General features: G+C 47.9%; 9 protein-coding genes and 3 long non-coding RNA genes across 21 annotated transcripts; 6 read left to right on the top strand and 6 right to left on the bottom strand.

Moving 5' to 3' along the window:
* Positions 1 to 1,264: 1,264 nt before the first annotated feature.
* LOC310753618 lies at positions 1,265 to 2,579 on the bottom strand. The gene is made up of 2 exons (XR_014543390.1): positions 2,312 to 2,579; positions 1,265 to 1,660 (listed from the first exon to the last, which is right to left on the bottom strand). It is a non-coding gene; the product is annotated as an uncharacterized lncRNA (long non-coding RNA).
* Positions 2,580 to 20,181: 17,602 nt separating this feature from the next.
* On the bottom strand, positions 20,182 to 31,115 carry MOB3A (MOB kinase activator 3A). Its single transcript, XM_083594938.1, has 5 exons — positions 31,044 to 31,115; positions 26,263 to 26,810; positions 23,827 to 24,029; positions 21,231 to 22,529; positions 20,182 to 21,122 (listed from the first exon to the last, which is right to left on the bottom strand). The coding sequence occupies exons 2-4, from the start codon at positions 26,675 to 26,677 to the stop codon at positions 22,500 to 22,502; spliced, it is 648 nt and encodes a 215-aa protein (XP_083451064.1). The 5' UTR covers positions 26,678 to 26,810; positions 31,044 to 31,115; the 3' UTR covers positions 20,182 to 21,122; positions 21,231 to 22,499.
* Positions 31,116 to 34,879: 3,764 nt separating this feature from the next.
* IZUMO4 (IZUMO family member 4) lies at positions 34,880 to 51,012 on the top strand. Of its 2 annotated transcripts, none has more exons than XM_083594891.1 (11): positions 34,880 to 35,065; positions 37,490 to 37,570; positions 37,890 to 37,961; positions 40,338 to 40,360; positions 42,982 to 43,057; positions 44,883 to 44,930; positions 47,121 to 47,135; positions 48,041 to 48,088; positions 48,756 to 48,773; positions 50,353 to 50,375; positions 50,836 to 51,012. In XM_083594891.1, the coding sequence occupies exons 1-11, from the start codon at positions 34,902 to 34,904 to the stop codon at positions 50,934 to 50,936; spliced, it is 669 nt and encodes a 222-aa protein (XP_083451017.1). In that variant the 5' UTR covers positions 34,880 to 34,901; the 3' UTR covers positions 50,937 to 51,012. The 2 variants fall into 2 exon arrangements, with proteins under 2 accessions (XP_083451017.1, XP_083451016.1); XM_083594890.1 differs by lacking the exon at positions 34,880 to 35,065 and adding an exon at positions 36,589 to 36,882 and having other exon boundaries at positions 40,334 to 40,360.
* Positions 39,135 to 40,214, top strand: LOC310753212 (peptidyl-prolyl cis-trans isomerase A-like; the record flags this gene model as incomplete). The annotated part of the gene is made up of 2 exons (XM_083594271.1): positions 39,135 to 39,140; positions 39,741 to 40,214. The coding sequence occupies 2 exons, from the start codon at positions 39,135 to 39,137 to the stop codon at positions 40,047 to 40,049; spliced, it is 315 nt and encodes a 104-aa protein (XP_083450397.1). The 3' UTR covers positions 40,050 to 40,214.
* Positions 51,013 to 51,609: 597 nt separating the features above from the next.
* On the bottom strand, positions 51,610 to 99,603 carry AP3D1 (adaptor related protein complex 3 subunit delta 1). 5 transcript variants are annotated; one of them, XM_083594378.1, is made up of 33 exons: positions 99,177 to 99,603; positions 89,595 to 89,690; positions 88,358 to 88,438; positions 87,510 to 87,590; positions 86,378 to 86,485; positions 84,778 to 84,907; positions 82,478 to 82,617; positions 81,381 to 81,454; positions 76,314 to 76,363; positions 76,150 to 76,199; positions 75,946 to 75,994; positions 75,076 to 75,221; positions 73,853 to 74,001; positions 72,829 to 73,059; positions 71,831 to 72,062; positions 69,508 to 69,653; positions 68,219 to 68,360; positions 67,585 to 67,656; positions 67,330 to 67,405; positions 66,184 to 66,395; positions 64,524 to 64,597; positions 63,540 to 63,563; positions 62,160 to 62,385; positions 61,713 to 61,775; positions 59,832 to 59,933; positions 58,796 to 58,942; positions 57,378 to 57,425; positions 57,072 to 57,261; positions 56,113 to 56,201; positions 55,375 to 55,460; positions 54,507 to 54,628; positions 53,890 to 53,969; positions 51,610 to 53,737 (listed from the first exon to the last, which is right to left on the bottom strand). In XM_083594378.1, exons 1-33 carry the CDS (start codon positions 99,270 to 99,272, stop codon positions 53,642 to 53,644), a joined length of 3,708 nt encoding a protein of 1,235 aa, XP_083450504.1. In that variant the 5' UTR covers positions 99,273 to 99,603; the 3' UTR covers positions 51,610 to 53,641. The 5 variants fall into 5 exon arrangements, 4 of the variants coding, with proteins under 4 accessions (XP_083450504.1, XP_083450505.1, XP_083450506.1 ...); XM_083594379.1 differs by having other exon boundaries at positions 61,713 to 61,772; positions 99,177 to 99,538; XR_014543312.1 differs by lacking the exon at positions 63,540 to 63,563 and having other exon boundaries at positions 58,796 to 59,285; positions 59,502 to 59,933; positions 99,177 to 99,599.
* Positions 99,604 to 100,802: 1,199 nt separating this feature from the next.
* On the top strand, positions 100,803 to 108,320 carry LOC310753635. The gene is made up of 2 exons (XR_014543408.1): positions 100,803 to 101,498; positions 107,923 to 108,320. It is a non-coding gene; the product is annotated as an uncharacterized lncRNA (long non-coding RNA).
* Positions 101,495 to 105,236, bottom strand: LOC310753620. Its single transcript, XR_014543392.1, has 3 exons — positions 103,225 to 105,236; positions 102,659 to 102,898; positions 101,495 to 102,615 (listed from the first exon to the last, which is right to left on the bottom strand). It is a non-coding gene; the product is annotated as an uncharacterized lncRNA (long non-coding RNA).
* A 22,551-nt stretch (positions 108,321 to 130,871) lies between the features above and the next one.
* On the top strand, positions 130,872 to 203,202 carry DOT1L (DOT1 like histone lysine methyltransferase). 4 transcript variants are annotated; one of them, XM_083594349.1, is made up of 29 exons: positions 130,872 to 131,259; positions 146,917 to 146,960; positions 148,913 to 148,987; positions 153,082 to 153,145; positions 154,837 to 155,065; positions 155,841 to 155,935; positions 156,867 to 156,929; positions 162,676 to 162,731; positions 164,385 to 164,464; positions 168,298 to 168,366; positions 169,728 to 169,834; positions 171,124 to 171,165; positions 171,785 to 171,868; positions 172,458 to 172,692; positions 173,934 to 174,047; positions 174,525 to 174,616; positions 175,360 to 175,461; positions 177,395 to 177,532; positions 177,632 to 177,757; positions 177,879 to 178,387; positions 180,239 to 180,362; positions 182,102 to 182,248; positions 185,175 to 185,304; positions 186,311 to 186,936; positions 188,635 to 188,840; positions 191,536 to 191,600; positions 192,081 to 193,043; positions 194,236 to 194,883; positions 196,991 to 203,202. In XM_083594349.1, the coding sequence occupies exons 1-28, from the start codon at positions 131,179 to 131,181 to the stop codon at positions 194,841 to 194,843; spliced, it is 5,274 nt and encodes a 1,757-aa protein (XP_083450475.1). In that variant the 5' UTR covers positions 130,872 to 131,178; the 3' UTR covers positions 194,844 to 194,883; positions 196,991 to 203,202. The 4 variants fall into 4 exon arrangements, with proteins under 4 accessions (XP_083450475.1, XP_083450477.1, XP_083450476.1 ...); XM_083594351.1 differs by lacking the exon at positions 194,236 to 194,883 and having other exon boundaries at positions 188,719 to 188,840; XM_083594350.1 differs by lacking the exon at positions 194,236 to 194,883.
* Positions 203,203 to 204,544: 1,342 nt separating this feature from the next.
* PLEKHJ1 (pleckstrin homology domain containing J1) lies at positions 204,545 to 214,630 on the bottom strand. Its single transcript, XM_083594985.1, has 6 exons — positions 214,475 to 214,630; positions 212,402 to 212,469; positions 211,600 to 211,666; positions 209,314 to 209,404; positions 207,227 to 207,290; positions 204,545 to 206,395 (listed from the first exon to the last, which is right to left on the bottom strand). The coding sequence occupies exons 1-6, from the start codon at positions 214,566 to 214,568 to the stop codon at positions 206,330 to 206,332; spliced, it is 450 nt and encodes a 149-aa protein (XP_083451111.1). The 5' UTR covers positions 214,569 to 214,630; the 3' UTR covers positions 204,545 to 206,329.
* A 137-nt stretch (positions 214,631 to 214,767) lies between these two features.
* SF3A2 (splicing factor 3a subunit 2) lies at positions 214,768 to 228,138 on the top strand. Its single transcript, XM_083594845.1, has 9 exons — positions 214,768 to 214,890; positions 217,104 to 217,271; positions 217,516 to 217,587; positions 218,925 to 218,971; positions 221,267 to 221,376; positions 222,757 to 222,806; positions 224,457 to 224,597; positions 226,094 to 226,162; positions 227,682 to 228,138. Exons 2-9 carry the CDS (start codon positions 217,146 to 217,148, stop codon positions 228,015 to 228,017), a joined length of 951 nt encoding a protein of 316 aa, XP_083450971.1. The 5' UTR covers positions 214,768 to 214,890; positions 217,104 to 217,145; the 3' UTR covers positions 228,018 to 228,138.
* A 1,386-nt stretch (positions 228,139 to 229,524) lies between these two features.
* Positions 229,525 to 242,765, top strand: AMH (anti-Mullerian hormone). The gene is made up of 5 exons (XM_083594554.1): positions 229,525 to 230,707; positions 235,591 to 235,772; positions 237,581 to 237,704; positions 239,698 to 239,887; positions 240,887 to 242,765. The coding sequence occupies exons 1-5, from the start codon at positions 230,161 to 230,163 to the stop codon at positions 241,827 to 241,829; spliced, it is 1,986 nt and encodes a 661-aa protein (XP_083450680.1). The 5' UTR covers positions 229,525 to 230,160; the 3' UTR covers positions 241,830 to 242,765.
* A 3,065-nt stretch (positions 242,766 to 245,830) lies between these two features.
* JSRP1 (junctional sarcoplasmic reticulum protein 1) lies at positions 245,831 to 264,427 on the bottom strand. Of its 2 annotated transcripts, none has more exons than XM_083594726.1 (7): positions 264,214 to 264,427; positions 258,706 to 258,829; positions 257,601 to 257,647; positions 251,688 to 252,036; positions 250,350 to 250,505; positions 247,835 to 247,914; positions 245,831 to 247,167 (listed from the first exon to the last, which is right to left on the bottom strand). In XM_083594726.1, exons 2-7 carry the CDS (start codon positions 258,806 to 258,808, stop codon positions 246,577 to 246,579), a joined length of 1,326 nt encoding a protein of 441 aa, XP_083450852.1. In that variant the 5' UTR covers positions 258,809 to 258,829; positions 264,214 to 264,427; the 3' UTR covers positions 245,831 to 246,576. The 2 variants fall into 2 exon arrangements, with proteins under 2 accessions (XP_083450852.1, XP_083450851.1); XM_083594725.1 differs by having other exon boundaries at positions 263,862 to 264,426.
* Positions 264,428 to 282,595: the final 18,168 nt, after the last annotated feature.

Here is a 282,595-nt window from a genome sequence, read left to right as displayed (position 1 = left end):
CCAAGGATTACATAACCGCAAGGTTACCACGAGACGAGGTGCGCCTGACTCCTTAATAACCCCGATAAGCAGAGCGGCTGCTTGGCTTGCAGAAGGAGCTGGCTCCTTGATTGATTGACAAGAGCCTCTTGTCAATAAATGCAGGCAACCCTCCCCCTCCCCCCACCCCAAGTTTCTTCTATTAAGTTTTCCAAAATTTCACACGTACATTTCTTATATATATATATAAATTTTTATTAGTTTTTTTTAAACATGCCATTTCCAACAGTAATTAAACACATTTTTATATCTGATTCAATATTTTGACTTCCATGAGTCCAGTCTGAAAATTTTCCAATCAAATCTCTTAGTATATATTTCTTATTTTCCCTGTTACATTTAAAACTCTATTCTTTATCTACTTTGTAGCTCTTCATATATTTCTCCTTACAAAACTTATTGTAGTCCTACTAGCGTAATTTGTTGATTACAGTTGCTCTTCAAATAGTTCGTATATTTCTTCCAATCTTCTGTGAATCTCTGTTCCCGCAGGTTTCGAATCCTTCCTGTCATTTTGTCCAATTCTGCATAATCCATTATTTCCGTCTGCCATTCTTCTTTTGTCAGAATTTCTTGTTTCTTCCATTTCTGGGCTAACAATACTCTTGCCGCTGTTGTTGCGTATAAAAACAATTTAACATCTTGTCTATTAATATCCTGACCTATAATACCAAGTAGAAATGCTTCTGGTTTTTTTTTTTAAATGTATATTTCAACATCTTTTTCATCTCATTATATATCATTTCCCAGAAGTTCTTTATTTTCTTACATTCCCACTACATGTGATAAAAATCACACATACATTTCAATACACAATAAAAACTCTTTTTCTCCGACTTCCCACCTCCTTTCCCACGACGTTCCTCCCCTTCTGCTGCTCCCTATTTTCTGTCCCTCAAACCTTGACAAAACGACTGTAATCTTTAAACCCCCCTGTTGCTCATGGTTCGAATCCTGATCCCGTGTTTGTCATGTAATAATATTTATTTAAATAATTCTAAAAAGGGTTTCCTCTCTTCCACAAAAACCTTATTTTAGCTGCTAACTTTGCCCATCTGGCATAATCCATCGCCTTCCTTATTCATTCTTCTTTGGTGAGAATTTCTGCTTCTTCCCATTTTTGTGTGTGTAGAGAATCTTAGCTGCACTTGTAAACAACTTAATCATCTTAATTGTCTTTTTGGGGGAACTCCTGTCCCTAAAAGAAAAGCTCCAGGGGTTGTCGTTGTTTTGCAATAGTAATCTTAAACGCCTTTTTTATCTCCTCATATATCATCTCCCAAAATGCCCTCGACGGTGCAGATAATCCCGGGCCACAAAAGGTCTCCGCTTCATAGGTTCCTATGGAAATTGGAGCTTTGTTCACAATCATGAGGACTACAACCTTGCGTCGCCTTTAGGGAAATGATAATATAACTCAACAGTTGCTTTGGAGGCAGGAAGCTCTGGGGCCAATCCCCAGCATCCCCAGTTAGGGCCAAGAGAGACCCCTACGTGTAGCCCTCGGCTTTCTGCACATGGGCAGATGCACTCTTGGTTGCAATGGGCTCTGTCGTTCCCCAAGGGGCAGGCAGTGTTATTTTCTTGTATTCCAGGTCTGCCTTGCAAACCTCCTTCGTTCCTGCAAAGAGGGGAGAGGCAGCGTCACTTGCAAATTTTCTGCTTCTTGTGAGACCCTATCCATTCTTTTTAAAAAAAGAACCAGCTCAAAAGCGCATCACGAGGCAGGTGCAGAGTGCCTCCAGCCTCCAAACACATGCCCTCCAACATTTCTCTGCTGGAAATAGGGACGCGGGTGGGGCTGTGGGTTAAACCACAGAGCCTAGGACTTGCCAATCAGAAGGTCGGCGGTTCGAATCCCCGCGACGGGGTGAGCTCCCGTTGCTCAGTCCCAGCTCCTGCCCACCTAGCAGTTCAAAAGCGTGGCAAAAGTGCAAGTAGATAAATAGGTACCGCTCCGACGGGAAGGTAAACGGCATTTCCGTGCGCTGCTCTGGTTCGCCAGAAGCGGCTTCGTCATGCTGGCCACATGACCCGGAAGCTGTACGCCGGCTCCCTCGGCCAATAAAGCGAGATGAGCGCTGCAACCCCAGAGTCGGCCACGACTGGACCTAATGGTCAGGGGTCCCTTTACCCTTTACCTTAACAAAAAGTGCAACATTCTGGTTTCAAATCAGAAACCGGGACCGGGCTTCTGCCAACCCAGGGCCGTCCCAGGAAAATAGGGATACTGGCAGGGCCTTCAAACAGAATGCACAAATTCTGCGCCCACCCAATATTATGGTTCCTGCACCCATAACAACTTCGGGATCTAGTCCGTCGTGGAATAGATCAGAGGCAAGGAAACGGCAGCTGGCAGAAAGTCTCGTCTGGCCCTCTTAAAGGCAGAAGAGCCCTGCCAGGGAGAAGCAGTTGGCAACTACGCACACTTGCAGGCTGGTTGCACAAGACGCCGGTTGTGCAATATCCAGAAATGGAGCAGGATGCAAAACTGGAGAGGAGATCTGCCCCCCCCGCCAGTGTTTCTCCTCCAAAAGTCCTCTCCTAGGGGAGAGTTGCCAGGGGAGGGACCCCAAGCGCTTATGAGCCCAAGGAAATTGCTGACGCCTCCCTCCCTCTCTCCCTCATTGGTTTCCTCCCCTCCCAGCCCACCAGACGATCCCCTTCCAGCCCAGCAAAACATGTTTTCCTCCGGAATCTGTCTGCTACGCAGGCCGGGAGACCGTCCCAGGTTTCCGAGAAAACTCTGGAGGCCTGGAATGGGCCTGACCTTCTGAAAAACCGCTGGAAGATCGCCTGAAAAAATGAGACCCTTGCTTGCTAGCTGACTAAGCAGGCTGGCCTTCAAGAGAATGCCAAAGAAATCTGCCTTCTGTGTCTCTGTAGGATCCTAGAATTGTAGAGATGGAAGGAACCCTGAGGTCATCTCGTCCACCCCCTGCAAGGGAGCACACTTTTGCCCCACGTGGGGCTCGAACCCGCAACCCATCCTTTGCTCTTATTAAACCGCTTTTGATTTTGAGCCGTTGAGGACTAGAATCTGGCTTTAAGGGGAGGGCAGCCGCTGGTCCCCGCTGGAGTGTGTCCGTTTTTGCATGCAGCAAGGTCCCAGCGTCTCCAAGCAGGAAAACCCTGGAGGGAAGTTTTTGGGACTCCAGCCCTCGCCTGCAGCCTCCTCGGTTCACCCGAGGCGAGCAGGCAAATTGCAAGGCTGGATTATCTGCATATATCCACACTGGCTCCACCCTGCTTATCTGCAGCTGTACTGGCCTCTCAGGGTAAACAAATATGTGTTGCAGACCACGTTTCTCTCTCTCTGTTTGTGTGCATGCGCGCCTATTCCCCTGGAGTTAACCCAATAATTCTTAAAGGTAAAGGGACCTCTGACCATTAGGTCCAGTCGTGGCCAACTCTGGGGTTGCGGTGCTCATCTGGGTCATGTGGCCAGCATGACTAAGCCGCTTCTGGCAAACTAGAGCAGCGCACGGAAACGCCGTTTACCTTCCCGCCGGAGCGGTACCTATTTATCTACTTGCACTTTGGCGTGCTTTTGAACTGCTAGGTTGCCAGGAGCAGGGACCAAGCAACGGGAGCTCACCCCATCGCGGGGATTCGAACCGCTGACCTTCTGATCAGCAAGTCCTAGGCTCTGTGGTTTAACCCACAGCGCCACCCACGTCCCCCAATAATTCTTACAGCATTCCTAAAAGATTCCCACCCACCCTCTCTCATAACGCTAGCCCGTGGGCATGCAGTGACTCTGAACACTGAGAGATTCACTTCTTCTCAACAGAGTTAAACTGCGGAACTCCCTCCCACTGCAGGCAGTTAGGGCCATCAACTTGGACAGCTTCAAAAACAGATCGGACACACACACGGAGGAGCAAAAGGCTTTTGACGACTACTAGCCACAAAGAATACCCCAAGTTTTGTTTCTAAGGTTTTCTGCCGTTGCCAGGCAATTTTGACACTAGCTTTTCCACCATGGAGACGCAGAATTCCCCTTTGGATCAGCTGTGTGGGGTTCCACTGAAGGGGGCGAAATTTGGGCGCAGTTTGCATTTAGAAACAGACCGACCTCGTTCCCAATTTCCCCAAATAGAGAACTGAAACACACAGGCTAGCCTTCGAAATTTGTGCCGCTTCTGAATTTTGCAAAGGAGGTCTCCAACCCCCCCGAAAAGTGATCAGAAATGCATAGATAATGAACGGAACATACAAGACTGCATCCTTTGCTTGTTTAAAAAAAAGCATCCTATTTTGGGAAAGTGTCTTCTAAAATATGTGTGTGTTTTACATAGGAACTGCCCTTTTAAAAATGTGTATGTAATGTGATTATATATTACATTAGCTATACAGATGTATATGTTGTATACACATTTTAAAATGCAATATTTAAGTGCAGGAGAGAGAGAGAGAGAGAGAGAGAGAGAGAGAGAGAGAGAGATGAGTCATGAAAGTGTAAAGTTGGAGGGAACTCCAAGGGTCATCTACTCTAACCCCCCGCAATGCAGGAATCACAAGAAAAGAACCTCTGACTCTCTATAAGCAAACACACACAGCTCATAGACACATGTACACATCCTAGAGTCTGCACCTCTTCTCACCAACCCCAGGACTTGCCCTTCCATCCAGGACCGTGATGAGGCCCTACAAATCCTTCCATGGGAGCTGCGTGACGACAGCATTACGTTTGTGTTTCTATAGGAGAGATAATAATGGCAGAAATGTGGAGGGAGATGCTCCTTGCAATTAAAAAGCATTGCAATCTGGTGCAGAAATGTGGCAAACTGAAATTTTGAGATTGGGGGGCTGAGGGAATGAGAAACTGAGCAGAACCGAAAGGGGCAGCTGCCTGCCTGAGGGTGCTGCTTGGCGGTGGAAGAGAAGCGCTCTGGGGAAGGGGCTGACCTACCCCATAAGTAAAAAAGAGAGAGGAGAGGACAGAGGAAGTTTGGGGGGACTTGTGACAACCGCTGGCCAGGTGCGCAGGTGGGTGAGGCGGGGGCCTTCTGCGTCGTTGGCCAGGCCCCCAGGCTCCCATGCCAAGGTCACACTGTTGGAGAGCCAGAGCTTTCGAAGACGCGGGAGGGATCCTGTCCTCAAGACTTGGCCCGGCTCCCAGAACCAGGCCAAACAAGCCATCAATCGTGAGGAACCTGGCAGCTCTGAGCACATGATCCGAGGAGGAAAACAGAACGTCCTGGAGGGAAACACCACAGCTTGCGGGGGGAGGAGGAGAGAGACACTAAGCTCCCTAGGCCGCTCCCCAGGCCTCCTCTGTGTTTTTTGCACACGCGCACCATGCGCAGACATGCGCACCCATGCGCCATGCGAGAGCAAAAAGCGTCCCCTGACTTCACGGTGACCTTTGTGGGAATTTCAGCAGGGGGAAAGTCACTCGGATTAGAGGAGCAGAAATTGCTGGCGTTTGCTTGCTGGTATGCGCGAGGCGCATGCCCCACCCCACACCCCTGGCAGGCCTGCCAAAGGGGGTGGGTTGGGGGGTGGAGCAGGGAGAAAAGACGCCCAGAGACAAGGCAGTGCTCCAAAGTTGTGCATTATTTTGTTTTTCAAGCATTGTGGGCGGGAGCAAACAGGCACCAATTATGGGAAGCGATTTGTCATCTCGTCCCACCGCTTTGCACCAATAGGAAGACGTTCCCTTCTTCCTCTTCAGGGTCAGAGTTAAGCATATTTGTCAACAGAATAATTATCACGTTGTTTTTGCTTGGGGGCTTTTTTGGGGGGGTTGAAGATTTTTAAACTCATTTTGTTGTATAAAACAGAGAAGACCTAACAGCAGGAGAAAAATTAAAGAGAAACAAAACTATAAAACAGCCACGTTGAACAAGTAGGGATTAGGGTTAGAACTTTGTTTTCTTTTCCCCAAAAATTGATTTCCTGTATCCTAAGGGGATAAACTTTCGCTGAGATGCACTCAAACAGGGACTGATTCTTCTCAGTTGTGAAACGAGGTCACCCTGAAATGAAAAATTGGAATCACCATTACTACTCATAAAGTAAGAGCATTTTTGAAAACTTGATGGAACTGTTTAGAACTTTTACAGCTGTAGGAGAACTTTCAAAAGCATTGGAGAATCTCTCTTAACCCCTGGAAGCAGGAGCAGGGCCGGATTAAGGTTTGATGAGGCCCTCCGCTCCTGAAGGTAATGGGGCCCTTTATATGTCCAGCTGTCCTTTGTCAGCAACAAATTGTCGCTGTTTTTTGTGTTGAATATATTTGTCGTTGTTTAGTCGTTTAGTCGTGTCCGCCTCTTCGTGACCCCCTGGACCAGAGCACGCCAGGCCCTCCTGTCTTCCACTGCCTCCCGCAGTTTGGCCAAACTCATGCTGGTAGCTTCGAGAACCATCCCACCATCTCGTCCTTGCTCTTGGTCATTGTGTATCATCATCTGGAAGACTTTTTTTGATCTTTCAGCTAAAATATTTGCATATAGTTTATAATTGTTATAAACTATATGCAATCGTTTATAACTATATAATCGTTTATAACGATTATTGAGGAGTATGATAGGCCTATAGTTGTTAATAAGTAGATTGTCTGCTCCCTGCTGCTGCAGCATCTGGTCCCGCATCTCTGTCATCTCCCTCTCCTTGGTGTCCAGCACCTTCTGGAACTTCTCTCGCTCACCAGCCATCAGCTCCTCCAGCTCCCGGAACTGGTTTGCCTGCAGGAGAAAGAATAGCGCTGGCTTGTAATTTATATCCGCAAAGGCTTTTAATTTATATTGTTTCGAGCCTACTGTAATACCTTTCACTTGTTCATCTTTTCTAATCATACTTTGCAAGACCTCCAGAACCGAGATAAACAGCAGAGGGGACAATGGACACCCTTGCCTGGTTCCCTTCTCAATTCTAATTTCCTCTGAAACCACATTTGCTTTTTGTTCTAGATAGATCGCTTTAATACCATTTAAGAAATCCTGACCTATCCCCATACTCTCTAGATTATGTAACATAAAACTCCATCTTTCCCAACATTAGGGTCTTTTCCAGGGAGTCTTCTCTTCTCATGAGGTGGCCCAAGTCTTGGAGCCTCAGCGTCAGGATCTGTCCTTCCAGTGACCACTCAGGGATGATTTCCTTCAGAATGGAGAGGTTGGATCTTCTTGCAGTCCATGGGACTCTCCAGAGTCTCCTCCAGCACCAGAATTCAAAAGCATCCATTCTTCGGCGATCTGCCTTCTTTATGGTCCAGCTCTCACTTCCATACATCACTACTGGGAAAACCATAGCTTGCTATATGGTAATTTATTGACATAATGGGTATCTCAAGCCATTTGCCACTGTTGTTGTATGTAGGTTTTATTTAATTTGTTGTTTATCTTATATTTTGGAAATGGACATCCAGTTTTTCCCCCTTTAATTTTTTTGGGGCCCCCAAGAGAGTGGGGCCCTAAACTATAGCTTGTTTAGCTTATACGTAAATCCAGCACTGAGCAGGAGCCCTCTGTACGCCAGATCCCAGGATGCAATCCATGCGCAGAACATGCAACCAAAGTGATGCGGGAACATTTCGGTGCTTGCAGCAGAAACCCAAGACCAACCACAACCTCAATTTATTCTAAGCAATAAGAAGAGATGTGCGATGTACAAGCACTGGAAAGTTTGCAAGCTCAATTTTTCCTGCGTCATAATACATGTATGCATATATACATGCACAATACATGTTATGCATATGACGCAATATGTTATACAGTTACATAGACAAAATTTGATTTATTGTTTTCGGGGTGACTTTTTTTTTGCAAAAGATTTTGCTTTTAGGCAAAAGTTCATCTAACTAAGCTACAGGAACGTGAGGCTGTAAAAAAGTTATAAACCTAATTGCCACCTGTCAGGGATGGTTCAGTTGGGATTCCTGAATTGCACAGCATTGGACTTCTTTTTTTAAATAGTTTTTATTAAGAATTGCAACATAACAAATTATCAAAACATATTGTCTTCACCCCCCCATTTTCCCCCTCCCCCTCCCCATAAGAAACCCCCCTCCCTCCCCTCCAAGACTTCCCTCAGCAACCCTCTCTATTTTTTTCAACACATGTTGTTCTCTGCATATTGTAAACTTGTAAAGATCCTTAAATTATCTGTCTATTATGTTAACAATCAATAAATTTGTGTATGTTCATTCAAAACCTGCCAAGGAGTCCAATTCATTTTGCTGTTTTTTTAAGCAGTTTGCAAAAAGTTCCCATTCTTCTTTAAAGCCACAGTTGTCTCGCAGTTCGTACGTCAATTTCGCCAATTCTGCATAGTCCATCAGTTTCTCTTGCCACTGTTCTTTTGTCGGGATTTCCTCGTTCTTCCATCCTTGTGCTATCAAGACTCTTGTTGCCGTTGTCACGTACATAAATAAATATTCTTTATTTTCCTTGGCAGGTCTTGCACAGGGTTGGACTTGATGACCCTCGGGTGTCCCTTCCAACCCTACAATTCTAAGAACCAGGAAAGGGTTGTGAAATGGGGACTCCTGCACTCCCTGGCCTCTCCTCTCCCCCCGGCTCAGCCTCCGGCCAAATCCTGACCGGCCACACACTGTTCCTGGTGTCCGGTGACCAAGAGACAGCTGTCGGACATGGCTCGGGTTTGGACAGGAGACAAGGATGTTGTACGGGGCACATCAACAAGGAAGGCGAAAGGGAGACGGGGTGAGTCATCTCCATGGCAGATGTTCACTGTGAGAGTGGGGAAGACGCGGCACATCGCAGGTAAAAACAGGAGGGCTCGTAACGCTGCCCCTATGCTCGTATCCAGGGTCATCTCCGCCTAAAGTGCTCTTGCGCATTGCTAGAGACTCTCCTGCACATGAAGCTGTCTTATCCTGAGTCGGAACACTGGGCTGTCCAGGTGATGGCTCTGCATGGCGCTAGTCCTCATGGGGTCCAAAGAGGTGGCTTAAGGAGAAAGCAACCTGCCAGTGAGCCAGGCCACGGGTCTTCCTGGCTCTGTATTATTCTCACTGGCTGGCAGCGGCTCTCCAGGGTTCATTTGAGGCTCACCGCTGTCCATGGAGGTGCAGGTCAATTCTGCGAGAAGCTGCCTACCAGCTCCATCTGAGACCCTGCCTGCCTGTGCCCTGTCTCGCCAGAGTGGCCTATGCTCTGGTTATCTGCCACATGGACTTCTGCAATGTGCTCTATGTGGGGCTACCTTTGAAGATTACTCAGAAACTACAACTAACCCAGGATGAAGCAGTTAGACTGGTGACTGGGAGCGGCCGCCAGGACCGTATAACACCGGTTCTGAAAGACCTACGTTGGCTCCCAGTACATTTCTGGGCACCATTCAAAGTGTTGGTGCTGACCTTTAAAGCCCTAAATGGCCTCAGCCCTGTATACTTGAAGGAACATCTCCACCTGCATCTTCCAGCCCAGACACTGAGGTCCTCCTCTGAGGGCCTCCTGGTGGTTCCCTCCCAGCGAGAAGTGAGGTTACAGGGAACCAGGCAGAGGGCCTTCTCGGTGGTGGCGCCCGCCCTGTGGAACGCCCTCCCATCAGATATCAAAGCGATAAACAACTACCTGACATTCAGAAGACATCTTAAGGCAGCCCTGTTCAGGGAAGTTTTTAATGTGTGACATTTTAGTGTATTTTTGGTCTCTGTGGAAGCCGCCCAGAGTGGCTGGGGAAACCCAGCCAGATGGGCGGGGTACAAATAAAAAATTATTATTATTATTATTATTATTATTATTATTATTATTATTATACTTGAAGGAGTGTTTCCACCCCCATCGTCCAGCTGGGACACTGAGATCCAGCGCCAAGGGCCTTCTGGTGGTTCCCTCATTGTGAGAACTGAGGTTAAAGAGAACCAGGCAGAGGGCCTTCTTGGTGGTGGCACCTGCCTTGTGGAATGCCCTCCCAGCAGATGTCAAGGAGATAAATAACTACCTGACACTTAGAAGACATCTGCAGGCAGCCCTGTACATGGAATAATAGAATCATAGAATTATAGGGTTGGAAGGGACCAACCCAAGGGTGATCTAGTCCAACCCCCGCAATGCAGGAAACTTGTGGGGCTCAAACCCGCGTCCCGGAGTCCCATGCTCTACTGACTGAGCTTCCTGTTTTATGTTTTTGAATATACTGGAGGCCTCCCAGAGTAGCTGGGCCAAGCCAGTCAGATGGACAGGGTACAAATAATGACATCATCATCATCATCATCATTATTATTATTTAGGCAAGGAGTCTTTCCTGGCCTTCATGGAGCTGCCAGACATTGAACTTACAACCTTCTGCTTGTAGAGCAGGTGTCCTGTAGCTGAGCTATGTTTCCTTCAAAATAAACTTAAGGATCCAGTCCTCATGTTTCTGATTAGAAGTCTGGTTTAAACAGGAGCATGAAAAACAGCTTTAAAGGGAGTCAGATGGCCCAGCCAGCTCAGAAACGATCTGCACTGGGGTTTTCCAAACTTATATCTCCCACTGCTTATGGACTACAATTCCCATCATCCCTGGTCCTGCTAGCTATGGATCATGGGAGTTGTAGTCCAACAGCAGCTGGAGACTGAAGTTTGGCGGCGCCAACTGGCAGTGGGTTTCCAGACAGGGGACACCCCCAGGGCTACCTAGAGATGATTAGGGGTCGAAGCTGGCACCTTCTGCATGCAGAGCAGGTGCCCGGCGACAGTAGTATGGTCCTCCTAGGTTCCTAGTCCTCATGAGTCCGAAGAAGGCCCTGATGTAATAAGAGCAGCACAGGCTGCCGGCCTGCAAGCGAACTGGCAGGCAAACGTGATTCGGACAACAGCATTGTGAAGTCTGCTGTTTTGCAACACAGGTGATCTGCTGCTGTCTGGGTCATGATGTTGGCAGAGGGAGAACTTCCCTTCTGTGTTCCAGGGTTTCCTAGAACAGAGGTGGGATCAGGACAGTGAGACAACTTCTCCCACACTGGGCGCCAAGGGCACCACAACTATGACGTGGTTTTATCAACCTTCTATCGTAATCTTCAATTCACAAACAGAGATCCACGTCTTCCCAGTTCCCACCTGGGACAGCTCCCATCTTGACTCCTGCCTTGCAGCGGGTTGGAGTAGATGACCCCTGGGGTCCCCTCTAACTCTCCAATTCTATGATTCCATGTCTACTCAGCGAGTAAATAGCAGCCTCACCCCAGCTCTCTCCCTATAATCCTGTCCCATACATTTCTCTCTCAAAGCATTGTATAGAGTCTTTCTGAAAATACGTTCATTATTTTACATTGGTATTTACATTAAGATCACATAACGTGCAATTTTCACCAAAATCTATTTATTTATCTTGGCTACTTCCCATCGTTACATCCGTGATGGTCTAATTCTCTCTCTTCCCTGCGGCCTGTCCAATCCCTTAACCTTATCTATTTACCTAAAACCTATATTGCAATCTCTTCTGTCCCCCCGCCCCCCGTTGCTCATAAGTCAAAACACGTTTGAAATTTGGCTGCATTGTGTTCTTGTAGAGATTGAAAAAGAGGTCTCCAAAAAAGTTGGTAAAATGGTTTTTGTACTCACAAAAATGGAAAACACAAGAAATCACAACAAAGGAATGGACATACCCTCCAACATTTCTTGGGTGAAAACAGGGACGTCCTAAGGAAAAGCAGGACATTCAGGGATCAAATCAGAAACCGGGACAGCTTCGGTAAATCTGGGGTTCTGTAAACCTGGAAAATGGGCACAATTGGGAGTACTCAGAAACATTGGAAAGCCCAGCTAAAACAAGGAATTTGAAATATGTGGAATTGTGATTCTTTGATTCCAAATAGCACCATGTGTTCCCCCCCAAGGGTGCTCCCCCTTGGGGAAAAAAATTAAGGTCTTATATATATAATAAATGTTCATAAATGTACCAAGCAAACACGTACATAAATATATAAACCACATGTCTGAAGCAGCACAGGAAAACAGCCCTGGAACCATTTTGACTCCCAAACTGACCAAATGATTTCTCTGCAAGGTCAAGGAAAATGGAAAAGCCTCCCCACTGTCTTTTCCTTCACAAATCCTGTCATAAGGGTATGTCTGTGTATGAATAGGGTGAGCCTGTGACCTGGCTCAGGAACTAAGTATTTATCATTACAAAAGACTGGCCAGGCTCCCCAGGGTATCCAATCAAGTGACCAGTAACAGGTAACCTGCCAGACAGGAGGTAAACAACGCACTCAGATTTCTGTTGTAGACTGCCTTTTCTGTGATGTAGGTATGATGTTTCTAGGAGTGGTCTTGGACTCCAGGACGGGCAATTAAAATGTCTATATAAGGGCGGGCACACCTTGGTTCTGGGTCCTCCTCCTCTCCTGCGTGTGAGGGGAGCACCCTGTTGCAACAGCTCAATAAATATCAGGCTTACGAGCTGCTTTGCCTCTCAATATTCTCTGGTTGGCCTCTGTTATTTTCTCCGACCGATGGAGAACCTGCAAAGGACTCTATAAGGGCTCTTGTGTCCCCCATAAGGGAAGAAGGGCAGGTTCCGTTTATTACACTCTCCTGTAAGACCCCATACACCCCAATCCTCAGAGTGGGAATGTGCAAGTCAGCTAAATAGGTAAAGGGACCCCTGACCATTAGGTCCAGTCGTGTCTGACTCTAGGGTTGCGGCGCTCATCTTGCTTTACTGGCCGAGGGAGCCGGGGTACAGCTTCCGGGTCATGTGGCCAGTATGACTAAGCCGCTTCTGGCAAACCAGAGCAGCGCACGGAAACGCCGTTTACCTTCCCACCGGAGCAGTACCTATTTATCTACTTGCACTTTGACGTGCTTTCAAACTGCTAGGTTGGCAGGAGCAGGGACCGAGCAACGGAAGCTCACCCCGTCGCGGGGATTTGAACCGCTGACCTTCTGATCAGCAAGCCCTAGGCTCTGTGGTTTAACCCACAGCGCCACCCATGTTCCGCAAGTCAGCTAGATCTGCTCTTAAATGCAGTCTGAATCTGAATCCCTGCATTTGACCACTGTCTCCTTCATCCTTGAGCGAAGCCACCAGACATAACAAGCCGCTTGCAAAGCCTCCGTCCATGTGCCAAGCCACCGGTCCAGCCAACGACAACAAACCACACACGCAAGGCTCCTGTTTCTTTCTGAGAAGGGAGGCCTGCCCCCCTGGTTCTAGGAAGACCGGTCCCAGTGCGAAACACGGCGCAGAGTTCACATCAAACGGTGCCAGCGACCCGGGTCAGAGCCCTTACATGGGAATAAGCCCCACGTAGGGATGGAGAAAGTGGGGTGGGGGGTGGGGCCCTTCTCTCCTGTCACCCAGGTCAAGGTAACCCACACCAAGGGGTCAGCTGCTCGGATAGTCCCGTAACAAGACTCTGGGGCCTGCGTCCAGCAGCCCCTCTCCCCCCAAAATAGCACACGGCTGTCAAAAATAGGAACATTCTTTGGGAAGGCCGAGAGTTGAACCCAGGACAGAACTGAGGTATACACACATCGACGCACGTATTGTTTTGCAAACAGATGGCAATCTTAGGTTTCGACCAACATGTGCCTGTTTTCTCTTTCTGCCAATAAAGATTGATTGATTGATTGATTGATTAGCTGTCAAGTCTAATTGCTGCATCGATGTGAGAGGTTTTTTTGGAGAGGGTGGCAGGAGGGGGTATTCACCATCATAGGAGCCAACTCCTAGGGGACAAGGGGTCTTGAGGAGGACACAACCCCCCCCCCCAAGTTGCCGGGCACTGCCATTCAAATAGTGTGAGTGCACTGTGTCATGCGATCGATTATGGAGCACAGGGCTTACTTGGCGCGCTCCCGTTATTTTGTTCAAGTTGGCACCACTTTTTGTTCAAGTTGGCATCACCTTTCCTTCCCCAGCTGTTAACTCCCCCCCTTGCCCTGCACCCCCCCCACCCTCAAAGAATCCAGTGACTACACAGAGTTCAAACTTCATTGCTGGACAGCCTGTGCGTCTTCATGTGCGGATGAGGAAGCCGGATTCTGCCCACGGACTCGGGGCTCCTTTCTCCCCGCCAGCCTAGTCACTTGGTGTGACCGGGACAAATGCATTCCCTCCAACAATACTCCCTATGAAAATAGGGACGTCCTATTCAACAACAACAATAACAATAATTACCCTGTCCATCTGACTGGGTTGCCCCAGCCACTCTGGGAGGCTTCTGCAATAAACGAAAATCTGCCCTTATTCCCTTATGGGGGACACAAGAGCCCTTATAGAGTCCTTTGCAGGTTCTCCATCGGTCGGAGAAAAGAACAGAGGCCAACCAGAGAATATTGAGAAGCAAAGCAGCTGGTAAGCCTGATTTTTATTGAACTGTTGCAACAGGGTGTCCCCTTCACACACAGGAAAGGAGGAGGACCCCGAACCCAGGTGTGGCCGCCCTTATATAGACATTTTAAATTGCCCGCCCTGGAGTCCAAGACCACCCCCAGACACATCACACCTACATCACAGAAAGGGCGGTCTACAACAGAAATCTGAGTGCGTTGTTTACCTACTGTCTGGCAGGTTACCTGTTAATGCTCACTTGATTGGATACCCTGGGGAGCCTGGCCAGTCTTTTGTAATGATAAATACTTAGTTCCTGAGTCAGGTCACAGGCTCACCCTATTCACACACAGACATACCCTTAAGACAGGATTTGTGAAGGAAAAGACAACGGGGAGGCTTTTCCATTTGTTTGCAGAGAAAACATTTGGTCAGTTTGGGAGTGAAAATGGTTTCAGGGCAGTCCTCCTGTGCTGCTCCAGACATGTGGTCCACACATCTATGTATGCGCTTGGTTGGTACATTTATGAACAATATATATATATGACCTTAATTTTTTTATTTCACTTCCAACATAACAAAATATTAAACATCTTAAAACTTCCCTATCCAGGGCTGCCTTCAGATGTCTTCTAAAGGTTGTCTAGTGACTTATCTCCTTGGCTTGGGGGTCGCATAACTCCAGACCCTTCAACATTTCTCCGATGAAAATAGGGACGTCCTAAGGAAAAGCGGGACATTCCGGGATCAAAGCAGAAACCGGGATGGCTTCTGTAAACCCAGGCCTGTCCCTGGAAAATAGGGACACTGGGAGGGTTTGCAAATGGATTTCCCTGGTGTTTCAAATCTCACGTGGGTTTCTGCAAAGGTGTTTTCTCAAAGGCAGCAGAAGGAAAGTGTGTTTTGAAAGCTTTGCCTAAATAAACAGGTTCTTATTCCCTTTTCCTGACACTGCATCATACAAGAAAGAAAAAAACCCTCTTAATTATGGTCTTGATCTTTGCCTTTGTTCTGTCACTGCAATGAGCAGGACAAAATCTTCCCTTGCAAGTCCTGCAATCTTCACACCTGCATTTTCAAAAAGACAGCAAAAAGTGTATTTTTATTTTTAATTCAGGATTCCTCCTTAAATCTCTTAGGCAGCTTCATCTTTGTTTCAGGATTAGAAAACACCACCCTCTAGAGGTGAAATATGAGTACTACCCACCTGGAAATTTTGCGAGTTATGATTGGGTAAACACCAAGCAGGCCTCTCCTCATTGGTTGAGCTGCTGTGATGTCACAGCGTGGCTTTCACGCCTTCCAGATTCTTGAGGTTTTTCATCTGCTAGGTTGCTTTTATCTCATATTTAATAACGTTAAGTATAAAGAACATCCATAATTGAACTGAGGGGGAGACAGAACACCCAGAGAGAGAATTTCTGCAGCCACAGTGGCAGCTGTGATTTCGCAGTGGTTTGATTTCACCCCCCGAGGTGCACTCCATTGTTTCTCAAGACAGACAGATGCCAGCAACTGCCCCCAACCATGTAGCCTTGCAGCTAGTAGCCATCAGTGGCTATCTATCCTCCCTGAATCCATCCAGTCCTTTTTTCAAACCATCTTGTGGCAATGAGTTCCGCAGTCTAACCGAAAAGGGTAATTTTTGGATAGGTCCCAAATCGCCCAACATTCAGCTGCATTGGACATCCCTGAGTTCCAAAGAGTAGCCACTGTGGGAACAGAATATTATTTAAATTTCCCTATACGTATAGTTAAAGCTATGGTTTTCCCAGTAGTGATGTATGGAAGTGAGAGCTGGACCATAAAGAAGGCTGATCGCCAAAGAATTTATGCTTTTGAATTCTGGTGCTGGAGGAGACTCTTGAGAGTCCCATGGACTGCAAGAAGATCAAACCTTCTTAGGGAAATCAGCCCTGAGTGCTCACTGGAAGGACAGATCCTGAAGCTGAGGCTCCAAGACTTTGGCCGCCTCATGAGAAGAGAAGACTCCCTGGAAAAGACCCTGATGTTGGGAAAGATGGAGGGCACAAGGAGAAGGGGACGACAGAGGACGAGATGGTGGGACAGTGTTCTAGAAGCTACAAACATGAGTCTGACCAAACTGCGGGAGGCAGTGGAAGACAGGAGGGCCTGGCGTGCTCTGGTCCAGGGGGTCACGAAGAGGCGGAAACGACTAAACGACTAAACAACAACATACGTCGTATATGGATTGATAACAAAGTGATGGTGAATCTCTGATCGGTGCAAGCTCTCCCTAGGGACCAGGAGGAGCAAAGTTTGGATTGTAGAGGAACCAAAATATTAATTGTGGAATATATCCCATGGCATTGCTTCTACGGGAGACTATTGGACTTAGAAATACCAGTTCGCTAAAAGACCTGAAACTTCATTAAACAAACTTTAAACTTCATTAAACGAGAGAAAGCTGGAAGACAGCTGAGAATGTTAGAGATATGACTGTGTTGGGGGGACTGTGCCGAAAAACAATTGAAGAATAACAACAAGAAGAATAAAATTTCCTCTTGCATGCCAACATAAAAAGGATACGTTAAGCACGATGAAAAAGTCCCATACCAGGGACTGTGACGATAAGAAGGGGTTAACATCGGAACTATGAGAATGAACAACAGAGAAAACGCAGGAGCCAAAATAAAAGACTTTTTCCCAACCAGCCAGAACATGGGAAGTTCCATTAAATTAATTAATTCGGGATGTATAATTGGCTTATTTTTTTCTTTTTTATTCGGATATGATGTTGATATTTTATTAACTGGAATGTTATGAATGAAAAATTAATACAAATTATTTATAAAAAAGAATATTATTTAAATTTCAACAACAACAATGGATCCAGCAGGCTCTTCCTTTGCAAGACAGGCTTGTTGTAAACAAAAATTTGCCCTTTTCCCCCTTATGGGGTACCCAAGAGCCCATATAGAGTCCTTACATAGGTTCCCTATTGGTAGGAGAAAATAGAAGAGGCCAGCCAGAGACTATTGAGAAGCAAAGCAGCTAGTAAGCCTGATCTTTATTGATCTGTTGCAACAGGGTCCTCACTCATCACACGCTGGAGGGAGGAAGAACCCAGAACAATGGTGCGCAAGGCCTTATATAGACATTTTAAATTACCTGCCCTGGAGCTCAAGACCACCCCTCCATACATCATACATACATCACAGAAGGGGTGTAACCCAAGACCACCCCCCAGATACATCATACCTACATCACAGAAAAGGCGGTCTACAGCAGAAATCTGAGCGTGTTGTTTATCTCGTCTGGCAGGTTACCTGCTAATGCTCACTTGATTGGATACCCTGGGGAGCCTGGCCAGTCTTTTGTAATGATAAATCCTTAGTTCCTGAGCCAGGTCACAGGCTCACCCTATTCAAACACAGACATACCCTTAAGACAGGATTTGTGAAGGAAAAGACAATGGGGAGGCTTTTCCATTTTCCTTTGACCTTGCAGAGAAAACATTTGGTCAGTTTGGGAATCAAAAATGGTTCCAGATCAGTCCTCCGGTGCTGATCCATGTACATGCTTGGTTGGTACATTTATTATATATCTAAGACCTTAAAATTCTTATCACAGGCTCACATCTCTCACCTGTCTGCATAAAGGTGAGCGAGGGACACAGATTCACTGCATCTGCTTTGAGAAACAGCAAAACTCGGTCCCCTCCAAAAAAGCAACCACCACCCCATAATTCTATTAGAAGTATATTTAAACAAGCACATTCACAATCCAGGAAATGGTCCTTGCAGTTGATCTCTCTTTTTTGAAAAAGGGACTTTCCTACCCCCCCAAAAGTCCCTTCTTGCCAGCACACACGGAAATTGAGAGCTTTTCAGCATCCAAGTTTGTTGGCACATTTTGATAGGCTTCTGGGAACACCCCTCTGGAATATCCCTCAGTCCGGGAAGGAATACGAGGACGACGGGAGGGCAAGGGAGAGGAGGAGGAACAATATTTCGGAGAAAGTTAAGAACATGTGGCTGTCAACAGCCAAATCTCAAGCCAGCCAAGAATCCAGTTTCAATCAAGAATGGAAGCACGACGTTGGTTCCTATTGCATTTCATGGCAATTCCACACCGTACTTGTGTCTTCCTCCGCAAAGAATCTGTAGTTCAGGGCGCTGAGAGGGGTCAAGAAATGCCCTCCCTCCTCCTTGCTCCCCTAAGGGAACTGCAATCCCCAGAGTTCCCTGGGAAGAAGGATTAGCTGTTAAACCGGGAACCGCAGTTCCGAGAAGGGGGATAGGGGTCTCAGAAGAACTCTCAACTGCAAAAAAACGAAGATCATGGCCACTGGTCCCATCACCTCCTGGCAAATAGAAGGGGGAGAAATGGAGGCAGTGAGAGATTTTACTTTCTTGGGCTCCATGATCACTGCAGATGGTGACAGCAGCCACGAAATTAAAAGACGCCTGCTTCTTGGGAGAAAAGCAATGACAAGCCTGGACAGCATCTTAAAAAGCAGAGACATCACCTTGCCGACAAAGGTCCGTCTAGTTAAAGCTATGGTTTTCCCAGTAGTGATGTATGGAAGTGAGAGCTGGACCACAAAGAAGGCTGATCGACGAAGAATGGATGCTTTTGAATTCTGGTGCTGGAGGAGACTCTGGAGAGTCCCATGGACTGCAAGAAGATCAAACCTCTCCATTCTGAAGGAAATCAGCCCTGAGTGCTCACTGGAAGGACAGATCCTGCAGCTGAGGCTCCAAGACTTTGGCCACCTCATGAGAAGAGAAGACTCCCTGGAAAAGACTGAAGATGGAGGGCACAAGGAGAAGGGGATGACAGAGAATGAGATGGTGCGACAGTGTTCTCGAAGCTACCAGCATGAGTTTGACCAAACTGCGGGAGGCAGTGGAAGACAGGAGGGCCTGGTGTGCTCTGGTCCAGGGGGTCACGAAGAGGCGGACACGACTCAAGGACTAAATAACAACAAACAACAACTCCCAGCGCCTGCAACAAACTACAGTTCCCCAGGATGCTTTGGGGAGGAACCCCAGACTTTTCAAAGTAGAGCAATGCTGCTTTAAATGCACAGTGCAGAAGGGGCTTGATTGACAGCTGCCAGAACCGTTCTCTTGGGCGTTCCCACTTCTCCGAATTTTGCGGAGCATCTCTCCCACGAAAGGTTGTGTCCATAAAAACAGGTGTTTAGGGCATGGGTAGGCAAACTAAGGCCCAGGGGCTGGATCTGGCCCAATCGCCTTCTCAATCTGGCCCACGGACGGTTCGGGAATCAATGTGTTTTTACATGAGTAGAATGTGTCCTTTTCTTTAAAATGCATCTCTGGGTTATTTGTGGGGCATAGGAATTCGTTCATTATTATTTTTTCAAAACATAGCCCGGCCCCCCGCAAGGTCTGAGGGACAGTGGACTGGCCCCCTGCTGAAAAAGTTTGCTGACCCCTGATTTAGGGTAATGTACAGATCACATATTCATGTTATTATTAATTTCATTTATGAATTGCTTCCTCTGAAGCGATTTCACAACCCACACAAAAACTTTTGCATTAGAACCTGCATGGTCACGTAGGCAAAAATGTATTTGAGGAATGTACATAAAATTTGTTAAAACACAAGAAATGGCTTGCAATAAATATGTTAAGCGGGCATATGAAGATATTTGTATTAAACATATGGGGAAGGTTTTTAATGTTTGATGTGTTTTAATTTGTGGGGGGAAAGGGAGTGTGGCCTGAGAAGTGTTCTGAGGGCCAGACCGGGGGTTCTGAGGGCCGCATCCGAGATTCCCTTGCCAACGCAGCCAATCCAAGAGGACGTGCTTCAGAAGACTTGGGACAGGACTCGCTGTGTCCCGAAATTGCTAAAAAATAATAATAAAATCCCACCAGGATCCCATCAAAATCACAACACTTTATGGTGGGAGAGTAGATTATCAAACGGAGGCAGTGCTAGAAAAGTTTATTATTATTATTATCTTTTTAAAAATACATGTATTTCCAGCTAGTGGTTTGAACAGAGTTTTGCATGTACAGGCAGATTTCGGCCAAGCGAAATATTTCCCCGTAAGATCCAGGACCCAAACCACTTACAAAAAAACCCACAGAGGTTTAATGGCAGGCAAAGGCTCCTTTCAACCCTACTCCCCCCCAAATCACAAGTCCGAGAGAGTCCTAAAAAACTGATTAAAACTCACATCGGCTTCTGAAGCAAGAATTTTTTTAGCAGGAGCTGGAACAGGTAGGGCGGAGGCACATGCCCAATATCAAGTGGCAGGGAGTTCCAAAGTGCGAGCTCGGCACCTGTGGCAGTGCCAGTTCCTCTGGTCAAAGTGGCAGGGGATCCCATGGGTGGGCCAGTATCTGCACACACTCAAACGGGTGCCCCTCTCCACCCCCCGCCTGGGCAAGGTCAAGGACCAGCCAGGCAGAAACACTCGGGTCAAGTGGCGTCTGAGAGGGCCGTGGCCTGAAGTTCAACACAGAATCCTAGAATCGGAAGGGACCCGAGGGTCATCCAGCCCAACCCGCTGCAATGCAGGGATCTCAGTTCAAGCATCCATGAAAGATGGCCGCCCGACCTCTGCTTCACAACCCTCAAGGAAGGTGAGGACACAACCTTCTTATTGTGGGATGTGAAGCACAAGAGCAGTCAAGTACAACATTCCTAGATTGAACATGTTTACACCTGGGGAGGCATGTTTGTCCAGCCAGCAGATAAACTTCCTGTTTCCTTCTGGACTGAAGACTAGAGATGGGCGTGGCCTCACCTGTGCAGGTAACGACAAAAGCACAGGGCAGGGCAGCCATCTCTCTCTTCTTTGACTATATGCATTGAAGAAGCAACATCTGCTTAGCCAAAGATGCTCTCTTGGCCATAGCTGTCAACATTTCCCTTTTTTTTTAAGGGAAATTCCCTTATTCCGAATAGGATTCCTCACAAGAAAAGGGAAAAGTTGACAGCTATGACAAAGGGACTGTCTCCTTAGGAGATAGTTTCCAGGTATATATAACTTTTCTAAGCTAAGTCTGCCTTCTGGGATCCAATTGTGAACAGAATGTGAGTAAGTAAACTCTTTTTATACTTTTATAGAAGACTGTGTCGTGTCTTATCTTTTATGAGGGAATAAGGGGGAAATACCAGAACAGTTATTATAGAGGCTTTAGTGAGCCTGAGCAAACAAATCCGCTGTGAGTTTAAACAGGGGAATATTACTCAGCTAAATTGTGAACTTGTTAACACAAGTTGGAAAGGCTATAATCAAACAATATATCCTTCTCCTGCATCCCAGAACATTCTGAGGGAGTCCCTTCTGCTGTGGAACAACTCTCACTGTCAGAAAGTTCTTCCTGATGTTGAGTCGGAATCTCCTTTCTTGCAACTTGAAGCCATGGGTTCGAGTCCTGCCCTCCAGAGCAGGAGAAAACAAGCTGGCTCCCTCTTCCATGTGGCAGCCCTTGAGATCTTTGAAGATGGCTCCCATATCTCCTATCAGTCTCCTCTTTCCTCGGCTAAACGTACCCAGCTCCTTCAACCGTTCCTCATCAGGCTTGCTTTCCAGACCCTTGATGATCTTGGTTGCCCTCCTCTGCACATGTCCCAGCTTGTCAACATCCTTCTTAAACGGGTGGCGCCCTGAACTGGACACAGGACTCCAGATGTGGTCTGACCAAGGCAAAATAGCGCAGCACTATGACTTCCCCTGATCTGGACACTAGATCACTCGTTTTTCTAAATGCTCACAGAAACCACCAGTTGAATTATCTGTTCTAGGACCTTTCCTGGTATCGACGCCAAGCTCACCGGTCAGTAGTTACCTGGGTCTTCTCCCCCCCCCTTTTTTTAAAAGATAGGGACAACATGAGACTCGTGTTGTGGGTTCGAATCCCACATTGGGCAAAAAGAGTCTTGCATTGCAGAGGGTTGGACTAGATGACCCTCAGGATTCTCGGGTTCTATGATTCTACCCCTGATTATAATACATACAGGCAAACACACAACATACACGCACTCTCTCTAACAAGGAAAATCATTGTATAAAACAGTTTTTAGTAGTCGTCATAGGATAACTCTCTCTCTCTCTCCCCCTCCCCCTTCTTTGGTTTTGTTTTATAAAACAATATATTATTTTCTTCAAAGAGGGAAGGAAGGCGCTCCAGATTCCCCTTGCCCTCCCTAGTGGAGGAGAGTTCCGCAGTCCCAGGAGAGGCTCGTATCTGGCCAGGGGAATCGCTCCCTGCAGGGCGTCAGTGGCAAATCCTTGAGGTCATTTCCTTCTGTCGAATAAAAGAGGGCAGGGGGAAAGGACTGAGTGCTTTTCTGCTGTTCAAAATTGTGAGAAAGAATGAATATCTATCTATATCTATATCAGCTTGGCTGCATTTTAATGTTTCAATGTTGTATTTTAATCTTCTTTTTAAGTTGTATTCATTCAACTTGTTTTTATTATTGCTTGTTAGCCGCCCTGAGCCTGGCCTTGGCTGGGGAGGGCAGGGTATTATTGTTATTAATAATAATAATAATTATCATCAACATTGCGCAGCAACAAAGGTAAAATAAGGTTCAGGACACCACATTTTTTAAAACAAAAAGCAGCAAGCTGCTAGACCTTATGGAGGTCTTGTAGGCAGGGTGGGTTAACGGCACATAAATATAATAATAACAGTATCAGTAATAATGAAGATGATGGTAATAATAAAAACGATTCCCAAATATTACTTGGCATTGCCATTTCCTTTTTCGAATAATCTTATTATGTCTTATGGAAATGACTTTGGAATTTTGCACACCAGGCAGTATATGAATGCTATAAAAATGATGATGATGATGATAATAATAATAATAATAATAATAATACGTGGGGTAGCTCAGTCGGCAGAGCATGAGGCTTTTAATCTCAGGGTCGTGGGTTTGAGTCTCCTACATTGAGCAAAAAGATTCCTGCATGGCAGGGGGTTGGGCTAGATGACCCTCGTGGTCCCTTCTCCCTCGACGGCGCTGAATTTCCGTTTCCAGTATTACTAATGACAGTTTCCAAATGGGGCTCAGCCTTGCTCTTCCTCTTCTTTTCCAAAATGACCTCAGTGCAAGCCGCTAAGTGATTCTGCACATCGAGCGGTATATAAACATCACTGAAAGCCACAGGGTCATAGAACTGTGGAGCTGGAAGGGAACGCCAAGGATCATCAAGCTCAACCCCTGACAACGCAGGAGGGCTGTATTTTATGCCATCGCCTCGGTGGTTCTGTACATATAAATACAGTCATACCTTGGGTTACAGATGTTTCAGGTTGTGTGTTTTCGGGTTACGGACGCACCGAAACCTGGAAGTACCGGAACGGGTTACTTCCGGGTTTCAGGGCTTGTGCATGCGCAGAAGCGCTAAATCACGCTTTGCGCATGCGCAGAAGCGCCAAATTACAACCTATGCGTGCGCAGATGAGGCACTGCAGGTTGCGAACGTGCCTCCTCCGCGGATCACGCTCACAACCCGAGCGTCCACTGTATAATAATAATAATAATATGAATAATAATTATGAAAAGATTGGCAGCCCTTTTCCCAGGCCAACTCACCAGGGGCTCCAGCTCCTTGCTGTCGATGAGGCCAAACTCCGTCACAAAATAGTAAAAGTGTTTGTAGCAGGTGTTGACGTGAGCTTCGGAGCCCATCTGGGCGATGCGGTCAAAGTGGTGGATGTAGACGTGGACGAAGACTCGGAAGAGCCGCGAAAGGATCTTCTTGACGGACTTGAGGAAGTTCTTCTGGAACGGGGTACCTGGTGAGAGAAACGCACATGATGCCCAGGTCACGACAGGCCCAGTAAACACACACACACACTGCCCCGTCTAAGGTCAGTACTGTCCACGCTGGCCGGCAGCAGCCCTCCAGGAGCCTTTTGGACCTCTACCGCTGAGCTATGGCCTTCCCTCTAATAAAAAAGTTTCTAGTCCTCCTCGTTCCAAATACCATATTTTTTGCTCTATAAGACTCACTTTTCCCCTCCTAAAAAGTAAGGGGAAATGTGTGTGCGTCTTATGGAGCGAATGCAGGCTGCGCAGCTATCCCAGAAGCCAGAACAGCAAGAGGGATTGCTGCTTTCGCTGCGCAGCGATCCCTCTTGCTGTTCTGGCTTCTGAGATTCAGAATATTGTTTTTCTTGTTTTCCTCCTCCCAAAACTGGGTGCCTCTTGTGGTCTGGTGCGTCTTATAGAGCGAAAAATACGGTATACAGCTGATTTAAGTAGCAAGCTTGCTTCCTATCAAGTCAGACTGATGGGTCCATCCAGCCCCCTACTTGCTCCTGATGTGAACCAGCTGACTCCAGTTTCTTAAGAAGGGCTTCCAGCCTCAGTGAGTTGCTGGAAACAAACATTTGTCATTCCTGACCAGACCTTGCTGCTTCTTGCGACTCACGGCTTTCTTGACCCCCGGATCGTCCAACTACGTGAACTGAGATACACCTGACCTTAGGACTGGACTGGACCTTGTACACAGACTCTGCCTCTAGGCAAGTACTCCCCGAGACTTGGCTGGTTTCTCCAATGGATCAGTTGCCAAGACTGAAAGTCCCTGCCTTCCCACAGGCGTTTCAACCCCCTCCTCCCCAGGGCTTTCTCCAAACAATCGGAGACTGCTCCTGTGTGTAGCCAACCTCTCCTCTGCCCTTTTCATGCCTCTCCTGGTTCTGGGAGACCAGCGGAGAGGGGAGCTTGTCACAGCGGGAGGGGGAGACTTCCATGACTCTTCCCCAGCTGGACTCATCTCTGCCTCCCTCCTCTCCTGCTTCAGTTTCCACCTCTGATTCCGGACTTCCCTTGGGGGTTCCCCCAGCAGGTTCCTCCCACCGCTCTCCTGCATCCAGTCAGTCCATGACAGCTGCTTAGGTCTCCTCCTCTCATGGGTTTTCCCCAAGCAATCGGAGACTGCGCCTGCGCAAAACCAACCTCTCCTCCGCCCTTTTCATGCCTCTCCTGGTTCTGGGAGACTAGCAGGGAGGGGAGCTGGTTGCAACAGGAGGGGAAGACATCCGTGACTCTTCACCAGCCGGACTCCTCTCTGCCTCTTGGCCTCCCTCCTCTCCTGTTTCAGCTCCTGCCTCCGATTCTGGACTGCTCTCTGTCACGGACTCTCCCTGCTCACTAAACCCTGTTAGCTCTTCTTCCAACACCTCCACCTCGTAGTCCTCTTCCTCTTTTTCCTCTGACTACTCATTGCCATTCCACCATCCCTCCCCGGGCTCTGAGCCTTCTTCCCTTGGGGGCTCCCCAGCTGGTTCCCCCCTCGCTTCCTCTGGGTCCAAAGCACCCCACGACAGAGGATCCGTCCTGCACAGGGCAAAAACTGAACCACCACCTTCCCGTGACTTGGGAATGCAAGGTAATAATAATAATAATAATAATAATAATAATAATAATAATAATAATAATTTATTATTTATACCCTGCCCATCTGGCTGGGTTTCCCCAGCCATTCTGGGTGGCTTTCAACAGAATATTAAAATACAACAACCTATTAAAAGCTTCCCTAAACAGGGCTGCCTTCAGATGTCTTCTAAGTGTTAGGTGGTTGTTTATTTCCTTGACATCTGATGGGAGGGCATTCCACAGGGCGGGTGCCACCACCGAGAAGGCCCTCTGACTGGTTCCCTGTAGCTTTGCTTCTCGCAGTGAGGGAACCGCCAGAAGGCCCTCAGAGCTGGACCTCAGTGTCCTGGATGGACGATGGGGGTGGAGACGCTCCTTCAGGTATACTGGGCCGTTTAGGGCTTTAAAGGTCAACACCATCACTTTGAATTGTGCTCGGAAACGTACTGGGAGCCAATGTAGGTCTTTCAAGACCGGTGTTATGTGGTCTCGGCAGCCGCCCCCCGTCACCAATCTAGCTGCCGCATTCTGGATTAATGCAGCCTAGAATCCCATTCCCCTTTTTGCGCAGCCCCATCACGCTGCTGGCTGACGTCCGGTGGGCCCCCCCGCCCCCCCCGCCCCAAATCCCGAAAACGGACTCACCAACGTTGGTGGGGAAAAGATCCTCGTTGTTGATCTGCACTTCGATCCAGTTCATCAGCAGGTCCATGTACTGCGGGGCTGAAAGGGCGGTGGGCTTGCGGGACTTTTCGTCCTGCCATCGGTACTCGTATTTCGGACCGCCGGACATGACTGGGCAGCTCTGCTCCGTGCAGGAGTCAGCGATGGTCCCATAGATGAGGTTGATGCGGTTGAAGAAGTCCACCACGTGGACGGCCACCCAGTCGTTCAGCTCCTCGCCCGGCGGCAGCTGCACGGCCACCTTCAAGTCCAGCCCGGCGTTGAGAGACGCCTGCGCCATTTTGTGCAGCTCGAAGCGCTGCGTTCCGGGTTCGAATTTCTTCTTGGGGCGGAACGTGCGGTCCTTGTTGAAAACTTGCCGCAGAGGGTTAGACATCTCCTGCTCGACTCGGCTGCCCCCCAAAAGTTACTGATAGCAGAGAGATTTGCCACTGCGACGGAGGAGTTTTTCGGACAACCGAATTTTAAAGTGTCAAGGAGTTCCGCCGGTCGTACAGAGGCTCTTCAACCTGCAGCAGAACGGATAGACATGGCTTTTATATAATGCTTTTTCTTTTTAAAACAGAGGGGGTTTTTCTTTGGGGGGGGACACTTGACAGGGATTCTTTAGCTGCAATACCTGCCTTGCAATACTAGATGACTCTTGGGGTCCCTTCCAACTGTACAAGTCTATAACCCTGTGATACTGGAATTAGAAGTGGTTGTATTAATGTAGTAGTAATAATAATAATAATAATAATAATAATAATAATAATAATAATAATTTTATTTGTACCCTGCCCTCCCCGGCCAGAGCCAGGCTCAGGGAGGCTAACATCACAAAACTAACACAGTATACAAAGAACATAAGAACAAGCAATCGATTAATTAATTAAATACATCTTAAAATTAGTTCAGAGCAAATTAAAATCCGGACAGATGGCAGTGCACAGGTAAAATTGAGAGAGGCTAATATTCTCCAAGGGACGTGGATGGCACTGTGGGTTAAACCACAGAGCCTAGGACTTGCCAATCAGAAGGTTGGAGATTTGAATCCCCGCGACGGGGTGAGCTCCTGTTGCTCGGTCCCTGCTCCTGCCAACCTAGCAGTTCGAAAGCACAGCAAAGTGCAAGTAGATAAATAGGTATCACTCCGGCGGGAAGGTAAACGGCGTTTCCGTGCGCTTCTCTGGTTTGCCAGAAGCGGCTTAGTCCTGCTGGCCACGTGACCCGGAAGCTGTATGCTGGCTCCCTCGGCCAATAAAGCGAGATGAGCGCCGCAACACCAGAGTTGGTCATGACTGGACCTAATGGTCAGGGGTCCCTTTACCTGTTTAATATTTTCCAGGGCCAACTATTACCACTGGTCTTTGAATGGGCTAGAAGGCCTCTTTAATGCTTATTCTTATACAGAAAGAAAAGAATCAGACTGAACCCCGACCAAAGGCCTGGCAGAAAGATGTCAAATCCCACAGGGTCCTAGTCTCTTATGAGAGAGCGTTCCACCAGGCCGGGGCCACGGCCAAAAAGGCCCTGGCTCTGGTCAAGGCCAGTCTAATCTCCCTGGGGCCTGGGATCTCTAATGTTATAAGAGAGAAAAAATAGGGTGCAGCAAAGAGGAGGGGGAAAAAAACACCATGGAAAGTGGAGTGGGAAGAAAAAATTAACGTGTATTGGAATGCATGTGTGAAATTTCTGGAAATTTAATAAAATATAAAGGGGGGGGAATGAAGGCGCCTCCTACTGAATTAACTGCCTCCTTGTTTACTGTTAAAAACATGCAATGTATGTGTGTATGAGAAATGGTTCTTGAAGGACAGGAATCGAGGCCCCTGGGGTGTCTCTAAAGGAAGAGAGGTGTGCTGTGAAGGGAAGCTGAGAGAGGAAGTCGAGGGCGGGGAGAGGGAGGGCAGGATCCGACCGTCCTCCTGCAGCAGCGAAAGCCCCATTTATGAAGAACCGAGTTCGGGCTTCGCTTAAAAGCCACATCCTGTGTGCAGACACATGTCAGTTTTGGTGAAGAAAGCAGGAAGTGCAGAAAGAGAGAGAGAGAAGTTGTGTCTTGAAACAACACAAAAGTGCCAACGAGAAGATATTGCTTCAAAGCTTTGGAATCGTAGATTTGGGACCCAAGGGTCATCTAGTCCAACCCCCATGCGATGCAGGAATCTCAAGTAAAGCATATAGAATCTTTTGGACTGCCCTGGAGAGAGGGGTTTTTCCTGTAAAAAAAAGGGGGGACCTGCTTGGAAAAAGGGGGGGATCTGCTAGTTGCCATTGAAAGCCCACTCCTCCTCCACGAATTTCCCCATTCCTCTTTTAATCCCTGTGGGAGGGAGTTCCGCAGTTTAACGGGAAAAGTCTGCCTGGAATCTTCCCATGATCAGCTTCCTTGGATGTCTGCAAGATCCAATGTTAGAAGAGGGAGAGAGGAGGCCTTTTTCTCAATCCACTTCCTCCAAGTCAGGCATCTACCCTCTCTTACGCCGCCCCCCAAACTCTCCTTGCCTGACTCAGACCCAGAGGCCCATTGAACCCAGCATCCTGTTTCTGACAAGGGTCAGCAAGAGGCCTGCAGGGAAGCCCACCACAAATGCACCAGCCTTTCCCTGTCCGCTTGTCGTTGTTTAGTCGTTTAGTCGTGTCCAACTCTTCGTGACCCCCTGGACCAGATCACGCCAGGCACTTCTGTCTTCCACTGCCTCCCGCAGTTTGGTCAAACTCATGCTGGTTGCTTCGAGAACACTGTCCAACCATCTCGTCCTCTGTTGTCCCCTTCTCCTTGTGCCCTCCATCTTTCCCAACATCAGGGTCTTTTCCAGGGAGTCTTCTCTTCTCATGAGGTGGCCAAAGTCTTGGAGCCTCAGCTTCAGGATCTGTCCTTCCAGTGAGCACTCAGGGCTGATTTCCTTCAGAATGGAGAGGTTTGGTCTTCTTGCAGTCCATGGGACTCTCAAGAGTCTCCTCCAGCACCAGAATTCAAAAGCATCAGTTCTTCGTCGATCAGCCTTCTTTATGGTCCAGCTCTCACTTCCATACATCACAACTGGGAAAATCATAACTTTAACTACATGGACCTTTGTTGGCAAGGTGATGTCTCTGCTTTTTAAGACGCTGTCCAGGTTTTTCATTGCTTTTCTTCCAAGAAACAGGCGTCTTTTAATTTCGTGGCTGCTGTCACCATCTGCAGTGATCATGGAGCCCAAGAAAGTAAAATCTCTCACTGCCTCCATTTCTTCCCCTTCTATTTGCCAGGAGGTGATGGGACCAGTGGCCATGATCTTCGTTTTTTTGATGTTGAGCTTCAGACCATATTTTGTGCTCTCCTCTTTCACCCTCAATAAAAGGTTCTTTAATTCCTCCTCACTTTCTGCCATCAAGGTTGTCTCATCAGCATATCTGCAGCAGTTGCTAATTCAGAGGTAGACTGCCCCTGCGTGGGGAGGTTCAGATTCTTAAATACAGCGAAACCCCTTCGTCTTTGGCAAGGCTTTAGCATCAAACTTTTTAGAAGGCAGACAGGAGGAAACAGTATACACTGTGCTTGTAATAAAAAAGGCGGAATTAATTTTACGGGTCTGGGATCCAGGCCTGATGAGGAACGGTTGAAGGAGCTGGGCATGTTTAGGCTGGAAAAGAGGAGACTGAGAGCAGATATGAGAGCCACCTTCAAATATCTCAAAGGCTGTGACAAGGAAGGTGGAACAAAGCTGGTTTTCTCCTGCTCCGGAGGGCAGGACTCGAACCCGTGGCTTCAAGTTATAGAATGGAGACTCCGACTAAACATATGGTAGAAACTTTCTGACAATAAGAGCTGTTCAACAGGGGAAGGTTTCTAAGCAGAGGTTGAATGGACATCTGTCATGAATGCTTTAGCTGAGATTCCTGCATTGCAGGGGGTTGGTCTGGATGACCCCTGGGGTTCCCTTGCAACTCCACAATTCTATGATTCTATGACTCAATGAAATGCATATTTTTATTTTTAAAAAGTCAGGGAGCTAGAAAACAATGCTTAACTATAACTTTCACAGTCCTTCTTAAGTCACTCCAGAGAGTCATTTTACTGGAGGACGGTGTTTTATTTTTTGTTGCACAATATTCATTTTTTGTTGCACAATAAGTCTGCTTTTGAAATCCACATGGACAAGACCAACTTTGACCCTCTACACACTATAAAATGAAATATAAAGTCTTTACAAAAAGGGGGAAAGTCTCACTTTTGTCCCTGCTTAAAACATTTTTGTTTAGCCAAGTAGAAGTTACATGCGTTTATTTCCACCATCCTTTGAATATTTCCACTTAACTGCTTTTAACTGGGTCCCCCCAACTTAAAAAATGACAATTTAAATATTTCCTATTGTCATAAAACTTCTTAGAGGCTCTTAAGCGGTATACAAAATTTGTGAATAAATACACAGATCCACTTATTTCAACGGGTCTACTCTGAGGAGTATTAACAACAACAATAGTTCTGTTTATATACCGCCCCTTATAAAATATCCCAGAAACAAATCAATAAATCAATATTTATTTATTGTATTCACAGCCCCCCCAAGATCTCAATTTAATCCCCACAACACGAGGAAGTTGAGAGGCAGCCAGGAAGCAATGGATAAAAAAAAAAAACCTCTTTATTTTACCCATACATATCCCATCAAAAGGTACTCAGCCACGGTTCCCGCATTTCAAGCAATCTTTGTTTTGTTATTTATAAATAACATTATTATTATTATCACTTATTAAACCCAGGTTCATGTTCTTACCGGCACCACTTTCCGACCGGAACAAAATGAGGAGCCTCAAGGCGCAATTGGCGATGGGTCACCTCGTCGCTGTCTCCTTTTTTGAAAAGGTTTTGAATTATAAGAAGAAGGGAGAGGAAAAAAGACAGAAGGAGGTGGATATTTTAAGGAAAGGATCCTGAGGTCACCCTACGGAGCTTGGATTGCAAGTCGCTTGCTCGGATCCTGACCCAAAACACGGGAAACCTCTCTGCTTGAGGAAGATTCAGAACCCGATGAGTAATGCCTGCTGAACTCACTTCCTTTTAGGGAAAGCGACACTCGTGCAAGAGGGTTTTTTTCCTCTTCTTCTTTTTAAAAAACCCAAGGGCGACATTATTTATACGAAAATGACATTTTTTGGCGGGGAGCCAGGAGAACGCCCCCATCCCCTTGGTTCAACTCACCTGGGATTTCCAAAGTGGTTGGAACTGACACTTTCAGGGGTCAGTGGAAATAGTTCTGGGGTGAAATTTTTCATGTAAAAATCTATGCACTTCTAAGAACAAGACCTAGATTGAACGATACGTTCGTGTTTTATTATAATATTATATATGTTGGGAGTCGGCCAGAGTGGCTGGGACAGCCCAGTCAGATGGGTGCTGTAATAATAATATAACTTTTGGATCGGCCGAGGGTGTGTGTGTGTCTGTCTGTGTGTCTGTCTGTGTGTCTGTCTGTGTGTCTGTCTGTGTGTCTGTCTGTCTGTCTATCTATCTATCTATCTATCTATCTATCTATCTATCTATCTACCTACCTATCTATCTATCTGTCATCTATCTATCTATCTCAGGGGTCAGCAAACTTTTTCAGCAGGTCCATTGTCCCTCAGGCCTTTTGGGGGGCCAGACTATATTTTGAAGGGGGGAAAATGAACGAATTTCTATGCCCTGCAAATAACCCAGGGATGCATTTTAAATAAAAGCACACATGTTTGCCTACCCTTCATTTTGACGCCAATAAATAATATAAAGGGGGGGGGGGAGAACCCTCTGAACTTCCAAATGAAAAAGACTCACTGATGATTTAAAAAAATAAAAATCCAGGACTTTCAGGAAGCCAGAATCCTAATTATTCATAGTTCTTTGAAACGAGGAATTCCCCCTGGCAGGAAATTCTTTCTGCATGCTTACAACGGGAAGATTGCCAGGAAAATCCATTTCCTGCATCTTTCCAGCAACTGGGCTCCAAATGCTGGTTTTGATCTGCCAGTTCCTCATTTTGAGTTTCCAGATCGTGAGTATTTTCAGCTGAAATCCCTTCCCCACTGAACCGCAGCCCACCCCCCACCCTGAGACACAGCTGCAAAGCAGGAAGCCCCGAGTTCAAATGCCGCCGCTGACATGAGGCATGCGAAAGGCAAGCCACACCAACCGCCCAGCTCTCGGCCTCAGTCTTCCCCATCTGTGGAATGGGCTGAAGAACACGGGCAAACTTTGCAGCACTGCTGTAAGGGACAAAATACCGTGTGCAGAGTTATTTGAACTCCATAGGAAGAGAGAAGACGTTTTTAGTTTTTTCCTGTTTAGTTTTTTTTTTATCATTATTCTCTTTAGTTCAGCCTGAATTTTATGGAATATTCGGTTGAAAACCTTTAATAACATAGATTTTTTAAAAGTTCGCATAGTCCCCTGCAATTCACATTTTGCCGCATTGATAATATTTTGAAATAACAATTACAAGGTGAGCCCAGCTTCGGCTGGGGAGAGCGGGATATAAATAAATTATTATTATTATTATTATTATTATTATTATTATTATTATTATTATTGATAAACCTGATCAAACGGGGGGAAAGGGTGGAATTCAAATGAATCTGACAAGCATCTGAAAAGAATTAAGATGCCCCCAAATCCCTAACCAGCACTTTATGGGGGGGGAGTTTTATTATTGAATTAAATTTTGATATCGTTTTGCAAATAAGAATTATCAATGAGGGTGCGGATCGCTTGGAGCAGAAAGTCTCTGGAATTGCCGTCTTTTTCCGTGTATAAAACAATGTTTTCTGAAAAGGAAGGGGCCTTTTATCATATGTGGTGGGAATGTAGAGAATTTTTTTAAAAAAATGGGAAATGATATATAATGAATTGAAGAAAATGTTTAAAATGACATTTGTAAAAAAAACAAACCAGAAGCATTTTTGTTAGGGATTGTAGGAAAAGACCTGCCAAGGAAATTAAAGAACTTATTTATGTATGTGACAAGGGTCTTGATAACACAAGGATGGAAGAACGAGGAAATCCCAACGAAAGAGTAATGGCAAGAGAAATTGATGGATTATGCAGAACTGGCGAAACTGACATATAAACTGTGAGATAAGGACAACGGTGACTTTAAAGAAGAATGGGAACTTTTTACAAAGTGTTTAAAAAGACAACAAAATGAATCGGACTCTTTGGCAGGTTTTGAATAGACATACACAAACTTACTGATTGCTAACATAGTAAACAAATAATATAAGGATTTATACAATTTTACAGTACGCAGAGAACAATAGGTGTTGAGAAATCAGAGAGAGGAGCTGGGTGGGGAGGGGGGGAAAGGGGAAAAATAATGAAAATGATATGTTTTGATACCGTGTTAATAAATTGTTAATAAAAAATAAAAAATAAAAATAAAGCGATGTTTTCTGCTAACTTCATTTAGTCAAAAATTGGGGGTCGTCTTAAAAACCAGCTGTTCCTAGTCACTAGAGTGACTAGTGGGGTGCCACAGGGTTCTGTCTTGGGCCCGGTCTTATTCAACATCTTTATCAACGACTTGGATGATGGACTCAAGGGCATCCTGATCAAATTTGCAGATGACACCAAACTGGGAGGGGTGGCTAACACCCCAGAGGACAGGATCACACTTCAAAACGACCTTGACAGATTAGAGAACTGGGCCAAAACAAACAAGATGAATTTTAACAGGGAGAAATGTAAAGTATTGCACTTGGGCAAAAAAAATGAGAGGCACAAATACAAGATGGGTGACACCTGGCTTGAGAGCAGTACATGTGAAAAGGATCTAGGAGTCTTGGTTGACCACAAACTTGACATGAGCCAATAGTGTGACGCGGCAGCTAAAAAAGCCAATGCAATTCTGGGCTGCATCAAAAGGAGTATAGCATCTAGATCAAGGGAAGTAATAGTGCCACTGTATTCTGCTCTGGTCAGACCTCACCTGGAGTACTGTGTCCAGTTCTGGGCACCACAGTTCAAGAAGGACACTGACAAACTGGAACGTGTCCAGAGGAGGGCAACCAAAATGGTCAAAGGCCTGGAAACGATGCCTTATGAGGAACGGCTAAGGGAGCTGGGCATGTTTAGCCTGGAGAAGAGGAGGTGAAGGGGTGATATGATAGCCATGTTCAAATATATAAAAGGATGTCACATAGAGGAGGGAGAAAGGTTGTTTTCTGCTGCTCCAGAGAAGCGGACACGGAGCAATGGATCCAAACTACAAGAAAGAAGATTCCAGCTAAACATTAGGAAGAACTTCCTGACAGTAAGAGCTGTTCGACAGTGGAATTTGCTGCCAAGGAGGGTGGTGGAGTCTCCTTCTTTGGAGGTCTTTAAGCAGAGGCTTGACAACCATATGTCAGGAGTGCTCTGATGGTGTTTCCTGCTTGGCAGGGGGTTGGACTCGATGGCCCTTGTGGTCTTTTCCAACTCTATGATTCTATGATTCCTCCCCGTTAGCTGGCAACCCACCGTGGGAAAAACAGAAGGAGAGGATCGCTTGGGGGGAGGAAAGTTAATCGCCCCCAAACCTCTTGATCTTACAAAGTAGAGGTCACTACTCGCGAGTAAGAAAGGAAGCAGGCTTTTCCGGGGCGCGGAACACCGGAAATCTGCAATGCATTGCAACATCAGACAGACTTTTCCTTTTTGCAAAGGGGAACAAAGCTGCAAGGCAAATTCGACCGCCGATTTTGAAAGGGGAGCCGGGCGCGCATCCCCGCATCCTCACGTGCGCCTTACCTGCTTTCCGGAGGTGGGCTCCCCGAAACGCGTGTCAAGGTCGGTCTCCCCCCTGGCCACGTTCTCGGATCGCTGGAAAAGAGGGAAACTCTCCGCACGTTACTCCACCCTGGAGGCAGGATCGGGGCTGAGCGGCGCCACCCCTTCCGGGTCCCGATCCAGGCAGTGCCCCGGCGTGGTCCTACTCGAGAGTAGACCCGTTGAAATTGCAGGGCATCCCCATCTTCATCATAATTTATAGCCCGCGCATCTGGCTGGGTTTCCCCAGCCACTCTGGGTGGCTTCCAGCACATAGAAAAACATAATATTTATTTATAAATATTATTTAAAAAACCATAATATTATTTTTGGGTGGGGAAGTTTTTCAAGCAGAAAAAAGTCTTGGCCGTCCTCTGCAATTGCTTCACCTCCATATTTGCAGGAAGGGGGAGGGACTGGTGGCTGGAGAAGCAACACCTCCTCACCTGGTTCGCCTGCGGAACTCACCGCAACAAGAGCGTCCTTTTTTGTCGTATGTGGTGGAAGTCTATAAAAGCTAAAGGCTTTGGGGGAAAGATAACGAGTTGAAGAAAATGTTCCAGTGGGTTGTTCCCAAAAGTCCTGCAGCTTTTCTCCTAGGGAGGGAGTTCCCAAAAAAAGATGATTAAACTAATTATGTCTGCAACAGTAGCAGCCAGAATCCTGTACACTCAGAAATGGAAAGGAGAAGGAATGGCTTCAGAAGTTAGGGAATGAAAATATCCTGGAAATAAGGGTAGAGAGTCAAATTTTTAAGAAAAACGTATGTTGAAATATAAGTAAACTGGCCAATCTGTGAAAAATCAGTTAAAAATATCTCTAATAATAATATTAATAAAAATAAGCGTCCTGGCAGTTCCTAGTGGAAAAGGACTAAGGCAAATTCACAAAAAAGCACACAATCTACCAGCAACTATAGTCAGTGTGAAGCATCCACAACCAGGGGCAGTCTATCTGCATGTTTCTTTTTAATTTTTTATTAACAATTTCAACATAACAAATTATCAAAACCTATCATATTCCTTATTCCCCCCCTTCAAACCCTTTCCCTCCCAGAGACTTCCCTCAGCTCCTCTCTCTGATTTCCCAGCACATATTATTCTCTGCATGTTATAAAACTATACATTTCCTTACATTATCTATCTACCATGTTATCAACAAATAAATTTGTGTATGTTTATTCAAAACCTGCCAAGGAGTCCAGTTCATTCTCTTGTCTTTTTAAATAAATTATAAAAAGCTCCCGTTCTGCATGTTTCTTTCTTTATTTGAAACTTTTACAAACCGCACTTTCATTGGAAAATAGCTGTCCCCTCTCTTTTTCCCTGTTTGTACCTTTTCCTGCTTATTTGTCTGTTTTGTAACACAAGGAAATATTTAATTTTTTTTTTAAAAAGAGGAAAGTTAGCCAGACTAACTTGTGGAACTCCCTGCCACAGGAGCGCTTAAGAGCAGCGGGGAGAAGGGAGAGTTGGCAACGCTGCCCTCAGGAGAACCGGAACGCGCTCCGGAACGATCTAGAACCACCGGGCCTGTTCCGGAACGTTCCCTGGAAGCCAGAATGCCCCATTGTCTGACGCCCTGGAGGTGCCAGGAATGGGAGATGGGTTGGCGGACCCCATGCCTGGCCTTGGTGGCGGTTCTGATCCTGGGGCCGGGCCCCTCCTGGCTCTGCCTGCAGTGCGACCCCAATTTCGCCCTCCGCTTCGCCTCCTACGCCCCCCACTTGAGCCGCAAGTCCTGGGGGCTGGGGGACGTCCCGGCTGCCGGGCGGAGGCTGCGGGGCTGGGCCCAGGACACCCTGGCGGAACTGAACCTGGGGGTCCCGGCCGAGATCCGTGAGTCGCCTCGCAGGCCCTGCTCCTCCCCTGACTCCCAGGGTGCCGGATGTGGCCCTCCAAACCTCCTGATGTGGCCCTCGGGTCATAGCACCTCCTAAGCAATAACACCGCCTCTCTCCCCCTGTCAAAGATGGGGAAATTCAGGCTTGTGTGCCAATGTGGCCCTCGAGACCTCTCCACCTGGCCCCTGGAAATCTCTGCAAGCCACGCCCCCTGGCCCCAGGCCACACGCCCTCATTGGCCCAGCTGGTCTGCTGCCTTCTTACATCCCTTGCACCGCCCACTGTTGCCCCTGGGATGTGGCCCTGCGAAGCCCAGCTCGAAGGAAACATGGCCCTCGAGCTAAGAAAATAGGTTTCCCCCCACCTGCACTGGGTTAACCTGTGGAACTCCCTTCCACAAGGTGTGGTGGTGGTGACTAAAAACTAGGTTGTTCTTTTTTTTTAAATCAAAATGTCCCTTTGCCAAAACTCTTGACCCGTTAGGAGCGCAGCCTTGCATTTAAGGTCCACATGGACTGCGGCTTCCTGGGGGGGCCTTATGATTTTTTGTATGCTCTCTCCCCACATCCTGTCCTTTCCCCATCTCTCCCCATCTTGCACAGCAATGGAGAAACTCCAGGCAATAGCTACAGTCGTCTATGGGAAACTGGACACCCTCTTCAAAGGCAACACATACAAGCCAGGTAAATAAATATAAATATAGATTATATAGAAAGGGTCTGCCTTTATCTGTTTGCCTGGATGAGGATGACCATTTATGGCAACTAGAATCGCCTGAGGCTGCGATTCCTCTGCAAAAGTCTGCAGATGTTCCTAATCACAGAACTGTAGAGTCGGAAGGGACCCCCAGAGGCATCTAGTCCAACCCCCTACGATGCACGAATCTTTTGCCCAATGTAGGACTCGAATTCACAACCCTGAGATTAAGATTCATGCTCTACCAAGTTTAAAAAAACACACACATGCTGCCGGGCCTCTCTTTCTCTCTTCTCCCCCAAAAAGGTGTCCTTCCGGAAATCCTGCGTTCCATTTTCGAGGAACAAGTCAAATTGCTACGGAATGCCATCATCGAAAGTGAGTGTCCCACACGCCCTGCCCTCCTTCCGTCGTTTGGCGTTTGTTGCCTGGATTATACATACCTGTGTTTCAGAGGCATGTTAAGAAAGCAGGGTGGCTCTTTCACGCAGAAGCCCCTCTCTCAGGCCGGCTTGTGGGAGTGCCTCTTTCAAAATGGTGGGCAACGGGAATGCATCGCCTCTGGATAAAATGCTAAAGCGTGTTAATTTTATTTTTGAAAGCAGTTGGTACCGTATTAAGCAGTTGGTCCCTTCCCTTTCCCGCCCCGACCTGGCCACAGTGATCCATGCGATGGTCACCTCCAGGCTTGACTACTGTAACTCGCTCGGCGCGGGGCTGCCCTTGAAGCTGACCCAGAAACTCCAGCGGGTGCAGAATGCTGCAGCGAGGCTCCTCATGGGGTCTCTGCCATGGGAGCATATTCACCCAGTGCTCTTCCAGCTGCACTGGCTTCTAGCGGAGTACAGGGTCAGATTTAAGGTGCTGGTTTTGACCTTTAAAGCCCTTCACGGCCTAGGACCCTCGTACCTACGGGACCGCCTCTTCCGGTATGCCCCACGGAGAGCCTCAAGGTCCATAAATAGCAACACCCTAGAGGTCCCAAGTCGCAAGATTGGTCTCAACTAGGGCCAGGGCCTTTTCAGTACTGGCCCCGACTTGGTGGAACGCTCTGTCACAAGAGACCAGGGCCCTGCGGGACTTGACATCTTTCCACAGGGCCTGCAAGACAGAGCTGTTTCCCCTGGCCTTTGGTTTGGACTCAGTCTGACCCTTATGTTTCCCTCCCCTTATGGTCTTGATCTATGGGCTGCTTTTAAAATGAGGCTGCATTTTAAATGGCATTTCAATCTGTATTTTAAATTGTGTCCCCCCCCCCCTTATTATATTTTTACTGTAATTTTGCTGGTGTTAGTCTCCCTGAGCCCGGCTCTGGCCGGGGAGGGCGGGGTATAAATAAAAATTATTTATTATTATTATTACTACTTTGGAAATGCATGTAATATTGAGCAGCAAATAAGGCTGGGTAGGGAAACATCAAGGCCGGGGGAGTTGGCATGTAAATTTGTATTAAATTAGAATCAATTTGATATTCGATTGTTAGAATTTTTGAAGAGTAATAGCAAGTGAATTGGCAAAACAAAGAGGGATGCCACGTTGAACAGGCAGCCGATGGAAGTGCAGGAATGTCTCATCGAAAAGTTCAGCTCTTGGGAATCCCTCTTCTAATATGGCAGCCAGTGATAGAGAGATAGATAGATAGATAGATAGATAGATAGATAGATAATTTATTACAATCAAAGACCAGCTCACATAACATAACACAATAAAAACAGCGTTCATAAAGATAAAATATACAACCGGAGCAGATTGCAGCAATAGCTCGTGAGTTAAAATTGAGATATATACACATACCTGTACAACTGAGATTTGGGGTACCATAAAAATTGACCCTGAGGTGCCCCAAAGGGCGACTTCAGCATTTCCCTAGTAAGCTATTTTATTCTAGAGGATGATCTGTGCCTACAAATCTGGGCGCGGAATCCGGCTACCAGCCAGGTCGTCCTGTGATCTTTGCCTAAGAGGAGAGAATTGAGTTTAGACTTGTCTGAAAGTTCGGAAAGCCTCTTCAGCAAAGGATCAATGGTGTCTCTACGCGTCACCTTCGAGCTATTTCCAAAGACAGCAGAGAATTTCCGTGCCTTGAGCACTGGGGAGAAAGGTTTTGGTTACAAGGGGTCCTGCTTCCACAGAATCATTCCTGGGTTCACATGCTAGGGTGGTGACTTTGCTCGCCATAATGGAACAGGTGGTAAATCAATTTACGGTGAGACGTTTGCTGATGAGAACTTGGTCCTCAAGCACACAGGTGCTGGCATCTTGTCTATGGCAAATGCTGGTCCCAATACGAATGGGTCTCCGTTCTTCATCTGCACTGCCAAAACTGACTGGTTGGATGGGAAACATGTGGTCTTTGGCAAAGTCAAAGATGGAACGAATATTGTGGAAGCAATGGAGCGCTTTGGGTCAAGGAACGGCAAGACAAGCAAGAAGATCACCATCTCTGACTGGGGGCAGCTGTCATAAAATTCCTTTGTCTTAACAATCAACCATTCCTTCTGTAGCTGGGGTTAGTCCTTGTGCTCCTGACTTACTGCTGCTTTTCTATTGGGTTTCAATTTCTGCTCCCTCACAAGTCCAGCTGGACTGAAGACAACTTTGTTTGCAAAGTGAAATAAAACGAGTTAAACCCCCCCAAAAAAGGGACAGCTAAAAAATATATGTTCGAGGCTTCCTATTTCGCCTAATGGGCAGGAACCCTGCCGCCTAAAAACTGACTCGCTTTCTCTCTCTCTCTCGCCTTTCCTTAGGTAGAGTGAAGTGTGAACGCCATTGTGGTAAGTGGGCTTTGTGGGGAGGTGCCATCTTGAATCACGGCAGTGCCTTTTGTGTGCCTGAATGGAGAGAGAGGAACGTGTGTCGAGACCCTCTGGCTTTTGTGGGGTCAAGACACGAGCCTGTGGGTTTGCCAACATCCATGACTGAAGGATTAGCTGCAGGTATGAGTGGTTTATATAGGGATGCGGGTGGTGCTGTGGGTTAAACCACAGAGCCTAGGACTTGCCGATCAGAAGGTCAGCGCTTTGAATCCCCGCAAAGGGTGAGCTCCCGTTGCTCGGTCCCTGCTCCTGCCAACCTAGCAGTTCGAAAGCATGTCAAAGTGCAAGTAGATAAATAGGTACCACTCTGGCGGGAAGGTAAACGGCATTTCTGTGCGCTGCTCTGGTTTGCCAGAAGCGGCTTAGTCCTGCTGGCCACGTGACCCGGAAGCTGTACGCTGGCTCCCTCGGCCAATAAAGCGAGATGAGCGCCGCAACCCCAGAGTTGGTCATGACTGGACCTAATGGACAGGGGTCCCTTTACCTTTTATGAGTGGTTTGGCGGCGAACATGGGTGTTCGTGTGGCAGTTTGGCATTGGTTCAATGTGGAGTGGAGGAGAGGTTGTCACACCTGCTCCTACAATGCGCAAAGGTATTCCGTTAAAGGAATCCAGGGATTCGCCATGCTTTTGTCGACCCCTTTCGAGGGCTAGGGCCACGCAAGAATCCCTGGGAGCATTTGGGGTGAGCTTGAGTCTCATCCTGGTTCATTGCTCTCCCACGATGTTTACCTGTACTGACCATATGGTGGGGCCCAGGAGTCAGTGTTGCCCTGCTGAGGTCAGGTGCAGCTAGTTGGGAACCAATGCCTAGATAAACTACTCACTATCGGTAATCAATAAAGTTGTGGCCAAAATTATGCCAATAACCTAAACGGTGGTTAAGAGGGTTCTTGAATTGGGTGGCTTTGTGATTTCACACCCAAATATTACCTTCAAAGCCATGGCGCTTTATGTGGATGCTGGGGTGCATCTCTCCTCATTGGGGAATGACATCCGTGTTGAAATTGAAGGTTTGGTTGGGTATGTGAGTAGTTTGGTGGTGAGCGTAAGGGCTCGATTGGCGGTTAAAGGTAAAGGGACCCCTGACCATTAGGTCCAGTCGTGACCGACTCTGGGGTTGCGGTGCTCATCTCGCTTTATTGGCCGAGGGAGCCGGCGTACAGCTTCCGGGTCATGTGGCCAGCAGGACTGAGCCGCTTCTGGCGAACCAGAGCAGCGCATGGAAATGCCGTTTACCTTCCTGCCAGAGTGGTACCTATTTATCTACTTGCACTTTGACGTGCTTTCGAACTGCTAGGTGGGCAGGAGCAGGGACCGAACAACGGGAGGTCACCCCGTTGCGAGGATTCGAACCGCCGACCTTCTGATCGGCAAGTCCTAGGCTCTGTGGTTTAACCCACAGTGCCATCCTTGTCCCCGATTGGTGGTTAGGCATTGGTTAAAACTAAAGGCTAGTGGCCCCTGGGTGATGGCCTGCAAAGGAAGGCGGCCCTTCAGCTGAAAAAAAACTGCCCCACTCTTCAAAGCATGGGTTTGGATGCTCTGGTGTCTTAATCTCTGATGCAGAGGAAATGCGTCCATCCGTGGCACTGGAGGGTACAGCGCCACCAGCCTCAGCCAGCCGGCCACCTGCCTCCCATCTTCCTCCTCCTCCTCCTCCTCCTCCTCCTCCTCCTCGGTCTCAGTTTGCCCTCCTAGAACAGCAGGGAGGGAGGAGGAAAACAGGGACAAAACCAAACAGAGCCCTCTCTCCTTGTCATTGGCTCTGGCGCCACCTGCTGTCGGACTCCTGTCCTGATCTACCTGCCCAAAGGAGGGCTTGCAGGAGTGGCTGGCGCAGGGATAGCAAAGGAGGAGGTCAAAGACATCCACATGGCCGCTTCTAGTGCTTTATTACAACTGATCCAGAATGCGGCTGCCAGACTGGTGACTGGGAGGAGCCGCTGGGACCATGCAACACCATGTTATTTATACCCTGCCCATAGGGATGGGTTTCCCCAGCCACTCTGGGCAGCTTCCAACACATATAAAAACATAATAAAACGTCAAGCATTAAAAACTTCCCGATACAGGGCTGCCTTCAGATGTCCCCTAACATCTGATGGAAGGACATTCCACAGGGAGGGTGCCACCACTGAGAAGGCCCTCTGCCTGGTTCTCCGTAATCTCACTTCTCACAGTGAGGGAACCACCAGAAGGCCCTTGGCGCTGGACCTCAGCGTCCGGGCAGAATGATGGAGGTGGAGACACTCCTTCAGGTCTACTGGGCCGAGGCCATTTAGGGCTTTAAAGGTCAGCACCGACACTGTGAATTGTGCCCAGAAATGAACTGGGAGCCAATGTAGGTCTTTCACAGGCATAGGCAAACTCGGCCCTCCAGATGTTTTGGGACTACAACTCCCATCATCCCTGACCACTGGTCCTGTTAGCTAGGGATGATGGGAGTTGTAGTCCCAAAACATTTGGAGGGCTGAGTTTGCCTATGCCTGGTCTTTCAGGATTGGTGTTATATGGTCCCAGTCACCAATCTGGCTGCCGTATTTGATGTCTTCTGTTTTTCTGTTTTTGTTTTACAGGAATAAAGCAATACGAAGCCGTTTCTTGCGTGACGTGCAATGCCACCAAGCCAGCTTGCTTTGGATATAATTGCGAGTAAGATTTCTCTCTCTCATTCTCACGTTAGAAAAAATACAATTACAAATGGCATTTGGGGGAGGCTGATTCCCATAGCAGAAAAGCTTTCAGGCCCTTTCCTGCAATTATTCTCCACTGTGTGAAATCTAAGCCAGTGGTTCCCAAACATGATTTTTTTTTTGGTGGGAGTGGGGGGTGGAGTACATCCCCTTGGTTCCACCAGCTCATTCCCAGGGGGGAAGCAGTATTCAGAATAGCAGTTTGCAAGGAAGATGACAACACAATGAAACTCTAAATCAGTAACAATTAAATTGCACATTTATTCAAAATCCAATTAGAACAATTGAGTTTGATTAATTAAACAAAACTGATTTCCTTATCCATTCTTCTTTGGCGGGAGCTTTCTCCTTCCATTTTTGTGCATTAAGAAATCCTAGCTGCTCTCTTTACTTGCATAAACAGCTTAATCATCTTTTTTGAAACTTCTGTCCCTATAATCCCTAAGAGCAAAGCTTCACTTTTTTTTTGTATAATCATTTTGAGCATCTTTTTTATCTCATCATATATCCTATCCCAAAATACCCTCGGCTTTCTTACAAGTCCAGCACCTACATATGGGGGGGGGGGGACCAATTTGCTTGTTCACACATCCAGCAGTTAGAACAAAGTCCCACCATCTCGTCCTCTGTCGTCCCCTTCTCCTTGTGCCCTCCATCTTTCCCAACATCAGGGTCTTTTCCAGGGAGTCTTCTCTTCTCATCAGGTGGCCAAAGTCTTGGAGCCTCAGCTTCAGGATCTGTCCTTCCAGTGAGCACTCAGGGCTGATTTCCTTCAGAATGGAGAGGTTTGATCTTCTTGCAGTCCATGGGACTCTCAAGAGTCTCCTCCAGCACCAGAATTCAGAAGCATGAATTCTTTGGCGATCAGCCTTCTTGATGGTCCAGCTCTCACTTCCATACATCACTGCTGGGAAAACCATAGCTTTAACTATATGGACCTTTGTTGGCAAGGTGATGTCTCTGCTTTTTAAGATGCTGTCTAGGTTTGTCTTTGCTTTTCTCCCAAGAAGCAGGCGTCTTTTAATTTCGTGACTGCTGTCACCATCTGCAGTGATCATGGAGCCCAAGAAAGTAAAATCTCTCACTGCCTCCATTTCTTCCCCTTATGTTTGCCAGGAGGTGATGGGACCAGTGGCCATGATCTTAGTTTGATCTTCCATTAAAAACTGCAAAAAAGATGATGAATTGAAAGTGCAGACGATGGGGGTACCTTTCCCTCTTTATCTGTTTGTTTCATAACACAAAACAAGGGCAGGGTAACTGCAGCCAGGCAGGTTATAGCGAGTAATTGGAAAAATGCAGAAGAGCTAGGGGTGAACCAATGGAGGAAAAAACTGAAGAATATAATTTTAGAATATCTAACTGTGAAGATACACAGATTGAAAAGGGTTTGAGGTAAGTGAGAAAGAGGAGGATTGGTTTGAGAAGATATTGAATTGTTTGGGTAGGTCTGAACAATTAAAATGTTAAAAATTAAATAAACCTTGTGGATGGAGGAGTGTTAATGTATATAAAATTGTACATATGGTTGATTTGAATATGTTGTTATTGATTATGTATACCCAATGTATCAGCTGCCTGGGGGGTTTCACTGTTTGTGTTTGGTTGTTGGTAAAAAATTAAAATTAAAATAAAGAATATAAACTAATAATCATATTAAAAAACAGGGGAGAGTGGTTCATTAGGGCAAGTGGTTTCAGTCTGGCCCTGACACCCAGGAAGTCTCTCCAGCCACAACCCCACATTCTGACCCCGAGTTTCTGTCCCCTGTTTCCGCCCCCCAGGTCCTCTGAAGACTGGGAAGATGCCTTGAAGGGACTCTACGAGTACATGTGAGTTCTCCAGGGGCTGTACAGGGTTAGGGGTGGTGGGCAGGCATTTGGGAGGCAAGAAAGGGGAGCAAGCAGTCCCTGGTGAAGTTTCTAGTCCCTGTGTTTCTGGAGACAGGGTGAATGAAGCGAGACGGGGAGAGGGGCCACCTGGGACCCTCCCCAGGTTGTTGGACTCATCCCTGGCTTGGGGCCAATGGGAATTGGAGTCGGCAACATTGCGTGGGTCACAGGTTTGCTGTGGTCTAAGAAGATGCATTCTCTACTGCATGCCAGCGATGGAAGAATGCTTCTGCTCAGGACAGGTGCTTACTCCTGGGAACGGGGGATGCCCCTCCTTTCAGCAGGGGCAGGGGGAATTTGCATCCCTCCATAGATCGTTGGCGGAAGGCCTCTATTTGAAAGATGCATTCCTTCCTGAGAAAGGAGAATGCCCCTTCATGCTTGCTGGGAATGCAAAATTGTAGATATATTTTGGACCGGGCTCTTCGGTTTTCTCTCCGAAATTATTAAACAACCTCCTTTGCCAGTACCAGCCTTAGCTTTCACTAAACCCAAATTCCGACCCCACCACTCAGCATAAAGATTTACCGTATTTTTTGCTCTATGACTCACTTTTTCCCTCCTAAAAAGTAAGGGGAAACGTGTGTGCGTCTTATGGAGCGAATGCAAGCTGCGCAGCTATCCCAGAAGCCAGAACAGCAAGAGGGATTGCTGCTTTCACTGCGCAGCGATCCCTCTTGTTGTTCTGGCTTCTGGGATTCAGAATATTTTTTTTCTTGTTTTCCTCCTCCAAAAACTAGGTGCGTCTTGTGGTCTGGTGCGTCTTATAGAGCGAAAAATACGGTATATATTTTGGACCCGGCTCTTCGGTTTTCTCTCTGAAATTATTAAACAACCTCTCTTGCCAGGCCCAGCCTTAGCCCTGCTTTCACAAAACCCAGATTCCGACCCCACCACCCCGCATAAAGATTTAATTATTTTTCTACTGGTAGCTGCACATCTAGTGATAGCAGAACCCTGGAAATCCCAGGTGTTGCGACTTCTTGAGATGTGGTTCCATAATATTAGTTCGGAATGACGAACTGGGCTTGGAAGAGTTGCAAGTAGGGTTATAAAGGAAAATAAAACCTGGTCTCCCTTCTTTTTATATGTAAGGGGAGAGAGAGAAAATAAAGCTCTCCCACCAGCCTCACAAACCTGACTGTGGAGAACCTGTCAATGTTTTAAGACCATGTAAAATGACATTTGGCTGACACCTGCTTCATAGAATACAGGCAGGCGGTTGAAAAACTTTTGTAACGTCTCAGGTTTTAATCAAGACATTGTGGCTGGGGTTTTTTGAACCGTTTTGGAACTGCTCTTGTTACGACTCTCTGTGTTGCTTTGTGCTGCAGTCTCTGCTTTACTGAATTTGTATGCAGCTATTCTGCTGCATTTTTAATAAAAAAAATTAAGAAAGGAAGGAAGGAAGGAAGGAAGCTCCTTCTTAGATCAAGGATCAGTGGCACTCTCATTTTTGCAGAGCTCCAACTCCTGCCATTCCCAGCTCCCGGCCATGTGGGCTGCTGGGGCTACTGGAAGTTGCAGTCCCGGCAATATAATGAGGGCCACAGGGCCCCACCTCGGCCCTTCGGACTTTCACCTTACGGAGGTCAACAATGCCATGTCCATGCACAGGCGACAAGCCCCAGGCTGCCCCCCTTTAGAAAGAACTGGCTGGTAGGGGCTCTACAGGATTCCTATTAGGTGGCGGCACCAAGACTTTGGAACTCACTGCCACTTGATATCGGGCAGGAACTTCTGCGGTACTCTTTGTGGTGCCTGCTTAAAACATATTTGTTTAGGGAGGAGTATCCCAAGACATCATCATCATCATCATCATCATTATTATTATTATTATTATTATTATTATTATTATTAAATAATAATAATAATATCCTGTGTATCTGGCTGGGTTGCCCCATAAACATTGATGTGTTTTGATCTGCTTTTAGTGCTGTCGCTCATTTTAATTACCTTTCAAATGCTTCTAGCTGTTTTTAAAACTATTTCTACCAGTAAAATTTAATGTTTCTTGCATACCACTTAGAGGTTTTTGTTATATAAGAATCTGGTTGAAGAAATATAAAGAAATAAAGATGCCTGTTATATCCTCTGTTTTTTCCTCCTCTTCTTCTCTCTTTCTCACAGATACAGTTTGACAACGTAAGTTAGGCGTTTTCACGCATTTTGGAGCAAAGTTTTCCGCAGCGACGAAAATCTGAGCGCGGGAAATGGAAGATTTTGCCCCCCTCTGCAAGGCCCCCTTGGCTGCGCCCCGTGCGACACTCTTGCGAGGAGGGCAGTAGCAGGAGTCCCCCTGATGGACAGCAGAGGGGCAGCAGTTTCCCAAAATCACCAGCTGGGGGGCTCTGGGTTGGCCCCCGAGGTGGAAAAAAACAAACAACACACCACTTTTGTCCAGGCTGCCAAAAGTGAAACACTGAGCAGCTGAATCCACATAAGGGAGACGCACCCGGAGGGGCAAGATGAGCTGGAGTAGCTCAGTGGGCAGAAGACGAGACTCTCAATCTCAGGGTTCTGGGTTCAAGTCCCACACTGGGCAAAAGATTCCTGCATCGCAGAGGGTTGGACTAGATGACCCACATTGTCATGTGTGTGTGTTTGTTTGTGTGTGTGTGTGTATGCAGAATATGACGTTTGTGTGTGTGTGTGTGCATTAAGATCCTCAGAAAGGATTTTGCTAGGAACTCTTTTTTTATACTTAAGATTTTTAAATTTATTTTTCAAAACTTTAACCAATTAATTTCAATTTTCTAATTTGTTATACATTTCTCTTTTGATTTGACTTTCCGCCTTTTCTTCCATGATGTTTTTCATACCAATCCCTTTCACAAATATAATATCACACATTTCATCTAAGACAGATTTATCCATTTCATCTATTATCGTTTTCTTCCCATTGCTCAAATTTCAAATCCTGCTTGTGATTTCATTTGGTTATGATATTCCCCCCCCCCCTCAAATAATCCAAAATTTCAGTGTGTTTTTTTTGTTAGCTGGGAACTCTTCCAGGTGATTTTTTAAACACCTGGCTGCTGTCTTCACAGGAACCCAGGCGAGTGGTCGATGGCACTGAAGCAACTCCCAGGATTTAGGTAGGCGCCCATTTCCTTGAAAGCCACTGGAAAAAGTGAGGTACTCCCCCACAAAACGTAGGGCAACAGTTGCAGGTGGGGAAACAGCGGCCGGGAGAATCAGTTTGTGGGAGAGGGGGAGGCTTGTAGATTAAATTAACGAATAGCTGCCGAGACAATATAGCAGGGACTCATTCCTAGAAAGGAGTGGCCCCTTTCTGGGATTAATTGTTCGTCCCAGGAAGCGGCGCCAGAGCTGAAGTGAAGACAGGATGGCCATCCTGTCAGGGATGTTGTGCTTTTCAGGATTTTACTCTGGGATTTTATGTTGCATCCTGCGTTCAGCAGGGGGGCTGGGTCACCCTTTGAGGTGCCTTTCAACGCTTATCGCTTCCTGCTGATGCAGCATTGCAGCAGCTAAGCAGGTGTAAACCTGGAATAATAATAATGGTTTTTATTATTATTTATACCCCGCCTATCTGGCTGGGTTTCCCTAGCCGCTCTGGGCGGCTTACAGCACCTACAGGGTCCACAAGAGGGAGGCAGATACAGGGGGAAGGAAAGGAATTGGGACCCACAGCATCAATGTGTTTTAAGAAACCACCAAGAACATTTTTAGAGCATTGCAGGGGGTGTCTCTTCCAACTGTACAATTCTGTCTTTCTCTCCCCACTCCTTTATCTTTCAGCCACTGCACATCTACAAGGTAAACAACCGGCCTCGAGGAAAGATGGACCGGAGTTGCTGATCCGAAAGTTGTTGTTGTGTTTGTGGCTGCGCGCACACACGACATTTTCAAAAATGGATTCCCTCAGAGAGAGTCCCAAAGACAGCTGTAGTTTGCCCCTTGCAAAGCGACAATTCCCAGCACCCTTATCCTAATGCCATAATGCTGCAAGTCTATGGTGTGGCCACGTTTTGAATGCCCTGTTCCGTTCTGGTCACCTCTCCTTGAAAAGCAGATTGTAGAGCAGGAAAAGGTTCAGAAAAGGGGCAACCCGAATGATCGAGGGGATGGAGAAAGGTTGCAGTATTTGGTGCTTTTTAGTGCAGAAAGGGGACATGGGTGGCGCTATGGGTTAAACCACAGAGCCTAGGACTTGCCGATCAGAAGGTCGGCAGTTCGAATCCCCACAACGGGGTGAGCTCCTGTTGCTCGGTCCCAGCTCCTGCCAACCTAGCAGTTTGAAAGCACGTCAAAGTGCAAGTAGATAAATAGGTACCGCTCTGGCGGGAAGGTAAATGGCGTTTCCGTGCGCTGCTCTGGTTCGCCAGAAGCGGCTTAGTCCTGCTGGCCACATGACCCAGAAGCTGTACGCCGGCTCTCTCGGCCAGTAAAGCGAGAAGAGCACCGCAACGCCAGAGTCGGTCACGACTGGACCTAATGGTCAGGGGTCCCTTTACCTTTACCTTTAGTGCAGAAAGGGGTTACGTAAGAGTTCATGCATCGTTTGGAGAAAGCAGATAGAGGGAAGTTTTTCTCTGCCTCTCAGAACACTTGAACTTTTGGATATCTGACAAAGCTTGGAGGATTCAGGACTGATGAAAGTCCTTTGTCACACGGCACAGTTGAACTGTGGAACTCACTGCCACTGGAAGGCTTTAAAGGAGGATTAGACAAATTCATGGCCATCGATGGCTGCTAGCCAAGGTGGCTATGCTCTGCCCGCCATGATTGGAGGCAGTAATGCTTCGAATAACAACTGCTGGAAAACACAAGAGAGTGGAGGGCTCTTGTGTTCGAATCACGCCTTTGGGTTTCCCAAACGCATCTGGTTGGGCACTGCAAGAAGAGGGTGCTGGACTAGATAGGCCATCTACTATTCCAGCACACTCAGGCAGAAAATCGTGCTCTTCCTTATTCAGTTCACTAATGAATTGCTTCCCACGAGGCATCTGGAAGTGATTCGCAATGCAATGATTGTTAACGTACATAAAAACAGCTTGAAACAATCACACTTTGAAACTATGATAAATATTGTTACGCGCCACTCTAATCTCTTGAGCGGCGAGAGACTCCAGGGGTTCCTGCATCTACCCAGGGCTGAGTTTCCCTGGAAAGGAGGTCAGTAGAATCCCACTGCTGACACCAGTGTTGCACACACCCAAATCTCCAAGTGCTGAGAGACTCCAGGGGTTCTGGGCACTAACTCAGGGTTTGGTCTCCTTGAAATAAAGGCCAGGGGAGACAGTGGCGTCTTTAGCAGTTTTGTGTTTTATCGACACATGTATACAACCGGCACATGGCGTTGAACTTAACTCCGTGTCTTCCTCTGTTTCCGCAGACCAGAGAACCTGAACTTTACGAGTAAGTTTCCAAAACTTTGTCTTGGGTGCTGCAGGGGGCATGGCTTCTTCACGACTTATGGGCTGATGTGAAACAGAGGCATTCTCTTCCTTTAGCAAGGAAGACCTCTTCTTAGATCAAGAAGGGAGATACGTCTCTGGCCCATCTCTTGCTGGACTCTCACCTCCTGTCCTCCCAGACCACGTGTGAGATGGGAGTAATGGTTCCATCTTAAAGAGGCATTCTTTCGAGGGATTGCGCCTCTTCTTCAAGAAGGGACGTAGGAACCTCTGTGGCTGCTGACTCCTGGCAAACAGCCACCATCCAGCGAGCTCCAACACCTAGGGAGGCCATAGGTTCCTAATCTGTTATGCCACCATGTTACAGAGATGGAAAGGTGGAGTCAGAAGGGCGCTGCATGCTGGTTTTAGGGACAGCAGCTACAAGGGGGGGTCTCTAATGCCTGCTTTGTGTCCCCTAGGTATAGAAAGCACCCTCTCAAAAAACTGGCTGAACTTGATGGCACTGAAGGAGCTTGAGGGAGAGACCCCTGTTCTCCAGCTCCTCGCCCCGATCTGCTGAATTCTTTCCTTTTCCGCAATGTTCTATGGAGAGCCCACTTTGATGTAATAAAATTATGGATAGAGAGACCCCTGCAGTTTGCTGCTGTCGAGCTTGGTTGTATCATTGGTTTTACACACAGCCAGGAACCTGGTAGATCCCTCCCAACTACATATGAAATGGTCTGGGTCTTTTGAAAGGGAAAATGGGATCAACTGAAAAAGGGGTTTGATGGCTCAGGAAAAAGCGAAATGGTGAATTAATGGGTAAGTAACCAAAACCGACGCGGGTGGCACTGTGGGTTAAACCACTGAGCCTAGGACTTGCCGATCAGAAGGTCGGCAGTTCGAATCCCCGTGACAGGGTGAGCTCCCGTTGCTCAGTCCCTGCTCCTGCCAACCTAGCAGTTTGAAAGCACAAAGTGCAAGTAGATAAATAGGTACCGCTCCGGCGGGAAGGTAAACGGCGTTTCCGTGCGCTGCTCTGGTTCGCCAGAAGTGGCTTAGTCATGCTGGCCACATGATCCGGAAGCTGTACGCCGGCTCCCTCGGCCAATAAAGCGAGATGAGTGCCGCAACCCCAGAGTCGGTCACGACTGGACCTAATGGTCAGGGGTCCCTTTACCTTTACCTTTAACCAAAACCGAAGCTTTTCCAAAGCGGGAGGAAAGATGAAAGACCTTTCAAGAGTCAGCTGGTTTTGTAATTTTATTGGATCATCTCAACATACACACACGCACACACAAAAATTGGTACAGCAGCTTTGTGGCGTTTTTCTCTTTTGGGGATTTCAGGGGAAGGGGGGGAATGTCGATAGCAAATAAGTTTGATTTTCTTCTCCCCCCCCCAAAAAAACATAACACATCATACAGTTTTTTAAAGGTTCTAGAATCACCAAAAGGTTTCTGCAAGAGAACATAATCTACATGCTAAAGTGAGGGTTTTTTTTTTCATCCAGGAATATATGTACACATATATAGATATATATATACTTCTTTTTTTTAATCCACTAATTCCAAGGAACCTTTGTCCTTTTTAAGACAAATTTAAAAGATGCCGTGCAGTCTCCCTCCCAACGCGTACGCAAAAATCCGGACTAAGCCACGGAAGGTTGACCAGGAGCTTCTCCCTACCCAAACAAATTTTTAATACTTTTATCAAGCAACATGGGCCCCGAAGATAATGTGGGAAAGGGGAGACCTGGATCCATCTGATAAATCAAGTTCTGCCAGAGCAATTGGGATTTCAAAAAACCCTACCTACCCCTAAATTATAGGGGGGGGGGGGGAGGCTGAGGCACCCGTGTCTTGAAACAAGCAGCACATCAAAAGCAAGCCAGAGACCAGGGTTTTCATGCTTGTTTCTGTGCTCTCTCTGCGCCCCACAAAATATACTTTATTTGGGTGTGGGGGGGAGGTTGAAAAATGACATTTTGCGAAACAGGTGGGTTCTTTTTAAAAAATTGCTAAGTGCCATATTCCTCAACAGTGATCAAGCTGATTTCAAAATAAATAATTCGCTGGCTCACTTCCGTCTTACGGGACAGGCGTGTGGGGGAAGGTTTGTCGAAACCAGAGGGAAGAAGACTTGTTTCCAGCCAAGAATCTCCAAAAAACACAAGGAAGCTGTCCCACAAGCTGTGCGGTCTGCCAGTTTCTCGGACCAATGTCACGCGGCTGATCGGTTAGAGTCTTGATCTGGGAGTTCAGAAGCCCAAGGCACAGTTTATGGGAGCAGGTGGAATATGGGGCGAAAAGAGATAATTGGGGTCATGGTGGGAGGACCATGGCCAGTGCAGCAGCCAAAGGGGTCAACCTAACACGGTAAGCCAAATAAAAATGTCAAAAATAAAGTGGGGGGGGGGGATCCACACACAAAACCAAGAGACAATGAACCTTTGGATTTCCAGTTTTCTTTTTGCTACATTCTAAACAAAATAAAAACTTCAGGAATGTGAGATTTTGCTCTCTCTCTCTCTCTCTCTAAGCCGACATCACAAAGACCCACGGGAAGGGGAAGGAGAGTTGATCTATCTCGCAGAACGGGAATGAATCCTGTTCTCAGGAGGCAGGAGGGGAGGCAAACACAACTGGCTTATGGTGGGAGGGAAGCCAGGGCTTAAAAAAAACAAAACAAAACAAAAAAACCAGCAACAGCAACAACAAAATTAATTACAGGTACAGTCAGTCTGGATGTGGACCACCACACCAACGCTATTGAGGGTGGTGACCCAGAAGAGCAACCGTGAAATTGGAGCCAATTTAAAGAGATGCGGTGCCTGCGATTTCTTGGGTCGCTCAGCACCACACCTCATGGGGCCATCGACTGTGGCAAGGATCTCTTGGGTGGCTGCGTCAACGATGGCAGGGCGCTTCTGTGGTACAGAAGAAGTTCCCCACCACGGCTGGTCGAAAAGTTCAAAATGGAATGTGAGGGAAGGGGGGAGAGAGAGAAAAGACTACAGCTTCGGGATGTGTAAACCGCCAGAACCGAAAAACAACACCCACCCACACGCCCCGCGTCCCAGGGCGGAGTGGGAGTGGGAAAATGCCCACCCCCAGGAGGGGCAGGGAGAGGAGGACCGTACGTGCGCATGGGGAGAGAGAGGGGAGGGGAGAGAAATCTTTATCGCTCGGCCGGATTCAGTCTGTGTGAGCCTCACGACACTCCTCTCTCGGGGGGAGGCGGGGGGAGGAGAACGGATCGCACCAGTTTCTCGGGAGCAACTCAGCACTTCGACAAGGTCTCCTTGAGTTCAGACAGCAGGTTGCCCAGCAAGGTCGGCTCGTTGCACTTGGCATCGACGGAGACGGAGTTCTCTCCCTTTGGAAAGAGAGCGGATTTTCATTTGTGGGTGCAGAGAGAGATATCAGACAACAAACACAGATTTTGGCCAACCAACACAATCAAAGGAGGTGGAGTGACTCCCCTAGGATGCAATCATCACCCCACTGTGTCTCCCCCCCCCCACTTACCTTTTTAACTAACAGACAGACGTGATGGCCCTGGATAGAACGGCTATACATTGATGCGCAGGATCCCACTCGCTCGACAACTGAAGGGGAAGGAAAGAGAAGGCGTTTGTGATGGGGCGTCTTCGTCCTCTCCCTCAAAAACAAGGCTAAGCTTTCAGGAGTGTGAAGAAGAAGGAGGAGGAGGGGGAGGAGGAGGAGAAGGAGAAGGAGGAGAGCCTTCAGAAGAGCTTACTCCCTCTGCCCATCCCAGCAAGAGGCACTGGTTAGATCTCCTGGGGGGATGAAGCAGAGCCCAAAGCAGGGACTCATGTTGAGAAGCGACAGAAGGCCTCCTCAGAGAGTCTCCTTGGATTGATCACAACTGATGCAGAGAGAGACGACAGGTAAAGGCAGCAAAAGCCCAACCCCCCTTACCTGCCAGCCATAAGGGCTTAAGCAGGGATGGAAACCCTCAAATTTGTCCCTAAACAAATGTCAACAGCTGGGGGGGGGGGGAGAATCACGTCTGGCAACCAATCTATTGACATTATTTTCAGCTCTCCAACCCCACTATGGCAGTCTATCCTGGGTTGTTGTTGTTTTTTGAGGAGGGGGAACTTACTGCAGCAGGAACTCACCTGAGAAGTGATGGTGGAAGCAGATTTTCGCCAGGAGGTGGTGGAAAGGCATGGTGATGCTGTCGACTTTGAAGGATCTGGCATGCAGGTCCCCCGACTCCAGCAGCTTGGCATAAGCATCACTTGAGGGAGGAGAAATCAAGGTGAATGGAGCGGTAAGGGAAGCTGCGGGAAGAGGAGTGGGCCGGGACACCATCTCTGGCTTGCCCACTTCTGTGGGCCAGAAAAGCTTTTTAATGTTTATTATGATCTTGGGGCCCACCAGGCCTAGCGAGCAAACACACACTCATACCGACACACAAAGAAGGGGGGGAAAGCATCAAAGTAAGTACATTCAAATGACGTTGCAAAGAGATACGGTTCATAAACAAGCTTGTTTTCCCCTGCTCTGGAGGGGAGGACTCGAACCCGTGGCTTCAAGTTACGAGGAAGGAGATTCCGATTAAACATCAGGAAGAAGTTTCTGACAGTGAGAGCTGTGTGAGAGTGGAAAGGGTTCACTTGGGAGGCTGTGGACTCTCCTTTTTTGGTGATTTTAAAGCAGAAGTTGGGTGCCCATCTGTCATGGATGCTTGAGCTGAAATTCCTGCATTGCAGTGGGTTGGACTAGATGACCCCTGGGGTCCCTTCCAACTCCACAATTTATGATTCTACAAACGTTTTCTCATAAAAGCAGGGCAAGGGAGAAGCATGTCAGGTCGATCTCCGCATCCAACAGTGGCAGTTCATTTGTCCGCTCCCAGAGTCTCAAGAATACTGCTTAGGCACTATGTTCCCATTGACGTGGCGACTTACGAAGCCTTGTAAAGACAGCGGTCTGCCCTTCTCCGCGAGAGACAGAGGAAAGGGGCTGCTGGAAGGGGCTCACCTGTAACAGGGCGTCGTGATAAGGTAGGAGGCGCAGCTGAAATGCAACTTGAAGTCCAGCTTTTCGTGCGTTGAGCCTTCCTCGTCCTGCCAGAAAACAAGAGAGGATGGGAAGTGGGGGCAAAGGAAGCAGCCCCCCCGCTCAACGCATCCCTGAAACAGCCTCTTCTCATGGGTCCCAATGGGGAGCGGGGAAGGAGGCAGAAAAAGCCCCCCAACTGACCCTCCCATATGCTCCATTTTTCACTCCAGCCACCCGCCTAGCTGTTCCTCTCCGATGCTTTGGAAAAAAAATCTGGCTTTTCAGTCCCTTCTACCCATAAGAGTCCCAAGGATGGTATAAAGCCGCATCCAATATATTAATATAAAATCACCATTTATTACTTTTATGCACTGCCCTTCATCCGAGGATCCCAGGGCGGTTTTCTGGCACAAAAACACAAAAATCCTTAATCTGTTTCAAACCTTTTTTTTAAAAAAAAACTGTGCAAAACTGAGTTTTAATGTTAACGGTGTGCTTTTATTTATTCTTATTTTACTTATGAGATTTATAGGTCGCCCTTCATTACAAGATCTTGGGGCGGTTCAGAGAGTAAAAAAATACAGGTTAAAAACATGAAAGTAGGTAAAATTTAATTGTAACAGCCTGACATCGGACTCTGGGGTGAAGGGCAGGCAATGAATAGTAATAGTAATTGTAATAGAATTCAAGCACTGGGAAAGTGAAAGAGGCCCTTACTTTGACAATAAACGCGAGGGTTCCTTTTAGTTTCTGCGCCATGACAATACTTTGCAAGGTGAAGACAAACTGGGCTTCGTTGGACACCCCTAAATTGGGAGAAGGGAGTGGGGGCAGGGGAAAGAGAAAATTTCAAAAAAGAAAAATTCAAAAATATTCACTCTCTTCCATTTTGGCTCAAGCTTGATTGATTGGCGGCGGGGGGGGCGGGGAGCCCTACCAAACCCACACAGAGGCATACTAAGAACACATAGTTTGGAAGCATATGAAAATGAAAAGCATCAAAGACCCTCAGCAAAGTCACACAGCTACAGAGAAGACTGCCCCCTGCAACTACTATCAAATTCTGTCATTTGTATTAATGTAAACTTCCAAGTAAACCTCCAGAACATACTCCCCAGTATATTTTATCTTATTGATATGGCTGGTGGCTCAAACAAATGAAGTTTCTATCTATTATGTGAAAATATAATAATAATAATAAAATATCCTTTATTAGGCATAGCAAACCACAACTTATCAAATAGACACCGTATACAAATTATGCAAAATACAAGCTCAACATAACAAGGTTTGTCCCAGTCAGATCTTTAACTCCAAAGAAAATCAATTTGCATAAATAATACAACCACTAAATCTCTTTATAATGGTCGAGTCTTTCTACATGGACAGCACTCAAAAATACAGTCACTATTAAAGAAATTTGATCATTACTGTCCGAAAGCAGGTTCTGAACCGTTGGTAGCGTAGAAGTCAGCCTATTGAGTTGTAAGGCCTCTAATAATTGTCTTCTTGCATAATAATGATAATAATAATTGGAAAGGTTGCCCCTGGGCTTAATCTAGATATGACCCCTTTGATGCCATTAAACATTTCGTGGAAAGGGAGGATTTCTTGACGCTCCTTGACACCTCTGGCCAACCCTGCACCCCCCCCTCCCCAGCAAAGACAGGACATACCAGGGGGCAGCTGGAAAGGGACAGGAATTCCGTCATGTATCGAGGAGCCTTCTGGCCGGAACATTTTAGTGTTGAGCGAGTCCAGGACGTTCAGCTCCATGCTCTTCAGGAAGCTGCTGCTTTTGTTCTCGAAGATGATGGAGACGGTCACCTGGCTGTCGTTCTGCAGGTTCCCCTGGATGTCGTAGGTCTGCGGGAGGAGGAATTTGTGAAGAGGGAGCAGCAGCGGAGCTGGACGCAATCGCTCAACCACTGCACATTTAAGGTGCTTGCACTCCACGGAGGCGCAGACCCAACCCCACTCACCATTTTGATGTACGCGTTTTCGGCAAGGAGGGCGTAACTTGACATAGGCTGGAAGGCAGAAAGAAAATTGAAATTGAAATTAAAATACTTTATTGTCACTTGTATACAGTGAGATTACACGAGCACGCCCCACTCAGCTCTCTTAGTCTTAATTCCCCTCGTTTACTGACGCACACCCACCAAACCCGAAAGTCACCTGCCCTGTTGTTATCTTTTCATTCAGCAGCCTAACAGCCCAGGATAGAAACTGTTCTTTACCCTGTTGGTGCGACTAATCCTGCTTCTATATCTTCTGCCTGAGGGCAAGAGATCAAGAAAGTGCCGGCCAGGGTGTGAATCATCCCTGAGGATTTTCCTCACTCTACTGAGGCAACGTTCTTCCACTATTTCATCCAGTGGATTCACGGGACAGCCCATAATATCTTGTGCTGCACTCACCACCCTCTGTAGGCACTTCCTATCAGTTGATGTCAAACCAGCATACCACACCGTGGTGCAGTATGAAAGGACACTTTCTACTGTGGTGGAGGAGATCATCAAATGTTGATTGACATCCTTCTTCCGCAATACTCTGAGGAGATGGAGTCTCTTTTGGGCTTTCTTAACAACCTGGGTTGTATTGATTTTCCAAGTAAGGTCTTCACTGAGATAAACTCCTAGGAATTTAAAGGAAGAGACTCTCTCCACACAGCCCTCCCTGATGTACAGCGGGCTAGTTCTCCTCTCTTCCTCCAAAAGTCCAACACCATCTCCTTTGTCTTGCTGATATTAAGGTGCAAGCTGTTATTAAGGGCGTCATTCCTGAGCTGTGGCCAATTATGTGTGGAGAGACAGCGTGGTTAGAGCGCCGGAAGAGGGACTTAGGAGACCAGGTTCAAATTGCCACTCAGCCAAGAAGCTGTCTGCGTGGCCTCGGGCCAGTCGCTCACTCTCAGCCTAACCGACCTTGCAGGGTTTTTGTACGGACTAAATGTATGCCACCTTGAGTTCATTATAGAAAAAGGCAAGGTTATAAATGCAGTAAATATATATAAAGTTCTGCTCGGGGTAAACCCACTGAAATTAAGAGAAGTTAGTAATGCCTATCAATTTCAGTGGGTCTACTCTGGGCAGGACTAACACTGGCTATGATTAAAAGAAATCTCCATACAGGAGTGTTTCCCAAACTTGGGTCTCTAGCTGGTTTTTGGGACTACAATTCCCACCATCCTAACCACTGGTGTCCTGCTAGCTAGGGATGATGGGAGTTGTAGTCCCAAAACAGCTGGATACCTGAGTTTGGGAGATCCTGCAGAAGACCTCTCAAGCGGTTTGCCAGATGGCCTAAAATATTCATTTAAAATATCAATAAAAAACAAGTTAATAATAACAAGAAGAAAAAACACACCAAAAGATGCAATTATAAGACCCTTGCTCACCGGTAACGGTTCATCCTCCAGCGTCCCGTTCTGCACCGATTCTGCAGGGAGCTCCTCTCCACTGTTGCCCTGGTGTTTCTTCGACTTCTTATCCTTAGACTTCTCCTCTTTCTTGTGCTTCTTCTTCTTGTGCTTGGAGGATTTCGACTGGGCCAGGGGGAAATCCAGGGGTCAGACACCTTCCTCCCATATCGCCCATTAAAAGCCAAGGTGTGAACCTCGGCGATCTCCGCCAGACCTTGCCCTGTGCAACTCCCTGACCATAGAGGGAACCGCCCCTGCCTTCCTTCCAAATCTATCAAAAACCGCTTTGGGGACAGGCGCTTCACACTACGGATGTTTCTCCTTAACCAAGCAGCATCTACTGCGGTCTTATTGTGGTTTTAATTAATAATAAAAAATATAATATTATTTATATGCTCCCCAGCCACTCTGGGCAGCTACCAACAAAATAATAAAAACAAAATAAAACACCGAACATTAAAAACTTCTGTATACGGTGGTACCTCAGGTAAAGTACTTAATTCGTTCCGGAGGCCTATACTGTTCTTAACCTGAAGCACCACTTTAGCTAATGGGGCCTCCTGCTGCCGCTACGCCACCACTGCACGATTTCTGTTCTCACCTTGAAGCAAAGTTCTTAACCAGAAGCACTATTTCTGGGTTAGCGGAGTCTGTAACCTGAAGCGTATGTAACCTGAGGTACCACTGTACGGGGCTGCTTTCAGGTGTTTTTCAAGTTGTGCAGTTGTTTATCTCCCTGACATCTGACGGGAGGGCGTTCCACAGGACGGGCGCCACCACCAAGAAGGCCCTCTGCCTGCTTCCTTGTAACTTCACTTCTCGCAGGGAGGGACCCGCCAGAAGGGCCTCGGAGGTGGACGTCTGTGTCCAGACTGTATTCCATACTGCCTTGACATATCTTATGAAAGCATGGGTCGCAAATATTCAAGTAAACAATAAGATAAGCCGACTGACAACCCCCCTGCTCCCCCTCCTTTTTTTGGCAGTCGGGGACAGGGACTTGGCCACTCACCTTTCCTTCCTCTTCTTCCTCCAGCTCTTCTTCTCGCACTTCCTTCTGGGCCCCCACCGGCTCCCCAGCCCCTGTGAGGTTCACACTCGGCTCAGAAGGGCTCTAAAGGGAGGCGGCAAGATTGAAATTATTTATACCCTGCCCATCTGGCTGAGTTGCCCCAGCCACTGTGGGCAGCTTTCAACAAATTAAAACACAGTTAGGCATCAAACATTAAAAACTTCCCCATGCAGGGCCACCTTCAGATGTCTTCTAAAAGTTCTAGCTTATCTCATTGACGTCTGGTGGAAAATGCTCAAAAAGCAAGCCAAGGGACTAAGGGACATCTAGGAGGCTCTCCCAGAGGGGCAAGGAGGGGTCTTACTTTACAATGGTTCATGCCCTCAAACTGTGGGCACCTCCCTGCTTGCATCCCTCCCCCAAGCCCACTGGCTGCCTCTTTACCGGGCCAGGCTCAGGGTTCTCGCGTTAATTTACAAGGCCCTTAACAACACGGCTCCAGGAGATCTTAAGATACTCCTGATACCTTATATCCCAGTCTTATCGCTGAGATACTGGGGACGGGGAGAGAAAACATGGGAGCAACAGGTCCCAAGGTCTTCGCCTAAACCAGCTGTTTTCAAGCTTTTTGAGTCCACAGCTTTTTGACCAACTCCATTCTTTCTGCGGCACCCCTGTGAGGCTCAGGAGCCCAGTTATGTCCCCCCTTGCCTGCAGAGCTGGCAGCCTCTCACCCTTTTTTGAACACTCTCTCTTGTGGAGTGTTCCCTCAGCCTCCTCTCCTCTCCCCTCTCCCTGGGAGTCCTCTGGGCATTTGCTACCCTTGGTTTCTGGGCTGCCCGCCTGCCCCAAAGAGAGGTGCCCCCTCACACTGCCCCACAGGGGCCTGGGAAGCTCCCCCTGGCCAGCCCCAGAGGCACCATTCGCCTGGGGAGCCTGCAGCTGGGGCTGCTGCAATGAACAGCCATGCAAGCCTTTGGGAGGAAGACGCAAGAAGGTATCAGAGGAGGGAAGGAGGGAGGGAGGGAAGGAAGGAAAGAAAGAAAGAGGGACAGAGGCCAGTGTTGCCTGCAGCACCCCTGACCACCATTCAGTGCACCCAGTGGCGTAGCGTGGGTTGTCAGCACCCGGGGCAAGGCAAGTAATTTGCGCCCCCTAACCCGTGGATTTGCGCCCCCTAACCCTAACCCCCAGATGTTGCGCCCGGTGCGGCCGGCCCCCCCTGCACCCCCCACGCTACACCACTGAGTGCACCCCAGGGTGCCACAGCGCACTGGTTGAAAACCACTGGTTTAAGGAGTCATTTGGCACCTCGCTTACTGTATTTTTCACCCCATAAGACGCTCCTGACTATAAGACGCACCTAGTTTTTAGAGGAGGAAAGGGAGAAAGCCCTGGGTTTTGGGGGATCAGCTCACAGTTGTGCAGCTTCTTTTGCAAAGGGGAAAAGTTCCCTTTTTTGAGGATCAGCTCAAAGTTCTTGGGCTTACTTTGCAAAGGGAAAAAAATCCTGTGTTTATGGGGTTCAGCTCAAAAGTTCTGCAGCTTCTTTAGGAAAGGAAAGGGAGCCCTTTTTACAGTTTCCAGGCATAATCTAATCAGCCAGTCACATGTCACTGGGGAAACAAACAGTCTCAGTCTGCAGGACATACAACAATGGAGGCCTGGGCAAGGGAGCGGGGCCAGAAAGGGAGCCAGCGATTGACCACACATTCGCTCCATAAGATGCACAGACATCTCCCCTTACTTTTTAGAAGGAATAAAGTGCGTCTTACGGAGCGAAAAATACGTATATACCTGAGTTTGCAATACTTGCATTCGCACGCACACACACACACACACACACACACATCATTCCAGAGCTCTGCAATGGAGATTAACCTTTGCTTCCGTAGCAGCTGCAGGCGGCGGACCGTCAGAAAGCCAGAAGTCCATGTCTTCCTGCTGGAACGAGAGAGAAGGGGAGCCAAAAAGGACTGTGGGTTACCTGTAGTGCACTTTCTTTTACAACATATTTAAATCTTACAACAACAACAACAACTAATAATAATAATCATCATCATCATCATCATCACCACCACCACTCCACCCCGATACACAAAGTGTGTATGAAAACAGCAAACCCCGTGCCCATTTCTGGGTGCTTTCGAACTATAACTCCCAGTATCATCTGCGACTGGTGAGCCCTGCTGGAATGCAGCAGCTGAACTATAACTCCCATCAGACCTGGGTGCTGGGAATCAGAGTGCAATGGCCGGACCCTCCACGGGGCTCCCCGTCCCTGCTCTGAACGGACTCTAGAAGAGCACAGGTGTGTGGTTGTGTTACCTTCTTCTCCTCTTCCTCTTGCTCCTCCTCCACCTCCTCCTCGATCTTCCTCTCCCGCTCCTTCCTCTTCTCCTTCTCCCGCTCCTTGTCTTTGTGCTTCTTCTCCTTCTTCTTTGGTCGCTTGCTCTTCTTCTCTGCGGAGAGCACTTCCGCCTCCTGGGGCGACTTGAGGTCGTCGGCGTTCCTGTGTCTCTGCACCGGAAGCTTCTCGCTGTCCGCCAAAGGCCTTTTTAGTGGGAAGGAAGGACAGGAGAGGTTTGTTTGCTTTTAATTATCTGTTTCGTTTTGCATTTTTGCATCTCATTTTGCATTTTTACGCCGTGAACTGCCTTGTGATCTTCAGGTGAAGGGTAAATAAATATACAAATTCAACCCAGGCTGCAAAAAACACCATCTCAAGATCCAGCCTCCTGTTTTCCAACCCAAAAGCAGGATTCTAGCAGGGCCGGTAATATGGTGCCCATTGCAAGGCCAGAATTAACACCACACACACTCTCATGCATAGCACACAGCTACACTCCCAGGAAGTTGTGATTGACCTCAGCTCCGTCACTGAATGAACCCTCTGAAACGGCCTGAGGGTGACCAGAAGTTCCCCGACACCAGTCTTTGCCCATCTGGTGCCCTCCAGCGGCTGGGGACCACAACTCCCAGCAGCCCCCCATGCTGGCTGCGGCTGTTGGGGAGTCGTGATGGAGGAAATTCCAGAACATCTGAAGGGCACCTGGGCTGCGGAAGGCTGTCCTGGAGTAAGTTTCAGGAGCACTATAACGGATTAACAGCGAGGTGGATTGCATACAGCTGCTTTCCTGGTCGCCTATGGCGAACGGAAGATTGGCTCCAGGCAAGCAAGCGACCAAACGCCATTCAGATCATGGAACTCCCTGTCACTAGAAATCTAGCAGGCACCAGATGCAAGGCTGAAACAGGTTTATTCCAGGAGGCCTTTGCGCCATAAATGCTGTTCTGGGATTTTCAGTTTTGCATACTGCATGTTTTTATTTTGTAAGTTGCTTTAGTGAAAAATATGATTTTTTTAAACGTTTCTTTTGTTCCAGGCCACAAACATGCAAATTCAGGTCTATGCAGGCAGAAGAGAGAGAAAATTGATCCCCCGCCCAGTCTCTCAAGAGAGTCTCTTTTTTCTGCTGCAGTTTGGGGTGGGGTGGCTGGGTCACCAGCTCTCTTGGCCGTGTCGGGGTTTTACGACGTCAGAAAGGGAGCAGCCAACTTGCGGTTTTTACATTGTAATTTTATGTTGTGAACTGCCCTGAGATCTATGGATAAAGGGGCAGTATGCAAATTTAATAGATAATAAAAAGAACAACTTCCCATACACTGGAGAGAGAGAGAGAGAGATAGGGAGAGGGTAGCGCTTACCTCGCCGATTTCCCTGAAACCAGACTGTGTGTGAAAGACAGAGAGAAAGAGAGGGAGACAGGAAAAAAATAAAATAAAATACACATGACGACAGAATACAGCAACTGTGCGAATGGAAGAAGCAGGAGGGAAAGAGACAGAGAGCGAGAAATGCAAAATAATTCTGGTGATGCCTCACAGAACATACAAACGGAAGAGCTGGAAGAACCTGAGGAGCAAACCTAGCCTCTTAAAAGACGCAATGGAAGTGTTCAAATCAATGGCTTCACCCCCTAAACAAAGCTAAGCCCACAAGGTGAAGACTGGGGGGGGTACCTGTGACCCCTGGGTCTAATCTGGCCCACAAGGTCAGTGTCTGCCCCAAACCAAGCTCACCCCAGAGGTCGCAGGTGACATAAAGGAGGGCTTGCCATACTAGCAAGCGGTCTATATTTGAATCGTTCTCATTCTCAAGTACTGATTTTCTTTTTAAAAAAACAAACACCCACAATTCATGCACATGGCTTAGAAATCTGAATATTAAGCCATCTCCATCTCTCCACCTAAATACCTGAAACAGATGAATGAAATATTGCTGAACTACAACCAAGAGTAGGGAAATTTGGCCCTCCAGGCATTGCTGAAATACAACTCCCACCAGCCCCCACAAGCATGGCCGATGGCTGGGGGTGATGGGAGTTGTAGTTCAGCAAAATGTCCGGCTAGCCAAATGCTCCTTGCACTCCGATGCTGTTTTTTGTTGCATCAATTAAGAGTTTTAAATTTGTTGTTAGCCGCCCTGAGCCCAGTTTTCTGAACCAGGAAAAGTGGGGTATAAAGAAAATTTATTATTATCATTATTATTATTATTATTATTATCATCATCATCATCATCGTCATCATCATCATCCCAGAGAGGGGCAAAGCAACAGGCCTCAGCTGACGCCAGGAAGGTTTAACGCTAGCCAGGAAAGCAGAAGAACGCCAGCCCAGCTTTTTTCTTACTTGTCAAGGTCAATGTCCAGAGCCTTGTAGGGGTCGTTGGGGTCCTTGTCATCCTCGTCGCTGGGCAGAGCATTCTGGAAAAAAAGGGAAGAAAGAGGGAGTAGGTCAATGAGGAGCTGACCTCCAAGGGGCAGGGGAAAGGGGGGCTGGTGACCTACCCTCCATTGCCACAGCGACAGAATTTTTTTGAAGTCAGAAATATGTTCCCACCACCCTGAACCAAGAGATAATGACTGTGCCACCGTACTGCTGCAGCAGGATTTCATTTGCCAGATTAAGAATCTGCCTGCTGCATCTGGCCAAAGGGGGTCCTTCTACAGTCCAGCCACCTGCGCTCACAGCGGCCAACCAGAAGCATCAACGGGAGGCTCTCAAGCAGAACCTGAGCAAAACAGCAACTCTCCCTGTGATTCCCAGCGACCGGGGTGCAGAAGCACTGCTGTCTCCAACTGTGCGGGGAGAACACAGCCCCTCTATTTCTGCACTCCCCACCCCCACCCCCAGATCCACCTGCATTTAGCAAAGTGTGAGCACCCCAGGCACGCTTACCTGCTATTATGACCACTTTACCCATCAACCTCAACCTCAAGCCTGAAACCACACCATCAGAATGAATTTTATCTGCTGTTACCTTGCCTGCCCCCCCTTCCTTTAAAATCTATGCAGTGGCCATTTAACGGAGAGAGGAGGTTATCAAGTTTGTTTCCTCCTGCTCCGGAGGGTGGGACTTGAACCCATGGCTTCAAGTGACAAGAAAGATTCTGAATAAACCTTGAGAAGAACTTCCTGACAGTAAGAGCTGTTTGACAGACAGTGGGTCCATACCCATAACTAGTTTTTCAGGCAATTTTTAATGTCTAATGTGTTTTTTAATGTGCTGTAAGCCACCCTGAGTGGCTAGAGAAACCCAGCTAGATGGGCCAGGGTACAGAGTGGTGCATGCTCTGGTTATCTCCTGCTTGGACTCCCGCAATGTGCTCTATGTGGGGCTACCTTTGAAGGTGACCCGGAAACTACAACTAATCCAGAATGCAGCAGCCAGACTGGGGACTGGGAGCGGCCGCCGAGACCACATAACACCGGTCTTGAAAGACCTACATTGGCTCCCAGTAAGTTTCCGAGCACAATTCAAAGTGTTGGTGCTGACCTTGAAAGCCCTAAACAGCCGCAGTCCAGTATATCTGAAGGAGCGTCTCCACCCTCATCGTTCTGCCCGGACACTGAGGTCCAGCTCCAAGGGCCTTCTGGCAGTTCCCTCATTGCGAGATGCCAAGTTACAGGGAACCAGGCAGAGGGCCTTCTCGGTGGTGGCACCCACCCTGTGGAACACCCTCCCATCAGATGTCCAAGAGAACAACAACTACCAGACTTTTAGAAGACATCTGAAGGCAGCCCTCTTTAGGGAAGCTTTTAATGTTTGATGCATCATTGCGTTTTAATATTTTGTTGGAAGCTGCCCAGAGTGGCTGGAGAGGCCTGACCAGATGGGCGGGGTATAATTAATTAATTAATTAATTAATTACTACTACTACTACCACCCCCACCCATCAGGATTTGTAACCAGGTTGGTTCCCGATCCACCCACAGCCAGAGAACACCAGGAAGAACAGGGTGGGTGCCTTGATCCGTGCATCAGCCGCACCCTCCCGCCAGGGCTTACTTCTGGCATCTCCTCTGTGATGATGTCCACATGTTGCGCGGGCGCAATGTCCTCGTCGCTCTCGGTGTGCAGCGAGTTGTGGCGCCGGTGGTGCTTTCCCCGCTTCTCCTTCTCCTGCTTCTTCTGCTTCTTCTTCTTCTTGTCCTTCTCCAGCTTCTGCTGGTGCCGACGCTCCTCTTCCAGCTTCACATACTGGTCAGAAACCGGCAAGCCTGCGTTGATGGGCGGAGAGGGACAGAGAGAGTTCTCAAGAGGGGCAGTGGGCTGAGCACCAGCCTTGAAAGGAAACGCTGGCCAAGGTACACAGCCTGGGAGTCATTTTCGCTGTCCATGGTCAATTCTGCATGCAAGGAGGCTGCCTAACAGCTCCATCTGAGACCCTCCCCGCCTGCTCCCTGTCTCGCCAGAGTGGTGCACGCTCTGGTCCCGCTTGGACTACTGCAATGCACTCTCCGTGGAGCTACCTTTGAAGGTGACTTGGAAACGACAACTAATCCAGAATGCAGCAGCTAGACTGGTGACTGGGACCACATAACACCAGTCCTGAAAGACCTACATTGGCTCCCAGTGCGTTTCCAAGCACAATTCAAAGTGTTGGTGCTGACATTTAAAGCCCTAAACGGCCTTGACCCAGTATACCTGAAGGAGCATCTCCACCCTCAACATCCAGTCCGGACACTGTGGTCCAGGCTCTGAGGGCCTTCTGGCGGTTCCTTCATTGTGAGGTTACAGGGAACCAGGCAGAGGGCCTTCTTGGTGGTGGTGCCCTCTCTGTGGAACACCCTCCTCTCATATGTCAAGGAGATTAAGAACTACACAGCTTTCAGAACACACCTGAAGGCAGCCCCCTATTGGGAAGCTTTCAATGCTTAATGTTTTTACTCAGAGGAGACCCATTGAAATTAATGGACTTTAAAAGGCAGGCATGCCCTCTTTGTGTAGCTATTCCAACTTCAGCAGCTGGAGAAATGGAAGCCAGGTGTACTCGCCCTTTCAGGATCCCAGCATTTGAAGTGGGAAGCAGAGACCAGGGCACAGAAAATGTGATTTGGAAGCGCTGAGAATCCAGGCCGCTCATCTGCATAGCTCCACCCACCGGGCCCCGTTCCTTGGTGTGGAATGCTGGGAAACTGGCAGAACTCTTACCAGGAACTTTCAGAGGAACGGAGAGGTCAATTTGCACCACAGGTATGTGCTCGACGCCGGGGCTATCTTGGTACCTCTGGACAAGGTGGGGGTGGAGGGAAGAAGATCAGGTGGGGAAACAAGAGATGTCATGTGCCAACACTGGTCCCGTGTGGCTTATCAAAAGCAACAGCAGGATCCCTGCCATTGAGAGAAGGGCCCACCACCACCCTAGAGTGGGTCCCTTGCATCTACCAGACAAGGATCTGGGCTTACCTTCTGTGGGGAAGGAGAACTTTTGATGTAGAACGGGTTGTTTGCTTGTTCTTGCTTCCGGACTTCTCGGCGCTTTAGGGAGAGACAAGGGGCACGGCGGTGGGTTTAAAAATCTAATATATTGAGGATTATTGGAACATTTTTCTTGGCTTTGTTTATTTAAAAAAGGAGAGTGCAAATGACCCCACCCCCCACCCAGCTCCACATCAGCTTTGGCTGGGGGCCCAGATGTGTCTCTGTCCAGACAGGGACAGCCTAACTTCTGTTGTCTAGGCTCTGGGAACTTCCAGGATAGATTACTGCAGCATGTTATACGTGGGGCTGCTTCTGAAGACAGTTTGGAAATGTCAGCTGGTGCAGGATTCAGTGGCCAGGTTGCTCGCTGGGACAAAACAGTTTGAGCATATTGCATTGCTCCTGGCCCGACCGCACTGACTGCCAATCAGTTTCCGGGCCCACTTAAAAGTGCTGGCTCCTCTCGTGAGCCGGAGGGGCACGATGCCTATACATGACGGGCATAATAAATTCCTGCATTGCAGGGAGTTGGCCTGGACGGCCCTCATGGTCCCTTCCAACGCTACAGTTCTTTCACTCCATGACATGCTCCAACACCCCTGTTCTGCAGCCAGCCTACCCTCTTCAGTTCCTCCTCGTCCATTTCAGGCTGCCGGTGCCTTGTGTGCCTCTGTTCCTCCTCGTGGAAGATGGTCCGCGGCTTCTCGTCCTCAGACTCGCTGTCCGAGGGAGGCTCGTTGATCCAAGCGTCAAGGTCCAAGCTGGGAAAGGAGAGAGCCTCTGCATCACTACCAAGCTGCTCTTGCTATTGATTACTCAAAAAGTTACTAATTCTAGTTAGATTTATATAGCTTCCCGTCAACAGAATAGACTCTTAAATCTCAGGGCCACGGGTTCAAGCCCCATGTTGGGTAAAGATTCTTGCATTGCAGGGGGCTGGACTAGATGACACCTGTGGTCTTTTCCAAGTCTGCAATTCTATAACTCCATCTTATTTCTGTGATTTTAGGTTGTTCTGAGCAATTTTCTTAATCGTTGCAACCTGCTTTGGGTTCTTAGAGTGAAGGGTGGGCAAATCATTGTCATCATCACCATCACCACAACACCCAGTCTTGAGTTATCATTTCTCCAGTTCAGGGCTGCGGAAACTCAAGGCGGGGCGATATCTGGTTTTCAACGTCACAATATATCACCAGCTAAACACTGCGATATACCAATATATCATGATGTCTGAAATATGTAGAGAACTTGACTGGCTACACACACACACACCCCGATTCGTAGTATATTGCCGGGTCAAAATTTTGAAAACTGCTATCACGATACAGACTTCAAAACGGTTTGGGACGATATATCGTCCAGCCCCACTCAGGACCCTCCCACAGGGCTATTCTGCACCCTCCTGAAGCGCTTTTGCATAGCTGGGATGCTTCCTTGAGTGATTAATGTGCCTCTTTGCTCAGCTGGATGGGGAACAGAGAGGTGTTTATGGAGGCAACGAGAGGGGAGTGTACACACCTTTTGCGCAACTGGAATGTAACCTACCGTACAATGGGTAAGAATTGCATCTGTTGCGCCCCTCTATCACTGTCCCTTTCCTTTTCCTCTGCTCCTCCCCACGACTTCTCCATGAGAGAATGCAGCACCCAGGTTCAAAATACACCCCCCCACCCGCTTGGAACCAAACAAGGTTTCTGGACCACCTTAAAAGGCAGCCCCATGCACAGTGCACTGCGGCAGACCCTGCTGCAAACACAGAAATCGCACGGTCCCTCCTTGCCCTTTCTAATACCCCTTTGCTCTGCCTTCCCCCGATTTCACTCCTCTCAGACTGGCTGGGAGGCAGGCGAGGCTGCAGGCCCAGAACCCCGAGATCCAATGCCGTCACCCGGGGGGAGAGAATCTTACCCTTCTGGAATGGGCACCTTCTTTTGGGCTTTGGGGGCGACAGGGTTGAGCTCCCCAGCGAACAAAGCGATCACTTCCTCGGCTACGGGGACCTCTTTGATCTGAAGCTTGTGGATGTATTTCATGAGCTGGAGGATGCAAGAGGCCTGACGAGAGGAAAGAAATTTATTAAAGTTAAGAGAGAAAAAGAGAGAGGGAGACTTGTTGATTTAGCCCAGTGTTTCCCAGACTTGAGTCTCTGGCTGTTTTTGGACTACAACTCCCATCGTTCCTAGCTAGCAAGACCAGTGGTTGGGAATGGTGGGAACTGTAGTCTGAAAACAGCTGGAGACCCAAGTTTGGGAAACACTGATTTTAGCCAGAGGGTTAAAATGTTGCACAGGTGGTACCTAATGTCAAATAAATGAGCCAAAATGTATAAAAATATGCCAGGTAAGTGCTGGGAACGGTAAGTAGACAGAAGGGTCATTCTTTCATATGTGGTGGACATGCGAAAAAGTAAAAGGCTATTGGGAAATGATATACAGTGAGATGAAGATGATATCTAAATAGATTATTCCCAAAAGATCAGAAGCTTTTCTTATAGGCATAATAGGGACAGACATTTTGAAGATGACCAAACTATTTACGTATGTGACAACAACATCTAGAATATTATTTGCATAGAAATGAATAGAAGAAAAGATTCCCACGAAGGAAGAGTGGTTTTTAAAATTAACAAGCTATGCAGAAATGGCAAAGCTGATAGCAATATTAAGAGATCAAAATGATGAGCTTTTTATAGAAGAATGGAGGCCTTTCTTGGACTGTTTGAAAAAGTATTATAGTCAAATGAAATTGCGGGCAGGATTCGAGATACAGTGGTGCCCCGCAAGACGAATGCCTTGCAAGATGGAAAACTCGCTAGACGAAAGGGTTTTCTGTTTTTTGAGCTGCTTCGCAAGACGAATTTCCCTATGGGCTTGCTTCGCAAGACGAAAACGTCTTGCAAGTTTGTTTCCTTTTTCTTAACACCGTTAATACAGTTGCGACTTGACTTCGAGGAGCAACTCATAGAATGCAGTGTACATAGTAGCCTTTTTTGAGGTTTTTAAAGACTTTGGTGATTTTTGAAGCTTTTCCAAAACTTCTTTTGCAGCCATTTGGTAAGTTAAGCTTTTAAAACTTTTTTGGGGGGTTTTGGATTTTGGGTTGGGGTGTTTGGAATTCAAGGACTTGGTGTTGGGGAGGGGTTTGCAAGAATCTGGAAGCTTGTGTGTTTTTTTCTGCATTTTTATGATTTTCTGTGACCATTGGGCCACTCTGCTGTTTTTTTAAAAAAAATTCTGGATTTGAATTTCTGTGTGCTGGGTGGCTGGGGGAACAGTTGGGGAGGGGTTTGCAAGAATCTGGAAGCTTGCGTTTTTTTTCTGCATTTTTATGATTTTCTGTGACCATTGGGGCACTCTGCTGTTTTTTAAAAAAAATTCTGGATTTGAATTTCTGTGTGCTGGGTGGCTGGGGGAACAGTTGGGGAGGGGTTTGCAAGAATCTGGAAGCTTGTTTTTTTTTTCTGCATTTTTATGATTTTCTGAGACCATTGGGGCACTCTGCTGTTTTTTAAAAAAAATTCTGGATTTGAATTTCTGTGTGCTGGGTGGCTGGGGGAACAGTTGGGGAGGGGTTTGCAAGAATCTGGAAGCTTGCGTTTTTTTTCTGCATTTTTATGATTTTCTGTGACCACTGGGGCACTCTGCTGTTTTTTTAAAAAAATTCTGGATTTGAATTTTGAAATGCTCTTTACAGTATGTGTGACTTTAAAGAGCGCTTAATAAACTCTTGTTGTACCAAATTTGGCTTTGTTTGGACTTTTTTTGACCATAGGAACGCATTAATTGATTTTCAATGCATTCCTATGGGATTTCGTGCTTCGCAAGACGAAAAATTCGCTAGACGAAAAAATTCGCAGAACGAATTAATTTCGTCTTGCGAGGCACCACTGTAGGAGCAGCAGAAAAACTATACAGTAATTGTATTAGTGAGAGTTTGATATATCACAGTAGAAAAGGGTATGAAAAGGGCTGCGTTTTTCTCTTTCCTTTTCGATATTTCTGACTTCATTTGTTCTAGATATAATCTTATTTTATTGTGAAAACTTTAATTTGAGCAAAAATGAAAAAGAAAAAGCTTTGGAAAAAAAACACTGTGAATTTGGGGATGGGAAGCCAATTTATGAATCAATGCAATTGATTCCAATTGTCTAATCGTGAAATTTTAGAAATTTAATAGAAAATGATAATGTAAAAAGAGAGAGAGATGGGATCTTGGGAGGATTTTTGCTTACCCTTTCCTGGACCTCGAGGTCTGCACTCTGCACGAACTGCGGCAGGCGCTCTATCATCATCTGCGTCGCCTCCTGCGCCACCTCCTTCTCGCCGGCCTGCTCCTTCTGTTGCAGGATTGCGGCGTACAATTTCACCATGTTTTGGACGTACACAGCCTGGATGTGGCCGGGCAGTGTGGTGACCTTGGGCCGCAGCATGGCTTCCAGAGTCTGGTGAGGCTCCTCGAGGTGCCTGAGGAGGAGGGGGAGAAGAAGGTGCTTAGAGGCGGGGTGTCCCAAATCCTCCTTCAAGGAGGGAAAGCGAGGAAACCACAAGAGGCAGCAAGGGGAGAACTCGGCCCTCTCCCAGCTGCGAGGCCTCCCTGGTGGTTCGTGAGACAGCCTTTGTGGTGTTGAAGAAGAGTTTGGATTTGATATCCCGCCTTTCACTCCCCTTCAGGAGTCTCAAAGCGGCTAACATTCTCCTTTCCCTTCCTCCCCCACAACAAACACTCTGTGAGGTGAGTGGGGCTGAGAGACTTCAGAGAAGTGTGACTAGCCCAAGGTCACCCAGCAGCTGCAGGTGGAGGAGCGGGGAAGCGAACCCGGTTCCCCAGATTATGAGACTACCACTCTTAACCACTACACCACACTGGCTCTCGGGTGTTGGCCCAAGGGCAAGGAACTACCTCCCCACACAGGTGATACCAGCACCATGTCTTTACAGATGCTGGCAACTGGTCATGTGGTTGTTGGAGACTAGCAACATCTGGGAGGGACCTGACAGATGTTCCCCATCCCTGGTCTAAGAGGAGGAATTCCCCACTGAGGAGGGAAGGCCTCTTCTCAATAGAGGCACTTCTTCATCTCAATCATCCCATAGCAGACACTGCTTCTTAGAAAAGGGCTGGGGAACCTGTCGCTCTCTTGACTCCCATCTTGCAGGCCCACTGGTTGTCTGCAGGATACAGCTTGGGTGCTCCTGCGTGACAGATGCCACCGTGCAGCTGGGAACTTACTCGGAGAACTCCCCGCAGATCCAGGCCGCAGCGTACAAGACCTCGCAGATCCCGTTGCGCTGGGTGTTGCTGGCCAGGAGGTGGGCGTTGTCCAACAGCATGGCCATCTGGGAGACGGCGAACTTGCGGATGGCCTTGACGCGAATGGCCACGTCAAGCATCTGGGAAGCGATGAGGTGGCCGTGGCGGGTCCCCTCCAGGCGGGTCAGCTCCACCAGGATGCTGATGTACCTGGACATGAGAACACAGGAAGGGGCCTTAGACCGAGTCAGACTATTGGGTCTCTCAAACTCAGGACTGTCTTCGGCAGGGTTTCCCAAACTTGGTTCTTCGGCCAGGGATGATGGGAGTTGTAGAACAAAAACAGCTGGAGAACCAAGTTTGGGAAGCCCTGGTCTACAGTGATTGAAGGTGGCTCTCCAGGGTTTCCAGTTCAGGGGATATTCTCAGCCCTAACGGGAGTTGCTGGGAACAGGACCTGAGACCTGCTGCACACAAGGTGGATTGCTCTACCGCTGAGCTATGGCCTTTTCCTTAAAAAACAAAGTAATAAAAAGAAAATGAAATGATAAAAATTGGTTATTCCCCCCCACCAACCTGAAGCTTTTCTCCTAGGGATAATTGGGTCAGAGGTCACAAAGAATAAGTTAATCAACTTATAAGTTGATTATAATAATAATATAATATAAATATAATAAATAAATAAATATAATAAATAAATAAGTTAATCAACTTATTTATGCATGCAAGAAACAGCAGCCAGAACCTTATACACGCAGAACTGGAAAGAAAAGTCCAGAAAAAGAAGAACAGCTCTTAAATTTAACAGACTATGCGGAACTGGCAAAGCTAACAGTGAAAATAAGAGGTCGATACAATGGGCAATTTATGGAAGAATAATCATAATCAAATAGCCGGCAGGATTTGAAACTTGAGCAACGAGAAGAAAATGGTAATATATGAAACAGAGGAACATGTATTAGATGAAATGTGTGAAGCCCTGTAGGTAAACAGAAATACTGACCATTCAAAATTGGTGATGTATTGGTAATTGGACTGGCTACATATGTCAATGATTTTGGTCAGCAGCTCATCCCTGTAGGTTGTCCCTTCCGCCTTGTCCACGTGGATCATCAGCTTCTTCACAATCTCCATCAAGTTCTTCTTGGACACCTGAAGTTATAGAGGCCGGTTGGTGGGGAGGAAGGGGCAAGTCATTAAAGGGGATATTGACAAGCTGGAGCGTGTTAAGAGGAGGGCGACCAACAGTGAAGTTTTTTGTCGGGGAACAATGGTGCCAGCTTGTGAGGGCGATTTGGGGGTGTGTGTGCATGTGTGAACATCGCGTTGTGATGTCCCAACATGCTGACGTTGTGTGCATGACCATCGCGCCTCCCTAAGTCAGGCAGAAGCATCCCGGGCTTTCATACATGAACAATTAACTGGGAACATAGCCTAGTCCCCCTAATCTGCACATCACTGGCAACCAAGATGATGAAGGGCCTGGAAACCAAGCCTTTTGAGGAGCAGCTGAAGGAGTTGAGGATGTTTTGGCTAAAGAAGAGGAGAACTGAGAGGTGGGAAGGTGGCCACCTTCAAATATCTCAATGGAAGGTGGAGCCTGCTTGTCTTCTGCTGCTCTGCTGGGGAGGACCCCAGACAATGGATTCAGATGGCAAGAAAGGAGAATCCAAAGAAACATCAAGAAGTTCAACAGTATAAAGGTGGTGGACTCTCCTTCCTCGGAGGCTTTTAAGCAGAGGCTGAGTGGCCATCTGCCAGGGGTTCCTGAGCCCCGATTCCTGTACTGCAGGGGGCTGGGCTGGATGAAGCTGCAGGTCCCTTCCAACTCTACGTCTGCCTTCTATTGCTTTTGAGAGTGTTCTGGATGCAACACCTGTCGCCCCACAAAGCATAGTTTGCTTTAGGAATGCAGGAAGCTGCCCTACGCTGAGTCAGACTCTTGGCCCCATCTAACTCACTATGGTTGACACAGACTGGCAGCAGCTCTCTGGGGTTTCAGAAGGGGATCTTGCCCAGTCCTACCTGGGAGTGGTCAGAAATTGAGCCAGGACCTTCTGCATGCAAAGCAGGCACCCTACCAATGAGCCATGGACCTTCCCCAGCTTGATCTCCCTCCTGCCTCCCAGGATGGTGTTCTTGCTGCAGCGCTCCTAAGGGTTTTAGGGTATATTTCTAAAAGTTAAGACCTCTTCTCTGTGATGTTGCGGCAGCAGGTGAACGTACCATCCCGTAGAGAAGATCCAAGGCCCGGAGGCGGATGGACTCGTCTTTATCATCCAAGCACTGAAGGATGAGATCCTTGTGGGACTGGACCGATTTGGGGTGGGTTTTCAGGATCTTGGACATCGCCAGCAGCCCCAGATATTTCACTACGTGGAGAGGAGGAGACACAAACACACACAAAGGCCAAATAAGATTTCCAGAGGCGGCGGTGGAGGCCAGGGAAGCTGAGCTGCACTCAAGAGTAGATTCCGCGAAATCAACAGACTCAAGTTGGGAAAGCCCAGTGGATTTCAACAGACCTATAAAGCCTTAAACGGCTCAGGACTGCAATACCTCAAGGACTGCCTCTTTCCTTATGAACCTACCCAGACCCTGAGATCATCTTCTGAAGCCCTCCTTTGTGTGCCCGCTCCTCGAGAGGTCCGGAGGGTGGCAACATGAGAACGGGGCCTTCTCTGCATTGGCTCCCCGTCTGCTCTCCCCAGGAATGTTCGCCTGGTGCCTTCATTATATACCTTTAGGTGCCAGGCAAAAACATTCCTTTTTAACCAGGCCTTTGGTTGATTTGATCGATATCCTATGCTCTTTTTTTTGTTTTTTTTTGGGGGGTGGGTTGTTATTGGGTTGTTTTTATTTTGATTATGTATTTTGTGGTTTTATATTTTGATTTTATTTTGTGAGCTGCCCTGAGACCTCTGGGTATAGGGTGGTATATAAATTCAATCAATCAATCAATCAATCATAATCATAAAATGACTAAGCCAGATGCAACTGCTCACTCATATTAGTATTTAGCAGGATTTTAAGGGTGCCCCCTCCCTTGCCCCTGGTGCCAAGGACCTCCACCCACCCCCCAGGCCCGAGACTTACAGTTCTGGTCCGAATCTTCTATCAGTATCCTCAGCTTCTGAACGCAGAGCTGTAAAGAAATGACGCACAAGTTTGTTTGTTTTTTTGCAAGAGGCGGAGAGGATGACACCTTCCACCTCCCTCTGCAATCAAGGAAAGCCCTCTGCGCTTCAGCAAAATTTCAGCTGCTGCCGCGAGGGCTGGCAGGCCAAGATGGGACTTTACCTGGATGCTGGCACTGTGGTTGGGCATCCCCGAGGAGAGAGAGATCAACACTGGAGGAAGAAGGGGGGGGGAGAGAGAAAAGGGAGTTTAAATCGGTACGGTGCAAAACACGCAAGTCGGGAGGGGTAAACAATAATGGCGTGCTTGGCAATGCCTTTCCTTACCTGCAATCACTGTGTTCACACATTCGTAAAGCAGCGACATGGCGGAAGTGCTGAGAGGGGGGAAAGAGAGAGTTATTGCACTGTGGAAAGCTCGCAGGAAAGTATTGCAACATTGCACATTTATGGAGGAGAAAGGCTATGGGTGTCCACTAGCCGGCTGACCAGGTTTTACCTCTGTGTTTGGAGGCAGCGTGAGACTTTAGGACCATCAAGACAATGGCTTTTCCTATCCACAGCCTTAGCAGCCTTCAGAAAGGAGTTGCTAACACGAGCATTAAGTGCATGTGATGAGCTAAGTGGAAGGTCGCGAGTCATGGGAGTGCACAAATTCAGCAGGGCTTAGTGTGATTTCGGCTGCTGGTTTGCTAATGCTGTTAGCATTGTTTTGCGGATTATGAGTGCTGCAGTGCTTTGCGAATCATATATTACGACTTTTTTGTTGTGGCTGTGCTGTTTAGCTCTTTTAAAGAGTTCTTTTGTTAATAGTGACTGTTTTGCTGATGATTTGTTAAGTATTCCAACGGTTTATGTTGCATTTGTGTTGTTCTATTATTTATCTGATTGGTATACCGCCCTTCATCGTAAGATCTCAGGGCAGGTCACAGAATAAAAATACAGGATAAAAACATGAAAATAAGTAAAACGAAACAGTAATGCCCTCCCCCTTCTCACAAACACATTTAAAAGGCTGTAGAATATTAATCAGCCAAAGGCCTGGGAGAAGAGGAGCGTTTTTGCCTGGCGCCTAAAGGTGTATAATGAAGGGGCCAAGCGAACTCCCCTGGGGAGAGCGTTCCACAAACAGGGAGCCACTCAGAGAAGGCCCCGTTCTCGTGAATGGGTTGTTTTATATAGGGAGAGGCAGTACTCAATGTACAGTATTGCGGTCCTGAGCCAGTTATTGTTGTTTACTGTGAGCCACTTTGCGAAACTGACATCTTGACCGTTGGACCTGCCCTTGGTCCCGTCCACTCCCTTCACTGGAGCCTATCTTCACACGGAAGGGAAGTTCCTAACTCACCGAGGGTTTGAGACCCATCGGCTCCCCTCGCCTGGTTCAGCCGGCCAGTCAAAGCCATCTCCGGGACTGCACCCGCTGTTGCATTTCTGACAGCTTCCAGGAGCCACGGGTGAGAGCAGAGTACAGGGTGGGGACCAAAGGTGGACCTAGCACCCCAGAAGGAACATGACTTGTCCCCCAATAGAGGTGCAGCCCCTCCTGTTAACACCCCGTATTCCCCAGCTTCCAATATTACAGCTTCATTATTTAGCAAAACACGTACTGTATTTTTCCGTGTATAAGACTAGGCTTTTTCCCTTTAAAATGTCAAAAATTAGGGGGCATCTTACACATGGGACCATCTCCCCCCATTTTCTTAAATCTGAGTCCCCCCAAATAGGGGGTGTATTATACACAGAAAAATACGGCACACTGCTTAAAGACTAGCTATAAAATCCACAGACATGATAAAACCAGCAAGATATAAAGGAAGAATGTAAACAGTTTCAAAAGCCAAGATGTGTAATGACCACATGTCAGGATGAAACATTTTTAAGCATGATAGAATGAAGGCAGAGAACAAATGCTGTCTTGCTAAAAGATTGGAACGTGGAACAAACATGGTGCTGCGTAGAAAAAAAGAGTCAGTTCTGCAGACCGAAGCAGTGGGAACAGGATGGGGCAAGGCCAGTCATTCTAATGAAGTAGCCCCGAGTTGTGGATGAGTTTTATGTGTCCCCTTGAATCTGCCCCACTAACAAGTCACCAGACAGTGCAGATCTTTGCAGATCTATATTACTGGAAGCCAAATGGTTGCTATTTTGTTGGGGACCAACACTTTTCAAATTCTCACAAGCAATCAAGCAATCAGCCTGTGTGCCTGTTCAGGAACCATATGAATTACAGGTTTAAATACCAGGATTTAGAAATCAAAATGCCCCGTGTTTTGTCGACCAAAACCCTGGCTGAAGGTCAGTTCACCCTGGTTGCTTCCCCAGGTCAGCGCAGGTGTTCTGACCACTGGATTTGCAAGATCCACAACACAGACAACCCGCCCCAAACCATAGAGAGGTGAGGGAGAACGCAAGGGATGCAGAGCCACAACACGCTTTCCACAGAGCTAAGGAGAAAGGCCTAGAGCGACACACAAACAGAGGCAGAGCGCCCTCTTCTGGTTCCTGTTGGAAGGCGGCTATTTTAATGGGGTGGGATCATAGTGCTGATAGGGGAGGAGCCAATCTACCCTAGAGGAGTGGGGGGTGGGGAGATGGGCAAGCTCCACAGGCCTGGTACAAATCGCCACCCAAATTGGCCGCATCTAAGGAGAATCCAGAAGTGGGGACCACGTGGGGATTTATGCGGCTTTGCACGCTTGTGAGAGGAATGGGATCGCCGTGAGGTGCGAGAAGTGGGAGGAGCACAAAAGCAAAAACAGAACAAAACAAAAAAAACACCCCTCCACTGCTGCGTCAACATCCCAGGTGGCAACTCTCCCTGCTCTTCCAGGACCGCATCCCGCAGAGCAGCCCCCGGGCTGAGGTCCACCCAGTGAAAGTGGTGCTAGCTAGAGATACGCACTTCTCCTTTTTTAAAAAATAGGCAACAGCAGCACCACCTAATCAAGTGGTTCCCAAACTCCCTGCCCCATTTGAAAAGGGTCGAGGGGGCTTGGTGGACCACAGAATGATTTGTCAGCTGTGCTAGATGCTGGTCTGGTCTTATTTGCTTCTTTCACATTTGGGAACCCCTGATCTAATCCATGTTGCAGAACTGGCACCCGTTTCAGATGCTGTTCTGCAGGCAGCAAGTGAACAGCTCTGGGAAGCAGAGATTAGGTTTACGCGACATAGAGTGCTGCGCCATTAACTTGTCCATGGCATAAAACCATGTCTTGATTCCCACCTAACGCTAAACCATGGTTTGTGCAGCTACAGTTTAGTAAAATATGGCTTGGCGTGCGTTCATGTGCTTAACTATGGTGTTTCTGCCGCCAACAAACTACAATCTGAAACCATGTTCTATTGTTGGGTTATGCACCTTGCTCTGTTTTAACTTCTAGGGCAGGGGTGGGAAACTGGATCCTTACCCCAGCACTTGTGGGCAGTTTGACAAGTGGGTGGGGCTGCTCAACTGCCAATCCCCTGACCTCCCAATAAAGCCAGGTGACCTTTTTTTCTTTTTTGCCTGCACAGGTGAGAGCTGGCAACCACTTGCAAAGCTCCTTTCAAAGGGCTATTTCTGCAAGGAGCTGCAGAGCTCAGCAGACACTCCCTGTCAGCAGGGCCCTCAAACCTCCTTCCAGCTTGCTAAATGGTTAGATCACCTGTTTTGTGGGCAGGTTGGAGATGCTCTGCCAGCATCTCCAAGTAGGACTGGAACTGTCCCCTCTGGGGAGCCTCTGCCAACCAGAGCAGGCAGCTGGAGGGATTAATGGTCTGGCTTTGTATATAGCAGGTTCCTGTGTCCCTCTCTCACTGGCAAGCTAGCACAGCATAACAGTTAAAGGGTTACTAGGACCTGGGAGAGACCAGGGCTCAAATCCCCCACTCAGCCCCCAAGCTCATCTTGGGGAGCGTTCACCGTCTTAGCCTAACCTACTTACAGGGTTGTTGTCAGGATAAAATGGGAAGGGATTTGAGAACCACATTGGAGAAAAAGGTGGTATATGAATAAAATAGGGTGGGGTTTTTTTAATAATAAAAAAATTAAGCTGGGGTTTTCCCTGCCCCACACTTAACATTCCACATGGTGCCCGGTGCAAGGTGGGTGGCTATGGCTTGGGCCAAATGGCTTTGTGGGCCAAATGGATGGGCTGCAGGACAGAGCCACAGCCCCTTCTCTAAACCACTGGGTACTCACTACTGGCCTAATCTAAGGTGGGTCGCAGCAGCAGCACTCTGACCATATGAAATATATGGCCAAATAGAGAGAGAGAGAGAGAGAGAGAGAGAGAGAGAGAGAGAGAGAGAGAGAGAGAAAGAAAGAAAGAAAGAAAGAAAGAAAGAAAGAAAGAAAGAAAGAAAGAATAAAATAATAAAAATAAAAAATTGCTATTATTATCATTATTATCATTATTTTCTTCCATGCACACGAAAGCTCATACCAAGAACTAACTTAGTTGGTCTTTAAGGTGCTACTGGAAGAAAAAAAAAATTTGTTTTGACTATGGCAGACCAACACGGCTACCTATCTGTAACTACTATTATTATTATGATTATTTATATGCCGCCCACCTGACTGGGTTGCCGCAACCACTCTGAGTGGCTTCCAACAAATTAAACACATTAATAATAATAATAAATTGGTCTCAAAACACGCCTGGGTTAAAAGGCAAGTCCGGGTCTGAAAAAGTTGAAGGCTGCTCATTCCAGACCAACCCCTGCCACCGCCATCTTCGAAGTCGGCTGGCTCCGCTCCCGTTAACACAGAATCAAAGAATGGTCAGGGTTCGAGCGTCAACTTGGGACCTCGCAGGGCTTTCTCGGCCAGTAGCCCCCCCACCCGACCCCCACCCCTGGCCCCAACAGCTATTCAACTACAGCAGAATTAGGGTGAAGAAGAGAGGGAGGAGACCAGAGCACGGGGGTGGTGGAGTTTTGGGGGGGTGGGTTTGTGTTTGCTTTGAAGTATACATACTGTCCACTTGGGCGCATTTCTTGGAGAAGGACTAGTTTTTTATCTTTGGTGGGGCTGCCATGAACTCTACCCCCTTTGGGGAATTGGAAGAGGGCGCGCTGGCTGTTTGGGGAGAGAAAGGAGGGTTAAGTGGAACACTTCGCACGGGATCTACGTGTCCTTTTAAAAAATGGATGGGGGTGCTCCCTTGGCAAAGGCGGAGAGGGCGTGCTGCACTTTTTACAAGACCCCACCCCCCCAATGGTGACAGGAGGCTGGCGAAGGGGTGAAGAGTGTCCTGGCAACCCTGTCCCAGAAGCAGAAGTGTGTGCTTGAATGGAAACACAAAGGCAGGGGGGCTGGGATTCTTGGCTATCAGCAGCTGAGGCGCAAGAGGTGCTTTGCACAAACGGCGTTAAGGACTAGCACCACCAAAGAACTGACTCACTCACCTGTGGATGAGGTTGGTGAGGGGCTCAATGAGCTTCTTCCCTAGCCTGGGTTCCAAAGGAGTGAGAGCACCAAACTGCAGGAAGAAAGGAGAGAGAATGTTTGAATGGCCGGATGACAACAGCTGTCCTGCAAGGTCTGAAGGAGCGTCTTCACCCCCACTGTTCAGCCCGGACACTCAGGTCCAGCTCCGAGGGCCTTCTAGCGGTTCCCTCACTGCAAGACGTGAGGATGCATGAACCCAGGCAGAGGGCCTTCTTTGTAGTTGCACCCTGCCGCTAGATGTCAAGGAAATAAACAACTATCTGGCTTTTGGAAGAGACTTGAAGGCAGCCCTGTATAGGGATGTTTTTCATGTTTGATGCTTTACTGCGCTTGATGCTTTCAATTTGTTGGAAGCCGCCCAGAGTGGCTGGGGCAATCCAGTCAGATGGGAAGCAATTAACTAACTAATCCAGCCAGCCCGCCAGCCCTGGGGGGTGGTGCTTCTCCCCAGACCACACCCTCCTTGAGTTCTTTTCGCCCTGTCGCAATGTGTGAAATTGAATGTAGCCCAATTTACACTGGTGAGAGTTGTGTCCGCTTTCCCCTCTGCTTTTGACAGCCTTCTCCTCCATTAATTTTCCTGATCCCTTTTGAAAACTGAACATAGGAGCAGTCCCGCTGGATGAGGCCCAAAGGGGCCCATGTAGTCAGGCGTCCTGCCCTCACAGGGGCTGAACAGACGCCCCAATGGGAAGCCTCAACAAAGCCCTGCTGCTCCTCTGGCTCACGAGGAGACCCTCTCCAGAGCCTGAAGAGGATGCCCAGGTGCTCCAAACCCATAATGCAATTGGAGTCACCTGTAAATAAATAAAATCCAGGCCGCAACAGAGTATACGGCAGCTTCCCCCTGCACACTCTTGCTCGCATTTCGCCTCTCCCAGAATCCTTTGCAGCCTGAGTCAGACACTTCGCCGCCACCTCCCCGCACAAACCAATTAAGCAGGCTGCCCGCTGGGTCTGCTCCTTTCCTCTCTGTTTCGCATCAACTCTTCACCTCTCAAGTGACAGAGTGTGTGTCTTCACACTACGAGCGAAGGAAGCCGCCTGTACTTGCCAGCTTGATAATTTTAATGAGGACCCAGTTGTTGGTGGACGACGTCATCAGCTTAAAAAAGAGCGGAGCAAGGGAAAGGTAGTTTTTTGGGTTGCGCCTGGCCAGCTCGCAGATGACGTTTACGGCGGCTGACTGGACACCTGGGGGAGAGGGGAGGAACAAAGGGAAGAGGGGGTCCGAGTGAGTTGTGGAGCAAAACGGCTGACAGATTTAAGACACATCTTCCCCATAAACTTAAAGCACCAGGGTATCACTTTAAAGAGACACGGCTTCCTGCAAGGAGTCATAGAATCAGAGTTGGAAGGGACCCTGTGGATCATCTGGTCCAGATCTTTGTGTCGTGGCTCCTTAGTGTGTTGGCTGCAGTGTGTAGGTATGTCGTGTGAACCCTCCCTGTGCTCCTCTCAGGGCTGGACAGGGGTTGGTTTAACCTCCAGTTTGCTAGCAAAACTGATGCATGTCTAAAAAGTGTGTCACCACCACCGGTATAAAGTTTACGGCATGTAATGCCTTAAGAGAAAACATTATGAAAATGATCTATAGGTGGTACATGACCCCAGTCAAGCTTGCAAAAATTTATCACATGCCCAATAATAAATGTTGGAAATGTAAGGAAACTGAAGGCACCTTTTACCACCTTTGGTGGACGTGCCCAAGGATTAAGGTCTTCTGGGAAATGATTTATAATGAAATGAAGAAGGTGCTTAAATGCACATTTGTGAAGAAACCAGAAGCCTTTCTCCTGGGCATGGTGGGTCAATTGGTATCAAGGAAAGATAGGATGTTTTTTATGTATGCTACAACAGCAGCAAGAGTACTTCTAGCAAAGTACTGGAAGACACAAGAACTACCCACACTGGAAGAATGGCAGACCAAGGTGATTGACTACATGGGATTGGCGGAGATGACTGGCAGAATCCGTGACCAAGGGAGAGAGACGGTGGAAGAAGATTGGAAGAAATTTAAAGTTTATCTCAAGAACTGTTGCAAAATTAATGAGTGCTAAAATGTTTTGGGTCAGGTAAAACAGAATTGCGGGGGAAAATAAATGGATATGAGAAAAAGGATTCAAAGGGGAAAAAAGGGTTATAAATTGACATTGGGGCTTGCTGGAAAACTTCAAAACAGGGATGCAGAAAGGGGAGGTATGAGGAAGTCGATGAAAGAAGGTTTAGGAAAAAAACGTGAAGAAATTATACGTGTTTATATGTTTGTTTTTTTTTGTTATTGTTTTGTATTGTCTACTATTAAGTGTTAAAAAACCAATAAAAATTTTATATATATAAAAAAAATAAAAAGTGTGTCACCAACATTTAAAGTTCGGAAAGCTCTGATCTAGTCCAACCTCCAGCAATGCAGGAACACGCAGCTGTCCCATACAGGGATCGAACCTGCAACCTTGGCGTTATCAGCGCCATGCTCTGATCAACTGAGCTATCCTGGGAAAAGTAGTTTGTTCAGGGTGCTGGGAGTACTTAGGAGAGCCCTGTGCCCCTTGCAGGGCTACAATGCCCAGAGTGCTTTCAACAAGGAACTCTCCCCCAGGCGCGGGGCTGGGGCGGGGGAAGCTCGGGCTTCCCCCGACCCCAGTACAGGCAGCTCTCCGCAGGCCTTGGGAGACCGGCGCGACTTCCCACCAGGCTCCCACGCCTTGCGGTTATCTGCCTGAAGCCCAAACCAGGTCGGGGGACAGCGGGAAGACGCGCTGCACCTCCTCGCTGTCCCTCGAGCTTGTGGGGCTGGCAGCAGGGAGAAGCACGCTTCTCCCCACCGCCAGCCTCCAAACCAGGTCGTGGAACCGAAGCCCGGGGCGCGCTGTGCAGCACGCCCCAGGCTTCGAGATGCAGGCTGCTATCCGCAAGCCTAGGGAGCCCAATGGGAACTCCCGCGGGCTCCCAAGGCTTGCGGAGAGCTTCCTGATGCCTGGAGAGCGAGAGAGGTCAGTGCGCACCGACCCCTCTCGCTCTCCAGGCTTCAGCGAAAGCCTGCATTCGCCCCATAGGACGCACACACATTTCCCCTTCATTTTTGGAGGGGGAAAAGTGCGTCCTATAGGGCGAAAAATACGGTATGTGCCGCCACAGGGTTTTAAAAAATTATTTTAAAATTTGTATACCGCCCTTTACCTGCAGGTCTCAGGGCGGTTACAGCACAAAAACACAATATAAATACACAACATTACATGATAAAAAGAAAAACAACCCAATGAAAGGCTACCTGGAGCCACTCCCTTCCCCTCCCCACCCAAAGACACACAGTCTTTGCAATCTTCTGGATCCTGTTTCATCCAGCTTACTAACCGGGGTCTGGGTCTTCCAACTTCTCCTTAAGGCGGGGGAACGCAGGGCGAAGGGACTCCGGGTATTTCAAGAACACTTTGTACATGATTAACACTGCCTTCTTCCTGATGTAAGGCTTCGTGTGAGACATCTGTTGGGGAGGGCAGGGAGAGGAGAATGAGCTCACGTTTCTTCCACAACAAGGGCATCAAGGTCTCTTCTTTTGCACCACAGCAAACCAGCAGCACTGGGAAGGGCTGTAGCTCAGCAGTTGAGCTGAGCTGCATGCATAAGGTCCCAGGTTCAACCCCTGACAACATCTCCAGGCAGGGATGCGAATGCCCCCTGCCTAAAAACCTAGAGAGCTTTTGCCAGCCAGCGTGGGCAATATTATAAAATCACAATACTATTAAATCAGGCGCTGGCTCCAGGCACTGAGCCCATTGGCAGACCAACTCTGCATTACAAAAATGTCTGCAAACATGACCTGAAGGCTGGCAACATTAACCCCGCCATGTGGGAATCGCTTGCAGGCGGCTACAGTGCCTGGAGGCAGGCAGTGAAGTGGCGCATCTATGGCAGTGACCAGAGGAGGAATGACCGCTGGCTGCCCTCCTCTGCACACCTTCCAGCTTGTCAACATCCTTCTTAAACTGTGGTGCCCAGAATTGGACACCGTATTCCAAGTGTGGTCCAAGTGAGGCAGAACAGAGTGAGACCATGACTTCCCTTGATATGGACACTAGACTTCTGTTGATGCAGCCTAGAATAGCGTTAGCTTTTTTTGCTGCTGCATCACACGGCTGACACATGTTTAGCTTGTGGCCCACCAAGACCCCTGGCTCCTTTTCACAGGTACTGCTAGTAAGCAAAAGATGAGAGTGCGGTCCTCTCCTGAAGTTTCCAGAAACTGCTATCCAGAAGCATCTGGGGGCAGAGCATAGCCATTGTGGTGATTGGATGTTGATGATCTTCCCCTCCGGGGATTTGTCCATTGACAGTTGCAATCAAAATTATCCAACTCCCACTGCAAATCAGGTTTATTATCAAAATTTACAGGCTTTCAGCTGTTTGCAATGAGCAAATAAAACAAAAGCAATTGAAATAGCTCAACACAATGGTTTCCCCAAATTCAGCGGAAAATGCAACTTATACTGGCTTCTCCAGTCTCACTATTATTCAGTCCCCTGAATGGAATCCCTCACAACAGCACAAATACAACATGTGTTGTCTCAAGCACACCTGATGTGCTTGAGCTGGAACACATGAAATACCTGAACCAGCTGGGATTTGCTGAGTGTCAAATTTGGCTGCATGTTAGAAATATCGCTAAGTCAAGAGAATGGCCCAAAAAGGTAAGAGATGAGAGCCCTTCACAAACAAGGAGTCTGTAAATTTTGATAATAAACCTGATTTGCAGTGGGGGTTGAATAATTTCGATTGCAACCGTATGCTTTCGAGATGGTTCTTACCCACTTGAGAAGCAAAGCACAGAGCTTAGTTGTGGGACAAGGACTTCTGAACAGCTTTTAAACCCCCAATGGCTTGGCAGAAGAAAGAGCAGACAATGCAACAATTGTAGACCAGCCGCTCCACCCCCAGCCCCCCCAGCCCAACTCACCAGGGTCATGATGTCGTTGGCCAAGTCTCTGGCCAGATCAGGAGTCACAAAGCAGGACAAACCAGTCAGTGCAACGCCGGTATCGTACTGGTTGGGGCTACTCAGGTCCTAGAATAGGAGGGGAGACGGAAAGGAGTGTCGGTGGGTGAGGAGGGGAGAGAGGTGTGGGAAGAGGAGGGAGAAGAGTCCTTAGTTGAGTTCAACCTAGAAAGACGAAGTCTTTATATCCCGCTTTTCTTCCAAGGAGCTCAAGGTGAAGTACACATCTCTCCCCTTCCCTTTTTATCCTCACAACAGCCCAGTGCAATAGGCTAGGCTGAGAGTGAGTGACGGTCACCCAGTGAGCTTCATGGCTGAGTGGGGATTCAGACCCTGGTCTCTCCCAGGTCATAGCTCAATGCTCTGACCCAGTGTTTCTGAAACTTGGGTCTCCAGATGTTTTGGGGCAACTCCCATCATCCCTAGCTAGCAGGACCATGTGGGGAGACCTGTATTCTAATGCAAGTACAGTGGTACCTTGGTTAACGAACTTAATCCGTTCTGGAAGTCCGTTCTTAAACCGAAACAGTTCTTAAACCGAGGCGCACTTTCCCTAATGAGGCCTCCCACCGCCGGTGCCCTTCCACCGTTCGGATTCCATTCTTAGACCGAGGTAAAGTTCTCAAACCAAGACACTATTTCCGGTTTTGCGGAGTTTGTAAACCAAACTGTTCTTAAACTGGACTGCTCTTAAACCGAGGTACCACTGTAGTAGCTAAAGACCGCTGCTGCTAAGATTTTTAAAAGCCGTTGTTTAAAATTGTTTTTACATGTTAATTTCGATTTTTGTTATTTGTAATGTGGGCTGGAGGGCTGGTTAGGCGCTTTTGTTGGGCAGCGTTATTTCTGCGAGTTTGCACACATTAGTTTTAGTAATTATTTTCATTATGTATTTCATGCTTTTGTATTGTAACTTTGTGTTGGGAGCTGCCCTGAGAGCTACGGGTACAGGATGGTGTAAAATTTAAACAATCAATCAAATTGAAGGGCGTGACCTACATTTCTTAAGTCATAAGGAAGAAAACAGGCCGGTGGTCTCGCAGGAGGAGACACTAATAACAGGCAGCAGCTCTTCTGGAATGGCGACACTCACCTTTCGGATCTGGTTCGTTGTCAGCATGATGACGTCGGTCCCTTCATGAAAGCACTGCGAGGCTGCCAGGTACCCGATCCTCTGCAGGGTTAGGAAAGAGGGAAAGCGAGTCAGTATCGAAGGCTGAAAGGGACTCATTGCCACTGCGTACAGGAATGCTCAAAAAACATATTCTTTAAAATTGATGTAATCTGGCCCGGGACCTTCACAGACTATTTTTAATGTTATTCGTAATTTTTATTTTAATGTTATCCTTCATTATCTTAATTTTATGCGTGTAATGCGAACGTTGCTATGTTTGGTTTTAATAAATAATTGTATAATTTCAAGCTTTCAAGGTGTCTTATTTACAACAACGTCTTCCTTCACTATGTTATAGGGGGTAGGTAGAAATATACATACAGTGGTACCTTGGGTTAAGCACTTAATTCGTTCTGGAGGTCCGTTCTTAACCTGAAACTGTTCTTAACCTGAAGCACCACTTTAGCTAATGGGGCCTCCTGCTGCCGCCACACGATTTCTGTTCCCATCCTGAAGCAAAGTTCTTAACCCGAGATACTATTTCTGGGTTAGCAAACTCTGTAATCTGAAGCGTCTGTAACCCGAGGTACCACTGTACACCAAAGAATGCAAATTTGTCACTGCATCTTTCTCTTTGTTCGCTTAAAGGCAGTAGGTTTCCAGAGGGGCGCTGAGTATTTTTTTTCTTCTTCGTTATCTGAATGAATTTGGCAGGCCAGATAGGATTGAGAACCTCAGTTTTAGAGGAAATATGTTTCCACGGCAGCTGCCAGGAACCCCCTGGCGTCTTTCCCCCGGCAGCCCAGGTTCCCACTCAGGCCACTTACTTTGAAGGTGTACTTTGAAGCGCTCATGACTTCGATGATGTTGAAGGCTGCCCAGCTGATGTCGTAGCCCAGCATTTGCAACTGTGAGGGGAGGAGGAACAAAGGCCAGAGTGTGAGTCTTGGGACAGCAAGGGTGGGACATTATAATGATTAGCAGGAGAAAAGGCATCTTTGCCTTTGTACGTGGCAGCCAAGATGCTTTTGCCCTAGGCCAAAAGTAGCTGATGGTACAGGATCGTAGAACTGTAGAGTTGGAAGGGACCCCAAGGGTCATCTAGTCCAACCCCCTGCAATGCAGGAATCTTCCCTTGGGGGTTTCCTCCCACCAATCCTCTGTGTCTAACCGCCTATGGACAGCCAGATGGAGGGGGCTGGAGGGCCATATTCAGCCTGTGCGCACACAGGCCTGAAGTTTCTTACACCTGCCCAATTTGATACCCCTGCCAAGCTCAATGCCACGCCCAAGGGATACAGAGAGATAAATAAAAAACTTGACAATTCTGTATGTAGTTTATGCAAATTCATTAATAACGTGCGGCATTTCAACAATCTCTAACACATGAAATCTTAATTACCGTATTTACTCAAGTCTAACGCGCCATCGAATCTAATGCACACCTTAATTTTCACAGCGTAATTTGGCCAAAAAAGGTGAGCATTAGATTTGAGTAAATACGGTAATACATACAGTGACAAAATGAAAATGACAAGTGCAACAATGAGATACCCGAATTTCGATCTGTTTCATGGTCGGACTGAAAAGGAACTCTTAAGTTATATATAACATGATTGTAATAACTTCATTCAATGCAAACCTCATACAATGTCATTTTTATTTTGGCATTGTATATACGAAGATTTTAAGAGTTGTTAAGTTTGCAATTTGACACCACCTCACGTTCCATGGAAGTAACACTGATACAGGAACACAATGTATGTTCCGCAGCTGGAGGCAGCAGATACCACTTGCTGGAGGGGAAAGTGCTGCTGTGTTCAGATCCTGCTTTTGAGCATCTGGTTGGCGTCTTTTGAAAACCAGAAGGGCCACTGGCCTGATCCAACTGGGAAATTCTTCTGTTTACTCTCCACCTCTACTATGGGGAGACAGAATTATGGGATGCAGTCGGAAACGAAGAGGGCCGCCTCGCCTTGGGAGGCTCCTCGTGGAACAGGCTCACTTGCCTGCCCCGCAGGCCGCAGGGCAGAAACCCGACCCACAGGTGAGGGAGACACTTACGTAGGTGAGCTTGCAGACGGCATTGGCTTTCACGGCAATGTTATCCTGCTTCAGCTCCTGCTTGATCTCATCGATGCACTGAGAGATGTACTTCGCCTGGAGGGATGGAGAGGAAGGAGTTGTGGGTTAAGGAAGTCACTGGAAATCTCTTGCTCAGGAAAGATTGTCCCCAAAGATCCAGTACCCAGCACACATTTTGTTCTTAGGCACAGAAGGTATTGTCTGGCCTCCCCAAGCGCGCATGTCAAACAAAGGCCTTATGCCAAACTGGTCAATCTAGCATAGTACTGTCTGCACTGACCGGCAGCAGCTATCCAGGGTTTCAAGGGGACACACCTAGCTCTACCTGGAGCAGCCACTGGGGATAGGCAGGTCACACCGCTGACATGATATAAATGTTAGGCACCCCTCCCTTTGTGGGTCACTAGCAGATCTGGATGCAAAAGGCAATTAACGTTCCCTCTCCAAAGGTGTTGCACAGTTACTGATTTAGACTTCGTTAATTAAGCTTGCTAAAAGCCAGCTTCGCATGTTAAAGCGAAGTGCGATTTGGGAGGGGAGGGAACGGGAGACAGAAGAGAAGCGGAAATAATTTAGGAAGGGAGTCAAAATATCGCCTTCTGTGTACATGGATCCTGCCATGGTGCTGAAGGCTGTACCTCAAGGGGAGGTTTTGTGGGGTCCTGATTTCATCATCAACATCATTTTATTACTTGTATCCCACCCATCCAACTGTTGGAAGCCCTACTCTGGGCTGCTTCCAACATATATAAAAACATACTAAAACATCAAGCACTGAAAAAAACTTCCCCATACAGGGCTGCCTTCTGATGTGTTCTAAAAGTCAGATACAGTCGTACCTTGGTTGTCGAACGGAATCTGTCCCAGAAGTCCGTTTGACTTCCAAAAATGTTCGACAAGCAAGGCACGGCTTCTGATTGGCTGCAGGATGTTCATGCACTCAAATCGAAAGCTGCGTAAGCCGCGTTGGACACTCGGCTTCCATAAACTCACTTCCGGGTTTGCGGCGTTCAGGAGCCAAAATGGAAGAGTACCAAGGCATTTGACAACCAAGGTATGACTGTAGTTATTTATTTCTTTGACATCTGATGGGAGGGCGTTCCACAGGGCGGGCGCCACCACCGAGAAGGCCCTCTGTCTGGTTCCTTGTAACCTCACTTCTCGCAGGGAGGGAACTGCCGTAAGACCCTCAGAGGAGGACCTCACTGTCCAGGCTGAACAATGGGGTGGAGATACTCCTTCAGGTATACAGGGCCCAGGCTATTTAGGGTTTTAAAGGTCAGCACCAACACTTTGAATTGTGCTCGGAAATGTACTGGGAGCCAATGCAGGTCTTTCGGGACCAGTGTTATATGGTCCCGGCAGCCACTCCCAGTCCCCAGTCTAGCTGTCACACTCTGCATTAGTTGTAGTTTCTGAGTCACCTTCAAAGGCAGCCCCACACAGAGAACATTGCAGTAGTCCAAGCGGGAAACAACCAGGACATCATGTGAATGTGGGCTCTGTATCCTTCTGGTGTCCTCAATTTCTTTTTCCCCTTGATTCAAAAGACCCAAGTTTGACGACCTCATTTGCATGACCAACGCTCCTAAAAGTGGGCGGGGCAACTGATGTAAATTCTATCTGTATGCTTTTGTCCAGTTTCGTAACACACACACACACACGTTCTTTATCCTTCATCCAGTCAAGCAAGAAGCATCATCATATTTTAATGAAACATCCCAGCCGGGGGGGGGGGGGGGCATCTGGGGTGTAAAGGAACAGCCCAAGAAATGTATGAAATGTACTGTGGCTTTTAATAAACATTGCGAGACGATTGGTTTCTCCTGTCTCTTGTCTTCAGCAGTTACCAAATTTTTAACCTGCCATATTTTTGTCCCTAGGTACCTTGGGCGATGGCCACTTCCCACTCTGCTCCCCACAAGTGAGCAGTGGGGCCTGGGAAACTAGATACGTGCCTGATGGATTCCATGACATCTGTCTTTTCCTGCCGCGACATGGACATCAAATATTTAGCGCAAGTTAACAATGTGTTCAGAGATCCATTGCACAGCTGACAAGCGATGGGGGGGGCAGGGGGGAGAGAATAATTCAGCTCTGACTTATGGGACCCTGACAGCTCACTGGAAGACTTATCACCTTAGTTGCATCTTAACTGGGTTTTCTGCTCCATTATCCAGACTTTTTTTTTTTTTAATTTTGCATAAAGCAGTAGGCCAATCTGTTGCTGCTTTTGGTATCTGTTACCTGACCATGGGGCCATGGTGGCCGCTTGGGCTGATGGGAGTTGGGGACTGCCTTGCCACGCAGAGGGCAGTGAGAAAACTAATTTGAACCATCTTCTGTGCCCCTGCGTGCTCTGCTCACCAACCATCTTGCCATCCACCACATCCACCTTCCAGAGCTTCCCCAACTACAAAGCTCATTTTTCACCTTCCGAAGCCACATTTCTTCAGGCAAATCCAGAGTTATGATGTGGCACCACAAGTCCTCCCAAGGGGGATTGCACGACAGACAGCCTTACATTTTAATGTATATAAAAAGGGAAGCAAACTCTGTTGCATGGCAGCAGCTTTGAATGCAAACCCCTGAAACCAGTTGCTCCCACACACTATGCCATGTGGAATTGGATTCCCCCCCAAAAAAACCCTGAGGCTGCCTGCTGCACTTCTGTATGATTTACTGGTCTGGCCACGCAGCCTCCCTGGGGCTGGGCAGGTAACTCCTGCTCTGTCTGATTCAAACAAGATCTCTCCCCATGCAGAGATTAAGAAGCTGTCAAGTGAGCATGCTGTTTCCTACAGAGGATCAGTGGGTGGGCATCTCTGATTGTAGGCAGTATATTATATCAGTGCCCCTCCAGACATGGATTGAATACAAGCCCCACAGCCAACGGGCAAGGGTGATGGGCGTTGGGAACTGGCAGCATCTAGAGGGCGTGAGGTCAATTCCTGCTTCAGTCCTTCTGGGTGTAAGGTGGCCAAACTGAAATGGGAAATGCAGAAAAGAAGGGGGGAGCGTGTTTCTGTGGATCATAGCAGCTTTATTTATACCAGGTTCATCTAGCTCATAATTCTCTATTCTGACCACCAGCAGCTCTCCAGGGACTCAGGCAGCAGATCATTTTTTACCCTGCTGACCTCAACCGAAGCTGTTGGGGGTCTGAGTCTCAGATGCGCCATGTTCAGAGTATGTGTTCAGCGTGTCCAGTGCTCCTTTCCCAGAATTCTGAAATATGCTGGCTTAACATGGGGACTCTCTACCTTTCCCTTGACATTTAGCAACTTCTTGAAGGCGGCTGACCTCAGTGCTGCTTGCCTCAAGCAGCCGTTTTCAATAATGGCCTCGCCTGGCTCCCACGATGGGACAAAACCCTGTGACTGGGAGCATGTTGGGCTTGCATCAAATCTTTGCAAGGAGAGGCTGCTAAAAGAGCTCCGTGGGTGTGGACGGGAGGCAGATCTCAAGCCGGCTAGCGGAGGAGCATAAACCACATTTTAGAGGCTACCAGGCCAAGCTCCTGCCAGCACTTTCAACAGGAATCAGAGACAGGGAAGTCTATTCTTGCTCTTTGCACAGGGTGCGGTCGACGGCCCTCTTTAATCTTCTGTCCTAATTGCAATGAGTGGATTGTGGGTATCTAGACTGTCCCTGGATCAAGTGACTTTCCTTCTTTCAAGTTATCAAAGCTCTTAACCGAGCTCAAGGGTGTCCTCTGAACTAGCCAGATATTTAGCTGAGAATCAATCACAGTCTGCCATTTGAAAAATAAGACTTTAGAGCCGTCTTGTTGTCAAATGGGAACTAGACATTCCGTTTTGGCGACTGTAACCTTGGTTTAAGGAGCTGTTTGGCTCCCGTTGCTTGGTCCCTGCTCCTGCCAACCTAGAAGTTCGAAAGCACTCAGTGCAAGTAGAGAAATAGGTACCGCTCTGGTGGGAAGGTAAGCGGTGTTTCCGTGCGCTGCTCTGGTTCACCAGAAGCGGCTTAGTCCTGCTGGTCACATGACCCGGAAGCTGTACACCGGCTCCCTTGGCCAGTAAAGTGAGATGAGCACCGCAACCCCAGAGTCGGCCACGACTGGTCAGGGGTCTCTTTACCTTTAGGCATCTAGCTTATATATTGGGAGTTTCTAATACTGACCACAACCCAAGATGGTTGGCAGTGAAGGCTAGATGCACCTAAGGCATTTAGTGCTGTGATGACCACCATGACCCCAAAGGAACACAACCCTACATAGAATCATAAGAGTGTTGGAAGGACCTCCAAGGGTCATCAAGTCCAGCCCCCTGCAATGCAGGAATCACAACCCTGACGGACAGGCATCCAACCAACCTCTGTTTAAAGCCTCCAATGAAGGGGAGTCCACTTTCCAAGGGAGTGTGTGCCACTGCCAAACAGCTCTTACTGCCAGAAAGTGCTTCCTAGCATTGAATTGGAATCTCCACTGGTTCAGGAAGCTAGACATACACTTCAAGGGAAGCCACACAGCTAGAGCACGGGAACATGTCTTAGAATCATAGAATTGTAGAGTTGGAAGGGACCCTAAGGGTCATCCCTGCAATGGGAGAATAATGTATACCCGTTTTCATAATGCTATGTCTCTGCAGCTATAAGCGGTTTCACGTAAGGTACACTTTGTGATTGGTCAATCCTAGAGGGGGCCTCCAACACACCCAACACAGCTCATTCTGCAGCTTCAAGCTGCCAGAGTCAAGCTTATTCCCCCCCCCCCCAGGAGGCTGGCTTCTGCATCCAGAACCCACTTGTCCCATTGGCCAGCACAGCAAAGTCCTTCCTGGCGTTTCTGCTATGAAACTGAGCCAGCGGCTGCTCTTCATTGGCAGGAATTTGGGAGATGGGGGGAGAGAGGAGCAACAAACCATTTCAGGAGGCTTCCCAATGGACTAGGAGTGACGTGTCCAGAAGTTAAAAGCTCACAAGAGAGCAGGCCTTCTGCTATCTGCCACTGGGAACCAATCCTTCGGTCAACATGAACACTTCTTTTTTTTTTAAAAAAAAAAAGGAGGGGATGACTAATTTCCTGAGCAGAAGCACTTGGGTGGCTCAGCACCGTGAAAAGTGCCATATCATCCCTGGAGTCATTAAAGCGCTCCCCAAACAGACACCTCACCCTCTCACCAGGCTCCCAATATTGTTGATTTTTTAACACTAGCAGATTGCTTTCCCCACATGCAAGCAGAGGCAACGATGCATGTCCTTTTGTAGGTGCTGCTTTTCCCGATTTCACTCTGAAACTCCCCCCCCCCCAATGAGCAGTGTTAGAAACACAGATATATGTATAAGCTAGGTACCAAATGGCTCCTTAGACCAGGGTTACAGTCGCCAGAATTGAATGCCTAGTTGCCACTTTGGTGCCAGATGGCTCAAAAGTTGTATATATGACTTTTCGGTTCCTGCTTTGGTAGATAAAATATAACAGATAGAATTCTGAAGGATGTATTGCTAGTGTGGGAAAACAGTCAAATTCCAAGGATCCCCAGGCACGCACCTCCAGATGATGGAGACGTCAGGCGGCATCCTGGCAGCTTCAACTGGTTGCAAGTGGCCATTAGCAGGTGAGGAATGCACCTGGCAAATTTTGAACGCTGTGCTGGACTAGTTGGGCCACTTGCCCAATCCAACATCTTATGTTCTTTATACAGCTTACCCCAGACCCCAAACCTGGACACAAAAGTACCCTAGTGCAGGCCATACCAATGTTTGGCCATTCATGGCCTGAAAAAAACCACACACCCTCTTTCTATCTGCAGATGTGTAATAAAAATTCCTCCAATATTTAGCATCCAAGCACTGTAAACAAAGTTAAAATGGCACATGCTGCGCTCGAGCTCACAATCTCATTTCAGGAATGAGGAAAGGAGAACTAAGTGAAAGGCGCGGAGGTTCTTGGTTACTTCCCTGAATCTCTCCCCCAGCCACACATACCAATTTGCAGTAAGTGCATGATTATTTACAAGCAAGCTGGGCTGCTCAGGCTACGAACTGCCTTCAAAATTGTATGTTGATAGCAAAGGTATGCTTCTTAAGGGGTTGCAGTCCAGTTCCCCACCCACCACCCAATCTAGCCAAGGGCAGCTAAAAGAAGAAAAAGCAATATATTTACAGACAGCCACCTCCTTCCTGATAAAAAACAATCTGTTATCTCTGTGCCTTCACACAATGGACACTTGTTTTAACTCTCTAACCACATCACAAACACTTCAAGGCCAGCGCCGCAAAGCTCTCCAAAGAAACACAATGAGATTTCCAGAAAGGCTCTCTTGTAGCAAGCGGCTTCCTCTTCTGAGACAGAGAGCTCCCCAAATGGGTCTAGATAGGACGAAACTGGTATGATCAAAAGGGAGGGTTGAAAGTGAGAGACTCTCTCAGTTGAGGAGCAGCCTGGAACTTTTATTAGGCATTGACAAGGGTTTCACCTGAAAGTTAGTCAGCAGATGGGATCTCAGGGTAAGGGGGAGAGAAAAGATGTTGCACTCCAAGAATCACTTCAAAAACTAAAATTTATTTCATCTTGGCAGAGACCTCGGAGACAACGCTGTTTTGCTACAATTCTTAAAATGGGTGGCACTCTTTCTGCTTCCCCGCTTGCAAATATTCTTACATAAGTCCCTTGCCCTGGTGTCTCCCCTTCCGTATGTGAATCTTTTCCAGGCCTTGCTGCAGCTCATTGCCCAGTCTGCCACCCCGAGTTCTTTGACAAGCTGGACCCGTGGCCTAGAGGCAGGTGAGCAGGGGACCAGTTGCCCCACTGTGGCTCTGCCTGATGCTGCCCTTATGAGGAACAGTTGAAGGAGCTGGGGATGTTTAGCCTGGGAAAGAGGAGACTGAGAGGAGATATGATAGACATCTTCAAATATCTTAAGGGCTGTCACATGGAAGATGGAGGAAGCTTGTTTTCCCCTGCTCTGGAGGGTAGGACTCGAACCCATGGCTTCAATTAACAAGAAAGGAGATTCCGACTAAACACCAGGAATAACTTTCTGACAGTAAGAGCTGTTCAACACTGAAATGGTCTCCCTCACAAGGTGGGGGACTCCCTTTCCTTGGAGGTCTTTAAACAGAAGCTAAATGGCCATTTGTCATGGATGCTTTAGCTGAAATTCCTGCATTGCAGGGGGGTTGGACTAGATGACCATTGGGGTCCCTTCCAATTCCACAGCTCTACAGTTCTGTGATTCCTGCAACTTCCTTCACCCAACCCACCCGTTTTCTTGCAGATATTCTGTGGCAGTTCCTCTTTCAGGTCTGCAATCGAAAGGCATTTGCTTGGTTCTTACTCTCATCAGCTGACAGACATGCCAAGCTTTCTTGCAAAGTGGAAGTAAGGCGGGATCAGTCATGGGGAAAGGGCGGTGCTTCAGTGGTAGAGCACATGCTTTGATTGCAGAAGGTCCTGGGGGTCCTCTGCCATCTTTAGTTTGGGTGGGTATGCGGAGCCTGCGGCCAACCAGGTTTGCTAAGACTCCCAGGACCCCTCTGCCACAATGGCCAAGGATCATAGAAGTTATAGTCCTACAAAACTTGGACCCAGCTTCCCCATCTAAAACCCTGAAGAGCAGCAGTCGGTATAACTGTAGATAAGTGGGACACTGGGAGATCTTCCAGATGTACATAAGCATTCATAATTGCCCCTCTATTCCAGGTTCTGGCAGAGGGATGGGGAACCTGTGGTCCTTCAGATGCTGTTGTCTGACTCCAACTCCCATCAACCCTGACCATAATGGCTGATGGGAGTTGGAGTTCAACAGCTTCTAGAGGGCCACCAGTCTTCCAGGACTGAAGGGGGAACCTGTATCGCTCCAGATCATTTTTAGCCAGAGCTCCCACCGTCTCTTATCACCGGCTGCAGCTGACTGCAACTGATAGGTGTTGCAGTCCAGCAACATCTGGAGGGCCAGAGGTTCTCCATCACTGACATATTGCTTCAGGGTCTTTACAATGGTGTATAAATATTGATGGTGATAAACAGAGACACGCCCATGAACAGTTCTGTCCCCCTCAAACTTGTTTCCTTGGGGGACCCCACTTCTTACAGCGTACATGCAAAATTTGTTTTCCCCCCACCACCATGAACCATCTCGTTGAGAGTGATTTTGAAGCTTGGAGACACCCCCCGCCCACAAAGGACTAGAACCTTAACACCAACCTCAGCTCAGCCTCCTGGTGGCTGAGGATACCTCCAGCTTTTGAAATTCGCATTTTGCACCTGGCTATTGTCTACTTGCAACCAAGTTAAGATGCTGACGTCTCCACCATCTGGAGGTGCATGCCTGGGGATCCTTGGGTCCGGACTGTTTTCGCACACTAGCAACACGTCCTCTAGAATTCTATCTATCTGCTCAATCAGAATGAATTTCAGGAACCAAAAAGTCGCATTGAAAAATATACGACTTCTGAGCTGTCTGGTCCAAAAATGGCAACTAGGCATTCCATTTTGGTGACTGTAACCCTGGTCAAAGGAGCCATTTGGCGCTTGGCTTATATATCTAAGTTTCTAGTACTGGATGCCCTGCACCAGGTGTTCCTATCCCACAGTTACGTGGTCTTTGCGGAAACTGAGAGCGCCCCCTGCTGAAAGCTAGAGAAAGGAAATTCCGCTTTGCTCTTCAGCACACTTGGGTGCGGTGCAGCGAACACCTATGCACTCCTGTGGATCACAAATCCTGAAGAGCTCCTGTCAGTCAGGTAGACCTATGGTCCAACTCTGTATGACCAAGCTCCCTAGGTTCAGCGTTAGAAACTGAGGTATATAAGCTAGGCACCAAATGATACGTTGAATTTATGTTGCGGTCACTACAACAGAATGTCTTATTTGCCAGGGAGCTGGGGCTAAATGATCCTCGGGATCTCTTCCAACCCTACAATTCTACAATCTCAGCTACATTGCTTGGCTTGTAGCTTACTCTTCCAACAATTCACTTGTCCCAGTATGCAAGGAAGAGAAGCGCACAGAGTGGAAATGGAAATAGCTATGGACTAAAGCAGAGGTTTTTAAACTGTGGTTTTCGCGGACCCTGCGCCAGTAGCAAAAAGAGCCTGGCAAAACCAGTCTAATTTCGAACACTGCCCTAAAATTCGTGTTTCAAGCAGCCTTTTTGCCTGCAACTCTTGAGGACTGGACGCCTTTAGGGCCCCAGCTCAGCGGCAGTGCAGATGCTCCGCTTGCAGGAGGTCCTGGGTTCGAGTCCTGGCAATGCTAGGTAGGGCTGGGCGAGAGAGGCCTGTCGCCCAAACCCTGCAGGGGCGCCGTCAGTCCACCCCAACGGAGGATAGCTCCCAACCCAGGAATCACGAGGACTAGCACCTTGAGCGTTCCTCCCGACTTGCGCCTGCAGACTACAACCCCCACCGCCCCTAGTCAGCAGTGGTGGAAGCTGTAGTTCTGAGAACCAACCCGATTCGTTCCCAGGAACCCCTTGTGCCTCCCTTCGTGTTCGGGAATCACGAGGACTAGCGCCTCGCAGGGAAGCATCACGAGGGACTGACGGGGAGCCTGAGGATCCGGGCTTCCTCCATGAGGACTAGCGCCCGCCTCACCTCGTCCTCCTTGTGGTTGCGGATGCCGCGCACCAGGTCCTGGAGGTTCTTGTCGAACATGCGGTCGATGCTGCCTTTCACCATCTTCAGCGCCATGGCGGCGGCGGCGCTGAGGGGCGAGCGGGGGGCGGCGGGGGGGGGAGAGGCGGAGGTAAGCGAAGGCGGCGGCGGCGGCGGGCGAAGGCGCCTCACATGCCTCCTTCCCGCCCCTGGCGCTCGCTCTCCCTGGCGGGCCCCGCCGGCGCTGCTCGGAGGGGGCTTCGCGGGGCGGCGGCGGCGGCGGGAAAGAGCCGGAGCGGCGACAAAATGGCCGGCGGTCAGCTGAGGGAGCGCTCGCGCCACGCCCCCTTTCTCCTCCGGCGCGCTTGCGTCACCACGCCGCGCCACGCCGCGGCCCCCCTGCTTCCACGTCCTTCTATAGCTCGGCCAGTTGAGGCGGCGGGTCCTCCTTGCCCATAGAGAGCGAGGGAAGGAGAGGGAGAGGACGTCACGTCCGGTTGGGTGTTTCTAAGCCCACCCCACGCAGGGGCATTCTCCCCCGAGACGAGCCACCTCTATGGTTCGCCCGCTCGGCTTCCGCCATGGCGCTCCCGAAGGGGATTCCTAGGCGTCGCTTTGGCCACGCCCTCTCGCCGTCTTGGCTCCGCCCAGCGGGAGATAGAGCCACGCCCCCAACCTTCCTATGCCTGGTTGTATTGCCCTGTAAAAGATAATGATTATTATTTATTTTTTATACATATATATATATATATATATATATATATAATTTTATTTTATAATTTTTATTTTATAATAATTATTATTAATAATAAAAAGCATGTTTTAATATTTGCGGTATGGCTGATTGATCAATAATTACATGGATGGAGTATTTTTATTTTATAAAAATATCAGAGTGGTTCACAACGATCAACACACAAAAAAGAGAGTAGGTTCGCCTCCCATCCGACTAATTAAACAATCCATAGCCTTTTAAACTCTGGACAGGGTGTTGTTTTGAGGCATCTGATCATAGCCTGCATTTTTAATCAAGGCTTATATTTTGATCAGATTCCTGTATTCTAAAAATGACCTTAAAGAAATATATTTGTAAATGTTTGTATCTCTCATGCCAGGCAGAAACCATACTCTGGCAGCTGTTTATCTTCTTGATCAAGGGCCCCCCTGATCTATAGCAGTGTCTCAGGGTTGTAAAAGGAAATTACAGGCTGGGAACAAAAGGTCACACTGACCATACAAATTATAGAATCATAGAAGAGTTGGAATAGACCATGAGGGCCATTGGGTCCGGACCCCTGCCAGACAGAGAGACGCCATCGGAGCACTCCTGACGTATGGTGGTCGAGCCTTTGCTTAATGACCTCCAAAGAAGGAGATCTTTCATTGATAATGTGTGGGGAGATGAACAAAAAGATATGTTCAGATAAAATTAGCCATCATCTGTTTTGGAGTGAATAGGGCAATAGGGCAAAAGATGAAATGTTAGTTAAGGCGCCTAGTCTAGGGCAAAAGGTTGGTAATTAAGGTGCCTGGTCGAGGTAAATGTAAGATATATGACTACTTATTTGCCAATTATAAATAGAAGGAAATATAGCTCTTTGTCTCCCATAAAAGGTAATAGGAAATGGGTGTATCTTTTATGATTGGTTCTAGCAAACAGCCAATAGGAATTTTAACCAGGCTGATTGGACAGAGGCAGCCAAAGGAGGAGCAAGGGGGCTGGGCTGAGGGAATATAAGTGCTGGCCATAATGGCAGAAGGGCAGGCCAGAGCTTGGTAACCATATACCACTGTGCCTCTTATTTATTTGTCCGACAAATAAATTATTTTAATTTCTCTATTGCTGCGTTGAATATTTCATTCCAGCTAAGCGTTAACCACAAGCAGGGTGCTACATTTTATGGTGCCGCCGTGACTCGGATAAGTGGTCTGCTGGAACGCAGCCCCTTCGCCTTACTGGGCAGGGTACAAGAGGGAGGACCACTGACTGCTTACCCAGCGCGCACTGGAACATTTTTCCAGGGGAACGCAGAAGTCTCGTCTGTCTGATACCCTGCCCACCGACGGCGACGGACCGGGGGGAACCAGAGAAATAAACTGGGAACCAGCTAAGGGTAAGTGCACAAAGGGTTTGGCCCTCCAATTAATTAGGAGGAAGAGAAGTCCTGATCAAACTTCTGCGTCTCAGTAAGGGGAAACTGAGTACGCTACATGGCTGGGTACATCAGATGGTGATCTGGTGTAGGGAAAAGGGAAAGGTTGGGAGGTAGAGTGTGGTGAAGTATCCAGTGCATTGTATGTGTGAGAAAGTACAATCTGTAAGTGTGGAGTGGGTACTACTTCGTTTCTCAGTAAGGCGAGTGTGTGAGTGACTGAGTGGATACTTCACAGGCCCATATAATGGGAGTTGGAGGTTCAAAGGGGGGAAATACACCTCTTGAATGTATGTTAAATAATTTTAAGAAAGCCTTCTCAGGGGCATATGGAGTCAAAATGACGCCAGAGCGCTTGAGAACGTTATGTGAATTAGAGTGGCCGAAACAAAATACTGAATGGCCATCTCAGGGAACCTTTGATATAAATTTAGTAAGCAAACTTTGGACTAACATCGCCAAAGAAACGGGAGGGTGCCCAGAACAATTTTCATATATAGATTCTTGGCTGAGCACATTAAATAAAAATCCTCCATGGATAAGGGAATGCAAAGTCCAACGATGCAAATTATTGGCTGTAAAAGCCGAAGCTAGGAAAGGAATCTTGCCAAATAAACTCAAACCCATTTTTGAGGGACCAGAGGAAGAGGTGTTTCCACCTCCACCCTATGCTCCACATCGAAGGGAGCCTAATCCAAATACTCCACCAGTTGTAACCCCAAGGCAAGAAAGTGGAACGAATAATGGGGGTGGAGTCACAGAACTTGATTCCTTGATAGATTATGATAAATATCTTCAGGAGGCATTGGAGTTCTATAATAAAGCCCAAGCAGAAGTGGTTATTCCACCTGTGAGTCCCAGTAGAACTCCATCTACAGTCTCCTTTAGTGGAACAACTAATTGCCCACCCCAAACCCCTGTACATCCAAATCCTAGAGAATTATTACAGGAGTTACAGGGAGACCTTGATCGGTCAGCAAGCAATACAGCAAGGCGTATAAAGCTGCTAAAAGAACGCCTTGGGACAGATACCATCCCCTATGATTTGAGGCCCCTAGAGCAAAGCGAAGAGAAAGGTCACGTAGTAGCCCCTCTTAGAAGAGTATTTGATGCACTTGAGGAGCCTGTGCTGGTTAACGGGCAACCCAGACCACGGCCACCTCGAACTTCGACCCTCCAGTACATTCCATTCACAACTACGGATCTGATGAATTGGAAAACACACACCCCATCTTTCGCAGAAAAACCTCAGGCTATGATGGACTTGGTGACTTCAATAGTAAATACTCATAGTCCTACTTGGACAGATTGCCGCCAACTCCTGAATACTCTGTTCACCACTGAGGAAAGGAGAGACATAATTGAGAAGGCACAGATATATTTGCGTGAGCAGGCCAGAGTGGGAAATATTTTTAATATTGCCCGTCATCTCCAGGATAACTTTCCTTTGGAAGATCCTAATTGGGATCCAAACAATGCAATTCACCTGGCCAGGCTTACCACCTACCGCCAGACGCTCGTGCAAGGTATCCGCAGGGCATGCCAGAAGCCCACTAATATGTCTAAAGTCTCAGAAGTAGAACAGAAACCTAATGAGAGTCCGGGAGACTTTTTAGAGAGGCTGCAGGAAGCCTATCGTATATGGACTCCTTTTGACCCTGAAGCCCCTGAAAACAGCAGAATGATTACTGCTACATTTGTGGCCCAGTGTGCTTCTGATATTCGTAAGAAAATTCAGAAATCAGAAGGATGGGAAGGGATGCTGATGAGCCAAATTATGGCCATTGCACGCCGAGTTTATCGGAATAGGGATGAGGCTGAGAAACAAGAGAAGAAGAAGTGTCATAAGGAAAATATGATAATGCTGGCCACAGCAGTGATGTGTTACCCATAACACTGTTTCGTGTTTGGTGTGCACCCACAAAAGACTTAAGTTGTCACCTTTTGAGCTCCTGTATGGGAGGCCACCCTCCTTTGTTCAGGATATTCCAGCTGACCTCAAACAAATAGGAGACCATGTGAAACAGGGACAAGTGCAATCTCTCTCCCGTGTTTTTGTCTCTCTTCCGTGTTTTTTTTTGTTGTTGTTTATCTTAACAGGTGGGCCCTCAAGCACACGCCGTGCAGCATTGCCGAGCCGATTCATCAGTTCCAGGCTGGCATAGCGTATGGGTGAAAGAGTGGAAACGTGATCCACTTGCACCTAAGTGGCGTGGACCTTACACCGTCTTGCTCTCTACTCCAACAGCGGTGAAGGTAGCTGAGGTGACCCCCTGGATTCATCACTCCCGTTTGAAGAAGTCCGAAGGCAGTTGGACGTGCAAAGGTGACCCCTCTAATCCTTTTTAAAACTGACTCTCTCCAAAAAACCCCTGTATCTAGCCCTACGGGGAACGGGCTAGGTCACGGGCAACATTAGACGATTGGCCTGCTGCAGCCACAACCTGGAAGCTGGCTGACCTGCGCACGCCTGAAGCTTGAGGAGCGTCTGAACCAGCGATTGTGAACGGGAAGATTCTCTTACACAATTGATTGACTGCCCCCCCCCCTGTGGAACAATTATTAGAGATATTACTCATTGGGGATCCTTGGGATATATGTTTTGGTCTTGGTGGTTCCCCATTTCTGTCACTGGAGGAATTATATTGGGGCTAATATTTTTTTGTTATCACAATAAGGTAATCTTTTGTGGAAGGAATGCATATACTAGACATCAACATGATTTTATTATTAATCCTGATCCCTTGGGAAGGGGAAGGGTCCTTGAATTTGAGCAAATTTGCTAAATATGGATTCCGCCATGACCACAATATGTGGGTAGGCTTAGCTGAGATGGTAGCCAATGTTACAAATAGGACCAATTGTCTTGTTTGCTCTCTTGGGCCAGATGATTCAGAGGGAGGTATGCCCTTATTACCAATACCATTAAATGCCATTGGTATGGTAAGCGAAATGCCACACCAAACAGAAGTACAGAATTTCCCCGGATGGAACTCAACTAAACAATACGAGTTATACCTGTACAAGGGGAATTCTGTGTACATAAATCATCAGAGGCAGCTGATTCTACCATGATAGGCTCTTCTCATTGCCACTATACTTGGGATTATATTAAGAATAGTCAAACCTGGGCAAATGGTACTACCTATCGAACTCGGAATACCTTGCCCTGTGCACCTCCTTTTATTCATGCATGGAAAATGGTGTGGAACATAACTATGACAGAAAAAGGCAATCTAACATACTGCACTGTGAGCTCTATGCCCCTTTTGATATTTCGCCTTATGCACTCCACGTACCAAAAACCTCAGACCCGATGGTTGTGGTGGATATGTGGAGAATGGGCATACAAGAAACTCTCTTCCAAATGGAGTGGGACTTGTTTCCTGGGATGGGTATTACCACCAATGTGGATTATGCCCACTAGCTCAGCCAAGCGTACACGAAGAAACGCTGATATTTCTCATATAGCAGGAGGAAGTACCCAAAGTTGGAGCGATACTGATGATTGGCCACCAGAGCGCATTATAGCCTATTATGAACCTGCCTCCTGGAATCCTGATGAGCTCATACAAGGGGCTCGAGATCCTATTTATAATCTAAACAGAATAATTCGATTGCAAGCAGTAGTGGAACTTGTAACCAATGCAACGGCCCAGAGTTTGAGACTTATTGCACAACAGTTGGATGAAAGTAGAGCCGCCATTTTGCAGCTGAAAATGGGAATGGATTATGTACTTGCCAGGCAGGGAGGCCTATGTGGAGTCTTGAACTTGACAGGGAATGCCTGTTGCTTTAACATTTCTGATAATGGTGAGGCAATCCGTGTGTTGGCCACAAAGATGGAGAATATAGCACATGTCCCAGTACAAACATGGGAAGGATGGGATATGGGATGGCTCACCAATTGGTGATACTATTGTCTTGCTTGTTTTTCTTGACGGTAGTAGTAATGGTTTTGTGTATGGTGCCATGTATCATTTCATGTTCTAGAAGTACAATTAGCAAGATGATTTCAAATGAAACTCTACCTCATATCATGGCCCTATACAGAGCTTTACCTCAGGAATATGATGAAGGTCAAGCTATCAAGGACACTTGGGAAGGTCCTTGAGCTTGAAAGGGGGGAATGAGGCATCTGATCATAGCCTGCATTTTTAATCAAGGCTTATATTTTGATCAGATTCCTGTATTCTAAAAATGACCTTAAAGAAATATATTTGTAAATGTTTGTATCTCTCATGCCAGGCAGAAACCATACTCTGGCAGCTGTTTATCTTCTTGATCAAGGGCCCCCCTGATCTATAGCAGTGTCTCAGGGTTGTAAAAGGAAATTACAGGCTGGGAACAAAAGGTCACACTGACCATACAAATTATAGAATCATAGAAGAGTTGGAATAGACCATGAGGGCCATTGGGTCCGGACCCCTGCCAGACAGAGAGACGCCATCGGAGCACTCCTGACGTATGGTGGTCGAGCCTTTGCTTAATGACCTCCAAAGAAGGAGATCTTTCATTGATAATGTGTGGGGAGATGAACAAAAAGATATGTTCAGATAAAATTAGCCATCATCTGTTTTGGAGTGAATAGGGCAATAGGGCAAAAGATGAAATGTTAGTTAAGGCGCCTAGTCTAGGGCAAAAGGTTGGTAATTAAGGTGCCTGGTCGAGGTAAATGTAAGATATATGACTACTTATTTGCCAATTATAAATAGAAGGAAATATAGCTCTTTGTCTCCCATAAAAGGTAATAGGAAATGGGTATATCTTTTATGATTGGTTCTAGCAAACAGCCAATAGGAATTTTAACCAGGCTGATTGGACAGAGGCAGCCAAAGGAGGAGCAAGGGGGCTGGGCTGAGGGAATATAAGTGCTGGCCATAATGGCAGAAGGGCAGGCCAGAGCTTGGTAACCATATACCACTGTGCCTCTTATTTATTTGTCCGACAAATAAATTATTTTAATTTCTCTATTGCTGCGTTGAATATTTCATTCCAGCTAAGCGTTAACCACAAGCAGGGTGCTACAGTTTTAGTGAGGCATCTGATCATAGCCTGCATTTTTAATCAAGGCTTATATTTTGATCAGATTCCTGTATTCCAAAAATGAGCTTAAATTCACATGTTTCTTTCGAGATGGGAAACCAGCAGGCAAGGTCTTTGTCGCAGGCAAGGTCTTTGTCAGAGGCCCCTTTGGTTTATTGCGGTCATAAAACAGGCTGGGAGCAAAAGGTCACACTGACCATACAAATGATAGAATACAATCAATCAAGGTTGCAAAAACACTGTGCCTCCCATTAAACTTGAGCCACATCTTCCTAAGGTTAAAAAAGCAAGAGCTAATGCAAGCAGCGGCTGGCTGGGGAAGAGGCCTCTCTCTCTCTCTGGAGCTGCTTTGAAGCTTCAGGGAATTTAGAAAACTTAGAGAACCTAGCTTTTATAAAGTTCCTTTTTACTTAAGAAAAGGTCTTTGCTTCTAAAAATCTATATATGTTATGTATGAAATATTGGCTTAAATGTAATTATGCAAAGGATTTAGAAAGTAAGAAATTATAGAATCATAGAAGAGTTGGAATAGACCACGAGGGCCATTGGGTCCGGACCCCTGCCAGACAGAGAGACGCCATCGGAGCACTCCTGACATATGGTTGTCAAGTCTCTGCTTAATGACCTCCAAAGAAGGAGATCTTTCATTGATAATGTGTGGGAAGATGAACAAAAGATCTGTTTTGGAGTGAATAGGGCAATAGGGCAAAAGATGAAATGTTAGTTAAGGCGCCTAGTCTAGGGCAAAAGGTTATCTGGTAATTAAGGTGCCTTGTAGAGGTTAATGGCTGTTTGCCAATTATAAATAGAAGGAAATATAGCTCTTTGTCTCCCATAAAAGGTAATAGGAAATGGGTGTATCTTTTATGATTGGTTCTAGCGAACAGCCAATAGGAATTTTAACCAGGCTGATTGGACAGAGGCAGCCAAAGGAGGAGCAAGGGGGCTGAGCTGAGGGAATATAAGTGCTGGCCATAATGACAGGAGGCCAGGCCAGAGCTTGGTAACCATATACCACTGTGCCTCACATTTATTTGTCTGACAAATAAATTATTATTTTAATTTCTCTATTGCTGCGTTGAATATTTCATTCCAGCTAAGCGTTAACCACAAGCAGGGTGCTACATTTTATGGTGCCGTGACTCGGATAAGTGGTCTGCTGGAACGCAGCCCCTTCGCCTTACTGGGCAGGGTACAAGAGGGAGGACCACTAACTGCTTACCCAGCGCGCACTGGAACATTTTTCCAGGGGAACGCAGAAGTCTCGTCTGTCTGATACCCTGCCCACCGACGGCGACGGACCGGGGGGAACCAGAGAAATAAAGAGGGATCCGCTAAGGGTAAGTGCACAAAGGGGTTTTGGCCCTCCAATTAATTGGGAGGAAGAGAAGTCTTGATCAAACTTCTGCGTCTCAGTAAGGGGAACTGAGTACGCTAGGTGGTTGGGTACATCAGACGGTGGTCTGGTGGAGGAAAAGGGAAAGGTTGGGAAGTAGAGTGTGGTGAAGTATCCAGCGCATTGTATGTGTGAGAAAGTACAATCGTAGCTGACCTGAGTGTGGAGTGGGTAGTACTTCGTTTCCCAGTAAGGCGACTTCACTGGGCAAGGAACCCCACGAAGCGAGTGTGTGAGTGACTGAGTGGATACTTCACAGGGCCATACAATGGGAGTTGGGGGTTCAAAGGGGGAAAATACACCTCTTGAATGTATGTTAAATAATTTTAAGAAAGCCTTCTCAGGAGCATATGGAGTCAAAATGACGCCAGAGCGCTTGAGAACGTTATGTGAATTAGAGTGGCCGAAACAAAATACTGAATGGCCATCTCAGGGAACCTTTGATATAAATTTAGTAAGCAAACTTTGGACTAACATCGCCAAAGAAACGGGAGGGTGCCCAGAACAATTTTCATATATAGATTCTTGGCTGAGCACATTAAATAAAAATCCTCCATGGATAAGGGAATGCAAAGTCCAACGATGCAAATTATTGGCTGTAAAAGCCGAAGCTAGGAAAGGAATCTTGCCAAATAAACTCAAACCCATTTTTGAGGGACCAGAGGAAGAGGTGCTTCCACCTCCACCCTATGCTCCACATCGAAGGGAGCCTAATCCAAATACTCCACCAGTTGTAACCCCAAGGCAAGAAAGTGGAACGAATAATGGGGGTGGAGTCACAGAACTTGATTCCTTGATAGATTATGATAAATATCTTCAGGAGGCATTGGAGTCCTATAATAAAGCCCAAGCAGAAGTGGTTATTCCACCTGTGAGTCCCAGTAGAACTCCATCTACAGTCTCCTTTAGTGGAACAACTAATTGCCCACCCCAAACCCCTGTACATCCAAATCCTAGAGAATTATTACAGGAGTTACAGGGAGACCTTGATCGGTCAGCAAGCAATACAGCCAGGCGTATAAAGCTGCTAAAAGAACGCCTTGGGACAGATACCATCCCCTATGATTTGAGCCCCCTAGAGCAAAGCGAAGAGAAAGGTCACGTAGTAGCCCCTCTTAGAAGAGTATTTGATGCACTTGAGGAGCCTGTGCTGGTTAACGGGCAACCCGGACCACGGCCACCTCGAACTTCGACCCTCCAGTACATTCCATTCACAACTACGGATCTGATGAATTGGAAAACACACACCCCATCTTTCGCAGAAAAACCTCAGGCTATGATGGACTTGGTGACTTCAATAGTAAATACTCATAGTCCTACTTGGACAGATTGCCGCCAACTCCTGAATACTCTGTTCACCACTGAGGAAAGAAGAGACATAATTGAAAAGGCACAGATATATTTGCGTGAGCAGGCCAGAGTGGGAAATATTTTTAATATTGACCGTCATCTCCAGGATAACTTTCCTTTGGAAGATCCTAATTGGGATCCAAACAATGCAATTCACCTGGCCAGGCTTACCACCTACCGCCAGACGCTTGTGCAAGGTATCCGCAGGGCATGCCAGAAGCCCACTAATATGTCTAAAGTCTCAGAAGTAGAACAGAAACCAAATGAGAGTCCGGGAGATTTTTTAGAGAGGCTGCAGGAAGCCTATCGTATATGGACTCCTTTTGACCCTGAAGCCCCTGAAAACAGCAGAATGATTACTGCTACATTTGTGGCCCAGTGTGCTTCTGACATTCGTAAGAAAATTCAGAAATCAGAAGGATGGGAAGGGATGCTGATGAGCCAAATTATGGCCATTGCACGTCGAGTTTATCGGAATAGGGATGAGGCTGAGAAACAAGAGAAGAAGAAGTGTCATAAGGAAAATATGGTGATGCTGGCCACAGCAGTGATGTGTTACCCATAACACTGTTTCGTGTTCGGTGCGCACCCACAAAAAGACTTAAGTTGTCACCTTTTGAGCTCCTGTATGGGAGGCCGCCCTCCTTTGGTCAGGATATTCCAGCTGACCTCAAACAAATAGGAGACTATGTGACACAGGGACAAGTGCAATCTCTCTCCCGTGTTGTTTTTTGTTTCTCTTAACAGGTGGGCCCTCAGCGCACGCCGTGCAGCATTGCCGAGCCGATTCATCAGTTCCAGGCTGGCGATAGCTATGGGTGAAAGAGTGGAAACGCGATCCACTTGCACCTAAGTGGCGTGGACCTTACACCGTCTTGCTCTCTACTCCAACAGCGGTGAAGGTAGCTGAGGTGACCCCCTGGATTCATCACTCCCGTTTGAAGAAGTCCGAAGGCAGTTGGACGTGCAAAGGTGACCCCTCTAATCCTTTTTAAAACTGACTCTCTCCAAAAAACCCCTGTATCTAGCCCTACGGGGAACGGGCTAGGTCACGGGCAACATTAGACGATTGGCCTGCTGCAGCCACAACCTGGAAGCTGGCTGACCTGCGCACGCCTGAAGCTTGAGGAGCGTCTGAACCAGCGATTGTGAACGGGAAGATTCTCTTATACAATTGATTGACTGCCCCCCCCCCCTGTGGAACAATTATCAGAGATATTACTCATTGGGGATCCTTGGGACATATGTTTTGGTCTTGGTGGTTCCCCATTTCTGTCACTGGAGGAATTATATTGGGGCTAATATTTTTTTGTTATCACAATAAGGTAATCTTTTGTGGAAGGAATGCATATACTAGACATCAACATGATTTTATTATTAATCCTGATCCCTTGGGAAGGGGAAGGGTCCTTGAATTTGAGCAAATTTGCTAAATATGGATTCAGTCAAAACCACAATATGTGGGTAGGCTTAGCTGAGATGGTAGCCAATGTTGCAAATAGGACCAATTGCCTTGTTTGCTCTCTTGGGCCAGATGATTCAGAGGGAGGTATGCCCTTATTACCAATACCATTAAATGCCATTGGTATGGTAAGCAAAATGCCACACCAAACAGAAGTACAGAATTTCCCCGGATGGAACTCAACTAAACCAATACGAGTTATACCTGTACAAGGGGAATTCTGTGTACATAAATCATCAGAGGCAGCTGATTCTACCATGATAGGCTCTTCTCATTGCCACTATACTTGGGATTATATTAAGAATAGTCAAACCTGGGCAAACGGTACTACCTATCGAACTCGGAATACCTTGCCCTGTGCACCTCCTTTTATTCATGCATGGAAAATGGTGTGGAACATAACTATGACAGAAAAAGGCAATCTAACATACTGCACTGTGAGCTCTATGCCCCTTTTGATATTTCGCCTTATGCACTCCACGTACCAAAGACCTCAGACCCGATGGTTGTGGTGGATATGTGGAGAATGGGCATACAAGAAACTCCCTTCCAAATGGAGTGGGACTTGTTTCCTGGGATGGGTATTACCACCAATGTGGATTATGCCCACTAGTTCGGCCAAGCGTACACGAAGAAACGCTGATATTTCTCATATAGCAGGAGGAAGTACCCAAAGTTGGAGCGATACTGATGATTGGCCACCAGAGCGCATTATAGCCTATTATGAACCTGCCTCCTGGAATCCTGATGAGCTCATACAAGGGGCTCGAGATCCTATTTATAATCTAAACAGAATAATTCGATTGCAAGCAGTAGTGGAACTTGTAACCAATGCAACGGCCCAGAGTTTGAGACTTATTGCACAACAGTTGGATGAAAGTAGAGCCGCCATTTTGCAGCTGAAAATGGGAATGGATTATGTACTTGCCAGGCAGGGAGGCCTATGTGGAGTCTTGAACTTGACAGGGAATGCCTGTTGCTTTAACATTTCTGATAATGGTGAGGCGATCCGTGTGTTGGCCACAAAGATGGAGAATATAGCACATGTCCCAGTACAAACATGGGAAGGATGGGATATGGGATGGCTGACCAACTGGTTACCAAATGTCGCAGGACTCAAAGGGATACTATTGTCTTGCTTGTTTTTCTTGACGGTAGTAGTAATGGTTTTGTGTATGGTGCCATGTATCATTTCATGTTTTAGAAGTACAATTAGCAAGATGATTTCAAATGAAACTCTACCTCATATCATGGCCCTATACAGAGCTTTACCTCAGGAATATGATGAAGGTCAAGCTATCAAGGACACTTGGGATGAAGGTCCTTGAGCTTGAAAGGGGGGAATGAGGCATCTGATCATAGCCTGCATTTTTAATCAAGGCTTATATTTTGATCAGATTCCTGTATTCCAAAAATGAGCTTAAATTCACATGTTTCTTTCGAGATGGGAAACCAGCAGGCAAGGTCTTTGTCGCAGGCAAGGTCTTTGTCAGAGGCCCCTTTGGTTTATTGCGGTCATAAAACAGGCTGGGAGCAAAAGGTCACACTGACCATACAAATGATAGAATACAATCAATCAAGGTTGCAAAAACACTGTGCCTCCCATTAAACTTGAGCCACATCTTCCTAAGGTTAAAAAAGCAAGAGCTAATGCAAGCAGCGGCTGGCTGGGGAAGAGGCCTCTCTCTCTCTCTGGAGCTGCTTTGAAGCTTCAGGGAATTTAGAAAACTTAGAGAACCTAGCTTTTATAAAGTTCCTTTTTACTTAAGAAAAGGTCTTTGCTTCTAAAAATCTATATATGTTATGTATGAAATATTGGCTTAAATGTAATTATGCAAAGGATTTAGAAAGTAAGAAATTATAGAATCATAGAAGAGTTGGAATAGACCACGAGGGCCATTGGGTCCGGACCCCTGCCAGACAGAGAGACGCCATCGGAGCACTCCTGACATATGGTTGTCAAGTCTCTGCTTAATGACCTCCAAAGAAGGAGATCTTTCATTGATAATGTGTGGGAAGATGAACAAAAGATCTGTTTTGGAGTGAATAGGGCAATAGGGCAAAAGATGAAATGTTAGTTAAGGCGCCTAGTCTAGGGCAAAAGGTTATCTGGTAATTAAGGTGCCTTGTAGAGGTTAATGGCTGTTTGCCAATTATAAATAGAAGGAAATATAGCTCTTTGTCTCCCATAAAAGGTAATAGGAAATGGGTGTATCTTTTATGATTGGTTCTAGCGAACAGCCAATAGGAATTTTAACCAGGCTGATTGGACAGAGGCAGCCAAAGGAGGAGCAAGGGGGCTGAGCTGAGGGAATATAAGTGCTGGCCATAATGACAGGAGGCCAGGCCAGAGCTTGGTAACCATATACCACTGTGCCTCACATTTATTTGTCTGACAAATAAATTATTATTTTAATTTCTCTATTGCTGCGTTGAATATTTCATTCCAGCTAAGCGTTAACCACAAGCAGGGTGCTACATTAGTTATTATGGTATGTATTTGTGTGTTTTCATATTGCAAAATACCCTGTGATCTTCAGATGAAGGTCGGTATAGAAATTCAATTATAAATAAAAATAAATAAGCTTGTAAAAATATTAATAGGATTTTTTTAGACAGCAATATAACAATAAGAACAACCTGTGAAGACTGAGCACATGATCAACACTTTACTATAACGTACCACTGCTGATTTTATATTTATTATTTTTAATACATAATGACATTTATCTGGGGAGCAGCAAACTGTAATGCTGAAAATATTTTTTTAATATTAATCATATAACCAAATCATTTACTGCTAATGCCAAGCTGTTATAGCACTATTAATATTGGATCTATTATCATTATTTATTTTAAAATATTTTATCTACTTTTTTATGATGTTCACTTAGCTCTACCTTTCTGGAAAAAGTAGTTAGATAAAATCACAATTAATTGTTTTAGTAATGTGGAGGTTTAATCTGAAATTGAGATAGATTTAAGATTGTTGCCTCTGGGGGAAACCCAGCCAGATGGGCGAGGTATAAATAATAAAATTATTATTATTCTCATTTACATCATGAATGTTACCTTATATTGTAGATGCATGTTCTGTATTACTTTATTAATACTGTTGGTACAAGTTTGCTATTGCCTTTGGCTGGAACAATAAACGGAAGAACTGAACTCTCTCTCTCTAAACACACACACATATTTAGATCTGGGATCCTTTTCAGGGAAAACCGTAAGTGTTTATAATGACATGATAACTGCTACAAGTTCATAGTGCAGATTGGGTCTCTGTGTCTGTTCTGCATTGAAAGCTGGGTGGGGTTTTTTGGTTTTTAGTGTATGGAATTGTTCTTCATTGTCTTGAATACAGTGGTACCTCAGGTTACATACGCTTCAGGTTACATACACTTCAGGTTACAGAATCCGCTAACCCAGAAATAGTGCTTCAGGTTAAGAACTTTGCTTCAGGATGAGAACAGAAATTGCGCAGCGGTGGAGCGGCGGCAGCGGGAGGCCCCATTAGCTAAAGTGGTGCTTCAGGTTAAGAACAGTTTCAGGTTAAGTACGGACCTCCGGAACGAATTAAGTACTTAACCTGAGGTACCACTGTACACGTAATCACTTTTGCATCTTTAAATGTTTCTTCATGAGATCGCTTTGAGGCCTTTCATGGGCCACCACTCATCACCAGAGTTGAATCAAAACAAATAAATACCCATTTTATATGCCCACATCCCACGTTGGCAAGACTGATTGATTTGAAACGTTTGTTGTCTTGCCTTTCCAATTACAAATGAGAACATCCAGAATGCCTTGCAACAGTAATTCAGAATAACAGGTCTGGAAAATTAACCCAATGGAGGTTTGGGGAGGAGGGGAAGAATTTGAGATGGAAAAACTTTATTTGGAGAATTAAACTTCCTTTGCTGTTTGGCATCTCCTCCAGCAGAGGGCAGGCCAACACAACCTTTCATCCCAGGCGGTACAGCCCTTGGAATTAATGGACATTGCAAACTTCACAGCCATTCTTTTGGATTGGTCTACTCTTGAGTAGAACTGAGCTGGTTGCAACCTTATGCCTGTCTCCAGGACTCATGGGCATGCATTCGATGAAGCCCAAAGTTGGAAGATTCATACAGATACAAGAAAGGACTTGTATATGTTTGAATGATGGAATTTCCCCCTTTCCCCCGGGAGACAGCGCTGGTTGGCAGCTTAAAAAGTGGATCCGATATATTCATGGGCATGAGGGAAATCAGTATGTAGTAGCTACAATGGCTCTGTCTTGGCTCTGTCTTGCCTGTACTGTTGGAGGCAGCAGGAGATGGAGTATCTCCCCATGAGGAAATATGGCAGAATTTACCGTATTTTTCGCACCATAGGATGCACTTTTCCCCTCCTAAAAAGCAAGGGAAAATGTGTGTGCGTCCTATGGAGTGAATGCAGGGGGGAGGCAGGCGGGAAAAGCCCCCAAGAGCTTCACACAAGCTCCGTGCGCTCTTGCAGGCTTTTCCACAGGAGGGAGAAGGGACTGACTGGCCGCATCAGTCCCTTCTCCCACCTCCCAGAAAAGCCAGGAGAAGCCGCGATCTCTTTAAAGGAGTTGCGCGGCTTCTGCCGGTTTTGCGGGAGGTGGGTGAATCCCCCCACCTCCCAGGAAAGCCAGGAAAGCCCTGCACAGCGTCTCCGGCAAAGAGAGGCTGCACGGGGCTATGGAGTCTTTAGCCCCACGCAGCCTGTCCCAGGAGGGAGAGGCTGCACGGGGCTAAAGGGGAAGCTAAAACAGCGAGCGGGATCCATCCCGCTAGCTGCTTTGGCTTGCTCCATAGCGGCGCGCAACCCCTCCGGCAAGGAGAGGTTGTGCGCAGCCTGTACGCTGCTCTTTGGGGCTGGGGGGGGATTTTTTTCCCTTGATTTCCCCCCCTAAAAACTGGGTGCGTCCTATGGTCCGGTGCGCCCTATGGTGCGAAAAATACGGTAGGTCCTTTTAGTTTAGAGAAAGAGACGCAGGTGGCGCTGTGGTTTAAACCACTGAACCTAGGACCTGCCGATCAGAAGGTCGGCAGTTCGAATCCCCGCGACGGGGTGAGCTACTGTTGCTCGGTCCCTGCTCCTGCCAACCTGCAGTTCGAAAGCATGTCAAAGTGCAAGTAGATAAATAGGTACCACTCCGGCGGGAAGGTAAATGACGTTTCCATGCGCTGCTCTGGTTCACCAGAAGCGGCTTAGTCCTGCTCGCCACATGACCCGGAAGCTGTATGCCGGTTCCCTGGGCCAATAAAGTGAGATGAGCGCCGCAACCCCAGTATCGTCCGTGACCGGACCTAATGGTCAGGGGTCCCTTTACCTTTACGTTTTAGTTTAGAGAAATGGAGAATAAGAGACGACATGGCAGAAGTTTATAAAATGACAAAGGGCATTGAGAAAGTGGATAGAGGAAAGTTTTTACCCAGCTCTCATAAATCTAGAACTCATTGGCATACAATGAAGCTGAATAATAATAATAATAATAATAATAATAATAATAATAATAATAATAATAATTTATTTGTACTCTGCCCATCTGTTTGGGTTTCCCCAGCCACTCTGGGAGGCTTCCAAAAAAAGACAAAAAATACAGTAAAATATCACACATTAAAAACTTCCCTGAACAGGGCTGCCTTCAGATGTCTTCTGAATGTCAGGTAGTTGTTTATCTCTTTGACATCTGGTTGGAGGGTGTTCCACAGGGCGGGTGCCACCACCAAGAAGGCCCTCTGCCTGGTTCCCTGTAGCTTTGCTTCTCACAGGGAGGGAACCACCAGAAGGTCCTCTGCGCTGGACCTCAGTGTCCGGGCAGAACGATGGAGGTGGAGACACTCCTTCAGGTCTACTGGGCCATTAAGGGCTTTCAAGGTCAGCACCAACACTTTGAATTGTGCTCGGAAACGTACTGGGAGCCAATGTAGGTCATTCAAGACCGGTGTTATGTGGTCTCGGCGGCCGCTCCCAGTGACCAGTCTGGCTGCCACATTCTGGATTAGTTGTAGTTTCCGGGTCACCTTCAAAGGTAGCCCCACGTAGAGCGCATGGCAGTAGCCCAAGTGGGAATGTTGGGAGAAGATAAAGGACAGCGCATAAACTGTGGAACTCCCTGCCGCAGGAAGCAGCAATGGCCACCAACTTGGATGGATTTAAAAGGGGACTGGTCAGATTCATGGAGGATGAGAGGGCTCTCGAGGGCTACTAGCCGTGGTGGCTCTGCTCTGCTTTCACAGCTGGAGTCAGCATTGCTTCTGAATACCAGTTTCTGGAAACCAGAGAAGGGGAGTGCGGCTGTTGCACTCAGGTCCTGCTTGCGGGTTTGCCATTGGAGCATCTGTGTGGACAGGAAGCTGGGCTAGATGGGCCGTTGTCCTGATCCAAAAGTATGCTGGAAATGCAAAGAAAAAGAAGGGACTTTTTATCATATGTGGTGGGAATGTAGAGAAATTAAAAAAATTTGGGAAATGATATATAATGAGTTGAAGAAAATGTTTAAACTAACATTTGTAAAAAAAACCAGAAGCATTCTTGCTAGGGATTGTAGGAAAAGACCTGCCAAGGAAATTAAAGAACTTATGCGACAATGGCGGCAAGAGTCTTGATAGCACAAGGATGGAAGAACAAGAAAACCCTGGCAAAAGAACAGTGGCAAGGGAAATTGATGGACTATGCAGAACTGGCGAAATTGACGTACAAACTGCGAGACAAGGACAACTGTGGCTTTAAAGAAGAATGGGAACTTTTTACAAATTACTTTAAAAAACCCGCAAAATGAATTGGACTCCTTGACAGGTTTTGAATAAACATACATAAATTTATTTATTATTGTTAACATAATAGACAGACAATTTAAGGATTTTTACAATTTTATAATATGCAGAAAATAAGGCTCATCCTGTGTTCTAAGCTAGGGTGGGATGATGAAGCAGTAAATATATATATATAATGTTCTGGAGAGATGGAATGAAATGCCTGTGGCAAAAGGGGGGGGAGGGCAGTCTTGGAAACATGATCAAAAGAAAAGAGTTTGCTTTCAACCATCTGTTAGTGTAGGATTGCCCACCAGAAGCAGAGAACCTTTCAAACACAGCCGAGGGGCGAATTTATTGCGTAGACTCACAATTGGGTGCTTACCTGCTTTGGGGTGCGTTCCAAATCCCCTCACAGCTTTCAAAGCAAAAGGGGGGACCTCAGGAGTCCAGGTCTCCTCAACTGCTCCTCATCTTCTCAGCCCATCACCTGAGGTGCCTGTGTCAGAATTACAAAAGGCTTCTTAAAGGCTTTTTCATGTCCCTGGGGACACCTGGGTCTTTGGATCAGAGGCTGCTATTATGGTAACAGATTGTGGGGTTCTGCTTGGTGGACTTTCCTCCTTGCGTAGGGGGCTGGACTGGAAATGTTGTGCTGCTTGTTGGGAATCTTTCCCCCAAAAAACTTATTTTTTAAAAAAAACCTAAGAAGAGCCATGTAGCAGGATCAGGCCAGAGGGGACCCTCCGGCTGGAGGCAGGAATGCTTTCTGAGTAGGTTCAGAAAAGGACAGGCAAAATGGCCAAGGGGGTGGAGCAAATTCATCATCATCATCATCATCATTAAAATTTATATACCACCCTATACCCGCAGGTCTCTTCATAAGAAAGGTTGCAGCCTTTGTGTCTTTTTCATTGAGAGAAAAGGAGAGCAAGAGGCCACATGATAGTTTAGAAAACTCTGCATGGCATGGAGAGAGGAACGCTTTTCTCGCTCTCTCCTAACACTGAACTTCTGGGCATCAAGTGAAATCGCGGAATGAAGACTGGCTCTTGTGGATGAATTTGAAGATGGTGGTTCCACCGTCTGCAGAATTTGGGGCTGCAGTGCCCAAGCTGGTGTCAAGTCAGAATAACTCAGAAGTTGACCCTTTACTCGGCGATTGCAACTGTGAAGTTGACTCTTTACTTAGAGATCGCAGCAACTTTCCCCCCGGAGGTCTTGCCCCAAGGAGGCAGATGGGAGGACTGAAGGTCTCCACCTTCCCAAAGCTCCCTATGTTGCCTCCTCCCCCAGGTCCTTCCCAAGCAATCTGAGACTGACACCTTGCTTGTGTTTGTTCCACCCTTTTCATACCTCTCCTGGTCCTGGGAGACAAGCAGGGAGGGGAACTGGTTGCAGCAGGAGGGGGAGACACCTGTGACTCATCTCTGCCTCTTGGCCTCCTTCCTCTCCTACTTCAGCTCCTGCCTCTGATTCTGCACTTCTCTCTGGCACAGACTCTCCCTGCTCGCTAAACCCTGTTACCCCTTCAGCTTCCGACACCTCCACCTCCTAGTCTTCTTCTTCTTGCTCTGACCACCCATTTTCTGTCTCGCCACCAGCCTCCAGGCTTTGAGCCTTCTTCCCTTGGTGGTTCCTCCTGCCATTCCCCTGCCTCCAACCAGTCCATGACACCCAGCCTCTTGGGTCCCTTTCTCACAACATGAGAACTCATGGGTGTCCAGTAGAACTGGAAGGTTAAGGAGAGCTAAAAGAAAGGACTTCTTCCTACAGTACAGAGTTACCGTATTTTTCGCTCCATAAGACACACTTTTTTCTTCCTAAAAAGGGGAAATGTCTGTGCGTCTTATGGAGCGAATGCATGGTCCCTGGAGCCGAATTGCCCAGGGGCAAAAAGCAGATGTGGGGGTTTTTTTTGAAAGAGGGAAGTGGGTGTTGAAACAAAGATCGGGGAGAGAGATAAGGGACGCTACAGATAAAGAAGGCTGCCTGGGAGGGGGGAGGTAAAGACAGCAAACTTGCAAAGGGGGGAAACAGGAAGACTAAAGCAATAAGGAGAGAAATTAGAAGAAAAGGAGGAGCAAAAAACTGCTCCAGCTAAGGAAAAGACACTAAGGCAAACAAGAGGGAAAGGAGTGTTGAAAGGAAACAGCTGATCGGTGGGATCGGAAGAGGGATAAGGGACGCTAGTGGAGGCTGCCTGGGAGGGGGGAGGTAAAAGCCCATGGATCCTCAGAATTTTTACATTGGGTCACCCCAAATTCACCATCAGATCACATGTCTGTGGCCACAGCAGGAACCACAAAAATCATACATCCACTGTTTCGTTCAGAATATTATTTTTATTGTTTTCCTCATCTAGAAACTAGGTGCGTCTTATGGAGTGAAGAATAAGGTAAATTGTGGAACTCACTTGTGCAGGAGGAAAGAACAGCCACCAACTTGCCATTAAAAGAGGACTGGACAAATTCACGGAAAGTAAGGCTTGTTAATGGCTTCTAGCCAGAATAACTACAGTATGTTCCAGCTGCACCGTCAGAGTAATGCGTCTGAGCGCCACTGTTTTCCGGGGAACTTTCTGAGTGTCACACGTGTGGTTGGAGACACAGCTTTCAAATGGATAACATAGAATTGTGGGGTTGGGACTGCAAGGGTCGTCTAGTCCAACCCCCTGCAATGTCTTTTGCCCGACGTTGGGCTCAAACCCACAACCTTGAGATTAAGAGTTTCATGCTCTGCCAGCTGAGCTATATGGGAGCCAACCGGTTGGAGACAGAGGTGGGCAGAGCGCTGAGTGTAAATGTCGCCCTTTGTACTGTAGGCTGCTTCCTAATTTTAGGGAAGGTTGCACCTGCTTTCCATGCTGAAGCCTCAGGTTCAATTTCCAACGTCTCCAGATAGGGCTGGGAATGGCTTCTGTCCTGAAACCCTGGGGAGCTGCTGCGAGTCAGTGTAGGACGTGCTGAGCTAGATTGAGCAATGCGTCTGACAAGTAGAAGGCAGCTCTCCTGTGTAATCTATACCTGTGTAATCTATACATTTTACCATTGCACTGTGGAGAGTGTATTAACTTATGGTCTGTGTGTGTGGTTTGGGAGCTGCACGGCCAGGGAAAAAAACAATGCTATCCAGGGTTGTAAAGACTGCAGAGAGAATAATTGGGTGCACTCTTCCCACCTTAGATCAAATCTAGGTTGCCAGTTGCCATAAGAAAGCGGCAGAGATAACGCAGAATAGTACGCACCCCGGAAATGATCTCTTTCAGCTTCTGCCTTCTGGAAGAAGGTATACCTCTCTCCAGGAAAGCAAAGCACTTAACAGACCACAGATAGTAAAAGGTCCAGTCAATCGTGTCAGGGTGGTCCAGTTAATTTTCCTGCCACGGGAAAGCCACGTGTTGCTGCCCTGTTAAAACAGACCAGGGGATGTGATAGGACAGGGTTAGGCAACCTAAGGCCCGTGGGCCGGATGTGGCCAAATCGCCTTCTAAATCCAGCCCGTGGACAGTCTGGGAATCAGCGTGGTTTTTACATGAGTAGAATGTGTGCTTTTATTTAAAATGCATCTCTGAGTTACCTGTGGGGCCTGTCTGGTGTTTTTACATGAGTAGAATGTGTGGTTTTATTTAAAATGCATCTCTGGGTTATTTGTGGGAATAGGAATTCGTTCATTCCCCCCCTCAAAATATAGTCTGGCCCACCACATGGTCTGAGGGACGGTGGACCGGCCCATGGCTGAAAAAGGTTGCTGACCCCTGCAATAGGATGTTCAACTGGGAGGGAACCAAATTTCAGCCTACGTGGCTCTCCGCAGCAGCTTGAAAGGCGGCGGTGAGGCGGCAGGGGGTGTTTTGATAACATGCCTGCGAACCAGGCAAGGCGGGCCAGGAGCAGCTGTTGGCATCACTTCCCTGGAGACAAGCCAGAAAAGCTTTTGTGGGCGGAGGTAGACATGTGTGGGGACATGCCTCACAGCCGCCAGTCCAATTGTGCAGCCGCAGGCAGGGAAGGAATCTGTAAGAGGCAAGAAAGAAGTGGGGGAGAAATAACTTTTGATTTGCATTCTGGGTTGCCCTAATCGGTGACCTAGATTACTCCAGAGCATAGCTGTCAACTTTCAGATTTGAAAATAAGGGATCAGCAGCCTCACCTGTCCCGGGGACAGTCAACGGGATATCTAACAATCCAGGATAGCAGCGGGAAACTGCGCTGGAATAAGGGAATTTCCCGCAAAAAAAGGGAAGGTTGACAGCTATGCTCCAGAGAGGGCTTTCCTTGGCTGAGGACTTCCCCCCTTCAGAGAGCTTGCTTGGCAACCAGTTGCTGCATGTGAAAATATGTGCACATAAAGTATGTATGCATGTGAATATTTCCAGAAATTCACCCTCCGTACACTGTCTGGAAATGGCAAGGACTGAATTTAGGATCCTTTGCTCTAAATGAATGAATTTTTTATTATTATTATTATTATTATTATTATTATTATTATTATTAAGGGACGCGGGTGGCGCTGTGGGTTAAACCACAGAGCCTAGGACTTGCTGATCAGAAGGTCGGCGGTTCGAATCCCCGCGATGGAGTGAGCTCCCGTTGCTCGGTCCCTGCTCCTGCCAACCTAGCAGTTCGAAAGCACGTCAAAGTGCAAGTAGATAAATAGGTACCGCTCCGGTGGGAAGGTAAACAGCGTTTCCATGCGCTGCTCTGGTTCGCCAGAAGCGGCTTAGTCATGCTGGCCACATGACCCGGAAGCTGTACGCCGGCTCCCTCGGCCAATAAAGCAAGATGAGCGCCGCAACCCCAGAGTCAGCCATGACTGGACCTAACAGTCAGGAGTCTCTTTACCTCCTCCTCCTCCTCCTCCTCCTTCTTCTAATATCACCCTACACCTGAAGGTCTCAGGGCGGTTCATAGGATGAAATCACGATATAAAAACCCAAAATACACAATCAAGATAAAACAAAAACAGGGGACTTCCGGAGGCGGCGCGACCGGTAATGGCTGCCTTCTCCGAGTAAGGAGAAGGGAGCTCCGCTGTAAACGGGTCGTCCGCTACGGCGAAGCGGAGACCCACTCAGGAAAACCACAGGTGGCAGAAGCCTGTGGTCTCGGGACCCGGCGGGCGCCAGAAGCAGCCCCCAAAACGCTGAAGGGACCCCGTAAGGGGCCCCGGATCGCGGAGGGGGTAGCGGCGCTGTGGGTCGTTGCGCAAACAGCGAAGTGAAGCCGCGTTGCTGTTGCCGGTCAGCGCTGTCCTTTCTTCCTGCAACTTTTCTGAACTTTGGAAACTACAACCCGTGAGTAAATTTGGACATTGAAAACTTTCTGAAACTTTTGTCAACTTTCTGAAACTTTTTGAGAACTTTATGAAACTTTTAAAACTTTTTTAAAAAAGTTGAAATCTGGCTGAAAACGGAGTGAGGATAAGCAGGAAGCCCATCTCCCGCTATACTGAACTTTAAGCAAAGAGCAGGAGGAGTGGAGACAAAAAGTTATGCGTTAACTAAATGCTGGCACCCTGTTAAAGCAGTTTTCTGAGTGAAAGACTTTGAGCTATTGACTTTTGCTGGTCATATTCGGGGTGCATTGATATCCTTCTTCTGTGGCACCAGTGGATTATAAAATAAATAAGAATCTCTGGTGCTGGAGCTGCCTGGATGAGCACCAGTTTGCAACTTTGGATACATTGAATTCAGGTTTTGAAACATTCTGAGTTGGAACTGGATACTTTGAAACTGTTGCAGTCAAGGCACTGTAAGAAACACTGTTTCGCTTTAAGTTTTACTCTGCTAAAAATAATACATTGTGGAGGCGATGGACATGGATTTAAATTTATAAGTTTAACTTGGATTTGATCTTTTCCCTGAAGACGTATTAAGCTCCCTCTAGAGGATTTTGGACTTACAGCAGTGACTTTGTTTTACTTTCCCTTTCCCGGCCTCTGTTTGACTATTGTATCTGGGACTCTGCTTTCTCATGGGAACAACTTGGATTGACCTTGGATTACAGATAACTTTGGAATGAGTGGCGCAAGGAGAAGAGGAAGGACTAAACAAACAACTCTAACTTTATCTGCAGCCTCACAGCGTAGATCTTCTGTGCCGGCCTTGCCTTCCACTTTGCCTCCAGACATAGAGGCGGCCTCCCTAATACAGGCAGGGGAGGGTGAGACAGAGGAGCTGCACCTGGGAGATATGGCTTCAGGGACAAGTAGCTCTGTCTTGGAGAAAATTTTGGAGAAACTGGAGGCTCTGGACAAGAAGGCTGATTTGCATACAGCTAAAATTGAACAGAACACAGAAAGCTTGAATAAGCTGACTGGACAAGTTGCACAGAATGCCCAGTCTATTGGAGAATTAAAGGAGGCTGTAGGTGAAAATCGTAAACTGGCTGAAGATACTAGTCAAAGATTGGAAGAACTTGAGAAAGAAGTAAGACCACTCAGCAAACAAGTTGGAGAACATCAGATTTACTTTTTGATGACAGAACTGCGAAACAGGGAGACCAACTTGAGGATACGGTCAATACCAGAGGTGGAAGAAGATAATTTTATTGAATTTCTAACTAAGGAATTTGCCAAGTTTTGGAAGTTAGAGGAAAAAGACTTTAAAATTGTATCTGCTTTCAGGCTTGGCAGAGTCAGAAGGACAGAGAAGCCCAGAGATTGTTTGATAACACTGAGATCAAAGGAGGAAAGGGACAAGATTTTGGGCCTGCACTACGAAAAGTCACTAGACATTTTGGGCAAGAGAATTGAAATCTACAAGGACATTCCTAAGCAGTTGCTGGACCTTAGATCTAACTACACGGAATTGGCAAGACTGTTGAGAAGCAACGCAATTATCTTCAGGTGGGAGTTTCCACAAGGATTATCCTTTACCTACAGAGGGAGAAAGATCAAAATCAAAACAGTGGAAGATAGAGACAAGTTTTTGGGAGCACACGGAGAAGACCTCCACAAAGGACTTGGATTGCCAGCGCCAGAACTTCCAGAGGAGCCCGCCCCCTCGGATTCTCAAGGACCGGAGAACAAGGTACCACCCCAGAAAGAATAACCAGACCTATCCAGGATGTCTCTGCAGCTTTTGAGCTGGAACATAAATGGCTGTAACAGTCCCGAAAAAAGGTCTAAAATTTTTCATATTTTAAAAAAGGAACAATTGGACATTATATGCTTACAAGAAACACATGTGATTAGGCTCCATAGAAAGGTGTTAATAAATAAAAGGCTTGGTCAAGAATTTATATCATCGGATACAGTTAAAAAGAGAGGTGTAGTGATCTATGCAAAAGAGAGCCTTTCACCAAAATTTCTCTTTAAAGATGAAAGTGGAAGAATCCTCGCAATAGAAGTACAGTATCAAGGAGAAAAAATTTTGATATTAGGAATTTATGCTCCAAATGAAGGAAAATCGGATTTTTATAAGAAGTTGCACGAGACCATGCTGGATTATCTGGATTACAACAACGTCATCATGATGGGGGACATGAACGGGGTCGTATCAACAAATATGGATAAGTCACAGAACCAGAACATTACTAAAGAGGGAAGACTACCTAAGACCTTTTTTGAAATGACTGACAATATGGACTGGGTTGACATCTGGAGAGTTAGAAACCCCCTGGGAAGAGAAGGAACATTCTTTTCTGAAGCTCAACTGACTTGGACACGAATCGACCAAATATGGATAACTAGAAGTCTGGCACCTAAGGTGAGGAAGGTGGAAATCTGCCCCAAAACATGCTCCGACCATAACGCCTTGAGAATGGATATGACATTGATCCCAATCGGCTCCTTTAGATGGAAGATGAATGATGGCCTGTTTAGAGACCAAAGAATTGTAAAGAAGGCCCAAAAAACCTTAAAGGATTATTTTGAGATTAATTTGAACACTACGGTGGAAAAAAGAACTATCTGGGATGCAAGTAAAGCTGTGATGAGAGGGTTCTTGATTCAACAGAATTCCTTAAAGAAAAGACTGCAAAATGAAAAGAAAGATAAAATTCTGGAAAGTATCAAAGAGTTGGAGAAGAAGTTAAGATCTAACCCGAAGTCCCAACCGATTCTGAGAGAAATTAAACTTTATCAGGCGCAATATTCCAAGCTGATAAATCAGGAAATAGAATGGAAGATTAAAACAATGAAACAAAAAACTTTTGAATCGGCAAATAAATGTGGGAAACTGCTAGCTTGGCAGTTGAAAAGGAGACAAAGATTAAATACAGTAACAAACTTAGAGGTTGAAGGAAGGAACATTCAGAACCCGGGAGAGATTAGAAAGTGCTTCCAGAGGTATTTTAAAAAGTTATATACTCAAGGGCCACAAGATGAAATAGAGATTACACAATTTTTGGAGAGAAATGGATTAGCAAAGCTGTCAGAAGAAAATAGAACAATTTTAAATGGCAAAATAACACGACAAGAGATTGAACAGGCCATCCTGAGTCTGAAACAGGGCAAATCACCAGGGCCAGATGGACTGACCTCTAACTACTATAAGACATTGAAGGATTATCTGATACAACCTTTGTTGGAGGTCAGTAATGAAATAATGGAGGGGAAGAAGGCGCCTGAATCGTGGAAAGAAGCATTTATCACATTGATTCCAAAGTCAGAAACTGAAAAGACACAACTCAAGAATTACCGTCCCATCTCCCTTTTAAATGTGGATTACAAAATATTTGCAGATGTTTTGGCACGAAGATTTAAGAAAGTTTTAAGTGAGATAATCCATAAAGACCAGGCAGGCTTTCTCCCGGGTAGACATATGTCTACTAACACAAGGAACATCATAGACATATTGGAACTTTTACAAACAAACATAAACACTAAAGCAGTTTTAATTTTTATAGACGCGGAGAAAGCCTTTGACAACATATCTTGGAAATTTATGAAGGGGAATTTAAAAGAAATGGGAGTGGGACGGGGGTTTGAGAACGGGATTGAGGCAATATATTCAGAACAAAAGGCTAAACTGATAGTTAACAATGTGGTTACAGAAGAGTTTAAAATTGAAAAAGGTACACGACAAGGCTGCCCGATTTCCCCATTACTGTTTATTTCGGTTCTGGAAGTGCTCCTGAATATGATTAGGGGGGACCGGTTGGTGGAAGGGATTCAGGTCGGAGCGAAACAATATAAACTTAAAGCTTTTGCAGATGACCTAGTTTTGACATTACAGGAGCCGGAGTCTAGTTTGAAAAGAGTACTACAACTGATTCAAAACTTCGGTCGAGTGGCAGGATTTAAGTTAAATAAGCAAAAAACTAAAGTTTTGGGGAAAAACGTGACAGATATTGAGTTGGAACAGCTTCAGAAAGAGACAGAACTAAATGTGGTTAAAAAAGTTAAATACCTAGGGGTAAACATAACAGCAAAAAATCTGAGTTTATTTAAAGATAATTATGAAAAATGTTGGTCAGAGATTAAGAGAGACTTGGATAGTTGGTCAAGACTAAAACTTTCTTTGTTAGGCCGAATAGCTGCCATCAAGATGAATGTATTGCCAAAAATGTTATTTTTGTTTCAGACACTGCAGATTGTAGACAAGACAGAGTGTTTCCGGAAGTGGCAGAAAGATATTTCTAAATTTGTCTGGCAGGGCAAAAAGCCCAGAATCAAATTTAAAATATTAACAGATGCGAAAGAAAGAGGGGGCTTTGCCCTGCCAGATTTAAAGTTGTATTATGAAGCTGCAGCTTTCTGCTGGTTAAAAGATTGGTTACTTCTTGAAGATACGGATGTCTTGGATTTGGAAGGTTTTAATAATGCGTTTGGATGGCATGCATATTTATGGTATGATAAAGCTAAGATAAATAAGGCCTTCAAGAACCATATTGTCAGAAAATCAGTTTTTAATGTCTGGACAAAATATAAAGACTTACTGGAGAATAAAACTCCGAGGTGGCTGTCACCCCTGGAGGCTAAGGCTCGGAAAAGAGCCAATATGGAGGCCAACTGGCCAAAATATTGGGAAATAATAGAAAAGGATGGTGACAACTGGAAATTGCAGAGTTTAGAAAAGATGAGAGACAAAGTGCGAGACTGGTTACACTATGCTCAGATTAAAGAAGTGTTTAAAAATGACAAAAAGTTAGGATTCCAAGTGGAAAAGTCAAAGTTAGAAACTGAACTGTTAGAACCTAAGACTAAGGTACTTTCAAGAATGTATAACTTGCTGCTGAAATGGAACACACATGACGAAATGGTAAAATCAACAATGATAAAATGGGCGCAGGATATTGGGTATAATATTATGTTTGAAGATTGGGAAAGGTTGTGGACCTCTGGGCTGAACTTCACTGCATGTAATGCGTTGAAGGAAAATGTGATGAAAATGATGTATAGATGGTACATGACCCCTGTTAAACTGGCTAAAATATACCATTCGTCTGATAGCAAATGTTGGAAATGTAAGGAAAATGAAGGAACATTTTTTCACCTCTGGTGGACCTGCCCTAGAGTGAAGGCCTTTTGGGAGAAGATATATAATGAATTAAAAAAGGTGTTTAAATACACCTTTACTAAGAAACCAGAGGCCTTTCTCCTGGGTATTGTCGGCCAGAGTGTGTTAAAAAAGGACAGAACATTCTTTTTGTACGCAACAACAGCAGCAAGAATATTAATTGCCAAGAATTGGAAAACTCAGGAGCTACCCACTGTGGAAGAATGGCAGATGCAACTGATGGACTATATGCAATTAGCCGAGATGACCGGCAGAATTCGAGACCAGGGAGAAGAAAGGATGGAAGAAGACTGGAGGAAATTTAAGATTTATTTACAAAAATATTGTAATTTGGCTGAGTGTTGAATTGGATGCCAGTGCAGACAATTGTCTACCATTAAATTAGATTTAAGGCTGAATTATATGTCAAACCAAATTAAGATTATTAATTAAGATGAGTTAAATGATAATTTGTTTGAAATTAATTTAATAATGATGTAAGTGTATGCGGGAGGTGTGGGGGAGTCCCATGTAACAATTGAGAGATGTTAAATGGACAATGATAAGTTGTGCTTATCTAATATATGCTTTATTTGAAAACTTCAATAAATATATTATAAAAAAAAAAAAAACAAGATAAAACAAAAACAACCCACTAATGTCCCCCACAACACATTTTAAAAGGGCATCAGATGTTAATCAACCAAAGGCCTGGCTAAAGAGGAACCTAGGAAGTGGCCTCATATAGGCTCAGACCACTGGTCCATCTTGTTCAGTATTTCCTGCTCTGGCGGCCACAAGGCATGTCCCCACACAGGTCTACCTCCGCCCAGAAAAGCTTTTCTGGCTTGTCTCCAGGGAAGGGATGCCAACAGCTGCTCCTGCCCTGCAAATCTCAGTGTGGCTCACAACTTAAAATTACAATATGAAAACCCTATTTTGGTACAAGGAGCGGTGTTTGCAGAATGGACTTTTGCAAATGAAAAGAAACAAACCAGTCACTTTTCAAAGTGAAAGGTGCTTCGCGTGGTGATGCGCAGGTCTGTTCCACACCTGCAGCCCATTCCTGGAGAGGAAGTGATGTTCCTGGATCTGGAAACTCACATTTCTCTTCTCCTCACCCCCCCCACCTCGCAGTTTTCCTTTGCAGACCTCGGAAGCACCGAGGACCAGATTTCCTCCCCCTGCTGGACTAGAGCTGCCGAGACAATCTGAGCTGCTATTTCTCCTTCCCTTCCAAAGACGCCCCCCTTGCAATGTTCTGTTCCAGCAGCTGCAGACGGAGCATCTGCCGCACGTCCAAAACGTTGCTCTCAAACCCTCCTCTGCAAGCCGTGCGCCCGCACTCCCCCAGCCCCACAAAATTTAACAAATCTGCCTGCAAAGGAATACGGAAGGACCAGAAAATCTGCTCGTTTGGCAGATAACAGATTGATTTGAAAACGTATTGATAATGACGGATGGGGAAACTTTTCCAGCCTGGGGGCCGAATTCCTTTCTGGGGAAGCTTCTGGGGGCCACATGCAATGTGGATTTGACCTTTGTATGGTGGGATGTCACCCAGAGCCATTATTAGAATCCAAAGACATCCCAGCCAAGCAGGGAACATTCAAGGAGGGTGTGGCGCCAGATCAGTGAGGGGTGTGGCTTACAGAGAGTTCCAAGGGCCAGATAGAGAGGCCTGGGGGCCACATTTCCTCACCTCCTGATGTTATATAACTGGGCTATATTCATGATCCGACCTGCTTAAATTAACTGACCTAAATTAGCATATAAATATAAGTTTCTACTAGCTTATAATTTATATACCAGCATATTTATATTTATATTTAAGGTGAGTCTTTTAAAAGAGGCCCTGTGGAACATGTGCACTCTGTATCCACGGGGCCTCTTTTAAAGGACTCACCCTGTACTAACTTATTCATATACTAAGCTACTATATAACTGGAAATATAAGTGAGCTGGTATATAAATGTTTAAAATGAAGTAGATAAATAGTATTGAGGACTAGTAACTTGAATTAAAAAAACGAAAATGAAATGAGATCCTAGAAGGTTTGCACTCAGATGGCACATTCTGGGTTGTATGCAGTTAAATTATACCCTGGAGGACACCCACTGAAATTAATACATTAATAAAATTTAAAATATATATATTTTAAAAATAAAAATAAAATATATATATACACACACATATATATGCGCATCCTAACCACTTCAGGCATGGTTCTTTTTTTATCAGCCTGTTTTCCTCAGAGGTTGCGTGGAGGTTTTTGGTTCATTTGAACCCGACCCGCATCTCTGTCCGTCTCGTGTGAACACGCCTCTCAGGTAGAAACGCGCGTCTCCGCCTCCGCGAGCGCCTCTCGACCCGGAGCGCGCCCCCGCTGGCGCGCCGTGTGAGGGAGACACCTTGAGCGAGGCGCGCGCCCGACGCCTCAACCGCCGCCTCTTGACAGGCAGCGCCGTCGCTGAGGGCAACTGAGGACAAGGCACGCACGCGCAGAGGCGAGCACGCGTGCGCGGGGGGGGGGAGGTTTCGCTGGCGCACGCGCGCTGTCACTCTCTCTCTCTTTGGCCGCCCGCGCCCCTTCAGCCTGCCTCTCCTCAGCGCGCACGCGCGACCCCTCACATTTTCCCGCGCGCCGCGCTTTTCATGACTATTTTATTGGGCATGTCGAGGGAGAGCGAAGATAAGCCCCGCCCACTCTCGTACTTGGCCCCGCCCACCTCCTGGGCACCCGCCTGCCTACTTTTTTTTAAAATTTTGGGGTAAGCTGAGAAGCCCCGCCCACTCTCGTGGTTGGTCCCGCCCCCCGCCCGTGCGCGCCCCCTCCGCGCATTGTCGTGCGTTCGCGCTTTCTCTCCCTCATCCGCCTGCGCGTGCGTCCTCGCCTTCCCTGCGCGCGCTCCCGCCCGCCCGCCCGCCCGCGACGTATCCCACCCCCACGATAGTAGCGAAACAACCTATGGAAATAACATTGGTTGGCATCTCCCGCCCGCCTGCTTTCCCTTGGCGCCCCTGTTAGCTTGGCCGCCCTTGCCCTCCCCCGCGGCCCCTCCCTTCCCTGACGCCGCCGGGCGTGCGAGGGAGGCGGGGGGGGGGGCGAGCGGCCCAAAATGGCGGCCGCGTCGCTCTTGGTGCGGCTGACGAGGCGCCCGGCCCGGCGCGAGCGACGACAATAGAGAGCAGGGGAAGGAGCGGCCTCCTCGCTCTCCCTCCCGCCCCCTCCTTCCTCGCCTCTCGCTGGTGCTCCTCCTCAGCCGCCGCCGCCGCCGCCGGTCTAGCATGGTGCGGGTCCGCCGCCGCTGGGCCCCCTCCGCCGCCCCGACCTGACCTCGCCTGCTCCCTCGCCGCCGCGCCGGGGCCCCTTCGGCCGCCAACATGGGCGAGAGGCTGGAGCTGCGGCTCAAGTCGCCCGTGGGAGCCGAGCCGGCCGTCTACCCGTGGCCCCTGCCCGTCTACGTGAGTGGTGGGGGAGGCGGGAGGCCCCGGGAGGGGGAGGGGGCAGGGTTGGGGGGCTTGAGGGAGCGGAGGGGGGCTCTGTCTTATCTCTTGCATTTTTATGGGGGGATTCGAGCCGCTGTTGTGTCACCTGGGGGGTTATAGGAGGCTTTTGGTTGTGTGGGGTTGGGGGGGGAAGGTTGCTAGTTGTGGGGAGGGGTATTTGGGGGGGGTTGCCATATGGGGGGATTTGGGGGGCGTCTGTTGGGGTGGGGGATTTGATGGGCTGCTGTGTCACCTGAGTTTTTCTGCTTTTCTTTTGAGAGGTTGCTGTATGCGGGGAGGGGTACGGGGGGGGTTTGCCATATGGGGTATTTGGGGATTTGAGTGCATTGGGGGGCAGTTGTGCTGATGGGGTGGGGTTGCTCTATGTAGGGAGAGATTTTGGGGGAGTTGTCATCTGGGGGATATGTAAGTTCAGGTGGGTTCCCGTCGGGGGAGTTGGGGAGAGGGGTTTTGAGGGGTTGTTATATGTGGGGAGGAGCATTTACAGAGTTGCCATATGGGGTATTTGGGAGGATGTGTAAGTTTTTTGGGGGGTGACGTATGGGGGAGTTGGGGAGACGGATTTTGAGGGGTTGCTATATTGGGAAGGGGGATGTATAAGGTTCAGGGGTTGCCGTATTGGGGGGTTGGGGGGATGCAGTGTCAGTTTGGAGGACTATGTGGGGACGAGTTGGGGAGGGAGATGCAGGGTGGTTGCTATATTGGGAGTTCGGGAGGGAGATTTTGGGGGCTGCTATGATATTGGGGTTATTATTTGGGGGGACTTGGAGAGTGCAGCTTAGTTGGTTGTAAGGAGGAAACTGGCTTCATAGAGGCTTATTCTATGGGGTGGTTTCTGTATCCTCTCTGGGGGCTACAATTGGGGATGTTTTGTGGTAATAAATGGGTGTCTAGGGGTACCCCATTAGGGGGGAAAATCATATGTTGTGTGCATGCATGGAATAATTTGCTGCTTATGTGGCTAGGGGGGTAGGGAGCAATTGGGAGTATTAAGAAGCAGAGGGGGGCTGGAGAAGGAATGTGACAAAGTTATATGTCCGAAACTCCACTGTGCAAAAACATGGGGGGGGGCTATGTGAATGGGGAGCGCTTTGCCTCTTGAGTGGGTTGCATTGGGGGGGCTGTTATATGGGGGGAGTTTGGCTGCTTGGAAATGGAACTTCCATGGGGGGAACTTCTCTGGGTGAATTTGGGTTGGAGTTATTACACAGTGGGGCTATCCAGAAACTCTGTGTGTTAAGTTGGTGGTGTGGGGTCTTCCTGCCAGGGCAGGTATTATGTTGGGGGGGGGAACGGATGTGGGATGCAACTGGATGTTTCTTTGTGAGGAAACAGAGAACGTTACGCAAAGGGCAAGGAGGTCATACGTGCAGTGTTTTTCTCTGAAGGTCGCCCTTCACACCAAACGCTTCACACTCTTTATACAGACATGTGCATTAGAAATTGGTTCAGCTCCCCAGTGCTACTCATCCACATGATGTCTCACTTGGACTGCTTCAGCTCCTTACTCCTGCAGAACTCTTGTCTCTCTCAGCATGTTCCCATGTTAAAATTTGACCCCCCTCTTAATGCCAGGTGGAGTGGTGAACTGTTTCCACCCCGAGGGCCATGTTACCTTCCTGGAAATCTGCCAAGGGCCACATACCAGGGGTGGGTGGGGCAGAGGTGAGAGTAAGAGGAGCAATGGATGCAAATTTTGCCTTTTGTGCAGGACATGAGGCACACACACTGCCACACAAGCACCTTCTCTAATATTTAAACTTTCCTGTCCTCAAAACTTTTTCCTGGAGATGATCCTGATGTGAAATTAAGCCAGTCAGAGGGCTCAGAGGTGTCTCCAGAATATGTTCTTTGCCACATTTGTCCTTTATCCTTGAGTGCTTTCCTCTGTTCCGTGTGCTTTTATGTCTTCCCCCAGTGTTTTGATCTTGACTTTTCCCCCTTCAGAAATCATCCACAAGGAAACCTCTTCCATTTGAATCTCCTGCGCAGAACAGCTTCTCTGGGGCTAAACACACACCACCCTCCCCTTTCTGCATCTCAACTCCTGACAAACTGATCTCTACTTCCTTGCACCCACTTGCTGCCATCCCTTCCCCTTCCGCTGCTTGCAAGGCTCTTCCGGGCTTGCCTTCCACACACAGCTTGGTACATCTTCCTGTGCGTGCTCCTTGCTTCCTGACTTGCTTGCAGTTTGCCAGGGACATCTAGCTTAGATGGCTTTTAAGTGGAAAATTAGACACGTTTATGGAGGGAAACGCATCTTGGCTGCTAGACATTATACTTACCATGGACTGACTCTGTAAACACGTGAGGGTTTCATATCTCTGCACTCCAGTTGTAGGGGAGCAGTGATGAGATAGGGCTTGTGTGGCACCTTCCTTGCCTGGTTCTGGCATGAAAGCTTCTCCTTTCTCCCATGGCCCTCAAGCTTTAAAGTATTTGTGGCCTCCTTTGCTGAGACAGCATCTCCTTCTAGACCTGCCTCTCATTTGTATAGATGTGGGGGTGTTTGTGTGTGTTGCAATTAGCTTCAGTGTTTCTGTTATGTTTGTAAGTTTGAGTCATTTGCCTGAGTAAAGTTGCTGATAAATACATAATACATCAGGGCTGGGGAACCTTGAGATGTCCCCCACCCCACCCCCTGGTAAAATTAACATTCATTGTCCCAATTGCTTTTATCTCTGCCCTCCACTGGCAGGAGGAGGAGGGATGGCATGGGCAGTTGCCCAAAAGATAAAGAGATCCTCCAGCTGCCGCCACCTCTAGTGTAAATAGAAACTCCTCCCTGCCCTTTATCATCTTTGATAAGATATTTTTGTGTGTGTAGATTGTTTGGAAACTTGCCCCTTGCTTCTCATTAATCCCTCCGGTTTGCGGTCAGATGCTATCCTGGTGTGGTGTGTTCGTTAATTAGTGTAACCAAAACATTTATTATTATTATTTTGCACCCAGTAATCTCCTTGCTTTAACCTCCCAAATCCTCAGTTGACCCACTGAATGCAACTGTCACTGGCCTTGCTCTCTCTGTCCTGACCCCATTGCTCAGGACACAGAGCTGTTGCCTGCTTGGTCCTTTGCCAACCTTTTCTGTTCAGCTCTCCCCACCCTATCTTGCTCCCCCACATACACACTCTGTTGAGTCCCAAGACATTCTTTGCATCCCAGGCCAGCCATTTCAAAGTAATCCTACTTTTCCTGTTTGTGGATGACTCACCCACATGCAGATACTCCTCTAGGTCCACACCCCAAACATCTAGTTCTTGCCTCCTGTTCCTCCCTTTGACACTTCCACACCTCACAATCCTTTGCCTGCTGTAATGTGTGCTCTCGGAGAGGCATATTTCATCTGTTTCCCAAGAGCATTAAATTATTACGGGATAATTAAGGGTTTCCTCTTCCAGACTTCTTCTTCTTCTTCCAAACCCAAATCCAGTGTTGCATACCTCCTTTCCCCCAACATTTGGACTCAGTCACTCATTTTGGATAAGCTGCTGCGAGGAACAATTAATACTCTGTGGCTGCATGGATTGTGCAAAACTGATATAAAGGATTAGGTTCCTTTTTTGTTTCTTCAGCGCTAGGTAACAGGGCCCTTCTGTTTTAGGGAGGTGATAAAGTACAGGAAAACAAATTAATAGAATTAATTAGCTATGGAGTGGCTTTGGATTGAGAGATGAATAATAGAATTGTAGAGTTGGAAAGGGACCACAAGGGTCATCTAGTCCAACCCCCTGCAATGCAGGAACCTTTTTGCCCAATGAGGGGCTCAAACCCACGACTCTGAGATTAAGAGTCTCCTGCTCTACTGACTGGGCTATCCCACAGGATACATGGGAATGCTTGTAACTTTCTCATGACGTTGGTGTTGTTGTTTAATAAAAAGCAACCCTAAGGTCATTTTCTACCTGTGGGTTTTCCACTGGTTGGAAGAAGATGTGCAGTGGGGACGAGGAGCGAAACGAGGGACGCAAACTTAAGTAAAGAATGTTCTTCAGTTCCTGTTCCTTCATGGAAGAGACATGCCTGCAGATTTCTCCCCGCTGTGATCCATGTTTGGTTATTTTGGAGCCCGCTGGCGATGACGCCTCATTTCATTTTTGCAATGGTGCGTCTGTGTAGCATTCTAAACATCTCACGAATGTGGCTGCCCCCTCCCTCCCTCTTATGAATAATAGTGTTTGGGGCGGATCTAACCCCAGAGAAATAACATTTTTGGAAGTGTAATATGGTGGGCGTGAAAGAGAGAGCCGCTTCTCAAAAGGCTGCTGTGCTCAGCATCTCAGCTGGGTCAGACGACTTGCATTCTCTTGCCAGAGAATGGGCCTCTTCTTCTTCTTCCTCTTCCTCCTCCTCTTCCTCCTCCTCCTTCTAGCTGGCACGGAGCTTATTTGAGTACCGTATTTCTGTGGCCTACGGCATTTCCGTCAGTTGTGTTTCCATGCCTTTCAGCGGTTAAAATGAGGCAGGGTCCCACATGCCTTGTGGAGACCCAAGTGGCTGTAAGAGATCTGCGCTGCACAGGTCAGCTGCTAAGTGTGTGAGTGGTTGAGGAATGACAGTTTGTTTGTTTTTAAGGAGAGAAGGGCAAGCCCCGCTGCTGCACGCTGATGTTAAACTTGGCTTTCTGTCATCTTGGTGCTGTGGATACTCCGGTTTCCAAAACATCCTGCCCGTTTAGGAGGGCGCGCTATTTTTGATCGTCTTGTTAGGCTGTTCCCAGGGAGCAGTGCATGGTGGTTAATGTCCCCTTTCCTGTTTGGGCAGCTCTGTGTGTTCGTGTGTGTTCCTAACGCTTTCACAGAAATCGAAAGTGCAGTTGCCTCTCTGCTTAGTTTCTTTTCATCACTGGGTTATTTTCAAGCTTGGTTTGCACAGAGTAATAAATCTCATTTCAAAAGACCATCTCAGTTTGTTGACATTCCAACCCAATGCATTTTTTAAAATTGAAACTTTTATTTTAGAGCAAAATCTGGCTGTGGGGTGGAATTAAGAATCTGTAAAGCTCTTTTTGTTAAAGATTTTTTTTTAAAGTGTGTGTAAGTCCCCTAGAACAGGCATCCCCAAACTCGGCCCTCCAGCTGTTTTGAGACTACAACTCCCATCATCCCTAGCTAACAGGACCAGTGGTCAGGGATGATGGGAATTGTAGTCCCAAAACAGCTGGATGGCCAAGTTTGGGGATGCCTGCCCTAGAAAAATTATATAGAATACATTTTGGGTTGTATGCAGTTACTCAGACTAGGCCCATTGGAATTAATAGGTCTAAGTTAATCGTGGCCATTAATTTCAATGGGCCTTCTCTGAGTATGACTAATATTGGAAACAACCTTCTATTAATAATATTTTTAATTAATGTATAGAATAAATATTATTACTGAGGATGATATTGGGTTGTAGTACCCAATGACTCCAAGTAGATACCCTGAAATAAATGGGCGTGCCTAATTTAGGCCCATAAATTCCATTGTGTCTGCTCTGAGTATAACTTAATTGGAGACGCCCAGCTGAAACATCCAGAACAAAGTGAAATTATGGTGCGCCCTGAAAATCCACATCAAACAAACCACAGCGTCTAGTGTGTATATTACCCGTTGCCTGGAAGAGTCCCCCAGGGCATTCAGGAATCAGATCTTGCAAGTCGGGGGGGGATGGGACCTTCTTAGTTGGTCCCCCCAAACCCTACATGCAATCGGGTTGGCTGCCAGTCCAAACCTTACCAGGAAATGGCCTGACCGCGACAATGGGGCAGTCCCAGTCAGCACCACCACCCCGCAGCTCAGACCACCCCGCTTTCTGCATCTGTGCCAAATCTAAAGCCCTACAGTATGCATAGGTGACCTTTTGAGACAGCCCCAGGTTTCCATGGTGCCCGTCAGGTCCTGTTAAGGTGATCCCAGTACGGACCTCAAAGCACTGTCCTTGGGTTCTCCATCTCACCTTTGCAACCTCCTCCATTGGTTCGAGTAGAGAGATGGGTGGGTAGTAAACAAGCCGTCTCCTGTGCTGCCTCTGTGGCCTCCAGCACCAGATACAAGTCCCAAAGTGGAAGTGTTACCTGGTGGGGGCAACAGGACCATAGGGAGCCCCTCCCCTGCGTCCCAACCTCTGCTGCTCCTGCGCCAAGTACCCAGGCAGACAGAGCTGAGTCAGACTCACTCCGCCCGGCTCACCCACTCAGGTTTCAGTACCGCTGGTTTGGCCCCCTTGTCGAAGTGTCAGTCAGACCAACCCTTGTTCCCCGGCCTCCGGAATCTGGCAATAGGAAGGCATTTTCCGCTTGACCTTGGTGGTGAACGCTGCTCCGTTAGACCTGCTTTCCACGGCTTGTTCCGTCCAGTCCCCTCTTAAAGCCCATTACTATACCCCGCGATGGTGTCTTCCACGTATAAGTCATGCGTTGGGCGCATGTGTGCATACGAAGTGCCTTCTTCTCGCCTGTCTCTGCATCTGTCGCCCTGACCCGCAGCGTTTCTCCTGCTGTGCATCCAAAGCCGTTACCGAGATGAGGGACGTTGCAGGGATTCCGCAAGGCTTTTTAGAAATCAATCCACTTTGGACAGCACTGTTAGCTAGCCTGCTGACATATAGTCAGCTGTAAAAAATAGATAAAAATAAAATTCTCTCCTCCCCGGGCTTAGAAGCTTTCTGGCACCAAAAGAAAGAAGGGTGCCCTTGTGGTTTCAGAGCTGAGGTCTCTGACGTCAGCAGACTGTCTCTTAGTTTCACTGCTCTGTTTCCTTTGCCGGAGGTTCAAGTAGCAAGGTGGGGAATTGGTTCTGTTCGAGTGAAGCAGAGCTTTTGGGATTGTGATATGGATGGAGTGCTGGGTTTTCGGTCAGAGGAGACCTACTCAGCAATTGAGGTGTGTGTGTGTGTGTGTGTGTGTGTGTGTGTGTGTGTGTTGGTAGAGTATGAGACTCTTAATCGCAGGGCTGTGGGTTTGAGCCCCATTGCAGAGAACAAAATTCCTGCATTGCAAGGACCCTTGTGGTCCCTTTCAGCTCCACATTTATGATTCTAGGTACAGTGGTACCTCGGGTTATATATGCTTCAGGTTACATACGCTTCAGGTTACAGACTCCGCTAACCCAGAAATAGTGCTTCAGGTTAAGAACTTTGCTTCAGGATGAGAACAGAAATCATGCTCCGGCGGCGCAGTGGCAGTGGGAGGCCCCGTTAGCTAAAGTGGTGCTTCAGGTTAAGAACAGTTTCAGGTTAAGTACGGACCTCCACAATGAATTAGTACATAACCCGAGGTACCACTGTATTTGGGTGTTCTCAGTGGGGGTCTTTAAATAAACCAGACATTATTTTTATTTATTGCATTTATTTGGATCTCACCTTTTTCTCCCAAGTTGCTCAAGGGGGGGAGGTGTACATTGGTGTTCTTCAACTGTGGGCCCCATGATGTTGTAGGACTGCATTTCCCATCATCCACTTCTAGCTTAGCCAGTAGTCAAGGATGATGGGATTTGTAGTCTTACAAAACCCAAGGAACTAAGGTTGAGTAACATCACTGTACACGGTTTTCTTCACCACCTTACAATCCCCACAGCGACCCTATAAGGTACCTTAGGCTGAGAGACGCAGTGACTGGCCCTCAAGGTCACCCAGTGACCCTTGTGGCTGATTGAGAGATTTGAACCCTGATCTCTGCCAGGTCCTAGTCTGGCACTCTGACCACCACATCACAGGGGCGGCTCTTTCAGCCCTGCTTAACTCAGCAGCTCTTAAACAGAGAGAATCAGTCCTTGAACTTTGTCCCTGATATGTTTGCGTTCTGCCAGAAAGTTATCATTAGGGGTGTGTGTGCGTGTGCATGCTAGAATTTATCAAATGCAGACATGGGGAGGAGGGGTCATACGTTCTGCAAGGCACACTCAGTTCCCCTTTCCAAGGCAACCCAACCAGAATACACTGAAGAAGGAAAAAGAGCGAATACTGGATATGCAAAATAAGGTTATGCATGCTCAGCCTATTTGCGTAATTTACTGGGGTTGCAGCATTTCAGCTTCCCCCCAATACAGAAGTTGTGGTTTTCAACGTAACACACCTTGCGTTCAGCTTGCTCTGATGTTTAACATTGGACTTACTTAGCTATATAACTGCAGTGAAATTTCAAAGACGGAAACAGCAGCGCGCCACAACAGTGTGCATCTGCCCACCTTCATTAAAGAAGCTCAGCCACTCCTACAAGCAGAGTTTGGGGGATACTTTATTCACCTTTCAAGGCTCTTAGTCCATTCATCCATGAATGCCTTGTGTCGGTGGCCCTCACCTCGTTGCTGAAATTAGGCCTGAAAAGGGGTGCCTGTTGCAGCTGATAGCTTCCCCTTCCCACAAGCCAGCGTTCGAAATTTGCCAGGCGCATTTTGCTCCTGGTTATCAGCCAGGGACGCAGGTGGCGCCCTGGGTTAAACCACAGAGCCTAGGACTTGCCAATCAGAAGGTCGATGGTTCGAATCCCCGTGACGGGGTGAGCTCCCGTTGCTTGGTCCCTGCTCCTGCCAACCTAGCAGTTCGAAAGCACAGCCAAGTGCAAGTAGATAAATAGGTACCGCTCCGGCAGGAAGGTAAACGTCGTTTCTGTGCGCTGCTCTGGTTCGCCAGAAGCGGCTTAGTCCTGCTGGCCACATGACCCGGAAGCTGTACGCCGGCTCCCTCGGCCAGTAAAGCGAGATGAGCGCCACAACCCCAGAGTCGGCCACGACTGGACCTAATGGTCAGGGGTCCCTTTACCTTTACCTATCAGCCACTTGCGACCGAGTGAATATGCCAGGATGGCGCCTGAGGTTTCCCCTATCTGGGGATCATTGCACCTGAACTGTTTTGGAATTTAAATTAAAAGCATTTGCAGATGATTTAGTAATCACAGTAGAAGAGCCAATGGACATCTCTCCCGATACTCCCAATACTTTTAGAGAAAATTTAGGAATTTGGGCGAGTGGCTGGATTTAAGATAAATAAAGGGAAAACTAAGATGATAGTTAAAAATATGACTGAGTTGGAAAAAAGAGAGTTAGGAGTAATGACAAACATGGAGATTTATAAGAAAGTCAAATATCTAGGAATTTGGCTTACAAATAAAAAGCTGAATTTATATAAAGGTAATTATGAGGAAGTTTGTATTGAGATAAAAAAGAACTTGGAAGTTTGGAATAGAATGAACCTTTCCCTTTTAGGTAGGATAGCAGCAATAACGATGAATGTTTTGCCAAAGATGTTGCATTTATTTCAATCAATCCCGATAATAGGCAATGTTATATGCCCAAGAAGTTACAAAAAGATATATCAAAATTTGCCTGGAGTGAATTGTTGTGGGGAAACTCAGCCACATGGGTGGGGTATAAATAATGAATTATTATTATTTGTCTTTAGTTCCCCCACTGCCCTGCTCAGAGTTGGGAAGAATACTCCTATGTTATGAGTTGGGAAGAATACTCCTATGTTATGAGTCACTATTACGAAAAAGAGGTCAGAATAGGCCAATAGAGATGTGGACTGTCCTGGGATTGAGTTATTTTTCTTCTTTAAGTTCTCCAAGTTATTAACCTGGCTCAAGGTTGTCCTCTGAACTAGCCAGATGTTTAACTGAGAATCCATCACAGTCAGTCCATCATTTGGAAAACAAGACTTTAGAGCCGTCTTACCCGCAAAGGGCCACTAGGCGTTATGTTTTGGCGCCTAGCTTATATATCTGAGTTTCTAACACTTTGGCTTCCAACCGCCCACCCCCAGCCTGAGATTTTCCTCCAGGTTGAATGGTATAGAGATGGGCTCTCTGGCCTGAATAGCTCATTGGCCAGAGTTGCTTATTGTGGCTGGGGCCTGTTTAAAATTGAAACATGTCTGCGTGTTTGTACGTTTATACCCCGTGTACTTTGGGATGATAAATCTAGAACTGCTGCAGTCACAGCTGGATTTGCATAATTGCTCAGCTGCTGCTGGTGTCACGATGTTCAGAGCTCGGAGGGTGACGTGAAAGCATGTATCCCCCCCCCCCGCTTCATATTGCTAATTAAGGCATTGGGAGGACAGAGCCTTTGGTGTTCTAGATGCCCCCTCCCACTGGCTTTCATGTAACACTGAACTGTGTGACTCCCTCTTCTCCCCGCCTCCCTATTTCCTGAAAGGGAACATGAAGGGTTTTTTCCTCTCTCTAATGAATCAACAGTGCGTAGTTCTTCTTATCAGGGTAAGATGAATCGTGCAGAGTTTGAATAATCCTCCCTAATTTCCCTGCCCCCTCAATGACTCAGAAAGTGGTTTTTCTGAAGCTGACCCCCCCTCCCCACCCTTTGCATTTGTGGCTACAGCCCTTAAAACAGCAGTAGTTTTTCTTTATTTTCGACTTGCTAGGAGTCCTTGACGACTTCACTTTGCAAACACTCTCATTGCTCCCTCCTTACATACACACACTCACACACAGCAAAGGTGAGCTAGGAAACAGGAACGTAAACTCCTAGAGATCAAAAAAGCTTTTTTGGAACAGGGAGGTCTTCATAATCATTTGAGCAGAAGGTCAGTTTTAAGCGGCATCCAAGATCTGCTGTGGTCCTCAAGAGCAGAATTGGTTCTGGACGATGGATGTGGCTTAGGACCGCAGGAAGTTGGCTCGGACTGAGTCAGAGGCCGTTCCTCCTCCTTGCTCAGTGCTGTTTACACTGACCAGCAATGGCTCTACAGCAGGGGTGCCCAAACTTTTTCCAGTGAGGGCCAGAACATGCATGAGGGCCGACCAAAGGGCTGACCAAAAGTTGTTGACCTTTTTTTAGGATTGAAGTTCTTATCTCAGCCCTACCTGGAGATGCTGCAGATGAAGCCTCAGATCTTCTGCATTCCAAGCAAGTGCTCTCCCACTGAGCTGTGGCTTTTCCCATCTTAGAATTGCCAGAAAGGTGCCCATGTGCTTCTCTCCCTCCTGGCCCCGTAAACTCCACTTGCCCTGGACTGACGCTGCATGAGGGCAACAACTTCTCTGGCTCAGCAGATGTTGGGCGTCAGCCTTTCCCAAACCGGCATTCTCCAGGTGTTTTGAACTACAACCAGTGTCAGAAACTCAGATGCACAGTATAGTCCAGGCATATCCAACTCCCAAGAGACTGTGATCTACTCCCAGTATAAAAAAATCTGGCTGTGATCTACGCATTGTCATTGGAGGGAGGAGGGGATGTGCGTGGCGTGGGTGGGTGGGTGAACTGACCAGAGTTGTTGAGCTTTTTAAGGAGAGGATTGCACAGAGGTTTTTTGCTTACCCCTGTAACTTTTTGTACATGATAAGGATCTCGCGATCTACTGGTCGGAGGTCCGTGCTATAGTCCAATTGCCAAATGGCACCTTAAACCTCGGGTTGTGGTCACTGTGAGAGTTTATCTAGTTGTCACTCTACCCATCTGAAAAGCGATGTTGCTTTTTAAGCCCAAGGATCAAAATTGTTGCAAAATAAACAAAACAATTGCTAACATACCATTTTGTGTGTGTGTGTGTTTGGATGTTTTATACTTTAGCAGAGCAGTTTGTAAAAGTCTTGAACGACCTGTGAATTGAACTGGAACCGAATTAGTGAATTGAACTGGAACCGAGGAGCTGAGTCAAATTTCTTTTTTGAAATGAGTGTTCCAAGTGTGGTGTGTTGCTTTTTGGGTGGGTGTTCCTCCCCTCCAGGCAAGTGAGTGAGCAGCCTTGCTTCTTAACATTTTCATTAAAGGTTAACCACAGAGATGAGTAAGGCCCGGTGTTAATGACACCCTTCCATGTAAAACCCCACAAGAGAGCGAGCGTGGGCAGGCGTCCCAGTTGCCCTGAGTTAGTCACTCAGTGGCTCATGGTCGGCCTGGAATCAGGGGGCCATGAGGGGGAGAGCCGACTAACTCACTTTTTAATTCCGCCTTTAGATGTTTCTTAAAACTCCTGCCTGCCTAACCGTGGTTATCACCCAGATCTTGCCAGTTTGATATCAATCTGTATCTGCCCTGGCCTCTAAGGGTGTTCCCAGGCACTACTGGTTTTTTACATTTGGAAATAAGAAAAGGCCTTGGCCTACTCCAGGGGTCAGCAAGGTTTAGGGTTCACTCCATTGGGGATCGCTCCGTGGGCTGGATCACACGCGCACCCGCAATTTCCGGCATCTGCGCCTGCGCAGACGCAATTTCTGGTGCCTGCGCAGACGTGATTTTCGGCACCGCGGAAGTGAGTTGCCGTGCTGCACTGGTTTAGCTCAGCGTGCGGGGACTCGCTGAGTGGGTGGCTCAGTTCAGGGGCGGCTTGTGGGCCGGTTAAACGACCCCCGAGGGCTGCTTTGGCCCATGGGCCTTAGGTTGCTGACCCTTGGCCTACTCAGTCCCAGGCGATCCTGCCTAAATCTACATTATGTTCCCCTGCAGATCCTGCTCTTGGAGATTGTACGTTCGGGGGGGGGGGTAGCGGCTACTCGAGACCGGGGGATGGGGTGCCTCTTTGGTTGTGGGGCACCCAGGCAGTGTTATAAACTCAGATATATAATAAGCTAGGCGCCAAATGGCTCCTTGAGCCAGGGTTACAGTCGCCAAAATGGAATGTCTTGTTGCCCCTTTTGGGCAAGACGGCTGTAAAGTCTTAATTTCTATATGATGGGCTGAGACTGATTGATTCTCAGTTAAACATCTGGCTAATTCAGAGGACAACCTTGAGCTCGCTTAATAGCTTTGAGAACTTAAAAGAGGAAAAGTCAGCTTGATCCAGTGATAGTCCGCATATATATTGGCCTATTCCAATCTTTTTTTCTTAATGGTGACACAGACCATTCATAACATTGGGGTAAGTGAAGAAACAATAATTCACTATCTCGTTGTTTACCACTCCTGCTCAGGCTGCACAGAAAAAGCATTTTGGCTCCAGAAATTCATTCCGATTTTGCAGATAATATATAACTGACAGAATTTTACAGGAGGGAGCCTTACTGTGTGAAAACACTTCAGATCCTAGAATCCCCAGATGGGGGAGAGGCCGCATCCATCCTGGTTCCCAGGCATCTTCGTTTGGTCACGAGTGACCGATAGCCAGGTGCGAATTTCAGACACAGCCAGGCACTATTGGTTTTTGACTGTTCGTAAGAAGAAAAGGCATTTGCCTACTCAGTCCCGGGGATCCTGCCTGAATATAAATTAAGTTCACCTGCAGGCACCCTGCCCTGGGTGATTCTACCTTCAGATGGGAGGTGAGTGGCTGGCAACTCAAGACCGTGGGTAAGGGTGGCTTTTTGGTTGTGGGACACCCAGGCCTTGGAACACCTTCCCCAGTGAATATTGAAAGGTGCTCATGCAAGTGATCAGTGGGAGACAACTGTTCCTCCCACCTGCTGGGAGGGGAAAGAGGGTAGAGAAAGTGTGTGTGAACCCCCATCGTTCAGCCTGGAAACTGAGGTCCAGCACTGAGGGCCCTCTGGCGGTTCCCTCACTGCGAGAAGTGAGGATACAGGGAACCAGGCAGAGGGCCTTCTTGGTGGTGGCGCCCTCACTGTAGAACACCCTCCTGTCAGATGTCAAGGAAATAAACATTTGACTTTTAGAAGACATATGAAGGCAGTCCTGCATAGAGAAGTTTGCAGTGTTTGATGTTTTACTGTGACAAATGTTTTTAATTTGTTGGAACCTACCCAGTGTTGTTTGGCCAACCCAGTCAGATGGGAGGCATATAAATAATAAATGGTTGTGGTTGTTGTGGTTGGAGAGGTGTGTGTGTTTGTGAGAGAAAAGAGAGGCAGCCCTGCCCATGAATGGAGTGCAATTTCCCAGCTGATTAGGCCCAAGGCCCTTGACAAAGCGAAAAAGGGACTCCACCCTGCCTTAAACTTAAAAAAAATAATTAAAAATTAAAGATTTATTAGTTTACAAAAATCCGTGCATTGTCTCTTTTCTCAAGTTGTGTTTTCTACAGATCAGTTACATTCGTTGTGAGACATTAGTGTTGCATGCACTATTAGGTTGGGAAGAAAAGGGGGGGGGAAAGGCTGAGGAGGGTGCATGGGGTCGTCTGCCTTACACTTTTGACGCCTGGTTATTTAAGATGTGAAATGTATGATCGGTGCTATCTAGCTGTAAGTTTGAACTGTTTCACTGTTGCTTGAGTTTTGTCATTACTATTATTTGTGTGTCTTTCGATAAATAAATACTGGGCTGTGTATTATGTCGTAAGCCACCTTGGAAACCCTGGAAGTCAGGAGATAAATATTTGGATAAATAAACGAGGTTTCCCCCTAGCGTACTGGTTAATCTGTAAGCCTGGTTTACAACCTCCTCCTTGGCTCTAAGCCAGGAGGCGGTGGCTGCACTTGGCCAAACTGCAGAGCCTGCTTTGCAAGCAGAAATGTTTTGTGTGAATGGTCGCCACTCTTACTTTGTGTGGATTTTACTTGGCGTGCAATTGTTGCGGCCTTGGCCTCCTTGCTTTTCGCAGCCTTTTGTGCAATTCTCTCCTTCCCTACTTGCGTACTACAGTCATACCTTGGGTTACAGACACTTCAGGTTGCATTTTTTTGGGTTACGGATGCACCGAAATCTGGAAGTACCGGAAGGGGTTACTTCCGGGTTTTGCCTGTCGTGCATGTGCAGAAGCGCTAAATCACACTATGCACAGAAGCACCGAATCACAACCTGCGCATGCGCACATGCGGCGCTGCAGGTTGCAAGCGTGCTTCCCGCACGGATCACATTCGCAACCCGAGCTTCCACTGTACTGGGATAGCCAATGAAGTGCTCCAGCAGCTGTTTCTAACAAAAATGTTAGAAACTCAGCTATGTAAGATAGGGACCAAAGGGATCCTTAAACCAAGGTTGCAGTTGCCAAAACGGAATGCCTAGTTGCCATTTTTGGGCAAGGCAGTTCTAAAGACTTACTTTTCAAATGATGGACTGACTGTGATTGATTATCAGTTACACATCTGGCTAGTTCAGAGAACAACCCTGAGCCGGGTTAAGAGCTTTGAGATCTTAAAGAAAAACAGTCACTTGATCCAGGGATGGTCCACATATATATTGGCCCATTCCGACCTCTTTTTCTTTATGCTGACTGCTCCTGCTCAGGCTGCACAGAGAAAGCATTTTGGTTCCTGAAATTCATTCTGATAGTGCAGATTGATGGATTGAATTCTACAGGATGGGTTATTAGTGTGTGAAAACAGTCCAGATCCGAGGATCTCCAGGCATGCACCTTCAGATGGTGGAGACGTCAGGCGCCATCCTGGTACCCAGACATCTTCACTTGGTCGCAAGAGTTTGAAAGCCAGGTGCAAAATGTGCCTGGCTAATTCCAAACACTGCAGCAGCATCCAAGGATCCACAGGTTCCCCATCTCTGCAAGGAGAAAGTTTTGGGAAATGGGTCCTCTTTGGGCTCAGGGAAATTAGATAGCATAGAGCTAGCCTGTTAAAATAACAGCCGCAACACATGCATCGACTAGGAAACATTGCTTTTGATCACTCCCCTGGCCCAATTTTCATTTATCCGTATTTGCAAATAATGAGGGGTTTGTAGAAGCCAACGGGCCTTGGTGATCCGCCAGCCAACGTGGGTGATCTCTCCTTCCAGACAGTTCCTGAAACCACCTTCTTCTCTTTCTTTGTTGTTGTTTCAGGACAAACACCATGATGCTGCACACGAAATCATTGAGACAATTCGGTAGGTGCTAAGCAGCAGCTGATCTGCATTGCAACCAGATATTTTCACCCCACCCCTCCTCTGCAGCTTGTGGAAACCGGGAAACCCATCTGCCAGTAGTGATAGTGACACTGTTCTTGCTAGCATTTTCCTTTTTATATCCTTGCTCTGTAATCACAGCTTCCTGCAACATGGTGCATGTTTTACCCTGCATTAAAATGAAAACCCGGTTTTGCCTAAAACACTGAAGGGTTGCCTTATAACCAGGTCAGGACCATACCGGGGTCCCCAGACCAGTATCAGCCAGTGGGGGCAAGTGCCTTTCATTCCCCAACTGGGAATAAGGCTATGAAGCTATATCTGTCTTGAAAAGGGCACATGCTTTCGTAAATAGTCTGAATCAAAGCCACCATTGACAGCTTTGTCTAAGTAGGAGTACAGTATGTTGCATTGATTAGCTGGTCTGGAGAAGGGAGGTCACACGCCTTCTTTTCAAAAGTGACAGGGAGCTGTCATGTTTCTGCGCATCCTTAGTATGAAGGAATTGGTTCATTTCTTTTAAAGTCACATTTGCCTCCCCTAGAAAAGGATTGAAGGTGTTGGGCGGTCAAAGCATTTTCTGCCCTTGAGCTTTGACCAGGGTTTCCCAACTTGAGTCCTCCAGGTGATTTTGGACTACAGTTTCCATCATCCCTGACCACTGGTCCTGCTGGCTAGGGATGATGGGAGTTGTTTTCCGAAAACAGCTGGAGACAAAGTTTGGGAAACCCTGGCTTTGACCCTTCCTTTAAAAACCAAGTGAGATCCTACTCATAAATCTCAGTAAAAGGTTTGGTTTAAACAAGAATCTAGCATGCTGTCTTCTACTGAGCCAGACCACTGTTCCATCTCACACCTTGGGAGAGGGACCAGTCATACCTGTTATTTATAAACCACAGCATGCATAGATGGGGATGTGGGTGGTGTTATGTTCTAAACCACTGACCCTCTTGGACTTGCCAATTGTAAGGTCAGCAGTTCGAATCCACGCCGTGGGATGAGATCCCGTTGCTTTGTCCCAGCTCCTGCCAACCTAGCATTTCGAAAGCATACCAGTACAAGTAGATAAATAGGCCCCGCTGCGGTGGGAAGGTTAACTGTGTTTCTGTGCGCTCTAGCACTCGTCACGGTGTTCCCTGTGCCAGATGCAATTTAGTCATGCTGGCCAAAAGACCCGGAAAAGCTGTCTGCGGACAAATGCTGGCTCCCTTGGCCTGAAAACAGAGATGAGCACATAGTTGAATTCAACTGGACTTCACCGTCCAGGGTTCCTTTACCTTTACCTTTTGCCTGCATAGATGGCAGTATACTTTATTATTATTTATTGAATTTATACACCGCCCCAAACCTGCAGGTCTCAGGGTGGTTCACAGGATAAAATCAGAATATAAAACCACAAAATACACAATCAGACGAGACAAACCTAACAGTAGTAGCCACTTTTGGCCTTTTGGGCTGCCAGTGAGCCACTAACCATTTATGGCTTGGGACCAGGCTGTCTTAAAGATATTAAAAATGTCACTATGCAAAGCTTCCCTGGCGTGCTAAGATCCTCAGGTGTGCACCTCCACACTGTCCTTTGGAAGGAGAATATCAAGATTTTCCTTTGGAAACGGAGGTGCAGGCCGTCCTGACCACAGGGTTGCTGTCAGGGCAAACTGGATTTGAGCTGCTGGCTCTGCGTATGCTGTGATGTATTTTAATGATTCTTGTCAACCGGGTTTGTTGTTACCACTTTGTGTGTTGGGAGCCGCACCGGATCCCAACTTGGGAGAAAGGCAGGATATAGAAACAAGTAAACGTGACAAAATTATCAGTGTGTTTGGTGCAGAGGCGGGCTTGCCAAAAGGAGGAGGAAATGATCTAGTGATTGGGGGTGTGTGTGTGCACGTTATTTCCATATTTATTTCACCTACACCCTCTTTTCCTTTCAGGTGGGTTTGCGAAGAAATTCCAGACCTGAAGCTTGCTATGGAAAACTATGTTTTAATTGACTATGATACTAAAAGGTAAGGATAAGAGTCTCCTTAGTTCTCACTACTTTCCTCCCCCATGGCTCCCCCTAGAAGTCATCGCTGGACTCACAGCGCCAGTCAGCCCCATCCAGCACGGCAAGCAGTTAGGGGTGATGGGAACTGTCGTCTTGGACAGCGTGGGGGCTGGGTTGGATGACCTCTGGGGGTCCCTTCCAACTCCACAATTCTATGATTCAGTGACTCTCTCTTCCATTTTAAACCAGCTCCAAATTCTCAGGTGGTGATATGGGGGGCAGTGGGGGGGGTGGCGCTGCTGTCGTGTCCCTTTTGTTGTAGATTCACTATGGAAGTTGGAAGCTTTTGGCAAGGGGGTTCTTCAGCTGTTCCATGTTTGAGAGAGCTTGATAAAGACAGCCTTTCTGATAAGGGCTCCTTCCGTGCCCTGCCCTCCACCCCCCCTTCCCTTGCCTCTCCCCTGCCCTTTACTCCTTTGAACGGGTTAATTTGTCCTGTTCACAAATGTAAACAAGGAGGAGATTTTCCTGCTGCTTCCATGTCCTCCTTGCAAGGATGGAAAGGGAGGGGCCCTCCCCACCCCCTGGGGTCTTTCCAAACAGGCCAGGGAGTGTCCTGGGTTATTCCCCCCCCCCTCAAAAGTGCATGTGAAAATAGAGATGGAAAACTGCCTTGGGAACCCACCTGGGGTGGAGGGGAAAAACCCTCTTGGCTTGTTGACTGCAGGAGTTGATGAAGAGGCTGAAATAGCTGAGCAGCCCTGATTTTTGCTCTCCTCTCTCTCCCTCCTCCCTCCCTTGATGTTTGAAATCTGATTATGCAATGGGGCACGTGACTTCCCCGTGCTGCCCCTCCTTTCCCTATCTCCTGACCTGACCTGATTCTTTAATCCTGGTTTTAAAAAAAAGAAATAAAAAGAAGGGATTTTCAGACCAGCCAGGCAGCCCTGTTCAGCAAGTCTCTTTAGAGCCCAAGGCAGCAAGGCTCAGTATCGCTTGCACTGGCTGGCAGAGTTCTCCAGGGTTTCGGGGTCCCGTCCCTACGTGGAGGGGGTGGGGGCTGAACCTGAGACCTTCTGTGTGCAGAAGGAAATGCTCTGTTGCTCAGCTGCAGACCTTCCCTTAAATTTCCCGTCCTCTGGACTCCAAATAGCCTCACACCCTTACTCCATTTAGCCCAGTATTGTTCACACTGACTGGCAGCGGCTCTCTAGGGTTGCAGACAGGGGTTAAAGTATGTAAAGATGCCGCTTGGGATTGAGCCTGGGAGAGCAGAGCAGGTGCTCTCCCATTGAGTTATAGCTCTCCTCCCCATTAAACAGGAAGCAAGATTCCAGTCCTCAACGTTCAGAAGGAAGGGCTGATTTAACAACAACAACAACAACAAATTTTATTTATACCCTGCCCTCCCCAGCCAAGGCCGGGCTCAGGGTGGCTAACAACCAATAATAAAAATGAATGAGTACAACTTAAAAACAAGATTAAAATACAACATTAAAACATGAAAATGCAGCCTCATCACAGGAGGAGAAAGGAAAAAAAGAAAAAAGAAAGAGGGGGAGGGAATCAAATTGGCTCCAAGCCAAAGGCCAGGCGGAACAACTCTGTCTTACAGGCCCTGCGGAAAAAAATCAGATCCTGCAGGGCCCTGGTCTCATGAGGCAGAGCGTTCCACCAGGCCGGAGCCAGTGTTGAAAAGGCCCTGGCTCTGGTTGAAGCTAATCTAACTTCCTTAGGGCCCGGGACCTCTAGGGTATTGCTATTTATGGACCTTAAGGTCCTCCTGGGGCATACCGGGAGAGGCGGTCCCGTAGGTACGAGGGTCCTAGGCTGTGAAGGGCTTTAAAGGTCAAAATCAGCACCTTAAATCTGACCCTATACTCCACCGGGAGCCAGTGCAGCTGGAAAAGCACTGGGTGAATATGCTCCCATGGCAGAGACCCCGTGAGGAGCCTCGCTGCAGCATTTTGCATCCGCTGGAGTTTCTGGGACAGCTTCAAGGGCAGCCCTGCATAGAGCGAATTACAGTAGTCAAGCCTGGAGGTGACCGTCACATGGATCACTGTGGCCAGGTCGGGGCGGGAAAGGTAAGGGAACAACTGCTTGATGCAGCGAAGGTGGAAAAAATGTCGCCTTGGCTGTTGCTGTAACCTGCGCCTCCATGGAAAGGGAGGCGTCAAGGATTACACCCAAACTCTTAACGGAAGGCAATGGCACTAATTGGGCCCCCGCAAGAGAAGGGAGTTGGTCCCTCATCCCCATACCATCCCGACCCCAGGGCATAATAATTCAGAGTGCTGGTTTTGACCTATAAAACAGCTCAGGACCGCAACAACCCAAGGATCGCCTCTCTGTGAACGTACCTGGACCCTGAGATCACCCTCGAAGACCCTTCTTTGTGCCTGTACCACGAAAGGTCTGGAGGGTGGCAACACGAGAACAGGGCCTTCTCTGCAGTGGCTCTCCGTTTATGGAACACTCTCCCCAGGGAGGTCCGCCTGGCGCCTTTATTATACACCTTTAGGCTCCAGGCAAAAACATTCCTTTTTAACCAGGCCTTTGGCTGATTGACATCCAGTGCCCTTTTAAAATGTGTTGGGGAACAGGGAGGATTAATGAGTTGTTCTTTTTTTTATTTTTATTACGTACTTTTGTGTTTTTGTATTGCGATTTCATCTTGTGAGCCGCCCCTGAGACCTGAGGATATAGGGCGGTATACTAATTCAATAAAGAAAACAAATAAGCGATAAAAATAAAAAGCTGTCTTGCAGCAAGCCAGGCCAGATGTGCTGTCTGCAGAGATTGACATAGGCTCTCCAGGTTTTAGAGGTGGGGGGGGGGAGTCTTTCCTAGCCCTCCAAACCCCCACCCCAATCCCAGAAATCATGGGGAACTGGAGCGGTATAGCGCAAAGCATACCAGTAAGAAATATTTCTAAACTAGGCTTGCAAACTTGTCTGGCTGGAACTCTTAAAGCGGCTGGGAGGCTACGGTCCTGTTCCATGTACTTAAAGGGAACTCTGCGGGACATACCGTATTTTTCGCTCTATTCGACGCACTGGACCATAAGACGCACCTAGTTTTTAGGGGAGGAAAACAAGAAATAAGAAAGCAATGCAAAGCCTCCTGAGCGAAGAGGGAGCGCTCCTCTGCACGCTCTGTCCCTTCCCCCACCTCCCGCAAAAGCCAGGGATAGTCACGCGAAGCCTCCGTAGGGCAGTGGGATGAAGGCAGCACTCCCTCTAGCTGTTCTGGCTTCTGGGGTAGCCCTCAAAGCCTCCGCAGGGCAGCGGGGAGCCTTCATCCTGCTGCCCTGCGGAGGCTTCGCGGGCTACCCCAGAGCTGTTCAGGAGTGCGGGGCATCAGCACGCAGCCGGCCCGCTGCTCCCAGGGCTGGCGGAGGAAGCCCAGGTTTCCCCCGCCAGCCCCAAAGAGCAGCTCAGGAGCGTGCCGCACTCTGGCAATTTAGCTCCAGGGATCACACATTCGCTCCATAAGACACACAGACATTTCCCCTTAGTTTTTAAGAGGGAAAAAATGCATCTTATGGAGCGAAAAATGGATGAATGCAATGGGGAGGGTGGGGTGGAGAGCTGGATCCGGCTGGTGGGCCAGATCCCAAAGATGCTGGCCTTCCAAGGGCCATTTTGATGGGCAGGGTGGAGTTGGCCACCTGTCGCCGGAGACTGAAACACAGAGCCTTCTCTGGGAAGGAAGACTCTGGAAAACCAAACCCAACACGCTCGTCCCAGAATCCTTGTTGATTTTGGTCAGCCACCCTAAGCCTGGTGCCTTCCAGACATCGTTGGTCTCCCAGCGGCTAGTACAACCAGTGGTCAGGGGTGACGATGATGGGATTTATGTCTTGCAACATCTGGATGGCCCCAGGCTACAGAAGGTGCTGGGGTTTTTTTAATGAAAACTTTGCATACAAAACATTCCTTTTGGGAGTGGCACAGGATTACAACTACAAAGAAGATGTAGGCATCTGTGTAGCATGTATTATGTTTTGGGGAGACACGCCTAGAAAGCTTAGGCTCGTCTTAATTTGCCTGACTGCTATAACTTTTTGTCTTTTCTCCTTCCGCCCTCCTCTCTTCTTCTGATCTTCAGCTTTGAAAGCATGCAGAGGCTTTGTGACAAATACAACCGCGCCATCGATAGCATTCACCAGCTGGTATGTATGTGCCCCGCCCATCCGCACTGCGTGGCTTCTGGGTTGTTGTTGTTGTTGTTTTGATGGGGGGTGGGTAGCCTGATTTTTGTTATATATAATTTTTATTAAATTTCCTGCTTTACAATTTCAAATAAACATTTTACATACTTTAAAATGACTTCCCTTCTTCTCTTTCCATGCTTAATTTTGCATATCTTACATCCCTGCATACTTTACAAAACTATTCCAATCGGTTTTCCACCATTACATCCATCACAGTTATTTCCCGTATACTCAAAATACGTTTTCCAATCTTCTTTAAACATATGTTCTGGTTGCTCTCTTATTCTGCATTTTAAATCTGCAAGTTGTGCATATTCTGTCAATTTAAGTTGCCAGTCTTTCCAAGATTTTTGAGGCCAGTTAGTCCTGCTCATTATCTGCTTGCTCCCACTGGCAGGCCTAGTGCTCTGACATGCTGGGTATAGTGCCCCCCCCCGTTTTCTCAATTTAGCCTGGATTACTTAGAATTGAAGGGACGCGGGTGGCGCGCTGGTCTAAACCACAGAGCCTAGGGCTTGCTGATCAGAAGGTCATGGTTCGAATCCCCGCAACGGAGTGAGCTCCCGTTGTTCAGTCCCTGCTCCTGCCAACCTAGCAGTTCGAAAGGCTGTCATAGTGCAAGTAGATAAATAGGTACCACTCCGGCGGGAAGGTAAACGGCGTTTCCGTGCGCTGCTCTGGTTCAGCAGAAGCAGCTTAGTCCTGCTGGCCATGAGACCCGGAAGCTGTCTGTGGACAAACGCCGGCTCCCTTGGCCTATAGAGCGAAATGAGCGCCGCAACCCCAGAGTCATCCGCGACTGGACCTAATGGTCAGGGATACCTTTATCTTTACTTAGAATTGTAGAGTAGGAAGGGGACCCCCAAGGGTCACTAGTTCAACCCCCAGCAATGCAGGAATTACTTATTTAAAGCAACTCTAACCCCGATTCTTTAGCCTGGGGTGGGGGTTTGGGACCTGCCCAACCGCAGCCTAAGGGTCGCATTCTGTTATGGGCAGCCTTGCTGAGCACATTGCAGTGGCGGGAGGAGGCAGAAGTGGAAGTGGGTGGAGCAATAGATGGGACGCTTTTCTCCATGAGGCTACATTTCAACCACGCAGAGTTGGAATATTCTACACGGCACAGTATCGCCAGTAGGGTTGCCACCTGTGCTGCATAATACAGGATTGTCCTGTTTTCAATGCAAAATGCTATGCTCTGTTGATTCAATACAAGATGCAGTTAGTCCTATATTTCCCCTATTCCCCCCTGCCACGTTAAGGAGCCTCTCCTCTGCTCCTACAGGGATGGCATCCCTGGCTTGGCAGGAGAAACTGCCTCTCACTTCTTTCCTCCTCTCTCCCTGCTCCTTCTTCTTGACAGCGGACGCAGAGCAATAGCCATCACAACAGCCTTACCTTCCTCCCTGAATTTGTCTCCCCCTCTCTTAAAGCCCCCACTTCATCTTGTGCAAGTCAGTTCCACAGATCTAACTATGCATTGTGTGTAGAAGTCGTTCCTTTTGTCTGCCGGCTTCATTGGGCACCCCAAGTTCCAGTGTTTTATGAGAGGCACAGAAGTGCCTTCGTTGGCCTGTCGCACGTGGCAAGGTGTGTGTATGCGTGTCTCTCTCCCCTCACCCTCCCGCCTCTCCCATTTTGTTCTCCAGTGGAAAGGAACCACGCAGCCCATGAAACTGAACACCCGCCCCACCAATGGGCTCCTGCGCCACATCCTGCAGCAAGTCTATAACCACTCGGTGACCGACCCCGAAAAACTCAACAACTATGAACCCTTTTCCCCGGAGGTGTATGGCGAAACTTCCTTTGACCTGGTTGCTCAGATGATCGATGAGATAAAAATGACCGAGGACGACCTGTTTGTGGACTTGGGCAGCGGTGAGTGGTTGCCGTACACTTCCCTCTCCTGTGTCTTCTCTGAAACCTATCGTTATGTGAAACTGTTTCATTTCTTCTGTAGAACATTCAGCAGCGTATACCAGTTTGCTTTGGAAGCAGCTGAGCTGTGTAAATAATGGCCCACTTTGGATGTGATGGCCAAACCATGGTTTCTTTAGCAGGGCTATGCTTTTGGTCCCCTTTTGCTTTCCTCATGTCCTGGAGCAGGGGTCGGCAACCTGCGGCCCAGGGGGGTCGTTTAAATGGCCCCCAAGCCGCCCCCGAACCGAGCTTGTCGTTTTCCACTAATGACCAGCAGAATTGGGAGGGAGAGGTGGGCGTATTTAGCATTCACTCTGGAAGGGACGCGGGTGGCGCTGTGGGTTAAACCACAGAGCCTAGGACTTGCCAATCAGAAGGTCAGTGGTTCGAATCCCTGCGACGGGGTGAGCTCCCGTTGCTCGGTCCCTGCTCCTGCCAACCTAGCAGTTCAAAAGCACGTCATAGTGCAAGTAGATAAATAGGTACCGCTCTGGCAGGAAGGTAAACGGCGTTTCTGTGCGCTGCTCTGGTTTGCCAGAAGCGGCTTAGTCATGCTGGCCACATGACCTGGAAGCTGTACGCCGGCTCCCTCGGCCAATAAAGCGAGTTGAGCGCCACAACCCCAGAGTCGGTCACGACTAGACCTAATGGTCAGGGGTCCCTTTACCTTTACCTTTACTGGAAGGGTATAGTCGATTCTGCTCCATTTCTACCTCTCCTTTTCTTGTCTCAGGTGTGGGCCAAGTCGTTCTTCAGGTAGCAGCGGCCACAAACTGCAAGCATCACTATGGCGTGGAGAAAGCAGATATTCCGGCCAAATATGCGGAGGTACGTAGTTCGTGTGTGTTTGTGTGGTTAGAAAGGGGGACCTACATCCTGTGACCTACATTAGAAGCATAGCTGTCAACTTTCCCCTTTTTTTTAAGGGAGATTCCCTTATTCCGAATAGGATCCCTCACAAGAAAAGGGAAAAGTTGACAGCTATGATTAGAGGCCAAGTGCAATGTAGAGAAATCTAGACTTGAGGGGTGTGCATGCTCGTTTTAAAGAATCTGAAAGAAATCTGCACTGCGAGAACCTAACTTCTTTCCTTTTACAAGAGAGCCAGTGTGGTGTAGTGGTTAAGAGCGGTAGTCTCGTAATCTGGGGAACCGGGTTCGTGTCTCTGCTCCTCCACATGCAGCTGCTGGGTGACCTTGGGCCAGTCACGCTTCTCTGAAGTCTCTCAGCCTCACTCACCTCACAGAGTGTTTGTTGTGGGGGAGGAAGGGAAAGGAGAATGTTAGCCGCTTTGAGACTCCTGAAGGGGAGTGAAAGGCGGGATATCAAATCCAAACTCCTCTTCTTCTTACAGCCTGTAGAAATGGTGCTACTTCAGCCATTTGGTGCACATGTAGATACCCCAAGCCTGCAATCTTGTGCTTTAAATTCTGCCTTGATACAATAGGGCGTCCAGCAGCAGCTTCTTTGAATTGATAAAAATATATATTCAGATTTCTTTCCATTGTGTAAAATATCTGGGCCGTGTGCCACAAGCAGTACAGATGAAAACAGAGCACTAAATGCAGTCAATACAACACAGGATAATTATATTAAAAAAATGTTCTCTGCTGGTGCAAGTCCTTGGTGGTTAATGATCTCTCCCGCAGTTGCTGTGTTCCCCCAGGTTGCTGGAAACGGGTCACTATCCAATTTACTACTAACAGCACACCTGCTTTCTCCTCCCCTCTTCTCTCCTCCCGGCTGCTTGCCTTTCCAGACGATGGACAAAGAATTCAGAAAGTGGATGAAATGGTATGGGAAAAAACATGCAGATTACACAGTGAGTTGAAACGGAACCGCAAACGTTACCTCCCACCAAACCCTGTTGCAAATCACCCTCCTTCCCCCTCTGTTTTGGTGTGGGGTTTTCGGAGGCTACACCTTTGTGTAGGGGCAGAGAACCTTTTCTGGTCTTGTGGGGGGGGCACATGCCAATTGTGGGTGAGCCAGAACGGGCGGACAAACAGATGCGACACCTATGAGACTTTTTCTGCGGAAGGTTACACCTAGGCTACATGCCCACTATACATTAAAGTGCTATGATATCTCCGTAAACAGTCATGGCTTCTTCCCTCAAAGAATTTTGGGAACTGTAGTTTGCTAAGGGGGCTTGGAGATCCCCTTTCCCCTCCCAGAGTTTCGTGGGAAGAGGCATTGATTGCTAAAGCGCTTTGGCAGACCCTCCAAGTGTCCCTATTTTCCAAGGACAGTCCTGGATTTACAGAAGCCGTCCCGGTTTCTGATTTGATCCCGGAATGTCTCACTTTTCCTTTGGCCGTCCCTATTTTTATCGGAGAAAAGTTGGAGGGTATGGAGTTAATGTGACCCCTGAGCTATCTGAAGGCAGCCCTGCATAGGGAAGTTTTTTTTAAAAAATGTTTGATGTTTTAATTTGATGTTTTTATTTTATTTATATATGTTGGAAGCCACCCAGAGTGTCTGGGGCAACCAGGTCAGATGGGAGGGGTATAAATAGTAAAATGACAATAGTAGTAGTAGTAGTAATAATAATAATAATAATAATAATAATAATAATAATAATAATAATAATAATAATAATAATAATTAATAATAGAATAGGACTTGCCTATTTTCATCAGAGAAATGTTGGAGGGTTTGGTTCTTGGGGGGTGGGGAATGCAATGACTGTTTAAAGTGGTGTTACAGTGCTTGAAAATTGTACAATGTGGACGGAGCCCTAGTCCATGCAGCTGCCATAGGTTCTACACATTCATCTCTCCCTGCAGGCAAACAAGAGGAAGGCAAAAGCACTCGGGGGTGTGGGGGTGTGGCAGAGGGTCAGAGAGAGGACACGAGTCCTGAGAGCTTGGAGGGCCCCATTCAGCCTACAGACTCGAGGTTTCCCACCTCACACACACCCTAGGTCACTAGAAGCCTTGCACCCATCGTCGATGGGGAATTCTAAGAAACAAACCAGTGCAATTATTCAAGGTCCAGACAGCCGTTGTGATTCAAAGTGGTGTTCTGTCATATCCTAGCAAAGGTGGAAACTCTACCACCAGCATCTCAGGAGCCACCATGCAAAATTTGGTTGTAGCAGCAGCAGCAGCAGCAGTAGTAATTTTATTATTTATACCCCGCAGAAGGAAGAGAAAAGAAAATGGCTTTGCAAAATGTATAGTAGGTGATGGCAGCAATAAAATCCATTTAGAAAACGAAAACAAATGGGGTTCTGATTCTCATGCTGCGGAAGGAGGCCGTCCCTGCAAGATTGGCTCAGCCTCTGGATTCCTGCTTGTCCAAAAGCGGCGTTTCCTTTAAGATCCGGATCCTCAGATTATTATTGTTATTATAATTATTGTTATAATGTCTGCAGCCCATCAGACTAAGTTACTCCCAGCCACTCTGGGCGGCTCCCAACAGAGTATTAAAAGCACAATAAAACAGCAAACATTATAAAGTTCCCTAAACAGGGCTTCCCAAATTCAGAGCTTCAGGAGCTCCTTTCTTAAAAGCAAGCAGCCCCTGAACAACTCCACCCTAGAAATTCCTAGGGAATTTCTGCTCCCATTTCCATTATTGAGTTAAGGCTTGAAAGCTTCTCGTTGGCAATTAATGCTGACAGATGGTGCTCCCCCCCCCCCCCGTTTCTTGGCGGTTCCTACTCGGAAGTATCCCCTCCTGAATGCTGGCCAGGTATCTGGGGGGAGCTTAATGACACAGAGCCTATGGGATGTCGGAGCGCTCGAGTGGTTGTTTCCTGTATTCCTCCTCCAATGAGGTCATTCTGCCTCTCTTTCCCTCCCCTGCCCTTTCCCCTCTGAAATGCTCCCCACCTGTCACTTTCCCTTCACTTTCTCTAATGACCAAATAAGTTGTGTGTGTGTGTTTATACGCATTAGATGGCACATCTTGCAAGAGGAAATTAAAATCGGCTGCTTAGCTTAATGACTTTGAGGGTGTGGGAGGGAGAACTTGCGGGATAATTCAGGAGGAGGAGAGAGACATCATCTCAGTCTATCAGCAGCGGCAGCAGCAACAACAACAGCAAATATATCACATCTATCCTCCCAATTCCCTGGGACACGGGGGGCAATGTGGGTTAAACCACAGAGCCTAGGACTTGCCGATCAGGTTGGTGGTTCGAATCCCCGCGACGGGGTGAGCTCCCGTTGCTCGGTCCCTGCTCCTGCCAACCTAGCAGTTTGAAAGCACGTCAAGTGCAAGTAGATAAATAGGTACCACTCTGGCAGGAAGGTAAATGGCGTTTCCGTGCGCTGCTCTGGTTCGCCAGAAGCGGCTTAGTCATGCTGGCCACATGACCTGGAAGCTGTCTGCGGACAAACGCCGGCTCCCTTGGCCAGTAAAGTGAGATGAGCACCACAAGCCCAGAGTTGTCCGCAACTGGACCTAATGGTCAGGGCTTCCTTTACCTATCCTCCCAATTGCTCAAGGTGGTTGCGTACTTCTCCCCAGTTTCTCTTCCTGCCTTTGACACGTTAGGATGGGGCAGGTCGCTCACCACCACTTAGGGCAGGGGTCAGCAAGGTTTATCTTGCCTGGGCCGGATCGTGCGTGCGCCCGTGATTTTTGGCACATGTGCAGACACAGTTTTCGGCATCGGTGCAGACGTGATTTTCGGCACCGCGGAAGCAAGTTCCCACGCTGCGCTGCACCGGTTTAGTGCAGCACGCGAGCGGGAATCTTGGTTCTGGGGCGGCTCGTGGGCCAGTCAAACGACCTCCGCATGCTGCTTCCGGCCCATGGGCCTTAGGTTGCTGACCCCTGACTTAGGGTCTTCAAACCTCCCAAATTGGTACAGCTTTTTCTTGGAGGGGAAAACCCAAGCTGAAGTTGGCATTCTTTTGTGGAGTGCGCGGATAATTTGTTAGTTTCCGCACAGGATTTGGGAGTCACTTGCACAACCCCGCCCAAAAAAAACGTGGTGGGTTTTGGGATGTGAGTCCAGTGCCTTTTTTCCAGGGGGCACTCAAGTGTACGCAGTACCATTCGTCTCTCCCCTCCCCGCGAAAAAGAGAGGCAATTTTAACAGTCTGCTCCTTTTGCAGCAAAAGAAAAAAGAAAAGGTCTGCAAGGTATTAAGCCATTCCGGATTTAACGCTTCTTTTTTCCTCCTGAGCGGGAACTTTTTACCGCTCAGATATTTGAAAAAAAAGAAGAGGAACAATATACCCAAGCCCTCCTCCAACAGCTTCCATAGCTTTGAAACCGAGCCACGTTCCGTAGCTTTGGGTTCCTGCCGCTCTTGAGTGTGTGTCTAAGAAATATTATTATTATTTCAAAAATAGCTGTGTGTGCTTTTCCAGGCAGAACAAACAGGTCTTTGTGAGCCAAGTGTCGTGCTCAGAGAGGGCTCTCGGAATGCATGATTTTTCTCCCTTCCATGTCTGCGTTACGTTACAGCCAGCTAGCCTGGCCACACTTCCCCCCTGCTGCAAACGGAGGGTTTTCTTTTCAGATTTATTTTGGAGACCAGATTTATTTTGGAGTCCAAAACTCCCTTCCCTGCAACCCCCGCCTCCATAGGACCTCCATAGACCGCTGGAAATCTGCCCTTGCTCCTTCTTAATGTCTTTTGCACAGACTCCACTTTCTCTTGGCAGAGTCACACCCCCTGCCTGCTATGAAACGTGATTTCCTTCTGCGGTCTCTGCTGGGTAGACCCTGAGTTGTGGGGAGGTAGGGTGTGTGCAAGGGAACTTGCTTCCTGGCTAAGTTTGGAAAATTCCAGCTGAATTGAAAATCTCCACTGAAACAGGAGTTTGGAGACATCTGGAACGGTGTCACCCGGAATGGTTCATTGACTTGTGCAGGATTCTGGTAGGATTCCAAGCCCCAGTTCAAAGTGCTGCTTCTTAATTCTTTTTCTCCCGCTTGCGAAAGATGGAGGGATCCCTCTGACTAGAAGAGGCATTCTCTCCTGAGAGCAAGGGATGCTGCATATTTAGCTGAGATTCCTGCATTGCAGGGAGTTGGGCTAGATGACCCTTGGGTCCCTTCTAACTTTACAATTCTATGATATATTTTTCCTAGACCCCAGGGATGGGCAACTTCCCTGCAGGGGCTGCTACACTCCAGCTGCCATGGCTGGTGGTCAGGGACAAGGGCTTAGGAGTTCATATGTAAAGCGTCTGGAAAGTCTGGTTTTCAAATTATGTGCAATTTTCTCCCGTTATAGCTCTGCTCCAGAGAGAATGGCACCAAGCGCCTAATGTGAGGTTTACAGTCAGTTTCCGACTTGAGTTGAAATTACTATTCATGCTGCCAATAACATGTTTATTATTAAATTGTATTTTTTTAAAAAAATTAAATTTGTATACCACTCTATATGCCTGCAGGTCTTAGTGCGGTTCACAAGATAAAATCACAATATATATATATAAAACAGAAGAAGAGCAACCTAATAACGCCCCCCCAACCCAACCCCCACATTTTAAAAGGGCATTGGATGTCAATCAGCCAAAGGCCTGGTTAAAGAGGAACATTTTTGCCTGGCATCTAAAGTTGTAAAATGAAGGCGCCAGGTGAGCCTCTCTGGGGAGAGCGTTCCACAAAAGGGGAGCCACCACAGAAAAGGCCCTGTTCTCGTGTTGCCGCCCTCTGGATCTCTCATGGAGGAGGCACACAAAGAAAGGCCTCAGAAGATGATCTCAGGGTCCTGGCAGGTTCATATGGAAAGAGACAGTCCCTGTGGTCCTGAGCCATTTAATACCAATTCTTTTGGCAATATATCTACAATTTGTATCACCAAAAATAGTCAGTAACTGTAATTTTGGGCAGCAAGCTGCAGTTTCTTTAGTAATATTATTTCTTCCAAAATTAAGTTCCAGCAATCTTGCACCAAAATACATTCCCACATTGAATGATAACACGCGGCAAGTTTATCGCGATCCCTCCAACAATTAGCCGACACGGGAGAGAACATTTTCTTTGATTATTGCACATGGATTTGTGGTTTTTTTAACGGAAGAGTCAGCCGCCTTGAACATTCCTCTGCGGAGGCACAGATTTATTCTCATGGATTTGCATAAACAGAGAGCTTTGAGGTGGATATCCTCCAAGCCAGTTGCTGTCTTTTGGCTCCCTCCTTGCCTTGGGAAGATGGAAATATCTGGTGCAGATGGAGCCTCTCCTTTGCTGCTCGCTAAGCAGATTATGTTTCCACCATTGCGACTAGAGAAACAAGACGGGGAAGGTTGGGTGGAGGGGAGGAGACACACAGCAGTTTAATAGGAGCCTGTGTATGTGATGCCTTCTGTTCCGATCTCTCTATTCCCCCCGCACCAAAAACTAGGAAGAGTGTGGTTGAAGATAAGAGGGGTGTGACTTTTCCTTTCGGTCTCCTTGTTTCAGTGCCTTGTCAGTGGCCCAAATATATTCAGAAATCTGTATTCCGGGCTGGTCTTAGGAAGATGTTCCCTCTCCCTCCCTCTTCGGGCATGGTAGCAAGCACAGCTGCATTTTGCCAGGGATGTAAAAGCTGGCTGAGTTAAAACAAGAAAGTCAAACTCCATTTTCTCTCTCTCTTTCTCTCCTCTTCTTAGCTGGAAAGAGGCGACTTCCTCTCGGAAGAATGGCGGGAGAGGATCGCAAACACAAGGTACGGCGCTCTGTCTTTTAACATGGACCCCCCGGCCACAGAATGGGGTACACCTGCTTGTCCTGCCCCCACTTCTTACTCATTGGATGCTAGATATTGCCCCTGTCTCATTTCTTTGCGAGGAGAGAGTGCTGGGTTGCTTAGGGCATCCTGCTCAGGGGCTCACCTGGCTAGTGGTGGCTGTGGTGGTTCCTATTTAACTGTCCTTCACCCTAAGTTCCCAGGGCAGGTTAAAGCAGTTAAAACGGTTTGGAACAACTCACGGCCACAAAGAGATGTGGGTCCTAAAAATATGGACTTTGGGTGTCAAAGGTCTGGGGCAAAAACCTGTGTTTCCTCCAGAAGCTGTGTGCTGAAGGTTCCAATAAGAATAAGAATAAGAATAATTTTATACCCAGGGACCCGTGACCTAGGAACGCGGGTGGCGCTGTGGGTAAAACCTCAGTGCCTAGGACTTGCTGACCGTATGGTCGGCGGTTCGAATCCCTGAGGCGGGGTGAGCTCCCGTCGTTCGGTCCCAGCTCCTGCCCACCTAGCAGTTCGAAAGCACAATTAAGTGCAAGTAGATAAATAGGTACCGCTTTATAGCGGGAAGGTAAACGGCGTTTCCGTGTGCTGCGCTGGTGCTGGCTCGCCAGAGCAGTTTCATCACGCTGGGCACGTGACCCGGAAGTGTCTTCGGACGGCGCCGGCTCACGGGCTCTAGAGCATGAGCACGCAACCCTAGAGTCGGACACGACTGGCCCGTACGGGCAGGGGTACCTTTACCTTTACCTTTTTATACCCCGTGCACCTGGCTCGGTTTCCCCAGGCACTCTGAGTGGCTTCCAACACATATGAAAACTTAATAAAACATTGAACATTAAACATTTCCCAATACAGGGCTGCCTTCAGGTGTCTTCTAAAAGTTGTGTAGTCATTTGTCTCATTGACATCTGATGGGAGCGCATTCCACAGAGTGGGTGCCACCACCGGGAAGGCCCTCTGCCTGGTTGCTTGGAGCTTCCCTTCTCGCCTAGGGTTAGGGAACTGCCAGAAGGCCCTTGGAGCTGGACCTCAGTGTCCAGGCTGATGCACCTCTGTGGGGAAGGAGTTCCAAGGCTTTGGGGCCGCCGCTGAGAAGGCCCTCTCCGCCGGGGCAGCCACCACCCCTGAACTTCTGAGGGAGGTGGAGCTGCCAAGAGGGCCTCTTCTGCTGATCTCGGCACCTGAGAGTGTCTGTAGAGAAGGAAGTGGGCTTTCAGGTACTAAAACCGGGGGGGTGGGAAGTGTCAGGCTTGGATTGGTGTGACCGGGATGTATTTAATGCTTTTAAAAAACCCAGACCATGTTGCTTGGAGCACCGCTGAATTGCAGCAGCATTTCCATGTGGTTGGTCTTTTCTTTCAAGTTATTTTACAAATGCGGAACACATTCCCCTGTATTTTCTGGGGTGGCTTTAGTGAAACCCATGTGAGAGTTGAAAGCTATGTTATGCCTTGCCTTGCCAACAAAGTACATGTGTGTGCAAGTGTGTGCACGTGCATGTGTGCATTCGCGCGCGCACACACACACACACACACACACACACACATGCACCCTTCCCCCCACCCCTTGCAGCAAAAGCAATACCGTGTGTGTCCATGTTTTACTAAAACTCCTCTTACCTTCCAGTGTTATTTTTGTGAATAACTTTGCCTTTGGACCTGAGGTGGATCATCAGCTGAAGGAGCGATTCGCAAACATGAAGGAAGGTAATGAGTTGCGTCCTCTCCACTGGCCTCTCCACTCTTGGGATGAAGTTGTGCTTTTTCAGTTGTGTGGTGGCAGCAGCGAGTATGTTCTTTGTATGTTGGAGGTGGCTGTTCTGCGCGCAATAAACGGGCTTCCTAGAACGGATATAGGCAGGAGCAACTGATGTTGTGTTTCTAGATGTTCCTGAACGCTGGCTCCCTTCAGCCAGCACAGCCAAAGCTCAGGGAGCTATAGCTCATAGATATATGAACGGGGACCCTTGCAATCTGGGAATCACAGCTAAAGAATCCCACTCAACCTCTGTTTAAAATCCTCCATTGTAGGAGAGTTTGCAACCTTCCAAGGGAGTCCGTTCTACTCTCAAGCAGTTGTTAACACCAGGAGGTTGTTTAGCTGGAATCTCGTTTCTTGCAATCTGAATCTGTTGGTTTGGCAGCAGAAAGCAAGCTTGCTCCACCTTCAGATCTTTGAAGGTGGCCATCCTATCCCCTCTCAGTCTCTTCTTTTTCCAGGCTAAATGTACCTAACTCCTTCAACCATTCCTCATCAGGCTCGGTTTCCAGACCCTTGATCGTCTTGGTCTCCCTCCTCTGCCCACCTTCTAGCGTGTCAACATCCTTCTCAACGCCCCCATCCTGTTCTCACAGTGGCCAGCCACTTCCCTTCACCCTCTCTTAAAACAGCCCTATCAGTCCTTGTCTTTGTCCTTCAACAGAAAACTGGCTCAGGTTGATCTCACCTTGTAAAAATTATAACAACCCACAAATGAGGACTTGACACCTGCTCTTGAAATGCGATCTGGTGGCCTTGATGAGTCCTGTGGCTGTGAAACTCCCTCCCAGGCGCTTCTGTTTCAGCCTGCCAGGCTTCTTCGATCTCATGGGTGTTGTCACAGGGAGCAGTTCTCTTCTACAGGTGTCAGGCAAAAGCTTTGTTCTCTTCTCACCCTTTGTCTTGGGGTTTTCCTTCCACCCCAGATGGGTGATTTGGGCCCAATTCTTTGTGTGTGCATGTGCAATTTTTAACTGAATTTTATATAGGGTGAGTCCTTTAAAAGACACCCCGTGGGTACTGATTATACATGTTCCACGGGGCCTCTTTTAAAAGACTCACCCTGTATTAAAACCAAAAATGCCAATTTTTAAGTACATACAGTGGTACCTCGGGTTAAGTACTTAATTTGTTCCGGAGGTCTGTTCTTAACCTGAAACTGTTCTTAACCTGAAGCACCACTTTAGCTAATGGGGCCTCCCGCTGCCGCTGTGCGATTTCTGTTCTCATCCTGAAGCAAAGTTCTTAACCTGAAGCACTATTTCTGGGTTAGCGGAGTCTGTAACCTGAAGCGTATGTAACCTGAAGCGTATGTAACCCGAGGTACCACTGTATATCGCAATATTACACATTCTGGCAGATCTGTGACAATGTTTTTTTCTCTAGTGATTTGACCGAGTAATAGAAAAATACCATAGCTATACAACTAAAAAAACCAAGATGACTATTAACCCATCTGGCAGAATAATATAGGAAGATTGATGTAACAAAAAGCAGAAGGCCGCATTTGGCTGGCATTTTTTTTAATCTACAAATCGGCATCCAGAATAAATCTCCCTCTGACGCAGTGTTGGAAACTCTGATAAAAAAAGCTAGGTGCCAAGTGGCTCCTGAAACCAAGATTACAGTTGCCAAAATGCAATGCCTAGTTACCTCTTTTGGGGCAAGACGGCTCTAAAGTCTTATTTTCTGAAAGAAGGACTGACTGTGATTGATTATCATTTAAGCATCTGGCTAGTTCAGAGGACAACCTTGAGCCAGGTTAAGAGCTCTGAGAATTTAAAGAAGAAAAGTCACTTGATCCAGGGACAGTCCGCACATCTATTGGCCTATTCCATCCTCTTTCTCTTAGTGGTGGCTGCTCCAGCTCAGGCTGCACAGAGAAAGCATTTTGGTTCCAGAAATTATTTCTGATTGCGCAGATGAAATACAACGGATAGAATTCTACAGAATGTTGTTGTTGTTGAATCGTTTAGTCATGTCCGCCTCTTTGTGACCCCCTGGACCAGAGCATGCCAGGCACCTCTGTCTTCCACTGCCTCCCGCAGTTTGGTCAAACTCATGCTGGTAGCTTCGAGAACACTATCCAACCATCTCTTCTCATCTTTTTTATCTCATCATATATCCTATCCCAAAATACCCTTGGCTTTCTTACAAGTCCAGCACCTACATATGGGGGGGGGGGCGGACCAATTTGCTTGTTTACTTCCAGCAGTTTGCTTCCAGCAGTTAGAACACTGTCCCACCATCTCGTCCTCTGTCGTCCCCTTCTCCTTGCGCCCTCCATCTTTCCCAACATCAGGGTCTTTTCCAGGGAGTCTTCTCTTCTCATGAGGTGGCCAAAGTCTTGGAGCCTCAGCTTCACGATCTGTCCTTCCAGTGAGCACTCCTTCCAGTGAGCACTGATTTCCTTAAGAATGGAATTCTACAGGATTGGGAATTACAATCCTGTTCCAGTGATCCCCAGGCATGCACCTCAGATGGTGGAGATACCAGGCACCATTGTGGCGCCCAGGCATGTTCACTTGGTTGCAGGTGGTTGAAAGCCAGGAGCAAAAGGCGCCTGGCTAATTTCAAACACTGCTCTCACGCCAGTGAGATTTTGCCAGAAGCAGCTGCAGCTAGGGCTGGGCCCAGTTTACTAGGGCTGATCTGAATGTTTATGTGTGTGCCTGTGTGTGCCTGTGGTTCGGCTGCTCCAAGATTTATTGCTTAAAAGCTTTCACAATGTTTTTTTGTTCCCCTTTTTTGCTCTTCCTCTCCCTCATTCAGCTCTTCAGACAAAAGGTCTAGCTTTAGATGTGGCAAGTGTTCATGTCCTCTGTATTGCTGTATTTACCTGTGCTGTTGTTGTTTTTAAAAAAGACCGCAAGTACACTTAATTGGTGAATATGGTTCACTAGGCTGGGGGGGCGCTGCTGCAGAACGCCACTGGTCTCTGCCCGCCCTTCTCTGCCCTCGGTATAAAGAGCAATTAACCTGTGACCTAAAAGGAAGCAATTTATATGCAGCCATTAGGGAAGCTTTCTTGAGCCCTGTAAATCACTTCAGATGTTATTTGGGGTGGATAGGGGATCCCTTATCTTCAGATGTCAAGGCCAAACTCCTAATGCCCACAGTTCATATAAAACCATCTGTTCAACTTGGTGAGTCGGGGGGGGGAGAGTTAAGACGGTTTACGTGCAGCACCCACGAACCTCCCTGATGGTAAGATTGTCAAAATGGTTATTAACACGAAATCAAAAGTGCAGGCGGAAAAGAAAGAGGGAAAACATGATTAGAGGAGCAGAGTGCAGTAGCAATACCGTGTTTCCGAAATTAACAGAGAGCAGATAATGTAGAAAAATCAATGCAGCACGAAAAGCCTTTTTTGTTTTTTGTTCCTCAATTTAGTGGGGGAAGAGAGTGACCCGTAAGGAGTGGAATCCCACCCGATGGCAGGGAAATGTTTCAGGTCCTGGAAATGTGTCACTGCGAGTTCTTTCCTCTGCAGTAGCCAGTGTCCACCTATTCTTGCACCGCAGGGCGAGAGGGCCAACTCTTCAGTTTCTTGGCCAAATGCATTCTCTCTGTGGTTTGTTTACTTTTGATTTATGTTCCCTGCCTTTTGTTTGCCTGTGGCTTTTTGATTTTACGTTAGCAAGGAACAATGATTGGGGGAAAGGAGAGATTCCTAAAGCCTTGCCTTTTTGACATAAGAAGGCACAATTTGACCTGTGCCCTTTCCACTGCTTTAGGGTAACTAACGATGGGGCTCTGCTCCTGCTTTTTCCCCTGACAGGTGGCCAGATTGTATCCTCGAAACCTTTTGCACCATTGAACTTTAGAATAAACAGTCGAAACTTGAGTGGTAAGATTAATCTCTCTCTCCCTCCCTATTTTAAAAGTGTGTTAGGTTTTGAACTGAGCGTGAGCAGCTGGGTGTGCCGCCTTTGTGCCTGCTCCCTCGGATGTCCCTGGGCTTGAACTTGTTGGGAGATAACGCCGAGGCCTTGTGCCTTCCCCCAATGCAGTGTCACCCGGGATTCATCACTCCGGTCTCCCGTCACACTGATGCGACCCATATCCTCCTGGGACATGAGCGCACAACTAACAGAGTCCAAAATAGAAGCGTTAGCTTTGGGGTGTAACATCTAATCCTTATTTATTGCAACGAAATCAAACACAACAGTACAAACTAAACAGGGCTCCTCTTTCTCTCTCTTCCTCGGAGAGAACGCTGAAACAAAACATCACTGTGAGAGAACAGTGGGAGGAAGGGAGCAAACAAACAGAGTATCTCCCTTTCCTCTTATATAGCTCTAACAATCAGCAGCTGAAATGCATTACATACAGACACGTGATCCAACAATCCTATAACTGCAGCTTAGGGAGGGGTGAAATCCTAACAGAACTCCCATCATCTAAGAAGAGGCATCTCTACCACCCAGGAAGGGATGCCTGTTCTAAATAGAGACATTCCTAGAATGACAATACTTGGAGGGATGTAGGTTCCCCATCTCTGCTCTAAGAAAAGGCATTCCGTCTTCTCAAGAGGGAATGATACCGCAACGAATGCTAATTCTTAGGTCGGGACAGGAAATTTCTGTGTGTCTCTGATCCCTCTGCCAGATGTTGTCAGAGCCTCCAGTTGTTTTGGGACTACAACTCCCATCATCCCTAGCTAGCAAGACCAGGGGTCAGGGATGATGGGAATTGTAATCCCAAAACAACTGGAGACCCTCGTTTGGGAAGCCCTATGTTAAGAGTCTCAAATCGCAGGACCCCTGACCGTTGACCTTCTACTCAGCCACACCTAGAGATGACCGATATTTGGTGTATGGAAACAGGCTTTTGTTTTTTTAAAAGAACCTAAGAAGAGCTTGCGGGATCAGGCCAATTCTAGTCCAGCATCCTGTTCTTGCAGCGAGACGCCTGTGGGAACCCTGCAAGCAGGACCCCAGCCCAAGAGCTCTCTCGCCTTCTACTGCAGCTGGTAATCAGAAGCACTTACTGCTTCCGGCCATTGTGGCTTGGCAGCCTTCTCCCCCTCCGTCAATTTGCCCAGTCCTCTTTGAAAGCCGTCTAAGTTGCTGTCCACCCCTGGCTCCTGCGGGAATGAGTTCCCTAGTGAAACAGCACGAAGGGTGGGGTGTCACTCTGAAATGTGCTCCGCGGCTGGCGCTCCTGTTTCCTCTTTAACCCTCTCCCATCTTTCTCCTCCCCCAAAAGATATCGGCACTATTATGAGAGTCGTAGAACTGTCACCACTCAAAGGGTCTGTCTCATGGACTGGGAAACCTGTTTCTTACTACCTGCATACTATCGATCGGACCATAGTGAGTAGCTGCACACAGGGCAGTGGGTGGGTGGGTGGGGGGCTGTCCGTGAGGGGGGGGGTGTGAATAAGTTTGTGTATTAATTTATTAGCAAATGGCAGTGCTGAGCATCATCGGCCTAATTTTATTGTGCATTTTTTAAAAAAAGTTTTATTTATTTTCATGGTACAGTAAGCTGGGAAAGTAGCTGTTACAACAGTAAACAACAAATAACATGTCCTGATAAAATTGCAGACTTTCAGCATGCCAACGTGTTAAAAGTTTCATTTGATTACTCTTTAAGAGATCACACCACATTTTCCCATGAGTGCTGAGTGGATTCCTGCCACAGTCTGAACAATTTATGTATTCAGTAAACCTTTGCCATATATTATAAAAGGAAAATGGTTTGTGTTCGCCCTTTGCACCTCTCACCTGGCATGTTAGTTTCTCAGCCAATGCTATTGACCCTACTCTGTTATACCAAGAATCAACGTCCAGCCCAACACCGGTTTTCATGTTGTGCATTTGTGTTCCTGGTGGGGTCAGGAAAGGGCGTGTTACTGTTTTGTTGTTTTGGTTTAATTATTTACTTGTGTTTTATTTTGTATTTCATTCTGTGAACCGCCCAGAGATCTTTGTTGGAGGGCAGCATATAAATTTAATAAATATACACAATAAAAATAAAAGGGGTGGGAGGGGGCAGCAGCAAGCGAAATCCACAAATCTAATTCCGCAGAGAATTAGAATTATGGAATTGTCAAGCTGGAAGGGACCCCAAAGTTCCTGGGTGTTCTGCATAAGGACCCTGACGCCTCTCTTTTGCATTTATTTATTTAGTGGAATTTAGTGGAATTGCTTTTATCTTTGGTGGTTTTAGGTGGCAAGTTCCCCGTCCCCCCCGCCGCCCTGTTTGTTGCTTCTTGCGGTTCCTAAGAACACAGTGTCTGCAGTTTCCCGTTGTGCAGTCATTGCACTGTGATTGTGGTCCATCAACACAAGTTCTGTCCGCTTCTTAGACGCTGCTTTCTGTAAACTATTTTGAGAGTGGTGGGGTTTTCTTCGCTTTTGCTTTTTTACAATCAAGTCCTACATAAATTTCGTAGGAAAAAATAAACAAGACTTCTCATTTTGTTGGTCTCAAGTCGCTAAAAGAGTTAATGCTGGTGTGATGATATTTTAAGGGCGGGTTCTTGGTGGAGTTTTTAGGGAGACGGTGCCTCAATGCTCCTTTGAAACACCTGGAACATCTGAGGAGGTTTATTCGTTTATTCGTTTACTGATCTATTTTTCTTGTCGTTGCTATTTAGCTTGAAAACTACTTCTCTAGTCTCAAAAATCCAAAACTCAGGGTAAGTGGTGTTACAATAGCCGTTTTACTTTTTAAGCCTAATTGCAGTCGTGGAAGCTTCAGAATAGCGCAGCCTCTCCGAGACACATAATGCGGGTGCAAAAGCACTCTTTGAGCACTCCTCTCCCGTGGCTGGTATGCATGGAATCATGGAATTGCAGAGGTGGAGGAGACCCTAAGGAATCATCTGGGCCAGTGTTTCCCACACTCGGGTCTCCAGCTGTTGTTGGACCACGACTCCCATCATCCCTGGCTAGGAGGACCAGTGGTCAGGAATGATGGGAACTGTAGTTCCAAAACAGCTGGAGAACAAAGTGTGGAAATCCCTGATCTAGTCCAAGTCCTCTGATTCAGGAATCACAGTTAAATAATCCCTGATGGGTTGACTATCCAACGTCTGTTTCAAATCTTCCAGTGCCCTATGTTGGAAAGGCTGCGGGGAGATAGGCTCACATTTTCACGCACGGTGGAGTTCCCCATTTTCAAGAGGAGAAATGACACGCTCTTCCTGTGTGTCCTCCACCTCTTATTGTTTGGAAGGAGGGGGGCGTTTTCCTGTCTTTTCTCTCCCCCCCCCCAGCCTTCTCCGTGCTCACGCTCTCAATGTTTACACTCCGCAGGAGGAACAAGAGGCAGCTAGACGTCGCCAGCAACGAGAAAGCAAGAGCAACACCACCACGCCAACAAAGGCCCAAGAGACCAAGGTCTGATCCCACGAATAATCCGCTGTGTGTGGACAGTTGCAGTTTCCTAAAAACCAGGCTCAGGCACACATCAGAGGGGCAGCATGTTTCTGGGTGGTGCTGGGGGGATCCCAACATCTACAACATGACATTTCTTTAAACAAACCTTCCCACCCCCCAATTATATTTTATTAAGTTTCAACATTCTTAACATATACAATCAAAGCTTTTCTCTTATTTTTGTTCCCACCCCGTTTTCCATGTTGTTGTTTCTCCCCTTCTACTGCTCCTTCTATCTATCGAATCACAACCACAATATTATAATCTACTTACTTCTGTTGCTCATGGCTCAAATCCAGCCGTGAGTTCATCATACTGTAATATTTCTTTAAATAGTCTTTTCAAACAAGGTGTTTTTAAAAAATTGAAATCGGAAGTACAGGCAAACAAGCACCTCCCCCCAGTAACCAGCCCTTCCCATAAGTATAGCACAAGACTCTAGTCCTCATGCCTCTGGGAGCAACAGAGAGCCCTTGGGCAACTTCTCAAGGAAGGGCTTCTGCTTTTCCTGGGTTTCGTGTCCTCTTATTTATCTGTTTGTTGAACAAAGGACTATGGTGCTGAAGAAGAGGCAGCCCCCGGGGCCAACGCCATCAAAAAGCCATCTCCGTCCAAAGCCCGCAAGAAGAAGCTGAGCAAGAAGGGGAGGAAAATGGCCGGCAGGAAGCGCGGGCGCCCCAAGAAGATGAACATTGTGAGCTCAGAGCGCAAGCCCAAGAGGAACCAGACCGCCCTGGAGCTCCTCCACGCTCAGACCGTTTCGCAGGCCTGCTCGTCTTCTCAGGGTGAGCTGCCAAGTTGTTTGGTGTTAGCTGGCCACCTGCCACCCTTCATGTTGTGGCGTGGGCTATTATTAATTAATTGAATTTATATACCGCCCTATACCCAGAGGTCTCAGGGCGGTTTACAGAATAAAGCTACCGTATTTTTCGCTCTATAAGACGCACTTTTCCCCTCCTAAAAAGTAAGGAGAAATGTGTGTGTGTCTTATGGAACAAATGTAGGCTGTGCAGCTATCCCAGAAGCCAGAACAGCAAGAGGGAGCGCTGCGCAGCTGTTCTCGCTGTTCTAGCTTCTGGCTTAGCCTCTTCCAGGCAGGGAGAGCCTTCACCCCGCTGCCCTTCGGAGGCTTTGCATGGCTATCCTATCCCTGGCTTTTGCGGGAGGTGGGGGGAAAGCCAGGAGGCTTGCTTTTGCTGAAGCCAGGAGGGCAAGGGGGATCGGTGCGCACCGATCCCGCTTGCTCTCCTGGCTTCAGGGATGGCCCCGCAAAGCCTCCTGAGCGAAGAGGGAGGGGCGCTCCCTCTTCGCTCAGGAGGCTTTGCGTTGCTTTCTTATATCTTGTTTTCCTCCCCTAAAAACTAGGTGTGTCTTATGGTTGGGTGCGTCTAATAGAGCGAAAAATTCGGTAATTTAAAAGGTGTTACTTTCCTTAAATGTGCACTTGGATTTTGCTCCTACCAGGGCTGGGCAGTATCTGGCCTTCAGCACCGTGATATATCACCAGCTAAACATCACAATATTCCGACATATCATGATGTCTGGAATAAGGATGGAGCTGGTTTTCAACATCGTGATATACTGATGCATCTCATTGTCTGAAATAAGGGCGGAGCTAGGTAGAGGCATTGGCTGGCTTCACGGATTCCCCACACCCTGATTTTTTCTTGTGATTCGCTGCCCCCCGCAGGAGTCAGGGGAGAGCTGAGCTGGCAGAGTTAACGGGGGGCTGCAGGAATCTAGAGAAGCATTGGCTACTTCACATTTCCCCCCCACATATTGTGTGTGTGTGTGTCCTGTTCCCTGAGTGGCTAGCAGTCCTGAGCCATTTACGGCTTCATAGGTAGGCTTGGTGATGAGCCCTCACCAGTGTTTGATTGTATTCAACCACATCTTTCCTCCACTTGTGGTTCAAACCATCTCCCAGCTTGTTTCCTCGCCACAAATCCACAACCTCCTGTTTTCCTTGGGTGGGGCTTCTAAAGCAAAGTGAGGAACTTAATGCCTTGCGTCATCTCCCTTTCAGATGCTTACAGGTCACCTCGTAGTCCGTATTACCAACTACCTCCTAAAGTGCAGCGGCATTCGTCAAACCAGCTGTTGGTGACCCCCACCCCGCCTGCACTCCAGAAGCTGCTAGGTAAGAGGGCTTCCCCCCTCCTCGATGAGCAGGCCAACCCACATGGTCGGTGTGGGAGGGTGTGGGTGTGTTCAGGTTTGTGCAAAAAAGGAAGTGTGAGACTTCAGCACCCTGGACAGCTCCATGGAGGCTTCAGGCTAGATGCTCCATATGAGCGGAGCTCAAATATTGTTTCAGCACCAGCCCTTGGGGGACTTGAATAGGACCTGTGACTCTGTCTTCAGTAGCACCATGGACAGCTCATATAGGGCTCAGGCTAGAGATTCCATATAAAGGGAGCTCAGATATTGTTTCAGCACCAGAGGTCCTCGGACTGAGCGCTTAAATAGGAGCTGCAGCTGTCTCTGAGTCACCAGCTCATTTAAAGGAGTCTGGACCGCTGTTCTACTGAGACAGGGATGGGGGAGGCTGGTCCTGAATGCAAGGCTGTCGTTGACGATGTTCTTCTGTTCTCCATCTCCTCTGGTCTGAACGCAGATTCGTTCAAGATCCAGTACATGCAGTTCATGACGTACATGAAGACTCCTCAATACAAGGCGAACCTTCAGCAGTTACTGGAACAGGAAAAGGTAAGGAGACAAACTTCCTTTCGGCAGCTGTGTAGGATCTTCCTTTTAAGCCTGATCAGGTAGTTTTTCTGAGTAGAAATGCAATCGCCCCTTTTGGAATTTGGAACTCAACCCTTGGCCCTGAGAAGCAACAAAGCTCTGTTGATTTAAGCTCTTGCGGAATGATATAATTAGCACAATTTTGAAAAGTCAAGCGAGAGGCTGTAATGGAATCTACAGCTGCTGCCTTGCAGCAGTTCTCAGTTTTCTTACCTTTGAAGCTTGAAACAGAATGAACGTAAATACCGTATTTTTTGCTCTATAAGACTCACTTTTTCCCTCCTAAAAAGTAAGGGGAAATGTGTGTGCGTCTTATGGAGCGAATGCAGGCTGCGCCGCTATCCCAGAAGCCAGAACAGCAAGAGGGATTGCTGCTTTCACTGCGCAGCGATCCCTCTTGCTGTTCTGGCTTCTGAGATTCAGAATATTTTTTTTCTTGTTTTCCTCCTCCAAAAACTAGGTGCATCTTGTGGTCTGGTGCGTCTTATAGAGCAAAAAATACGGTAATTTGAGATGTTTGGAGAAACTGTAATTGTCATACAACAGTGCCTTACAACTCATATTGTAAAAGGGTTCATTACACATGCAGTTTTGCTTTATCTACTTACAAATCCCTTTTTGTACCATTTCTTTACACTGGATGCTGTACGCACCTGTTAACCTTGTTGTGTCCCCACCCTCTCCTGTCCCTGCTTCTGTTCTAGGAGAAGAATACTCAACTTCTGGGGAAGGCCCAACAGTTGTTTACTCACTGTCAGGCTCAGAAGGAAGAAATCAAGCGGTTGTTCCAGCAGAAACTGGATGAGGTAGGAGTGGGGAGTGGCCTGGCCAGGGTGGGGGGGGGGGGAGAGACAGAGAGAGAGACAGAGAATGCCCTCTGCAAAGCATGTGTTGTTGTTGTTGTTTACAGTGGTTCCTCTGGTTACGAACTTAATTTGTTCCGGAGGTCCGTTCTTAACCTGAAACTGTTCTTAACCTGAGGTACCACTTTAGCTAATGGGGCCTCCCGCCGCCGCTGCGCCACCGCGCGGTTTCTGTTCTCATCCTGAAGCAAAGTTCTTAACCCAAGGTACCACTTCTGGGTTAGGGGAGTCTGTAACCCGAAGTGTTTGTAACCCGAGGTACCACTGTAGTAATATTTATTCTACCCCAGCCACTCTGGGCGGCTTCCAGCCTATATAAAAAGATAACAAAACATCAAACATTAAAAAGCTTCCCTATACACAGCTACCTTCAAATGTCTCCAGAAAGTTGTCTTGGTGTTTATTTCCTTGATATCTGAAGGGAGGGTATTCCACAGGGAGGGTGCCACCACCGAGAAGGCCCTCTGCCTTGTTCCCTGTATCCTCACTTCTCGCAGTAAGCGAACTGCCAGAAGGCCCTCGAAGGAGGACCTCCATGTTATAGCTTGATTGTAACTACATATGACTATCCTCCATAGTCTTACATTCAGACATTAACTGATATATCTCTTGTCACCATGGATGTGCTTTCTGCACCTGACTATTTATTAATCTGGCATATCACGTCTGTAAAACCCTCTGTCTCACTTTTCCCAAGGCCTCTGGCAGTCAGGTCAGGACCATTCTACATTCCATCTTCACTTCTCCACTTTTTCCAAGTCCTCTGGTTAATGGGTTAATTGCCCTCTTACCCATGCCCATAGCATAGCTGATCTTCCTTGCAGCTGGTATTTTTTATTGCTCTTTCCCTTCAGGCCACATCTAGATTGCACACACCAAACCCATTTCTGGCCTGGAGTCACAGTACAATGGTCTTTGTGCAAGCTGTACGGGGGCCCGCACATCCCAGATCGTTATCCCCTCCCTATCTCTGTGCAAAAAGATCAGATCTGAAGAGCACCCTGCCCCATGCATTGGTCCTGATATCAATCAGGACAGGACAATTTTAGACACATCACCGTATTTTTTGCTCTATAAGACGCACCCGACCATAAGATGCACCTAGTTTTTAGAGGTGCATGCTCACGTACTTCTTGTGGGCTTCCCACAGGCATCAAGCTGGCCACTGTGTGGCCACAGTGCTGGCCACTGTCTCTGCGCAGCGCCTCTCCTGCGAAGCGGGAGGAGGAACAGATAGGAGGAACATAGGAGGAACAGAGAGGGAGAGCTGTGCAGCGCCCCTTCAGCGAAGCGGGAGGAGGAACAGAATGGGCTCTGTTCCTCTTCCCGCTTCACAGGAGAGGCACATCGCTGAAGAGGCACTGCGCAGCTCTCCCTCTCTGCGCAGCGCCATTCGCTCCATAGGACCCACTCACATTTCCCCTTACTTTTTAGGAGGGAAAAAGTGTGTCTTATGGAGCGAAAAATACAGTAAATCTGTCTGGGTCAGATTTAGCGTCTTTCACTGTACAGTCCCAGGGCGGCTTGCAGCAACGAAGCATACGTTTACCAAACAAAGGGATAGTTACCACCACGAAGTAATAAAGATGTAATCCTGAGTCCCTCTAGGCAAGCCCCCCCAAGGGTATGCTCAAGACCATCAGCCCAGAAAAGGGGAGACTGTAACACAGTGGGCTGGGTGGTCTCTGCAGCAGCTGCAGTAACAGGGTCATGGCTTCCTGAGTTGGCATGGAAAGGGTCACGAGGAGAAGACAAGCCGTTCGTTTTTTGTTTTCCTGAACTTCCTCCCTGCTCCCAAACTGATGCTCGCTGTTTTATGTCTCCGGGATGATGCTGGGTGGGGGTCTAACCATGTTCTGTCCCCCCACCAACCTAGCTGGGTGTTAAGGCACTGACGTACAACGACCTTATCCAAGCCCAGAAGGAGATCTCTGCTCACAACCAGCAGCTGAAGGAGCAGACCAAGCAGCTGGAGAAAGACAATGGCGAGCTCAGGAACCAGAGTTTGCAGCTGGTGCGTCCTCCCCAACGGGAATCCCAGCGTCTCGGGGCTGGGGGCTGGGGGGGCTCACGTCCAAACTCACCCTCCTTGTCTGTCTCCCCCATATCCTAGCTGAAGGCCAGGTGCGAAGAGCTGAAGCTGGACTGGTCGACGCTGTCGCTGGAGAATCTGCTCAAGGAAAAGCAAGCACTGAAAAACCAGATCTCTGAGAAACAGAAGCATTGCCTGGAGCTGCAGGTAGGGTTTCGTGGAATCGTAGGACCAGAGTGTTGGAAGACGCCCCAACCCAGGCGTAACCAATTTGTGCATTGCACATAAACTTCCCGATTTCCACCCTCCCCATTTTTTCTTTTTAAAGATCAGCATCGTGGAACTTGAGAAGAGTCAGCGGCAGCAGGAGCTGCTGCAGTTGAAGTCCTACATGCCTCCCGACGACTCGCTCGCCCACCCGCGCCACAAGCGCCACCCGAGCCGAGAGGCGGAGCCTGATCACAGCACCTTCCACCCTGAGCTGGAGTGCTCCAAGTTCCCCGCGGGCCCCCACCTGAACGGCATGAGCCCCGAGCTGTCCATGAACGGCCACGCCACGCCCTACGAGATCCACGCCGCTCTTGGCCGCCCAGCCTCCTCGTCCTCCTCATCCTCCTCCTCCAAGCAGGGCACCCCCCAGTACCCGGCTTCCCACCTGGACCAAGACATAGTCCCCTGCACGCCCAGCCACAGTGGCAGGCAGAAGCCGGACAAGGCCTCTAGCTTGTCCTTGCCGGATTACACCCGCTTCTCCCCGGCCAAGATCGCCCTCCGCAGGCATCTGAACCAGGACCACGTGGGCAGCGGGAAAGCCGCGCCCGCTGAGAACCACCAGAGGTGAGGGAGGGGTCAGCAGCAGAGGGGCTTGGGGGAAGCGAGGGGTCCTTTTGGGGCAGCTCCCGCCTCCCACGTGCTCCCCTCTCCAGGCTGCCCTTTGCCAAGTACCACGGACAGAAGGAGGTGCTCGCTCTCACTTGCCAGTTCATAGAATCATAGAACTGTAGAGCTGGAAGGGACCCCAAGGGTCATCTAGGCCCACCCCTGCAATGCTAAAGCATCCCTGGCAGATGGCCATCCAACCTCTGCTTAAAAGCCCCCAAGGAAGCAAGAGTCGGCAACCTCCTGAGGGAGACCATTCCCCTGTTGAGAATGCCTCTTCCTGATGTTGAGTCGCAATCTCCTTCCTTGTAACCTGAAGCCATGGGTTCGAGTCCTGCCCTCCAGAGCAGGAGGAAGCAAGCCGGCCCCCTCTTCCATGTCCCAAGTTCTGGCAGCCTTCTTCGACGCAACCAGGGCTTTGGAGGAAGGGTTTGTGTTTCCCCATCAAATACTGCTGAATACTGACATGCCACGGTTGGTGTGGAGCCTGCCTGCCCAAAACCCAGATGGCACTAGGCGCCAACATCCCTTCATCCCTGGCCATTGGCCATGCTGGCTGCTAGGAGTCCAGGAACATCTGGAGGGCTCCAGGTTTCCCCATATCTAATCTAGTAGTAGTAGTAGTAAATAATGATGATGATGATAATAATAATTAATAATAGTATTTGTACCCCGCTCATCTGACTGGGTTGCCCCAGACACTCTGGGTAGCTTCCAACACATATGAAAACATAATATATACAAGCCAGGCACCAAATGGCTACTTAAGCCAAGGTTACAGTCGCCAAAATGGAATGCCTATTTGCCATTTGGGGGCAAGATGACTTGAAAGTCTTATTTTTCAATGGGTGGACTGACTGTGATGGATTCTCAGTTAAACATCTGTCTAGTTCAGAGGACAACCTTGAGCCAGGTTAAGAGAATTTAAAGGAAAAAAGTCCCTTGATCCAGGGACAGTTTGCATATCACCTCTTTTTTTCTTAATGGTGACACGAACCATTCATAACTTAAGAATATCCTTCCCAACTCTGAGCAGGGCAGTGGGGGAAGCAAAGACAAGTGACAACAATTTGCTATAATGCTCTTCACTGCTTCTGCTCAGGCTGCACTGAAAAAGCATTTTGGTTGCTGAAATTCATTCCGATTGTGCAGATGAAATATAACTGATGGAATTCTACAGGATGGGACCTTAGTGTGTGAAAACAGGTCCAGATGCAAGGATCCCCAGATGGTGGAGACGTCAGGCGCCATCCTGGCTCCCAGGCATCTTCACTTGGTCACAAGTGACCAATAGCCAGGTGCAAAATGCGCCTGGCAACTGGTGAATTTTGAACACTGCTTGGGATATGTCGTGATGAAAGGCAGGATGTCTCTCTTAACAAACGATGAATGCTTTCCAATTCAAAGTGTTGGTGCTGACCTATAAAGCCCTAAATGGCCTCAGTCCAGTACACCTGAAGGAGCGTCTCCACCCCCATCGTTCAGCCCGGACACTGAGGTCCAGCACCGAGGACCTTCTGGCGGTTCCCTCGTTGCGAGAAGCCAAGTTACAGGGAACCAGGCAGAGGGCCTTCTCGGTTGTGGCACCCGCCCTGTGGAACGCCCTCCCACCAGATGTCAAAGAGAACAGCAACTACCAGACTTTTAGAAGACATCTGAAGGCAGCCCTGTTTAGGGAAGCTTTTAATGTTTAATAGGTTATTGTATTTTAATATTCTCTTGGAAGCTGCCCAGAGTGGCTGGGGAAACCCAGCCAAATGGGCGGGGTATAAATGATAAATAATAATAATTATTATTTCCTTTTGGCAGGACTGAGCACGTGAAAGAGAACGGCCTCACCTTTTCAAGCCCTGCGATGCCTAACGGCCTGAAGATGAGCCCTCAGGAACCCCAGCCCCCTTCTCCGGCAGCCTTGTCAGTAGCCAATGAGAAGGTAAGGAAGTCGCAAGGGGGGCGGTCCCTGAGCCTCCGGGTGCAGCTTCCATAAAGTTGACTTCCCGGGAGTATTCAACTGTGTGGTGTGTGGTTTTTTGGGGGGGAACTGAGCTGTACCAAATGTTAAGTGAACCTTAGTCAATGCTAAGTGAACTATGGGTTGTCTCCAGTGCAGTATAAATAATTACTAATGTGAAGATCCAAATTTGGAGCAAGTACTCTTTGGTGAGAGATTATTTTGATTATTTACTGAATTTATATACCGTCCTATACCCGGAGGTCTCAGGGCAAGAACCCCAGTAGAGATTAAAAGTCACAAAATATACAGAAGAGTGAAGGGTGGAAATATAAGCTGTTAGACCTTTAAAATGTGCCCTTCCAAAATTTCCCTCTTCCCCCAGCGTAGATGAAAAAGCCACAGGTTTGGTAAGTTAAAGATTGGTTTACTTACAAATGCTTCAAAGCTCCGGTTCATGCGCTTTTCCATACATTGGTCAGAAACATTGCACAGGAGTAGTAAAACTTAGCTTAGTTCTAAAGCAGTAAAAGTTCCAAGATTATTGGTATAGGAGCTCAAGAGTGGCTGGTGAGAGCCATGCGGTTGAGCTGGAGCAACCAGCTCAAGCTTCATCACATACTGAGCTTCTCAGGTAGACTGGAGTTGGGAGAAACAATAGGCTTGAATTACCTGTTTCCTCCCAAGGTAAGGGAAGTGACATAGCTTAGCCTGGCAGGATAGATTGCTTTTTAGTATTAACCCCTTCATGCATTCATTAGACTTAAGCATGTTGGCTACTTGTGGCTGGTTATCCCACATACCCAACGCCGAGTAAGTTGCGGGCTGGATCCAATGCTAAGTAAATCTCCCTTCAGTGCAGGGATTTCTGCTTGTGCGAAGGGACTCTTCCCCCCACCCCCTGTGTGCCCTCTAATTCAGTTCTGGGGTCCCCCCCAACCCTTTAGAGCAGACTTGAAGTAACTCCACAGGATGGAATTGGGGGGGGGGTCCCATTGCACAAGAGGAAATCTTTGTGCCAACAGGAGATGTTGGTTGGTTATGCTCAGAGCATACTGATGGGGAAATGCAGGTTGTGTCCCGAGCCAAAGAGGACCCGAAAAACCCACACCGCATAATAAAGTGCCCAGATTGAGAGTGCTGTATGTTAAAATACATTTTACACGACTCTGCCGGTTAGACTTGGGTCTGTTTGATGCAGCGTTTTCTCTCTTGCTGTGTCACAAGTACGTGCCTGTACTGTTGTATGGTCTCAGTGGGGTGGGGAATGCATTTCTCTCCCCCCCCCCCCGAACAGTCCCTTTTTTAAATGTGTCAGAAGCTGCAATCAGCCTTGGTTTCCAAAGTCCGGCCTCAAACATTTGTGAATGGGGGAACCAAAACGACATTGCTGGCGCTCGTCTGTTTATCTTAGCAAAAACCGGCACGGGTGTAATATTCCCCATCTCCAAGGCCACTGTGGTTAAACGAACCCCTGTTTGTACTCTGACTGAAACAGCAAACTGTGTGCGTGTGTGTGTGTGTGTGTGTATGTTGGCTGGCTGATGCAGTTGACCTCTTGTCCGTGTCTTTTTAAGAGTATTTGTTGGGGTGGCGAATTGCTTGCAAGCGCTCCGTGCTCTCCTTCCGCTAAGCGTCCTTTTGAGAGCTTCTCGGCTCGGAAGGCGAAAGGGGGGGCGCTGCATTATTTTGGCCTTCTCTGCTTTTTTGTGTGTCTGCAGGCTTTGCGAGAGAGGACGTCCGCGAGTAACGGGGAGACCATCACCAGCCTTCCCATCAGCATCCCCCTGAGCACAGTGCAGCCCAATAAACTCCCCGTTAGTATCCCCCTGGCCAGCGTAGTCCTACCTAGCCGTATTGAGAAGGTGGTGAGTAAGGGTGCTTTCCCCTCCTCCTCCTCTTCCTCTTCCTCCTCCTCCTCCTCACCCCTTGCTATAAAAAAGCAAATCTGATGAGCTCCCAACAGCATCTTTTAAGTTGCAAACCCTACGGATAGCTCCAGCTCTTAGCTGCTTTCGTTCTCTCTTCCCGCCCTACTCCTCTGGCATCTGAAAATCAGGAATCCGATGCAGCTGATTGATTGTTATGCGGTCGCAGAGCCGTCGAAAACGGAATAGGAACGCTGAGGATCATAACGTGTGCTTGTTAGAAATAACAGCATGATGAAACGCAGGCGTGCTTATGGTACAATAGATGAAAGCGTGAGATACAACTTGGATTTGGGATTATCCTCTTAGAATCATAGAATTGCAGAGTTGGAAGGGGCCCTGAAGATCATCCAGTCCAACCCCCTGCAATGCAGGAATATGAAGGTGCCCAATACGGGGATTGAACCTGCAATCTTGGCGTTATCAGCACCATGGTCTAACCAACTGAGCTATCCAGATGCTACAAAGTCTTTGAACACAGGAGAGGATCTTGGCTGCTAACTCACTTATTGACTTGCTTGTCAATATTTTATATATATATATATATTCCCCAGGTACTTTTCCTTTGACCTTTCCTCGTAAAGGAGCAAAGCAGCCTAGGATGGTCCTCTCTGTGCAGGTTGCACTCAAAGAAGTCATGACCCAAAGTTTTGACTCCTTGAGAACTCCCTCCCAGTCTTGCAGAAGGGAGACCAATTCATCAGATGCGTGGCACAAATTCCTGAGAAATTTCCTTCCCTTTTCTTACCCCAACCCCCTTCTTAAAAAATAATTTAAAAATGCCACTCTGTTAGTCCTCATGGGTCCCAGAGAGCTGCCTCTGCGTTCTGCTACCTGGCTTCATCTAGAACAGGGGTTCTCCAGCTGTTTTTTGACTGCAATTCCCATCACCCCTGACCATGGGTCCTGCTAGCTAGGTTTGATGGGAGTTGTAGTAGTCCAAAAACAGCTGGAGACCCAAGTTTGGGAGACTACAGTTCCCATCATCCCTGACCACTGGTCTTTCTTAGCTAGGGATGATGGGAACTGTAGTCCAACAAGTTTGGGAAACCCTGGTCTAGAAAGTAGAACGCAGGGCTTGGAAGTGGAAGAATTCGGATCCTTCTACAACTGTTAAAACTGGCCAAGCAGCTTTTGGACTAGGTGTCTGGTTTTGCTGCTGCTTTCATTCCCCTGTCTTCTCTTGGAGAGTGGTTGTTTGAATTTATTTTATTTCTTAAGAAAGGGTCGCGGGCAAGGAACATCTTTGTGCCCTCCCCGACATTGTTGGACTCGTAACTCTCCTCATCTTGTCGCTGACCATTGGCCATGCTGGCTGGTGGGAGTTGTGGTCCCTTGGCAGCCAGTCTTCCCCACCCCAATCTAAGAAGCTGAGTTTTCTGCTCTCAGGAGGGGATGCCTCTTCTAAATGGAGGAATTTCCTCCAATGGCAGTAGATTTTATTGTTTATAGCCCATGGCCATCACAATACAATATAAGCACAGATAACACAACTACAGAACGAAAGACATTACATGCACCAGACCAGGACAAATCAACAATGTCCAGAATTTTAAAAGCTTTCCTTCTGGTCAGCATCCCTGGGGTTTGGCACTTGCGCTATCCAGAAAGGTTGCCCTTAATTTTCTTGACGCTGGTGCGAATGGTGCCACCCTATAACGGATGCGCCTATCAAAATGCGCCAACAGCCATTTAATTTTCAAGTCGTCCAGTTGACCTTCTAAGGCAATCTGAAAAGGGAAGATAAATTTAGCTCTGGGTGAATCATACAATGGACAATATAGAATATAACGTGCAAGATCCTCAACAGGCCCTGATCCACATGTGCAGAGGCTGTCCGTCTCCCAGCCAGATATTCAGTAGGCATCGTTTGAAATCTGAGCTGAGTGAAGGCATATCTAACGGGGGGGGGGGGCAGGGATGCATAATACATGGAGCAATGTGCCCCCCCCCCGCCGCCGCCAAGAAGAGTTGGAGGCCGCCCAGAGTGGCTGGTGTGTTGGTGACACACAAACGTGGTACCCTCTAGAAAGTGGACCACAACTCCTATCCTTCCTAACTTTGGCCACGCTGCCCAGTGGCGTAGCGTGGGGGGTGCAGGGGGGGCCGGCTGCACCGGGCGCAACATCTGGGGGTTAAGGTTAGGGGGCGCAAATCCACAGGTTAGGGGGCGCAAATCCATGGGTTAGGGGTGCAAATTACTTGCCTTGCCCCGGGTTCTGACAACCCACGCTACGCCACTGACGCTGCCTGGAGCTGAATGGAGTTGTGCGTCCAACAACCTCCGCAGGGCTGCAGGTTCACCGCCGTATTTTGTGCAGTGAAAAGTACCATGTTAAATTATGGTCGCCCACGTGGGTGGTTGGGTTGATAACAGCTCAGTCGGTGGAAGGTGACTGGTTCAATGGCTGCAGTCTCCGGGGCTCAGTTGGCAGGAGGTGAGCGGTGGGATCACTGCAATCTCCAGAGTTTTGTTTCTTATTTTTTTTTTTGAAAAGCAGACCCTTCCTATTCTTGGGATACGTGGGGTGTTGCTGTCAATCAGAGCAGGAGCCACTGAGCTGAACTGGCCCATCCCTTGAGGTGAAAGCAGCTCCTTCAGTTGGTGTTGATTAGCGGCGTCTCTGCTAACCCCTTTGGATGAGAATTCATGCATGGCAGGGGGGCTGGACTAGATGACCCTTGGGGATCCCTCCCAACTCTGTGACTAACGCTTTTTGCGGTCGCTTGCTTGCCTGCCCAGCGGTCCAGCCACTTTTAACAGGAGCAGCAGTCTAAAGTCTGTTTCCTCCGCAAAAGCTCAACCAACCCTTCTCTCTCTTTTTTCCCCTCTCTCTTTTTCCCGTTTCCCCCCTCGTCCCTCCAGAGAAGCACCCCCAGCCCCGTCCACCAGATCCGAGACTCCTTTTCGACACTTGAAAAACAATATGGTGCTAGTTCTCATAACGGCATTAGCAGTGCCGCCGGTGGAAAGATGCCACCTTTGGCTACCTCAGGTGAGTTGTTCCCCATCTCCCTTCTCAACCTCAACTTCCCCGATGGGGTGGATTTTAGCCCTTCCAGATGCCTAGGGATGTTAAAGCAGCTGTTTTGGCGCCTGCTGAAAATATTCCTGTTTAGACAAGCCTACCCAGATTCTGAGAAAGGCGGGGTGATTTTAATCTCTCTTAGTATTTTTCTTTAAAAAATTTTTTTGTTTATTTAGTTTTCAAATATTTGCATACTTTACCATCAACAATAAGTTTCATTTATCCATTGGCTCCCGATCACCCCTCCCCGATGTTCTGTGTTAATCCTTTGACACTGCATATTTTATCTCCATATATATCTGCATCCTAAATTATTAGCCTTAACATCTTTCTGCAGTTGCTCATATTTCAAATCCTGATTGCGTTTTCATGCAATTGCAATACTTCTTCAGATATTCTACCAAAAGTTTTCCAGTCCTCAAAGAACAATTCCTCTTTTTGATCTCTTAATTTTTGTTATTAGCTTTGCTATCATTTTAATAAGCCATTCTTTCTTCTTTGGGACCTCATCCTCTTTCTATTTTAGAACATAAAACATTCTTCCTGCTGTCGTTGCATACATAAAGAAATTAACCAACTTTTAAATTTGTAAATTAAAAAAAAACACACCCACAAAAACAAATGAACATAACATTTTTCAGTTAGCAGTCAATTAACACTGGACTTCCCCTTTATCCCTCCATGGTTTCCCCAAATTTTCAAATATCGCTGCATATTACAGTTATTCTGCACCTTATCTTCACCAGAAGTTTCTTGAATACGATCTTAACAGCTGTTCTTACTCAGGACCCACTTGCGTTTCAACATGTTTACAGTAGTTTTTTTTTAATGATCTACGAACTTCTTAAAGTGTGTCTCACCCTGATATTTAATTTTACCTGCTAAACTTGCCAATTCAGCATTGTCCAATTCAATTGCAGCTGCCAAGAGATTAAACCAGCTTTTTTGGTATATATCTGTTTAAACCTCACAGGTTTTTCTTACATGTCTGGCTCCATGGCGATCAACGGGGCGTTCCCAAGCAGCCCCGCCCCGCTGAACCCCACCATCGACCACGCGGCCCTGGAGGATGCCTCCAGCTCGGGGAGCCTGTTCAACTCGGTGGCGGGGTCCCGGAGCTCCACCCCACAGCAGCCCTCGTTCCTGGCCATGCCCTCACGGGCCTCGGCCCAGAGCTCGCCCGCTCACCAACACTCGGCCAGCCCCAGGCTCAACGGCGCCCCCCAGGGCCTGGCTGGCGTCCTGCAGTACGTGGACTCCCAGAAGGGACTGGCCGAGGGCGGTGGCACCAGGGGTGACCCGCAAGGGATGGAGTCAGCCTTCTCCGACCCCGAGAGCGAGGGGAAGAGGAGGTTCATCTTCACCATTTCACCTGCCACCGGGACCGTCAAGCACTGCCCACCCAGCAAGCACAGTGCCCTCACGGCGAGCATCCGGGCAGAGTGCGGCCAGGACGGCAAGAAGCGCGGACGGAGGAAGCGCTCCTCCACGGGGGCACCGGGCACCAACTCCGGTGTGTCTCCCAAGCGCAAACCGCTGCCTGCGGTGGCTGGGCTCTTTGCTCAGCCTTCGGGGTCTCCCCTCAATATCAACTCCATGGTGAGAACCAAGGTGGTTTGTTTGCTTGTTTGCTTGCTTGCTTGCTTGTTTCAGGTGGTTTCAGATGGGGTGGTTTATGCAGCCACTAGCCTATGCAAGCCAGAGTCGCCTCCAGGTGATCAGACAGGGAGAGAGCGAGAGCCCTCTGCGGATTGGTGAGATCACCTCACCTGACAGGTGCCCACCTGATCTCTTCATTCGGTGGAAGTGGCAATTCTGCGGGCGCCACATAATGCCTGTTCCACATCTGTAAGAACTCAGTTGGTTAGCTCTTTCACTTTGTAACTCCCTGCGTATTGATATCAGGCAGCACTGCCTTCAGTTTGCTCGTTTTGGTGCCTGCTAAAACATTCCTGTTTAGGCAAATCTAGATGCGGGTGGCGCTGTGGGTTAAACCACTGAACCTAGGGCTTGCTGATCAGAAGGTTGACGGTTCGAATCCCCGTTACGGAGTGAGCTCCCGTTGCTCAGTCCCAGCTCATGCCCACCTAGCAGTTTGAAAGCACGTCAAGTGCAAGTAGATAAATAGGTGCCACTCCATCAGGAAGGTAAACGGCGTTTCCGAGCACTGCTCTGGTTCGCCAGAAGCGGCTTAGTCATGCTGGCCACATGACCTGGAAGCTGTACGCCGGCTTACATAAAGCGAGATGAGCGCCACAACCCCAGAGTCGTCCACGACTGGACCTAATGGTCAGGGGTCCCTTTACCTTTACCTTTACCCAGATGCTTAGAAAGGTGAGGTCATTTTAATCTCTTTTAGCATCTCAACTTCGCATGTTTTAAAGTCGGGTTGCAATTTCCCCCCTTGATTTTTACTGTTCTGTCTTTAGCAAACCGCTTTGAGGTGTTTCTTTTTCTTTTTTCGAATAAGGAGTACGTAGATTTTGCAAAATCAGTAATAAATAAATTGTGCAATCCCCTTTCAGTGCGGACCTTTGCGGTTTGCATTCCTACCTGCAAAAACCCCATAAATATCAACCTGTAGCCCCTCATAGCTAGTGCAGTTAGGATGCTCTATGAGTCTTTGATCCTATAATCTTCTCCTTTGCCACAGACAGTGAAATGTTGGTCAGCAGAATATGTCACCTTTGAAGTGAAGCATTTGTCCTCCTCCCCTAGAACAGAGAAGCTGGACAAGCTTTTCTTCAGCTTTCCCTCTCCCTTCCCTGCCCGTTTCTCTTTTTGCTATGCTTAGATAGATAGATAGATAGAATAGACAGACAAAAAAAAAACCACGAAACCAAAGTTACAAAACATAGGAATTATGCAGAAGCTGCAGTTTCTTTTAATATATGTCTATTAGTTTTTAAGAACATGGTATTTGTTTTCCAAACAAACAGGGAGCAGGAACTCTAGAAAAAAACGAAAGCAACAAAACAGATCACGAATGCTAAATTTTGTGATTTGGTGGAGTGAAAGTGAGTTCTGTATTTCTGGATCTGATACAAATTTTTGCTGTGTCCCTTAAATGTAAAGCTCTAAGGCCCAGGGGATGGTCACCTGTTAACCAGTTGCAAAAAGGTGCTCAGGGGGTCCTTTTTGGCTGTAGGTTGGGGGGGGATAAACACTATAAATAGCAAGAAAATAAGAGCGCGAAACCCCCACGAAACACGCCATAACGTTAGCAGCGCTTCTCCAATCCTAAAACGCTTCTCTTCTTCTTCTTCTTCTTCTCCTTCTTCTGTCTTTCTTCCTCAGGTCAGTAACATTAACCAGCCTTTAGAAATAACAGCCATTTCTTCCCCTGAAAACTCCCTGAAGAACTCTCCTGTTCCCTACCAGGACAGCGACCAGCCCCCTGTGCTGAAAAAGGAGAAGCCCCTGACCCAGAGCAATGGCATCCATTACTCGCCGCTGACTTCTGACGAGGAGCAGGGGTCGGAAGATGACCACAACAGCACCAGGTGAGTGTGGACCTCGCCTTGTAGGGGGGAACACCCCTGCGGGGGCCCTGGTCTCGCGTCGGAAAGACCTCACTGCCGTAGGAAACTGCCTTCAAACGAGTGAGGCTTGATGGCCTTCCTGGCTCAGTACTTTAATAATAAAAATAATAATTATTATTATCATCGTCAATTCTGTATCCAGGGCAGCTGTTTACCAGCTCCATCTGGTACGCAGGCTGAGACCCTCCCTGCCCGCAGACTGTCTTGCCAGAGTGGTGCATGCTCTAGTTATCTCCCGCTTGGACTACTGCAATGCACTCTATGTGAGGCTACCTTTGAAGGTGACCCGGAAACTACAACTAATCCAGAATGTGGCAGCTAGACTGGTGACTGGGGGTGGCCGCCGAGACCATATAACACCGGTCTTGAAAGGACCTACGTTGGCTCCCAGTACGTTTCCGAGCACAATTCAAAGTGTTGGTGTTGACCTTTAAAGCCCTATACGGCCTCGGCCCAGTATACCTGAAGGAGTGTCTCCACCCCCATCGTTCTGCCCGGACACTGAGGTCCAGCGCCAAGGGCCTTCTGGCCGTTCCCTCACTGCGAGAAGCAAAGCTACAGGGAACCAGGCAGGGGGCCTTCTCGGTAGTGGCGCCCTCCCTGTGGAACGCCCTCCCACCAGATGTCAAAGAGATAAACAGCTACCTGACATTTAGAAGACATCTGAAGGCAGCCCTGTTCAGGGAAGTTTTTAATGTGTGACATTTTAATGTATTTTTAATCTTCGTTGGAAGTTGCCCAGAGTGGCTGGGGAAACCCAGCCAGATGGGCGGGGTACAAATAATAAATTATCATCATCATCATCATCATCATCATCATCATCATCATCATATACCCCACTCATCTGGCTGGGTTTTCCCAAGCCTACACTGGCCATCAGCTGCTCTCCAGGATTTTGGGAAGGGAGTCCGGAGGTGCCAGCGTTCGGATCCTACAACCGAGAAGCAGGGGGTTCTCTCATTGTGTCCTCTCTGTTCTGTGTTCCAAAGCTACCAAGTGACTCTCTGATCTGCCTTGTTGGTGGCTTTTTCTTTCCCCCGTTTTGTCCTCAGGGCTTACATGGCAGGCGGGGATTTTTAAGAGCCTAAATGAAAGGCTGTCGACCTCTGGCGATCTGCCAGCTCTGTTCAGGTGGTCTGCAGCATGTCCCCGTTAAAAATGCATCTTGATTTTTCAGTTCTACTTTAATTGCTGCTTTTGTTTAATAATAATAATAATAATTATACCCACCTATCTGGCCTGGGTTTCCCCAGCCACTCTGGGTGGTTTCCAGTACATATGAAAACATAATACAACGTCAAACATAAAAAATTTCCCAGTATAACAATTTATAACGATAAAGACTTACATGCTTCAGGAACTCAATACCTTAAGCTTCTCCCCGTATGAACTGATCCAGACCCTGTGTCCCCTCCCAGAGAGGTTCGGAAGGTGGCAACAAGAGAAGAGGCCTTTTCTGGCTCCCTAATTGTGTTGCCATCACTACATGCCTTTAGGTGCCAGGCAAAAACATTCCTCTTTACCCAGGCCTATGGCTATTAAATAATCTGTGGCCTATGAAAGTGTGGGGGAGAGGACTGTTATTTTAATGACTATTTTACTATTAGGCTGTCTGTCAGTATAGTATGCTTTCTGTTACGTTTTTATCATTGATAAATGATATTTATCACATTTACCACATTCTATAATGTGTTTTTAATGTTGTACAGCGCCCTGGGATCTTTTGATAAAGGGTGGCGTATAAATTGAATTAATAATAAATAATGATGATTATGGTGGTGGTGGTGATAAATTGTTACCCAACTCTTCACACTAAAGTTCCAGGGAGGGTTACATAAATCAAAACACGTTAAAATCGATCTTGAACAACTTATGATCCCAGAAATGATGCAGGTTCTAGAACAGGCATAGGCAAACTCGGCCCTCCAGATGTTTTGGGACTACAACTCCCATCATCCCCGATCCTGTTAGCTAGGGATGATGGGAGTTGTAGTCCCAAAACATCTGGAGGACTGAGTTTGCCTATGCCTGTTCTAGAAATGCGGAGCTCAGGTGTTAAAGGCTGGGGTGCAGCGGTGCATTCTCAGCATTTGTCCAAAGCTGTATAGTGCCAGTCGTGCCTCTGAAAATACAATAAAAAAACAAATTGCGGAGGGTATTTTAATTTCCAGGACAGGCAGAAGAATCATGTAAGCCTGGGTTTCCCTAACCACTAGAGATGACGGGAGTTGTAGCCCAAAAACAGTTGGAGACCCAAGTTTGGGAAACACTAATGTAAGCGGTCTACTAAAAGCGCAAGCAGTTTTCTCATGACCCATGGGGTGGGGAGATGTTTGGGAACCCCTGGCTTAAGGTAAACAGCTTTTCTTTGCTTTTTCCTGTAAGACCTATTGCAGTCGTTAAGAGTCGTCAACAGGCTCATCACAGCCATCTGCCAATCACCCATTCCCACCACCCTTCTGAGTAATACCCCTCCCCACCTTCTCACTATATAGAAGGATCTGGCAACTTCTGTTTCAGTGTATCTGAAGAAGTGTGCATGCACATGAAAGCTCATACCAAGAACTAACTTAGTTGGTCTTTAAGGTGCTACTGGAAGGAAAAAAATTTTTTTGTTTTGTTTTGACCTTTTCTTTTCTTCTTCCTCCCTTCCTAGAATTGAGAGAAAAATCGCGACGATATCACTGGAAAGCAAATCTCCGCAGAAGCCGATGGAGAACAGTAAGTGTGGAGGCCGCTGGTGTGGGTCAGGGGAAAAAGCTGTTTTAGACTGCCTGCTCAGGGTGGCCCTGGGTGTTCACAACAGGTGCATGTAAAATAAGTGCAGCTCCATACGGATTAGATAACTGAGCACAAAAGCTGTCTTCACCTACGGAAAGAGTATTAGCTATGTTTGATTGTCAAATACCGTTCTAGATTTGCCAGGCTGGTCTTGAAAATGATGCTTCTTCTGTATATAATGAAGGAATGTCAAGGCATATCAAAAGTGTTGGGACGTTCTGCTTCCTTTGTGGCTATTTTGGTGCTGACGATGCTTCCCTTTGCTCTGTCTCTTCTCCTATTGCCTCTCTCATTCCTGCTCCACTGGTCTGTCTGCGTCCCTTTTGCCCCTTCCTCGCCCCATCCGCTTCTCCCTGTCTCGCCTTCTCCTTGTGTGTGTGTCTCTCACACACATTCCTCCCCTGCCTCCCCAAATCCCAGGCATGAGCTTAGCCGGGAGGAAGCAGGCCAGCGAAAACATGAACAGCAGCAAGTGGAAGTCGACCTTCTCTCCCATTTCCGACATCAACCTGACCAAAGCAGTGGACAGTCCTCTGCAGGCCCCGTCGCTGAGCCAGAACTCCCTTTTCGCCTTCCAACCGCCCTCCGAGGACGGTTCGGGGGGTGACGGCAAGGTCTCGGCCCACCCAAGGAAGCACGGGGCCTCGGCCGCCCTCGACGGACTCGGCCAGACCATGAATGGATTTGCTTACAACAGCGGGCTGCCGGCCGACCTCGGTTTACATAGCTTTATTGACGGTGCTCCTCTCCCGCACAAGGCCGCTGCGGACGTGGCCGCGGCGCTGGCGGGCAGCTCCCCGCTGAGCTTCCTGGCGCAGCGCAGCAAGGAGGGCGGCGGGGTCTCCGAGACGAACCCCTTCCTGAGCAAAAGGCAGCTGGAGAGCCTGGGAGCCCTGGCCAAAGGGGAAGACTCCACCTGGCCCAGCGGCCTCAAGGGCAAAGACCCCGGTGAGCTGAGCGCCCGCCTGGGAGCCACTTTGGACAAGTCCTCGGTGCTACATGGCAGCAAGGCTGGGAAGGGCAGGGAAAGGGAGGCCGTCGAGCTGAAGAACGGCCACAACCTCTTCATCGCTGCTGCCGCCGCCACCCCTCCGGGCGGCCTGCTCAACGGCAAAGGCCTGTCTGTGGCCCCCACGGGCAGCTCTCCTTCCTCTGTGCCCACCTCCTCCTCCTCCATGGTGGCTCACCCGTTTTTGAACTCGCTAACCACTGGCTCGCAGTTCCCCCTGGGCCCTATGGTGACGAACTCTTCGGTACTGCAGTCCCTGTTCAGCTCCATGCCAGCCGCCAGTCTGGTTCACGTCTCGTCGGCTGCCACCCGACTGACCAACTCTCACACGATGGGCAGCTTCTCCCCCGGGGTGACAGGTGGAACAGTTGGAGGTAAGGCGGAGCTTCGGGGTTCTTCCTTCCCTGGGGGCACAGCTGAGAAGGGGGGGCAGGGACAGCCTTTTCCGCAACCTCTCTGCAGCCCCACTCCACAGTTAGGTGGGTTTTATTTCTTTATGCATCTTTATTGAAGTTATATACTGCCCTTCATCAGGACACCCCAGGGCAGTTCATAGAGTAAAATACAAGACAAAACACCAGTAAATAATTAAACCAAAACAGCAAAACAATACTCCCCACAGACACATTTAAAAGGCTGCAGGGTATTTATCAGCCCAAGGACTGGTTGAAGAGGAACGTTTTTGCCTTGTGCCTAAAAGTATATAATGAACCTCCCTGGGGAAAGCATTCCACAAGCGGGGAGCCACTGCAGAAAAGGCCCTGTTATCATGTTGCTAGCCTCTAGACCTCTCATGGGACAGGCACCCAAAGAAGGGTCTTGGAGGATCTCAGGGTCCGGGTACATTCATATGGAGAGAGGCGATCCTTGAGGTATTGCGGTCCTGAGCCGTTTAAGGCTTTATAGGTCGAAACCAGGTTTTCAAGCACTCTTTTCTGGGAGATCCCCCACTCCGCTTGTGCTGAGCTGTGTTCCACAAAGGTGGGGGGAAGGGCTGGGGCTACACAGACCATCCATGGCCTACCTGGTGCCTTCCCCAAATGTTGCCTGGTGTCTTCCCCCAGCCAGCAAGGGGAACCAAGGAGGAAACATGCCAGTTCCCCACAAACATGCGTGCCTGAAGGTCTCCTCCTCCTAAGAGCCTCTCTTTTTGGGAGAAGTCGTGTTTCCGGGGCAGAGTGGCTGCAGCAGCCTTGAGACTAGCTTGCTGTCGCCAAAAAGAGGGCCTTAGAAATGGGTGCGCTGTTGGGTCTCTGAGTTCAGCCAAAGTCCCTTCCCCCTGGCGCATGAAAGGAGACAGGTAAGTGAGCAAGCCTCTACACCCCCCCCCCCCCGCTCAGCTTCTACACCATCGCTGCTCATCGCTTGCCGCTGCGGCTGTCGTTCATTTTCTCCATGCTGCGCATTTGTCTGTCAAGCTGCGGCTGCTGCGATCTTTTTTAAGTTTGCTTGCTTGCTTTAAAAAAATATATTTTTCCCCCTGGTTGTGTTGTGTCATGTCGTTGTTGTTTTTGCTTCTCTCGCTGTCAGCCACCTGCTGAGTTTGTTTCTTTCTCCTGTTTGCAGGTATTTTTAACCATGTGGTGCCTTCTGCCTCCTCCTCCTCCTCCTCTGCTCCCTCGCCTTCCCTTCCGTCTTTCTCCTCCTCTTCCTCCTCCCTCCACTTTGGCAGCAGCGCTGTCTCCAGCTGCGCCGCCGCCGTGCTGAGCCTGAATCCTCTGCAGGTGGCTCCCGCCTCCCCATCGTTCCACTCGCCCCCGGCCCCGTCCGGCGAGACGCAGCACCTCGCGCGAACCCCGGCGCACCCGTCCCAGCGCACCCCGCCTCCCAACGTCTCCTTGCCTCCGCCCCCTCCCCTCCTCGCCTCCAGCAGCGACCCCGTCCTCCTGCAGGCCTTCTCCTCCCTTCCGGGCTCCGAGGCTTTCTTGCCGCCCCCCTCCTCCTCTTCCCCCGCTAACTCCGCTTTGTCTATTAAGCTAGCTTCTCTCCAGCACATATCCTCCCGCCCTTCCTTCACTGTCCACCACCCGCCTCTGCCCCGCTTGGCGCTAGCCCAGGCCGCGCCCGGGATCCCGCAGCCCAGCGCCGCTGCCTCCGCCGCGCCCGCTATGTGGGTCACGCTCGGCCTGCAGTCTCCTTACGCTTCGCACCTCCCCGGGGTTAAGCCGCGGTAATGGGCTCGGCTTGACCCTTTAAGCGTTCGTGCCCCGTAAGGTAAGGCTGGCCGGGAGGGGTGGGTGGGGTGGGCAGGCAGCTTCTTCGGAGGCATGGAGCCACACGTCTGCCCTTGCGGCCGTGTGGAAACTTTGTCCCCTTGCAAGGTGGTTGTGGGGTGGGTGGCGGCTAATGGATTGAGGTTGAATCTGGGAGAAAGGGGTCGGGCAGCTGTGGGGGAATCCCTGGTCCTGAATGGGGTAACTGTGCCCCTGAAGGACCAGGTACACAGCCTGGGGGTCATTTTGGGCTCACTGCTGTCCATGGAGGCGCAGGCCAATCCTGCGTCCAGGGCAGCTGTCTGCCAGCTCCATCTGAGACCCTCCCTGCCTGCGCCCTGTTTTGCCAGAGTGGTGCATGCCCTGCTTGGACTACTGCCACGCACTCTCCGTGGGGCTACCTTTGAGGGTGACTCAGAAAATAAAGAATGTGGGAGCTAGACTGGTAACTGTTACCATATAACACCGGTCCTGCAAGACCTACATTGGCTCCCAGTACGTTTCCAAGACCAATTCAAAGTGTTGGTGATGACCTTTAAAGCCCTAAACGGCCTCGGCCCTGTTGACCTGAATGAGCGTCTCCATCCCCATCGTTCTGCCCAGACACTGAGGTCCAGCTCCGAGGGTCTTCTGGCGGTTCCCTTACTGCGAGAAGTGAGGTTGCAGGGAACCAGGCAGAGAGCCTTCTTGGTAACATTTGGAAGACAGGCAGCCCTGTATCGGGAGGTTTTTAATGTTTGATTTACTGTGTTTTGATTTGATGGAAGCTGCCCAGAGTGGCTGGGGTGACCTGATCAGATGGGCAGTATATAAATAATGTTGTTGTTGTTCCTCATGGCCCTTTTCACTAACTTCCTTGGGGTGGTGGTCGTCAGCAGTTTAGCTTCTGCCCTCGCATGCAGAATGGCGTCTCCGGACAGGGCTGGGAGAGGCTCCTATTCTGGAGGGCTGCAGCTGCCAGCCAGTGTAGACATTGCTGAGCTGGTTGGACCAGTGGCCTCACTCATCATAAAGCAGTTTCCTGACTAAATTGTTATTACCAGGCAGATGGCATCATGCCTGGACCTGAAAAATTACCGTATTTTTTGCTCTATAAGACTCACTTTTCCCCTCCTAAAAAGTACGGGGAAATGTGTGTGCGTCTTATGGAGCGAATGCAGGCTGCGCAGCTATCCCAGAAGCCAGAACAGCAAGAGGGATTGTTGCTTTCACTGCGCAGCGATCCCTCTAGCTGTTCTGGCTCCTGAGATTCAGAATATTTTTTCCCTTGTTTTCCTCATCCAAAAACTAGGTGCGTCTTGTGGTCTGGTGCGTCTTAATAGAGCGAAAAATACGGTAGTAACTGGCGATGACTTGCAGTAACTGGAACCCGAGTTTGGAGGGTCGAGGAAGAAAGAGGCCTTGTTTGCCCACAATGAAATAAAACTCCTCCTTATCATCATTCTTGTATTCATATCCCACCTTTTCCTCCCAAGGGCTCAAGGTGTGGTGTACCTGACTATTCCCAGGGCGTTTTTTTCAGCTGGAACTCGCCAGAACTCTTGTCCCAGCATTTCTCGGGGGGGGGGGCATTATAAGAGAACAAGGGAGGCGTTCGTGGCACCTCTTTTTCTAGAAAAATAGCCCCGGTTCTTCCCGTGCAGCAGCAACAACAGCCCTGCGAGATAGGTTAGGCTGAGAGAAGTCCGTGAGCTGCTCCCAAGGCTCACCCAGTGAATGCCGTGGTGGCCGAGAGGGGGATTCGGACTCTGGGCTCTCCCATGTCCAGCCTGACGCTCCAACACAGTGTTTCCCAAACTGGGGTCTCTGGCTGCTTTTGGACTACAACTCCCATCATCCCTAGCTTGCAAGGCCAGTGGTAAGGGATGATGGGAATTGTAGTCAAAAACAGCTGGAGACCCAAGTTTGGGAAGCAGCACTATGCCACACTGGCTCTGTCTTGTAGGTCAAGCGAGGTGAGAATTCTGAGGGCCAGGTAGTGGCTCTGGAGGGCCGCACTGGGTCAAACCTCCCCAGCCCTGCCCGCGCCATCCTTGATTTCCTGGTTTCGTGAACTGTCCATAATCGGCTGGCTTAATCTCTCTCTCCCTCCCTCCCTGTTCCCACAGGTAACTAAGGACCTTCTACCTCAACCCCCCACGTGACCTATGCAAGGCCAGCCTGGACCAACGCCTCTCCACTTCCACTTGAAGGTGCTGCCCTCAACCGCTGTAGAGAGGGGCTTCTGCTCCTCCCCTCCCCCTCCTCCCCATCTCTCTTTACTACTGGACACACGCAGGAAAACCAGACGAGGAAAGAGACAGGCAATTGAACCCTTGAGTCCTAAGCCTAAAAGCCGGAAGAAAATGCTACTGTGAAATCTTAAGTGTATGTGTGTGTGTGTGTATATATATATATGTATATTATATTATATAATATATATGTATATGTATATCTCTCTCTTTCTAGATATATTCAAACTGCAGAAGGCGACAACGGCCTCCGATTTGTATTGTTGATATAGTTTAGATATTTATATATTTTTTAAAGTTTGAGAACACGTGTTTTCACAAAAGGCACCCTCCCCCCCTCCGCTCTTGTGTGTGTGTTCGTTCCACGCAAAGTCTTGGGACTGGAAAAAAACACACTGGGGAAGGGGCGGGGGGAGAAGAGGAGGAGGACTTTTAACAAACAAAATACTGCTAATAACAAAAGGACTGGCCAACACAAGCGGAGACACATCCAAAAGGTTCTCTTGGTGCTATCCATGCCCGACAGACGTGTGCCTCTCCGGGCCGCGCTCCCCCGTGGTGCTTTCGTTTTTTCGTTTTTTTGCGGGGCGCAGAGGCCTGGTTGTTTGCGTGTTTGGGGGGGGGGTGACCAATACTAAGCCACGTTCCTATATAGAGCGAGCCTGAGTCTTCTTAATTTATTCCACCCGCTCCCACCAGAAGTCTGGTCCATGTCATCGTCCGTGTCTCTTCCGCTCTGCAGTGAAGCCAGGGAAATGAGGAATCTGGGGCTTGTCCTCCTCGGTGCTGGCCCCTTAAAAGCAACCTTAGCTGGCCGTTGGGCAGTAGCTGGCGTTGGGCAGGGGCCAGGGGTGAACGGAGCCAGTCGTTTTGCACGGGCGTCTGGCTATCTGCCTCCCCCCATGCTGTAGATCTGACCACCGATGTCATGTAATGCTTATTTGAAGGTGGGGATGCAGCCATCACACTCCCCTCCCGTCTTCCCAGCAGAATTCAGATATGGTGCTCGTGGGGGATAAAACATAGCCTCTCCCGCCCCAGAAACAGACACCCCCAGGTGCGTTTCCGAAGCGAGGGGGAAGGGGAGTCCTCTGCCTTAACTGTGAAACCCAAAAGGGTCGTGTTCGGAGTTCAAGGTGGGGTGGGGTGGGGACCCTGACCCACTGGCTTCTGGGGTGGGTGGCGATGAAAGCAACCCCTCTCCCTTCCCAGCGGAATGGCTCCCGCCAGGCAGCCAAGCACTGGCAGGCATTTTCTCACGCCAAGGGCAGCTTCACCCGTGTTTTGGGACTCCGCCTCAGGCTTGGGCACCTTTCTTGCCCGGGTCCAGGCTTTGTAGTCTTCTAGGTTTCCTTTAAAAATAAAAACCATTGCTTGCAATTTTCTAATCATGCCATCTTTGGGGGCTCTGCCTTGCCCACGGTGAGGATCTCTCCCAGTTTGTCCTCCCCTCGGAGGCAGCAGATTGGGTCCCCGGCTGTCTGGCTCGTTGCTTTGTTCCTTGGAAGAAGCAGGGATGTTCATCATCCTTGCCCGGTGCTCTTTCCTTCCTGTTTGTGTCCGTCTCCCGCTCTTGGAATATTCCCCCAGGGATGTTTTGATTTGGGAGGCGATGGCCACGCAGAGGCATCCCACTGGTGTCGTTGGCCAGGCTGCTTGCAGTGGAAAACTTGAGAAAGCAGGCCGCCCAGTCTTGCGCTGGGCCTGCTGTCAACTTTCTTTCTTGGGGTTCTGGCATCCTTTTTGTGTGTTGTCGGCGGCAAGATTTTTGATACTTGATCAAGACACGCGGCTTTGTACGTTCCGTCAAAGACACGTCCGCTCACTGCTTATGTCCTTGTTGCTTCTCAGTGGGTCGTGTTTTAAAAATGTGATTTCACACCCCTGCATCAGAGATAAAACACACACACACACACACATGCATACTGCAATCAAACTTAACTTTTTTTGTATCTCGCCTGACAACACTGGTGCTTTGCTGATTTTTTTATAACAATAAATTGTGACTTGGGTGATCAGTGCATAGGAATAATTCTTACGTTTTTGTTTGTTTTTAAGGCACACAGCTTTCTGGGAATGGTGAGATGTGGAGGGGGGGATATATCTGTTTAAAAGCACATACACACTCGTATGCTTTCTGCTAATTTTTTTATCAGGTTGTGTCCGTAGTGTAATTGGAAGTGGGAGACAAATAGCAGTTTTGTTTCCTCAGGTGTGCCTAAAATCAGGGAGGAAATGGCAAGGGCATGAGAAAAAGAAAGTCTGTGATGATCACAGCACAGGGTATCATTCTTGCTCCCCTCAATACCACAGCGGTCCCTAAAGTCTCATGTTTGCCTTCCTTACTTCCAAGATCCACCTTGTGGCTTTTATAAGATAGTCTCTTGCTGTTGCTTTTCCCTGAATCTGTCTTGCTCTCTCTCTCTCCCCTCCGCTAAGGTCTTGGAGCAAACAGCTGACTTCTCTTGAAGACTTTTCACCATTCTGCTTGTTTTTCCTTGCCCCTGTTGGTCTGCTCAGCATCGGCAGAGAGCCGGAACTTCCCCGTTTCCAGGTTTCTTAAAACTCTCATTGCAAGCCGAATGAATTCCTTTTGGCTCCGGTTCCCCCGCCCCAGAAGGAACAGGGGGGATGCAGCTCATTACTCTGGCAACCCTTTTTTTCCTTCCGCTGCGCAGGACCAGTACGGAAATCACCCCCTAATGAATGTGGACTGGCTGCCAAAACCCTTTATCTTGCTTGGATAAATCTCCGCTGCCTTCTGTCGCGTCACCGGCCAGGTTTCCAGCAGTACTCTCTTTCTTGTCCTCCTTCCACACTTGGGTATCTTTCCCCTGCAGGCCCACGATGCCTGCAAATTTCCACTTTGGGGGAAAGTGTGGATACAGTTTGCGCTTTCTTTCCCTCTCCCTTCCCTTGACTTTAGTCTTAGCTTTCTTTTCTTTAAAAAGAAAAACAATCCCACTTGAAGGCCTGGTTCTTACAAGTCTTCAGTCAGCTGCAAATCTTTTCCTAGGTCTGAAACTAAAACGGATTCCTGCTTGTTCACCTTCCGCCCTGTGTTAAATTCGTAGGGTGCGAATTTCTCATACCTGACGCAGGAACAATGACTTGCTGCGCTTGAGTTGAGCTCTCTCCAGCAACCGCTTTCTCTCCCCCTCTTAAAAAAAATTCCTCCATCTCCCCTCAACCCGTCTTCTCACCTTCAGTACTCTTGAGGTCGCAAGTGTGTGTTTCATGCATCGATCTTCCGTTCGGAATATAGTCTTTAAAATGCCGGATGGGCCCCTCTCCATTGAGCCAAGCAGGCCATAGGGCGGTGGGCTCTTCTCCTCTGACCAGCCCAGGGTTTTGATTTTATAATAGCACGGGAGAGCTGGCCAAAGATACAAAGACCAAGCTGCTTGTTTTTAACTAACCAGGCGGTTCAGACTTGGGGCAGTAGGTCCTGGGTCCACATCCGAATCCTGCCTTACCCGACCCCTCGAGGACTCAGCTAGGTTTCTTGCTGGTGCTGTCTTGTTTGCAAGAACTCCATGCCAAAACACAAATCCACTTGGGTGATCCATTCGGCCGCTGGGGCGGGACTCCCCGCCTCTGGAAAGATCACCCCCAAAGGACAATTGTCATATTTGCCCTGCTGCTTCTGGTACAGAGATGGAATCTCAGGGGCTCCCCAGTCGACAACCCCCCAGGGCCGTGCATTAAAATCGAAACCCACACCACTTTGTCTTGTGATGCCGTTCTTGGGAGAAGCTGGTTTTAGTGAGCTGTTGGGACCCCCCCCGCCTTGTTTTAATTTATTTATTTTTCTGAGTGGGATTTGCTGCTGCTGCTGCTGCTTCCCTTCATTGGTGCTAGATGCTAAACAAAACCCTATGGTGCTTGGCCGGGTTCTTTTTTACCGCCCCCCCCCCTGGGGGGGGCATTCCTTTCACCCAGCCGACCTGGCAACGACAGGCCACAAGGAAAGGAGGAAGGCTGGGTATTCTATTTTATTCTTTGCCAGTAAAACCTGCTTTAAGATGCTTTTACTTTGCCCGCAAGCACACAGAGATTATGTTAAGTTGTGTAAGGGGCGTAGAGGGAACTCGTCTTCTAACTTTATTTTTCAGGAGGGCAGAGTATTAGTTCAGCAGCAAACCTCTCTAAAGGCTTGACTCTGTTTCTGGTGCAGAATATGGTGCTATTTGGGTGTGTTTGTGTTTCCCTAAGCCGTCAGGGCTCCACCTTATCTGAGGTTATCCTAAACCAGCCTCTGCCATTTTGGGGCCCCTCCCTCGGCAGTCCAGAGCAATCTTGGAGGGGCCTCACAATGGCAAACGGACTCTGCAGACCACAGGACGATGTCCTCATTTTCGCGGCTAACCTCTTCCATTCCATTTCCAAACACAACCTTTCTCCTAAACCGCTGGGCATGAGAACTCGTAGAGGTCTAGCGTGCTTGGCTTTGAAATCTTAAGAGCGATGCCTGCGGCATGAGCTTGGACAGCACCCTTTTTTTTGGCGGGGAGCGCACACCCTCGCAGAAACTGAAACACACACCCTGTGCTTTTCTGCTTCTCTCTCTCTCCCCCCCCCCCCGCAAACCCCTTCTTTGCAACTTGGATAAAGTGGTGAAGAAACTTTGGGATTGGTTGCAAATGACGGTGTGTCCTCGCAAATTGGGTTTGGTTTGAGATGGTGTGCGTACTCTTTGTGAAAGCGTGCGGGTCATTGCAACAGCGATGGTGGGATTTGTTTGCACCCAGTGGAGTCGCTTGGTTTTTAAAAGTTGTAGAATTGCTTCAGAATCAGGGCAGGGTGGGGGGCTTCTGGGGTTGGGTGCTAATGGTGCTCCCCCCCACCCCTCCCAGAAACAGACCCACAGGGGGGGAAAGTAGCCTTTTGCAGGGTGAAAACTACTTTTCGATCAGTCTAACAGACACACTGTAGTAGATGCAGTCCATTAAGCAGGCTGCCACAGTCTCCTGTGAAGTTTGAAATCAGCCTTGCCGGATATCTTAATATCCAACAAGAACTTCCATAGAAACTGGCTTGCTTGTCTGTGTTTAACTAGCATAGGAATTTGTGGTACTCTGAAAGAAAGGTGCGTGCTGGGGAGTCGATAGCAAGCATCCCATTTGCAAAATACCTTTTGTCTCGGTTGCAGGAGGCTGTTTTTGCAAATCTGGTTCAAAACAGGTCTTTCTCGCTGCAGGTATTGGCTGCAGCCCTTCATAATTTTGGATTTCCTCACCCACATGCACATTGGAACCTTAAAAAAACAACCCCTTAGCCCCCCCCTTTTTCTAACCTTGATGGGATGGAGGTCTATTTAAAAAAAAAATAGGAAGGAGAAATGTGGGGTAGATCAGCTCCTTCTTTCAGTGCTTTGCGTTTTTTGAGCCTTTGGAGAAATGTGCTTTGCAGAAACAGCCCTTGGGGGGCTGGTTAAGGAATTTTCTGGTTCCTCCCCCCTCCACAATGAACTGAGGCTTTGTCTTGCCGAAACAGGGAGTTTGGATGTGGGCGGGGGGGGGGTATTCAGTCAGTGATGGAAATTGCTGTTTCTCAGGAATTAAATCTGTAAAATGTAAAATAAAAGGAATCCGTTTGTAAATGGATTGAAGGGAGTACCCATATTCTTAGAGGTGGGATGTTCTTTCCCAGCAGCTAGGAACTTGATTTGTATACATTAGCCCATGAAAATGAATTCTATTTAAATTTCAGTCTTTCATCCGATGTATCTTGGGGTTTGTTTGTTTGTTTGTTTGTTTTGGCTTTGTTTTTGAGACTTTGCTCCATGAAATCTCGATCCGTCATTCTTCCATAGATCCATATGAACTACTTCTGGCATTGTGTATATATGTACGTAATAATCTTTTATCTATATATTTCAGCCCCTTCCATTCCTTCCGATTCTCTGCACTGCAAAAAAAAGAAAAAAGTTTTATCTTTCTGTTCTAACTTCCACTTCAGATCTCCCCCCCGCACTTCACCCTGATTTGTAATTGAAAAAAAAAAGAAAATGGCTTTGAAGTTTGTCTTTATATTAAAAAAAATGTATGTATTTTAATACACTGTATACCCTTGTGGAGGTGCTTCTATACTTTCTGAAGTTGTCTGGTTTCTTTTGCAAGAGACGTCCAGGTTTCACAGCCAGAGAGGCCTGCATTCCCCCCTGGGGCCACATGCTAGAGGTCAGCTGAGCGATAAATGCAGCTTTCACCTTTGTAGAATCATAGAACTGTAGTGTTGGAAGGGACACCCCCTGCAACGCAGAAATCTCAACTAAATCATCTGCAGCAGATGGCCGTCCAACATCTGCTTCAAGGCCTGCAAGGAAGGAGGGAGGGAGACCATTCCACTGTCAAACAGCTCTTACTGTCAGAACGCTTTTAAAATCTCTTTTCATGTCACTTGAAGCCATTTGTTCAAGTCCTACCCTCCAAAGCCGGAGAAAACAAGGTTGCTCCCTGTGACAGCCTTTGAGATAATTGGAAAGTTGAAATTGAAATACTTTATTGTCACTTGTACAACTTGTATGCAGTGAGATTACACAAGCACCCCCCCCACTCAGCTCTCTTAGTCTTAATTCCCCTCGTTTACTGACGCACACCCACCAAACCCGAAAGCCAGTTGCCCTGTTGTGATCTTTTCATTCAGCAGCCCAACAGCCCACGGATAGAAGCTGTTGGTGCGACTAATCCTGCTTCTATATCTTCTGCCCAAAGGCAGGAGATCAAGAAAGTGCCGGCCAGGGTGTGAATCATCCCTGAGAATTTTCCTCACTCTCCTGAGGCAACGTTCTTCCACTATTTCATCCAGCGGATTCACGAGACAGCCCATAATATCTTGTGCTGTATTCACCACCCTCTGTAGGCACTTCCTATCAGTTGATGTCAAACCAGCGTACCACACCGTGGTGCAGTATGAAAGGACACTTTCTATTGTAGAAGGAGATCGTCATGGCTAGCCTGTCTCCTCTCAGTCTCCTCTTTTCCAGCTCCTTCAACCATTCCTCATCAGGTCTCGTTTCCTGACCCTTGATTATCTTGGTCTCCCTCCTCTGCACACCTTCCAGCTTGTCAACATCCTTCCTAAATTGTGGTGCCCAGAAGTGGACACTGGACTCTAGGTGTGGTCTGATCAAGGCAGATAGAATAGGACTGTGGCTTCCCTTGATCTGAACATACTGGCTTGTTGCAGTGATACCTCTCCCGACAATCCTCCATCGATTCTGGCAAGTGAAATGCAACAGCAGAGTTCAAGTACACCTTTCCAGCAATTCAAGGATGGTGTGACTCAGGAAGAGACGTTGCCTGACCTGCTGCTGCTATCCCAATGCACTGGGGTAAAAATCCTCGCACGAATACACTTTTGAATGCAGAACTGGTTAGTCCCAGCCTATTCCCACCTCTCTCACACAGAAAAGGCAAAAAGCCAACCAACAAGACAGTAGTTTCGTTTATTAGAGGGGCAAGAAAATCAGTGTGGACATAACGAAAGGGGATCTGGGCATGTCAACAAAACAGTAACATTTCTGGTTTAATGCACAGAAGTAATAAAACTGGCCAATTATCCAGCAGGCAATGGTGTCTTGGGGCAGGAGGAGTACAGAAGTTGAATGTAAACTGTACATTTTACATTTCTTCAGCCTCTTAAAAACCTCTAAATAACTAGCTGCCCTTTGTGGTTGGTGATTTCTCTCTCCCCCCCCACATTCGTCCCCCAAACTCTGCCCCTTTAGACAACAATGGATTTCACAAGCTCCCATCGTCCAAAACCACTGGCCGAGGATCGCAGACTCCCTGGTCTTGTTTCCCCTGCCTCTTGGCAGAAGAGGCAGTCCTCTGCCTGACACACGCAGCAGTGAAATTCAGCCTCTTAGGACAGGGTTGGAGAAATCAGCAGCCCAGCGCCCCCCGGAAAGAGTTTTGAGTCCAATATCAGCCAGAGAACCACAGCTTTCCGTGAGTTTTTAAAACGCCTCTAAATTTCACAGCAGATTTTTATATATATAAAAAAATTACATTCAGCTGCCAGTCCCAAAAGTTGGGCAGAGGAAAGAAGAGAGCAAGGAGGGATGGAGAACAAGGTATTTTTTCTTTGAGGAAGGGAGATTTCTGCCACCCCAGCAAGCAAGGAACCTGCTCTGGAGTGAGCTTGGAACCGCGCACAGTTTGGGCACCGACCTTGGGAACGTGGCAAGGGACTCTTCTCAGTTCCCTATTTTGCCAGGCGCAGAGAGCAGCTCTGACGCAGGGGGGTGCCAGCAAGGCACAACAAAACGGTAAAAGATGGCCGAGCACCTGGGGGAGACAGTCGTGTTGCTGCTCCAGTAGTCCGGCATTCTTCTGTCCAAGACCTCCTAGTTCAGGTTTTCCGAAATTTGGGTCTCCAGCTGTTTTTGGAACACAATTCCCATCCCTGATCGCTGGTCCTAATGGGAGTTGGTAGTCCAAAAAACCCGCTGGCGACCCAAGTTTGGGAAACCCTGTACTAGGTGAATGCTATAGAGCAAGTAAAGAGTTGCCCCATCCTGGGTAAGAATTACTGAGGCCTGGGGGGTGAGAGGGGCGCAGGATTGGGAGCAATGACTTCAGAGACACACACAGCCCATTTCACGGGGGGGCGGTGCGGGCGGTGCAGGGGGGGGTAATTCAGCACCCCAGTATCCCTTGCAGGGACAGCATAGTTGCTCCCACCCAACCCAGGCAGCCGATGGGAAGGTGTGCAAAGCCAGAACAGTTACTCATGCAGAGTTGCAATGGGGAAACTGCCGGAGGTGCTCTGGGTGCACCGCAGATCTCAAATCTCAGCACGAAAGTTGGGAGCAAACCCGATTTGGGATGTTAGTGAAAATCAAGCACGATTCCAAGAAGCCCCCGCCCCTTCCTTCAGCTCCAGGAGCACCCTTGCTAATGTTGTTTGTGTGCACATTTCCACACACGAGGAAGCACGATTCTGAGCTGAATAGCAGGTTCTCTGCGCCCTGGAAGGAAAGAAAATCTGCAACCACTGGAGTCAAATCTCCACTCTTTGTTTCAACCCCCCAAAGCTAGGAGGAAGCAGGTGGGCGGGTGGCGTCACCCTCTTGGCGGCACGAGGGAGGTCCTGCAAGTTCGTGAAAGCAACTCAGTCGGCGTACAGTCCTGACCCTGGAGTCTCGGGGAGCTGCGCAAGGGTGCTGGTGGTATGGTGAGATGCCGGCCCAGATCCAAATGCTCGGGGTTATACCTTCCGTGCGCCCAGCTGGAAGCGGGCTTCCCCCGAGATGCCGTACTGCTCCAGGGGGTCCTGTGGCGAAAGGAGAGGTGAGGCTTTGAGGGCCGGATGTCACAGCTAAAAACTGGCCGCTGTTTCTTTAATGCTAAAAGAACTAAGCATGAGTCAGCAGCCTACAATGACTCATGCAACCTTTCACCAAAGTGTGTCTGTATATATAGAGTGGTCAATGTTAGTGTTTGGTGGGGGTTGGTTGGATGGTAGAAAGCTGGTTGCGTTTGGTGTGTGTAAAAGCTGTCGGTCGTGGTTGGAGAAGAAGACTTTTTAAGAATAAAAGCAGCAATACTCTGCAAGAATACTCTTTCTCAAAGACTCTTTTGTGCCAACTAAGGTCTGAGGACTAGGCAAAGGAGTAAAAAGGAGGTCAGAACCTTTCCCCTTTTCAAACACAGACACTGGATATCTGGAGATGCTAAATTTGAAAGGGTGGGGGATACGAGTCCATAGCTCTGTGGCAGACCAGATGCCCTGCATGCAGAAGGTGTCGGGTTCAACCCCTGGCAGGGCTGGGAATTCCTCCACTGTCCCTGCACCTGAAGCCCTGAGGAGCCGCAGGCAAGTTGGCATCATATTTCTAGGCACTTCCCAACATTTCATCTTGGGATCCCAATGGGATCGCATCTTTCTTAAAAACCATTTGTATATACACATCTGCCTTACTGGGTTCTATTTAGGATGGATGGGTCTTCTTGGAGTAAAGTATAACAAAATAAACAAGACTTCGAACCATAGTATCATGGGATGACGCAGGGCAGAAACTGCGCATCCTCGTCCCGGCCGTTACTTCCCGGTCTCTGGGTGAGCACCCACCCTCACCTGCTTTCTGGCCCAGGAGCCACTCACCTTTCCTGTCATCTTCAGGATCTCGTTCCGATAGAAGACCAAGCTGCTCCTCATGAACTCGTAGCTGTTGGCAGAAGGAGAACGGATCCGACCGTGAAGGGCGGAGGCAGCAGAACCAGATTTCTAGCGAACATTCACGGCGAGGGTCTTCTGCCCCAAAACAACCCCAGAGGAGCTGATCCTGTTCCTGGGATTTGCGGTTCTGGTTTTGCAGCTAATAAGCCAACAGCTTTGAGTATTCAAAAGTGGTGGTGGTGGGGCTCTTTAAGGCTGTGCCTCAGGGATGGGGAGCCTCTGGCCCTCCAAACTTCTCCATGTGGCCCTTGGATGTTCTCCCCTGGCCATGCTCCTCACTGGCCCTCCTTGAGACCTTCATTTTGGACTCACCGCTGTCCATTGAGGCACAGGTCAATTCTGCGTCCAGGGCGGCTGTCTACCAGCTCCATCTGAGACCCTCCCTGCCCGCAGACTGTCTCACCAGAGTGGTCCATGCTCTGGTTATCTCCCGCTTGGACTACTGCCATGCGCTCTCTGTGGGGCTACCTTGGAAGGTCACTTGGAAATGACAGCTAATCCAGAATGCAGCAGCTAAACTGGTGACTGGGAGCGACCGTCGGGACCATATAACACCAGTCCTGCAAGACCTATGTTGGCTCCCAGTACGTTGGTGCTGGCCCTAAGCGGCCTCGGATCAGTATACCTGAAGGAGCGTCTCTACCCCCATCGTCCAGCCCAGACACAGAGGTCCTCCTCCGAGGGCCTTCTGGCGGTTCCCTCACTGCGAAAAGTTACAGGGAACCTGGCAGAGGATTTTCAAACACTGAAAATCCGGACAGAAAAGGGTTTTTTTTGCCCAAAGTTGTTGAGACAATTCGCAAAAAGAAGAAAAGTTTTGGGGCTAATTTTAACAAAAATTGCCAAAAATGACACTGCCAACATGGGCTGCAATATGTCCAGATTTCTGCCCGAACACTGCTTCCAACTGCAGTATTCCGGATATGTCCAGGGGGTTCTGGACGTATGGCAACTCTATGTCAAGGACCTATGGGACCGTGTCTCCTGGTATGCCCCGCGGAGGACCTTAAGGTCCACAAATGACAACATTTTGGCAGTCCCAGGTCACAAGGTGGTTAGATTGGTCTCAACTAGGGCCAGGGCCTTTTCAGTACTGGCCCCAACTTGGTGGAACGCTCTGTCCCAAGAGACTAGGGCCCTGCGGGACTTGACATCTTTCCGCAGGGCCTAAAAGACAGAGCTGTTCCATCTGGCCTTTGGTTTGGACTCAGTCTGACCCTTATGTTGCCCTCCCCTTATGGTCTTGATTTATCGGCTATTTTAAAATGAGGCTGCATTTTAAATGGCATTTTAACCTGTATTTTAAATTGCCCCCCCCCGCCCTTTCCCCCCTATTATGTTTTTACTGTGATTTTATTGGTGTTAGCCACCCTGAGCCCGGCTCTGGCCAGGGAGGGCGGGGTATAAATAAAATTTATTATTATTATTAGGAGATAAGCAACTATCTGCCTTTTAGAAGACAGCCCTCTATTGGGAAGTTTTAAACGTTTGATGTTTTACTGTGTTATCATTTGTTGGAAGCTGCCCAGAGTGGCTGGGGCAACCCAGCCAGATGGGCAGGGTGCACCACCAAACTCTGATTGCGCCTAGATTGGGGGGGGGGGGGAGATGTTCAAACTAACCTGCACCGAGGGCAAACTTTACATGTGTAGCTCCACCCACTCTTGACTCTGTCCCTGCCCACCACCGGCATGCGGTGCTCATGGGCCTCTGCTCTTACCTGCAGTGAGGATTCAAGTAGAATAATGGAACTGTAGGGTTGAAAGGGACCCCCAGGGTCATTCAGCCCCACCCCCTGCAATGCAGGAATCTCAGCTAAAGCAGCCATGGCAGATAATGCCATCCAAGCTCTGCTTAAAAACCTCCAAGGAAGGGTGGTTTCCTCTGGGCACTGCGCAGAGATCCAAGCAGCCTGCGCTCTGTCCCTTCTGGGCTGGCAGACACAGTCCCCACCCCCTTGAAAAAATGGGGAAGAAGGGGTCCCCAAACCCCGGCTGACCGGCAGGCCTCACCTCGCCCTCTGGAGAACCTCGACCCACTCCAAACACTGCTCCTCTGTATCACATTCGAAGAAGTACTTTCTCTCGGGTTCTTCAAGGAAACCTGCGAACAGAGACCCCGAGACATCAGCCTTACGACTCACTATCTACTGAACTTTAATAAAATTATGATTGTTGGACAAGGGTTATGGCAAAGCACAAGGGCAGTACAGCTCATGTGGGAAAACGGCTCAAACATGACCCTCCCAAGACAGAGGGAGGCAAGTCAGGATCTCTTAGTTTAATTTACCTCTCAGTGGGTTGTTGTTGTTTTACACAGGTAATGCAAAAATTAAAAAATTGTCCAGTAGCACCTTAAGGTAAAGGGACCCCTGACCATTAGGTCCAGTCGTGGCCGACTCTGGTGTTGTGGTGCTCATCTCACTTTATTGGCTGAGATAGCCGGCGTACAGCTTCCCGGTCATGTGGCTAGCATGACTAAGCCGCTTCTGGCAAACCAGAGCAGCGCACGGAAACGCCGTTTACCTTCCCGCCGGAGTGGTACCTATTTATCTACTTGCACTTTTGACGTGCTTTCGAACCGCTAGGTTGGCAGGAGCAGGGACCAAGCAATGGGAACTCACCCTGTTGTGTTGATTCAAACTGCCGACCTTCTGATCGGCAATCCCTAGGCTCTGTGGTTTAACCCACAGTGCCACCCATGTCCTTAGAAACCAACTAAGTTTGTTCTGGGTATAAGCTTTCATGTGCTTATACCCAGAACAAACTTAGTTGGTCTCTAAGGTGCTACTGGATAATTTTTTAATTTATTTTGACTGTGTCAGACCAACACAACTACGAACCTGAATCTAGAAAAGTAATGCATGATTTATTCTGCCTCTTTTATTAGGCCTTTTCAAAATGCAATACAGTAAGATTACATTTATGTTAACAAGCCCTATAGAGAAACTATTACTATTCCATTTATGAAATCTCCTCTTTCAGACATACGACTCTTCTTCCCCAGTCTACAACTGGATCACTTTAGCAATAGTTATAACTCTAGTTGTTTTAACCTGCTGGTCAGCGACTCTTGTCTCCCTGCTCTTATTCTGGCTTGTTTTTATAATGATCGTATCTTGCTTTTGCAATTTTGTATTTTAGCTCTTTTTAAAATGCTGGTCTATGAGCGTTAGAAACTGAAACTGCATTTTAAGGATTGTTTTAACAATGATTTGCAATGGTTTTTACTGATGATTTGTTAATTATTCTAATGGTGGTTTGTAATTGTTTCACTGGTGATTTGTTATTTATTCTATTTGATTTGTGCTCTGTTTGTAGTATTCTCTTGTGTTACTGTTATTTATGGTCTGTAAGCTGCTTTGCGATTCACTGGAATGAAAAGCAGCATTGAAACGTATGAAATCAATTTTTCAGAGCTTGGAAGATCTTCTTGTACCGTGTCTGCTTGGGATGAACCCGATGTTTTGGGCTCTCTGCCTTGCCTCCCCGCCTCCTTCAAACTGCTCATTATCTACCCCCTTGATGCCTTGTGAGTCCAAAACGTTGGATTGCCCCAGCCAGTCCCTTGAGACCAGTGGTTCCCAAAATGGGCAGTGCTTTGCCTGGGTGGGGGGTCCTAGGAGGGTGGCAAGGGGACCCTGGAGGTGCCAATTGCTATCAGACTTTGAAAAGCTGGTGTCACTGGATTAAGTTGATCACTTCAGCTGCTGTGACATACATATCCAATCCCTTTCGAAAGCTATCTTCAAAGAAAAACAAGTCTTGTTTTTTGCTGCCTGATGTAGAGAAGCATACATCCTTCATAATATCTAAATTTCTCGCTAAGGCTCTACAAATCCATGCTAATAAACCTAAAAGGGGTATGGGGTAAAGGTGAAGGGGCAGAAATGTCAGTCTCTTATTATTCCCATTTCCATTTTTATGTATCTAATGGGATGTCTGCTAAAACACAATAAACTGACTTGACTATCTTAAAACTGGCAGTCACCGCCCCGACCCACAGCAGCAAATTCCAAATTGCCCTGCAAATAATTTATTTCGGCTGTCCTGAAATCTAGTGCCAAGTACTGAGTGACCCTCTCTGAATACTGTGGGTGGAAAGGGGGTAGTTGTGAACTGGAAATGTGTTCCAAATGGGTACAGACATCTCAGAGAGCAATTTGAAAAAATGTTAGATTTGTTTTGATTAGTGACCACTTTGTAAAAAATTGAATACCAATAAAAAAGAAAGAAAAAGCTCCCAGAAAAGTAAACCCATTTCCCCCCATTTGTCTCCTCAATACCCCAAATACTCACTAATGGAAAATATTTTGCTTTCTTCTTGGCTGACACTGCAGTGTTCCAACAGCAAAGCACCGATAGGCTGGGGAGAGAGAGACACACACACAGATTACTTAATCACTTTCCACATTCGCTCAAGCTTTTAAAAGTAACTACGTTGTGCATATTCCCAACCCAGCTTTTAATTGAAAGCTGCACAAGGATTTTTCTTTCTTAAAAAAGAAAGAAAAATAAATGAAGAGGGCTTAATATAGTCTCAGATAAACCCTTGTAAAAAGCCCTTCTTTTGTCTTGTCTTGAAGTAAGTTCTACTCAAGAGGAGACTCAATGAAATCAATGGACCCCCGGTGGTCCTATCTGTGCATTTCAGTAGTTTTACTCAGAAGGCGGCCAGCGTTGGAGCCAATCCCTTTATATTTTTTCTAGATTTTTCTACACAGTCAAATGGTAAATGAATTTTATTAAATAAGTAAAACAAATAAATAGACATATAAAAACACAGTTGTTTAGAGAGAGATTGGGGAACATCTAGAGATTTTTTTTTTGCCCTCCTAAAAAAAAAAATCCTATTCTGGTTGCTCTCCAAGAACAGGACTAGATCCAGGAGCCAGACTCTTCTAATAAGATCAAGCTCTTTATTAGAATAAAAATAAGAGTTTATTTTAGGCACTGCCTTCTCATCCTCCTCCTACCCGCCACAACTTGCCAGAGGACCTCATCACCTGAGGACTAGTAACCTGAGCAGGCTTCGCATCATTATTATATCTGGCAAAGTTGCTAGTGGGTAATTTACCCTGCGAGTAGTGAGCAAAAATACCTCGGCCTCATCTGTTCGGAAGTAGAAGAGAAAGTTGACGACCAGTTTCACCAAACGCTTCTTCAAGGCTGTGGAGAAAGACGAGATGGAGGGAGTTGTTTGAGAGCTGTTGGACACATACCGTATTTTTCGTTCTGTAAGACGCACTTTCCCCTCCTAAAAAGTAAGGGGAAATGTGTGTGCATCTTATGGAGCGAATGCAGGATTTCCAGGCTATCCCAGAAGCCAGAACAGCAAGAGGGATTGCTGCGCAGCGCTCCCTCTCGCTGTTCTAGCTTCTGGCTTAGCGGCGTGAAGCCTCCGCAGGGCAGCGGGGATCCTTCATCCCGCTGTCTTGCAGAGGCTTTGTGTGGCTATCCCTGGCTTTTGCGGGAGGTGGGGGAAGGGACAGAGTGCGCGGCTCCCAGAAAAGCCCCCAAGAGCCGCGCTCCCTTTAAAGAGCGCACAGCTCTTGCGGGAGCATAGCTGTCAACTTACAGATTTGAAAATAAGGGACCAGCAGCCTCGGAAATAAGGGATCAACAGACAAAATAAGGGATTTTCCAAGCACAGGTATGTTCGCCTTCTGAGCCCCTCCGAGCCAAAGGCAGAAAGCCAGCCAGCAGCCAAACGAAGCCTCAAGCGGTGGTTCCCACAGCGCAGCAACCCGGCAAAGGGGATGCAGCAAGGGAAACCACCGTCCCCTCTCCGCTGGGAAGCGCTGAGCAAAGGCGAGTCCCCAGGCAACGTGGCCGATTTGATTGGCACAAGGCATGCAAGCTCCACCCCCCAGTCGTTCTTAGACTCCTTACTGGGTGAGCAACGCAGCCAAGCAACACAGTTGGAGCCTCCCTCCTCCCTGGTCGGCAGGGAGGGAGGGAGGGAGAGGAGCTGCTTCCTTTGAAACCAGGGAAATTTAAGGGACATCATCAATAAGGGGCAGCAGCGGGACACAGCGCTGGGATAAGGGACTTTCCTGCCAAATAAGGGACGGTTGACAGCTATGTGCGGGAGGTGGGGGGAAAGCTAGGAGGCTTGCTTTTGCTGAAGCCAGGAGGGCAAGAGGGATTGGTGCGCACCGATCCTGCTTGCTCTCCTGGCTTCGGGGATAGCCCCGGAAAGCCTCCTGGGCAAAGAGAGAGAAGCGCTCCCTCTTCGCTCAGGAGGCTCCTTATTTCTTGTTTTCCTCCCCTAAAAACTAGGTGCGTCTTATGGCCGGGTGCGTCTTATGGAGAGAAAAATACGGTATTTTTGTAGCTCTGTGATTCTTGCGTTGTGGAGGGTTGGACTAGATGACTCTTGGCGTCCTTTCCAACTCTACAGTTCTACGATGTCCAAGTTTGGGAGAGAAAAGATGAGCTCCTGCAACCTCAAGGCAGATGTTCCCACAACTGGTGATATTTACTAATTCAGCACTCCACCAAGGGTCATCTAGCCCAACCACCCGAAAGGCAGGAATCTGAGCGGATGCATCCAGAACTGGACATCGCAATACAGTGGTACCCCGGGTTACATACGCTTCAGGTTACAGACTCCGCTAACCTAGAAATAGTGCTTCAGGTTAAGAACTTTGCTTCAGGATGAGAACAGAAATTGTGCTCCGGCGGCGCGGCAGTAGCAGGAGGCCCCATTAGCTAAAGTGGTGCTTCAGGTTAAGAACAGCTTCAGGTTAAGAACGGACCTCCAGAATGAATTAAGTACGTAACCCGAGGCACCACTGTACGCTGATGACAGTAAGAGCAGAACACAGGAGGGAATGGAAACACCTCTGGGCAAGCGAGCAAAATAAAAAACCGGATCAACAGAATCATAGAACGGTAGAGTTAGAAGGGGCCATGAGGGTCATCCAGATCAACCCCCTGGAACAGAAAAGGTGCTAGTCCTCAGTGAGCACGAGACAAGCCCCCCCCCCCCGGGGTTGGGAGTTCTGCTACCACCCCAACCCAATAAGCTCTGATGACGCCACGGGAGCCGCCGCCTCTTCCTCCTCCCCCACCCCTGGCAGGCGTGACGTCACCCAACCCGCCTGGTGACGTCACGCCGCGGTGTTCTCCTCTCGTGACGCCACCCCTCCCCCCGCCGCCTCCTCCTCACCGCTTCCCTTCTTCGGGGCGCGCATGAGGACCTCGGCCGCCTTCTCGGCCGGCTGCCGGGAGAGAGACAGCAGCTCCCGCTCGTTGTACCGCATCGCCGTCGCCGCCTCCCCACCCTTCTGGCCCGCCCGGCTCTATGGCTCGCGAGCCTCCCACTTCCGCTCTACTTCCGCCCTGGCCTTCGGGAGGAGCCGGAAGTGCTTGCTTCCTTCCGCGCAGGCGCAGTCGCGGTTTCTTTCCCGTTCGCTTCCGGCCCCCCCCGACATAGCTTCCGGGTGACGGCAGATGACTGACCCGGAAGTGCTTCCTTGTCGCTAGGCGGGCCGGCTCCGTTTGGCTTCCGAAGGAGGAAGGAGGGAAGAGCGAAGGCCGAGGAGGAGGAGGAAGAGGAGGAAGAAGAGGGAGCGGCCGAAGCAGGTAGCGGGGAGGGACGCCCCCCGATATTGGCAGAGCTGTCAGATTTTCCCTTTTCTTGCGAGGAATCCTATTGGGAATAAGGGAATTTACCTTCAAAAAAGGGAAACGTGGGCAGCTATGAATATTGGCTAATTAGGGTTCACAGCGTTGGCCGAGCTCAAGAGCCTCCAGCATTTCTGGGGTGAAAATAGGGACGCCCTATCCCATCATCGTCATAAATTTATTATGGTTATATTTTGATGATGATAATAATAATAATAATAATACCCCACCTATTTGACTGGGTTGCCCCAGCCATTCTGAGAGACTTCCAACATATAAAAGCATAAAACATTTTTAATAGTTCGCTATGCAGGGCTGCCTTGTGATAGGAATTTTATGGTCTTAGATATATGGCAACGTTCATAACCACACGTACATAGATCAGCACAGGAAAGCCAACCTGGAACCATTTTGATTCCTGAACTGAGTAAATGTTTCTCTGCATGGTCAAAATGGAAAAGCCTCCCCATTGTCTCTTCCTTCACAAATCCTGTCTTAATCTGTGTTTGAATAAGGGTGTGAGCCTTATCATTACAAAAGACTGCCCAGGCTCCCCAAGAAATCCAATCAAGTAACCTGCCAGACAGGAAATAAACAAAGCGACAGGAGAAAACAACATGCAAATGTTCTGTTTTAGACCGCCTTATCTGAGGGGTGGTCTTAGGTTACACCCCTTCTGTGATGAATGCATAATGTTTCTGGGGGTGGTCTTGATCTAGAGGAGGGGAATTTCAAAAGTCTTTATAAGCCCTTGCACAGCATTTTTGAGGGGTCCTCTTCCTCTCCTGCGTGTGAGGGGAGTACCCTGTTGCAACAGATCAATAAAGATCAAGCTTACTAGCTGCTTTGCTTCTCAAATATTCTCTGGTTGGCCTCTGTTATTTTCTCCTACCAATAGGGAACCTATGTAAGGACTCTATATGGGCTCTTGGATACCCCATAAGGGAAAAGGGCATATTTTTATTTACTACAGCCTTCAGATGCCTCCTAACGGTTATCTAGTGACTTGTCTCCTTGGCTCGGGGGTTGCAGAACTCCAGACCCTCCAACATTTCTCCAGTGAAAATAAGGACATCCTAAGCTGGGAAAGTGGGACGCGGGTGGCGCTGTGGGTTAAACCACAGAGCCTAGGACTTGCTGATCAGAAGGTCGGCGGTTCGAATCCCCGTGACGAGGTGAGCTCCCGTTGCTCGGTCCCAGCTCCTGCCAACCTAGCAGTTCGAAAGCACATCAAAGTGCAAGTAGATGAATAGGTATCACTCTGGCAGGAAGGTAAATGGCGTTTCCGTGCGCTGCTCTGGTTCGCCAGAAGCTGCTTAGTCCTGCTGGCCACATGACCCGGAAGCTGTACGCCAGCTCCCTCGGCCAATAAAGCGAGATGAGCGCCGCAACCCCAGAGTCGGCCACGACTGGACCTAATGGTCAGGGGTCCCTCTACCTTTTAAGCCGGGAAAGCGGGACATTCCAGGATCAAATCAGAAACCAGGATGGCTTCTGTAAATCCGGGGCTGTCCATGCGAAATAGGGACCCTTAGAGGGTCTGTGTCCACCCATTTCATCGAGTCTACTCAGACCCAGAGTCTGCGACCCAGAATCTGTACAGTGCTTTATTTTTCAATCATGAGTACTAGAAGTTTTTAAAAGCAAGGAAGGGAGAGACTTTTATGCAGATGTTAGTTCTACCTGGAGTCAAAACCACTGAAGCAAATGGATATGAGTAACTGAGGCCCATTCATTCCCATGGCTGTCTTTGGCCGGGGGCGGGGGGGGGGTCTTAAAGCAGAGGTCAGGTGGCCCATCTACCAGGGACTCTTGAGCTGCAGCTGCTGCATTGCAAGTGGGGTTGGACTAGATGACCCCCTAAGGGGACCCTTTCGACTCCACAGTTCTACGATTCTGTGGCCTAACCCAGATGGGCTAGAGATAGGAAACGATCACAGCAGTGAGAAGAAAGTTTTCATGCAAGGTGGCTGCTTTTCACGCTGGCGGGGGACTGGGCTCCAAGCTGGTAGTGAGCAGCAAAGTGGTCATCTCACTTCCCCCTGACCTGGTGCTCACCCTCAGACCTACGAAATGAACCTCGGATTGCCATGAATTGAAAGCAACCATCCTGGGAGCTAATAACTTGCATTCTCTCTCTATCTTTGCCACCCTCCCCTCCCACAAACCAGCTTTTTCTCCAGGATCTGTTTTGAAGCTCTGGATTGTCCACAATGGATTTTCAGCACCGTCCCGGAGGGAAGACGGGGAGTGGAGGCGTCGCTTCCGCCTCAGAGAGCAACAGGGACCGCCGGGAGCGGCTGAGGCAGCTGGCCTTGGAAACGATTGACATCAACAAGGTGGGATTACTCGTCCGTAAAACAGGAAGTGCCACCTACCAACAAGAGGAGTGTTTTGCGTGTGGGAAGGCGAGGACTGTGTGCCTGTGTGGGCTCACAAGGACCTGCTACTTGATATATTAACGGGGTTAATATTAATGGAGTATATTAAATGAAGAGATAAATATTTGGAATGTGCACTTGCTGTGTATGGGTGTAGCTTCGAGTTCTCCCTGCTTACTGTCATTTTTTCCCTTTCCTCCAGGATCCCTACTTTATGAAAAACCACTTGGGCTCTTATGAATGCAAGCTTTGTCTTACGTTGCACAACAACGAGGTGAGCGTTCCCTGCCCCCCCACTTTTTCTGTTCTCTTTTACGCCTGCACTTCCATCGTTGCCCCAAGAGCAACTGGAGGGCTTCATATCTTGCTGTTACCCGACGTAAAGGAGCTAGGTAGACCCACAGGCCTGACTGACTCTGTGTAAGGTAAAGGTAAAGGGACCCCTGACCATTAGGTCCAGTCGTGACCGACTCTGGGGTTGCGGCGCTCATCTTGCTTTATTGGCCGAGGGAGCCGGCGTACAGCTTCCGGGTCATGTGACCAGCAGGACTAAGCCGCTTCTGGCGAACCAGAGCAGTGCACAGAAACGCTGGAGCGGTACCTATTTATCTACTTGCACTTTTGACGTGCTTTCGAACTGCTAGGTTGGCAGGAGCAGGGACAGAGCAACGGGAGCTCACCCCGTCGTGGGGATTCGAACCGCCAACCTTCTGATCGGCAAGTCCTAGGCTTTGTGGTTTAACCCACAGCGCCACCCGCGTCCCAACTGTGTAAGGTCGCTTCCTGCATTTCTGTTTAAATCAGCCACACATTCAAGGTCATGAGGACTGGAATCTTACGAGAGAGAGAGATTGAGGGACAAACCGAAGCTCAATGGCAGAGATCTGTTTTGCACACAGATCTTCAGCATCAGTAGAGCTGGGGAAAGACTCCTGTCAGAGCAGCTGCCCGTCATTGTAGACTAGGGTTTCCCAAGACCAGCGGTCAGGGATGATGGGAATTGGAGTCCAAAAACTTGCTGGAGACCCAAGTTTGGGCAGCTTTGCTGTAGAGAGTAATGAGCTTGACACAGTCCGTAAGGCAGCTTCCTCCATTCCTAAAACGCGAGGGCATCAGGCCTGTTAGACACCTTGTATTTCTTATTTTACGTTTTGATTCTTCGGGCGGCTTCTATCCTTATTGCTGTCAGCCATGTTTGTATGGAACCATGAGGTCTGGTGCATTATTTTGCTTTTAAGGAGGGCTCTGTAGTTCCGTGGTAGAGCATCCAAGGGTCCCAGGTTTCCACCCCAGCACCTCAAGGTGGGGCTGGGGAAAAGTCCCTGCCAGAAACCACAGAGAGCCACTGACAGTCAGTGCAGTCAGCAACAAGACAGTTGGTAGAGCATGAGGTCCTTAATCCCAGGGTTGTGGGTTTGAGCCCCACGTTGGGCGAAAGATTGCAGGGGGTTGGAATGGATGACCCTCGTGGTCTCTTCCAACTCTACAATGCTATTATTCTATGACTCAATAGCCATTGGAGGCTCCATGTTGGCTGATGTAGTCAATCCTCAGCCCAAGACTTTGGCCCCCTCTTCCTAATCAATTTGTTTCTGCCTTTCCTTCCTACAGGGAAGTTACCTGGCACACACTCAGGGGAAGAAGCATCAAACCAATTTGTAAGTTGCTGACTCTGGGCATGTGCTCATCTTTGTCTTCTTTACACTTACTTTTATTTAAATCTTCCCCTTCCCTTACCCCCGCACTAGAGATGGAAGAACGCCTCCTGCTTAACATTCTGCTTAAGCATTCTCACCCATTCTTAGACCAGGGATGGGGAGCCTGTGGCCTTGCAGGTACTGCTGGAAGAATGCCTCAGTTTCTAAGAGGCACTCCCTCTCCTCTTCTTAGACCAGTCACGGGGAAACCAGAGGTTGCACTCCAGCCCCCAGCAGCCGGCACAGGCCAATGGGATTTGGAGTCCGGCATTGTCTCGGTGCCTGCAGATGTTTCCCAAACGCTGGCATAGATTTATTCTATAGGGCTTCTGTGTCCATTGAGGGAGGGGGAATGTTCATTGCTCAAGTCGGCTTTTAAAGATAGCCGGAAGCAGCTGCAATGGTTTGAAAACTGGGCATCGGCTTAGCTACTGTGAGAACAGAGTGCTGGGTTGAATGGGCCCCAGTTGGCCAAGACAGATAAACTATGGAACTCCCTGTTGCGGGAGCCAGTTTGGAAGGCTTTAAAAGAGAACGGGACTAATTCAAGGAGGCTGTCAGTGGCTACTAGCCACAAGAGCCATGCTCTGCCTTCACAGTGAGGCGCAACAGTGCTTCTGAATCACAGTTACTGGAAGTCACAGGACTGGCGAGTGCTTTTGTGCTAGAATTCTGTTTGCGGGTTTCCCACTGGCCTGATCCACCAGTGCTCTCCTTAAATTCTCTTCTGGCATTCTTCACTGTCACTGTGGGGTAAGGGACGTCCTGAGAAGCTAGAAATGCTCCTTGCTTGAAATGAGACAAGGAAGGCCATGTGCCTCTTCTGGCAGACAGGCAGCCTTTGGGGCAGCTGAGGAAGGTATCCTTTAGACAGCCCTTCTCCACACAATCACAAGCTTTCCTCCCGTGGCAGTTCAGAGAAAGAGTCTGCCTTCTCTAAAAAGACAAGTGTGCTTTTGTTTCTTTGGTATACACAGTCACGGGAAAAAGAAAGTACAGCCTCTTTGAATTCTGTGGTTCTACATATCAAGGCGTAATAACAATCATCTGCTCCTTAAGATAAAGGGACCCCTGACCATTAGGTCCAGTCGTGACCGACTCTGGGGTTGAGGTGCTCATCTCGCTTTACTGGCCGAGGGAGCCGGTGTACAGCTTCCGGGTCATGTGGCCAGCAGGACTAAGCCGCTTCTGGTGAACCAGAGCAGCGCACAGAAACACTGTTTATCTTCCCGCCGGAGCGGTACCTATTTATCTACTTGCACTCTGACGTGCTTTAGAACTGCTAGGTTGGCAGGAGCAGGGACCGAGCAATGGGAGCTCACGCCGTCATGGGGATTCGAACCGCCAACCTTCTGATCGGCAAGTCCTAGGCTCTGTGATTTAACCCACAGCGCCAACCGCGTACCTCCTTAGCAGGTCTTAAAATTAGGTAGATACAACCTCAGATGAACAACAGCACATCACATATTACATCATGTCATTTATTTAAGAGAAATAAACCCAAAATGGAGAAGCCATGTGTGAAAAACTAAGTACACTCTTACGGCTTCCATGGGAATTTAGAGGCTAAGTTGCTGACAGGGGCTGCTAATGAAATGCCCTTGCTTAATTGATCACCAGCCAGTGCGCCCACCTCAATAAAAGCCCAATTCTGGAGCATTCAGGTGCGTTATGACACAATGCCAAGGAAGAAAGATATCAGCAGATATCTTAGAGAAGCAGTTGTTGCCGCCTATGAAACTGGGATGGGCTATGAGGCCATCTGCTACCAATTTAAAGTCCATCATTCTACAGTAAGAAAGATTACTCAAAAGTGGGAAACATTCAAGACAGCTGCCAGTCTTCCCAGGAGTGGACGTACCAGCAAATTCACCCCAAGGTCAGACCGTGCGATGCTCTGAGGAATTGCAAGATATCCAAGAGTTTCATCTCAGGCTACACAGGCCTCAGTTGGCATGTTAAATGTTAAAAGTTCATGGCAGAACAAGTGCTGTTTGTTTGGAAGGGTTGCCAGGAGGAAAGCCTCTTTTCTCCAAAAAGAACATAGCAGCACGGCTGAGCTTTGCAAAGTTGCGTTAAGACTTCTGGAACAAAAGTCGACTGGAGGAGGTTAGTGTGTCTGGCAGAAAAATAATTAAGCAAATGTCAACAGTAGAGAGCTTCCTACGAAAAAATCCTGCATCCCCCCTCTTCCTCTCCCTGGAGTTATTTAAAAGCTGTTTTCCCTCTCCCCCACTCCTCTTTCTCGTTTTAAAGAGCTCGTCGAGCAGCTAAGGAAGCCAAAGAGGCCCCTGCCCAACCTGCCCCTGAGAAGGTCAAAGTCGAGGTGAAGAAGTTTGTGAAAATCGGCCGGCCGGGTTACAAAGGTAGTGCCCCGCTCTCTCCTTGGGGCTGCGTTTTCATCCCCTGCCAGATAAGGCTAAGAGTGTCTGCTAGCCAGAGTGGCGAGGCAGCAATGTTTCTGGGTACCAGCTGCTGGAAGGGGGAGAGGGCTTCTGTGTTCGAATCCTGATCGCGTGTTTCCCAAAAGAGGCATCGGGTTGGCCTCTGTGAGGACAGGGTTCTGGGCTGGATGGCCCATTGGCCTGATCCTGCAAGCCCTTCTTATGTTCAGGTCCTGGCAGGCCGCCTAGACCACTTTGTAGCTGTTGTGATAAATGAGGGGGGCTGTGTTTGTGTGCGAACACACTTTAATGGCATTTCTGCCACCCGGCAGTCCTGATTCTGCAGCCAGGTTCAGTTACGCGAACACTGTTCCTCTGTGTGCTTTTCTTTGCATGTTGATGCTAGGGCTATCATCCAAAAGCAGTTTGAAGTCCATATTGCGATATCAGTTTCATAATTTTGGGCCTGGCAATATATTACAAATTGTGATGTGTGCGCGAGTGTGTTTGTTATGCAAAAATCACAATGTGGGGGAAAGTGTGAAGCCAGCCAATGCCTCTATAGCTCCATCCTTATTTCAGACATTGTGATATATCAGTATACCACAGCGTTTAGCTAGTGATATATCACAATGTTAAAAGTTAGATCCCTCCCAGCCCTAGTTGGTGCTGACTTTAAAAGTCCTAAACGGCCTCGGCCCATTATCCCTGAAGAAGCGTCTCCACCCACACTGTGGTCCAGCTCCAAGGGCCGTCTGGCGGTTCCCTCCCTGCGAGAAGTGAGATTACAGAGAACCAGGCAGAGGGCCTTTTTAGTAGTGGCACCTGCCCTGTGGAATGCCGTCCCATCTGATGTCAAGGAGATAAACAACTGTGACTTTTAGGAGATACCTGTAGGCAGCCCTGTATTATTTGATGTTTTAAATTATGTTTTTAGATATGCTGTAAGCCACCGAGTCAGATGGGCAGGGTATAAATAAAATAATAATAATAATAATAATAATAATAATAATAATAATAATAATAATAATAATTTATTATTTATACCCCGCCCATCTGGCTGGGCCTCCCCAGCCACTCTGGGCGGCTTCCATAATTAATAAAATAATAATAATTATTACTTATTCTGAGTAATGGGGACAGGCAAGGATCCTCAAGAAAGTCTGACGTCTCAGGTACGAGCAAGCAGTGCCGTGCACTTTCTGAAGCGCACTCATGAGGTCTAGAAACTTCACTGTCCATTTTTAAGGCGGAAGCTGGGTGCGCTCCTTTCAGGCACACACAGCCCCAAAGCCAATGCGCTCTGTGCCTCTTTGCAAAGCCATACTAACCTCCACCTTGCCTTCTTTTTTTGTCCTTCAGTGACCAAACAGAGGGATCCAGAGATGGGACAGCAGAGCCTCCTCTTCCAGGTAGGGTCTACCTTCCTCAAACTGCGGTGACTTTGATGCCACCAGGGCAAAACAGTCCCCTGTTGTCAACACGACTCAGGACAGCTGGTTAATTCTGAAATATTTTTGTCCACCTCACTTCCCCTCCTCCCTCCTTGTCCCTGACCCTGGGAATAGCCAGTGTGGTGTAGTGGTTAGAGCAGGGGTTCGCAGAGTGGGTGGGGCTGCCCCCAGGTGGTTGTGGTGGGATTACCTGGGAGCTCGCTAAGGGGTGAGGGTGCTGCTGGAGGTGTAAATTACTATCAGAATTTGGAAAACTGGTATTGCTGGATCAAGCTGATCAATTTTGTTGAATTAACCTAAGTAGTTTTAATTGGATTTCGAACAAACGGACAATTAATGGTTACTGTTTTGATTTTTTTTGCCTTATTATCTTTCATAGTGGCTTTTGCAAACCACTATTCTGAATAACAGGGACACCTAGGACTTGCCGATCAGAAGGTTGGCGGTTCGAATCCCTGCGACGGGGTGAGCTCCCGTTGCTCAGTCCCTGCTCCTGCCAACCTAGCAGTTTGAAAGCACGTCAAAGTGCAAGTAGATAAATAGGTACCACTCTGGCGGGAAGGTAAACGGCGTTTCCGTGCACTGCTCTACTTCACCAGAAGCGGCTTAGTCCTGCTGGCCACATGACCCGGAATCTGTACACCGGCTCCCTCGGCTAATAAAGCGAGATGAGCGCCGCAACCCCAGAGTTGGCCACGACTGGACCTAATGGTCAGGGGTCCCTTTACCTTTACCTTTATTCTGAATAATGTTCTTTATACGGTAGGGATGAGTTTATAGATCCAAGAGGACAGTGCTCCCCCCCCCAAAAAAAAAGAAAGTTTGTGAATCACTGGGTTAGAGTGTCAATCTTAAGACCAGGGGAGACACCAGGGTTCAAGTCCCCACACAACCAAGAAGCCTACTGGATAACCTTCTGGGGGAGGACCACCTCGCAAGATTGTTGTAGGGATTAAATGAGGAGGAAAACACTTTAGTATTGTTTATTCCATTTATTTCATTATTTGTTTCATTCATATGCAGGCCATTATCAAAAGATCTCAGGGCGGTATACAACCTTGGAAGCACATTGCAAAATATAACTAATAAAAACATAATTAAAACATAGATAAAAAGCATAGTGACAGAAATCCTAAAATAACAAAATAGTCATCATAAAACAGTCCCGTCCCCCACATTTACAGGCTGTGAATTATTTAATGGCCACAGGCCTGGGTAAAGAGGAATATTTTTGCTTGGCGTCTAAAGACATGTAGTGATGTTCGCCAGGTGGGCTTCTCTGGGGAGAGCATGCCACAAAAGGGGAGCCACCACAGAAAAGGCCCCGTTCTTGTGTTGCCACCTTTCAGCCCTCATGAGGAGGAGGCACAGGAAGAAGGGCCGCAGACAATGATTGCAGGGTCTGGCTGGGGAGACGCAGTCCCCCGTATGTATAGGTGTGTGAGTGTATTTATGTGCAAAGATAAATGTTTGGGGAGCCACCGCAGAAAAGGCCTTGAGCCTTTTGGAGAAAAAGGTGGGATACGAGCACCATCTATCGATAAATACATATTCTTGGTTGATGTGGGGAGTAATTTCTAAATCCAGCAAACAAATTTAATGGCACAGATCGATTACCCGGAGATCGCCGAGAGCATCATGCCCAGACATCGTTTTATGTCCGCATATGAGCAGAGGATTGAACCTCCCGACCGGCGCTGGCAATATCTGCTGATGGCAGCTGAGCCCTACGAGACCATCGCTTTCAAGGTGAGTGGTGCTTCCGCTATCCTCTTTGTTTAGTAGGCCGTGTACTGTATTTTTCACTCCATAAGACACACCTTTTCCCTCCTAAAAAGTAAGGGGAAATGTCTGTGCATCTTATGGAGCGAATGTGTGGTCGCTCGCTGGCTCCCTTTCCAGCCCCAGCCCCTTGCCCAGGCCTCCATTGTTGAATGTTCTGCAGACGGAGGTTTGTTTCCCCAGCGACATGTGACTGGCTGATTAGATGATCTGTCTGGAAACTGTAGAAACTGCTCCCTTTCCTAAAGAAGCTGCAGAACAGTGAGTTGAACCCCATAAAAACAGGATTTTTTCCCTTTGCAAAGTAAGCTCGACAACTTTGAGCTGATCCTCAAAAAAGGGGGCTTTCCCCCTTTGCAAAAGAAGCTGCACAACTGTGAGCTGATCCCAAAAAAAGGGCTTTCCTTCTCTAAAAACTAGGCACGTCTTATGGTCAGGTGCATCTTATGGAGCGAAAAATACGGTTTTTAAAAAAATAAAAAGTGGGGAAGACCTGGGTGCGAGAAACAAAATTTGGTTGGGGATTTCAAAAGTGAAACTGGGCTTTTTATTCCGAGACTTGTGCGGAACCAGAGAGGGGCTGCTTCGCCCTGGGTGGAAGAAGCTGTACCTGACACGAAGAAGCATTTAGTATATGACAGTTTCCGACATCCTGAAAGCCCCCCCCCCCCCCCCGTCCGCAAACGTGCGAGGTTGGGCTGTTTGGCCGAGGGTGAGAGCCGAAACGAGGTTCTAAAAGGCAAGATGGGAAACCTTGGGGTACATTTTCTAGCTTGGCAATTGATTTATGTACGGCTGGTTAGAGCGTGGTGCTGATAATGCCAAGGTTGCAGGTTTGATCCCTGTATGGGACAGCGACATATTCCTGCATTGCAGCTGGGTCGACTAGAGAATTCTCTTTAAAAATTAAAAAAAAAAAATTATTAGTTTTTTTAACATATCATTTTCAACAGTAATTAAACATACTTTTACATCTTATTCAGTTTTTTGTACTTCCATCAATCACATCTGAAAATTTTCCAATCTATTCACTTAATATACATTTTTTACTTTGACTATTACATTTAAATCTCATAACTAATATCTCTATTCTTTCTCTAGTTTGCAATGTTTCATATATTTCCCCTTACAAAACGTCTTGTAGTCCTACTAGCATAATTTGTTGATTGCGGTTGCTTTCAAATAGTTCGTATATTTCTTCCAATCTTCTGTAAATCTCTGGTCGCGCAGGTTTCGAAATCTTCCTGTCATTTTATCTAATTTTGCGGACTAGAAAATTCTCAGGGTCCCTTCGAACTCTACAATGGCGTGGTTCTAACTTCTACAGTTAAAATGGCTGATTAAATCAGATGTCCAAAACAAGTTTTAAAAACCTACCAGCGTGCAGATAGCATTATATTCTGCTGTTGTATGTGCTTTGGCTAAACAATAGACATTCTTACTAACGCTTTCCCTCTGCCCAGGTGCCAAGCAGGGAGATTGACAAAGCCGAGGGCAAGTTCTGGACCCACTGGAACCGGGAAACGAAGCAGGTAAGCGGGGTCTGGGGGGGGGGCAGGGCTGGGAGGGTCTGGAGCCACTGGCCACCAGCATCCTAACCTGGACATCCAAGCACTGCTGCTCCGACTCTTCAGGATTTCAGATTTGCGGAAGAGAGAACCTTCCCTGCCTTCTCTGGAGGTGCAATAATCTGTAAACAGACCCCTGTGTTGGAATACAGTGGTACCTCGGGTTAAGTATTTAATTCGTTCCAGAGGTCTGTTCTTAACCTGAAACTGCTCTTAACCTGAAGCACCACTTTAGCTAATGGGGCCTCCCGCTGCCACTGCACCGCCGGAGGACGATTTCTGTTCTCATCCTGAAGCAAAGTTCTTAACCCGAGGTACTATTTCTGGGTTAGCGGAGTCTGTAACCTGAAGCGTATGTAACCTGAAGCGTATGTAACCCGAGGTACCACTGTGTAGACAAGCTGAACAAAATAACACAACACGATGGCCAGTATCAATGGCACTAAACACTATTTATAGGCTAATACAAATGATCAGAAATTGCAACCAAAGTCTCTAAATCTTCTTCACCAGTTGCGGTAGAATAATTCAAAAGTTTGATATATACATAATCCGGAAACTCTGTTCCTGCGATATTTGGTGACAGATTATGTATATATCGAACTTTTGAATTATTCTACCTCGACTGGTGAAGAAGATTTAGAGACTTGGATTGCAATTTCTGATCGTTTGTATTAGTCTACAGGTGAAACTCAAAAAATCAGAATATCGTGGGAAAGTTCATTTATTTCAGTAACTCAACTTAAAAGGTGCAACTAATATATGAGATAGACTCATGACATGCAAAGCGAGATATGACAAGCCTTTATTTGTTATAATTGTGATGATTATGGCGTACAGCTGATGAAAACCCCAAATTAACAATCTCAGAAAATTAGAACATTAAATGAAATCAGCAAAACAAGGATTGCAAATAGAGCAATATTGGACCTCTGAGAAGTAGAAGCATGCACATGTACTCAGGACTTGGTTTGGGCCCCTTTTGCAGCAATTACTGCCGCAACGTGGCGTGGTGTGGATGCTATCAGCCTGTGGGTCTGCTGAGGTGTTATGGAAGACCAGGATGCTTCAATAGCAGCCTTCACCTCTTCTGCATTATTCTTTTCCACAATATTCTAATTTTTCGAGTTTCATCTGTATAAATAGTGTTTAGTGCCCTTGTTATTGGCCATCGTGTTCTGCTATTTTGTTCAGCTTCCCTGGAGATGAAGCCTGGGACCACTAAGCACCAGAGCTGTGTCCTCTTTGAACGTCCATCTGCTGGTACCCACTGGCTCCTATATTCGTGGCGGAGAGGCTGCTATCTAGTGGCTCTGCCAGGGGTAGCAGTGCTTGCAATCTCAGTTGCTGGAAACCACGGGAGGGGGAGTTGCTCCTGCGTTCGAATTCTGCTCGTGGGCTTTGCAGAAGAGGCATCTGATTGGCCAGAACAGGCTCTCCTACTCTTGATGGTAACTCTCTCTCTTCCTCTCTCCTCTCCCAGTTCTTCCTGCAGTTCCATTTCAAGATGGAGAAGCCCCCAGCCCCGCAGAGCATCCCTGCTGGGCCGGCCACCGTCAAGAGGCCCCCGCCGCCCCCGCTCATGAACGGACTGCCCCCCCGCCCCCCGCTCCCGGACTCCCTCCCCCCGCCTCCCCCCGGAGGGATGGCCATGCCCCCCATGCCGCCCCCCACGGGGCCCGTCCCCATGCCCCCGGGCCCACCGCAGCTCCCGCCAGCTCCCGGCGTCCCTCCCCCCGCCCCCCTGCCCCCCATGCTGAGACCCCCGCTTCCCACGGAAGGGCCCGGCAGCATCCCCCCACCGCCCCCCACCAGCTGAAAAAGCCGTTCGGGGGGGTTTTGTCGCGGACTTCCTTCGTCTCCCGGTGCCTGCTTCCGACGTCTGTTTTTCTCGCTCTCCCCACCCCCTTTTTAGAATAAAAACACACACTGGTTTGGAACCCTGTATCTTCATTTAAAACAAGTTCCTCCATTTCTGGAATTGCCTTTTGTTGTGTCTTAAGAAATCAAATGCTGGCTTCTAAACTTCTTTAGCAAAGGGCGGTCGTTTTGTAAGGAGAGTCTCAAATTAATCCAGCAGGGTATTTTTTTAGGGTGTGGGTGTGTTTAGAACAGTTCCCAGATCGGGCCACGCAGGAGACAAATCAGTAAAATAATGAAAGGTCATTGGGCAAGCTCCAGAGTCCTTGACCCATGGGGGGGGGGCTACCTGTTGCGTAATTTTATATACCTCTGCTGCCGTGTATTCCCTTTCCCTTTATTTGTATTTTTAAGTATTGTGCCTCTTCGCCATAGGGGAGGTCCTCTTCTGCACTTTTAGAATAAAGAGTTTAGTAGGATACAACATGCACACACACTGCAAAACCTGGGGAATTGTGAGTGAACTGGGACAGCTCACTTGGTGGAGCATAAGACTCCGGGTTGTGGGTTCGAATCCCACATCGGGCAAAGGATTCCTACATTGCAGGGATTTGGACAAGATAACCCTCATGGTCCCTTCCAACCCTACAATTCTATAACTTAGAAGGTTTGGGGATCCCAGCCTAGGAATTTCAGGACCTGGTTCCTCAGGGTTTGAATTAGAACCATCCGGACTTTTGCTTTGGGTTCCTGGTAAAATCTGGTACATTACGCAGCACGGCATGATAATTAAATTTAGGAGTCATTGTGGCATCATCCATTAGGTGGATGGCAGCTAATGGATTAAGGTTGAATCCCAACGAGAAAGAAGTGCTGTTTCTGGGGGACAAGGGATGGGTGGGTTTGGGGGACTCCCTGGTCCTGAAAGTGGTAACTGCCCGGAAGGACCAGGTGCGCAGCCTGGAGGTCATTTTGGACTCACCGCTGTCCATGGAGGCGCAGGTCAGTTCTGCATCCAGGGCGGCTGCCTGCCAGCTCCATCTGAGACCCTCCCTGCTTGCACCCTGTCTCACCAGAGTGGTCCAAACTCTAGTTATCTCCAGCTTGGACTACTGCAATGCGCTCTACATGGGGCTACCTTGGAAGGTGACTCAGAAACTACAATTAATCCAGAATGAGGCGGCTAGACTGGTGACTGGGAGTGGCCGCTGAGACCATAGAACACCAGTCCTAAAGGATTTACACTGACTCCCAGTATGTTTCCAATCACAATTCAAAGTCTTGGTGCTGAGTTTGAAAGCCCTAAACCCTGTATACCCGAAGGAGCATCTCTGCTCATATTGTTCAGCCCGGACACTGAGGTCCAGCTCCGAGGGCCTTCTGGTGGTTCCCTCCCTGTGAGATGTGAGGATACTGGGAACCAGGCAGAGGGCCTTCTCGGTAGTGGCACCCGCCCTGTAGAACGCACTCCCATCAGAAGTCAAGGAGATAAACAACTATCTGATTATTAGAAGACATCTGAAGGCAGCCCTGTATCGGGAAGTTCTTAAAATTTGATGTTTTACTGTGTTGGAAGCAGCCCAGAGTGGCTGGGGAACCCAGTCAGATGGGTGGAATAAATAACTTGTTATTATTTCCCCTGGTTGGTCCAGCCTTTTGGGCCCTCCGGACGTCCTTAGACAGACATGCCCATCTTGGGACTGTTTCTCGGGGCGGGAGGGGGGACGCGTCTCGCTTGTTTTCCTCCGGTTTGGGGCTGCAGGAATAAAGAAGATTGCTAACTCAAGGTTGCAACCATTTGGGTGGCTTGAGTTCTGTGAAAGCGCCCGGCCTTTGGAGATAACCAGCTGCTGAAAATAGAACAGAGAAGGATTCCTTTGAGTCAAACTTCTTTCCCTCCTCCTCCAATAATCTCTCCAGGGAACAACACTGTGCATTGTTGATTCAAGGACAGCCGGGTTGAAAGGAGAGAATTCAAGACACCTCTTCGCCTGCCGTTTCGCTTTCTCTCTGTGGACGCTTCCTCTACCCCCTATTTCAAAGGATGTCTCCATTTGCTGCTGGTCTCCGGCAGCTTTCCTAGAAGCATCCCGAGACAAACCATGCGCCCCGTTATCGGAAGAGCCGTCCTGAGCCTCCTGCTGATGATCAAGTCTATCCCTGCGCCTGGGAAGGAGATCCTAGCAGGGGAAGGGCCTGAGCTTCCAAGCTCCAGGGAATCTGGGGGGCCCAATCCCCCAGAAGAGGACGGAGTCCTGGGCACGTCGGACTTTGCAGACCCCAGGATGACGGTGGAGGCCCTATATCCCTTGGACACAGACTGGGGCGGGCTCTTAGGTCTGTGGCCCCACAGGGCTAGCTTTCGGCCGAGGCCCCACGGAGACCCCCAGGGGCCTGTTTGTAGGGTCAAGGTGCGCCGGGGTGGCGAATTGAGCCGCCGTCCTCTGGAGGTTGTGGGTCTCCTCACCAGCTACGATAGCAGGTTCCTGGAGGCTCTGAGTGGGTCCATCTGGAGCGAGGAGGATATGGAGGTGTTTGGGGTCTGCCCCACAGATGTGTCCCGGGGTGTCCTGGCCTCTCTGCAGCGGGTTGGCGCTCACCTGGACGACCCGGGGGAAAACCGGCTTCTGTGGCTACACCTGGAAGAAGGTAGGTGGCCATTTGCGTGAGAGCTCTTAATTGGTGAGCGCCAATTTGTTTCCACGCTTCAGATGATCGGGAAAGGGATTGGAAACAAAACTGCCAGGGCCATGATGCCGTTCTGCAAATTGATGGTGCAGACACCTCTGGAAGGCGGTGAATGGTTCTGGGTGCCTCGCCTCAAAAGGGAGTTGGAAAAGGTTCAGAAGAGGGCAGCCCAAACGGTCAAGCGGATGTAGCAAGTTCCCTGGGATCCACGTTTGGGGCTTTTTTGTTTAGATGAAGAGGCAACATGATAGATAAAACGATCCATGACGTTGAAAAAGTGGGATGTTGAAAAGTTTCCCTCCTGAACGCTAGAACTCACGGGAATCCCAGTGAAACTGAAGGTTGGAAGATTCAGGGCAGATTTCCTAGTTAGCTTCAAAAGGGATTTGGACAAGTTTGGGGTGTTATAGATGGCTAGTAGCCATGCTGCTTTGCTCTTCCTCTATGACGGGAGGCAGCAGTGTTTCTGAATATCACAGAACCATAGAATCGTTGGAAGGGACCCAGGGGTCATCTAGTCCAACCCCCTGCAAGGCAGGAATATCGGTTGCTGCAAATGACAGGAGGGGAGAGTGTTGCTCTGATGCTTGAATCCAGTTTCCCAGAAGAGGCAACAGACTGGCCACTGTGATGCTGAACTAGCAGCCAGGCTCTTATGTTTCTGTGGAACCTCCCAGTCCAGAGGCAGTCTATCGCGATCCCTAGGTTCTTAGGGGTATTTGGCTGCTGCAAGAACAGGATGCTGGACTAGGTGGGCTCTTGGCCTGATCCTGCCGGTGTGCTCGTCTGATGTTCTTATTTGGCCTCATAGGTGTGGGTTATAAGCAGGAGTTCTCGACACCCAGGCATCAAGATAACTTTCAGATTTTTGGGGACTTCCCTGGCTTTTTTCTGGCCCACGTAGGACCAGCCTGGATAGTTAGCCTTGGTGAAGACTTGACGTTTTCATCCCCCAAAAAGTTTTTGATTTGAGTTTCTCCTGAAATGAGGCTGCATTTTAATGTTGTATTTTAATCTTGTTTTTTAAGTTGTATTTCAATCAATTGTTTTTATACCTGGTGTTAGCCGCCCTGAGCCCAGTCTTGGCTAGGGAGGGTGGGGTATAAATAAAAATTATTATTATTATTATTATTATTATTATTATTATTATTATTATTTTTTTTTTTTTATAATAATATTTATTAAAGTTTCAAAAAAGTTATAAAGATAAGAAAGAAAAAATGAGAACAAACGAAAAGAAAAAAAAACCAAGAATATAACATACAGAAAGATAAAAGCAGTTAAAAACATTCCCCTCTTTCCATGTCTTATCTTTCATTTACTTATTTCCCTGACCTCCTCACACCTCCCTTTTTTGTATTCTAGTTCAATTAAATATTCCAGCAAATCCTTTCCAGCTTGGTTTTTATCCTAATAGTTTATCCTAATATAGTATAATTTTACATTCTCGTCTTTCAACAGTTAAAAAATCAATGTTTACCTAACCTTTTGTATCATTTCTGCTAATACCACATTACTTCATTCCAACATCCTTCTAACATTCCTGAATTTTACAATGTTTCTGTAGATAAACTTTAAATTTTCTCCAATCTTCTTCCACCTATTATTATTATTATTATTAAGTCTCCCAGCTTGAGAGTCTTCTTCCCTTGCTCAGTGCCAACTTTGCAAGCGCCTTGTCAGACAGCACACTTATTATGGGATTGGTGGCCCCATCTCTGATCCCTGCCAGTGCTCTGCCCCTATGCAAAGTTTCCAAGGGCAGCCCCATTCCTGAGTGTGTTGCAGTAGTCTAGCTCGGGTTCAACCAGGGCATGAGTCACTCAGGCAAGGCCTGATCTCTTTCTCTCCAGGTAGCGCCACTGCTGTCTGGTGCCCATTGGGGACTGGCGAGGCGGGAAGCAGGGACCCCAAAAAGTAGGGAGAGCCAGAGCCAATGAGAGGCTGCGCTGGATTATTCTAGTCTCACACACACCCCCACCTCCCAGCTGGTTTCTGCAATGGTGGGATCTAGTTATGAGATTTTCTGATTTCTACTATATGCAAAGAGTAAATAGTGATCTATGCAGCCAAAACAGAACCCCCCCCCAATGCACAAGGGGAAAAGTGTTGGCAGGCTTGGGATGAACCCCAAATATTGCAGAAAGCCCTCAAATTTAGCGCTCCATGAAGCTTGCACCCCGCAATGTCTTCTGTAGGCTGAGGATGCAGATTGGAAACCCCAGTGTGTGTTGGGGGGCAGGGAATGGAGGAAGATGAGGAAGAGAGTGGGGTGGAATGGCGTATTGTGAAAGAGGGCTTGGCTGCTGGGTGTGGGGTGGCCTGGCTGAGAAGCCCCACACGCCCCACACTTTGTTACAGGTCTCCATCCTATCTCCTTCTCTCTATATGCCTCAGTTCAGGGCCAGCAGTGGGAACTGGATGGGAGAAGAATAGAATCTATTCAGTTCCCCAAAAAGAGCAGAATATATTGAAGAACAGGGGATACCGGGCAGAAAGTGCTCCATGCACTGCAACCTTTTATTGCAGTACTCATGGTGTCTTCCTCCCTCCCTCTCTGCCTCTGATCAGGACCAAGATGGCAATTTCGCCAGAAAAACACACAACAACTTGCCATAATGCAAAGAGCCGAATAAGTCGACCCGCTACAATGCATGCTGCCTGGTTCTTCGGGTGTGCGGTACTTCTCTTTTTTTTTTTTTTTAAATAATATTTATTAAAATTTTTCAAAAATACAAAAAATATCACTTTACGGGACTCCCCCCTTCCCCCACCCCTACCATATTCCCCTTTCATATTGTTGGCCAAACAAGTTCCCCATTCAAATTGAAACTTAATTTGTTTTACAGTAAAAAAAAGAAAAAAAAAAAAAAAAAAAAACCCAGTGTTCTTTCCCCAAGACCCACCCCATGTCATTCCACAATTTCCATTTTTTAATAAAAGAAGCACCCCAGATAATAGAAACAGAAAAGGTAGAGAATAAAAAATATAATGAATAATAGACCAATTCAGCAAAAAATAACCAAGTTGGCAAGCCTTTGGAGTTTTAGTTCTCCCCCCCCTGTCCCCGGTTTAATTTCCCCCTGACCATCAACCCCTGGTGTCTGCCTGGAATTCTTAAGACCATAAATCACAACTTTTCCCCAGCTCCTTGCTGGCTTTTTCTTTTTTTAAAATTAAAAATAAATTTTTTTGAAAATCAAAATTATTATTATTATCATTATTTTTCAAAACTTTAACTTCAGTCTTTAATAAAACTGTAATAAAACTCCCTCCATTGTTCTTTCCAGGTTGTAGTCTGATTTCCCTTTGTTCCGCTGCTAAAACGTTGTAGTTCGAAAGTTTGGTAAGTCTGCAGGGATGGTTGTTATTCAGGGGCAAAACCTTACGTTCAGTCCCTTCCTTTCTTCAATAGAAAAATCTATTGTCTCCTTTAAAAAAACAAAAAAGAAAACACCCTGAAGACGAGATGTTATTTCCGTTTTGCAGCTTTCCCAGAAGATAACCAGTCCTGTAAAGTTCCATTGGTGTTTTTCCACTTTCCCAATCCTTGTAATGTCCCGAAACTCCTCAAGGGGGATTGTTGTATCTTTGTTTCCTCTAATCCAAAAGTCAATTTGTTATCCATATTCGCCATTTTGTATCCAAATTTTAACAAGTTGTAGCAAATTGTATCAAATTTAACCAGCCAAGTTCTCATAATAAAATCCACTCCGCTTTTCGACTTTGACAGCTATTTTGACAGCTGTCAAGATCTCCGACTCCTTTCACCAGGCTCTCTCTTCAGTCACCCCGGTTCCCAGGGGGGGGGGTTGCGTTTCCCTTCTCCAGTTCCTCCTCCAGCACAGTTCTTGTAGTTCCCCATCGTGAAATTTTGGATTTTTATCAGCAATGCAAGCCTTTTTGGGTCTTGGTTTCCCCGTCCTTGTTTTGGAAAGTTTACAATAGGGAGGGGACTGACTTCCTTTTTGGATCCCCCCCGCTCGTATCCAATTCGAAAAAAAAATTTTTTTTTTCCTCCTTTTGAACCCGATTTCCAAATTTACTCACGGGTTGTTGTTGAAAAGTCCGAATTTTCAATGGAAGAAGTCAGCGCTCTCCGCCGAATGGCATGCGGCTTCGCTCAGCAGGGGAAGCAGAGAACTCAAGGCACCACGCTTCTCCCCGGCACCCGATCCGTAGCCTTTAAAAAGGCTCCTTCACGAGTCGGGAGGGCGCTAACGGTGCAAGCCGAGTCTCCATGTCCACGGCCTCCGTGGCCGTGGTTTCTAAGGGTCCCCGCATCGCCGGTGCGGTAGAACCCAGCCCCTGCCGAGCAGACTCCCTCCGGAGCTCGGAGGGAGTCCGCCATTCGGCGATGGCGCCAACCCGGAAGTCGGGTGTGCGGTACTTCTCGGCCAGAGCTTAGTCTCGGGATGGCATCAGGGTTTGACTTGACAGTGTGAATGGGATTGCCTGTTGCTTTTTTAAAATGCAGGCAGGCAGGCAAGGTTTTGTTATTATTTCGTTTTATAATCTATATGAAGTGGCGAGAACCATTAGTTTCTGGAGGTGAAATCTCAAAGGGTACTTTCACTGCATATGTATATGAAAGGAATGCAAAATCATATTAAAAGTGTCTGGAGGCGCTAGTCCTCATTGAGATCTCAAATGATGCCTGGTTTTCTCATAATGCAGAGCGAGCGATGCCAAGTGTAAGATTTTTGGCTGTCCCCCCCGGAGCTGCATTTGCTATTTAAGCTGGAGTTTGGTACACCAACAGTGGTGGGAGTGAGGCTGGGGTCTCCGTTGTCCCAGGATGAAGAAGCAGGTCCCCGTCTGATTCTCCGGTTTCCTTCCTGCAGTGAAATGGGAGGCGGAAACGAAACTGCTCTTCCAGCTGGCCTTCCACGAAGAGGATGCCGGGGGCTCCTTGAGGTCCCTGCAACTGGCCCTGCTGATATTTTACCAAGGCGGAAAGGAATCGGGGGGCCTTGGGACCCCGGAGAAATTCCTGGTGGGAGGGGAAGGTCTCCATCCTAAACAGGTATGCAAACGGGGATGGGGGGGCCGGCAATCATTGGAAAGATGATCATCATCATCATCAACCTTTATTACGGTCCAGAGACCCAACAAATCATTACAAAACAATACACAATTCATACAGCCTACCTCCAGGTTAAACAAACATATTGTTCAGAATATAAGGATCATTGGTTCTTGCAACCACTGATAAAAACTTTGCCTCTGCTAATGTTCTAGCGTTTGTCCGGTCTTCCAGTAGGAACCTGACATAGTGAGCCTCTGATTTTCCCGGGAAAGGTACCAGCGAGGGTAGTATCAGTTCAGCCCTGGCTTGCTCATATTTTGCACAGTGCAACAAAATATGTTTGATGGAATCGATGTCTTGAGCACACGAGCAAAGTCTGTCCTTGTAGGGAACTCCTCTCAACCTGCCATCCAACTATAAGATAATTATTTCATTCATGGCTCTGGACACCTCTCTTTTCCTTCGGCTGAGACGTGCAGAGCTCCCCTCAGACTTTATCCTCGCACAACAACCCTGTGAGGTAGGTGAGGCCCAAGGTCACCAGGTGAGCATCATTGGGATTTGAACCCAAGGGTCTTCCCAGTCCTAAAGCGACATGCCCATTTCATGGACAGAGATAGTCCGTCAGCTGCCATTTATTTTTTTTAAATAATTTTTATTGAATGATTTTATGTTACAAAAAACAATACAACCATACTACCACTAAATATAATTAAGAAATAAAAATTACATACATCAATATTTAGTTTATTTGTTATTTACCGTCTTATTTCCTCCCAAACATTCCATACAAAAACACACATATGTGCAGACACCCACACACAAAATGATAATAATGAAAGTAAATATTTTTCCCCCTTTTATCTTCCAAACTCTTTTCTTCAACTTTGACTTCCTGTCAAGTCCCTTTGCATATATTTTATCTTACAATCGAATGTACACAAAACAATAGACTTTGCTCTGGTGGAATGAATACGCCAGATACGATATAGCGTGTAATTTTGGACTCCCCTCTTTTTGACACTCTTACGAGAGACCTACTGGCGACTCTCTTGAAGCTTAAAGTATCTACCTACAAAGAATTTGGAATCCAGTATCTGTTGTGGGATGGTATACCCAGATCTACTGAGATTGTTTGAGGATATTCAGCCGAGATTTTTAAAGTCAAATTTGAAACTACTAAATTTTACTGAATGGTGGCTACTGATTCTTTTATATGTTTCACGTGTTTAATAGACCTTGATCACCAATGTTTTATGCATGTTTTTTCCCCTCTCTCTCTTTTATGATTTTATTGTCTGAATTGTGCCAATAAAAGCTGAGTGAATGAATGAAATAGAGCCTCCATGTCCAGGACCACGCTACCAGGGAGCATAAAAACTGGCCTAAATAGATTCCTGGTCCCTGTTTTTCCTAAACTGATACTTTGAGAAACATAAATGAGGGCAATGCTTTGACTCTCAGTTATTATTGTTGTTAATTTAGTTGCTCTGCAAGCACAGCCCTGCGGAAATCCAACTGGTAAGGCCTTTCCCTGCCACCCGCAGCCTTGCCCAAACTTGGGTCTCCAGCTGCCTTGGGACTACAAGTCCCATCATCCTTGACTGCTGGTCCTGCTAGCTGGGGACGATGGGAGTTGTAGTCCCAGTACAGCTGGAGATCCAAGTTTGGGCAACCTGGAATTCTAGAGGAGAGACATCACCCGTTGAACTTCTGCCTAGCGGAGGCGATGCTAAGTGCGTGGGGTGCTGCTGCCTTTAGCCATTTTTGCAAATATTGGATGCTGTCTCATTTCCACCCCGCAGGTCGTCTGTCTCTCCAGCAGAACCCAGTACCTCGTCCTTCAGGGGTCGGCGATGTCAGGCAGACATTCCCTGGGGCAGCTCAGCTTTGAGGTTTCCTTGGAAATCAAGCGCCAGAGGAGCAATGGTAGGACCCCTATTGCATAAAATGGAATAGAAACAAACCTTGGACACGCAAGCCAAGCATTGGGGGGTGGGCTTTCATCCCGAGCCCCGCTCAGGCTTGCACTTTCCACAGCATGCAAGTATATGCAAAATAAATTCCCTTCCCAATATGTAATTTTATTGAATTCCCACATTTTTCCAAATTAACTTCAAATTCAATAGATATTTAATGTATTGGCTTTTCACTTCCAGCTCCATTGTGTTTTTGTTTTGCATTATATATCCAACTGTTATCTACTGCAAAAACCCCTGTAATGCAATTACTTTATCATTTTTAATTTTACTGTTATTCATGCTTTTATACTGTATTTTATGCTGCTTTTACAATTAAGTGTTTTAAATTTGTTGTTAGCCGCCCTGAGCCCGGTATTATTATTATTATTATTATTATGATTATTATTATTATTTTCCTTCCAATGCTCCTCTCTTGGATCCTGCCTGCAATTTCACTTGTTTGTAGTGCTTTTCCAAATAGCCCAGAAAAGGCCTCCATTCTTGCATAAAAAGTTCATCAAAATAAATCCTTTAAAATGCAGAACATGCTTTGACATCGTCTGCACCTGAAATCACAAAGGCCCAATCCTCACCACGTTGCAGTCCTTACACGGGAGTAAAGCCTCTGTCGACCTTACATGGGGCTTAGAAGAGGAGTTCAGGGATATGTTTATTTTTTAAAAATAACTTTATAAGTTTTGTGCCTTTGCTTCCCAATTTGCATTGCACCGTGGATTTTATTGATTATAGTTCGGAAATTGTTTGTTGTGATCGTTAAGAGTGAAGTTCTGTTTAATTATTATCTGCCGATGTTTAATTTTACTGTGCGCTATTATATTCTAACGGATTATTTAATATTACTTTATTTGACATAGGTTGTTTATTTTCAAAGAATCATAGAACTGGTGGACTCTCCTTTTTTGGAGGTTTTTAAGCAGAGATTTAAAAATCTCCCTAAATCTCTGTTTAGGGAAGCTTTTAATGTTTAATAGGTTATTGTATTTTAATACTCTGTTGGAAGCCGCTCAGAGTGGCTGGGGAAACCCAACCAGATGGGTGGGGTATAAATAAATTATTATTATTATTATTATTATTATTATTATTATTATTATTGGGTGGCCCTCTGTCACGGATGCTTTAGCTGAGATTCCTGCATAGCATGGGGTTGGACTAGATGACCCACAAAGGTCCCTTCCAACCCTACAGTTTTTGATTCTACAAAGGGGGAAGTGATATGATAGCCATGTTCAAATATATAAAAGGATGTCACATAGAGGAGGGAGAAAGGTTGTTTTCTGCTGCTCCAGAGAAGCGGACACGGAGCAATGGTTCCAAACTACAAGAAAGAAGATTCCACCTAAACATTAGGAAGAACTTCCTGACAGTAAGAGCTGTTCGACAGTGGAATTTGCTGCCAAGGAGTGTGGTGGAGTCTCCTTCTTTGGAGGTCTTTAAGCAGAGGCTTGACAACCATATGTCAGGAGTGCTCTGATGGTGTTTCCTGCTTGGCAGGGGGTTGGACTCAATGGCCCTTGTGGTCTCTTCCAACTCTATGATTCTATGATTCTATGGAAGTTGCATTTATTCTCAGTCCGCTTTTGCCTCTGTCCCTGCCCAGCTCTGGGTGTCCCTTCCAATTCTACAATTCTACGATTTCATCTTCCCCACCACAACAACCCTGTGAGGTAGGATAGGCAGAGAGACAGTGGCTGCCCCCCCCCAGGTCCCTCCCACTAAGCTGCATGTGGCTGAGCGGGGGATTCGAACCCTGGTCTTCCGAGTCTTATGCTCTAACCACTACACCACACTACGCCTCTCCTTTGATAATATTAAATAATAGCAGCAGAAAACAATAATAATAGCAGCAGCCGTCTTTTCAGGAATTAGAGGAGGGGTCTTTATTAGCTACAACCGAGAGAGAGACCTTCCATTTGTTCTACTCCTCTTTGCCTCCCTTGCAGGCACCGGCCTCTCCCAACATGAAACCCAAAACCTCCTGTTCGGTTTCGACCCGAAGTGCTTCACGCGCATGACTCCGGCTGTGCTGCTTCTGGCCAGGCTGAGACCCCGAGCTGCTCCAATCCTTCTTCCCTCCTCATCTTTCCTCGCCGCCGATGGCAAGGTGGACGTGGTCCCTTACCTGAACCCCAGGTGAGACCCCATCCCTCCCCGCCGAGGGCTGTGCTTGATTTGCTCAAAAGGGAGGGCACTCTGTCCATGCTCAGGAGACCACGGGTCATCTGCTTCCCTTGAAAACCAGCATTTCTCTCCCTCCTTTCTCTGGCTGTGCACATGATGCACATTCAAAGCGCATGGGAACGGCAGGAGGTGCTCTGGTGTCCGAATCAGGCTGGCGGGTTTCCCTTTGGAAACTGCGAGAACAGGACGGGGGACAAGACGGACCCGCTTTGCCCTGATCCAGAAGGAATGTCCTTATGGAGCCTCCAGGTCCAAAGGCAGTCTATCTGGACCCCTAGTTTCTATGGGGTATACCTGAAGGAGCGTCTCCACCCCCATCGTTCTGCCCGGACACTGAGGTCCAGCACCGAGGGCCTTCTGGCGGTTCTCTCACTGCAAGAAGCCAAGTTACAGGGAACCGGCAGAGGGCCTTCTTGGTGGTAGCACCTGCCCTGTGGATGTCAAAGAGAAAAACAACTACAGTGGTACCTTGGGTTAAGTACTTAATTTGTTCCGGAGGTCCGTTCTTAACCTGAAACTGTTCTTAACCTGAAGCACCACTTTAGCTAATGGGGCCTCCTGCTACTGCTGCGCCGCCGGAGCACGATTTCTGTTCTCATCCTGAAGCAAAGTTCTTAACCTGAGGCACTATTTCTGGGTTAGCGGAGTCTGTAACCTGAAGCGTATGTACCCCAAGGTACCACTGTACCAGACTTTTAGAAGACATCTGAAGGCAGCCCTGTTTAGGGAAGCTTTTAATGTTTAATAGGTTATTGTATTTTAATATTCTGTTGGAAGCCACCCAGAGTGGCTGGGGAAGCCCAGCCAGATGGCCAGGGTATAAATAAATTATTATTATTATTATTATTATTATTATTATTGTTATTATTATTATTATTATTATCATTAATTTGTCCACTGTGAAGCCCTTGGCCTGATGCACCCACCCTTCTGACGTCCTTCTCTCCGCAGTGTACCCCCGACGTCTGCCACGGCCGATGTGCAGCCCTCCCCGGTCCCCCAGCCGAACGCCACTTCCGCCCACCCGGCACCCTCCAGCACCGGCCGTTTCCTCGCCGCTCTCTCCCAGTTCGTCAACAAGGTCCTCAGCCCTTCCGGACAGCCCCCACCGGCCCCCGGGCCGCAGCTGCGGCTGAACTTTGACACCATGGAAGCCCTCCCTCACCGGGTGCTCAATCTCTCGGAGAAGGTGGCGCTGGAGCGGCTGGTGCAGTCCGAAGACCCCCTGGTGGTCTTGTTCCCCGAAAACAGCCAGGCCTTGATGGAGAGCCACCTGGCGCACTGGGCGCTGGAGGGGAAACTGCTGCGGCAACTGCTGCAGAAATTGCGGGAGGTGATTCGGGAGCTGGCGGCCTCCCCGTCTTTCCGGGACCACGAGAGCCTCTTCCACGGCCTCCTGGCGTTCTGCTACTACCCTCCCGGGGTCCCCGGTGGTGGCGATCCCGAGGGATCTGCAGAAGGATCTCCCGGGCGGCGGAAGATCCACAGCCTGCTGCTTCTCAAAGCCTTGCAGGCCCTGCGCGCCCGCTGGCGGGAGTCCCGGAAGGCGGCCCCCCGCGCCAACCGCAGCACCCAGGAGCGAGACGACTATTGCCGGCTGCGCAAGCTGCGGATCGAGCTGGTGTCCACGGGGTACATCATCTTCCCCGAGTGGTACGACGCCAACAACTGCGCTGGGCCCTGCCGCTTCCCGCTCTCGTCCCGCGTCCCCGACTACTACTCTCACACGCTCTTCCTGCTGCGGGTGCAGGAGCAGGGCCTGCCCCTGGAGAGAGCCCCCTGCTGCGTCCCCGTCAGGTACTCCAGGAGCATCATCGTCACCTTCACCAACGACCAAGGCATGAAGGTGAAGGCCTACCCCGACATGGTGGCCGAGGAGTGCGGCTGTCGGTAGAGAGAGGCCGGCTCGGCGGCGGCGGCCGGGGTGCTTTGCCCTCCTCCTCCCGCCGTTGAGCTCGCCTCTCCTTGCCCGGCTGTGCCCTGTTCTCCTTTCCCATCAATTACTTCACCCTCCTCCCACCGCTGACGTCACCCTCCTTCACTCACCATTGACTTCACCCTCCTTCGCTCACCATTGACTTCACCCTCCTCCCACTGTTGACATCACCCTCCTTCGCTCACCATTGACTTCACCCTCCTCCCACCGTTGACATCACCCTCCTTCGCTCACCGTTGACATCACCCTCCTTCGCTCACCATTGACTTCACCCTCCTTCGCTCACCATTGACTTCACCCTCCTTCGCTCACCATTGACTTCACCCTCCTTTGCTCACCGTTGACATCACCCTCCTTCGCTCACCATTGACTTCACCCTCCTTCGCTCACCATTGACTTCACCCTCCTTCGCTCACCATTGACTTCACCCTCCTTCGCTCACCATTGACTTCACCCTCCTTCGCTCACCGTTGACTTCACCCTCCTTCGCTCACCGTTGACTTCACCCTCCTTCGCTCACCATTGACTTCACCCTCCTTCGCTCACCATTGACTTCACCCTCCTTCGCTCACCATTGACTTCACCCTCCTTCGCTCACCGTTGACTTCACCCTCCTTCGCTCACCATTGACTTCACCCTCCTTCGCTCACCATTGACTTCACCCTCCTTCGCTCACCATTGACTGCACCCTCCTCCCCCCGCTGACCAGGACTGCTGTATCTCCTCTTGTTCCTTAGACCAAGCTAATAATTCTGGTTCCACACCGATGACACCCCCTCATGCGTAATCAGCCTACCTCCAGTTTCTCTTGCTTTGCATAATTTATTCTGTATTTGCATATATATCTGATGGTGCTGGGATGATTAAATCTGTTGGATATTGGGTTTTTTAAAATTTTGACAGTGTGTGGCATTTCTTTTCCAGAAGCGGGCTGTGCTTGGTTTTGCTCCGTTCTTTAAATTGATGTAGTTTCTTTGCAGAGTAATCAAAGAATTGCAGAGTTGGAAGGGATCCCCCAAGGGTCATCTAGCCCAAGCCCCCCGCAAAGCAGGAGAGTGCTTGCAGGTTTCCCAGAGGCATCCAGTTGCGTTGCTGCTGATAAAAGGATGCTGGACAGGATAGACCAAAGTCTAGTCCAGCAGGGCTCTTCTGGACCCTAAAAATGGACCAAGGCCATGCCTCTAAGCATGTGCAGAGTGGTTTCCCTTTCCTGTGCTGCCGCCACCAGAACCCCACCACCAGCATCTAAGAAACAGCATTGCCTTTAAAGCCCTAAACGGCCTCGGTCCAGTATACCTGAAGGAGCGTCTCCACCCCCATCGTTCTGCTCACACGCTGAGGTCCAGCGCCCAGGGCCTTCTGGCGGTTCCCTCGCTGCGAGAAGCAAAGCTACAGGGAACCAGGCAGAGGGCCTTCTCGGTGGTGGCTCCCGCCCTGTGGAACACCCTCCCAGCAGATGTCAAAGAGAGAAACTACCTGACATTTTGAAGACATCTGAAGGCAGCCCTGTTCAGGGAAGCTTTTAATGTGACATTTTAATGTATTTTTAATCTTAGATGTATTCAAGTCTCCAGGGCCAGATGAACTGCATCCAAGAGTATTAAAAGAACTGGCAGATCTGATCTCAGAACCACTGGCAGTCTACCTTGATTTCAGCAAGGCATTCGACAAGGTGCCCCATGATATTCTTGTAAAGAAGCTGGTAAAATGCGCTCTTGACTATGCTACCACTCAGTGGATTTGTAACTGGCTGACTGACCGAACCCAAAGGGTGCTCATCAATGGTTCCTCTTCATCCTGGAGAAGAGTGACTAGTGGGGTGCCACAGGGTTCTGTCTTGGGCCCGGTCTTATTCAACATCTTTATCAACGACTTGGATGATGGACTCAAGGGCATCCTGATCAAATTTGCAGATGACACCAAACTGGGAGGGGTGGCTAACACCCCAGAGGACAGGATCACACTTCAAAACGACCTTGACAGATTAGAGAACTGGGCCAAAACAAACAAGATGAATTTTAACAGGGAGAAATGTAAAGTATTGCACTTGGGCAAAAAAAATGAGAGGCACAAATACAAGATGGGTGACACCTGGCTTGAGAGCAGTACATGTGAAAAGGATCTAGGAGTCTTGGTTGACCACAAACTTGACATGAGCCAACAGTGTGACGCGGCAGCTAAAAAAGCCAATGCAATTCTGGGCTGCATCAATAGGAGTATAGCATCTAGATCAAGGGAAGTAATAGTGCCACTGTATTCTGCTCTGGTCAGACCTCACCTGGAGTATTGTGTCCAGTTCTGGGCACCACAGTTCAAGAAGGACACTGACAAACTGGAACGTGTCCAGAGGAGGGCAACCAAAATGGTCAAAGGCCTGGAAACGATGCCTTATGAGGAACGGCTAAGGGAGCTGGGCATGTTTAGCCTGGAGAAGAGGAGGTTAAGGGGTGATATGATAGCCATGTTCAAATATATAAAAGGATGTCACATAGAGGAGGGAGAAAGGTTGTTTTCTGCTGCTCCAGAGAAGCGGACACGGAGCAATGGATCCAAACTACAAGAAAGAAGATTCCACCTAAACATTAGGAAGAACTTCCTGACAGTAAGAGCTGTTCGACAGTGGAATTTGCTGCCAAGGAGTGTGGTGGAGTCTCCTTCTTTGGAGGTCTTTAAGCAGAGGCTTGACAACCATATGTCAGGAGTGCTCTGATGGTGTTTCCTGCTTGGCAGGGGGTTGGACTCGATGGCCCTTGTGGTCTCTTCCAACTCTATGATTCTATGATTCTATGATTAATCTTTGTTGGAAGACGCCCAGAGAAGCTGGGGAAACTCGGCCAGATGGGCGGGGTACAAATAACAAATTATTATTATTATTATTATTATTATTATTATTATTATGAATGCTTAGAAGAGGCATCCCCTTCTGAGAGCAAGCCATGGATCCCTCCCATTATTGCTGGACTCGAACCCCTATCAGCTATGGACAGGAATTATGGGAGCTGAATTCCAGCAAGATTTGGCAACCATATATGTTCCTCTCCCCTGTTCCAAGAGGCGGCAAGGAAGAGATGAGAGGATGCATCTGTTTTTAAGAGGCATTCCACTCTTCTCCAATTTGGGATGGTGGGGAACCTGTATCCCTCCAGATACAGTGGATGCTCTGGTTGCGAACGTGATCCGTGCGGGATGCACATTCGCAACCCGCAGTATTTGCAACCCGCAGCGGCGCGTCTGCGCATGCGTGGGTTGCCATTTGGCACGCCTACACATGCACAAAGCGTGATTTAGCACTTCTGCGCATGTGCGACTGCCGAAACTTGGAAATAACTCGTTCCAGTACTTCCGTGTTTCGGCTGTCCACCACCCGAAAAAACACAACCTGAAGTGTCTGTAACCCGAGGTATGACTGTACTGGATTCCTCTATTTCAGACATGTCCAAAGTCCGGCCCAGGGGCCAAATCCGGCCCACTGGTCAGTTTAATCCAGCCCCACTGGCAATTTCTTTCCTGGGCATGGAACTTCCACTGGGCGGTTATGTCACTCCTGCCCACTGTTTGTCTCTCCCTCTGTGCTGCCTGCGATCTGAGCCAAAAGGTATATGAAAAGTATTCTGTGACTAATCCTTAAAAAAGGTCCGGAACTCTGGGGGGAAATCCTTAAAAAAGGTCAACAACTTCAATACTTCATCCCTAAAAAAAGGTTGGCCCTCATGCATGTTCATTTCATCAAATCTGGCCCTCTTTGAAAAAAGATTGGACACCGCTGCTCTATTTGGAAGACGCATCACTGTCCTGGTAGCAGGAAATGCCTCTTCCGAATAGAGCAGCTTTGGGGAAATCTGTGCCCCTTCAGGTGCCCTTAAGTTCCACCTCCCAGCAGCCCCAGAAGGCAGAATTTCCCAATGGTCAGGGATCCTCTGGGGATCGTCGCTGCGTGGAAGAAAAAGAAGAGTCTATCCTACATGTCTGAAACTTTTATTTAACAGATGTATTATAAACAGATTTAAGCCAAAAGGGTGGGGAGAAAAGAGAAGAGTTCTTTTAAGGGGAAAAATCGAGAAAATTGGCTGGAGAATAAAAGGTAGGGAGCTGAATTTAAGACTGCAAACACGATGGAGAGGAATCAGGATTCGCACCGCCTCTGAAAACTGCTTTGTGACAAAGAAGGAATGGATGGTTCAATCTGTCTTTTTTTTCAGGCATTGATGTATGGGGTGAGGATGTGTGAGCCAACCCCACTGCTTAGGGGGCGAGATCTCAAGGTTTCGGGGGGGGGTCTTCCATCTACCAAAGCAGCAGAGTCTAGCACAAAGGCCTCATCGTCCGTCACAAGCCGGTTTAGCAAACACTGCAACTTCTCCTTGCCGTTGCGGGGCGCCTCCCCCTGCCCTGTAATTTGGGGGGGGGGAAGCGTGAACACCCAAAAAAAGAGAGAGAAGAAAATGGGGGTGGGAGAGGCTTTCTTGAGGTCAGAGGTCAGAGGGATCTCCTGGGCTGGGCAAACAAGTCCTTGGCCGCGGCCCAAGATCCCTCTGCAGGTGGCAGGGCCTCGGTATTACGTGTCTGGGAAGTGGGACCAAGGGGAAGTTTGTGAGACGCAAGCAAGCGGGTCTCGCACTGCTCCAGAGTCGCCTGGGCCCCTGCGCCCACCTGTTCAAGGGGGCAGGGGGCATTTTGGAGCACTGCTTCCCACAGCGGAGGGGGCTCAGTCGTGCCGCCTGGCAGGCTTCTGCAGGGGGAAGAGCGGGCGCTGCACCCGCAAGGGCTTCCGGCCTCTCTGCTCGTGGGGGTGGGCCTTGTGGTCCCTCTCTTTCCCGCGGTCGCGCCCGTCCTTGGGGCGCCCCTTCCCTTCCTCATGCTTGTGGGCCTTGGCCTCGAGTTTGGGTTGTCGGCTCCTCCTCTCCTTGCGCTGCTCTTTCCGCTTCCCCTCCCGCAGAGGCTGCTTGCTGTGAACAGGCTCCTCCGCCTCTTCCTCTTCCTCCTCCTCCTCCTCCTCCTCTAGGTCCTTGCGACCTTTCTGGGACTTCTCCTTGGAGACCCTCTCTCTCCGGGTAGCTTTCTCCGGCCTTTTCTTCTGCTTGACTTTAGCTCCTCCCCCTCCCTCCTCTGGCTCCTCCTCCTCTTCCTCTAGCTCCTCCTCCTCCTCTGGCTCTGGCTCCTCCTCTTCTTCAGTGGGCTCCTCCTCTTCGACTTCGAGGGTTTCCTCTTCCTCGTCCTCCTCCTCCTCCTCCTCGATGTCAGGCGGTTCGTCCATGTCCGACCAGTTCAGCCACCTCTCATAAAACCAGAGTTCTTCCTGGAATGGGAAGAAAACACACACACACAGCGGGTGTCACCAAAAACGGCCTCCGGACATTGCGATCCCACAACTCCCATTACTGGTGGGTGTCCAGCAACATTTGGGGGGAGACAAGTCTAAGAAAAAGCTATTATTCTGCCTCGAATACTGCTTTAGCGGCTTGAGGCCACAAAGTAGTCTATACATTGGTTAAATAAATGGTGCCAAAGGTCTTCCACTGTGTTCCTTTGGACCCCATCAGTGAGGCTGAGAGGGGGGTCTTGTCCGGGCAGCCCAGGACCCCCAGACACACTGCCCAGGATTGTGCCCCAGGGAGGGCACCAGCAGTTTGACCACCTCTGGATGCCTGCAATATTGTTGTTGTTGTTGTTGATGTTATCACCCCACTCATCTGGCTGGGTTTCCCCGGCCACTCTGGGCAGCCCCCGACAGAATTAAAAGCACAATAAAACATTAAAACAGCAGCAGCAACAAAATAAACTTAAGTCTGGAGGGCATCAGCTTTTCCCACCCCCCGCTCCAGGATGAAGCATTCTCCTTAGAAGTAGCAAGATGGGGTGGGGCCCCAATTCAGCATCCTCCACCGTGGATGGACACAACCTGCTTTGCTGGAATTGGGCATATTTTCCTGCTTTCCACCCACCCATTTGTCATCTCGACTCACCGCTTCCCCAACGCTGCCATCTTGAGATGTCCAAGCACTCAGCTCGGCCTCGAGGATTTCCCCGCCGTAGTCGACAATGTCTGTGGGAAAGGAGAGGCGACCTTCGATGTGCTCCAATACCAAAAAGCAGGTGCACTTTTTTTGTGTGGATGTTGCAAATCTAGGAATCATCCGCATCCTCCATCTCTGAGATCCTAGTCCGAGCTGCTTCACAGCTGAAGCAACATCTCCCTTTTAGCCCCAGACACCAGTCTTCCTGAAGTAGGGGGAAATGGGGATTGATCCTAACTGGTGCACTTTGGGACTGGTTGGAGGGAAGGCAGGGAGCCTGACAGCAGGTGGCGCCAGAGACAACAGCAGGCAGAACTCACTGATTCTGGTTGGCAGGTGGAGCTGGATGAGAGTTTGAGAGCTGCCACCTATGTGCCCGTGGGAAGCTACTCAGAGAAGGGTGTCAATCAGGCCTGCTTGGATCAGGGCCAGGCTGAGAGCCAGGAAGGAGTGGAGCTGCAGATCCTACTCTGAGTTGCTTCCTTGCTGAAGCAACATCTCCGACCGAGCTCCATGCTCCAGCCTTCCTGGACCCAGAGCCGGTGTTAGAAACACAGATATAACCTAGGTGCCAAATGGCTCCTTGAACCAGGGTTATAGTCGCCAAAATGGAATGTCTACTTTGGGGGCAAAGTCTTATTTTTCAAATGATGGGCTAACTGTGATTGGTTCTCAGTTCAGAGGACAACCTTGAGCCCGGTTAAGAGCTTTGAGAACTTAAAAAAGAAAAGTCACTTTGCCCAGTTCACATATCTATTGGCCTATTTCGACCCCTTTTTCTTAATGGAGACACGGACCATTCATAACGCAGGAATATTCTTCCCAACTCTGAGCAGGGCAGTGGGGGAAGCAAAGACAAGCGACAACAATTCACTATAACGATGTTCACTGCTCCTGCTCAGGCTGCACTGAAAAAGCATTTTGGTTCCTGAAATTCATTCCGATTGTGCAGATAAAATATAATGGATAGAATTCTACAGGATGGGACCTTAGTGTGTGAAAACAGACGAGATCCAAGGATCCCCAGATGGTGGAGACGTCAGGCACCATCCTGGCACCCAGGTCGCAAGTGGCCGATATCCAGGTGCAAAAGGCGCCTGGCGCCTGGCTAATTTCGAACCCTGCCTGGAGGGAATCCTCTGGAGAAAAAGAGCCTTCTGTTCTTGACTGGCCAAGCAAGGCAGACACCTGGAACAAGTTCTACTTGGAGTAGCACCCCCTCCTCACCCCCAAAATAGATCTGAGACAGTGGTTCCCAAACCACTTCCTTGCCTCAAAAAAAATTAATCCCCAGAGCCTGCTACCTTATACAGTGGACATTCGGGTTGCGAACGTGATCCGTGTGGGATGCATGTTCGCAACCCGCAGCGTTCGCAACCTGCGCTATTTAGCACTTCTGCGCATGCGCGACCGCCAAAACCCGGAAGTAACCCGTTCCAGTACTTCTGGGTTTCAGCGGTCCGTAACCCAAAAAAACGCAACCTGAAGCAGCTGTAACCCGAGGTATGACTGTAAAAGTGTTATTCAGAATGGATTTGTGTCCAGATTTTCACTTTCTGAAATATGGCAACGCTATCCAGTGCCCCCTTGATGCCCCCTCGATTCTTAGCTCCCACCTAGGTAATCCCAACATCCTCCCCCCGCCAGCGGACAGTACCACCCACTTAGTGAACCACTGATCTGAGGTAGAATAGAATAACAGAATCCTAGAGTTGGAAGGGACCCCTGAAGATCATCCAGTCCAACCCTTTGCAGTGCAGGAATATGCAGCTGTCCCTTGCAGGGATCAAACCTGCAACCTTACCAGCGCCACACTCTAATCATACTCTGAATATGACTAACATCAGGTAAAAGGCAGAATTTGTGCAGCGCTTTTTTTTTTTTGAACCATGAAGACTAGAAACTTGTGGTTTGGCTGCAACTTGGGATAGGACCCCAAGCCCTTTTACTCCTGCATCCCACTCAACAAATGTGGGGTTTTCCTACTTGCAAAAGGGGGGTCCCCGAACAGAAGGAGCCCACTACCCAAGTGGATAGCTCAGCTGGTTGGAGCGTGGTGCCCAGAACGCCAAGGCTGCAGGTTCCATCCCTGCCTGGGACAGCTGCCTATTCCTGCCTACAATAATTCAAGGGTCAGCAAACTTTTTCAGCAGGGGGCCGGTCCACTGTCCCTCAGACCATGTGGGGGGCCGGACTATATTTTTTTTGGGGGGGGATGAACAAATTCCTATGCCCCACAAATAACCCAGAGATGCATTTTGAATAAAAGCACACATTCTACTCATGTAAAAACACGCTGATTCCCGGACCACCCGGGGGCTGGATTGAGAAGGTGATTGGGCCGGATCCGGCCCCCGGGCCTTAGTTTGCCTACCCATGGATGGTGCCTTCCAACTCTACAATTCTATGATTCTATGTTCCTGCAAGCAGCTGGTCACATCCTGGAACCGCTCTTCTCCCTTACCTTGAACCACCTGGCAGCTGACGCTGAGGAGGGCGAGGCAGGAGGCGACCACGAGGCATTTGTTCAGGGTCAGGCCCTCCCAAGGGAGCGTGTCCTTTGCTGGCCCTGCAGTGCGGGCCGCCTCTGCTTTCCTCTTAGCCGGGACGGTCTTTGTGGCTTCCAGGAGAGAACAGAGAGAGGGAGAGAGTTGGGCACACTTGAACAGCCTGCTGTGACCCAAAGGCTGTTTTTGGTGGGTCCATCATGGGGGACATTCAGTGTTAAGACACACATCATGATTTGCGATATTTTGCCAGGCCAAAAAATTATGAAACCGATATCACACTATGGACTTTGAACCAGTTTTGGATGATATATTGATATATTGATAAAGGTAAAGGGATGCCTGACCATTAGGTCCAGGCAGGGACGACTCTGGGGTTGTGGCGCTCATCTCGTTTTATTGGCCGAGGGAGCCGGCGTACAGCTTCCGGGTCATGTGGCCAGCAGGACTAAGCCGCTTCTGGCGAACCACAGCAGCACACGGAAACGCCGTTTACCTTCCCGCCGGAGCGGTACCTATTTATCTACTTGCATTTTGACGTGCTTTCGAACTGCTAGGTTGGCAGGAGCAGGGACCGAGCAACGGGAGCTCACCCCGTCGCAGGGATTAGAACCGCTGACCTTCTGATCAGCAAGTCCTAGGCTCTGTGGTTTAACCCACAGCGCCACCCTTGTCCCTTATATATTACCCGGCCCTAATGAGCACAAGTGCTGCCTTGTTTGTGTTCCCTGTTGCTCATCTCCCTTGTTCCCCATCCCTCTTAGTTGTTCCTCACCCTCCAAACCAAAAAAGCTGTCTGGACAGGCACACACACATGCTACAAGGAGGAAAGGCCCTTGAGGACTAGCCTCTTACTGTAGTTTTAAGGGAAAGGCCACAACACAGGAGCAGAACAGCTGCTCTGAATGCAGAAGGTCCTGGGTTCAATCCTCAGTGTCTCCCAGTAAGGCTGGGAATGCCCCCTGTCTGATATCCTGGAGAGAGGTTTCCTAGTTTAAATCGGCTCAGGACCATGAAGGAAAGGACCATAAACTCATGCGGAAAGTCCCAAAATCTCCAGGTTGGTCTCAGAAAGATTCCATTGTCTGAAACCCGGGAGAGCTGCTGCCAGTCAGTGTAGGCAGCCCTGAGCTACATGGAATAATGGTCCGACTCGGTCTAAGGGTTGGAACCCCACCCTCCTGCCCCTTGGCCTTGACCCAAATCCAGCCCCCAAGTCCCTGCAATTTCCGCCTTTACAAGTAGGAAGCAATGCTGTCGTCACGCGTGCATCCGGCCCCAAGGAAACCGCATACCTGCTGGAGCTGCAGGCCGCACTTTCTCTGCCGGCTTCTCTGCCCGCGCCGCCTTCTCAACTCGGGGTGCCTTTTCCACTCGGGGAACCTTCTCAGCCACCTTGTCCATCCCGGAGGTTTTTTCTGCTCGGGGTGCTCTCTCAACCACTCTTTCAGCCCGCAGGACTTTTTCCGCCACTTGCTCGGCTCGGGGCTGTTTTGCGGGGACCTTCTCGGGAGCCGGGGGCTCCTCCGCTTCCAGCGACGGCTCGAGAAGCGTGGAGGAAGCTGCTTCTCCGATGCTGTCCACGAACTCATCGAGGTCTTGCTCAACCACGTGAAGCCTGTCTACATCTTTCCTCTCTATACCCTGAAGTGGGAGGAATTCCAGTGGTTTATTTCATCTGAAGATGTCCTGCAAGCAGTTTTTTAAAATAATACATACTATGGGCTCATAGAATCATAGAGTTGGAAGGGACCCCAAAGGTCATCCAGCCCAACCCGCTGCAATGCAGGAATCTCAGCTAAACCATCCATGACAGATGGTCACCCAGCTTCTGCTTAAAAACCTCCAAGGAAAGATCTACCACCTTCTTTTCACTGCCAAACAGCTCTGACCGTCAGAAATTTTTGCTTAGTCGGAATCTCCTTTCTTGTAACTTGAAGCCATGGGTTCGAGTCCTACCCTCTGGAGCAGGAGAAAACAAGCTGGCTCCCTCTTCCGTGTGACAGCCCTTGAGATATTGGAAGATGACTATCCTATCTCCTCTCTGTCTCCTCTTTTTCAGGCTGAACACACCCAGCTCCTTCAACCGTTCCTCGCAAGGCTTGGTTTCCTTAATCATCTTGGTCTCCCTCTGCACACCTTTCGGCTTTGTCAACATCTTTTAAAAATTGTGGTGCCCAGAACTGGACACAGTAGTGAGCTGATTTATTGCCCAGAAATCAATGTGTATGACTCTTCGTTATTTTCAATAGTTACATCCCATGTTAGGCAACTGGGGGGGGGACACAGGAGCCCCCCATTCCTGATCTAGGTAAAGGTAAAGGGACCTGAAATATACTCAGAGTCACAAAGTGATTTCATGCTCTTTATTCAGCTCATAGTGGTGAGGAGGAATGAATGAAAGTCCCCTCAAAGTATCTGCTTTATATACATTATTTACACAATGGGCTGCACATGATTGGCTAATTCCGGAATTCTACTGTAAGCCAATCAGGTTGTGGATTCACTTCTATCTGGAGCATGATTGGGTGGTTCCTGCCAACCAATCATACTGCTCCATTGTTCTAGGACCAATCAGACTGCTACATTCTGAATCCTATTGTTCTAGGACCAATCAGACTGCTGCCTTTTGGATCCTATTGTTCTAGGACCAATCAGACTGCTGCAGTTTGGATCCTATTCAACTCAGTACATAACAGGACCCCTGACCATTAGGTCCAGTCGTGGCCGACTCTGGGGTTGCGGCGCTCATCTCGCTTTATTGGCCGAGGGAGCCGGCGTACAGCTTCCGGGTCATGTGGCCAGCAGGACTAAGCCGCTTCTGGCGAACTAGAGCAGCGCACGGAAACGCCGTTTACCTTCCCGCCGGAGTGGTACCTATTTATCTACTTGCACTTTGATGTGCTTTCGAACTGCTAGGTTGGCAGGAGCTGGGACCCAACAACGGGAGCTCACCTCGTCGCGGGGATTCGAAGTGCCGACCTTCTGATCAGCAAGTCCTAGGCTCTGTGGTTGAAGCCACAGCGCCACCCACGTCCCATCCATTCCTGATCTAGGAAGTAGCATTTCTCTGCTGCATGGAGGAAATGGAACAATGCCTCTATTCCAAAGAGGCCTTCTTTAAAGAGAGGGGAATGCATCTTCTTCTTCCATCAGGGATGGGGAAACCTGTCTCCCTCCAGGTGTTGCTGTTTTCTGACTCCCACATGGTTCTCTCCCCCCCATTTTATCCTCACAACGCCCCTGCAAGGTAGGTTAAGGTGAGTGGCCCAAGGCCCACAAGCAAATGGATGAGCATGGGGGTGGTGGGATTCGAATCCTGGTCTCCCCATCTCTAAACCAACAGGACTGGAACTTAGAGGGGAGGGGTGTTATGTACTGAGTTGAATAGGATCCAAACTGCAGCAGTCTGATTGGTCCTAGAACAATAGGATCCAAAAGGCAGCAGTCTGATTGGTCCTAGAACAATAGGATTCAGAATGCAGCAGTCTGATTGGTCCTAGAACAATGCAGCAGTATGATTGGTTGGCAGGAACCACCCAATCATGCTCCAGATAAAAGTGAATCCACAACCTGATTGGCTTACAGTAGAATTCCAGAATTAGCCAATCATGTGCAGCCCATTGTGTAAATAATGTATATAAAGCAGATACTTTGAGGGGACATTCATTCATTCCTCCTCACCACTATGAGCTGAATAAAGAGCATGAAATCACTTTGCGACTCTGAGTATATTTCAACAGGGATAACAATTTCTGGCGCTTTGAAGTGTTTGTCGATGCCTCGTGCTGCTAAAAGTCAGAGAGAGATTTCCAGGCTTGGGGAGAAGATCAAGAGCAATCTCCTTTCAATTTCAAGGATGCTGTCGTGAAGGTTCACGGCTCTGTAGAACAAAATACACAATAGCAGCCTTTGTGTGCGTGTGTCCGTTTGATTGGAATTTCAGGGTCCTTGGCTGCTGTTTTCAGCCTGCCTCAGATAAGATGCTCGGTATTGTGGGTTGTGCAACTTGGGGAGCGGGAATTTGGTTGTCTTAACACACACACACACACACACACACACGGGAGAATGCTCTTCTGTTTGATTCTTGCTTTTGTTTTGTTTCCCCCAATAATTTTTATTAATTTTTTCCAAATATCTTAAACACAATACAGCTTAACAATATTATTCTCCTTTCAACCTACCGGTATATCTTATCCGATTTAACTTCCCTCCACCCCTCTTCTGGCTTCTCTGCATTGCTCTTACTTAAGCGTGATTACTATATATACATTCTATAAATGTGTATAATTCCTTAATAATGTTTTGTATTATACTTTAGACATACATTCCTTATTATATTACAGCATTACATCTTGTGTTCTAACCAAATGTTTGCAATAAACGTTATGAGTTTTATTTCAGTCCTGTGAGTGTCTTTATTTATATATAGTTTTCTCTAAGTATACTATAAATTTGGACCATTCTTTCTGGAATTTCTCCATCGTCCTGCTGTCGGATTCTTCCAGTTAGCCTTGCTATTTCTGCATACTCTTGGTTCTTGTTTTTGGGCTTCCCAGGATGCTAGACTAGAGGGATCAGAGGCCTGATCCACCAGGCTTCTGTGTGCGTTATACAGGGTTGACGAATGACATCACAGACTCATTGAGTTGGAAGGGACCCTGAGGGTCATCTAGCCCAACCCCTTGCAATGCAGCAATATTTTGCCTCATATGAGACTTGAACTCATTAAGAGTTCCATGCTCTTATCAGCCGAGCTACCGAGAGTTTGGGGAAAGGGCTGTAGCTAATTGGGAATGCACATCATTTGCGTTCAGAGCTGGCACAAGACAGCTTTATTGGTTTTGAAATAAAAAAATTAAGGTCTTATATATATATAATAAATGTTCATAAATGTACCAAGCAAACACGCACATAAATATATAAACCACATGTCTGAAGCAGCACAGGAAAACAGCCCTGAAAGCAATTTCTCTCCAAGGTCAAGGAAAATGGAAAAGCCTCCCCATTGTCTTTTCCTTCACAAATCCTGTCTTAAGGGTATGTCTGTGGATGAATAGGGTGAGCCTGTGACCTGGCTCAGGAACTAAGTATTTGTCATTACAAAAGACTGGCCAGGCTCCCCAGGGTATCCAATCAAGTGACCATTAATAGGTAACCTGCCAGACAGGAGGTAAACAACGCACTCAGATTTCTGCTGTAGACCACCCCTTTCTTTGATGTAGGTATGATGTGTCTGGGGGTGGTCTTGGACTCCAGGGCAGGGAATTAAAAATGTCTATATAAGGGTGGACACACCTTTGTTCAGGGTCCTCCTCCTTTCCTGCAGGTGAGGGGAGCACCCTGTTGCAACAGTTCAATAAAGACCAGGCTTACTAGCTGCTTTGCTTCTCAATATTCTCTGGTTGGCCTCTGTTTTTTTCTCCGACCGATGGAGAACCTGCAAAGGACTCTATAAGGGCTCTTGTGTCCCCCATAAGGGAACCGGGGCAGATTTTCATTTATTACAGTTTCCTACTTAAAGCCAGTTCCTTGAGGACTAGAATCTTGCTCTATCCCAGGAACAGCTGCAAGGAGGGAGGACAAGGTTCAAAAATCAGCTCAGCCACAAACTGGCTGCCTGAGCTGCTCAGCAGGACAGCTTGTGCTTAGGCAGAGACTGGTGAGCTCACGCAGGAACGATGTTGGGACAGGCTGCCAGGGGTCAGTCTCTCCTCTCCAGGGACAGGAGGGATCCTGTTTTCTCATTATTATCACCATTATTCCATCTGTTAATTGCTTCCTATGAAGTTGGTGCTGGGAATCTCTTTGAGGGGGTTCGTAGGAAGCAATTAATAAATGAAATGATGACGGTAACGAGAAAAAGAATCCCTTCCGTCCCCTGCGAGGAGAGATCATGCTTTAAAAAATAAACAAATTAACACCAAATTAATGCAAATTTAAAAGCTGACTTCCCGCCCCACTGCCTGATGTTTCACTATTGCTGCTCAGTATTACAAACATTTCCAAATTACGTTTAAAAAAAACCTGAAGGTTTTAAAAAAATTAATTTCAATGGGTCTTCTCTGGGTAGAACTCAGTTGGGACTAAGTTGTGTCCCAGGAGAACCAGACCCAAGACACATATCTGCACCACACATGACATTATTCTGCTGCTTTTAACAGTTGTGATGTCACCCAAAGAATTCTGGGAACTGTAGTTTGATAAGGGTAGGAGACTCCCATATCCCCTCCCCACACACAGCTACAATTCCCAGAATTCCCTGGGAAGAGGGACTGATTGTTAAACCTCTCTGGGAATTGTAGCTCTCTGAGAGGAATAGTGGGCTCCCCTAACAGCTCTCAGCACCCTTAACAAAATATAGTTCCTAACTTTTGTAAAAAAACACACCCAAAAGCCTTTTTATTAGGTATTTTAGGTCAAGACATACCAAAAGAAATGAGGACTTTATTCATGTATGCCACTACAGCAGCAAGAATGTTGACTGCACAAAATTGGAAGACTGGAGAAATACCAACTAAAGAACAACAGCAAGAGAAGTTGATGAACTACGCAGAACTGGCAAAAACGACGGATAGACTAAGAGAAAAAGACAACAGTGACTTTGAAAAAGAATGGGAACCATTCATATTATATTTGCAGAAACAAAGAAAGTCAATAGACTTGATGGCAGGATTTAAATAAACATCCACATTATCAGCATCAGAAAATGTTTAGAAGATAGTGAAATGGGATGGTGTGTTTAATTTTATTTTTTACGTTTTTAGGTTTGATGTTATGTTATTAACAACTTTTTCTGTTGAGAGATAGCAAAGTGGGTGAACATAGAAACAAACCAAAAGCGCAAGCTGGGGGAAGCCCTGGAGGGGAGGGAGGAATATATAGTAAATGTTAAGAAGTTGAGATGTATGTAATAAATGAAAAATTAAAATTAAAAACAAAAACAAAAACTACAGTTCCCGTGATCCTTTGGGGGAATAAGAATAATAAAATTTTATTTATATCCTGCCCTCCCCAGCCAAAGCCGGGCTCAGAGCGGCTAACAACATTAAAATGATACAACATTCTAAAATAATAATAAAATTTTATTTAAGTCGCAACTGTTAAAGCGGCAGAAATGCTGCTTTCAATGTGAGGTGTGGATGTGGGCCGAGAGAGGACCCGGGAAGCAAGGGTCTTAAAGCATTGCCACACGCGGTCGTACTTACGTTTGGGGTGCTGTTGATCTCTTCTTTACTAACTGGTATTGCGGCATCTGTTAAAGAAACACACCCCAATTAGCATCGCTTTAATGGTGGGACCAGCGCTGAGATGATGGGGGAGACGATGACCATGGCCAGGTGAGGAGAGACTGACCTGACTTTGGCTTTCTTCTTCCCTCCTCCTCTCTCCTTCCTTTTGTGTCATGTCCATGAGATTAAGAGCTTGGGGGCTGGCTTATCTTTTAATACCTGTATACAACAACGCTCCTGAACACCAGGTGCTGGAAACCGCAGGAGGGGAGAGGCTCTCGTGCCCAGATATTGCTTGTGGGTTTCCCACAATGGGCCCCTGAGATAACAGGATGGTGGACAAAGATGGGCCTTTGGCCGGACCCAGCAGCCTCGTCTTCTGTTCTCATGGTGTTATGTACTGAGTTGAATAGGATCCAGAATGCAGCAGTCTGATTGGTCCTAGAACAATAGGATCCAGAATGCAGCAGTCTGATTGGTCCTAGAACAATAGGATCCAGAATGCAGCAGTCTGATTGGTCCTAGAACAATAGGATCCAGAATGCAGCAGTCTGATTGGTCCTAGAACAATAGGATCCAGAATGCAGCAGTCTGATTGGTCCTAGAACAATAGGATCCAGAATGCAGCAGTCTGATTGGTCCTAGAACAATAGGATCCAGAATGCAGCAGTCTGATTGGTCCTAGAACAATAGGATCCAGAATGCAGCAGTCTGATTGGTCCACAGGAGCCACCCAATCCAACTCCAGGTGGAAGTGAATCTGCAACCTGATTGGCCTGCAGTAGAATCCTGGAATTAGCCAATCACGTGGGGCCCATTGTGTAAATAACGTATATAAAGCAGACATTCTGGGGGAACTTCCATTCCTCCTCACCACTATGAGCTGAATACAGAGCATGAAATCCACTCTCAACTCCAAGTATATTTCACTGGCGACGAAGGTGGGATTCGAACACACGCGCGCATAGTATATTTCACATGTTCTTCTGAAAGGGCGTAAGTTGCTTAGGTTCCCTAAGCCATGCTCCTATCCCTGCACTGCAGGGTCCCTTCCAACTCTACAATTCTATCATTAAAATACCTTCTTTTATCTCCTCCTTCGATGGCTTCTGGACCGGAGACTCTTTCAGAGAATCTGGAGACTCCTCGCTCCGCTCCAGGATCTCGCAGGGACCCGTCGCCATGTCGTCGCTGAGGAACCCTTGCTAAACGCAACAGGAACGAGGCAGAGATCTGTCATCAGCATCCCGACCAGGTAAAGTCACAAAACAAGCAGAAGGGACCGGAGCCGTGCGAATCCCAGTTCTGCAACTTTTCCTCGCACTGACTCTGAACAGCTCTCAGTACCATTAAACTACAAGATTCATTGGGGCAGAGAGTTGAAATATGGCTCTTTAAAGTGCTCCAAGGCTGCTTTCAATGCATAGTGCAAAGGGAGCCTTTATTGATCCACTCAAGCAGGGGTCAGCAAACGTTTTCAGCAGGGGGCTGGTCCACTGTCCCTCAGACCTTGTAGGGGGCCGGACTATATTTTGGGGGAAAAAATGAATGAATTCCTATGCCCCACAAATAACCCAGAGTTGCATTTTAAATAAAAGGACACATTCTACTCATGTAAAAACACGCTGATTCCCGGACCGCCCACAGGCCGGATTTAGAAGGCGATTGGCCCGGATCTGGCCCCAGGGCCTTAGCTTGCCTACCCATAATCCACTGTGTGTGTGTCTGGAGGCGGATGGAGGATGGATGGTGGCTAATGGACTGAGGTTACTGTTTTGGGGGGACACGGGGTGGGCAGGTGTGGGGGACTGAATGGGATAACTGTGCCCCTGAAGGATCAGGTGTGCAGCCTGGGAGTCATTTTGGACTCACAGCTGTCCATGGAGGCGCAGGTCAATTCTGCGTCCAGGGCGGCTGTCTACCAGCTCCATCTGAGACCCTCCCTGCCCGCAGACTGTCTGGCCAGAGTGGTCCATGCTCTGGTTATCTCCTGCTTAGACTACTGCAATGTGCTCTCCGTGGGGCTACCTTTGAAAGTGACTCGGAAACCACAACTAATCCAGAACGCGGCAGCCAGACTGGTGACTGGGAGCGGCCGCTGGGATCATATAACACCGGTTCTAACGGTCCCTATTTTCATCTGAGAAATGTCGGAGGGTACGGGGTATTGCGACCCCCGAGCCAAGGAGATAAGTAACTGCACAACCTTTAGGAGATGTCTGAAGGCAGCCCTGGATAGGGAAGGTTTTTTTTTTTTAAATGTTTAATGTTTTATTATGGTTTTGCATATGCTGGAAGCCACCCAGAGTGGCTGGGGCAAATAATAAAATTATTATTATTAAGGCTCCTGTCCCAAAAGTGGAGAATTGGTTCTAAGTCTAGGAGATTCCCTTTTTTAAAATACGGAGTCCTGTTGGAGGGGTGGGGCAGCTGAAGGTGGGCGGATGGTGGTGGTGTAAGTAATATCCCAGGGCCTTAAACGGCAGTCCAGTTTCGACCCCACCTCTCCTGGAAGATGCCACAGCCTTCATTCACACTCGGATATGTCAAACCAGAGCCTTGGCTGTGCAGTCATCGTCAAAAACCCCATGGCAGCCTTCTAAGAATAGGGATCTGAAACCCAGCACGCTGGACCCTGTCCAACCTGCAAAACGATCAGCCCCATTTCCCCGTCCCGTTCACAGCCCAAGCAGGTGTTCGGAGACGCAAGAGGAGCCTCGCCGCCGGTCTCCTCCCTAGGTGCAGTGGGAAAGAGCGTATCGGATTAGGCACCTGGGAGACCCGGGTTCGAATCCTGACCCAGTCTCAGCCACAAACTCACTGGGTGTGCCTGCTTGTTCCTTTTTTAATAAACTGATTTACTAACAACAACAATGTGCAAAAAAAGACAAGCAATCAAAATATTTTAAACCTTAAAGCGCCACAACCCAGAAAGACAAAAGGACATACATACATCGCAGCTCCAAAGGGAGAATAAAGGGTCAACTCATACAAACATAGAATTATAGAATTGTAGGGTTGGAAGGATCATTTAGTCCAAACCCCCGCAATGCAATGCAGGAATATGCAGCTGTCTCATACAGGAATCGAACTTGCAACCTTGGTGTTATCAGCACCACGCTCTAGCCCACTGAGCTGCCCTTTACAAATAATAAAGATTCATTAAAAAAATCAAAGCAATCTCCAGCTGCAGGCTTCATCGTTATTGAGAATAAAGGTTCTAATAAATATCTTAAGTAAGCCAGATGTTTGCATATACTGGTGGCATAAAATTGTGGCACATACAGTGGTACCTCGGGTTAAAAACTTAATTCGTTCCAGAGGTCCGTTCTTAACCTGAAACTGTTCTTAACCTGAGGTACCACTTTAGCTAATGGGGCCTCCTGCTGCCGCTGCACCGCCGGAGCACGATTTCTGTTCTCATCCTGAAACAAAGTTCTTAACCCGAGGTACTATTTCTGGGTTAGCGGAGTCTGTAACCTGAAGCGTCTGTAACCTGAAGTGTCTGTATCCCGAGGTACCACTGTATTACAAAAAAATACTTTGCGTTTACGAGATATTTTTTGGAGAAGGGCAATTCCCAAACAACCCAGCAACCCATTCCAACAATCCAAATGATTTATTATCAATTATTATGATTACTGATTGCATTTATATGCCAGCTTTTTCTCCAAGAATTTCAAGGTGGCGCACATGGTTGTTCCCTTCAGGGTAGGTTAGTCTGGGAGGCAGTGACTGGCTCCCAAAGGATTCACACTCAGGCCTCCCATGTCCTAGTCTGTTGTCCCTCTCATCTTAGCCTACTCCACAGGGTGGTTGTGTGAGAATGAAACACAGAGGGGTGAAGATTCTGCATGGTGCTTTGAGCAGCCTGGCAAAAGGGCAATACAGTGGTACCTCGGGTTACATACGCTTCAGGTTACATACGCTTCAGGTTACAGACTCTGCTAAACCAGAAAGAGTGCTTCAGGTTAAGCACTTTGCTTCAGGATGAGAACAGAAATCGTGCTCCGGCGGCGCTAAAGTGGTGCTCCAGGTTAAGAACAGTTTCAGGTTAAGTACGGACCTCCGGAACGAAGTAAGTACCGTATTTTGCGCTGTATAAGACGCACCAGACCACAAGACGCACCTAGTTTTTGGAGGAGGAAAACAAGAAAAGAAATATTCTGAATCTCAGAAGCCAGAACAGCAAGAGGGATCGCTGCGCAGCGAAAGCAGCAATCCCTCTTGCTGTTCTGGCTTCTGGGATAGCTGCGCAGCCTGCATTCGCTCCATAAGACGCACACACATGTCCCCTTACTTTTTAGGAGGGAAAAAGTGAGTCTTATAGAGCAAAAAATACGGTACTTAACCTGAGGTACCACTGTAAAGAAATTAAGAAAACCGGAGGTGGGGAGGCTTTCAGCTTGTGGGACGGACATAATTTCTGAGCTGCCTTCTGCTGAGTCCCATGGCTGCCCCATGGAACAGGGAGCAAACTTGCTTTCTGCTGTTCTGGAGGGTGGGACTCGAATCTTTGGCTTAAAGTTAGAAGAAATGAGATTCCGACTCTACGATTATATGACTCTGTAAGTCAGCGCGCTCTTCCAGTCTAGCTCAGCATCACCTACAGGGGCTCTCTGAGATTTCAAGGTGGACACCCGTCCCCAGCTCTGCCGGGAGGTGCCGGGGACTGAACCTGCCGCCTTCTGCATGCCAAGCAGGTGTCCAACAACTGCGTTATGGCCTCTCCTCTTAAAAAACAAAAAACGGTGCAAGACTCCAGTCCTCAATCAAACCACATTCTTATGCTACTTATTTAAACTGAATATTCATTTAATTGGATCTGTGCCAGATGTGAACAAAACACCTATGATCGTTTAACAGAAGACGTTCCCTGTATATGCTCAATCTTGGATTTTGGCAGACTTTCAGCCGCAGGTGATTCCACAGCTGAGGAGCAGACAGTGAGAATCTCACTGTGCTCCTGACTGGGGAGGCCCAATATGGCCCATGGAGCCCACTCTGTTTTTTTTTAATTATTATTATTTATTATTATTATTATTATTATTATTATTATTATTATTATTATTACTGTTGTTGTTATGTTATTACTGGGTTGCCCCAGCCACTCAGGGTGGCTTCCAGCAAAACATAAAAACACCACAAGACATCAAACATTAAAAGCTTCCTTATTTATGTGTACAACGACAGCAGCAAGAATATTGTATGCCCAAAGATGGGAAGAAGAGGAGGTTCCAACAAAGGGAGAATGGCTTTTGAAAATGATGGCGTTTGCGGAGCTGGCAAAGTTTAGAGACCAAAATGAGGATAAATTCCTTGAGGACGGGAGAGCTGTTACTGAGTATTTAAAGAACTACAGTACCATGTGGAGATGGAAACGCAAGCAGGATTTGAAATATGAGCATCAGAATTAATTACTGGTTAGAATAAAGCAATTTATCCTATTTTTGTAGCAGAAATGTCCTTTTGGTAGACTATGTAAAGCACATTTCTACACACACACACCAATAATCCTGTTAAGTGTAGCTTACTCCTCACAGAGGTGCTTAGGTTCCCAGCGAACTTACCGTTTTTCCCCATGTATAAGACTAGGTTTTTTTTAGCAAAGAAATCTGTTTAAAATTGGGGCTCGTCTTATACACAGGTAGTGCTGAGGGGGTGTTTTCCTAATTTGGAGTACCCAAAAATAGGGGGCGTCTTATACATGGAGGCGTCTTATACACAGAAAAATACGGTAACTAATCAGAGTTCTCAAGATTCTTTGGTCTGGGTGTGAGTGTGCACACACACACATGTGCTTTAAATGTTCTTGGTGTCTGTCCCAGGAGTGTTACAGCAATTACAACGCAACTTTAAATATCAGAACACAACATTAAAAGCAACTGGAAACAATTCAACATTGCAGAAATAAGTCCTAAAAATACACCAGTCAACCAGGTTGGAGAGGTGAGCATTCCTCAACGTTTGCCAAAAGCTGTATAACGAAGTTGCCAGATGTTCCTCAGCTGCAAATCACCTGAAGGCATAGGTAAAAGGCGACGGTGTTGATCAATCTATTAATTTCACTGACCCAGTAATCAATAACCACTGGTTTGGAAGCGGGCAGATGTTAATACACCCACACCCTCTTTGGATCTTCCCAACGTCGATGGTTACTGGGCCAGGAACACGTCGAGGTTAGTCTGCTTCAGAAAATGGAAATAATAACAGAGTGCAATCTATAGTTATAGATACCTTGCCAGCTTCATGCCTGCATTTGAGTTCTCAGATGGGGAGCAGCCTTCGCCGCAGCTCCCAGGGAGCCGGAGTGGGGCTTTTGCGTCGACGGCTGCTGACTCAACATCAAAGCGTCACCCAAAAATAGTTTCCTTCCCCATCCCGGGCGACCCGTGGAAGGCGGCCCAGCTGGAATCCAGCCGGAGAGGCTGATCACAAGCCAGCGAAAGGGGAAAATGAATCTCTGGGAGATCCAGGCAGGCTGGCCGAAAGTTCGTGGGAATGTTGCAAGCAGACAGACGTGGTTCAGAAACCAGAAGCTGGGAGTGCTAAGACGCAGACAGACAGACAGACGGCATGCGGTTCATACCCAGGTCCTTTAAATCCAGCCGTCTGGCCTTCAGATTGTCGCCTGGATCAATCCTGCCCTCTCTCTCTGTGTGTGTGTCTCTCTCTCTGCACAGCTGAAATATACAGCGACAGGTGTCCTTCCCTTCCGAGGAAAATTCCAGCCAATGACGGGGACTTTGCCGCAGTTTCGTTTTTCGAAAGGCAAGGGGCTTTGGCCTTGTGAGTGGGGAAGACATGCCCTCCAACGTTTCTCCAATGAAAACCGGGATGTCAAGAAGAAGACGAAGAAGAAGAAGAAGTCGTCAATCTGGGTGCCTTCCAACACATTCTAAAACATAATACGTAAACATTAAAAATCTTCCTTCTACAGGGCTGTCTTCAGATGTCTTCTAAAGGTTGTCTAGTTACTTTTCTCCTTGGCTCAAGGGTTGCAGAACTCCCTACCCTCCAACATTTCTCCAATGAAAATAGGAACGTCCTAAGGAAAAGTGAGGAGGAACGCGGGTGGCGCTGTGGGTTAAAGCACTGAACCTCTTGGGCTTGCCGATCAGAAGGCTGGCGGTTCGAATCCCCGCGACGGGGTGAGCTCCCGTTGCTCGGTCCCTGCTCCTGCCAACCTAGCAGTTTGAAAGCATGTCAAAGTGCAAGTAGATAAATAGGTACCGCTCCGGCGGGAAGGTAAACGACGTTTCCGTGCACTGCTCTGGTTCGCCAGAAGCGGCTTAGTCCTGCTGGCCACATGACCCAGAAGCTGTACGCCGGCTCCCTCGGCCAATAAAGCGGGATGAGCGCCGCAACCCCAGAGTCAGCCACGACTGGACCTAATGGTCAGGGGTCCCTTTACCTTTAAGGAAAAACAGGACATTCCAGGATCAAACCAGAAATCAAGAGGGCTTCTATCAGGGTTGTCTTAAGCATATGTGGCGCCAGGGTGCAAAGATCTGCCCAGCGCTCCCCCCCCCGGTTGCCCAGTCCCAGGCACTCGGGACGTCTTGCTGGCTCAGTGTCTCGCTGGCTCAGTTGCCCCCAAACTGCTGGCGCAGAGCTGCCCGCAGCTGAAGAGCCCAATGTGGCGCTCCGACCAACGGCCGGCTTTTCCCCGGACTCAACCCTCAGGCCTGGCGCCCGGGTGCCCTGCACCCCTAGCACCTATGGGTAAGACGGCCCTGGCTTCTATAAATCTGGGACTTGGAGGGTCTGGGAAAAGTGACAGGGGGTGGCAAAGGACAAAGCCACAGGAGGGAGGGGTTTCTTTTGGACTGGAGCCGTTCATTCAACGTCTTGGCTTCTCGTTTTTGCTGTCTCAAATCCCCCATTTCTGTGGTTGCTTAAGAGCTGGTCCAGTGCAGCGGTTAGAGTTTTGAGCTGGGAGTGGATTCAAATCCCCCCCGTAGGGCCAGGAAGCCTGGGTTTGTCCTCTGGGGGTGGTCACTGTCTCTCTCAGCCGCACCCACCTCACAGGGCTGTTGCATAGCTGTCAACGTTTCCCTTTTTTAAAGGGAAATTCCCTTGTTCTGAATAGGATTCCTCACAAGAAAAGGGAAAAGTTGACAGCTATGGGGTGTTGTTGTGGGGGGCTAAAGGAGAACCACGTACAACACCTGGAACTCCTTGGAGAGGAAAATGTGGGATATGAATGCAATAAAATAAAATATATATTGGGTTGTCACCCTCTATATTCCACTCAGAGCAGACCTGTTCAAATTAATGGACCTACATTAGTCAGGTCCATTAATTTAAATGGATCCACAGCAAAGTGTGACTGACATTGGGTACGAACCTACGTTAAAAATAAAAATAAAATAAAAGCATCCTCGTGGAAATTTTGTCATAATTTTCGTGGAAATTTTTCATGTAGTACACAGATTTTGACTGATGCACACAGTTTTGCAAGCAAGGATAATGAATGTAAAGGTAAAGGGACCCCTGACCATTCGGTCCAGTCGTGGCCAACTCTGGGGTTGCGGCGCTCATCTTGCTTTACTGGCCGAGGGAGCCGGCATACAGCTTTCGGGTCATGTGGCCAGCAGGACTAAGCCGCTTCTGGTGAACCAGAGCAGCGCACGGAAACACCGTTGACTTTCCTGCTGGAGCGGTACCTATTTATCTACTTGCACTTTGATGTGCTTTCGAACTGCTAGGTGGGCAGGAGCAGGGACCGAGCAACAGGAGCTCACCCCGTCATTGCGGGGATTCGAACCACCAACCTTCTGATCGGCAAGCCCTAGGCTCTGTGGTTTAGACCACAGCGCCACCCGCGTCCCGGGATAATGCATGCGGCTTTCACTAATGCAGGTATCTCTATGTGTACTCAGAGCTGACCCATCCAAATGAATGGACCCAAGATTGTAATATCCATCAGGTTCAATGGGTCTACCCTGAGTAGGAAGAACATTGATTACAACCCACTTTCCCCCAAATACATTTTTGTACACACTGGTTGCAAAACTGCGCAGGAAAATCAAGAGAGCTGCAAATGTCAAATGATATTTGGCTTGTGCGCAGCATTAGTCATACTCAGAGCAGGCGAAGTAGTGAACTTAATTGGCTCAACTAGATGTGAACCATTCATTTCAATGGTCTGCTCTGAGAACAACCTGGTTGGCGGGTGGATTTGAGAAGTGCCCACGGGAGAGTTTCTCATGGAAACACAAATAAAATTCTCCCCCATCCATTAACATTGCAAAATAAAAAAATGGGATAAAACATACACCTCTCTCTTTCTCTCCACACACACAAGACACACACGAGATGGGAAATACATTCAAATTTATTTACTTATTTTAGTTTATTATATGCCCTTCACCCTAAGGTCCAAGGGCAGGTTACAGCAATTTAAAATGCAACATTTAAAAGCAGTTCTTTAAAACGTAACCAGCGTTGACCTAGCTGCTTATATTAAAATTCCATTTCCAATCTTTCTGCAGGGTGTCAAAGCGTTAAAGCAAGGCTGTAGTCCTCATGATCCTGAATAAAGATCTGATTTAAACAGGAATAAGAGAAGCTGCCATTATCTAGCTCAATGATGTATAACACTGACTGGCAAAGGTTCTCTTTTTTTAAAAAAAGAAATATTTATTAAGATTTTACAAAGACAAATATACAAAAACACATAATAATAATAAAAAATAAAAAGATAAGTAAAACATACAGAAAAAACAAGAAAAATTAAAAACAATTGTTTTTCATAACATAAAACTCATTTGCTTGTTTCTTTGACTTCCTCACACCTCCCCTTCTTGTATTCCCATTTAAATAATCAAATCAGCAAATCCTTACCCTCTTTCATTTATCTTATCTCTATAACTTAACATTTTATAACTCAGTATTTTCATCCATTATCAATTCATTTTTGCATATTCTTATTAACTTTGTTGCCAATACCACTTATTTCCAATCCAACACCATTTTAGTTATTTTTTTACCTAATTAACCCTTCTTCCATATTCTTAAAGCATTACAGCTGGAAACCACTTAATTTCTATCCAACATCATTCTAACATTCATTAATTTTGCAATATTTCTGTAACTAGTCTTTAAATTTCTTCCAATCTTCTTCCACCGCCTCTTCTCCCTGGTCCTGGATTCTGCCAGTCATTTCTGCCAGTCCCATATAGTCCATCATCTTCATCTGCCATTCTTCCAAAGTGGGTAAATCTTGTGTCTCCCAATACTTTGCTATAAGTATTCTTGCTGCTGTTGTAGCGTACATAAAAAACGTTCTGTCCTTCTTTGGCACCAATTGGCCGACAATGCCCAGAAGGAAGGCCTCTGGTTTCTTCAGGAAGGTATATTTAAATACCTTTTTCATTTCATTATAAATCATTTCCCAGAAAGCCTTAATCCTTGGGCACGTCCACCAAAGGTGAAAGAATGTACCTTCAGTTTCTTTACATTTCCAGCATTTATTATCGGGCAGATGATATATTTTTGCAAGCTTGACTGGGGTCATGTACCACCTGTATATCATTTTCATAATATTCTCTCTTAAGGCATTACATGCCGTAAATTTCATACCGGTGGCTGACTGGCAAAGGTTCTCAGATCGGGAACGTTCCCAGTCATGCCTAGAGATGTTCTGCCTCAGATTCCCCCAAGAGCCCATACAGAGTCCTTGCGTAGGTTCCCTATTGGTAGGAGAAAATAACAGAGGCCAACCAGAGAGTATTGAGAAGCAAAGCAGCTAGTAAGCCTGATCTTTATCAGTCTGTTGCAACAGGGTGCTCCCTTCACACACAGGAAAGGAGGAGGTACCCAGAACAAAGGTGTGCCTGCCCTTATATAGACATTTTAAATTCCCTGCCTGTAGCTCCAGACCACCCCTCCATACATCATACATACATCACAGAAGGGGTGTAACCCAAGACCACCACCCCAGATACATCATACCTACATCACAGAAAAGGCAGTCTACAGCAGAAATCTGAGCGCGTTGTTTATCTCGTCTGACAGGTTACCTGTTAATGCTCACTTGATTGGATACACTGGGGGGCCTGGCTAGTCTTTTGTAATGATAAATACTTAGTTCCTGAGCCAGGTCACAGCCTCACCCTATTCAAACACAGACAGACATACCCTTAAGACAGGATTTGTGAAGGAAAAGACAATGGGGAGGCTTTTCCATTTTCTTTTGACCTCGCAGAGAAAACATTTGGTCAGTTTGGGAATCAAAAATGGTTTCAGGTGGGTCTTCCTGTGCTGATCTATGTACATGCTTGGTTGGTACATTTATGAACATTTATTATATATCTAAGACTTTAAAATTCTTATCAAACTTGCAACTCTTCAATTCTACGATTCTATGAGCTGCAGCTCTTCCCAAAGGCAAGAAGCTGATCATAGGGTTAAGATATCAACTCTGATTTTTCTACCCACCTACTCCTTTGTTCCACCACCCACTGGGTCATGCAACATCTTCCTTGATGGAGAGTTCTGCAGAATTTGAAACCGGTACCCCAAAGCAATGAATACATTAGAAATACATATTCTGCAGTTTCTGAACCAAGGTTCTCCGATCATGTCAAAGTTCCTGTTTGGATTGGAACAGAGGGAAATTAAAAAAGCAGATCAAGTGAAAAAAACAACTCTGTCCTTTTGCAGATTCCTGCATTGCAGGGGGTTGGACTAGATGACCCTTATGGTCCCTTCCGACTCAACAATTCTGCGGTTATGTGATTCCAATTAAATAGGCAGACAGCACCCTCTAGTGTTGGCACCGTATGCTCTCATGTTCTGAGTAAATCACGCTGTTCTGTCAATTGAACAGAATTTGTCATGCACAATGGAAGTGGAGGGAAATTATCCGGATAGATCTGCTTATTTTGCATACGCTTACCCAATTTGCACACTGCATTTAACCAGAATTGGGGTCTCCCCCCACATCAGAAGCTTAGCAATCACTAATATTCAGGACAGACAACAGACTAAATAGGAAGGACCTCTTTGCACAGCACAGTTAATCTAACGTCTACTTTTTTGTGTGAGCTGCTTATAGTTTCTATTTCTGACCCAGCGGCATGCGCTCTGCTGCCACTCAGATGCTGGGGATTGAATCTGGGACTGCAAGCACCACCTTCCCATCTCCAGGGAAAGGGTGCATGCCAAGTGTTGTAAAAAAAACCTGCCCTTTCCCCCTTATGGGGTATCCAAGAGCCCATATAGAGTCCTTGAGTGGGTTCCCTATCGGTAGGAGAAAATAACAGAGGCCAACCAGAGAATATTGAGAAGCAAAGCAGCTAGTAAGCTTGATCTTTATTAGACTGTTGCAACAGAGTCCCCCACTCACCCCACGCAGGAGAGAGGAGGAACCCAGAACATTGGTGTGCAAGCTCTTATATAGACTGTCCACCCTGTAGCCCAAGACCACCCCACAATACATCATACATACATCACAGAAGGAGGCCGTCTACAGCAGAAATCCTGCCTGCCAGGATACCTGATAATGGCCTCTGATTGCTCTACCCGGGCAGCCTGGCCATTCTTTTGTGATGGTTAATACTTTTGTTCCTGAATCCAGGTCACAGGCTCACCCTATTTATACACAAACATGCCCTTAAGACAGGATTTGTAAGGCTGATTGTTATTAAACTGTTGCAACAAGGTCCTCACTCACCGCACGCATGAGGGAGGAGGAACGCAGAACAATGGTGTGCCAAGCCTTATATAGACCCCCCCCACTGTAGCTCAAGATCACCCCCCAATACATCACAGAAGGGGAGGTCTACAGCAGAAATACATCACAAGAGGCGGTCTACAGCAGAAATCCTGTCTGGCAGGAAACCTGTTAATGGTCACTGATTGCATTACCTGGGCTCACCGTAAAGGTAAAGGTAAAGGACCCCTGACAGTTAAGTCCAATCACAGACAACTCTGGGGTTGCGGCACTCATCTCACTTTACAGGCCGAGGGAGCCGGCGTTTCTCCACAGACAGTTTTTCCGGGTCATGTGGCCAGTATGACTAAGCCACTTCTGGAGCAACGGAACACCGAAACAAGAGCAGCACACGGAAATGCCGTTTACCTTCCTGCCGGAGCTGTACCTATTTATCTACTTGCACTTTGACGTGGTTTTGAACTGCTAGGTTGGCAGGAGCAGGGACCGAGCAACGGGAGCTCACCCCATCGTGGGGATTCGAACCGCCGACCTTCCGATCGGCAAGCCCTAGGCTCAGTGGTTTAGACCACAGCACCACCTGCGTCCCTATTCATACCCTAATTCATACCCAAATGTGCCCTTAAGGCAGGATTTGTGAGCACAGAGACAATGGGGAGGCTTTTCCTATTTCCACCCAAACTGCAGAGGAATATCTGAGGTCACTGAAAGTGTCAAAATGGCTTTAGGACTGTTTTCCTGTACTGTTTCAGACATGTGGTTTATATATGTATATACAGTGGTACCTCTGATTTTTTTTTTTTTTTATAGGTAAAGGTAAAGGTACCCCTGCCCGTACGGGCCAGTCTTGCCAGACTCTAGGGTTGTGCGCTCATCTCACTCTATAGGCCGGGAGCCAGCGCTGTCCGCAGACACTTCCGGGTCACGTGGCCAGCGTGACAAGCTGCATCTGGTGAGCCAGCGCAGCACACGGAACGCCGTTTACCTTCCCGCTGGTAAGCGGTCCCTATTTATCTACTTGCACCCGGGGGTGCTTTTGAACTGCTAGGTTGGCAGGCGCTGGGACCGAACGACGGGAGCGCACCCCGCCGCGGGGATTTGAACCGCCGACCATACGATCGGCAAGTCCTAGGCACTGAGGTTTTACCCACAGCGCCACCCGTGTCCCTTTTTCCTTTTTTTTTTAATTTGCGTGTCATCCTTGCGCAGGGGCCATGCTAATCTTCTCTGTATCGTTCCAATTTTTTTTTAGTATATGTGCTGCCGAAGCGAGCACTGGTACCTCTGGTTGTGAACGGGATCTGTTCTGGAGGCCCGTTCGCAACATGAAAAGAGTGCAACCCGCAGCACTGCGTCTGCGCATGCACGGGTTGCGATTCACCGCTTCTGCACATGCGTGTGACGCCATTTTGCGCTTCTGCACATGCACGAGCGATGAAACCCAGAAGTAACCCTTTCCGGTACTTCCAGGTCGCCGCGGGACGTAACCTGAAAGAACATAACATGAAGCAAACGTAACATGAGGTATGACTGTATTTGCCTTGTAAATTGATGACCATTTAATTTATATATTTGAGACCTTAAATTCTTATAACACACGCGAGAACAAACCACCCTTTCAAGGAGAGTGGAAGGGTTTGAGACCATTGTTGAAACTGTCACGCGAGGCTGTCTCTTTTTCACAGAGCATATAACATGTCCGGAAGATCCGTCCCTGATATTCTCTGGCAATATGCTGCTCTGTGTTCTGAAAATGTGATTGTGGGCGCCATCTAGTTACGTAATTACAGGCCCTCCAAGTGTCCCTATTTTCCAGGGGCGGTTCTGGATTTACAGATGCCATCCTGGTTTCTGATTTGATCCCGGAATGTCTCACTTTTCCTTAGGATGTCCTTATTTTCATCAGAGAAATGTTGGAGGGTACAGTAGTACCTTGGTTCTCAAACTTAATCCGTTCCGGAAGTCTGTTCCAAAACCAAAGCATTCCAAAACCAAGGCGCGCTTTCCTATAGAAAGTATTGCAAAACGGATTAATCCGTTCCAGGCTTTTAAAAATAACCCCTAAAATAGCAATTTACCATGAATTTTATTATGAATTTAAAAAAAATTCTTACCTGCACTGATGATAGTCACTGATGGGGGGCTTTTATCCATTTCCGCAGTCACACAATCAGTCAATAGGTAGCTGAACTGGGTTCCACACAGTCACAAAAACAAATTAACCAAAAAAAGCCTCAAAAACAAAAACGCAAAATAAATAGCAAAAACAAAAGCGCCAAACTTAATCCATTCTGGAAGGCCGTTTGACTTCCGAAATGTTGAAAAACCAATGTGCAGATTCTGATTGGTGCAGGCGCCCTGGAAACAATAGCCGACAGCCACATCGGATGTTCAGCTTCTGAAAAACATTCGAAAACCAGAATACTTGCTTCCAGATTTTCGGCGTTTGAGAACCAAGGCATTTGAGAACCAGGGTACCACTGTATTGGATATTCCTATTTTCAGTGGAGAAATGTTGGAGGGTAGGGAGTTATGCAACCCGAGCCAAGGAAATAAGTAACTCTACAAGTCTTAGAAGACATATGAAGGCAGCCCTGTATAAGTAAGTTTTTATATGTTTGATGCTTTATTATGTTTTTGTGTGTGTTGGAACCCACCTGTCAGACTTTGGAGAAATGGCTTTGGCCGTGCATCAGCAGAACAAAGCAATTAGAGTCCCTTAGCAGTTTAAGAGCATTTAATGATCACAGCAAAAGAACACAGCAGCCATTCTTGGAGCGCAGGTGCTCCCAATTAAGTTTTCTTCCTCCTCCCCCCCCCCTCCGAGTCTCGTCATTTCCCCTTCTTGCAACCTGATCTTGCAACCACTGAGCCTTCTGCATAGCAACTTAATCAGCTTTCCATGACTTTGGAGAGATAGGCTGGACACTACCAAGCGAAGGGGGGTCAGTTATCTCTCTCTCTTCCTGTTCTGCTTATCCTAGCTCAGGGGTCCCCAAACTAAGGTCCGTGGGCCGGATAAGGCCTGAGGGACTCGTTTATCCGGCCCACAGCGACCCCCGCTGCCTGCTGCCACCGCCCACTCTTACTGGCGCTGCGCGACTGCCCCCTTCCAGGTCAGAGGAGCACCGGAAATAGCTTGTGCGCATGCGCATTATTTGCGCATGCGCGTTATTTCCGGTGCACATCCGGGTTGGAGGAGGCCTGTGCACATGAGCACAAGCTATTTCCGGTGCTCCTCCGACCCGGAACTGCGCAGAAAATAGCATGTGCGCATGCATATGGGCACCTGCTCCCCCACCCTCTGGCCCGCCGCGCGATCAGCACTGGAGATGCCGGCCCGAGGCGTGGTAAGTTTGCTGACCCCTGTCCTAGCTGTTCCCCACTCAGCTCTGCCCAGCTGTTGTTTTCTGAACTATGCCCCTCTGCAAACCAGTTCTCTAAATCTATGCTGCTCCATTGTTCCTGCAGCTTCAAGATCCTGGTCAGGAGCAGGGAGAAGGGGAGGTTCCCACCATTCCTCACCAGAGCTCTAATCCTGTCTGGTCTTTGACACCACCCAACCCAGTCAGATGGCAGGGTATTATTATTATTATTGACAGGGTTTTTTTCAGCTTGAACTTGCCAGAACTCAGTTCCTGCACTTCTCAGGCGGGTGCCATTGCCATCATAAGAGAATAAGGGAGGTGAACATGGTGAGCTCCATCACCTTTTCTAGAAAAATAGCACTGATTATGGAATAGGATGTCCCTATTTGCATCCGAGAAATGCTGGAAAGTATGTAATTATACCTGCCTCTCCCTCATTTGGGGACGTCTCAGAAGACCTATGCATTCTGTGTGGTGCAGCAGCAGCAGCGGCATCTGAGAAATCACATGATGCTTTCATCAGCAGTGCATGATGGGAGCTGTAGGCATGAGCATGGGAAACTGAGGACCTTAGCCACAGTACTCCCAGCATGCACTGGGGCATTTGGAAGACGCAGCTGGTTTTCATTTCACCCTTTTCTGGCCTTCCCATCTGCATCACAGCAAAAAGGGGAACAGCTCTAACAATTTTATTTTGTATGTTTTTTTGGAACTGTCAATTTCAAGCTAGGTTCTGATAAATTTTACGCCCAGTTCTTAGAAGTTTGATTTCATCGGCATTTTTCCTATGTATTTTTTATATTGTACACTGTAAAAAGCTCAGTGTGGGTTTTTTTTACCAATTAAGTGGCACTGTATTTACATTGTGATTAATAAACAAGGAAACAACTGAGTTAACTTTAACCATCTGCAAGATGAACTTTGCAAGATTTTCATTGCTCTGCTATGGTTAAGGGATCATGCATAGACAAGGTCGCATCCTGTTCAGGCCAGGAGAACTCCCTTCTGCTCCCAAGTTTCCCCATCCTGCTGCTCCCTGTCAACAAAGAAGCCTTGATTTCGCCCTCCTGATTTGACAGCCGCCCAGGTGGCTGGTTCAGGTTTCCCCTGCCTGCTTTGCCATATGTTAAGTCACCATTTCCAATTGAAACCGGAGAGATAAGAAAACCCAGGTAGCCAGTAGAAATGTTGAAATGAACTCCACCCTACAGGGCTTAAAAATGAATAAATATGTAAACAGCAGGCTGCAGTTTTGTTATTTATTGACCAGATCAATTGGCTTGTTTAGATAGTTTTAGAAGGCTGGATTTATCAGTTTGCAAAAAGTGCAGGATCTCACCTCTCCCTGGAGAGAGCAAATGGCTCTGTAGGGATACAGGCCATTATTTATTTCTCATCAATTTATTTCTTTTTTCTTTTATATACTTTATTGGAAGATGAAAATAATGTGTATGTAATTGTAAGTGCACACGGTAAAAAAAGATGTGAAAAAGGGGGGTAAGAAAAGAAAAATAACATCCAAATACAATACCAAAAGAAAAACCCACCAGAAATAGAACATTACAAGATTATTATCATTCAATCTATTATTTATATATATATTTCTTCTTTACTGAAGACAAAAAGCAATGTGTATATATAATTGTAAGTGTACAGGTAAAATATGATGTGAAAAAGGGGAAAAGGAAAAGGAAGGGGGGGGAAGAACACCATATACAATATAATTGAAACTTCAAAACAAAACAAAAGCCACCAAATTAAAATTATTCTAAAACCAGCTAACAACTCCTAAAAGCAATTAGCAGCAGCATCACTACCCAGGACAACAATCAGTCACACATTTGTTTTCACTCTGTTAAAACCAGGAATGGGGCAAAAATCCCAAGGCCCCCCCGCAGCCTCAAACTAAGGCCAGGACAATTGACAATGACACAGGCACCATACATACACAACAGCAAAGAGGTTCAGAAAAGCAGTCCATAAAATTGTAGCAATAAGCAGATACCATGTACTGTATGGTTTCCTCTGACTATCCAATACAGAATCAAATAATCTCCAAAATTATTTTGCTGACCAGAGGGACCCGCGGGGAGTGGCACCCCGACGAGCTGGGCAGAGGAGTAAATCCACACCCCAGGATTTTTCCTTATCAATTGTTTAATATAGAAATTTCAATTTTGGTAACAAACGCCTTTTAAAAAACAGAGGAGGGGCTGCATCCTTCGAAGACGGTGCCTAGAATGAGAGGCCCGTTAGGCCAGGTGTGATTCCCTTGAGCATCAGTGGGAATGTGCCCAGTGTAGGGTGCCACACTTTAAGGAGGATAGGGACAAACTGGAACAAGTGGGGAACAGTCTAGCCTGGCCGGGGTAAAAGATGCCCTGCTTGCATGGCACCCATGCCACCAACCCCCCATCTACAAGGTTAACACAAGGCTGCCAGGGTGCCCAGTTGGTGGTGACCCAAGACGGCCACCGACATGACTCTGGCATGTCCCGTTTCATTATATATATATATTGATTTTAACATATAAATTGTAAAATGTACCACAAAACTTATCACTTCTACAATCTTTTTAGGCTTCCATCAGCACCTCTGATGATCCACTGTTTTAACCACTTCTTATGCATTTCTTAACTTTATATTGCCTTTACATCTCTTAACAGATCATCCTCCCCCTTCTCCATTTTTGCAATACCTCCAATAATACTCCTCACAAAACTTCTTGCAAACCTACATACGTCGTCTGATGGCATGTCCCGTTTCAAGGAGGAGCTGGGAGGCCTGTTTCTGAACCAAATTGTTTATATTCCAACCTCTCCTTTCCTAAAAGTAATCAGCGGGTCCCCCCCCTTCTTTTTAACTTGGGAGTTCCAGTGAGTTGTGGCTACAAAAATCCCCAAGGGTCACTCCTTACAAGTCTGCAGCTGTTTGACAGCGGCAGGGATGGAGCCCAGGTGGGGTGGACCAGAAGCAGCACTAAAAAGGCCTCAGTCCATCCAGGAGCAAGTTGCTCGCTTGGAGCAATCCGTGGCGCTGCAGTCTCTGCCCTGCTTTTCCTTGAGGGCTCCTCCTCTGGCCAAGACACCCTCAAGGAGCTGTCAGGGGAGCACAGGCCATTCACGGGGCAGGAAAGAACGTGAGGCATGAAATGAGCTTTGATGCACAGGAGAGTTCTTCTGGCTCGACTTGCTCTAGCTGGAGACTCGAGTTCCCCTGCTCTAGTTCCCCTGTCACTAGCTCTCCGGGTACCTCCAGGACAAAGAGAGTTCGGATTCAGGGAGGTGCCCAGCAGGGCTCATAGTGGCTTGGAAGGGCAGGAGGTAAACACAAATACAGTCTAGTGGTGATACAATTGAATGAGTGGTTTTTTTAAAAAAAAAGGTATTTCTCTTAGGTTGCTTTTGGTTCAGTATTTATTTTGTAAGTTGTCTGTTTGTATGTGTTTCCAGGTGGACAGGAAGATTACCCCTCCCGCAGATGGCCAGCTCTCTGGCACCAGTGGCCAACACAAGTGGGAACTGTCTCCAGAAGAGGGAGCGCCAAGGGGGCTCGGAGCAGGAGCAGGCCAGGCACAAGGGGGTCGTACCGGGGACTGGGCTTTACGCTACCAAATGCCTGGTTTAAACAAGGATGTTTTTAAATTTCTCCTGGAAACTACTAGCGAGGGAGATGGATGCACCTCATGAGGGCGGCTCACAAACAGGAAGCCGCCACCAAGGAGGCCCTGCCTAGGGGCACCACCAACTGGGCACCCTGGCAGCCTTATATTAACCTTGGGGGTGGGTTGGGCGGAGGACTTCTGCCTGCAAGCGGGGCATCTTTTACCCTGGCCAGGCTAAACATGTCCATGCCCTTCCAACCTAGACTATTCCCCACCCGTTCCAGTTTGTCCCTATCCTCCTTTAAAGTGTGGCACCCTAAACTGGGCACATTCCCACTGCAGTTCAGGGAAATCACACCTGGCCTAACAGGCCTCTGATTCCAGGCACCATCTTTGAAGCATGCAGCTCCTCCTCCGTTTTTTAAAAGGCATTTGTTACCAACAGACAGCAACGGCCCCTGTCCCATCCGCGGCTCCCAAGCTGCCGAAAAGAAGGGGCAAGGTGGTGCAGCTCACCCCCTCTGTGTTTTAACGTTTGAAATGGTTTTGTTTCATATATATATATTTTTTTCAAAAACTTAATTAAATAATTATATATGGAGACAGAAAGCGGGGAAAAGAGTCCGCAGTGGAGGTCATCTGCTCGGAGTTGCACCTCAGTCAAGGCACCATCTTTGAAGGATGCAGTCCCTCCTCTGTTTTTTAAAAGGCTGTACTGTATTGGCCGGTATTGGCCGGCTACCCTCCCCCTTCCTTTCAGCGGCTTCAGAGCCACGGTTGGGAGGGGCGCCATTGTCCCACACCCCCAATGGCTCTTGTGGTGGCATCCTGGGTGGGGTGGGAAGGCGCTCTCCATTCCGGGCTTGGAAGACAAGGCCAATTTTTGTAAGGTTGCAAATATAAGCCACACTTTTAACTTTTCCCGGGCAGAATTTGGGGGGAAAGTGTGGCTTATATTCGGGCCAATAGGGTAATTTCTAAATTAAACAATGAAAACCCATGTGTGACTGATCGCGTGCGTCACAACCTCTTTCTGCAGGTTCCTGGGTGGTGATGCTGCTGCTGCTTTTATCTCCTTTTTTGATATACAGGCCAGCCAGTTCCTCCTGGAAGCACGACACGCCGGGGACACATTGGCTGTGGGTGGACGCGACTGCGGTGCTGGCCAATCCACGGTCTCAGCCACCTGGCCAGAGGCCTGCTCCCCACTTGCGCCCCACTGCTGGCTGGGTTGCACCGATGCCGATGGGGCGGTGCTTTCCTGAAGACCTTCCAGACCTAGGAGACGAGGAAACAGAGACCGAGTTGTGAGGGGTCGTGTGGGGCTCTGATGGGGTACCGGGAGTCTCCTTGACTGATACTTGCCACGTACCCCCTTGAGGTGTCCAGAGTCCCCCAAGGTGTCGCTCTCGTAGGCTTCGTAGTCTAAGCTCAGGGGGCTGTCCTGGCTGGCGTCTCTTGGGGGGCGAGGGGCGAGGGGATTCTTCCCATTTGGGGTCCTCCTGCACACAACCTCAGAGTTGCCAATATCCATTTCGGGGAACTGCGGAGGAAGAGGGGAAAACTCTGTGAGCAGCGCTAGGAAGAGGGGAGAGAACTTCTGCCTGCAAGCGGGGCATCTTTTACCCCGGTCAGGTTAACATATCCTCTCTCTTCCAACCTTTCCTCATTGGACTGTTCCCCACTCATTCCAGTTTGCCCCTATCCTTCTTTAGAGAGCCAGTGTGGTGTAGTGGTTAAGAGCGGTAGTCTCGTAATCTGGGGAACTGGGTTCGCTTCCCCGCTCCTCCACATGCAGCTGCTGGGTGACCTTGGGCCAGTCACACTTCTCTGAAGTCTCTCAGCCCCACTCACCTCACAGAGTGTTTGTTGTGGGGGAGGAAGGGAAAGGAGAATGTTAGCCGCGTTGAGACGCCTTCGGGTAGTGATAAAGCGGGATATCAAATCCAAATCCAAACTCTTTAAAGTGTGGGACCCACAACTGGGCACATTCCCACTGATGTGCAAGGAAATCACACCTGGCCTAAAGGGCCTCTCACTCCAGGCACCGTCTTCGAAGGATGCTCCTCCTCCTGTTTTTTAAAAGGCGTTTGTTACCCAAACTGTAATTTCTGTATCAGACACGTCCAACCCACCGATCCTGATTGCTCAGTCGATCAGGGGGTTGATCTTGGTTGATCGCGGGCCCAAGGCAGCCCGAGCACAGCACGCTCCTCAAGAGCCAGAAAGACAATGACTCCAAAGCCGGCACGAAAGAGCTCTGCACCCCAGCTGGTTTGGAGAGAGAGAGAGAGAGAGAGAGAGAGAGAGAGAGAGAGAGAGAGAGAGAGATGTGCTGGGGGGGGAGAGGATGGAGGTGAGAAGGAGCTGGGTCTCTGAAGAGGGAAGGTAGGATCAAGACCAGAAACAGCATCGCCTCTGCAGGGGTGGAGGGAGGGAGGGGGAGAAGGCAGGATCGGCATTGTCCGCCCACCCTGCACCCATCCCTGCCCCCTTGAAGGAAGCAGCCAGCGCCCACCTGCGCACACTACTCCCATCATGCATTGTCTCCCCCTCATGCTACAACAAGCTTGCCTCCCTCCTGTCTCCCAGAATAAGGAAAGGCATGAAAAGAGCAGAGCAGAGGTTGACTGCACGCAGGTTCAGACTCCGATTACTTAAGAAAAAGCTCTGGGGGGCAGTGGACTTTTAGCCTCAGCAGCTGATTTTCACGGAGTAAGACGGAGGAATAAAGCTGCTCTGCTCTATAGGCCTGACACTCCACAGGTCTGTGGAGATCGTGTTTTTGCTAATAAAGAGTTAACTCTGTCTTTGAACTGAGTGATTACTGACCGGCACTCTGCTGCAACACATATGTAGATACGTAGGCACCTTGTTCTAGGTCAACACCTATTGTCCATCTAGACCAGCTATGCCTACTCTGATTGGCCGTGGCTCTCCAGGGTCTGAAGTTAAGAGAGTCCTTTCTTGATCCCTTTAACTAGAGATCCTGGGGAATCAAACGTGGGACCTCCTGCCCTTCAAAGCCATTGTGCTATGAGCCCTGCTGGGCACCTCCCAGAATCCGAACTCACATCGCACCCTACCTGTTTCGCATCTCTAGCAGCCTCCGTGCTGTAAGAACAAACACTGACAGCTCCTGCCTCCTCCTCTGGGCTGGGCAGAGAGTGCTGGTCCTGCTCATCTGACCATCGAAGATGTTTCTTCTTTTTTTTGCACTTCCATGCTTTGATTGGCGAGGGAGGGCTGCTGTGGGGTCCCTGGCCCGCAGGAGGGGTACTCCTCCTTGTTCACCTGGAAACACTTGCAAACAGGTAACTTACAAGATTAATACTGAACCAAAAGCAACCTAAGAGAAATATCTTTTTTTTTAATGACTGGATAAGCCACTCATTCAAGTGTATCACCACTTGACTGTATTTGTGTTTACCTCCTGCCCTTCCAAGCCAATATAATTGCCCTACGAGCCCTGCTGGGCACCTCTCAGAATCCGAACTCAAACCTCACCCTACCTGCTTCGCATCTCCAGCAGCCTCCATGCTGTCAGAACAAATATTGACGGCTCCTGCCTCCTCCTCTGGGCTGGGCAGAGAGCGCTGGTCCTTATCAGTAACAACCTTGTATTAGTTCTCAGTCCTCCTTAATGTGGAGTGATGGGTTGTGTTTCTATTTAAATTTCAGTCCTCATTCCTAAATCTATTGGGAGCTTGGGTCCTGCTTGGGAGTTTCCCCTTTGGGTATTTTACCTCGTCCTGATTGGCCGAGACAAGGGCCAGCCCGGGGGGAGGCAAGGCGACAGAAGCAGCTGGAGGAAATTCATCCCCCCCTCAAAAAAAAACTTAATTAACCAAGATAAAAAAAACAAACAGGTTTTGAACCGAAAACTTCTAAACTGAAAGTGAAGTGTAGCAGCCAAATAAAAAAAATATATCAAAAATGTACAACCTATTACTTGAATGGGAACTGAAAGATGAAGTAATAAAAGAAACAACGATAAAGTGGTCACAAGATCTGGGCAAGACAAAACATTTAGATAGGTGGGAAAAATTATGGAGTGTTGACATAAATTTTACGGCTTGTTATTTGATAAAAGAAAATATAATGAAAATGTGTTATCGCTGGTACCTCACCCCAGTAAAATTGGCAAAGATCTATAATAAAACATTCAAACCTTTGTTGGAGATGTAATGGGGACAATGTACCATATGTGGTGGGGGTGCAAGGTGATTAAACAATTTTGGACTATGATACATGAAGAGCTGAAAAGAATATTTAAGAGCACAATTCTCAAAAAGCCAGAAGCATATCTGTTAGGCTTAATAACCAACGATATCCCCAAAGACAAAAGGAATATATTCCTCTATATCATGGGTGGCCAACTCCCAAGAGACTGTGATCTATTCACAGAGTTAAAAACTGGCAGTGATTTACCCCCTTTTTTGGGGTGAAGGGCAAAAATGTTGAGCTTGTTTTAGGGGTGCCAAAGTTGTGGAGCTTCTTTGGGGGGAGCCAGTGATCTACCACAGACGTCTAGTGATCTACCGATAGATCACGATCTACCTGTTGGACGTGCCTGCTCTATATGACTGCAGCGGCTAGATTACTAGTGGCAAAAAACTGGAAAACGGGAAAAATGCCAGAATTATTAGAATGGAGAATTAAGATCTGTGAATTTATGGAGATGGCAAAATTAACGGCATCAATCAGGGGGTGCTCCAAGCAAAAAATTAATAGAGAGTGGGAGTGTGTAGAGATATATAGGGGGAAAATTGGATATGGAAATTAATTTTAATATATATGTAAAAGGAAAGACTCGCAAGGGCACAAGATGATATTATAAAGGATATGATTATTAAGTATAAATGACTGCTAACACAACAAGAAATAATAATACAAATGCCAATACACACACGGGTGAGGGGAAGTTGGGGGGGGGAGCATAGCTGTCAACTTACAGATTTGAAAATAAGGGATCAGCAGCCAAAATAAGGGATCAACAATTACTTTGATAAAATACATATTTTGTTGCATGCAAATGGCTTTAGATACCTATTAGGTCCATAAATTACCATATAGCATATATTCAACACAAAAAAGCAACAATTTGTTGTTGACAAAGGACAGCTGGACATAGAAAGGGCCCCATTACCTTCAGTAGCTTATTTAAGGGACATCATCAATAAGGGACAGCAGCGGGACATGGCGCTGGGATAAGGGACTGTCCCGCCAAATAAGGGACGCTTGACAGCTATGGGGGGGAGGGAAGCAGAGGGTGGTATTTGGAAAATCATTAAGAATGTGATATAAATGTAAATTG

This window comes from Podarcis filfolensis, assembly GCF_964270895.1.
Source record: "Podarcis filfolensis genome assembly, chromosome: 18".
Lineage (NCBI taxonomy): Eukaryota > Metazoa > Chordata > Lepidosauria > Squamata > Lacertidae > Podarcis > Podarcis filfolensis.
The sequence above is the reverse complement of the archived record's forward strand: the minus strand, read 5'-3'. Positions and strand labels throughout refer to the sequence as shown.

Excerpts from the sequence above, each read along its gene's own strand:
- MOB3A (XM_083594938.1), bottom strand. The coding sequence starts at position 26,677 with ATGTCTAACCCTCTGCGGCAAGTTTTCAACAAGGACCGCACGTTCCGC. Across the intron at positions 24,030-26,262 it reads TCTTTTCCCCACCAACGTTG|GTACCCCGTTCCAGAAGAAC; the intron begins GTGAGTCCGTTT and ends TTCTCTCACCAG. Across the intron at positions 22,530-23,826 it reads GCAAGGAGCTGGAGCCCCTG|AAGGAAATGACCTCAAGGAT; the intron begins GTGAGTTGGCCT and ends TTTATTCGACAG.
- IZUMO4 (XM_083594890.1), top strand. The coding sequence starts at position 36,606 with ATGCCCCATTGTCTGACGCCCTGGAGGTGCCAGGAATGGGAGATGGGT. Across the intron at positions 40,361-42,981 it reads GAAGTGTGAACGCCATTGTG|GAATAAAGCAATACGAAGCC; the intron begins GTAAGTGGGCTT and ends TTTGTTTTACAG. Across the intron at positions 43,058-44,882 it reads TGCTTTGGATATAATTGCGA|GTCCTCTGAAGACTGGGAAG; the intron begins GTAAGATTTCTC and ends TCCGCCCCCCAG.
- AP3D1 (XM_083594378.1), bottom strand. The coding sequence starts at position 99,272 with ATGGCGCTGAAGATGGTGAAAGGCAGCATCGACCGCATGTTCGACAAG. Across the intron at positions 67,657-68,218 it reads ACGAGGAGGAACTGAAGAGG|CGCCGAGAAGTCCGGAAGCA; the intron begins GTAGGCTGGCTG and ends CTCTCCCTAAAG. Across the intron at positions 61,776-62,159 it reads AAGAGGAAGAGGAGAAGAAG|CAGGAAGACATGGACTTCTG; the intron begins GTAACACAACCA and ends CTCTCGTTCCAG.
- DOT1L (XM_083594349.1), top strand. The coding sequence starts at position 131,179 with ATGGGCGAGAGGCTGGAGCTGCGGCTCAAGTCGCCCGTGGGAGCCGAG. Across the intron at positions 168,367-169,727 it reads AAACAGTCGAAACTTGAGTG|ATATCGGCACTATTATGAGA; the intron begins GTAAGATTAATC and ends CTCCCCCAAAAG. Across the intron at positions 177,758-177,878 it reads AGCATTGCCTGGAGCTGCAG|ATCAGCATCGTGGAACTTGA; the intron begins GTAGGGTTTCGT and ends TTCTTTTTAAAG.
- PLEKHJ1 (XM_083594985.1), bottom strand. The coding sequence starts at position 214,568 with ATGCGGTACAACGAGCGGGAGCTGCTGTCTCTCTCCCGGCAGCCGGCC. Across the intron at positions 212,470-214,474 it reads CGCCCCGAAGAAGGGAAGCG|CCTTGAAGAAGCGTTTGGTG; the intron begins GTGAGGAGGAGG and ends CTTTCTCCACAG. Across the intron at positions 207,291-209,313 it reads GAGGTTCTCCAGAGGGCGAG|CTACGAGTTCATGAGGAGCA; the intron begins GTGAGGCCTGCC and ends TTCTGCCAACAG.
- SF3A2 (XM_083594845.1), top strand. The coding sequence starts at position 217,146 with ATGGATTTTCAGCACCGTCCCGGAGGGAAGACGGGGAGTGGAGGCGTC. Across the intron at positions 217,588-218,924 it reads TTACGTTGCACAACAACGAG|GGAAGTTACCTGGCACACAC; the intron begins GTGAGCGTTCCC and ends TCCTTCCTACAG. Across the intron at positions 226,163-227,681 it reads GGAACCGGGAAACGAAGCAG|TTCTTCCTGCAGTTCCATTT; the intron begins GTAAGCGGGGTC and ends CTCCTCTCCCAG.
- AMH (XM_083594554.1), top strand. The coding sequence starts at position 230,161 with ATGCGCCCCGTTATCGGAAGAGCCGTCCTGAGCCTCCTGCTGATGATC. Across the intron at positions 235,773-237,580 it reads AAGGTCTCCATCCTAAACAG|GTCGTCTGTCTCTCCAGCAG; the intron begins GTATGCAAACGG and ends TCCACCCCGCAG. Across the intron at positions 237,705-239,697 it reads CAAGCGCCAGAGGAGCAATG|GCACCGGCCTCTCCCAACAT; the intron begins GTAGGACCCCTA and ends CCTCCCTTGCAG.
- JSRP1 (XM_083594726.1), bottom strand. The coding sequence starts at position 258,808 with ATGGCGACGGGTCCCTGCGAGATCCTGGAGCGGAGCGAGGAGTCTCCA. Across the intron at positions 257,648-258,705 it reads GAAGGAGGAGATAAAAGAAG|ATGCCGCAATACCAGTTAGT; the intron begins GTATTTTAATGA and ends TTTCTTTAACAG. Across the intron at positions 247,168-247,834 it reads ATGGCAGCGTTGGGGAAGCG|GAAGAACTCTGGTTTTATGA; the intron begins GTGAGTCGAGAT and ends TTCCCATTCCAG.